This window comes from Chiloscyllium punctatum, chromosome 24, assembly GCF_047496795.1.
Source record: "Chiloscyllium punctatum isolate Juve2018m chromosome 24, sChiPun1.3, whole genome shotgun sequence".
Lineage (NCBI taxonomy): Eukaryota > Metazoa > Chordata > Chondrichthyes > Orectolobiformes > Hemiscylliidae > Chiloscyllium > Chiloscyllium punctatum.
The window spans coordinates 75780223-76068580 of record NC_092762.1 but is presented as its reverse complement, the minus strand read 5'-3'; the positions used below and the strand labels follow the sequence as shown (position 1 = coordinate 76068580).

The window sequence follows — 288358 nt, the reverse complement described above, 5'->3', positions numbered from 1 at the left end:
ATATCTTTCTCCTCTCACCCTAAACCTATGCCCTCTAGTTCTGGACTCCACGACCCCAGCTATTTTATCAAATGCCTTTTGGATTACATCAACTACATAGGTGGTGGTTTAACCTAAGGGTCACCATGCCTCAGATGAGGAGAGAATGTGAATCTTTCATAATAGCCTCAGCCAGTGTAGGAATTGAACCCACACTGTTGGCACTACTCTACATCACAAATCAGATGTCCAACCAATTGAGCTTACTAGTATCCATATACATTATATGTTTGTCCAAAACAAAATAGTGTAAAGGTTTGTGTATAAGCTCACCAAAGACAGACCAGTCTCCTTAACTTCAGAATAAAGGAAACTTTGACAAGATTAGCAGTTCTATGTACAAATGCCTAGTAATTAAAGAAAGCCAGTATAGATTTTTAAGGACAGATCATGTTTAATTAATTTGCTGGAGTTTTTTGATAAGGTAATGTGGTTGATGTAGTCAATAAGGCATTAGACAAAATTCTACACATAAGCTTGTGAGCAAAGTATTGGCGTAAAAGAGACAGGAACAATATAGATATGGAATCAGCTGACCAACAGGAAACATGAGTAGTGGTTTCATAGAACAATACAGCATAGGAATAGGCCCTTTGGCCCACAATGTTATGCCGAACAACATTGGTTAATAGATGATTTTCAGACAGGAGGAAGTTTGTAGTAAAGCTCCACAGGGAACTTCATGCATTTCTTGATGTATATTACTGACATCATCATCATCGGCAGTCCCTCGCAGATGAGGATGGCTCTCTTCCACTTTCGGGGTGAGACTGTGGGTGGCTGTACAGACTGCAGGCTCTGTTACACTTGGTGCAGATGGTGATCACGAGAAGGGGAGGATAGGGCATTGGTATAGCAGCGTGGTCTTTTTGCTGGATCTTTGCTTTTAAATTTAGATCTTTATCCTACAAACAGGATGGTCTTCACCTTGGGGGAGAGATTTGCTAACGCTCTTCAGGGAGATTTAAACTAATGCAGCCGGGGGATGGGAACCAGAAATGTAGTTCCAGTGTACAGGAGGTTGAGGGTAGTGAGGTCAGGGATAGGTTTACAAGGTCACAAGAGGGCACCGGCAATCAGGATGTTGGTTTAAAATGTGTGTACTTCAATGCCAGGAGCATCTGGAATAAGGTGGGTGAACTTGCAACATGGGTTGGTACCTGAGATTGTGGCCATTTCAGAGACATGGCTAGAGGAGGGACAGGATTGGTTGTTGCAGATTCTGGGATTTAGATGTTTCAGTAAGAACAGAGAAGATGGTAAAAGAGGGGGAGGTGTGGCATTGTTAAACAAGCGTAGTATTACAGCAGCTGAGATAATGCTTGAGGACTCATCCACTGAGGTAGTTTGGGCTGAGGTTAGAAACAGGTAAGGAGAGGTTACCTTGTTGGGAGTTTTCTATAGGTCTCCAAATTGTCCCAGGGATGCCGAGGAAAGGATAGCAAAAATGATTCTCAACTTTGTTGTTAAGGGTAGTTGTTATGGGGGACTTTAACTTCCCCAATATTGACTGGAATACTATAGTTCAAGAAGTTCAGATAGGTCAGTTTTTATTCAATGTGTCCAGGAGGGTTTTCTGACACAGTATGTAGACAGGCCAACAAGAGGAGATGCCAAATTGGATTTGATACTAGGGAATAAACCCGGCCAGGTGTTGTTGGAGGTAAGTGAGCACTTTGGCGATAGTGACAATAATTTGGTTATGTTTACGATAGCAATGCGCAGGGATAGGTATATACCACAGGGAAAGAAGCATAACTGGGGAAAAGGCAATTGAGATGCAATTAGGCAAGATTTAGGATGCATAAAATGCGGAAGGAAACTGCGGGGAATGAACACTCTTGAAATTTGGAGCTTATTCAAGAAACAGCTACTGCGGGTCCTTGATAAGTAAATGTCTATCAGGCAGGGAGGTAGTTGTTGAGAGAGGGAGCCAAGCTGTTGTTAAGAGGAAGAGGAAGGTTCACTTAGGCGGCTTGAGAGTTATATGTTGGCCAGAAAAGATCTAAAGAGAGGGCTAAGAAGAGCCAGGAGGGAACATGAGAAGTTGTCAATGGATAGGATCAAGGAAAACCCTAAGGCCTTTTATAGGTATATCAGGAATAAAAGAATGACGAAAGTAAGATTAGGGCCAATCAAAAATAGTAATGGAAAGTTGTGTGTGGAATCTGAGGACATTTGGGAAGTGCTTAATGAATACTTTTCACTAGTATTCACATTGGAAAAGGGTACTGTTAGTGAGAACACGGAGATACACGCAACAAGATTAGATGGGATTGAGGTTGACAAAGAGGAGGTTTAGGCAACTTTGGAAGATCTGAAAATAGATAAGACCCTGGTGCTGGATGGGATTTATCCTCTGATTCTCTGAGAAGCCGGGGAGGAGATTGCAGAGCCTTTAGCTTTGACCTTTATGTCATCATTGTCGACAGGAGTAGTGCCAGAAGACTGGACAATAGCACATGTTGTTCCCTTGTTTAAGAAGGGGAGTGGAGACAACCCTGGCAATTAGGCCAGTGAGCCTTACTTCGGTGTGGGTAAGGTGTTAGAAAAAGTTATAAGAGGTAGGATTTATAATGATCTGGAAAGGAATAATTTGATTAGGGATAGTCAATGCAGTTTTGTGAAGGGTAGGTCATGCCTCACTAACTTTACTGAGTTTTTTGAGAAGGTGACAAGACAGGTGAATGAAGGTAAGGCAGTTAATATAGTGTATTTGAACTTCAGGAAGGTGTTTGATAAGGTTCCACACAGTAGGCTATTCCTGAAGAAGGGCTGATGCCCGAAACGTCGATTCTCCTGTTCCTGGGATGCTGCCTGACCTGCTGTGCTTTTCCAGCAACACATTTTCAGCTATTGCAAAAATAAGGACTTTTGGGATTGAAGGTGATTTAGCGGTTTGGACCTGAAATTGGCTAGCTGAAAGAAGACAGAGGGTGGTGGTTGATGGAAAATGTTCATACTGGAGCTCAGTTACCAGTGGTGTGCCGCAAGGATCTGTTTTATGGCCACTGCTGTTTGTCATTTTTATAAATGATCTAGAGGTGGGAGTAGAATGATTGCTTAGTAAATTTGCAGATGACACTAAGGTAGGCAGAGTTGTGGGTACTACTGAAGGATGTTGCAGGTTATAGAGGGGCATAGATAAGATGCAAAGCTGGGCTGAGAAGTGGCAAATGGAGTTTAATGCAGAAATGTGTGAGGTAGTTCACTTCTGAAGAAGTAACAGGAATGCAGAGTACTGGGGCTAATGCTAAAGTTTTTGGCAGTGTAGCTGAACAGAGAGTTCTCGGTGTCCAGGTGCATAAATCCCTGAAGGTTGCCACCCAGGTTGATAAGGTGATGTGTTGGTGTTTATTGGTAGGGGGATCGAATTTTGGAGCCATGAGGTCATGCTTCAGCTGTATAAGACACTGGTAAGGCCGCACTTGGAGTATTGCATGCAGTTCTGGTCACCACGTTCTAGGAAGGATGTGGAAGCTTTGGTAAGGGTTCAGAAGAGATTAACTAGGATGTTGCCTGGTATGGAGGGAAGGTCTTACAAGGAAAGGCTAAGGGAACTGAGGCTGTTTTCATTGGAGAGAAGGAGGTTGAGAGGTGACTTAATTGAGACGTATAAGATAATCAGGGGGTTAGATAGGGTGGGCAGGGAGAGGCTTTTCTTGGGATGGTGAAGGCTAACACGAGGGGACATAGCTTTAAATTGAGGGGTGATAGATTTAGGACAGATATCAGAGGTAGTTTCTTTACTCAGAGAGTAGTAGAGGTGTGGAATGGCCTGCTTGCAACAGTAGTAGACTCACCGACATTAAGGGCATTTAAATGGGCATTGGACATACATATGGATAATAATGGAACGGTGTAGGTTAGATGGGCATCGGATTAATTTCATAGGTCAGCACAACATCGAGGGCCAACAGGCCTGTACTGTGCTGGAACGTTCTATGTTCTATGTCACATGTATCAAGTACAGAAGTACAGAAGTACAGTGAAAAGTGTATAATGTCACCACACATGGCAGCATATGAGGTACCAAGGTACAAAAACGTTTAGGTGCAAAGTAGTAAGAGAAACAAGAGTTAAAAGGTACAGCATTACTCCACGAAATAAGAAGAGAAATAAAGAAGTAAGGTAATAGTTAACATTTAAGTCTTTTGGAGTTAAAACCAGGAAAATAAAATAACGAGTTAAAAATTCAACAGTCTTCGATGAGTCCTCTGCTTAGCTCACCCTCTGGGAGACCTCAGCTCTATGTTTTTGACATGTCTACCGCTGCCTCTCCGATTTCTGCCAAAGCCTTGGGAACAGGCCAGGTCAAGATCCACTTGCACGGCGAGCAGGGAAACTGCCACAAGCCACCAAGAGTCCTGCTGACATACTGCCGAGAGACCAGGCTGAGAGCCGGAGAGAGAGAGACCAGGCTGAGAGTCACCAAGAAACCAGGCTGGGAGCCGGAAAGAGACCAGGCTGGGAGCCACCGAGAGACCAGGCTGGGAGCCGGAGAGAGACCAGGCTGAGAGCTGCCGAGAGACCAGGCTGGGAGCTGCTGACAGACCAGGCTGAGAGCCGGAGAGAGACCAGGCTGAGAGCCGGAGAGAGACCAGGCTGAGAGCCGGAGAGAGACCAGGCTGAGGGCCGCCGAGAGACCAGGCTGAGGGCCGCCGAGAGACCAGGCTGGGAGCCAGTGGGAGACCAGGCTGGGAGCCGGAGAGAGATAGACCAGGCTGGGAGCTGGAGAGAGAGAGACCAGGCTGAGGGCCGCCGAGAGACCAGGCTGAGAGCCGGAGAGAGAGACCAGGCTGGGAGCCAGAGAGAGACCAGAATGGGAGCCAGTGAGAGACCAGGCTGGGAGCCGGAGAGAGACCAGACTGAGAGCAGCAGACAGAGACCAGGCTGGGAGCTGCCAAGAGACCACACTGGGAGCCGCCGAGAGACCAACTTGGGAGCCAGAGAGAGATCAGGCCGGGAGCCAGAGGAAGACCAGGCTGGGAGCCGGAGAGAGAGAGATCAGGTTGGGAGCCAAAGAGAGACCAGGCTGGGAGCCAAAGAGAGACCAGGCTGAGAGCCGGAGAGAGACCAGGCTGGGAGCCGGAGAGAGAGAGAGACCAGGCTGGGAGCCGGAGGGAGACCAGGCTTGGAGCCAGAGAGAGACAGACCAGGCTGGGAGCCGGAGAAAGAGAGATACCAGGCTGAGGGCCGGAGAGAGACCAGGCTGAGGGCCGGAGAGAGACCAGACTGGGAGCCAGAGAGAGAGGGACCAGGCTGAGAGCCAGAGAGAGACCAGGCTGAGGGCTGCCGAGAGACCAGGCTGGGAGCTGCTGACAGACCAGGCTGGGAGCCAGTGAGAGACCAGGCTGGGAGCCGCCAAGAGACCAGGCTGGGAGCCGCCAAGAGACCAGGCTGGGAGCTGGAGAGAGGCCGAGCTGGGAACCGGAGAGAGAGAGAGAGAGAGAGACCAGGCTGGGAGCCTGGGAGAGATCATGCTTAGAGCCAGAGAGAGAGAGAGAGAGAGACCAGGCTGAGGGTCAGAGAGAGACCAGGCTGGGAGCCGCTGGGAGAGCAGGCTGAGGGTCGGAGAGAGACCAGGCTGGGAGCTGGAGAGAGGCTGTGCTGGGAGCCAGAGACAGAGAGAGAGACCAGGCTGGGAGCCAGGGAGAGGTCATGCTGGGAGCCGGAGAGAGAGAGACCAGGCTGAGTGCCGGAGAGAGACCAGGCTGGGAGCCGGAGAGAGACCAGGCTGGGAGCCGGAGAGAGACTAGGCTGGGAGCCACCAGGAGACCAGGCTGGGAGCCGGAGAGAGACCAGGTTGGGATCCAGAGAGAGATCAGGCTGGGAGCCGGAGAGAGAGAGAGACCAGGCTGGGAGCCAGAGAGAGATCAGGCTGGGAGCCGGAGAGAGACCAAGCTGAGAGCCGGAGAGAAACCAGACTGGTTGCTGGAGAGAGACCAGACTGGGAGCCACCACAAGCCCCTGAGAAACCAAATGGGGACCTGCCACAAGCTGCTGCTGCTTTTGTTTGGTTTCCATATTTTCCTGATGGCACGTTTCAAAGTGCTTGATGCCTTCCCGATGCTCCTCTTCCATTTTGGATGGTCTTGAGTCAGTGATTCTCAGGTGTCAGTGGAAATGCTGCTCTTTGCCAGTGAGGCCTTGAGGGTATCCCTGAAGCACTTCCTCTGTCTACCTGGGGCCTGCCTACCATTTCAAAGCTGGGAGTAGAGCTGGCATAGCCCTGGGTGCACAGTTTTCAGGTTTGTTGATGACATTATATTTGAAGACTTTGCGAACTGTGAGAAGGATCGTGTAGAACTTCAGCAGGCCAACTGATGGAATTTACAGAGAGCTGACAGATCAAGTTCCATGCAGGGGATTGTGAAGCTATTTTACTTTGGTAGAAAGAACATGGAGAGACAATTTAAAACAAAAAAAAACTTCGAATAATTCTAAAGGGACCAAAGAATCAGGTGGCAGGACAGGTTGAGAAAATGCTTAATAAAGCATACAATGTCCTAATAACAGTGTGAATAATAATGATACTCATGAGGTCATTACCAGATCTGAATTTATTTTCCTGATTGTCAGGTCATGTAGTCCTTTGTGGTCTGTAGGGAATTTATTATTGTGCTGTCTATATTCTTGTGTTTTCCACAAGAGGTCTGAGCCCCTATCACCCACGGATAACAAGGATCTGGGTGTAGTTTGCTCGCTGAGTTGCAAGGTTTGTTTTCAGACATTTTGTTACCATACTAGGTAACATCATCAGTGAGCCTCCAGATGAAGCACTGGTTGCATGACCCACTTTCTATTTATGTGCTTAGGGTTCCTTGGGTTGGCTATGTCATTTCCTGTGGTGACATAATTTCCTGTGGTGACATCATTTCTGGTTCCTTTTCTCAGGGGGCGGTAAATGGGATCCAAGTCAATGTATTTGTTGATAGGGTTCCAGTTGGAATGCTATGCTTCTAGGAATAATCCAGAGGCTCACTAATGATGTTATTTAATATGGTGATGAAACATCAGAAAATGAACCTTCCAGCTCAGTGAGCAAACCTACATCCAGAACCTCAATCTGAGCTACAAATCTTCTCAAACCTCACTAATAACAAGGATCTGACGTATCTTTGATATTCTGCCTTGAGGTTAGTCCCTTATTTTCCCATACTGCCTCAGCAGGACCTTTTTCCTAGATCTACCCATATCATTGGTGCTGATGTGCGTTATGATCACTGGATCTTCCCTTTCCCATGGCAAGTTCTGACCACTCCCAACATGACCACTAACAAAATCAGAAAATACTGCCCTAAAGTGTGTGACTGCCTCCTGGATTAAAGTAGCCAAATAATGTCCTCTCCCTGGTGTGCCATAATGTCTACTGTTCAGTCTCGAGCTCAGTAGCTCTGAGCCAAAGTTTGTATAGCTATAAGCATTTCCTGTCGATATGTTTGTACAGGATCACACTGGTATGCAGAAGATCCCACATTCAGCAAGCAGAGCACCCAGTGCCTGTCCTGCTGCCTCTAATATGTCTTAATTAATTACTAATTGCTAATTAACTAACTGATAATTAATACAGCCTACACCTCCTAGACTGTTTCAGCACTGCTCCAAAAATTGATATTTTCCTGCATCCCCATTAAATAGAACCTGATCTGCTTTAGTTCCATCACATGCTATTCTTTCTTGACATCTCTATGAGTGCAATACAGTGATACCACAGGGGAAAAGCTAAGCATGCTCCTGAATGACCTGACTGAGGGGGGAGAGGTCAGAAAATGTTCCAGTGGAGTCTGACACTTTTGAGAACCAACAGAAGCAAGTGCAGGTCCTTGTGAAGATAAATCAAAGCAATTGGGGGCAAAAAAGTGATTCTCGTTTGCATAAATCAGCATTTAAACTTTCCAGGCTGCAAGCTCAGAAACTCCTCACTTCCAGTATTTGATCCTGGCAGTGGCTAACCTCCAGTCTAACTTACCCCGAATGTGTTAATAACACATGGGACTGAGGCCCTGGGAGATTGTGCAAAGGGCAGATAGTGCAAAGAATCACAAAAGTGTAAAGGAACTCAAGGGAAGCTGTTATATCGTTATAGACCTTATTTATAGACCTTATTATTTGTTAAGAGTTAGGAACTAATTATTATGTGTATATTTGTCCAAGGTGCCATTCTCACTGCTGCACAACAGTCATCTTCGAGCAGCACTGTATCAGTCTGCGAAATAGTTGCAAAGTAAGTTCTGACATTTTGTGTTTAAGATTGAGTGATTATTTTGAACTTACAGGAATCTCAGATAAAGCAGGAAGCTTTTTCATGATGTACAATGGTTGGAAGTAGCCACCACCAATATTTTTAGCTCAGAGAATTTCCATTTTCACTTATATTCTAATGTGCTGAGCACAGTGAGGGGGAAAAAGACTTCTTACTTAAGATGAGTAAAGATCATTCATCATCTTTTAACCTAATTGTGCTACACTTCACATTTCGATAGGGCAGCAAGAACATCAAATGGAACATGCCAAGGTGAAGGTGAGACATTGAGCGAGTGCACAAATCTCCAACCAGGCCATATCACCCACCTTCCCCCCATAGGCACACGGATTGATGCACTGGGCTTATCAGTCTGTTTTTTGTAGCATAGATTCCAGCCCACACATGTACGTACTGTTAAAACAATTACATGACATCACAATATATATAGGATTTGGGATGTCATGTTGTGGCCATACAGGACACTGGTGAGGCCACTTTTGCCATCAGTTCTAGTCCCACTGCTCTAGGAAATATGTCGTTAAACTTGAAAGGATTCAGAAAAGATTTACAAGGATATTGCCAGAGTTGGAGGATTTGAGCTGTAGGAGAGGCTGAGTAGGCTGGGGCTATTTTCTCTGGAGCATCGGAGGCTGAGGGATGACCTTACAGAGGTTTATATAATCATGAGGGACGTGGATAGGGTAAGTAGACAAGGTCTTTTCCCCAGGGTAGGGAAGTCCAAAACTAGAGGGCATAGATTAAAAGTGAGAAGGGAAAGATATAAAAGGGACATGAGGGGCAACTTTTTCACACAGAGGGTTGCGTATGTATGGAATGAGCTGCCAGAGGTAGTGGTGGAGGCTGGTACAATGACAATATTTAAAAGGCATCTGGATGAATACTTTAATATGAAGGGTTTACAACGATATGGGCCAAATGCTGGCAAATTGGACTTGATTAATTTAAAATATCCGGTCAGCTTGGTCAAGTTGGAGAAAAAGGTCTGTTTCCATGCTGTAGAACCCAAGTTGATAGGGTTGTTAAGAAGGCATATGCTGTATTGGCTTTCATAAGCAGGGGGATTGAGTTTAAAAGCCGTGAGGTTATGCTGCAGCTCTATAAAGCCCTGGTTAGACCACACTTGTATATTGTGTTCAGTTCTGGTCATGTCATCATAGGAAGAATGTGGAAGCTTTAGAGAGGATGCTGAGGAGATTTACCAGAATGTTGGACTGGAGGGCATGTCTTATGAAAAAAGGTTGAGGGGGCTAGGGCTTTTCGCATTGGAGTGAAGAAGGACGAAAGTTGACTTGATAGAGGTGTACAAGATGATGAGAGTGTAGGTAAAGTGGATAGCCAGAGACTTTTTCCCAGGGTGGTAATAGCTATCACGAGGGAATATAATTTTAAGGTGATTGGAGGAAGGTTTAGGGGAGATGTCAGAGGTAGAGTGGTGGGTGCGTGGATTGCACTGCCAGCAGTGGTAGTAGAGTCAGGTACATTAGGGACATTTAAGCAACTTTTGGATAGGCACATGGATGATAGTAAAATTAAGGGTATGTAGGTTAGTTTGATCTTAGAGTAGGATAAAAGGTTGGCACAACATTGAGGGCCAAAGGGCCTCTACTGTGCCGTACTGTTCTGTGTTCTATGACACTATGACTCTATGTGATGTCCCAATATAAAAATACCTGCCTCACTTTCAGTCACTTGCTCTGTGTACTGGAGTCAGCATAGTGAGTCAACTATGTGTAAGTAATATACAACAATATCAGAAAGCACAGAACCCAGGCTACATAGAAGGCTGTGATAAACTGGCCTTGTAAATTGTGTTGTAAATAAACTTGTGGTTTTTTTACACATCAATCCATACAAAATTTATGATATTTAATCCAGTTCTTATTGAGCCAGATATTTTGAAGTTTATTTACAAAACTATTTGCAAGACTAGTTTATCACAGCCTTACACACATAGCCTGGGTTCAGATATTGCTGGATATTACAGACATATAACTGACTCACTGTGTTGACTCCATTACACAGAATGAGTGATTGAAAGTGAAACAGGTATCTTTATACTGGAACATCATGTACAATCATTCTGAACTCATCAAACCAGAGTGGAAGAAAATTCTCCTCATTTCCAAGGGACTGCCTCAGAAGAAGAAGAAAAGAAATGAGAAACAGTGTTTTTTTTTCAGTGAATCATAGGTCAGCTCCATACTAATGCACAGAGTAACAATGTCGAAATGAAATTGTCCATTGTATATTGAAAGACCTTTCCAGTCAATAAAACTGAGATATTTTTTAAGCATGCGTTTATAAAAGTTGTTATGCAAAAAAATGATAAGTAAAACTATGAAGAATTATAGACTAACAAATGACAACTGAAAGAATTGCAGATGCTGTAAATCAGTTAAAAAAAAAACAGAAATTGCTGGAAAAGCTCAACAGATCTGGTAGCAGCTGTGGAGAGAAATTAGAGTTAACGTTTCACGTCGAGTGACCCTTTCTCAGAACTGAGGAAGAATTATAGACTGTTCCTTACACATTCCTAATTTTAGTTGCTTCACAATTGTCATAACGTCTTCAGTTACTTAGACCATAAAATGTTGGAATTTCCTTCCTAAACCTCTCTCTCCCTCTCTCTTTCTCTCCTTCCACTTCCTCCTCTATTTAGACATTCCTTAAAACCAACCTCTTTAACCACACTTTTAGTCATCTGTCCTAATATCCCATGTTCTTTGGCATCAACGTTTGTTTGATTTTGCTTCTGTGAAGAACTTAGGGGCATTTTACCTCATTGAAGTTGCTAAATAGTCCAAGTTAATATTATGTTGTTGCTGAAATTAGTTTACATGACCTTAGTCCAGAACTTTGTAGAAAGGAAATGTTCAGAACAGATAGTAGATAATCACCTTGCTAAGTTAAGAAAACTAAATTGGCATCACTTAACCAGCATTGTAAATTAATATGTTATTTGAATTCATGTGGGGATACTTCTTGAGGAGTAGAGTTGAAATGTAAAGTCAGGACAGTGTCAAGGGATTGTGCCTGGAGAGTGTCAAACCTAAATTGTGAATACATTGAGGCTAATTACAAGCCATGTCTAAACATTGATTTGAGCTATGATAGATTTTTTTATTCCAGAGTTCCCTTCATCTTTTTCTACAGTGTATACGTGTGAAAAATTTTGTTATTAATTAGGATGGGAAATAGCATGTCATTTTTCTCTGTGTGTTGCGCAGGCTACCCAATCAGTCAAAGCTCACACATATTTACAGCTCACTTATAAAGTTAACTGCACAGCAAATTGAGCTTTCACATTTTCTACACTTTGTCCTATCTGCTGATCCCATTGCCATCAAAAGGAGGAAGCACTTGACAATCACTGAATGTCTCCACTAATGTAATAATTGGATTGATAACACTAGGTCAGAGGTAATGCACTGAAACTGCAAATCGCAAGGCTTAAGAATTTTAAGAGTAGATTTACCTTGGCTACACGCCTGGAGAAAGGGAGGATAGAAACTATGGGCAGCATAGTGGATCAGTAATTAGCCATGGGAATGCAGGGTTATAGGGATGGGGTTGGGGGGATGGGTCTGGGCTGAATGGTCTTCGGAGCTTTGGTGGGCCAAATAGCCTGATTCCACAATGTAGGGATTCTATCCTACCAGAAGACCGTTCAGCCTCACAACACACTTCTGCCCATTGTTCAGAGCCAGAATTACAGTGTGGTGGACACAGTGCTCCACAGCTGTCCTGGAAGGGTGCAAACCCACACTGTGTGGGACTCCTCCCCCTGGGGAAACCCATACTGTGGGAGACTCCTTCCCCTCCCCACAGGGGAACCCACACTGTGTGGGACCCCTTCTCCTCCCTCAGGGAACATCACACTGTCAAGTCACCCCTAACCCCATGGAAACCCACACTGTGGAGTCCCCCCTCCCCCTGGGGAGGATCACACTATGTGACTGATGTTTTCTTGTAGCTCTCCAGCCTTAACATCTGTCCTGAAAAGAAGGTTATGCCCCATCCTAGCTTCTGGTTCCTCCAAGGTGCTGATGCTTCCAGACAAAACACAGACTCGTGGGCACCCATCCCGAACTACTCCATCCTCAGGATGCTGTGCGATTCTCCATCCTGCACTCTCCTCCAAGGTAGAATTTTGCTGTTAAGATGTGATGAGTGACTTAGAGTCATAGAGATGTACAGCACGGAAACAGACCCTCCATCCAAGTCGTCAATGCTGACCAGATATCCCAACCCTATCTAGTCCCACATGCCAGCACCAGGCCCATATCTCTCCAAACCCTTCCTATTCATATATCTATCCAGATGCCTTTTAAATATTGCAATTGTACCAGCCTCCACCACATCCTCTGGCAGCTCATTCCATACACGTACCACCCTCTGTGTGAAAATGTCGCCCCTTAGGTCTCTTTTATATCTTTCCCCTCTCACCCTAAACCCTCTAGTTCTGGACTCCCCCACCTTTAGTATCTTTTAAAAATAAATATGATCCATTGATGAGACTACACGGCACCAAATCATTGCTTGTGTGCCATTCAACTGACCTTTTTTTATTGTTAGTATAGTTAGAATCTTCACTTCTTATGCTTGAGCTTACAGCCTTCAAAGTTAACTGACAAGGCATTTGGAAGATTTACGTCACCGTACATACAGCACATCAACAGAAGTCTCCTCCTGCCTGATGTAACTCAACCTCATAGGTGAGAACAAAATTAATTCAGTGTGTTTTATTTGTATTCTACTTGGTCTCATTCCTGTAATCAGAACAATGTACTTTTACATAGCTCCTTTAATGCAGTGAGAATGGCACGGTGGCTCAGTGGTTAGCACTGCTACCTCACACTGCCACGGACCTTGGTTTGAGCCCAGCTTTGGGCACCCACCTGTGCGGAGTTTGTACGTTCTCCCTGTGTCTGTGTGGGTTTCTTCTGGTTGCTCTGGTTTCCTCCCACAATCCAAAGGTGAGCAGGTGATGTGGATTGGCCACACTGAATAGTGTCCAGGGATATGTAGGTTAGGTGCATCAGCCATGGGAAATGCAGGGTTACAGGGATAGGGTAGGAAGATGAGTCTGGTAAGGTAAAAACAATGACTGCAGATGCTGAAAACCAAATACTGGATTAGTGGTGCTGGAAGAGCACAGCAGTTCAGGCAGCATCCAACGAGCAGCGATCTCGCTGCTCGTTGGATGCTGCCTGAACTGCTGTGCTCTTCCAGCACCACTAATCCAGTAGGAAGATGAGTCTGACTGGGATGGTCTTCATAAAGTAGGTGTGGACTCACTGGGACTATTGTCACCATAGGGATTCAATGAGAAGTACCAGGGCACTTGTCATATTACAAGTGTAAGCTAAATTGCAAGGATAGTTTAATTTTTCACTTAGACCTGGGGCTACACAGTGGAACATCCATGGTAGTAGGGAGGGGAAACTTTGTGAAATCTGGATGATGGATTCTTGTTGTAGTTCTTAAGTGCATTTTGGCTCACAGTTCCTGATAGAACCTGCTGTGCTGGCCTCTGGTACATGAAAGCAGCAAACAATCACTGCACTTCAGTCCTCAGAGTGGCTTCATATTTTACATGATAGAATCCCTACAGTGTGGAAATAGGCCATTCAGCCCAACAAGTCTGACTCTCCAAAGAACATCCCAGTCAGACTCATCCCCCCTACTCTTTCCCTGTAACCCTCCATTTCCCAGGGCTAATTCACCTAGCCCACTGAATCAGCAAGTTTTCTGAGGGAGAACACGTGTAGGTGTGTGTTTATCTCTTGATACTGACCCACTGTCATATTTTGTGAAATATAGGTCAGAAATATAGGTTCAAGAAAACCAAAATTGTCCAAAAAGCAGACAATTCTCTTGCTGTGGGCACCACTCAACAATCGACAAAATTGATATAATTTACTCAGTCCATTTATGTGGTTTCACATCAAATAACATGTGGCTCAAGTACTGACATTTAGCAACTGTCCTGCATGTGAAAATTGATGCTTTGGCCGCCAATTGCAGTTGCATCATTTGGATCTCTTTCATCCTTGTGTCTATTCTCCATTTTTAAAATTTAAAAGTCTGTTGTCAAATTGGCATCAAGACTAAGATGAAAGATGGGCATACTTGCTTGTGGTTGGGTGTCGGGACTAGTCTTTAAAAGGTTTCGAGATCAACTGATTAAAATGGTTTTGTCCAAAATCGCTCCGACATCAGAAACTTTTGTTTTTTATGAGAGCTCAACCGTGATGAAAATGCCTGACTTAAACACAGATCTCCACACCATTCTTCAATTCATTGGGTAACAGGTGATCCAATTCCAGCAAAATCCAAAATCCAGTCTCAAGTCCTTAAAACAGCTGGATTTCGGATGAGAGACCTGTAAAACACATGATATTGTTTCATCAATCAAAGTTTGAAAAGCTGTTTTATCCCAATATGCAAACATTATACCTTTATATGACAGTCAGCTACATTATAAATTTTTGTCACTCTCATGTACTACGTTTTGCCTTATTTGAGAAGAACCTACCAACAATTGAGCCCCATTCCTCTGCAAACTGTCAAAAATGTGTTTCTATTGAATTAAACCACCAAGATGATGAATTTGCTTAATGCACTATTATTCAGGATAAAAAAAATCACTAAGTTTTGCCATTAACAGGAAAATGATTATTGTTGTAAACAAACTTACTCTTTAATAAACGGCAAACAAAAATGGGTTACTCATTATCACTGTGCAATTAAACTATATCCCTTTAAAAATACGCAAACACACATGTGCGTTCATGAATAAAACAGACAAAAACATTTTGAAACAAATTTTATGCTGTTCCTTAGCTTGTATTTTCCAGTTTATAGTCAAAAAAAGACACAGTTCTCACTATTTTAACAATAACTCACAATGTTTCATAATTGTCCCAATTGCAAGCGAAAGGAAGGGGGTACATTTACGCAACACCATTCATGACCTCAGGATGTCTCAAAGCGCTTTACAGTCAATGAAGTACATTTCACCTGCTTTCACTGGCAAAAGCAGCAGGCAGCTTGCAAACAGCAACATGATAAATAATCAGATAACTGGCATTTTTCTATTGATGAGCAGGGAATACAAGATATTGTGGAGAAGTCTCCTGTTCTTCAACTACTGCCGCCACTTATTTCATATCCATTTACAGGAAGGATGAATGTGTCAGACTCAAAACAGCCTGTCTGACAGTGCAACTCCCCCTCAGTGTGACACTGCTGTATTGGGTAGATTTTGTGCTCAACTCTCCAGAGTGGGCCTCGAACCATAGACATGAAGACAAAGTGTAACCAACTGAGCCCAGGCTCAAACTTCTAATGCCTTTCTTCAATGGAGATCCTAAACTGATCTTATTGTAGACCTAACGTTGATGGCAGAGACGCCTGTATTACAATTTTGTTTCTGGATTTCCAACAGATCTGATGAAGTAACTTGAAAATCCAAACATATTAAATTTTTGCTATAATTCAATCATTCACTTGTGTCAACATCTATTAGGAGTTTAGTGGCAATAGTTATGACATTTACTGTGAGCTCTCTATCACTAGGGCACCACAGCCAAGCAAATACCAACCCGAGTCATATCATCACATATATTGAGGTTGGGCAAGGATTCAGCTGCATTAAATAAGCTCAGAGTGAAAAAAAGATGCAAAATGTTAAAATAGGCATACACCATGTTGAAACAAAAATAACATATACTGCCAGCTCTGTCTAGCATTCAATGAAATAGCATATTGGCATACCAACTGGCAGGTATTAACATACTTTCATCTGCAATCCTCAGGGAATATCTCAACGTCCCGAACATTTCCCAAATCATATTTGACTGGATCATCCTGTTTGTTGCATTGCTATTCCACATGTAGTATTGAATGTCGTGCATAATGCTGGTTGTAATGCAACATGAAGATAATTGCAGCTACTTCACATAACTCACATAGCACTAATCAAGTTTAATAGAATAAGTCAAGTTGACTAACACACCAATTAAGGCGATTATTAGAGGCTGCATCTGACTTGAAATAAGGGAGACCATTATCATCCCAGCTTTTCAGAGTATGACCGTGAGGTGCAGATTAATACACCCCAGTATATAAACTAATGCCTGTTCACAGATATATATTTTTGCCCAAATGTGAGGCATTCAAATTCAGGGCGTGATTATCTCTCACTGCAGTACAGTAAGTGGTGTACAATGGCTAATTCAATTAACGGTTATCTTTTTTAAAATTACAGTTTGGATTTCATCATACGATACACTTGATTCAAAGAGCAATTACAACATTAACATGATTTGGTATTTCACACCATGAAAGATTTTTAATGAATTAACTGGTAGTAGGCAAGCTGCCTTTCCACATGTGGATATTAAACATCATCGACCAGAGATTACTTAACTTCAGTCTCCTGTGTTCCCTTCATTACTACAGAACCTACACTTCAAAATCTTTCCAATGACAGAAAAGCGATTTGGGATGTCTGGATGCAAATTCTTTTTTTAAATGTTAATCAATGGTTAGTTACCTATTGTGAGTGAAGAAAAAGCAGATGATATAAAAGATGTTTGATTTTGTAACACATCAAGGAAACAGACTGAATTAATTCTGTGGCATCGCCACATGGCTCTCTACATCAAAAGTAGCTAGAAATTGAATCTATTTTGAGAAATGCCTATTCCGGTTTTCTGTAAAGAAATATCAATTTATTTACCAGGAACCAAGTTTGAAGAAAATCTCTTGTATGAATACCTCTGCATTCCATGACAAATTCTTTCCTTTTCCCTCAGTGTGAGGTGTGGTATAAGATGGCTAGTATCTGAAAGGGTTAACTGACTTCACAAGATCAGTTCCACCCAACAGAATTCGAAGGCAGTTATTGCTCTAAGTTGCGAACGCAATTCTGATTCTAAGATCAATGTCGCAAACAGTAATATATTTACTTGCTCTTAAGTCCAACCTGGTAGTCCCTCATAAGATTATTAAGCATCTCAGATGTAATGCAAATAGCAATTATATACTATATAATTAATCTTTACCATTTATCAAGACTGAGCCTACCTCCTGCTAAAGACTTTCTGCGTTCTTCCCCACATGGTATCCATAGGATCATAGAATCCCTACAGTGCAGAAAGAGGCCATTTGGCCCTTAGAGTCTACACTGACCTCCAAAGAGCATCCCACCCAAACCTAGTCCATACCCTTTCACCATAACCTCATATTTACTATGGCTAATCCACCTAACCTGCACACTACAACACAATTTAGCATGGCTTGCACAACTTTGGATTGTAGGACAAAACCAGAGCACCCAGCAGAAACCTACACAGATATGGGGAGAATATGCAAGCTCCACAAAGACAGTCACCCAAGGGTGGAATCAAACCCAGGTCCCTGGCACTGTGAGGCAGCAGTACTAACTACTGAGCCACTGTGCTGAGGTTGGTACCAAGGAGAAGGATTGGTCATAGTGAATCTACCCAGATGCCTCAAATGGTTCTGGTGAACATAACCACAGCAGAAACGATGCTGACCAATGGATGGTTTCACAATGTACACTAAGATGGACACTAGAGATGAATTTTGTCTGATTTTGTTTCAGAATTGGGACTGCATAGGCAGATCCTGTCCCATCAGGGAATCCCATGGTCAGCTTCATATTGGTCATTGGGCCCCATTTCAGCAATTCAGATAAGATTGCCAATTGCCCTTTACAACAATCTCATCTTTCTCTGTAAACTAGCAGGAGAGCTGTTTTCCAATTCTCTGTGTTCTACACGGGAGCTGTTTTCCAACTCTCTGTGTGCTACAGGGGAGCTGTTTTCCAACTCTCTGTGTGCTACAGGGGAGATGTTTTGCAACTCTCTCTGTGCTACAGGGGAGATGTTTTCCAACTCTCTGTGTCTTGTACAGCCGTAACATGACCTCATAATTCCTATACTCAATATTCTGACCAATAAAGGAAAGCATACCAAACACCTTCTTCAGTATTCTATCTACCTGCGACTCTACATTCAAGGAGCTATGAACCTGCACTCCAAGGTCTCTGTTCAGCAACAGTCCCTCAGACCTGGCCATTAAGTGTATAAGTCCTGGTCTAATTTATTTTTCCAAAATGCAACACCTCACATTTATCTAAATTAAAATTCATCTGCCACTCCTCAGCCCATTGGCCCATCTGATCAAGATCCCGTTGTAATCTGAGGTAACCTTCTTCGCTGTCCACTACACCTCCAATTTTGGTGTCATCTGCAAACTTACTAACTATACCTCCTATATTCACATCCAGATCATTTATATAAATGACAAAAAGCAATAGACCAAGCACCGATCCTTGTGCCACATAACTGGTCACAGGCCTCCAGTCTGAAAAGCAACCGTCCACCACCACTCTCTATCTTCTAACTTTGAGCCAGTTGTGTATCCAAACGGCCAGTCCTCCCTATATTCCACGAGATCTAACCTTGCTAACCAGTCTCCCATGGGGAACCTTGTCGAACGCCTCACTGAGGTCCATATAAACCATGTCCACCACTCTGCCCTCATCAATCCTCTTTGTTACTTCTTCAAAAAACTCAATCAACTTTGTGAGACATTGTTTCTCACACACAAAGCCATGTTGACTATCCCTAATCAGTCCTTGCCTTTCCAAATACATGTAAATCCTATCCCTCAGGATTCCCTTCAACAACTTGCCCACCATCGACGTCAGGCTCACTGGTCTTTAATTCCCTGGCTTGTCCTTACCATCTTTCTTGAATCGTGGTACCACGTTAGCTACCTTCCAAGTCTTCCGCACCTCACTTGTGACTATTGATGATAAATATCTCAGCAAGGGGCCAGCAATCACCTCTCTAGCTTCCCACAGAGTTCTCAGGTACACCTGAACAGGTCCTGGGGATTTGTCCACCTTTATACATTTCAAGACATCCAGCACTTCCTCCTCTGTAATATGGATATTTTTCAAAATGTCACCATCTATTTCCCTACATTCTATATCTTCCATGTCATTTTCCACAGTAAATACTGATGCAAAATACTCGTTTAGTATTTCCCCCATCTCCTGTCGCTCCACACAAAGACCGCCTTGCTGATCTTTGGGGGGCCCTATTCTCTTCCTAGTTACCCTTTTGTCCTTAATGTATTTGTAAAAGCCCTTTGGTTTCTCCTTAACCCTATTTGCCGAAGTTATCTCACGTCCCCTTTTTGCCCTCCTGATTCCCCTCTTAAGTGTACTCCTACTTCCTTTATACTCTTCTAAGGATTCACTCGATCTATCCTGTCTATACCTGACACATGCTCCCTTCTTTTTCTTAACCAAACCCTCAATTTCTCTAGTCATCCAGCATGCCCTATACCTACCAGTCTTTCATTTCATCCTAACAGGAATATACTGTCTCTTGACTCTCATTATCTCATTCCTGAAGGCTTCCCATTTTCCAGTCGTCCCTTTACATGTGAACATCTGCCCCCAATCAGCTTTTGAAAGTTCTTGCCTAATACCATCAAAATTAGCCTTCCTCCAATTTAGAACTTCAACTTTTAGATCCAGTCTGTCCTTTTCCATCACTATTTTAAAACGAATAGAATTATGGTCACTGGCCCCAAAGTGCTCCCCCCACTGACACCTCAGTCACCTGCCCTGCCTTATGTTCCAAGAGTAGGTCAAGTTTTGCCCCTTCTCGAGTAGGTACATCCACATACTGAATCAGAAAATTGTCTTGTACACACTTAACAAATTCCTTTCCATCTAAACCGTTAACACTATGGCAGTCCCACTCTATCTTTGGAAAGTTAAAATCCCTTGGCAAAACCATCCTATAATTCTTACAGATAACTAAGATCTCCTTCCAAATTTGTTGCTCAATTTCTTGCTGACGATTAGGGGGTCTATAATACAATCCCAACAAGGTGATCATCCCTTTCTTATTTCTGAGTTTGATCCAAATAACTTCTCTGGATGTATTTCCGGGACTATCCTCCCTGACTACAGCTGTAACGCTATCCCCCCCACTCTTGCCTCCCTTTCTATTGTAGCATTTGTATCCTGTAACTTTAAGCTGCCAGTCCAGTCCATTCCTGAGCCACATTTCTGTAATTGCTATGATATCCCGGTCCCATGTTCCTAACCATGCCCTGAGTTCCTCTGCCTTCCCTGTTATGCTTCTTGCATTGAAATAAATGCAGTGTAATTTATCAGTCCGACCTTGTTCTCTGCTTTATCCCTGCCTACCCTGATTGTTTGACTCACTTCTTTTCTCAACTGTACCAGTCTCAGATTGACCTCCTTCCTCACTGCCTCCCTGGGTCCTAGCTCCCCAACCTTACTAGTTTAAATCCTCCCGAGCAGCTCGAGCAAATCTCCCTGCCAGTATGTTCGTCCCCTTCCAATACAGGTGCAAACCATCCTTCTTGTACTGGTCACTTATATCCTAGAAGAGATTCCAATTATCCAAAAATGCAAACCCTTCTCCCATACACCATCTCCTCAGCCACACATTCATCCTTTCTATCCTCCTTCCTACCCTCACTAGCTTGTAGCACCAGGAGTAATCCAGATATTACTACGCTTGAGGACCTCCTTTTTAAATTCCTGCCTAATTTTCTATATTCTCCCTTCAGAATCTCATCCTTTCCCCTTCCTGTGTTTGGTTCCAATGTGTACAATGACCTCCTGCTAGCCCCTCTCCCCTTTGAGAACATTCTGCACCCTCTCTGAAACATCTTTGATCCTGGCACCAGGGAGGCAAAACACCATTCTGAATTTTTGTTGCTACCTCTCTTTCCTTTCCTGGAGTTAACCCACCTATCTGACTTTTCTTCCTTCCTATAACTGCCATCCATCACACCTACTTGCTCTTGTAAATCCCTCATTGCTATGACTTCATGTGACTTTTCCCAAACAGGTTCCTCTAAGATCAGGTGTGAATTTCAGTGTTAGTTAAGTTTTCTGAGACACACTCCATGTCCAGAGATATGTGAATTCTAACAGCAAAGACAGTAACTGCGTAGACTCACTGCTGTATTAGTTTATTTTTCTCTCTCTCTCTCCTTCACTGACCATGTGCTGCCTTTGTCTGTGTTGCTCCCTTTTAAAAGTGCTGCTGTTTTAACTTTTTTCTCCAAAGTTCCAAACAATGCAGAAGAATATAAAACAGTAATTGCTACTCCTGGAATTTGAGAAAATCACCACCAACACCTAAAATACCTCAAAAACGGAGCAGCTCTTACAGCCACAAATTTTTCCTGTCCTCCATCTTGGATTACCCAGAATCCTCCCTCAAACTCCAAACCAGAAATTGTCTGGAGTTTTCTGGGTGGTACATGAGCCTTTATTGAGACCAAAACCTAGCCTATAGATGGGGCTAGGCTTCTGGTGTCAGACCAAAGGGATATTGATGCCTCATTCAGTTTACTCTCTCTTCAGCAGCAGTGATTGCTACAGGGCCATTACTGTAACCACAGGCTATCCTTAGGAGGAGCTCACCCTTTGTAATGCTGATCTGGCTAGCTGTAGCCTCGTTTTATTCTTAAGGCTGAAAGTTCTTCAGAAGACGCCTTCATCCTAAGGCAGCCTCCCCACCTCAGCCTCAGACAGTGGAGCTGCTGACATTTCAGTATGAGTCAGCTTCTGACTGACTCATCAGCATATGGAGCCACACCGCTATTCTTAATCGGATGGGGATCCCAAAGGCAACCTATTAACTGGCTGCCTTCCTTCAGATCTTGCCACCAGTCTTTGTGCAATCCTGACCTACATTTCATGCTTTACTAAGAGTCCTTACACAGCATCTTACAAAGCCTCTACCACCACCATCTACAAGGGCAAAGCCAACAGATATATAGGAGCACCATCACCTGCTGGTTCCCCTCCAAGCCACTGACTTGGAAATATATCACCATCCCTTCAGTGTTGTTGGGTCACAATCCTGGAACTGCCTCTCTCATGGCATTGTGAGCCTATCTCAACCAAATGGACAGCAATAGTTCAAGAAGGCAGCTTACCACCAAATCCTCAAGGGTGACTGGGGAGGGCAATAAATGCTGATCCAACCAGCATCAACTACGCCCCATGAATGAATGAAAGAATAAAAACATGCAATTGCAACCTGGGATTAAAACATTTGCCCAGCAAGCTGGTTTTCCCAGCAGAATGATTCATTGTGGGAATCATACAGTGGTGCTCTTCTTGTGTCACCTTGCATTAACATAATTTCTTCCAGCTGATTGTGTGATTTGTTGGTGTTACCAGATGGAGAAAATCAGCATTCACGTGTTTTGTATTTATTCTGCTGTTTGCACCAGAACAATAGGTTTACTTTGGGGTTAGTCTCAGATTGGATGCTTGAATGATTACCTCTTAAGTCAGAATATTGTGAGCTTACGTTCTCCTGTCTGAGGTTTAAGGACAGAAATGAGGCCAATATTTCTGAGAGAGAGCCTTGCTGAGAGAGGTGCCATTTTCTTTGATAGGAAGTTGACCCAGTGTGCTGTCTACTCTCTCAGCTGGATGTAAGTTGTAATTCTCAATGTCACACAGAGCCCTGGCTGACAGCAACCTGTCTAATATTTATCACTTAACCCATGTCATCCAAAGTAGCTTACCTCATTGCTCCTTGTGGCAGTTTGCTATCAACAAGTTGGAAGCCATGTTTCCGACATTACAATGCAGACCACACGTCAAAATGAAAGATTTTCACTGTGCCTCAGTACACGTGACAATAAATTTGATTCAGTTCAATCAGCTGTAAAGTGCTTTGAGATGTCCTAGTTGGTCAAAGACAGTATTTTTATCCAAGTTTTCCCTTTCTTGTTTTAATGCCTTCCTATTACAACTAGGTGCAGCATGCCATCACCTCCTTGTGAGGTAATACTTGCATTTGTCTTTAACTTGCTTCTGAAGGTCTTGACCCCAGGTCCCCATGTACCCTTGCCCTTAAACGAAACTTTTTTTTTGGATTACTGTTCCTTTTCACATATGTCCATAAACTCATGGGTTTCTTTACAAAGATGAAGAGTTATACACATTGACCTTTCCTCTGTTACCTTTGTTTTGTTGTAAGGACTGGGTAGCCCATTTATATTGCAGTAACTAAAACAGTCTATTGTGTTTCAGGTAGCACCCATAACCGGGGCTCAAAGGGTCTTGCAGCACTCTTGCTGGGATAGGGGCTGCCATGTTTGGGGTTGGGGACAGGATTACTAAGCCAGAGGCAGCACCAAGGACCATGATTGCTGTCCCTGGCATTGCTCCAGACACATATAATATTAACAATTGCAATTTCCCTTCAGATGGTATCTTAGAAATAATATAATGCAAAAAGGAGTTTCAACAGATCATAAAACCATGGGGGAAGGGTATGGCTTTGGTCAGCTCAGTTGGCGGGACTATCATTCAGAGTGATACTCCTACACCAATTGAAATGACCATGGAGGATCCTTCTTCTCAACCTCTCCCCTCACCTGAGGCATGGTGACCCTCAGGTTAAACTACCACCAGTCATCTCTCTCTAAAGAAAAAATGGTCCTATGGGGGTCTACAGTTAGAGAGTCACACAGCATGGATACAAACCCTTTGGCCCAACTAGCGATGCAGACCATAATTCCAATCTAAACTAGCCACACCTTCCTGCGCTTGGCCTATCTCTGTCCAAACCTTTTTTTATTCAAGTACTTATCCAAATGTCTTTTAAACATTGTAACTGTACTTGCATCCGCCATTTCCTCTCAACATTCATTCCACATATGAGCCACTTTCTATATATAAAAATTGCCCAATATTCCCCCTAATCTTGAAATCCCCCACCCTAGGGGAAAGGCACCTACCATTCACCTTGTCTATACCTCTCATGATTTTATAAACGTTTATAAGGTCACCCCTCAACCTCCTATGCTCCACTGAAAAATGTCCCAGCCTATCCAGCCTTTCCTTATAACACAAACACTCCATTCCCAGAAGAGATGGATGTGAAATCTCTTCTGAACCCTCTCCAACTTAATAATATCCTTCCTATAATAGGGAACCCAGAAGAATCCCCACCAATGTCCTGTAGAATCTCAATGTGGAGGTGCCGGTGTTGGACTGAGGTGGACAAAGTCAGAAGTCACATGACACTGGGTTATAATCCAACAGGTTTATTTGAAATCACAAACTTTCAGAGATGAAGCCTGCTGAAGAAGCAGTGCTCTGAAAGCTCGTGATTTCAGATAAACCTGTTGGACTATAATCTGGTGTTGTGTGACTTCTGACTGTACAACCTCAACACGACATTCGAACTCCTGTACTCAAAGATCTCCTCAAATGTAATTCCACTCTTCAAAAAAGGAAATAGGGAAATCCCCGGCAATTACAGACCAGTAAGTCTTACGTCTGTCGTCTGCAAGGTGTTGGAAAGGATTCTGAGGGATAGGATTTATGACCATCTGGAAGAGCATGGCTTGATTAAATGCAGTCAACACAGCTTTGTGAGGGGCAGGTCATGCCTCACAAACCTTATCGAGTTCTTTGAAGATGTGACTAGAAACGTTGATGAGGGTTGAGCTGTGGATGTGGTGTATATGGACTTCAGCAAGGCATTTGATAAGGTTCCCCGTGGTATGCTCATTCAGAAGGTCAGGTGGAATGGGATACAGGGAAACTTAGCCGTCTGGATACAGAATTGGCTGGCCAACAGAAGACAGCGAGTGGTAGTAGAAGGAAAATATTCTGCCTGGAAGTCTGTGGTGAGTGGTGTTCCATAGGGCTCTGTCCTTGGGCCTCTACTGTTTGTAATTTTCATTAATGACTTGGAAGAGGGGATTGAAGGATGGGTCAGCAAGTTTGCAGACGACACAAAGGTTGGACGTGACATTGACAGTATAGAGGGCTGCTGTCGGCTGCAGTGGGACATTGACAGGATGCAGAGATGGGCTGAGAGGTGGCAGATGGAATTCAACCTGGATAAATGCAAGCTGGTGCATTTTGGAAGGTCGAATTTGAAAGCTGAGTACAGGATTAAGGATAGGATTCTTGGCAGTGTGGAGGAACAGAGGGATCTTGGTGTGCAGGTACATAGATCCCTTAAAATGGCCACCCAAGTGGACAGGGTTGTTAAGAAAGCATATGGTGTTTTGGCTTTCATTAACAGGGGGATTGAGTTTAAGAGTCGTGAGATCTTGTTGCAGCTCTATAAAACTTTGGTTAGACCGCACTTGGAATACTGCGTCCAGTTCTGGTCGCCCTATTATAGATGTGGATGCTTTGGAGAGGGTTCAGAAAAGGTTTACCAGGATGCTGCCTGAACTGGAGGGCTTATCTTATGAAGAGAGGTTGACTGAACTTGGACTTTTTTCATTGGAGAAAAGGAGGAGGAGAGGGGACCTAATTGAGGTGTACAAGATAATGAGAGGCATAGATAGAGTTGATAGCCAGAGACTATTTCCCAGGGCAGGAATAATTAACACAAGGGGTCATAGTTTTAAGCTGGTTGGAGGAAAGTATAGAGGGGATGTCAGAGGCAGGTTCTTTACACAGAGAGTTGTGAGAACATGGAATGCGTTGGCAGCAGCAGTTGTGGAAGCAAGGTCATTGGGGACATTTAAGAGACTACTGGACATGCATATGGTCACAGAAATTTGAGGGTGCATACATGAGGATCAATGGTCGGCACAACATCATGGGCTGAAGGGCCTGTTCTGTGCTGTACTGTTCTATGTTCCATGTTCTATGTTCTATCTGAGCAATGAGCATGCTAAACGCCTTCTTAACCACTCTGTTTGATATGACTATGGTGATTTTACCTTTAATAGACAACTATGATTACCATATCACGTAAAGACACATCAAGATAGGGGTAAAGGGAAATTGATGTTGCACAGGATTGGTACTAACTGGTCAGTAAAAACACTCGGCAGGATTCTATCCAACCCGCACAGACACTTGCTATCTATAAATACAGCTGTTAACACAGCAAAAGAATAAGTATACTAGCAGTCAGCTGATGTTGACTTTAAGCATGTGATTTTAGTTTGGATGCTCAGATTCCACACAGCAGCTTGAGCACTGACATTTTGAAATATCACTGTAAACACTCAATCAAAATACAATTTTATGACCGCCAGCTATCTATTATCATATATGCGATACAATCCCATAGCCTACTAACAATTCACCTTTGATGCCAACTGGCTTTGTTAAGATTTTAAATGAGTTGATGAGTTTAACAGTCTGCCTGAGCTGAATCAGCTCGCTGCACCATCATTTGGTGCTGTGCAGTTTCCACCCGCCAGCATTTTCCATCTCTTTTCGTTGCAGTTCTCTTTTCATCATCCAAGGTTACAACAGAGGAGTCAACTTGGGTTTCTGAGGTTATTCTGCCCATTGTCTGTTGTCAGAGCCTCCATTGTACTGTCTGGTCTGATAGAGCAGTGGATGTGTGAAGTGAAGTGGAAGAACACATCCTCACAATACTCACACGCAGAATACTTAAATCAATTAGCAGCCTTGAACTGGTCAACCAAGTAACTAGATAAGCATTGAAACATGCTGAACTGAGATAGCCATCACATGACAGGGCTCTGTTGCACAGCTACTCAGTTTGATTTCTTAATGTATTATTGAAGAATTTTTTTTTTTTGCTAAGCTGTAGAAGTAGGTAATTTTTGAAATCGTTTCCATTGCCAAGGGGTCAGGATATCTGAAAGCTGTTGTCAGCCGCTATTTCAATTCCTTGGCTGGCCTTTGGAATAATGTAAGAAACATTGAGGAGATTAGAGAGGCCTGGCGTGCCTACTGACTGGGTTTCTGCCTGAGTAAATTGCTGCCACCTTCAATCTCATGTCAAAGACTCTCAGAGGCTTTTTTTTTCGCAATGACATGGCAACAGTCAGCTTAATCGAATGTAATCAGCCCTTGGCAAAGCTGTCAGGTACCAAACACGGTTGTGCCTCTGAAGCCGTCACACAGCCAGGGGTGGATTAATTTGATCTTTATCATGGTACTGGATGGGGAGATTTCAGTCATGAAGGTGCTGAATTGGCAAATCTGACTTCCTGATTCAATTTCTTCCTCCTTTATAGAAAGGTCCGTTTTTAAAATACTGGAGAGGGAATTAACCTGTGAACCCTCACCCACCCTGATGCGGTTGATATCCTTGCTAAGAGACAACCTCAAAATATGAATAATTATTTTGACTCTTCCCCCTCACATATTTCTGAGAAAATGTGCAAAGGATTTAGCAATGAAAATCATTATGTAAACTAGACATTGATTTTATTAAAGCATTTATTGTAGCACTTCCAATATTATATCCGTAAATACACAGACCCTTGAAATTAGACAAGTAAGTTCCAGATGAACACACATCTGGCTCTGAATTCCTTTCATTTTACAAAATACAAAATATTAAAGTTTTTTTAAAATAAATGAAGACAAGCACAACAACACAGAACAACAAAAATATTGGATACATATTTGGTTTCATAATCCTTTTTAAAAATGATTGAATTTTCAGCTGCAGCTTTTTATTTATGGAAAAAAGTACCACATATTTACTGCATGGGTAAACCAATTGAATAAAGTTTAAGTGATGGAGTCACAAGTACATTTGATGTAGGTCAAATATCACATTGAATAAAAGTCATATTCAGTATGACCCTAAAATGACTTTCTGTTTATAAAATACCTGCTTTCTCTTATAAAAAAGACATGATACATTTTGAACTGCTGCCAGTTAAATTTGTGACATTGAGGACCTACCAGAGCAAAAGATCAACTGTGACATTCTGGTGAATTGGCTACCCAGCATTTTGTGTGCGTGGGAGCACTGTTGTCCTGGCAACATAATGATGAAGTGCTGTGCATGTTGCATTGAGAAGGAACAGCTCTCAGGGACCCTTACAGCACCTGTCAAGTCATTCAACTTAGGCGTCTGGTTGCATTACTTACTCCGCATAGAATTAAAGAGCAGCCCAAAATACCATATCCCGTCCAAGTCAAAAAACCAAAAGCATCTACATTGATTCCAGTATGGCCCTGGGTTTGAGGCTAGTGGGGACTGATAAGGAAGTATTCAGCACTTAAAGTTAACACTTGCAATTTGTGAAAGCTTTAAGGAGGATGTCCTCACCTTCTCCATCCATTACTAATCATCCGATCCCTCAGAGAGAAAGAACAAGATTCTTTTTATGAACCTTTTGAGTCTCAAATCTTGCAAATGACTCCAATTAATTTTGCTTTTTTGTTTATATAATTTATAAAATTGACAACATCACAGGACAGTTCCCCAGGCAGGATCGAGTTTCCAAATGTAGAAAAACAACAGTTAGAGGCAAAAAAAATGGTGGTAAGGCAAAATTAATGCCTCTTGAATGCATATAGAATTTGAAACAAAATAAATGAATTCATGGTAGGGAGGTTAATGGATATGTCCTTGGTTGCAAGGAGATTAAAGCTGGGCACTAAATATTCAGGTGAATGTGACCTTTCAAATGTGAGGCCAGAAGGAAAGTGTCTGGGTAGCTTTGTTAGTATATGATGAAATAAATGCGATAGAAAGAAATATTGGTCAGAGTATTGAGTACAGGAGTTGAGAGGTCATGTTGCAGCTGTACAGGACATTGGTTAGGCCATTGTTGGAATATTGTTCGCAATTCTGGTCTCCTTCCTATCGGAAGGATCTTGTGAAACTTGAAAGGGTTCAGAAAAGATTTACAAGGATGTTGCCAGGGTTGGAGGATTGGAACTATAGGGAGGGGTTAAATAGGCTGGGGCTTTTTCCCCTTGAGCATTGGAGGCTGAGGGGTGACCTTATAGAGGTTTATAAAATCATGAGGGGCATGGATAGGGTAAATAGACAAGGTCTTTTCTCTGAGTTGGGGGAGTCTGGAACTAGAGGTCTAGGGTGAGAGGGGAAAGATATAAAAGAGACCTACGGGGCAACTTTTTCAAGCAGAGCGTCATGCGTGTAAGGAATGGGCTGCCTGAGGAAGTGGTGGAGGCTGGTACAATTGCAACACTTAAAAGACATCTGGATGGGTATATGAATAGGAAGGGTTTGGAGGGATATGGGCCGGGTGCTGGCAGGAGGGACTCGATTGGGTTGGGATATTTGGTCCGCATGGACGAGTTGGACAGAAGGGTCTGTTTCCGTACTGTACATCTCTATGACTCTATGTCAATGATCCTAATCATTATTAAGTGTATTTTTTTTTAAACATGACATCTGCTAATCCCATCACTTCAGTGGTTAGTGCCACCAAGTACATGGGATAGACTCTTATATGAATCTGATTAATGTGGGGTATGGCTCAAAATGTGGCAGAATCAGAGCAGCCATCTGGGAAGGCCTACTTCAACCTTGGGAGCATCCCTCTCCATCTTTTATGCTTTTGACAAGTAACATTGTGAGTTTTTCCCATGGCAACAGTGAGTGGCCAATTAAGAGAGATAATTGCTTGTTAAATGCCTTGTTAACAGCCCAATTCACCTCATTAATATTCAGTTTCTCATTTTGCACAAAGGTCAATGTTGAGAAATCTCAACATGGAAATCTGAGAGGGTCCTGGGGGTGACTCCAACTCACTACTTGCTCCAAAATATCTTCATGCTGCTAAGAACCAAACAGCATCATGAACATTGGAATCTGACACAAGCTAATGTCTCACAACTGTCAAGGTACCCCTGTGATGTAGGTGCAGGCTGCTCTGGAAGCACAGACCTTTATTACAGGATGCACTTAGAGTTGGCGGACTGTTGTACACTATCAGGCACCCAGCTCATGACTGGACCACACTGCATCACCTCACGGCTATTTTCCGCCTCTCTTGGTTGTTGCAAGTGGGTGGTGTAGCACCCACCCACATGCAATCAGCATCCATTCCTTGCTTGGCGATGCCAGTTAGTGTGGTCACATAGCCAGGCAGCTCACCTTGCTGGTCAGTAGTCCTCAGTCAAGGGAGTGTGTATCTTGCTGTATGGAGATGTGCTATGTCAATCTCACACCTATGTTGATGTGCCAAATGCACTGCAATGTGCTAAAAGCAGGCAGCCATGTGTCAAAGTCTTACTAGTGTAGTCCTCACCAAAATCCATGAGGCACCTATTGGTCAGCGGGCTCTAGCACAGCACATAGCCTTCTGTAGCAGTCCAGAGAATTGGCCATGGTCAGGCATCCATTCGAGGTGTTCTCTATCAGGGGTTCATGCCTCTGCAGTCTTGGGAATGTGTCATGGTCAGGTCTATGGCTTCATAGATGCCAGTCCAGGGGTTGGGCTGGAGTTGTAGAGTTAACACAGTTGAGGGGATGGATGGCTGTCAGCCAGGAGTCTGGGCACTTCTCACCCCGGGGCTGTCCAGGTTAGATTGCTAAAGAGGGTGGGCCATGGACATTCCATCACTTCCTTCCACAGAGATCAAGGGGAAAAAACAGGATTGGGAGGTTCAAGTGGGGAGAGTGGGGGCACTGCCTCAGGATGAAGAAGGTTTTGCAAACTTTGGAACTCTCTGTGTCAGCTGGAAGCAGGGTCATTGAATATTTTTAAGGTTGAAATCGATTAATGATAGGTAGGAGAATAAAGGATCGGTGCTGGGCCCTCTACTTCTTGTCATTTACATAAATGATTTGGATGTGAGCATAAGAGGTACAGTTAGTAAGTTTGCAGATGATACCAAAATTGGAGGTGTACTGGACAGCGAAGAGGGTTACCTCAGTTTACAACAGGATTGGGACCAGATGGGCCAATGGGCTGAGAAGTGGCAGATGGAGTTTAATTCAGATAAATGAGAGGTGCTGTATTTTGGGAAAGCAAATCTTAGCAGGACTTATATACTTAATGGTAAGGTCCTAGGGAGTGTTGCTGAACAAAGAGACCTTGGAGTGCAGGTTCATAGCTCCTTGAAAGTGGAGTCGCAGGTAGATAGGATAGGGAAGAAGGCGTTTGGTATGCTTTCCTTTATTGCTCAGAGTATTGAGTACAGGAGTTGGGAGGCCATGTTGCGGCTGTACAGGAATTTGGTTAGGCCACTGTTGGAATATTGCGTGCAATTCTGGTCTCCTTTGTATCGGAAAGACGTTGTGAAACTTGACAGGGTTCAGAAAAGATTTACAAGGATGTTGCCAGGGTTGGAGGATCTGAGCTACAGGGAGAGGCTGAACAGGATGGGGCTGTTTTCCCTGGAGCATCGGAGGCTGAGGGGTGACCTCATGGAGGTTTACAAAATTATGAGGGGGATGGATAGGATAAATGGACAAAGTCTTTTCCCTGAGGTCAGGGAGTCCAGAACTAGAGGGCATAGGTTTAGGGTGAGAGGGGAAAGATATAAAAGAGACCTAAGGGCAACTATTTCACGCAGAGGGTGGTACGTGTATGGAATGAGCTGCCAAAGGATGTGGTGGAGGCTGGTACAATTGCAACATTTAAGAGGCATTTGGATGGGTATATGAATAGGAAGGGTTTGGAGGGATATGGGCCAGGTGCTGGCAGGTGGGACTAGATTGGGTTGGGATATCTGGTCAGCATGGATGATTTGAACCGAAGGGTCTGTTTCTGTGCTGTACATCTCTATGACTCTGTGACTCTAAAAGGTTATTGGGGTTAGATGGAAAAATGGAATTTGGTACACAAATAGATCAGCCATGATCTTATTGAATGCAGCAGACTCAAATGACCAAATCATCTACTTCTGGCCTTAATTCATATGTTTGTAAAATGGACAATTTCATATTTTCCCACATGACTCCATTTGCCGGATCTTTGCCCAATGACTGTACACTTAACCTGTTTATGTCCCTTTTTGGCCTCCTTACTTCCTCTTCACAACTTGCATGCCTACCTATTTTTGTTTCATCAACAAATGTAGCAACTGTACTTTGATTACTTCATCCAATTATATAAATGTTGTGAAAAGTTGACGTCTTACCATTGATCCATGTGGCACCCCATTTATTACATATTGCCAACCAGAAAGTGACTCAGTTTTGCTTTTTTTTGCTAGTTAGCCAATCTTCTATCCAGGGTAAGATTTTACCTTTACACCATGTATTTCTATTTTCCACAATAGCATTTGATAGAATATCTTATCAAATATCTTCTGGAAATCAAAGTGTCACACATCCACTGGTTTGTCTTTATCCACAACATATGCTATTTCCCTGAAGGTCTCCGATAAATTACTTCAACATAACTTATCCCTCACTGAACCATGTTGACTCTGCCTGATTACCTTGATCGTGTTTAAGTGACATGCATAACTTCTTCATTAATGGCTTCTGACATTTTGCTATAACAGATGTTAAGCTAACTGGCCTTTAGTTTCTTGCTTTCTCTCTCCATCCTATTTGAATAAAAGAATTACATTTATATTCTTGCAATCTCATGTTACTGTCTCCAAACCTAGGGATCTCTGGGAAACTAAATGTGGCAACACACAGCCCCAGAAATCTGCTCAGTATCACTTCAATGGAGTTCAATGTAGCTAAGTGTGAAGTCATTCACTTTGGTAGGAGTAACAAGAAGATGGATTACTGGGCTAATGGTAGGCTACTTGGTAGTGTGGATGAGCAGAGGGATCGTGGTGTCCATGTACACAGATCTCTGAAAGTTGCCATCCAGGTAAATAGTGCTGTGAAGAAGGCATATGGCGTACTGGGCTTTATTGGTAGAGGAATTGAGTTCCAGAGTCCTCAGGTCATGTTGCAGTTGTATAAGACTCTGGTGCGGCCGTATCTGGAGTATTGTGTACAGCTTTGGTCGCCATACTATAGGAAGGATGTGGAAGCACTGGAACGGGTGCAGAGGAGGTTTACCAGGATGTTGCCTGGCATGGTAGGAAGATCATATGAGGAGAGGCTGAGGCACTTGGGGCTGTTCTCATTGGAGAAAAGAAGGTTTAGGGGTGATTTGATAGAGGTGTACAAGATGATTAGGGGTTTAGGTAGGGTTGACAATGAGAATCTTTTTCCGTGTATGGAGTCAGCTGTTACTAGGGGACACAGCTTTAAATTAAGGGGAGGTTGGTATAGGACAGATGTTAGGGGTAGATTCTTTACTCAGCGGGTTGTGAGTTCATGGAATGCCCTGCCAGTGGTGGACTCTCCCTCTTTATGGTCATTCAAGCGGGCATTGAATAAGCATATGGAGGTTATTGGGCTAGTGTAGGTTAGGTAGGCTTCGGTCGGCGCAACATCGAGGGCCGAAGGGCCTGTACTGCGCTGTATTGTTCTATGTTCTATGTTCCCTGGTGATTAAACTCTTTTTGAGTTCTTCCTCCCTTCCATTTCCTGACTTAGAATTATTCTGGTTTTGTGAACTTATGTCACCTCTCTTTATGATACTTATACAATTTTTTATTAACTGAGCCACCCTTTTCCTCACTTGCTAACCTTCCTGAATGTCCTGCATCCTTCAATATTCAGGTGCTAATCCATGTCATTCTGCACCCATGTCTCAGTAATGACTGACAGATCGTACTTATTCATTTCTTCTTACACTATTGGTTCATCTGTTTTGTTTTGAATGCTGGATGCATTCAGATACACAGTTTTGTCCTGGTATTATTTTGTAACTTCAAGCCTGAACTTTTAATTTACTTTTTGATTTATACTCTCTATCACTTCCTGTCACAGTTTATCATTTCCCACATTGTTTCTTACTCTCTTCCCTTCCCTCTGCTCTTTAATTTACAGCTTCAGCCGAAATTTGAGCTCTTGCCTCCCACTATTTTGTTTAAAATTCTCTTTGCCTCCTGAGTGATGGGGCTTGATGGAACAACAGCTCAGGACCAGTTCAAGTTTAAACATTACAGCCCTCACTTTCCCTGGTATTAGGCATGCGGTGTTCAAGTCAGACAACCCAGACATTTACAGGAAATCCAGATGTGACCTCTACAAGGTCATTAGAGATGCCAAAGGGGCATTCCAGACTACGTCAGAGATCCAAACTAGTCATATAACTCTTCGTACTGATGAGGCAGAAATTTTCTCATTGGCCAGCTTTCTTTGTTAGTACCTACATATGCCACGACAACCAATCATCTTCCTCTCGCTGCAACTTCCTTTCCGGCCCTGAGCAAATGTCCAGAACCCTGACTTGATCTCAACAGCTTACAATAGAAATTTGTTCATGATCGCATTTCAATCCAAACACCAGGCAGGGCAGCACAACTTTCTGGATTCTCACTTTTTTGAGACAGAGAACAGTGTCAATCCCCCTCACTATACTGTCCCCTACTGTTCCATTTCTCTTTGCTCCCCCCATTGAATGGCTTCCTGCATCACAAAGGCATGGTCAGTTAACTCATGCACCATGCAGCTCTGGATCTCATCCAAAAACACTGAAGAATCCTCAATCTGTTGGAAGGATGTGTAGGCCTTGAAGTGAGGACATAGTTATGAGGAGAGCCTTACAAATTAATTCAAATACAGATTAGGCCTGAATTCTGTAAAATTTAGAAGGTTAATGGATGACCTAATCAAAGTCATCATGATATTAAAAGGAAAAGACACAGTAGATAAAGGTAAACTGTTTCCACTGATTGGGAACTCTAGAACTATGGGGCACAGTCTAAATATTAGGACCAGAAGTTCAGGAGAGATGTTAGGAAGCACTTCTACACACAAAGGGTGGTAGAGTCTTGGAACTTTGACCAGTGGCAGTTGATATTAGGTCATTTGTTAGTTTTAAATCTGAGATTAATTAATTTTTGTTGAACAAACTTATTAAAGGATATGGATCAAAGGCAGGTATATGGAGCTAGGCCATAAATCAGCCATGATCTCACTGAATGCAGAACAGGCTTGAGGGGTTGAATGGTCTACTCCTGTTCCTATGACAATTACAAAGGTTGAGACTCCTGCACTCTGCATTCCCATACCTGCCTCATTCACACTCCTTTCCCTGACCGGTGACCCAATTAGATGACCATCGCCTAAGGGTGTGACCTCCTCCAGGTACAAAATATCCAGGTAACTTTCCCAGTCCCCAGAATCTCACAATATCTGCAGTTCACATTTTCAGTTTATAAACGCTAAGCTGAGGCTGTCCAAGTTGCAAATATTTATTACAAGCATGTTTGCTTTGCAACACACTGGAATTCAAGAGCTCAAACAATTCATAATCACAACAACCATCTGCCCTGCCATGCTGAATGTGCTTTAATTAACTACATAATTATTTTATTCAATTATTTACTTAGCATTGGAATTGACTTTAAACACTTTGTTCAAAGTCCCAGTTAGTGATTAGATAATTAACACTAGTTAATTTTTTACATTCTTCTAAATACCATAACTTTAATACTTAACATACTTCACTAGTAGTAAGAAATTTTATTTAAAAATGTAAAATTAGGTGCAGTACATTCAGTTCATAAAATCCCTACAGTGTGGAGGCAGGTCATACAGCCCATCGAATCCACACCGACCCACTGAAGACCATCCACCCAGACCCACAATCCTATCCAATCCCTGTAACCCTAATCCACCCAGTCTGCATATCCATGGACATGATGGGCAATTCAGCATGGCCAATTCACCTAACCTGCACATCTTTGAACTGTGGGAGGAAACTGGAGCACCCAGAGAAAATCCACGCCAACACAGGGAGAATGTGCAAACTCCACACAGACAGTTGCCCGAGGGTAAAATCAACCCTGGGTCCCTTGTACAGTGACAAGATTAGAGTGGTGCTGGAAAAGCACAGCAGGTCAGGTAGCAGCCGAGGAGCAGGGAAATCGAGGTTTCGGGCAAAAGCCCTTCATCAGGAATGAGGCAGGGAGCTTCCGGAGTGGAAAGATAAATGGGAGGGGAGGTCGGGCTGGGGAGAAGGTAGCTAAGAGTGCAATAGGTGGATGGAGGTGGGAATGAGGTAATAGGTTGGAGAGGAGGGTGGAGTGGATAAGTGGGAAGAAAGATTGGCAGGTAGGGCAGGTCATGAGGATGGTGCTGAGCTGGCAAGTTGGAACTGGGGTAAGGTGGGGGGAGGGGAAATGAGGAAATTGGTGAAGTCCACATTGATGCCCTGGGGTTGAAGTGTTCCGAGGCGCAAGGTGAGGCATTCTTCCCCCAGGTGTTGGGTGGTGAGGGAGCAGCGGTGAAGGAGGCCCAGGACCTGCATGTCCTCAGCAGAGTGGGAGGGGGACTTAAAATGTTGGGCCACGGGATGGTGGGGTTGATTGGTGCTGGTGTCCCGGAGATGTTCCCTAAAGCGCTCTGTAAGAAGACGTCCAGCCTCCCCAATGTAAAGGAGGCTGCATCAGGACAAATGGGTACAATAAATGACATTGGTGGGTGTGCAGGTGAAACTTTGATGGATGTGGAAGGCTCCTTTGGGGCCTTGGGTGGAGGTGAGGGAGGGAGGTGTAGGCAGGGGAAGGTGCCAGGAAGGGAGGGTGGGTTGTTGGGGGGGCGTGGACCTGACCAGGTAGTCACGGAGGAAACAGTCTTTTAGGGTGTAGGTTTGCTCGCTGAGCTGTAGGTTTGATATCCAGACGTTTCATTACCTGGCTAGGTAACATCATCAGTGGCAACCTCCAAGTGAAGCGAAGCTGTTGTCTCCTGCTTTCTATTTATATCTTTCTCCTGGATGGGGTTCCTGGGGTTTGTAGTGATGTCATTTCCTGTTCGTTTTCTGAGGGGTTGATAGATGGCATCTAGATCTATGTACTTGTTTATGGCGTTGTGGTTGGAGTGCCAGGCCTCTAGGAATTCTCTGGCATGTCTTTGCTTAGCCTGTCCCAGGATAGATGTGTTGTCCCCATTGAAATGGTAGTTTTTTTCATCCGTGTGTAGGGCTACGAGGGAGAGAGGGTCGTGTCTTTTTGTGGCTAGCTGGTGTTCATGTATCCTGGTGGCTAACTTTCTTCCTGTTTGTCCTACGTAGGGTTTGTGGCAGTCCTTGCATGGAATTTTGTAGATGACGTTGGTTTTGTCCATGGGTTGTACTGGGTCTTTTAAGTTTGTTAGTTTTTGTTTGAGAGTGTTGGTCGGTTTGTGTGCTACTAGGATTCCGAGGGGTCTTAGTAGTCTGGCTGTCATTTCTGAAAATTCTTTGATGTATAATAAGGTGGTTAGGGTTTCTGGCTGTGTTTGGTCTGCTTGTCGTGGTTTGTTCTTGTGGAATCTGCGCACTGTGTTTTTTGAGTATCCGTTCTTCTTGAATACGTCGTATAGGTGGTTCTCCTCTGTTTTCCACACTGTGCTGCAGTGTGTGTTGGCTCGTTGGAATCTATCCTGGGACAGGCTAAGCAAAGACATGCCAGAGAATTCCTAGAGGCCTGGCACTCCAACTACAACGCCATAAACAAACACATAGATCTGGATGCCATCTGTCAACCCCTCAGAAAACGAACAGGAAATGACATCACCACAAACCCCAGGAACCCCATCCAGGACAAACATATAAATAGAAAGCAGGAGACAACAGCTTCGCTTCACTTGGAGGTCGCCACTGATGATGTTACCTAGCCAGGTAATGAAACGTCTGGATATCAAACCTACAGCTCAGCGAGCAAACCTACACCCTAAACCTCAACCTGAGCTCCAAACCTTCACAAACCTTGCAAACAGTCTTTGCGGAAAGTGGATAGGAGTGGGGAGGGAAATATATCCCTGGTGGTGGGGTTCATTTGTAGGCGGCAGAAATGTCGGTGGATGATGCGGTTTATGCGGAGGTTGGTGAGGTGGAAGGTGAGGATGAGGGGGTTCTGTCCTTGTTGTGGTTGCAGGGGTGAGGTTTGAGGGTGGAGGTGCGGGACGTGGATGAAATGCATTGCAGGGTATCCTCAATCACATGGGAGGGGAAATTACGGTCTTTAAAGAAGGAGGCCATCTGGTGTGTTCTGTGGTAGAACTGTTCCTCCTGGGAGCAGATATGGTGAAGGTGAAAGAATTGGGAATATGGGATGGTACAGTGAGGCAGCATGCTAACCACTGATCCACCATGAGCCAGTAACTGTTCATTGGGGTGGTTAATTAGTTGTTAATTGTTAACTATATTTGAACAGCTACTTTATTTGAAATTCCTTAGTTTAGATAATCTGCTCTCAAGTCACATCTTGATTTTTCTTCTTTATCACATGCTCTAAATCACAGAATTGTCACAGCACAGAAGGAGGCCATCATGTTTACATCATCTTTCCAATGAACATGGTGACTAATTGCCCTCTGGCTGCCTTTTCCTGAGCCATATCGTCACACATTGTTTGTGTATTGTTGGAGATGTGAAGATGTTGCAGATCTTCCCCAATCACTTTTAAATGTCTCTTTCATGAGGTGCTTTGTGGCTCTGTCTTTGTTGGTGGTTCGCATTCTCTATTTAAACTCCTGTCTCCCAGTGAACCCTGATACTGTGCTAAAGACAGGAGGATGATCCCCTCAGTTCTAATGATAACTGCAAAAAGCACTTGGTGTTGTGGTTTGGGATATCATCTGAGCCATGAATTTATGTCACAGCCTTTAAATATCTTTATTTTGTACAAGCCATCATTTTCACAGGTGTTGGGTATGGTGAAGGACAGAGCCCTCTGGATGCTATGTGCAGCGAAAACATAAACACAGTTTGATTGCACTATGATGTTGCTAAGCGAGCAGCCATAGAAACTGTTCTCAGTATTTGACAGGCCATTGCATTATACAGTTTCTCAAAGCAAAATGTATGCCTTGACTATCAATATAGGACTCTGGATTAATGGTGCTGGAAGAGCACAGCAGTTCAGGCAGCATCCGAGGAGCAGTAAAATCGATGTTTCGGGCAAAAGCCCTTCATCAGGAATAAAGGCAGAGAGCCTGAAGGGTGGAGAGATAAGCTAGAGGAGGGTGGGGGTGGGGAGAAAGTACATAGAGTACAATAGGTGAGTGGGGGAGGCGATGAAGGTGATAGGTCAGGGGCGGGGGGGAGGGTGGAGTGGATAGGTGGAAAAGAAGATAGGCAAGTAGGACAAGTCATGGGGACACTGCTGAGCTGGAAGTTTGGAACTAGGGTGAGGTGGGGGAAGGGGAAGTGAGGAAACTGTTGAAGTCCACATTGATGCCCTGGGGTTGAAGTGTTCCGAGGCGGAAGATGAGGCTTTCTTCCTCCAGGCATCTGGTGGTGAGGGACCGGCGGTGAAGGAGGCCCAGGACCTCCATGTCCTCGGCAGAGTGGGAGGGGGAGTTGAAATGTTGGGCCACAGGGCGGTGTGTTTGATTGGTGCGGGTGTCCCGGAGATGTTCCCTAAAGCGCTCTGCTAGGAGGCGTCCAGTCTCCCCAATGTAGAGGAGACTGCATCAGGAGCAACGGATACAATAAATGATATTGGTGGATGTGCAGGTAAAACTTTGATGGATGTGGAAGGCTCCTTTAGGGCCTTGGATGGAGGTGAGGGAGGAGGTGTGGGCGCAGGTTTTGCAGTTCCTGCGGTGGCAGGGGAAGGTGCCAGGTGCCAGAACGCCCCTGGTGCTCACCTTCCACCCTACCAACCTTTGCATAAACCAAATTATCCGCCGACATTTCCGCCACCTCCAAAAAGATCCCACCACAAGTGATATATTTCCCTCCCCACCTCTTTCCACCTTCCTCAAAGACCGTTCCCTCTGTGAGTACCTGGTCAGGTCCACGCCCCCCTACAACCCACCCTCCCATCCTGTGAAGGGCTTTTGCCCGAAATGTCGATTTTACTGCTCCTCGGTTGCTGCCTCAACTGCTGTGCTCTTCCAGCACCACTAATCCAGAATCTGGTTTCCAACATCTGCAGTCATTGTTTTTACCTATCAATATAGGACACCAATATATGCTGGAAAAATTTCCGCATGTCATTGAGTTAGATGCCTTTTAAGGAATCCTAAAACACAGGTTAAACCACTTATCTCTGAAAGAAAGAGTTTCACATCTATTCAAGCAACGTCCTGAACCCCCATAACAGCCACTTCCCACAACACCCTCCCCCCCCCCATTCATCTGATAAACTGGATGGCGATGAAGAGCAGAGAAGGTGATTTTCATTTACCCATCCAATTTATTTCTGGAAGTGTCTCTGTCACTGTTTCCAAACAATTGTACTCTAGATGGCAATTATCCTCACAATGAGACATTAAACTGAAGCCCCATCTGCATGTCCTTCGGGTTCAAGTGCACTTTAAGAGTTCCATCAGACACAGGTGTCCTGCATACTCCATTAATCAGCGCCACCAAAAACAGATCAATCTCTCGTTCATTTTTTTTTCCCAAAGTTATACTTTATTCCATACATTTCTAAAAATGCATTACACAACAATTCAAAGTCAACATTACATAAGGTGCGAAACAAATCAGTTGAAGTAACACTTCACGTTCCTCATTACATTTATAATTGCAGACAATACTGTATTTACAATGTTCATTACACCAAATGTGAAACAATCAGAAAAGTATATTAATTCTCCCGCTTTGCTTCTATAATGAATGTGTGTCAAACATACAGCCTTTCACAGTGTGCAGCCTATGGGCTATGGTTGAAGGGCCTTCGACAGAGGCCATTGCGCTACTGTATCTTTGTGGCAGCTGCCCCATGCTTTAGTGCATCCCTCAGTACATAGTCCTGGAATCTTGGAATGTCTTAACGGCCTGCAGCATTCAGTCACGGAGAACTCTGCACTGGAAGATGAGCAAATTTTGGGCAGATGTTTATTTTAGTTTGTGTCCCTGGCAGCAGCCTGTAAATCATTCACCCTTATTGTTATTTGTAATCTTTAGTCGTAGTTTTTCTGTACCCTGAACAATGGGTGCTTCTTGGAGTGACATAATAGTGACTCTAAAACTAAAATAATTCTTGTACGTGGAACATTCTGAAGTCTTTTTTTCTGAAATCTGAAATGAAGGGTTTAATAATGCCAATGATTTCTCTCTTCAGTAATGTGGTTGGCTCTTAACTGCCCTCTGGGCAATTAGGGATGGGCAATAAGTGGCTTGCCACGCCCTCATCCTGTGAATGCATTTTTAAAGAAATCTCCTGCTTTTAAAATTATACTTGCTGCTGGTGTTAACCAGGAAGAAAGTACATAAATGCCTGTTACACCAAGCAATTGCTTAATATAGTTGAGATGATTTGTCCAACAGTAAATGGCCATTTTGCAATGGAAACATCTGTTTCTGTAACAATATATTTTGAAACACTTGCCAGATTTGAAAGGACATACTGTCCCAATCATTTATTATTTTTCGAGGGGGATAATGCTCGATCTTTTCCCTTTTTGTTTTCTCCTATTTCTGCTAGTGGACAAACATTGATGGAAAATGTGGTTTCCTACTTTGGTCTAATGCTTGAGTGTTTTGGCAGAAGGTGGATTTGCTTGAATTCACAGGGACCTGCTGTGGTGTCAAGTCTCCTGACGAACATTCTTTTTTCTCTTTTGCTTTCAGTGCACAGTTGTTTTCTTGTCAATGGACTGACCTTTAAGTGCCTCCCCACATGTCCTGTTATGATTTTACTCAGCTGTTGGGGGCGTCCCTCTGTCATTCGTTCCAAAGTATCTTTGCAGCTAGTGTTTTAAAGTGACAGCCAAGAGCAGGTGGGGAATGTATTCATCGTTTCATGCACCGCAAAATCCTTTCCTGCCCAGAGGGCCCCATTCCCTTGGATCTTTGATGGGGTTCAGGACTCTATGCCCTCTATACTGACCAGGCTGTCCAGCTCCCCCAAATGGCAAAAGCTGACTGCCGTCGGTAGAGTAGGTATTTGAAATTCTGTCGCCTCACTAAGAATATGGGTGCATGATCTTTGGGCTGCTCCATGGGGCAAAACAAACTAATCAAAATAAATATCTGCGATGGTGTGGACCCAATTCGGCCCACTTCCACATTGTAAAGATTCTACGATTTCCTCAAAACCTGCTGGTCTTCCAGTGAACAACAGTCAAGAAGCTTGACACTATCCAGGACATAGCAGCCCATTTGATTGGCACCACATCCACAAACATCCCACTCCCTCCACTGCTGACATTTAGTAGCAGCAGTGTGCGCTACCTAAAGATGCTCTGCAGCAATTCACCAGAGATCCTTAGTCAGCACCTTTGAAACCCAGGACCACCAAAAGGATAAAGGCAGCATGGGAGCAAGGGAATACCTCCTGCAACTTCTCCTCCAAGCCACTTGCATCCCCCAAGTTGGAAAATATATTGTCATTGCTTCATTGTCGTTGGGTCAAAATTCCCTCCTTTCAAGCATTGTGGGTCTACCTACAGCACAATGGACTGCAACAGTTCAAGAAGGCAGCTCACCACCATCTTATCAAGGGGAACTAGGAACAGGCAATAAAAGCTGGCCCACTCAGCAGTGTCCACATCTCACATGTGAAAAAAGAAACACTGAATTTGGAGCTGGGTGGAGCAACCGTACACATTTAAAGAAAGCAGACTGTCACTTTTGTGCCCTCCAAGCATTACTGGACAGACCAAGACAACTATGAACAGGATATTACATATTCTCAGTGTTCCTTCGTTACAGCAGCACCTCCAAGAGTTGTGGTTATCACTGGGACTGCATCTAGTCGACAGTGATCAAACTGGAGCCAGACTGGGAGGTATGTTGCAGGGTGCGTGGGTGGGCTGGTGGGGGAGGAAGTAGGAGATGTTTTCAGTTGGATCATGTACGTCAGCTCTGGTGAAAAGGTGGGGTCTGACTGTACAGTCTGGGAACAGGGGTGGAAGGCATAATCCAGGGGAGAGCAGAAACTTGGGGGAGGAACTCTCTTTCCTATCTTCTAAGCACACCCATCCCCAACCTCATGATTCCAATTCATCCCTCCATGATTCCATATTTCTAATCATATCCCACTCTGGTGTTAAATCTCTGGAGGCTGCTGCGATTCATTTTCTATTGTTCATTCATGGGATATGGGTGTCACTGGCTGGGCCAGCATTTATTGCCCATCCCTAGTTGCCCTTGAGAAGGTGATGGTGAGCTGCCTTCTTGAACCACTGTAGTTTGTGTGCTATTGGTAGACCCACAATAGCGTTAGGGAGGCAATTCCAGGATTTTGATCAAACCAATTTGACCAATCTTGGTTTCCTCTTTTCTATTGCATTGCAATGAAATCTGACACCCAGTATAGGTGCAGTGTCAAACTGCATCATTCAGATCCAGCTTATAATCACTGGTCCCTTAGCAACTGCTCTGTGTCACAGTGACGCTACACTGTCAGTACTTGGCATTGTGACTGCACAAACCTCAGATTGAGTCTGAGTCACAGCAGCAATTTTCCACAGTGAAGCTAGAGGCTTTTGTGGCACCGTGGTAGCACTCATAACTCTGGCCCAGGAGGGCTGGCTTCAAGTCCCACCTGCTTCAATGGTGTGTCGTTATACATCTGAACAAGTTGATTAAAAATATTTCTAAATTCGGGTCCCCCCGCGTACCCAATAAGAAGCATGCCTGAATTTCTATGCTGCTGTCTCTTAGACAATGCCATTCTTTTAACCCAACTATGGTTGATTTTCTATGTCTGAAAATCTATGTAAGATTTTCAGACTTTCTGTATTGAGGGTGCCAACTCGCTTTGAAGAACAATCTCGCAGGTATTGGATTCCCTTCAGTTTTGTACCTGAGAGAGTACACCTATTTGGGTAAACCTATCAAGTCAATGAGTATCATAACCTTTCCCAACTTGGAGAGGCGATCAAGAGTCAGCCCCGTCTCCCCTTCATCATAACCCCTAACCTAGTTGTATACACATCACCATTGATTATGGTCACTTTATAGGAGTTGGGAGTGTGAACCCAAGTTTGGCACAGTATGACTTGGAAACATTTGGCTCAATCTTCTCATTTTAGTCCCAAAATAAAAAAAATTAGCCATTTTTGGGTCAGGAACCTAACTCACTCCCTCAACTGGGAGAGGGTTGTTTGAGAGGATGGAGGTTTGATGAGGGGGTTTGGCAGAGGGGAGGCGGTTAAGATTATGGACGTTGCATCTATTTATGTCAAAGGAAGGATTTCTAGTTGAGAAGGCTGGTGTTCTGAGGCCTCACCGACATCTGGATTCTTGGGCAGTAGAAACTGCAGTGTTAGGTAGGAGACCAACCAAGGCCCTCCATGAGTATTTCACTTTTGCCTGGAATTCTCATTGCAGGATAGGAGAGGCTGTAGTGAGGTACCCCACTCAAGGATGGAAGGAAGAGGACGACCTTTACAAACAAACAAACCACAGATAGTGGAAACACAGGAAACCAACAGACAGAAGGTGTTCCCTCCAGTCTCAGGAGCACATGACAGGCAACTGGTATAAAACCTCCAGGTGCCAAGCCCCACAACGTGACCAGCCCATATTCTCCTTCCCAGCAACTGTGGCACCTTTGAACCTCCTTGTACCCTGACTTTTTACAATGTTCACTGAGTTTTTGCTCCTGCAGCACAAATTGACTCAAAATGAAAGTAATTCATTATAATTTCTCAACCTCAGAATGTCCTGAAACACTTTACAGCCAATTACTTAGTTATGAATTGTAGTCACTGTGGTAGCTTGGATAGTGCATTCATGACTGTCGTTAGAGAAATGCAAGGTGTTGTTGTTGATATTGTGCTTGTTTGGATCTATGTGTGACCTTTAGTCAGGAGTATACTGAGGATAAAGAGTCGATCCCACCAGAGTCTAACATATCTTCTCCAGCACAGAAATATCCAAGTTTTTATCTTTGTCATTGACTCAGGTGTATTCTATAGAGTCTCAGAGGTCCCATGTAAGATTGGAATCAATATTGCAGTCAATTCACATTTATCTCAAGCTGCTGACACTGACAGATATTGGCATTCTGATTTAGGGTTTATCTGCCAATGGTGAAGTAAAAAAAAAGAACTTGCATTTTTATAGCGCCTTTCATCAAGTGTTTCCTGAAAGGGTGACAGAATTAGGTGTTACAGGAGCTTTGAAAAGGCAATTCAAAACATGCTTGTAAGGGATTAACTTGCCACTCTTGTTGGTGATGACGGGAGGGGTGGCAAGTGGAGTGAGGAGTAAATAGAAAAACTCTTTAAAACAGCTGGCAGACATGCAATGGGCTGAATGATATCATTCAAAGCCATGAGGTTCTATATTTCAATTCTATGTACTCGGGCCATCCTAATGTGTTACTCAGGCAACAAAATAGTTTTGAAACATAGTCACTACTATAAAATGAAGTAATCAAGATCGGAATATTTCTCTGCAAACCTCTAGGCATTTAACATGTAAACGGAATAAACCAAACGAGAAATGAAATCATAGTACAGAAAATATTTGCCAGCCTTAAAAATCCAAGTAAAGACTGTCTTATGTTCTATAAATTCTGACATTTCATATTTTGACTTTGTAAATTTGACGAGTGTCATTCTTTTCTCATTAGTGGCTGTTACAGACTTAGAAACAAAAATGAACTCATGGAGATTTCTCCACGCACGCCTGTCAGCAGCAAATAGATGTTCACTTCTTGAACATCACTCACAGAAAATGAAGCAATTTACCTGTCAGGCTTTACTCAGGTCATGCTTCTCTCTTTCCCCACCCCCACTTTCCTTTTGCCATCACCATTACCTTGAAGTACACATCATGAAATGAAAGATCACCTCAGCAAGTTAGAATTTTACCTCCAGCCTCTGCATTTCTTTAAGCATTTTTTCCTTCCATTGGTTATTTTTGGTGTGTAATTGCCACAAATATTTTTGCAAAGCTGAGGAAATATTTCCACCAGATCTGAGGAAAGGTCACTGGACCTGAAATATTAACCCTGACTTCTCTCCACAGATGCTGCTAGATCTGCTGAGTTTTTCCAGCAACTTCTGTTTTGTTTCCACCAGTTCAAAGAACAAAGAACAAAGAAGATTTACAGCCCAGGAACAGGCCCTTCGGCCCTCCAAGTCTGAGCCGATCCAAATGTACTGTCTAAACCTGAAGGTCAATTCTTAAGCATCTGTATCCCTCTGCTCCCCACCTACTCATGCATTTGTCCAGACACATCTTAAATGAATCTACCGTGCCTGCCTCTACCACCTCTGCTGGCAACGCGTTCCAAATGCCCACCGCCTTCTGTGTGAAGTACTTACCACATGTATCCCCCTTAAACTGTCCACCTCTCAGCTTGAAAGCATGACCTCTCGTTATTGAATCCTTCACCCTGGGAAAAAGCTTGTCTCTATCCACCCTGTCTATACCCTTCATGATTTTGTAAACCTCAATCAGGTCCCCCCCTCAATCTCCTTTTTTCTAATGAAAATAAAACTAACCTACTCAACCTCTGTTCATAGCTAGCACCTTCCATACCAGGCAACATCCTCGTAAACCTTCTCTGCACCCTGTCCAAATCGTCCATTTCCTTTTGTCAATGTGGCGACTAGAACTGTACACAGTATTCTAAATGCAGCCAAACCAATGTCTTGTACAATTTTAACATGACTTGCCAGCTCTTATACTCAATACCCCGTCCAATGAAGGCAAGCATACCATATGCCTTCTTGACCACTCTACCCACCTGCGCATCAATCTTCAGGGTACAATGGACCTGCACTCCCAGATCGCTCTGCCCATCAACCTTTCCCAAGGCTCTTCCGTTCATTGTCTAGAATTAGTCTTGCCTAAATGCATCACCTCACATTTTTCTGGATTGAAAACCATCTGCCACTTTTCTGCCCAACTCTCCAGTCTAACTATATCCTCCTGTATTCTCTGACAGTCCCTTATGCTTTCTGCTACTCCACCAATTTTCGTGTCATCTGCAAACTTGCTGATCATACCAACAGTGCCCTCTTCTAGATCATTTATGTGTATTACAAACAACAGTGGTCCCAATACTGACCCCTGTGGAACACCACTGGTTGCCTTTTTCCATTTTGATAAACTCTCTTCAACTACTACTCTCTGACTGTTCCCTCCGTGACTACCTGGTCAGGTCCACACCCCCCTACGACCCACCCTCCCATTCTGGCACTTTCCCCTGCCACCGCAGGAACTGTAAAACCTGTCCCCACACCTCCTCCCTCACCTCTATCCAAGGCCCTAAAGGAGCCTTCCACATCCATCAAAGTTTCACCTGCACATCCACCAATATCATTTATTGTATCCGTTGCTCCCGATGTGGTCTCGTCTACATTGGGGAGACTGGGCGCCTCCTAGCAGAGCGCTTTAGGGAACATCTCCGAGACACCCGCACCAATCAACCAAACCGCCCCGTGGCCCAACATTTCAACTCCCCCTCCCACTCTGCCGAGGACATGGAGGTCCTGGGCCTCCTTCACTGCCGCTCCCTCACCACCAGACGCCTGGAGGAAGAACGCCTCATCTTCCGCCTCAGAACACTTCAACCCCAGGGCATCAATGTGGACTTCAACAGCTTCCTCATTTCCCCTTCCCCCACCTCATCCTAGTTTCAAACTTCCAGCTCAGTTACTGTCTCCTTGACTTGTCCGACCTGCCTATCTGCTTTTCCACCTATCCACTCCACCCTCTCTTCCTTGACCTATCACCTTCATCTCCTCCCCCATTCACCCATTGTACTCTCTGCTACTCTCTCCCCACCCCCACCCTCCTCTAGCTTATCTCTCCATGCTTCAGGCTCACTGCCTTTATTCCTGATGAAGGGCTTTTGCCCGAAACGTCGATTTCGCTGCTCGTTGGATGCTGCCTGAACTGCTGTGCTCTTCCAGCACCACTAATCCAGTACTACTCTCTGACTCCTGTTGCTTAACAAGTTCTTTATCCACCTAGCTAGAACACCCTGCACACCATTTGACTTCACTTTCTCCATTAGTCTACCATGGGGAACCTTATCAAACACCTTACTAAAGTCCATGTATATGACATCAACAGCCCTTCCTTCATCTATCAACTTGGTCACTTCCTCGAAGAACTCTATTAAGTTGGTAAGGTACGATCTCCCCCGTACAAAACCATGTTGCCTATCACTGATAAGCCCATTCTTTTCTAAATATAAATAGATCCTATTCCTCAGTACCTTCTCCAGCAACTTTCCCACCACTGACGTCAGGCTCACTGGTCTGTAGTTACCTGGAATATCCCTACTACCCTTCTTGTACAGGGGGACAACATGAGCCACCCTCCAGTCCTCCGGCACCTCACCTGTATTTCCGGATGCCATAAAGATATCTGTCAAAGCCCCAGCTATTTCCTCTCACGCCTCCCTCAGCAACCTGGGATAGATCCCATCCGGTCCTAGGGATTTGTCCACCTTAATAACCTCTAGCCTACCCAACATACCTTCCCTACTTATGTCAACGTGATCCAGACTAATCAAGCTTCTATCTCTAATCTCAATATTCATCATGTTCCTCTCCTCAGTGAACACTGATGCAAAGTAATCATTCAGAATCTCACCCATTCTCTCAGGTTCGACACACAGCCTTCCTTCATTATCCTTTAGTGGATCAATCCTTTCTCTAGTTACCCACTTGCTTCGTATATAAGAATAAAATGCTTTGGCATTCTCCTTAATTCTGCTCACTAAAGCTATTTCATGACCCCTTTTTGCCCGCTTGATTCCTCGTTTAAGACTTGTCCTACTCTTCCGATATTCTTCCAGGGCCCGTTCTGTTCTTAGCTGCCTGGACCTTATGTATGCTTCCCTTTTCCTCTTGGCTAGTCGTACAATTTCTCCTGTCATCCACAGTTCACGAATCGTGCCCTTCCTATCCTTTGTCTTCAACAGGACATGCCTATCCTGCACTATCTTTAACCTATCTTTGAAAGCCTCCCTCATCTCAAATGTGGACTTCACTTCAAATAGTTGTGTCCAATCCACATTGCTGAGCTCCTGCCTAATATTGATATAAGTGGCCTTGACCTAGTTTAGTGCTCTTCCCTTAGGACCACTCTCATCTTTATCTACGAGTATTCTAAAACTTACAGAATTGTGGTCACTGTTCTCAAAGAAATCCCCCACCGCACCACCTGTCCTGGCTCGTTCCCCAGTACCAGGTCCAATATGGCCCCTTCCCTCGTCAGACTATTGACATAATGCACTGGAAAACTCTCCTGGACTCTTCTTACAAAGTCTACCCCATCCAGACCTCTGATGCTAAGTGTATCCCAGTCAATGTTGGGAAAATTAAAATCTCCCATCACTACAACCCTATTGCCTCTACATCTTTCCATAATCTGTTTACCTATTTGGTCTTCTACCTCATGCTCACTGTTGGGAGGCCTGTAATATATCCCCAACAGTGTAACTGCACCCTTCTTATTTCTCAGCTCCACTTATAAAGCCTCACTACCCAAGCCCTCCATAGTGTGCTCCTTTAGCACAGCCGTGATATTGTCCTTGACCAGCAATGGAACTCCAACTCCCCCCCCCCCCCCCTTACTTCCCTCCCTGTCCTGTCTGAAGTGTCTATATCCTGGAACATTTAGTTGCCAATCATCATGCCCTTCCTTCAATCAAGTCTCTGTGATTGCAATAATGTCATACTCCCAGGCACCAATCCAAGCCCTAAGTTCACCTGCCTTACACACTATACTCCTTGCATCAAAGTAGATGCATTTCAGGCCACCAGTTTTTTTGCGCTCATCTGCTGTCTGCCTATTCTTCCCTTTATTAATGCTTTCTTCATAATTCTTACAGTCTCCAGTCTCCACTTTGCTGCCTACTTGTTTTCTCGTCTGGTTCCCAGCCCCCTGCTACATTAGTTTAAAACCTCCCCAACAGCAAAAACTCCCCCAAGAACATTGGTTCCAGTCTGGTTCAGACGTAGACCGTCCATTTTGTAATAGTCCCACCTTCCCCAGAACCAGTCCCAATGTCCAACAAATCTGAACCCCTCCCTCCTACACCATCTCTCAAGCCACGTGTTCATCCTGCCCATTTTTTCATTTCTATGCTGGCTTGCACGTGGCACTGGTAGTAATCCTGAGATCACTACCTTCAAGGTCCTCCTCTTTAACTTCTCTCCTCGCTCCCTGAATTCAGTTTCAGGACCTCATCTCGTCTTCTACTTATATTGTTGATGCCTATATGCACCAAGACAACTGGCTGTTCACCCACCTCTTTTAGAATGCTCTGCAACCGATTGGGGACAACCCTGACCCGAGCACCTGGGAGGCAACATACCATCCGGGAGTTCCGTTTTCAGCCACAGAACCACCCAGCTACTCCCCTCACAATAGAATCCCCAATGACTATGGCCCTATGAGTCTTTTTCCCGTCCTTCTGAGCTGCAGAGCCTGCCACGATGCCATGATCTTGGCAACTGCTGCCCTCCCCTGGTGAGCCAACTCCCCCAACAGTATCCAAAACATTATACCTGTTTTGGAGGGAGATGACCACAGGGAACACTCGCACTGCCTTCCTACTCTTCTTCTGTCTTTTAGTCACCCATTCACTGTCTCCCACAGCAATCCTAACCTGCGGTGTGACCAGTTCACTAAAAGTGCTATCCACGATCACCTCAGCATCGTGGATGCTCCGCAGTGGGCCCATCTACAGCTCCAGAGCCGTCAAACAAGAGCTGCAGCTGGACACACTTCTTGCAAGTGTAAGAGTTCTGTTCTATGTGTTGTATATTTTGCAATTCAAAGCTGAGAGCTGGTGGTGGGATTCTAACAGCTCAGAGGCTCTTTTGCAGGTTACACTTTCTCGGTATTTTCCTAATCAGCCGGTTCAGAGATGCAGTTACATTCCTCTGGAGCAGGTGGAATTTAAACTTTGGTCCTCCTGGTCCAGAAACAGGGACATTGTCACCGAGCAAGAGTCCCCAAAATTTACATTTTCTTAGTGTGCCCTCATTATTAGTGCAAGCTAAACCTGCTTCATAGATAAGTGATGGATTGTTAAATCAGGCAAATGATGGATTGAAGATATATGAGTGTCCTTAGCCTGAGTGGAAGAATTGCCGATTTATTTCAGTTTATCACACTTTTTTCCTTTAAAAATTAAAGAACTGAGCCTACAGACTGTGACTCCACTGATTAGTGTTTCTACATGCTGCTTTCTTTAAGGCCAGCTGCAAATCTTTTATCCTCTTTGCAAAATAATAAACTGTGTTGAAAGTGACCATGCTGAAGTGTATCTTTGGATTGCAAGAATGTCATTGCAATAAAGCTGACAAACAGGCGTGCTCCCTCTCCAGGCTGCAGTCCGTCGTCCCTTTAAGGGACCGGGAAGTGATTGATGGTGTGAGCATGCATGTGAATGTCACAGTGTCAAAAGCTCCATGAACAGATGTCTCAGGAAGGAACAGTCTCGACCTAATTTAAAGTGGAAACGATTTCCCGTCTGCTTTACGTGAGACTTAAGTGATTTAAAGTAAATCAAATATCTACAAGTAACTGACTGATAGATGGGAGCACAGGGCTAAACTCTGAATTTCTTGTTGTGCCAAACATAGCTGCACCCAGTTGCATTTGCATGTTATGTATCCAACAGTGATGCCATACCCGAGGGCATATAGATCAAATGATAGCATTTGGTGAAGACAGACACTCAAGGAATGTGCCAGCAACATGTTTGTGAGGCTCCCAAACATGTGGGTAAAATCAGCAGACATTAAAAAAAAGCACCATTCTGCTAACACGGGCTTACATACACTGTACTGAGTCAAAGGTTAAAATAAGGAGTACAAAGTCAAAAATCACACAACACCAGGTTCGAGACACCACTCACACCCTCCACCTCCTCCAAGACTTCCGTTTCACCAGCCCCCAACGCCTCATCTTCACCATGGATATCCAATCCCTCTACACCTCCATCCGCCATGACCAGGGCCTCCAAGCCCTCCGTTTTTTTTCCTCTCCCAATGTCCCCAACAGTACCCTTTCAGTGACACTCTCATTCGTTTGGCCGAACTGGTCCTCACCCTTAACAATTTCTCCTTCGAATCCTCCCACTTCCTCCAGACCAAAGGGGTAGCCATGGGCACACGTATGGGCCCCAGCTATGCCTGTCTCTTTGTTGGCTACGTAGAACAGTTGATCTTCCGTAATTACACCGGCACCACTCCCCACCTCTTCCTCCGCTACATTGATGACTGCATTGGCACCATCTCTTGCTCCCGTGAGGAGGTTGAGCAATTCATCAACTTCACCAACACATTCCACCCTGACCTTAAATTTACCTGGACCATCTCTGACACCTCCCTCCCCTTCCTGGACCTCTCCATCTCCATTAATGATGACCGACTTGACACTGACATTTTTTACAAACCCACCAACTCTCACAGATACCCGGATTACACCTCTTCCCACCCTACCTCTTGCAAAAATGCCATCCCGTATTCCCAATTCCTTCACCTCCACCGTATCTGCTCCCAGGAGGACCAGTTCCACCACAGAACACACCAGATGGCCTTCTTCTTTAGAGACCACAATTTCCCTTCCCACATGGTTAAAGATGCCCTCCAACACATCTCGTCCACATCCTACATCTCCGCCCTCAGACCCCACCCCTCCAACCATAGCAAGGACAGAATGCCCCTGGTGCTCACCTTCCACCCTACAAACCTTCGCAAAAACCAAATCATTCACTGACATTTCCGCCACCTCCAAAAAGACCCCACCACCAGGGATATATTTCCCTCCCCACCCCTTTCCACCTTCCGCAAAGACCATTTCCTCCGTGAGTACCTGGTCAGGTCCACGCCCCCCTACAACCCACCCTCCCATTCCTGGCACCTTCCCCTGCCACTGCAGGAACTGTAAAACCTGCACCCACACCTCCTCCCTCACCTCCATCCAAGGCCCTTAAGGAGCCTTCCACATCCATCAAAGTTTTACCTGCACATCCACTAATATCATTTATTGTATCCGTTGCTCCTGATGCAGTCTCCTCTACATTGGGGAGACTGGGCACCTCCTAGCAGAGCGCTTTAGGGAACATCTCCGGGACACCCGCACCAATCAAACACACCGCCCTGTGGCCCAACATTTCAACTCCCCCTCCCACTCTGCCGAGGACATGGAGGTCCTGGGCCTCCTTCATCGCCGGTCCCTCACCACCAGACGCCTAGAGGAGGAAAGCCTCATCTTCCGCCTCTGAACACTTCAACCCCAGGGCATCAATGTGGACTTCAACAGTTTCCTCATTTCCCCTTCCCCCACCTCACCCTAGTTCCAAACTTCCAGCTCAGCACTGTCCCCATGACTTGTCCTACCTGCCTATCTTCTTTTCCACCTATCCACTCCACCCTCCCCCCGCCCCTGACCTATCACCTTCATCCCCTCCCCCACTCACCTATTGTACTCTATGCTGCTTTCTCCCCACCCCCACCCTCCTCTATCTTATCTCTCCATGCTTCAGGCTCACTGCCTTTATTCCTGATGAAGGGCTTTTGCCCGAAACATCGATTTTACTGGTCCTCAGATGCTGCCTGAACTGCTGTGCTCCAGCACCACTAATCCAGAACCAGGTTATAGTCCAACAGGTTTAATTGGAAGCGCTAGTTTACAGTGCATTGTTCCTTCGTCAGGTAGTGGATGTACATCAGGTATTATACCCCAGTCCAACACCGGCATCTCCATATCATAAAATAAGGTGTGTAAAGTTCTAGTATCATCCTGGGTTGATTTTACTTTGATTGTCTAAAAGTACAGCCAAACTTTACTTCACATTCCTCATTAGTTTTCTCCAGGATGGTCATAAGTTCAGTGCCAGTCATTGCTGAGTTTAGAAGGCTGAGAGGGGATCTGATTGAGACGTATAAGATTATTAAAGGATTGGACACTCTGGAGGCAGGAAGCAAGTTTCCGCTGATGGGTGAGTCCCGAACCAGAGGACACAGTCTAAAAATAAGGGGTAGGCCACTTAGAACAGAGTTGAGGAGAAACTTCTTCACCCAGAGAGTGCTGGGTGTATGGAATGCTCTGCCCCAGAAGGCTGTGGAGGCCAAGTCTCTGGATACTTTCAAGAAAGAGATGGATTGTACTCTTAGAGATAGTGGAATCAAGGGTTATGGAGATAAGGCAGGAACAGGATACTGATTAAGGATGAATAGCCATGATCACAATGAATGGTGGTGCTGGCTCAAAGAGCAGAATGCCCTTCCTGAAGAAGGGCTTATGCCCGAAACGTCGATTCTCCTGTTCCTTGGATGCTGCCCGACTGCTGCGCTTTTCCAGCAACACATTTTCAGCTCTGATCTCCAGCATCTGCAGTCTTCACTTTCTCCTCAAAGGGCAGAATGGCCTACTCCTGCACCTATTGTCTATTGTCTATAACATGGTCCCAGACAGGAAATCTGAAGTGGGTTTCCCAATTGTCCTCAGCGCCCCTCTGTAGTGGGAGGGAGGATTAGCAAGGATTCCTATCCTTTCTGAAGGTTCAGTCTGCTTCTTGTTCAGTCTTCTCGAATGTCAGTTTGGGAAGGTGCCCTGACCAGCAACACCCACATCCCATGCTCAGTTTGGAAGAAAAATTCTCTTCATGACCGCCAAAGCTCGTAGGTGAATAGCAGCCACTCAGGAACAGTAAACGGTGGATACTGGTGCTCACGATAACGTGCCCTGAAACAAAGTAAATGCCTTCAGGAGGTGGCAGAAAAATAGTAAGTAGGAAAAAAAGAAACCCACCAATGATGATCAGATGGCTCAGTGAGCTCTCAGTACACAACAAAACCATGACTGGAAGGAACCTAAAAGCTCAGACATTGTTTTAATCTTCCATCGGGCGTGGGTGTTCCATTGCAGGAAAACCCTACAGTGCTATTAGAAAGGGTGTTCCAAGAGTTGGACCCAGCGACAGTGAGGGAATGGAGACACATTTCCAAGTCAGGACAATGTGGGGCTTAGAGGATAAATCGTGGTGTTTTCATACACCCACTGCCCATATCCTTCTGGGTAGACAAGCAGGAAGAACACAGCGAGCCCAGCAGCATCAGAAGGTGGAGAAATCAATGTTTCGGGTGTCAGCCAAAGTCCTGAAGAAGGGCTACACCCGAAACATTGACTTCTTCACCTCCTGATGCTGAATTGATGTTCAGCTGTTTGCACATTCTCCCTGTGTCTGTGTGGATTTCCTCTGGGTGCTCCAGTTTCCTCCCACAGTCCAAAGTTGTGCAGGTTAAGTAGTTTGGCCATGGTAAATTGCCCATAGTATCCATGGATGTGTAGGCCAGATGGATTAGCCATGGGAAGCACAGGGTCACAGAGTTAGAGCAGAGGGAGTGAGTCTCGGTGGGATGCTCTTCAGAGGGTCAGTGTGGACATGATGGGCTGAACAGCCTGCTTTCGCACTGTAGGGATTCAATGATTCTTCTATGATGATTCATTGCGTACAAGCAGACTCCAAAATGGGGCCAATTTGGCACTCGGGCTCTGCTTGTACTCTCAAAAAGGGGAGAAAAATGTGCATTCGATGACACAAAACCAACAAACAGCGACTGTTCATGTTCTTTGTGGCATTATGGTATCGGTATCTGTACATGGCGGGCAAAGGTGAGTCACACTTTACTTCCCTCAGCAAGTTCGGAAGATCCAGTAAACAACAAGTCTGAAATGATCACTCAGTTTACGTCTATGCTGTTAGTCAGGGGAGATGCTCAGTGAAACTTGCTGGAAAAGCTCAGCAGGTCTGGCAGCATCTGTGGAGAGAACTCTCGGGTCAAGTGACCCAACTCTATCGTGTGTGTGTTTGCCAGTGTGTTTGTGTACGTCAATGTATGTGCTCTGCATGTGTGTGCAGCTATGCACGTATGTGCATGTATTTGTATTTAGACATGAAAGTCTCTTCTCTTTAGTTTTTACATTTTGCTTCCTGGCCATGGAGGTGTAACAGTGGTAGCTGAGTGACAACCAGTCAGCAAAGATGTGTTGATGAAATAGCTTGAGTTTGCCTTTCAATGCAAGTGGTACTTTGTGGCTTGATGTGCAGGGCCCTCCAGCTGACGCACAAAATAGGGATAGTGGATGATTTCTGTGACAGATCTGTCATCTATCTTAATAGAATGCCATATCTGAAAAGTCTTATGCATTAGACATGAGACTGTGAGCAGAGCTGTCACTATGTTTCAGTAAAGCATAATGGTGGATGTGAGAGATTTTCATAGCCTGTCCAATCAAACTTAGCAATACACTTGTAGAATTTGTTCTTCTAAATTTGAATTATTTCAAGAGAGAATATTTTCTGCTGCAATAAGATTAGCTATGATCGTATCAAAAAGCGGACAGGCTTGAGGAGCGGACTTGCCTACTCCCGCTCTTAGTTCTTACATTCTTACAAAAACCTAAACAACTGTGGAATTTGCTACCCCAGAGTGCAGTGGTTGCTGGGACAGTGAGTAAATTTAAGGAGGAATTAGACAGATTTTTAATTGGTAATGGGTTGAAAGGATATGGGGAGAAGGCAGGAAAATGGAGGTGAGGAGCATATCAGCCATGATCGAATGGCAGTGCAGACTCGATGGGCCGAATGGTCTAATTTTGCTCCGGTGTCTTATAAATTTATGAACTTATGGATGCTGTAAATCAGAAACATTATATTCTTATGTTCTGATATGTGGGGGTGATGATGACATTAGGATGACATCAGAGTGGGAGTGAGACATGATATAGATTCTGTGGAGAAAATGGTTGAATCAATCAATTCAAAATAGGGGAAAAAGTCACTGATAGGCATGGTCTATAGGCCACCAAACAATAACGTCACAGTAGGGTGGGCAGTAGACAAAGAAATAACTGATGCATGTAAAAATGATATGGCAATTATCACATGGGATTTTAATCCACATATTGATTGGTCAAACTAAGTTGGTCTAGGCAGCTTTGAGGAGAAGTTCATTGAATGTCTCTGCGATAGTTTTCTTGAACAGAATATAGTGGACCCCACGTGGAAGCAAGTTATCCTAGATCTGGTCCTATTTAATGAGACAGGAATAATTGATGATCTCATAGTTCAGGATCCTCTTGGAAGGAGCAATCACAGAATAGTTAAATTTAAAATTCAGATGGAGGTGTGAAGGTAAAATCCAATATTGGTGTCTTATGCTTAAAGAAAGGAGACTACAATGGATTGAAGAAGGTAAACTGGGAGCAAAGACTATATGGTGGGACAATTGTGGAACAGTGGAGGACTTCCAAAGCGATTTTTCACAGGGCTCAGCAAACATATATACCTGTGATAAGGAAGGACTGTAGGAAAAGGAATAATTACCCATGGATAACTAAACAAATAAAGAAGGGTATCAAATTGAAAGCAAATGCTTACAAAGTGGCAAAGCTTAGTGGGAAACTAAGGAATTGAAAAATCTTTGAAGGTCAACAAAAAGCCAAGAAGAAAATGCTATAAAGAGAAGTAAGATGCATTATGAGAGTAAACTGGCTCGGAATTTAGAAACAGACAGCAAAAGTCTCTTTCAATTTTAGAAATGAGAGAGTGACAAAGGTAAACATTGGTCCTTTAGAGAATGAGAAGGGCGATTTAATAATGGGAAATAAGGAAATGGCCGAGGCGTTGAACCGGTTTGTTCGTGTCAATCTTCACAGTGGAAAATACAAATAACGTGCTAATAATTGATGACAAGGAGGCTAGAACAGGTAAGGGACCTACAAACGATCATTATCGCTAAAGAGGTAGTGTTGGGCAAGCTAATAGGGCCCTGATGGAAGGCATCCCAGTGTACAAAAAGAGAGGGTGGGGAAATTAGCAAATGCGCTCGTGGTAATTTACCAAAGTTTGCTGGTCTCTGGCAGATTGGAAAACAGCAAATATGACACCACTGTTTAAAACAGGAGGGAGACAAAAGGCGGGTAACTATAGGCCTGTTAGATACTGCAGTGGGGAAAATGCTTGAATCAATAATCAGGGAAGAAATAGAAAGGCATCTGGATAGAGGTTGTCCCAGAGGGCAGGCACAGCATAGGCTTTAAACAAAACAGAATTTATTTGCAGGATTACCAAATGAAATACAAACAAAAGAGAACAGAATACAGAATAAAACATCAATCTGAAAATCCTACAGACTCTCCCAACTTAATGATGCTGTTCCAAATACTTGCAACAGTCCCCAAAAACACCCCTTGGCACAAAAAGTAAAATCAAACACAGAGTCTTACACGAGAGATGTCAGAGAGAGGGAGGATCAGCATGGACCTGCTTCTTTGGGTCCAGTAGCTTCACAACTGACTGACTGCTTTCAGTGAACAGCCAGACTGCTAAAACCAAACCAAACCAAACCAGAGAAAAGCTGAGCTGGGTGAACTGGCTACTCCCCTTTCATTCTGCACGTTTTTTTTAAACTTAAAAACTTCTTCAAATAGATCAACCCCAGACCTTTCGGAACCTGTGTCTTTACAACCTCCTGAAAAAATCCAAGGACAACATAACCTTGTTAAAGGGTTAGCCCATTTCAACTGGGACTATACCATTGGAATTTAGAAGAATGGGTGGGGGGGGGGGAGATATTATCAAAACATTTAAAATTATGAAGGGAATAGATAAGATAGAAGCAGGGAGGTTGTTTCCACTGATAGATGAAACTAGAATTAGGGGGATAGCTTCAAAATTTCTAAGATCCAATAGCTTGCTGATACACACAATTGAGACATAGAGCCTCTATAGTGAGGAAAGAGACCATTTGGTCCATCAAGACTGTACCGATCCTCTGAAGAGCATCTCACCCTGACCCTACCCAATCCCCATAACGCAGCATTTACTGTAGCTAATTCACCTATCCTGTACACCCTTAGACACTATGGGGCAACTTTGCAAGACTAATATCATCTACCCTGTACATCTTTGGAATGTGGGAGGAAATAAAAGTACCTGGAGGAAACCCCTGCAGACACTGGGAGAATGTGCAAATTCCACATAGATAGAGGCTAGAATCAAACCCAGTTCCCTGGCATTGTAAGACGTCAGTGCTAACCATGAGTCACTGTGCCAGACTCTACAGAAAGAGTGGAATTTAAGCAATTAAATACTGGTGGTCAGCCAGCATCACATTAGCAAGCATCAGTGTCTTTAGAAGGAGACAGAAGCAAAGAAAAGAAAATTAAGGGAAGAAATTTTTTTTTAGATTACTTACAGTGTGGAAACAGGCCCTTCGGCCCAACAAGTCCACACCGACCTGCCGAAGCGCAACCCACCCATTCCCCCACATTTACCCCTTTACGGGCAGTTTAGCATGGCCAATTCACCTGACCTGCACATCTTTGGACTGTGGGAGGAAATCGGAGCACCCGGAGGAAACCCACGCAGACACGGGGAGAACATGCAAACTCCACACAGTCAGTCGCCTGAGTTGGGAATTGAACCCGGGTCTCTGGCGCTGTGAGGCAGCAGTGCTAACCACTGTGCCGCCACCATACCGCCCACTTAGCGGGTGGCATAGTGACTCACAGTCCAAGGGACCTGTGTTCAATTCCAACCTTGGGTGACTGACTCTGGGGAGTTTGCACATTCTCCCAGTGTCTGCATGGGTGTCCTCCCCACAATCCAAAAGACATGTAGGTTAGGTGAATTGGCCATGCTAAATTGCCCATAATGTTCAGGAATGTGTAGGTTAGGTGCATTTGTCAAGTGTAAATATAGGGTAGGGAAATGGGTCTGGGTGGGTTACTCTTTGGAGTGTTGGTGTGGACTTGTTGGGCTGAAGGGCCTGTTTCTGTTCTGTAGGGTTTCTGGGATTATCAAAAAGTATAACCAACAGAGCAGTCATCTTAAAAACCATCAAGTAAGGTTGCCAGCCATTCTGCCCGCCCTCAATCCCAACCAATAAATCTTGGGTTTTATTTCCCCATCTCCAAAAGAGTAATCTGCTCCAAAAGATAGATTTACAAACTAGGGACCGTGGGCTCTGGAGATACTGTGAGATTGCCAGGATTCTGTCTATCTCTCGTCAAATTTATTAATTTTGTTTGATTTGTGAATTTCTTGAGAGATTACTTCTGTAACTGAATTCTTCAGCGCTGACAGATTTAGGTTTGATTGATGGCTCTGCTTTCAGAGGAATCAGAACAGAAGAAAATGTCATTATTTGCATCCCCTACCCAGTAACTGCCCTCATATAACCACTAATTAAGCACAACGTGGGCACAAAGCATGGAACAGATGGAAACTGAATTGAATTTATTCCACTTAACAGAAATAATTCAAACACCAGAGAAAGTATTTTAATTCTTTTCTCCTCACTTAATGGGAACACTCCACATCAGAAAGAAATCTGTCAGGAGTAATTTTCAATATTGCAGGCGTGAGCTTAGTTCAATTTGTAGCATCCTCCCTGAGTCAGACTGCTGTCAATTCAAAGGAGTTAATGTTTCAGATCGAGAAACCCTTGCTCAGAACTCAGTTCTGATGGAGGGTCACTCGACTCGAAACGTTAACTCTCATTTCTCTCCACAGATGCTGGCAGACCTCCCAAGCTTTTCAAGCAATGTCTGTTTATGTTTCTGATTTACAGCACTGCAGTTCTTTCGGCTTTTGTTGTCAATACCAGCGACCTTCTTAAACTCACACCTCTGTGTCAGAAGGTTGTGGGTTCAGCTCTCACATGGAGAGAATTATGTTGAAATTCTATGTTTAGTACAAAGTTAAAAATCACACAACACCAGGTTATAGTCCAACAGGTTTAATTGGAAGCACACTAGCTTTCGGAGCGCCACTCCTTCATCAGGTGGTGTGTTTCCAATTAAACTTGTTGGAATATAACCTGGTGTTGTGTGACTTTTAACTTTGTACACCCCAGTCCAAATTAGAGGCATCTCTCAATTATGTTTAATACAACACTGAAGGATGTTACACTGTCCAAGATGCAATGGAATTAAACAAAGGCTGTATCTGACCTCTCAGGCAGACATATAAGATCCTGTGGCACTATATTGAAGAGTGGAGGAGTTATTCTTGGAATTTTGGCCAATTTTTATTCTTCAACCAACGACATTCAGCCAAATGCCTAATGTGGTCATTATCTAATTTCTTTTTGAAACTTTTAATACTCTTTAATACCAGCTTTGCTGAATAGTTGAACTTGGTATTTGTATATCTGGCATTAGACTCCCAAAGAAACTGCTCTGCTCAGAAGTTGGTTAGAATAGGAGGTTTCTGGGAGGTTAGCAGAAAAGCTTTAGGGATGACCACGGAACATCCTTTAATACATTAAACAGCTTTGGTGACTAATGAGAGATCTGACCAAATGAAGAAGATTCATATATATATATATATATATATATATAAAACTATTCTGCATTTCATTGCATGATTAAATCTTGCAAATTAATTCAAAATTACTTTGCATATGGTAAAAATAAATTGTGGTGACCTGCTAATTTTCCATACAGTCATTTATATTGAGAGTCTTCATCAAGCACATACATAGGTGAAGTCAAGGTTTTGGAGAGAAAATGCAAGCATTTCAACAGCTTGATGTCCTCAAATCATTTGCTGCATCTTGGAATCCATGGCAGTGGCCAAAATTTTAATGTAGACTTTAGGTCTTTAGGATATCCCAAGTTCTTTCTTTATTATTAAGATATAATAGTTTTTAGTTATTTAAGAAGCTTAGCCAGGCAGCTAATCTGCATTTCATTGCATGATTAGGTCATGCAAATTAAGTCAAAATTGCTTTGTATATGATAAAAAGAAATTGCGGTGACCTGCTTATTTTACATACAGTCTTATTACCAAATAGGCTTCCAGGTTTGCAATGCAGTCAGCAGACCAACATTGAAATGTTGCCTCTGTAATTTTCACTGCTTGAGATTGTCAGGTGTGGTATAGTAATTGAACATAGCAGGGTTTATGCATGCATTATACAATGTGGTCAATTTTTACCAAGTAGTATGTTTGTTTAATTTTAATGTAACAGCTCATGGTAGTTTAACTGGGGTCTTCCAGTCTCATGTCAGACTATTTCTAACTACCAGTACTGGATGTGGTGTGGACATCAGAAGTTATGTTAATGCCTTATTTATGTTACAGCACTATAACTGAGGAGAGCCATGAAGAATACATGGCTTTAAGTGGGACAGCATTCTTCCCCCCAGTGGCATACAGTGACCCTTGAAGTAGTAATTTTATCATCTCCACCCTTGCTGTAGTTCACCAATCTTCAAGCTGACCATCGGTGGGGGGACAAACACCATTTCTTCCTGTTTTGGCACAATGTAACTGGAACAGAGTGAAGAAGGTTGAGAGGACCAGGTCATCACAATGTGAAAGGAACAATTTTCAGGCAAATCATCGCAGATGAGGATGACTCGCTTCCACTCTGCAGGGTGAGTTCGTAGGTGGCTCTACAGTCTAATGCATCTTCTGCAGACTGTTCCACATGGGGCAGAAAGCAGAAAATCGTAAGATGAGGTAAGTGAGGCATTGGTTTGGCAGCTTTTGCTGTTTTCGCCCGGCTTTCCCTTTATGCCAAAGTGATACTTGATGTCTTCCCAGGTGCTGCTCCTCTGCTTTGGATAGTCTTGGGCCAGTCTGTAGGAATGCCTGCATTTCACCGATAAGGCCTTCAGGGTGTCTCTGAAGCACTTCCTTTGTCCTCCTGGGGCTCACCTGTTGTTTCGGAGCTGCGAGTGGAGCCCCTGCTCAGGGTGTCTGCGGTTGGTTATGCAGATATTGTGCCCAGCCCATTGCAGCTGATCAAGGATGGTCAGTGCCTCAATATTGGCCTGATTGAGGAAGCTGGTATTGCACGGTCTTTCTTTGCAGGATCTTGTGCAGGTAGCATGGACAGTAATGCTGCAGCACCTTGAGGTGTCTGCTGTAGACAGTTCAAGTCCCAGAGCCATATAGGAGAGGGGAACCACCACATCTCTGCATTCCATGAGCTTGGAGTTGGATCTGTTGTTGTTCTCGATCACCTGGTGGCACGGTGGCACAGTGGTTAGCATTGCTGCCTCACAGCGCCAGAGACCAGGGTTCAGTTCCCGCCTCAGGCGACTGACTGTGTGGAGTTTGCACGTTCTCCCTGTGTCTGCGTGGGTTTCCTCCCACAGTCCAAAGATGTGCAGGTCAGGTGAATTGGCCATGCTAAATTGCCTGTAGTGTTAGGTAAGGGGTAAATGTAGGGGTATGGGTGGGTTGCGCTTCGGCGGGTCGGTGTGGACTTGTTGGGCCGAAGGGCCTGTTTCCACATTGTAAGTAATCTAATCTAAAAGCCTTTTTCCTTAGGCACCGAGGGCTGAGCTAGCACACTTGAGGCAGTGCTGGATCTCTTGATCAATTGACAAATAACACGGAGTCAACACCATCACCCTGCCACTGTCACTGACAGCGAAAGGCATCTAGATTTATTATTCTCACTGTGGCTTCAGGCATTCCAAAGTGGGAACTTTAGATTCGATTTCCCTGTTGTTCAGATGTGCACTATCTGCCACTACCCAGCCTCAGCTCCAAGTTCAGCTGATCTGTTTGAATGTGAATCTATGGATAATTTCACATTGGCTCACTTCCCGTTTGGAAATGACTTCTGCAATCGTGCTGTAACCGCTAGAGGTTCCCGGTTTCCTACCTCTTTAATATCGCACATATGGCTGGCAAATTGAGCTTGCTAATACAAAGGCCCACTATATCAGATAATTTCAATTCACCGCTCTGTTTGTAGGGGTTTAAGAAAACAATTGCAAAGTGCACACTTGAGGAAAGTGCTGCAACCCTGCTAAAGCTTCCTATAGTCAAAAAATAAATTCACATTCTATTCATCTGCTTTCTAATTATTCGACTGCTAATTATTTCCTAATTTAGCTTCAGCAGAAGCACCGTGCTACACACACAAAAAAAAAGCTGCCTGGAGACATTTTAATGAGTAGCCTATTTACAAGCCGCACTTGAAATTTGTGTAAGGAGCATTTAGCAGCATTTGCATGCTGACTGACTGGCTGGCTTTGAATTCAGACCTCCAGCTGGGGACTTTGCAAATCACTGCTACCCCTTGTCCTTTATTAGCATATACCACCTGTGGAGCTGACAATGGTAGAAACATGCATCCCCTTTTTAATTATTAATAGCGGCCGAGCTCAGTCTGTCTTGCACAGAGCAGCTTCAGCAAACACCAGGGCTGCGGCAAAAGGCCATTGCCTGTCTACTTTCAGATGGGAGATTCTTTCTCAGATGTCACGTTGTGTAACTGATTTATTCGTTAAGGGAGTTATGTCACTTAGATTTTAATGTCTTTGTCTACAATGATACTTCCTCGAAGATAGGGGACCATGTACAGAAAGATAAATATTACACACACAGGCACAGACAGACTCACAAAGATATGTACATTATGCTTAATATATGCACACAGTTGGCATACTGATAATTGCGAATTGCATAAACCATGCAATCAAGCGCTGACACTATAATTACATCCTGATATTCCAATGCATTATTTGTCAGTAATGCTGATCAGGTTGTAGCTGATTGCGAAGCAAATGAAATTACATAAGTGTTATTATTAATATATTAAATTACTGTCGTTATAACTGTTATCTCCTGACACTTGGAAATGAGAGCTCAAATGAAGAGGACCTTGATTGTCCATGACAACGACTTCATGGCAAATGATTATGATCACTGTATGCAAATAAAGCAAAAGAGTATATCTTGGTGACTATGTGTATCATGTGTGTACGTGTGTGTTTGTGTGTGTATGTGTGTAAATCTGTGTGTAGTTGCTTGTGTGAGTGCGCGTGTATGTGTATGTGTGTATTTTGTGTGTATGTGTGTGTGTATCTGTCTGCCTGTGTATGTACACATGTGGGTATGTGTGTGTGAGAGAGAGAGAGAGAAAGCCAACAGTTACTGTCATTGGAGAACTGAATGGGTGGTAGTTGAGTCTATTTCACGATTTGCAAGACAGGTGGGTGCGCTGCCTGATTAGTCCTGTTTCAGACAGGAAATTTGAGAGCTCCATGCTCTCCCTCAATGACATTGTGGCTTTTAATGTGTCTGATCAGCTTAGCTGACCAGTTAGAGATGACCACAGTTGAATGTTTCACTTGAAGCATGAGTCCTCTCAGAGAGTTGGTTCTTCACTGGAATCTCAGCTCAGATTAGGCTTTCAAGGTTCCTGTTGTAGTGATAGTGTTGTTATAGTCTGGCGTACTGACCTCTACAATGCAGAGGCTGAGCACCACCTGCCAGGTACCACCACCTGTCTCCCCCAGACCATGACCCCACCATGTCACATCAGGTCATTGTATCAACTTCAGTCACTGATCCCATTTCATTTGGTGATCTTCCCCACGCTACTTCCAAGCTGATAGTCCCACAGCCCCGTACAACTCGCTTCTACCTCCTTCCAAAAATCCACACAACACTGCCTGGGCAGACCCATTGTTTCAGCCTGCTCCTGCCCCACAGAACTCATCTCTTCCAAACCATGATTTGATCTTTACTCCCCTAGTCGATTTCACTTCCAACTTCCACCCTGACCTCATTTTCGCCTGGTCTATTCTGTCTCCCCTCTTCCTTTCCTCGACCTCTATATTTCCATTTCTAGGGGTAGACTGGCCATTAATATCCACTATAAACCCAACGACTCCAACAGCTGCTTAGACTATACATCCTTGCACTCTGTTTCTATTCTCCCAGTTCCTCCATCTCAGTCACATATGTTCCGATGAGGCCAACTTTGATAAGGGAGCCTCCGAAATGTCCACCTTCCTCCTAAACCGAGAATTCCCAGCACTTTTGTCATCAGTGCCCTCAACTGGGTACAACCCAAGTCCTGCTTTTCCGCTCTCACCCCCTCCTGCAACAGTGATAGGGTTCCCCTGGTCCTTACCTACCATCCCACCAGCATCCACATCCAGAAGATCAGTAGCTGCCATTTTATCAATTTCCAGTGAGATACCACCACCAGACACATATTCCCCACCCCTCCCTTCTCTCCCTTCCGCAGGGACCATTCCCTCTAGGACACACTGGTCCACTATTCTTTCACTCCCAATACCAACCCCCACAGTCCCATGGCACCCTCCCCTGCAACCACCAAAGGTATAACACCTGCCCATTTACCCCCTCCCTCCTCAGTATCAAACGGCCCAAACATACCTTCCAGATGAAGCAGCACTTTACCCGCACTTCACTCAATCTGGTCCATTGCATTCACTGCTCACAATGTGGTCTCCTGTACATTGGGGGAAATGAAACGTAGACTGGGTGACCGCTTCATAGAACACCTACATTCTGTCTGCAAAAAGACCTTGAGCTTCAAGTTGCCTGCCACTTCAACACCCCACCCTGTTCCCTCGCCAGCATCTCTGTCTCAAGTTTGCTGCAGTGCTCCAGAGAAGCTCAGTGTAAGCTGGAAGAACAACACCTCATATTCCACTTGCAGATATTCCACTTGCAGACTCTGTAGCCTCCAATGCTTTGAATTGAATAATTTTAGGGCCTGACCTCTCCCATGTCCTAGCCCTAACCCCACACAGCAGGTCTTGTTATCAAATAGTCTGCCACCTCAGGAGATCTCCCACCCACAGCTTCCAACCTCATAGTCCGGGAACCCTGCACTGCCCGGTTCTACCTCCTTCCCAAGATCCACAAGCCTGACCACCCTGGCCGACCCATTGTCTCAGCATGCTCCTGCCCCACTGAACTCATCTCTACCTACCTTGACACTGTCCTATCCCCCCTAGTCCAGGAACTCCCCACATACGTTCGAGACACCACCCACGCCCTCCACCTCCTCCAAGACTTCCGTTTCCCCGGCCCCCAATGCCTTATCTTCACCATGGATATCCAATCCCTCTACACCTCCATTCGCCATGACCAGGGCCTCCAAGCCCTCCGTTTTTTCCTCTCCAGACGTCCCCAACAGTACCCTTCCACTGACACTCTCATTCGTTTGGCCGAACTGGTCCTCACCCTTAACAATTTCTCCTTTGAATCCTCCCACTTCCTCCAGACCAAAGGCGTAGCCATGGGCACACGTATGGGCCCCAGCTATGCCTGTCTCTTTGTTGGCTACGTAGAACAGTTGATCTTCCGTAATTACACCGGCACCACTCCCCACCTCTTCCTCCGCTACATTGATGACTGCATTGGCGCCACCTCGTGCTCCCGCGAGGAGGTTGAGCAATTCATCAACTTCACCAACACATTCCACCCTGACCTTAAATTTACCTGGACTATCTCTGACACCTCGCTCCCCTTCCTGGACCTCTCCATCTCCATTAGTGACGACCGACTTGACACTGACATTTTTTACAAACCCACTGACTCCCATAGCTACCTGGATTACACCTCTTCCCACCCTATCTCTTGCAAAAATGCCATCCCGTATTCCCAATTTCTCTGCCTCCGCCGTATCTGCTCCCAGGAGGACCAGTTCCACCATAGGACACACCAGATGGCCTCCTTCTTTAGAGACCGCAATTTCCCTTCCCACGTGGTTAAAGATGCCCTCCAACGCATCTCGTCCACATCCCGCACCTCCGCCCTCAGACCCCACCCCTCCAACCGTAACAAGGACAGAACGCCCCTGGTGCTCACCTTCCACCCTACAAACCTTCGCATCAACCAAATCATCCACCGACATTTCCGCCACCTCCAAAAAGACCCCACCACCAGGGATATATTTCCCTCCCCACCCCTTTCCGCCTTCCGCAAAGACCGTTCCCTCCGTGACTACCTGGTCAGGTCCACACCCCCCTACAACCCACCCTCCCATTCTGGCACTTTCCCCTGCCACTGCAGGAACTGTAAAACCTGTCCCCACACCTCCTCCCTCACCTCTATCCAAGGCCCTAAAGGAGCCTTCCACATCTATCAAAGTTTCACCTGCACATCCACCAATATCATTTATTGTATCCGTTGCTCCCGATGTGGTCTCCTCTACATTGGGGAGACTGGGCGCCTCCTAGCAGAGTGCTTTAGAGAACACCTCCGAGACACCCGCACCAATCAACCAAACCGCCCCGTGGCCCAACATTTCAACTCCCCCTCTCACTCTGCCGCGGACATGGAGGCCCTGGGCCTTCTTCACCGCTGCTCCCTCACCACCAGACGCCTGGAGGAAGAACGCCTCATCTTCCGCCTCGGAACACTTCAACCCCAGGGCATCAATGTGGACTTCAACAGCTTCCTCATTTCCCCTTCCCCCACCTCATCCTAGTTTCAAACTTCCAGCTCAGTTACTGTCTCCTTGACTTGTCCGATCTGCCTATCTTCTTTTCCACCTATCCACTCCACCCTCTCCTCCTTGACCTATCACCTTCATCTCCTCCCCCACTCACCCATTGTACTCTATGCTACTCTCTCCCCACCCCCACCCTCCTCTAGCTTATCTCTCCATGCTTCAGGCTCACTGCCTTTATTCCTGATGAAGGGCTTTTGCCCGAAACGTTGATTTCGCTGCTCGTTGGATGCTGCCTGAACTGCTGTGCTCTTCCAGCACCACTAATCCAGTATTTGGTTTTCAGCATCTGCAGTCATTGTTTTTACCTTGCCATTACACACTACCTAGTGTTAGCTGCTAACAGTCTCCATTGACAGCCATTTACCCTCCTAGCCTGATTGTTCTCCACTCCTTTATCTATCCAACTGGTCTTCTCTCTCTTTGGGCTCTATTCCCACGTATCATTTACTCCTTATCCCCTCCCCCCAACCTATCTTCTGGACGTAAACTAACATTTTCCTGGCTACCATCAGTTCTGAGGAAGGGTCACTCAGATTTTTCTTCACAAATGCTGCCAAACCTGCTAAGCTTTTCCAGCAACTTCTGTTTTTGTTTCTGACTTACAGCATCCGTAGTACTTTCAGTTTTTATTGAGGTTCCTCCAGTGACTGGATTGTGTCTGAGGGAAGGTATCTAGAGGAAGTACAATTGAAACAACACAGTGTTGCCTGGTGTAGAAAACACAGCACAGACTTACATGCCAAGTTAGCACATCAGATAACAGAGTACCAACAACAGCCCACATTTATATCGTGCCTTTAACTAATAAAATACCTCAAGGAGTATAAACTGTTCATATAAAGCCATAATAGGAGATATCACCACTGATGACTAAAAGCATAGTCAGAGGTTGGTTTTAAGCAACAGCTTACAAGCAAGCCAGGAAGAAAGTGTGAGAGGCAGAAGGGTAGAGGATGGTAATTCTAGAGTTTGAGCCTTGGCAGCAGAAAACAAGTGAAACAATTTAAGTCAACAGGACAGGGGAGGTTAGATTTATCTGGCTGAAGGGGACTATACTGACAGAGAAGAACGAGGCCATGAAGGGACTTGAAAAAGACGCCAATTTTCAAATCAAGGGTTTAGTTTAACCAGGCTCATTGTCTGTCGGCAAGCTCACAGGAATGATATGTGAATAGGAATCTTTATGAGACAGAGTCGAGAGCGTGGTGCTGGCAAAGTACAGCTGGTCAGGCAGCACCCAAGGAGCAGGAGAATTGACATTTCGGGCATAAGCCCTTCATCAGGAATTCTGGTTGATCTCCAGCATCTGAAGTCTTCACTTTCTCAGAGTTTTGGGTGACCTCAAGTTTACAGAGAGAGACTGACTGGGAGTCCACTGGAAATTCAAAACAGAGATGAGAAAACCAAGGATGAAAAGCTGTGGCACAATCAAACTTGGGCTGTGCTCCATAGGGGGAAACAGACCATCTTGGTGGTGACATGAATTTAACGTGGAGTGCTCATCCAAGAGTTAGATTTGACATGATCATCAGTCTGGAATTGCCAAGGTGCTGATGATGAGGAATTAGAGTTTGTAACAGGTACTGAAGACAATGGCTTCTCGATACTTAATGGGATTAAGCATTGATTCAGGAAATTCCAGGATGAAACTTTGTTCTGATTAGTTGAAATAATGTTATCCTACTTACATGATCAGCTCCACCAAATAACCTTCTGTATGATGAACGAGATTTAAATTCTCCAGTCGTTCCTTGTAATGAAAACATCTCGACTTTAGGCATCACACTTGTTTGCCCCTCTATTGCATCAAGCAAAGTTGGGAGAAGTGAAACCAGTGAAAGGGAAGAGAATTTTTGAATGCTGATAGGACTACAGAGCAATGCCGTAGTCTGCTGTCATCTCCTCCAAATATTACTAAAGAAAATTTTCTTGCTGCTAATTGTATACTTCTTTGCCATTTTATATTTATTCAAAAGGGGCGCCTTAGCAAGATCAGAACTTATTGTCCAGCCTGAATTGATCTTAAGACCATAAGACCATAAGACCATAAGACATAGGAGTGGAAGTAAGGCCATTCGGCCCATCGAGTCCACTCCGCCATTCAATCATGGCTGATGCGCATTTCAGCTCCACTTGCCAGCGTTCTCCCCGTAGCCCTTAATTCCTCTAGACAACAAGAACCTATCAATCTCGGCCTTGAAGACATTTAGCGTCCCGGCTTCCACTGCACTCCGTGGCAATGAATTCCACAGGCCCACCACTCTCTGGCTGAAGAAATGTCTCCGCATTTCCGTTCTGAAATGACCCCCTCTAATTCTAAGGCTGTGTCCACGGGTCCTAGTCTCCTCGCCTAACGGAAACAATTTTCTAGCATCCACCTTTTCAAAGCCATGTATTATTTTGTACGTCTCTATTAGATCTCCCCTTAATCTTCTAAACTCCAACGAATACAATCCCAGTATCCTCAGCCGTTCCTCATATGCTAGACCTGTCATTCCAGGGATCATCCGTGTGAATCTCCGCTGGACACGTTCCAGTGCCAGTATGTCCTTCCTGAGGTGTGGGGACCAAAACTGGACACAGTACTCCAAATGGGGCCTAACCAGAGCTTTATAAAGTCTTAGTAGTACATCTCTGCTTTTATATTCCAACCCTCTTGAGATAAGAGACAACATTGCATTCGCTTTCTTAATCACAGACTCAACCTGCATGTTTACCTTTAGAGAATCCTCGACTAGCACTCCCAGATCCCTTTGTGCTTTGGCTTTATTAAGTTTCTCACCATTTAGAAAGTAGTCCATTCCTATATTCTTTTTGCCAAAGTGCAAGACCTCGCACTTGCTCACGTTAAATTCCATCAGCCATTTCCTGGACCACTCTCCCAACCTGTCTAGATCCTTCTGTAGCCTCCCCACTTCCTCAGTACTACCTGCCTGTCTACCCAACTTTGTATCATCGGCAAACTTCGCTAGAATGCCCCCGGTTCCCTCATCCAAATCATTAATATATAATGCGAACAGCTGTGGCCCCAGCACCGAACCCTGCGGGACACCGCTCGTCACCGGCTGCCATTCTGAAAAAGAACCTTTTATCCCAACTCTCTGCCTTCTGTTAGATAGCCAATCCTCAATCCATCCCAGCAGCTCACCTCGAACACCATGGGCCCTCACCTTGCTCAGCAGTCTCCCGTGTGGCACCTTATCAAAGGCCTTTTGAAAGTCCAGATAGACCACATCCACTGGGTTCCCCTGGTCTAACCTACTTGTTACCTCTTCAAAAAATTCCAACAGGTTTGTCAGGCATGACCTCCCTTTACTAAATCCATGTTGACTTGTTCTAATCAGACTCTGCTCTTCCAAGAATTTAGAAACCTCATCCTTAATGATGGATACTAGAATTTTACCAACAACCGAGGTTAAGCTGATTGGCCTATAATTTTCCATCTTTTGCCTTGATCCTTTCTTGAACAAGGGGGTTACTACAGCCATCTTCCAATCGTCCGGGACCTTTCCTGACTCCAGTGACTCTTGAAAGATCTCAAACAATGCCTCTGCTATTTCCTCAGCAACCTCTCTCAGAACTCTAGGGTGTATCCCATCGGGGCCAGGAGATTTATCAATTTTAAGACTTTTTAACTTTTCTAGCACTATCTCTTTCGTAATGGCAACCATACTCAACTCAGCCCCGTGACACCCTTTAATTTTTGGGATATTACTCCTGTCTTCCACTGTGAAAACTGACGCAAAGTACTTGTTAAGTTCTCCTGCTATTTCCTTATCTCCCATCACTAGGCTCCCTGCATCAGTTTGAAGTGGCCCAATGTCTACTTTTGCCTGTCGTTTGTTTCTTATGTACTGAAAGAAACTTTTACTATTATTTCTAATATTACTGGCTAGCCTACCTTCATATTTGATCCTCTCATTTCTTATTACACTCTTTGTTATCCTCTGTTTGCTTTTGTATCCTTCCCAATCTTCTGATTTCCCACTGTTCTTAGCCACTTTATAGGATCTCTCTTTTTCTTTAATACATTTCCTGACTTCCTTTGTCAGCCAAGGTTGTCTAATCCCTCCCCGGTTAATCTTTCTTTTCTTGGGAATGAACCTCTGTACAGTGTCCTCAATTATACCTACAAACTCCTGCCATTTTTGCTCTAGTGTCTTCCCGGTTAGCCTCTGCTTCCAGTCTATTTTAGTCAGTTCCTCTCTCATGCCCTCATAATTACCTTTATTCAACTGTAACACCATTACATCAGATTTCGCCTTCTCCCTTTCAAACTCCAGACTGAACTCTACCATATTATGGTCGCTACTTCCTAAGGGTTCCCTTACTTTAAGATCTTTTATAGAGTCTGGTTCATTGCAAAGCACTAGGTCCAGAATAGCCTGCTCTCTTGTGGGCTCCATGACAAGCTGTTCCAAAAAGCCATCCTGTAAGCATTCCATGAATTCCCTTTCTTTAGATCCACTAGCAACATTATTTACCCAGTCCACCTGCATATTGAAGTCACCCATGATCAATGTAACCTTGCCTTTCTGACATGCCTTCTCTATTTCCCGGTACATGTTGCGTCCCTGGTCCTGACCACTGTTAGGAGGTCTGTACACAACTCCAATTATGGTTTTTTTGCCTTTGTGGTTCCTCAATTCCACCCACACAGACTCCACATCATCCGACGCTATGTCATTCAATACCATAGATTTAATTTTGTTCTTAACTAACAAGGCAACCCCACCCCCTCTGCCCACCTCTCTGTCTTTTCGATAAGTCGAAAAACCATGGAGGTTTAACTGCCAGTCCTGACCCCCCTGTAACCAAGTCTCTGTGATGCCTACTACATCATAATCATTCACTATTATCTGTGCCATTAATTCATCGGCTTTGTTATGAATGCTACGAGCATTCAGGTAAAGTGCCTTAATGCTAACTTCCTTATTAGAGATGTTGTAAGTCATATGTCCTAAGTTATCCTTGCTTTTTTCTGCATTCTCAGTCTGCCTCAATTTTAAATCCGCCTGGAAACATGCTATCCTGCTGCTTATCTTTCCATTTACCTCCATACTCCCTGTCACTTTCACTTTCCCTTCCCCCCAACTCAGAAGTTTAAAGTCCTACTGACCACCCTATTTATCCTCTTCGCTAGAACATTGGTACCTGATCGGTTCAGGTGGAGACCGTCCCAACGGTACAGATCCCCCCTGTTCCAAAACTGATGCCAATGCCCCATGAAGTGGAATCCCTCTTTCCCACACCAATCCCTTAGCCACGTGTTTACTTGCCTAATTTTCTTGTCCCTATGCCAATTGGCACGTGGCTCGGGCAGTAATCCGGAGATTATGACCCTTGAGGACCTGTGCTTCAATTTCCTGCCTAGTGCTTCGTAATGCCCAAACAGGTCCTCCACCCTAGTCTTGTCTCTGTTGTTGGTACCAACGTGGACCACAACAACTGGATCCTCCCCCTCCCGCTCCAATATCCTTTCAAGCCGGTCAGAGATGTCTCGCACCCTGGCACCGGGCAGGCAACACACCATGCGAGACTCCCGATCCGGCTTGCAAAGGATACTATCTGTCCCCCTAATTATAGAATCCCCTATAACCACTACCTGTCTATTAGCTCCCCCCTCTTGAATGGCCTTCTGCACCATGGTGCCTTGGTCAGTTGGCTCATCCTGTCCAGAGCCCTTTTCCTCATCCGAACAGGGAGCAAGAATCTCGTACCTGTTGGACAAGGTCAAGGGCTGAGGCTCCTCCACTCCTGAACTCTGGGTCCCCCTACCTGCCTCACTTACAGTCACACTCTTTTGTGCCTGATCACTAGCTGAGTGGGAATTAATTAATCTCCCAGGTGTGACTGCCTCCTGAAACAAAGCGTCCAGGTAACTCTCCCCCTCCCGGATATGCCGCAGTGTTTGAAGCTCAGATTCCAGATCATCAACTCTGATTTGGAGTTCTTCCAGCAACCAACACTTGCTGCAGATGTGGTCACTGCCGTTCACAATGGGATCAGCCAGCTCCCACATCATACAGCAACAGCACATCACCTGCCCAGCCATCTCTGCTTAGCTAGTTAATTACTTACTTAGTACAAGTATGAGTTAGAATACCTTCTGATACCTCTCTGCTATAGTTTTTTTTTTACCCTAAGTAAGGACTTGATGTATACACACAAAAAAAAACACGAAGTAATTTTTTAACTAGTCCCCAGTAAAGAAATAAAAAATCTTACCTTAAAAGAAAAAAAAAAGCAGTAGTTAAGCAGATTGTGTTGCACATTCCTCTTGAACTGCAGTAGTCTGAGTGTTGAAAATGGTCACATATAGCTGTTAAGTTGAGGGGTTCCAGGACTCTGACAGTGTCATAGTAAGTAACACCAGTTCATGCCCAAGTTAGAATAGTGGCTAAAGGCAATATACTGTGGATGGTGGAAATATGAAACAATAATGGCAGAATTCTGAAGAAACTCAGCAAGCAACTCAACAACATCTATGGAGAAACAAACAGGAGTTCAAGTTTTGTGCCTGGTATGGCTCTTCACATTTCTCAGGGTGTCCTTACATTGTGTCCTCAATAGGGTCAGGAAGGTTATAGAAAGTTTACATTATATTAAGGAGGCCATTTGGCCCATCTTGCCTGGCCTGGCTATCAGCAACTTTGGCTCACTTTCTGTTTCCTTATGCTGCAATATTCTTCTCTTCTGATAATTGTCTAACTCTCTTTTGAAGGCTTCTACTGAACCTGGCTCCATCACACAATCTGGGGGTATATCCCAGATTCTAACCACTTGATGCATAAAGTAACTTTCCAAATGTCACTGTTGCTTCTTTTGTCACCAATCACTTTAACTCGGTGTCCATCGATTCTCCATGTCTCTGTCAGTAGAAAGAGCTTCCCCTTACTTCATGGCTGAGCCCATTCACGATATTAAACACCAATCCTATTTGCTTTATTGATGGAAAAACAGCCCTGGTGGTGGTTGCCTCTATGTGAAAGGAAATGGGAGTTTAATGTAGGAACTTCTATGTGTTCTTACTTGTGGTAACTGTGCAATCTATGTATTCATTGAAATAACTTACACCTTCTATCCAGTCACAGAGCTATAAGGTTCAAAGATCAGAGGTCAGCAGATAAATTAGGCGGGACTTCACTGCATTGCTTAAATAACATTTAGGCGTTACTATTCCTGGAGAGTACAATTCACTGCCAGCAGCCCCAGTGTTGTACTGCAAGCTGAGTCTGACCAGGGGTCACCCACTCTGCCCTCCAGGAGTCAGTGATGTGCATGAACAATTACCAGCTTGTGCTGAGCCCTTCTCCAGGCAGACACACTATGAATGTTTTCAGCAAAGAACAGTGTGCATATTCTCCAAACACTAAAACAAAGTCCTGTTTGCAAACCTTTCAGTATGTCCAATCAATGAGATTTTAAACAGGGCTTAAGTCAGAATGATGCATTCCTTCGTCACTGTCTCAGGATATACAGTAGGCCGTTTAGGACAGAGATGAGGAAAGATGAGATTCAAAAGGATTCAAAAGGATTCACTCATAGGATAATGAACCTGTGGGATTCTCTAGCTCAGAAGGCTTAAATATATTGAAGAAGGAGAGTTATAGCTAAATCTGTATCTAAGGCATCAAAGGATATGTAGAAAAAAAGGTGAAATATGACATTAAGATAAAGGATCAGCCATGATTTTATTGAATCAGGAGGTGGGGAAGTCAATGTTTCGGTGTAAACCTTCTTCAGAGTTGCACCAAAAATATTGACTTCACCACCTCCTGATGCTGCCTGGCTTGCTGTGTTCTTCCAGCCTCCTGCTTGGCTACCTTGGATTCCAGCATCTGCTGTCTTTTTGTCTCTAAACAAACTTATTGAATAGCAGAATCGGTTCAAACGGCCAAATGGCTGACTTCTGTTCTTAGTTTCTATATTTCTATGTAAAGTCCCAGTCTCACACCACTGCACTACGCAGTCAGACCTGCTCCTACAGTCACACTTACCTATGTCTATAGGTGAGTGTATAAAGGCTTTGAGGAATCTTTTTACATGGTATAAATAGTTGAGGTATGAAGCTGAATTGAATTGTGTGCTTAATACACCAGTACCAGAAAGAAAGACTTAATTAGCTCCTTCTGTGCTGGTAGATTCCAACAGTTATTTGAAAGACAGCATCTCTTTTATGTGGATATCTGATGCAAAGAGATACTAACTGTGAGGGTTCAATTCCTGCACTGACTGAGGTTACTAGGAAGGGCTCTCCTTCATGACCTTCCCGTTGCCTGAGATGTAATGACCCTGATGTTAAACCACCAGTGCCCTCTCTCTCTCACTAATGACAAAGCAATGCTAGAATACAATTACTGAACCTTATCTTTACCTTTAACTTTAGATTGGAGAGGAGGGGTTTGACATGGGCAAAGATAAATTTATTTTGGAGTGTGTGGTATCATCTACATTTGATGTAGGAATCAAACCCAGAAAAAAAAATCATTGAGACTATTAGCTGTGGAGGAGCCAGTCCGTAAACCACTAATGTAGTGCACAGGCACATAATTAACTAAAATGACAAGTGAAATATTGTTTACCTCAGAAAGATGAGAATTCAGAAGTGAGAATATGAAGCTTCAGCTTTAAGGAGACTTGGCTAGACCCCCGTTGGATCTTTCTTGCAGAATCTTTCATCTTCCGGATCATGATGGCCTTCTATGTTTTTACGTTTCCTCTCACCAAAGCATACACAGAAGAATCTGAGAGTGTGTACTTCAAATACGATGGTAAACCAAGTTTCCATCTGCCTGTTGAGGTGGATTTTTAGAGCTCACATCTCTACCTCAACCTCCTTCAATCAAACAAGAAAATAGAATAATTATTATTCATTCCAATACTTCAGTGTCATTGGCAAAAGGCAAATTATATTGAAGCTTTTTGTCTTGCACTCATCGGGACAATGCCTTGACCAATCTGATAGAACCTGACTTATTTAAAACTTAAAATGGCACTTATCTGTTGGTCATCATTAACTGGAGAATTCTCTATGATACCAATCAGAGTCCACTTGAAAACTGGTCAGCACTTCTCTCTCATACAGTATCAAAGTCGTCTTTCTTTGCCTTTGGTACTTTTTGTGAATTGCCCTGATGATTATTAGAAGCAAAACTTTTTCTCAGCAAGACCCACGTTCTGTGCTACTAAATTACTATTTGCATCTTATTTTTATTGGTGAGATATTGCTTCCACAGATTGGCTGCTGTATTCACCTACATAACAACAACAATTGCTCTTCAGAAAGCAATCAGTCACTCAAAATGTTTTGGGAGAGGCAGTGGACAGAAGTTTTCCAGCTTAGCAGTGGGGACAAACTATTCCACCCTCTTCCGAGATTCCCTGAGTCAAGATTCAAAACAAGCAAGGAACCTCCTCAGATCTGATGGGCAAATAATTACAGAAGTTGTTCAAGTCTTTGAAACAATTAAACCAGTTTTAACCCAGGATCCTGAATTTCCTAGGCACAGAATATGTTTCTCAAACTGCTTGCACCTCACCAGGGTGCACAGATGGAAGATCTTCTTCAGTGGAACTGACAAGGTATGAAGGCTTTGATCAGTTACACTGAGGAATTCGAGCCCAGGCCAAATCAAAAGTTCCATTTCAAAGCACATCTTCTCTCACACACTACTTCAGGAGTAATTGCCAACATGCTGGAAGACACTATACCTATCTATAACGTCACTCATCTTTCTGTTGTATTTCACTGCTACCAACCTTCAGCATAACATTTGAACAGTTTACGAAATCTCCATTTTTCGCCCCTACTGAGGAACATGAACAGAAATCACATTATTAGCAACAGAACACCAGCTGTATTCTCCTCAGCTTCATGCCACTCTGAAATCAGAAGGGATGTACTACCAACTGAAAGGAGATGAAATCCCCAACTACAACAAAGAACCTGTTTGAGCATCAGTGTTTCAGGAAGCAGAGAATGTAGTGACGGGTCATGACTGACATCATTTGCCTCTCAGACCAAGATTCCTTCCCAACGGAGCAGCCAGGCATGTATTGCCAGTGGCCAACCAGGCACCTGTCACTGGAGTACTACAAGGCCTTCTTCCACCTTCTCGCCAACTTGTGTGCTCACCACTCCTTTAAAGACAGAAAGCAGAGGTTCATAAAGTGTGGGGAGGAGGGAAGAACATCATTTCTGGAGGGTTAGTATGAGGCTTGGGTATGTGTGGGCTGATGGTAAGAGTGAGTGTTTGGTGATTGGATGGGGATGTGAGGTCCCTGCAGAGAGATGAAAGAGTGATGATGCAAGCATGTGATGTACTATGATCACCAGACAGTTGCCAACTCAAAGTGTGGAGCTTGGCACCTGAATATAAGGTGGCCCTCACCTTTCCTATCCTCCTGAGGTTCTCAGTCTTCCTGGTGCAGTATATGCGGGTTAGAGGGACTGTGATGTTGCTGACATCCTCGGTCACTTCCACCCTGCTTGGATGCAGAGATGACCCACTCCCCCACATCCTTGGGAAAGCTCACACTGCCATAGGCGCTCAGCTCCTACAGTAGTGCCTCCAGGTAAGAGCGGGAGACCCAAATGAGCAACCATCCTCTTCTCTGTTTCTTTGGCTGCTATGACTCCCATAAATCCAAGTCCTGCTGAGCCCCTTTAATTAGAAATCCTTCCTTGGTTAGAATGGATACATGATCCTGACCATCCTGCCTAACTGGCAGGAGAATCTGGGTGAGGGGGTTTGAGGTGAATGAAAATCAAGTTGGTCTGCGAGCGAGTAACAACTGAGTGTGAGAAGTGATCCAAATGTTCTTCCAGCAGGGACAAACGTGAGAAGGTCCAACCAGGGTCTCCTGTAAGAGTCATGATTATTATTGCCAAACCCCCTTGTCTGAAACCCTCTATTCAGGTGTCTGCCTCATCCACAGTCCTAAGGTAGCTTCAATTGCTATCTGTAAGTTGGGGGGACATATTGAGTTGTAAATTCAAAGCAAATTAGATAAAATTGCAGGCCTGTAGGAAAGCAGAAGGGGAGTTGGACTAATTGGATAGCCCACCCAAAACATGAGCACAATTAGTCAAATGTCCACCTTCTGTAACTGTCTGATTCTGTGATTCTACATTAAATAAAATCTGTCTAATACCAAGAACTAGATAGCAAAGACAAAAACAGGCAAAGCATCATTTTTGAAAATGTCAGTTGATACATGACCACAGGATACGGGGCTCCTCTGGGAAATTAGCAGGTAAAGATGCACACCATTCTAGCTCATTATATTTGAAGTTGACTTATTCAAACTGCATAAATTTCAGTCCATGAAACTTGAAAAACATTCATCGCACCTGTCAGATGCAGTCTTATGCATCAATAATATTAAATCCTAGAGATTATTGTTTTTAAAATGTACCCATCAATGTTTTTAATGCTTTGGGGAGGGAGTACAGGGCACTGGGAGGAGTTTTGACAATAAGAGGACATAGATTTAAGATAATTGGCAACAGAACCACTGGGGAGAAAAAGATTTTTTTTAATATAGCTGTTTATGATGTAAAATGCACTGCTTGAAATGAAGGTTGAAGCGTATTCATTAATAATTTTCAAACCAGAAATAGACCTGTGCTTGATTTAGTAACTTTGTGGAGTATGGAGAAAGGGCACAGGCGCTAATTTGATAGCCCTTTCAAAGACCTAGCATGGATATGATGGGCCAAATGGGCTCCTTTGCTGTAAAACGCAATGGGTAAAATTTAATACCCTCCCCAGTGGTGAGTTTGGAGGCTGAGGGTGCATTTAATAGGGCAGAGAGCTGCCAGGTGAGGACTCTGCTGCTTTCCTGCCTCTGCTTCAATTCAGGCTATGGTGGGTATGATCAATGAACAGCCTTCCCATCATGCCACCACAAATTGAAGGCCTTAAATGGACATGGTGGTTACACAAAACCAGCAGGAAGGCAAGCACTGTCAAGATTACTTGTAGGCTCCCAGGGAGTGGATATAATTCCCATCTTGGATTTAATTGGAGTGGTACCCAGAAGTTGGCAGAGTTCCCACCATTCACCCATTCTACGAAGAAAATGTCCTCACTATCGAATCTTTGACAGGGGTGGCTATTAAATTCTGCCTTATATTACCAGTGAAAGACAAATCTCCACTTGTTAAATGTGTTGCCTTTACCCTAGTCTTCTGTTTGGTAGGTGTAACTAACACCAGATGTGTCATGCTGGAAGCTGATGAAAAATTCGCTTAAAATACTCCTGCTTTTTGAAAAAATGTCCTAATTTTCCTCCATTTCCCTTGATGCCTTGTTGAAGGAATTTTCCTATTTGTGCCAGTTGTCCCTACGCATTCATGTAAAGCTTGGCATGTGATTGAACCAAGACAAATCGCCAAGTCAAATTCTGTCCCCACCTGATGTCAACCCATGCGTAGTTCTGAGCATAGGATTCTGGGTAGCAGCCAGAAGTAGAAGTTGTTGACTAATTTTCCTCTTCTGATCCCAATGGTATTTAGGTCAATTTTGACACAAGTAGTGGCGTGTAATTCCCCCAGTGATCAAATTACTCTGTGCATACTGAGGTTCTTTCTGTTTTGCATGCTCAGCTACTCATTATATAAATTCAGTAAGTCAGTTGGGGAAACTGAGGAGGGAACTGTTGGCCCATTATGCTTCTACAGAAATGCAAAACATTAATTTGAAAGGCTCCACTCCTAACAAGGAGGCTTACTGGACAGTTAGAAAGTTTGGCACCAGCATTACTGTGAATTGCCCGAGTATCAACTGTAGATTATTCGACCCGTGGATACAATGTCAACAGATAAGATGAGATGGCCGCTGCAGCTGAACTCCACCACTGAATCTGGCAATGATCCCAGGGTCATGGACACATGGAAGTTTGGGAGAGATACTATGATATACTGCATTAAAGATTCTACAAAATGCTGATGGAACATTGCTGAATGTGTGTCTGCAGGTAAATCCAGCATTGATATGGACTAATGCTGGTACCTGGTTTACACTACTTTCTTTCACATAAGGTAGAACTGCAGTCAGTAGATACTCATGTTTGGTCCCTTTTGGCAGATTTAATACCCTAAACCTACCCTAATTTCTTATCGTTAATAACATAGTGGAGAAATTACTAACTTAAAATATTAGCAACTTTAAGTAAGTAGCTAATTGGGAATTGTGATCCATCTGTGCTCAGTGGATAATGCAGTAGATGATCTTGTAAGGATTTATTTAGGAGGCTCACAAATGATAGAACTCTCCAAACACTAACTCTTCCAACATTAAGAAAGCAGCAATATTCCACAGTGTGCTGCACACTGATCTTCCTCAACAAGATTGATAATTAAGACACTTAAATCTACAATAGTGCGTTATAACAACTCAGAAATGCATACAGAGCTCATGGGAGACCAAGTCAAGATAAGCCTCGGGCAGACATTCAAGGTTATATTGAGTTTTCAACTGTGGTTTTTTTTTTGAAGAAAAATAATCCTTTGCTCTGAGTTCTGTATTCAGATCCTACAGAATTGTCAGTACAAGGAGAGAACCAGATAGCAGCAGCTCCCTTGCTCCTGTGCATGAGATGAATACAGATGACACAAACAATTTGACTTGTCCAAACTTAACTATCCACAAAGATAAAAACTTCTCACCAACTGCCCATCACCTGATCTGACTATATCTCAAATGAATCCAATGTTTTCACTTCAGCTACCCTACCCTGAAAAACGACTCTGAGTTTCAATCAGAGCTCGAAATTGTCCTTTCTCATTTTTGGCCCATGTCCCTGTTGTACATTTATTGTACTGTTCCATATCCACAGAGCAGCTATTTAAAGGGAGAAAATATTAGTCAGCGTTCCATCTGCCCCCATTGCTATCCAATAACAGCTGATTGAAAGTACAGATATGAACCATGATTGAGAAGAACATTTTAGCAGCTCGTATTATGAACTGAATAATACTTGCATGAAGTAAAAACAGAAAATACACAATGGGATGCTGCAACATCTGAAAAAGAAAAGATAGGTTCATGATTCAGCTGAAGAGTTGTTTTTAATAACAGCACAGTATTATGGATGCTGGAGACCTGAAATAAAAGCAGAAAATGCTGGAGAAACCCGGCGCTCTGGTAATATCTGGTAATTTCTCCATTAAGTATATATTATGTTATGAACAATAAGAAATTAGGGTAGGTTTAAGGCATTAAATCTGTGAAAAGGGACCAAACTTGAGTAACTGCTGACTGCAATTTTACCTTAAGTGAAAGAAAGTAGTGTAAACCAGGTACCAGTATTAGTCCATATCAATGCTGGGTTTACCGGCAGACACACATTCAGCAATGTTCCATCAGCATTTTGTGGAATCTTTAGTGCAGTGCAGGGTAGTTCTTCTTTGGAATGAGAAGGGAGGTCAAGAACAATAAAGGTGAACAAGCCAAAACATTAAAGTGTAAATTCCATTGGAGAGAAGAGCAGAGCTTCTTCAAGGTGGGCATACCTGGTAGAGAAGTGGCAGTAAAATAAACACTCAAATGAAAACAAAATACTGCAGATGTTGGAAATCTGACAGAAAATGTGCTGAGGAAACTCAGCAAGTCTGGCAGCATCTGTGGCGAGAGAAATAGAATTAACATTGCATATGAATGATGCTTCTTTGCAAATTGTTTTTTGTCAGAAATGATTTTCAGTAAATGGCAGTGTTCCCTTTTGATCTCTCAGTGTTATCCACAGACCCAATTGGTAATTAGGTTGATCACTGTCTCTGAGGGCTCAATGTGTCTTGATCTCTAAGCCCAGTCATTTGGGAACATAAAATCTCTCCATTTTCTGTTTGATTAAGAGAGTAATTAATGACTCATCCAGAAAAAACAACTTGTATTGATATGGTGTAATATAATGTCTCAAAGCAGCCCACAGGGATGATTGAGTCACAAGTTTCAAACTTCATATTCGGGTAGATAACTAAAAAGTTGAAAGAGTGTGCAGGCTTTAAGAAGTGTCTAAGAGAGGTAGAGAAGTGGAGAGATGTTAGGACAGAACTCCAAATCTTAGTAACTGAAGGAACAGCTGTAAATGATGGGAACAAATAAATCAGGAATCCCCAACATGCCAGAATTAAAAGAGCACAGATATCTCAGAGAATAGTGGGGTTGGAGGAGATTGCAGAAGTAGGGAGGGCTGAGGTTATAAAGGGAATGGAAAACAAGAATGAGAATTTTCACATCATGACTTTGCCAACTCAAGGGCAATTCAGGTCAGCAAGCACAAGCACGGATGAGTGAACAGAACATGGTGTGAATAGAGACACAGACAGCAGAAGCTGTGATGACCCCAAGTTTGTAGAGAGGAGGATATGAGAGGCTGGCTCAGGAAATGTGCTGAAGTGGGAATAAACAGTATTAATAATGGCATTGACAAATTGTCTGAAGCTTATCTCAGGGTCAGCGTGAGGCTAATGTTAGAAGCAGCCCAGTTTCACTTCAGACAGTCACTTGCAAGCGGGATGGAGTGGGCAGCTAGGGAATGGAGTTTATATCAGGAACAGAATGCAATAGCTTTGGTCAACCCAATATTTATTTGGACGAACAACACAATTTCCTTGTCTAAGTTCATTAGTGAACCAGGTGGCGTTTGACAACAATTTGGAAGTTACATCTTTTGACCACTAGATTTACAAAATGTATATTCTCCAACAGCTCTGGTGGAATTTGAACTCTTGTGTCCAGTTATTAGCCTGCAAACAATGCAAGTGTTGCTCTAACGGCTAGGTTTATTGTGATGCTAAGTGAAAGGTAAATGTTGGCAAGGGCATCAGGGAGAACCCATCTTCTCTTCTTTGATTTAAGCCATGGGTTCTATAATATCCAACCAAGGTTTTGATTTAATGCCTGGTCAGAAAGACTTCATCATTCCTGGTCAGCACTCCACTGAACATCAGCTAGATTATTTACTGTTGTGTCTTGACTGGGACTTGAACTCACAACAGTGTCGACCTAGAGCTGCCAACCGAGCCAACTTCTGGAAATTGTTATTCCCAGTCCTCGTTCTGTGAGTAAGATAATTAATGTCACCTTGATCCTGCCCATGCAAATAATGTTTCAGAAGACAGTCACTTGATAGTAATTAGGATAAATGCAAGCTTACTCACTTTATGTAACTCTGGCACTGAGATTATTTGCAGCACCTCACATTGCTATTCAACAATGGAAGTGAACTCAGCACAGATTGACCATGCGACATGGGATATTCAAGGTATATGTGACTTCATGAACACAGCAAAATTAGCTTAACACATACTGAGGAGTTTGGAATTATCATTTCCTACTTTTGTTGCAGCAACATTAGTTCAGCCTCTAACATTTTAAATTCTACTTGTTCTAAGAATAAAGGTAGCAGCTATTGACTGCTTAAGAACATTATCAACAATGAAAATTATCTTCAGCAATACATCAAATATTATCCATTGCCAGCTGCTGTTCATACCTTCATAAAGGAATTATTGATTTCATTCTTCACAAAAAAAAGCCTGAGACAAAATATCTTGGCTGAGATGTTCCAAGAAAAGCCTGTGATGTTTATCGGTGTGCTTGCTGGCTGTAAATTGTTAGCCAGGGAGAACAAGAAGAGCTTGCAGTAAGCAATGCAGAGAATAATGGATATAAATCAACAGAGGCACAGACTATTTGAGAGACAATTACAAGTAAAGTACCAAGGAAGCAAGAAAAATTATAAGCCAAGTGTGGAGAATTTGATAAGGGCCACTTAGATTGATAATAATATTGTTGTTTTGTTCCTTTGTTGGGGACACTCTGGTGATTACCAGGGATGTGGATCTCATTACTAGGCCTGACTTCACTTGTACCATTAATAACTACCTCAGGGCCAGTGATGACACTACGACTATATTAAGAGCACAATGGGCTCTACAATTGGCAATAATAAGCAGGAGTCGTAACAATACATATCAAGGGTATGCCTTCTCAGCTGGGACTTTGTGAATCTCAATATTTAAATTAAAAAGGCAATAAACATAGACATGAGATACAGCTTTAAAATTACTTAGGTTTATATTTATTAAGAAATGTAAACCTTGTTGTGACATTTTGATAAGAAAAAATATATACTTTTGTTATGGAAGATTAATTTCAAAGTCCTCGGGGCCAGTATATTTGTATTTTAGTTAAAGGTACATTGTCATTTCACTGTGATGCTCATTTTCCTCTCTCTTTCCTGAAGATGTTGATTCCTGTTCAAATAAAGTCTGATTACAAGAGTCAGTGATCTTTCAGCTCCAATCATCCTTTAAAGCACGAAGCTAGACAGAAAAGCCCTGTTTTAAAATTACCCTTAACTCGATGTTAATTTAATTTTGATGGTGGATACCTGGGAAATGGGAGGGGGCTACATTAAAATAAGTGCAGCAACAGGCTTACTGTATTTCCACTGACTTCTGGCTTCTTCCCAACATTTACCTGATCTTTCGAACAGCGGCATGAAAGATGTTCTAAATTTGCAAATTGTGTCCCTGTGATTTCATCGGCATCTGATGGACATTTTAATCCAGGGCCCAAGCAGGGTGGATTTTTGAGGTCCACACAGACCACAGATCCCCTGACCATGGTCAACTATAACCTGAATTCTCCCTCCAGCTTCCTCCCCATCCCATCTGTGAGCCAGGAAGTGACTCCAACCTGGAATCTGCCAACATTTGTGGAAATGAGGTCCAGCCATTAAATTCAGAAAAGTTTCAATGCCCCGCATTTATTTCAGAGTGCGCTCTCTTTCGGGCCTCACACACAAGCCTAATTGGCTTACTGATAGGAGACAGAGGGTGGTGGAAGAGGCTGTTTGTGTGACTGGAGGCCAGTGTTCAATGGTGTTCTACAAGGTCCCTTATTGTCTGTGACATATGTAAATGATTGAAACAGAGAAAGTGGGAGGATGATAAGTAAGTTTGCAGATGACACAAAGATTGACTGCTTGGTTAATAATGAGCAAAAAAGTTTTAGGTTACAGGAACAAGGGGAGGCAATCATCTCGTGGCATTATCACTGGACCTGTTAATCCAAAGAGTTGAGAGTGTGTCGCTGGAAAAGCACAGCAGGTCAGGCAGCATCCAGGGAGCAGGAAAATGGATGTTTCGGGCCTAAGCCCTTCATCAGGAATGTTAATCCAAAGACCCAGGTAATGTTCCAGGGACTTGGGTTTGAATCCCACCAAAGCAAATGGTGGAATTTGAATTCATTAAAAATCTGGAATTGATAGTATAACAATGACCACCAATCCATTGTTGATTGTCGTAAAACCCAACTAGTTCACTGATGTCCTTTAGGGAGAGAAAGTGCCATCCTTACCTGGTCTGGACTACGTCTGACTCCAGACCCACAGCAATCTGGTTGATTCTTAACTCCCCTCTGGGCAATTAGGGATGGGCAATAAATGCTGGTCAGCCAGTGATGCCCGCATCCCATGAATCTACATTTTTTAAAAAGGAAAATATAGATAGATTGATCAAATGGGCAGATTAGTATCAAATCGAATTTAACCCTGAAAACTATGAGGTGATGCACTTTGGAAGAAATAACAAGACAAAGGAGTACTCAATGAATGGAAGGACACTAGGAAGTTCAGAGGATAGAGGGACTTTGAGATAGTTGTCTATAGATCCCCAAAAGCAGTGGGATGCGGTAACAAGGCAGTTAAGAAGTGATCTAGGGAAATATCAGAGTCAAGAGTGTGGTGCTGGAAAGGCACAGCAGGTCAGGCAGCATCAGAGGTGCAGGAGAATCGACATTTCGGGCATAAGCCCTTCAACAGGAATGAGGCTGGTGAGCTGAGGGGGTGGACAGATAAATGAGAGAGGGGTGGGGCAGAGGGGAAGGTAACTGAGAAAGCGATAGGTGAATGGAGGTGGAGGTAATGGTGATAGGTCAGAGAGGAGGGTGGACCAGATAGGTGGGAAGGAAGATTGACGGGTGGGACAGGTCATGAGGGCAGTGCCAAGTTGGATGGTTGGATCTGCGATAAGGTGGGGGGAGGGGAATTGAGGAAACTGGTGAAATCCACATTGATGCTGTGTGGTTGGAGGGTCCCAAGGCAAAAGAGGTCCCACCTCCGTCCACCTATTGCACTCTCAGCCTCCTTTCTCCCAGCCCAATCCCCCCCTCCCATTTATTGTTCCATCCCCGAGGCTCACCAGCCTCATTCCTGATGAAGGGCTCATGCCCAGAATGTTGATTCTCCTGCTCCTCAGCTGATGCCTGACCTGCTGTGCTTTTCGAGCACCCCACTCTCGACTCTGATCTTCAGCATCTACAGTCTTCACTTTCTCCTACTTGCCTTTATCAGTCATGGCATAGATTTTAAGAGGAGTGAGGTTATGTTGGAGCTGTAAAGAACTTTGGTTAGGCCATAGCTGGAGTACTGTGTGTAGTTCTGGTCACTGCACTATGGAAAGGATGTGATTGCACTGGAGAGGGTGCAAAGGAAATTCACTAGGATGTTGCCTGGGATGGAGCATTTCAGCTATGAAGAGAGGCTGAATAAACTCAGGGTGTTTTCTTTAGGGCAGGCAAGGCTGAGGGGGGCCTGATTGGAGTACATGAGATTATGAGGGTATTGTCAGAGTGGATAGGAAGTAGCTATTCCCTTTAATTGAAGAGCAAATAATGAGGGAGCATAATTTTAAGGTGAAGACAGGTGGTATAGAAGGAATTTGAGGAAAACCCTGGGAATCTGGAATGCACTGCCTGGGTGAGCAGGAGAAGTGGGAAACCACACATTCTTTCAAAAAGGTACATGGGTGAGCATTTAAAAATGTCATAACAAAGACTATGGGCCAAGTGCTGGAAAGTGGGATTAGTGTCGGTAAGTGATGGGTTTCTTTTTTAGTGATGCCTGCTGGCATGATATCATTTTGTGTCTAAACAAATTACAATCATATTTCACGACAACAGTTCTTTTCATCCCTGTCGAGACAAATAACTTTTTGAAGAGAAAGGAATCCCTGCTCGTCAACAGAAAGAAAATCAGTGATAAAGCTTTCCCTTTTTTTTACAGCTTTTCTTGTAACAAGCCGACAATAATCAAAATAATTCAAACATGAACAAATATTACAAAGGTGTAAAAATCATTTTAAATGGTTGATACAAAAAGGATACAACTTGTAGCTTCACTAACGTCCTTTAGGGAGGGGAAAATGCCATCCTTACCCGGTGTGGCCTACATGTGACTCCAGACCCACAGCAGTGTGGTTGACTCCTAACTGCCCTCTGGGCCTGGCCAGTGGTGCACTCATCCCATGAATGTACATTTTTAAAAAAAGGAAGATATAGACAAATTGATCAAATGGGCAGACAGTGTCAGATTGAATTTAACCCTGAAAAGGGTGAGGTGATGCACTTTGGAAGAAGTAACAAGGCAAAGGAGGCCTCAGTGAATGAAATGACACCAGGAAGCTCAGAGGACAGAGGGACTTTGGGATGCTTGTCGCTAGATCTCTGAAAGCAGTTAGGGCACTTACGTTACTCTCCATACAAATATGACACCAGTTGTAATCTCACAATCTTGGTCTGTTGTCACAGCCATCACGGTTTGGTCTTGGGGGTTGAGGAAGTCCTGTCTGTGTCCCACCCCATCCTGCAGTAACTCCAAGTCCCTGTCCACACAGCAGAGCACTGATTTACCCCTATCTGTCATTTCCAGGGCAAATGACAATCGCCAGGAAGATGACTGCAGGCCTAACAGAATGAACTGTGCTTGTCTGAGAGCCCAATGGCATTCAAGGATGGTACTGGCATTGGGTACTGCCAGTTAATTTTCCGAAGCCCCAGTAATATTGAGTTATTCTGGGTACAGTGAGTGGCAGAATAGAGCTAGAATCAGATGGGGGAGGGAGGGGTTGCAGACAATTAATGAGGCAGGTAGCAAGAAAACCCACGAGGTGTTGCAGAGAGAAAACTGCCATGAAACTCATGAAAACTAACACTTCTCCAAAAAACGTAAGATTCAGCCCAGTTTTTCAGTCTTGCACTTTTACATAACGTTAGTGCTGAGTTGTTTTTTTTAATGAGCCTTTTTCAAATGTTATGAATAAAGTAGATTTTTTGGGCAAAATGCCATTGTACCTCCTGTCTACAATAAGATTTTTTTAAATTATCCACAATAACTGGGTGGCACAGTGGCTCAGTGGTTAGCACTGCTGCCTCATAGCATCAGGGATCTGGGTTTGACTGCATCTTCGAGTGACTGTCTGTGTGGAGTTTGCACGTTCTCCCCGTGTCTACATGGGTTTCCTCTGGATGCTCTGGTTTCCTCTTGCAGTCCAACGATGTGCAGGTTAGGTAGATTAGCCACGCAAAATTGTCCATAGTGTCCAGGAATATGTGAGCGAGATGGATTAGCCATGGGAAACGCAGGGTTAGAGGGACAGGGTGGGTCTGAGTGGAATGCTTTTTAGAGTATCAGTGTGGACTCAATGGGCTGAATGGTCTGCTTCCACACCATAGGGATTCTTTGAATTGAATCCCTGCTTGAAATAAGAAGCATATGTTGTCAATTTTATGTTTGGACTGTTATAGCAAAAGCATCTTGGATACTGGATATGGTTGAATGAAGTGGTTAGACTTCTTTTCAGATGTTCTTATTGGATAAACAGCAAAAGTGAGCACAAGATATAAATGTCCATCAATGATCCCAGCCTGTATACTTGCTGACAAGAATGGTTCCAGGCATGATAATTTTTTCTTATGAGGATAGATGCAGAGGTTTGGACTGTTCTCCCTGGAAAGAAGGCTAAGAAGAGATCTAAGAGAAGTTATCAAAATCATGAGAGGTCTTAATAAAGTAACTGGGAACAAATAGTTGCCATTCAGAAAGGAATCAAGCACGAGAGGGCACAAATTTAAAGTGATTTGCAAAAGGAGCAAATGGAAATAAACTTTTCACACAGCGAGCAGTTCAAACCTGAAAGTGTGGTGAAGGCTGGTGCAAGTGAAGCATTCACGACGATGTGGATCATTATTGAAGTAGAAATAAGGTTCAAGAGTAAGCAGAAAAGTCGGAGAGTGGCATCAAGTCACTGATGATCATTTGGAAAGCCAGCGTAGACACAATGGGCCAAAGGCCCTTCCTCTGTATCGTAGCACTTCTGTGATTTTCTCCTTCCAGCCTATTACACTGCAACCATGAAGGACAATATGGAGCAGAATGGTACTGCTTTCGAAATTGGTTTGCACCATAAAGAGTGGGCATAGGGCACACTTGATATTTGAACCTATTGACAGGAGATCTCAGATTAGTGTTTATTTTGTGGCTTATTACTTTCATTTTTGTAGCAATACCTCCTGGTGCCTTCTTGCCCTGGTGACGATGCTCAGTCTGAGCTATGGGTAAATGTTGTAACTTGTTCTTTTCCAGCTGTAATTACTGCACCATTTCAAAGGTTCCCTTGCCCACCAGGATGTTTAAGCTTTGCTCACGGAGCCTCTGCTGTTTGCCACTGTTAAAATCCAATTGGGACATCTCCTACAGATTACCATCTTGCAATGCAGATTGTATCTGCTTTGTTGTTACTAATTCTCCTTCTCCAGGGAGCTCCTAACTCTCCTGTTACAGCATGTCTCTTACCAGATCTGAAGTGCTTTTATTATTCCCAAGAGTATTCTTCCTTGCTGAGGATTGCCACAAGGATATTTTCTCTAGGGTTTTTAACACTTAAGCTCTTCCCTGTTGTTGACTGCACCATATGAGCAAACGAACACCATGCTGAGTCACAAGATGGTAAACTGCCGTTCACCATTGAAACACAATAATGTACAAGGATTAGAATAGAGTCATAGAGATGTACAGCACAGAAACAGACCCTTTGGTCCAACCCGTCCATGCTGACCAGATATCCCAACCCAATCTAGTCCCACCTGCCAGCACCTGGCTCATATCCCTCCAAACCCTTCCTATTCATATACCCATCCAGATGCCTATTAAATGTTTAATTGTACCAGCCTCCATCACTTCCTCTGGCAGCTCATTCCATACATGTACCACCCTCTGCGTGAAAAAGTTGCCCCTTAGGTCTCTTTTATATCTTTCCCCTCTCACCCTAAACCTATGCCCTCTCATTCTGGACTCCCCACCCCAGGGAAAAGACTTTGTCTATTTATCCTATTCATGCCCCTCATAATTTTGTAAATCTCTATAAGGTCACCCCTCAGTCTCTGACGGTCCAGGGAAAACAGCCCCAGCCTGTTCAGCCTCTCCCTATAACTCAAATCCTCCAACCCTGGCAACATTCTTGTAAATCTTTTCTGAACCCTTTTTAAGTTTCACAACATCTTTCCAATAGGAAGGAGAGCAGAATTGCACACAATATTCCAAAAGTGGTCTAACCAATGTCCTGTACAGCCACAACATGACCTCCCAACACCTGTACTCAATACTCTGACCAATGAAGGAAAGAATAGTTAGATGCTAAATGACTAGTGCAGACATGATGTGCCAAAGGACCTTTTTCCTGCTGTAACATCTCTTTGATTTTATGACTACCTGTTGTAAGGTCAACCAAATCAAATTTGCACTGCTTGCCACCACGCTGTGTGGCCATGACAACTGATTGTGCCATTTGACCTGCTGCTCATTTTGCAGTTTGTTGCCACTATCCTCTTTAAGCAATGGAAACACTTCCTAAGTGTTGTTTAGGTGTGGTGGAGCAAAACCACTTCCTGTTCCAACTAGGAGACCATGCCTCGTACTTAACAAGATATGGTTTATTATGTTTTAGCAACCAATTGCAGGTTACGTTGATAAAAAAGATATTGTTACAGGAGCTTTGAGGAGGATCAGCTGTTAGTAGGCCTCACTCCTTCAAGATCCTAAACTGTTCTGCTAGCAACTCAATTTGACATCACTAAAGTGAATGTTACTTACTGCACTCCTCAGTATTAACCCTTTCAGATACATTTACAACACTGAAAGAGGATAGTGGCAGTAAAATGTACAATGAGCAGCAAGTCATTTGGCACACTGAGCTCTCATGCCCACATAACATGATGGCAATGGTACAGCTTTAATTTGATTGTCCACACAACTCATGGTCATAGAATCATTAAGATATTACAGCAAAAAAAAGGCCCATTGGCCCATCGTGCCGGCATCAGTCATGAAGTATTTCGAACTGTTCTAATTTGAATTCAGTTTTTAAAAATCTGGAATTAAGAGTCTCATGATGACCATGAATCCATTGTTATTTGTTGGAAAGACCCACCTGGCTCACAAATATCCTTTAGGGAGGGGAGACTGCCATTCTTACCTCATCTGGCCTACATGTGACTCCAGACCCACAGCAGTGTGATTGACTCTTAACTGCCCGCTGAGCAATTAGGAATGAGCAATAAATGTTGGCCTGGCCAGTGATACCTACATCCCATGAAAGAACTTAGAAGAAAATCCTTGTGCGCTATGCTGCTTCAATGGTGAACAGCAGTTCTCCATCTTGAGACTCAGTGTGGTGTTTGTTCACTTGCTCATACAGTTCTGTGAGCAACAGGGAAGAGCTGAAATATTAAGAACCTTAGAGAAGAAATCCTGTGGCAATTCTCAGCAAACCAGGCGTGTAATAGTAACTGTGCTTTCCGGTGTAAATCTCATTTCATTGAATGCAGTCAGTCCGGAACAACCTAACTCAAGTCAGCCTGATCTTATAAAGGGGGCCTCAAAAAAGCAGGCGATTCCTAATTTTATAAGTAAAGGGCCTGCTATAATTTTCAGATATGGGTTTGGGGAATGGGGGGGTGGGCACTTCCTTGCCATTATAATTATTAACATCTAATTAACGCAAGAGGGTTGCCCCCCCCCCCCCCCCCCCCACCTTATTTGCCCCCATTTGACATCCGTTTTGCATCGAAAATATCTGGGCCAGCTCCAACAGGTTTCCAGGGAAATCTATCCAAACACAATTCAACACATTGTACCTGATGCAGGTGAAGCTTTAGCAGATGATTGGGCTTGAAATGGATCTGTGCAGTGTGAATGCATGGACATACTGACATGTTTGAAGTTCTTTTGTCTGCCCTTTTATCAGAGGCATTCATTTGATTATTTTAACTGGGTCAACAGCTTCACTAGAGTGCAAGACAAAGACATTTGGAGTAAACCTACATGGCCTAATTTCCAAGGCTCAGTGTGATTCAGATGAAAACATATGTGGCAAACCAAAACACTGAAGGTTTTTTGGATTTTTAAATAGGACTTGAGAGGCCGATGTTGAGCCACTAAAGAGTTAAGTACAATCTTCTCTCACTCTGGAAATAGTGTATGAGCCAGTAGCCTATTAGTGTTATACCTGGGGCTAGAATCTTAAATGCGACAAGCTAAACTGCAGTCACGTGGCATGGATTCATTTTTTTTTGTTTGCTGCAGCTCGCTATATTATTTCCTTCAGGCAACAGTAGTCAATGAGTGATGTCAGAGAGCAACAGCAGAAGAGCCTCTTTGATTTATTGAAACAGGGCTATCTCATTTTCCAGCAAGCTATTTGTCAATTTCTGAGGTTTGCTATTGAATCTGAACTGGCTATTGATTCAGATTTGATATGTGCAATATGGAATATGCAGACTTGACTTGAGGAGTGCATGGTGGGGGGAATCGTGGTTGGTTTCACATTACTGAAACTCTTTTTACAATTACACTGGTTGGCCTTTACCTAATTTCAAAAGCTAAACACCGAGCAAGATGCAAGGAAGAAAGGGCTCGAGTCAAATCTTACTCTGATATTTATTTTATTTCTGAAAAAAAATTAATTGGAACCCATAATAATTAATAGCTGATTTATAAAATACAGGAGGAAGTAAGACCAAAGATTTTGATTTGAAAAATCAAAATTTTCAATCTTATTCTCCCCACTATTATGAGCATAACAGTAAACAAATTCCTACTTGTGCTCTCTAACTATAGTTGCTACTCTTTTGAAAATAACACACACACACAAACTGAGAAAATTAGATCTGTTAATCTTTATAGCTTACACTTTAAAAATATGCCAATGTTGAATTATTTATCACAGTGACTTCATGATCTTGGCTGAACTCTTAGAGAAAGGATATTGGGGGTGGTGGAATCATGGGGCATGTGGAAACAAGGTGTGGGGCCACATAAAGGATAAATATTTCTGCACGTGTAGAAGGAAAGAATTAGAGAGTAACTTAACTTCCAATATACTTCCCATGACGAGTTTGGGAACTTTTTTTGGTTCATTTCTAAAATCAGACTTTTTTTTGTCTCCTTCTGTTTTTTGGAATCATAGACTATGAACATCTCAACAAAGAGAGAAACTATGGGCTGGATTTTCTAAGGAGTGGCAATCCCTCACAGATCACCATTCCATCACTTTTTAACCGAAGGAGCAGGGACAGGAGATTCCAATTGGGATTCCCTCAGAAAGGGGGAGCCATACTTCCATTTTTATAGTTCTCTCACGGTAAAGATCTGTCAGTTAAGGGTGGCGGTAAACCATCTACAGCCAATTGCCATATTCTTAACATTAATTGACCAGAAACACAGACAGCCACTTTGACAGCTACTACTAAACGTTAGGTAAATATGAGGTGGGGGTGCTGGGACACTGCAGTGCCAGATAGGTAGATAGTAGTGTGCCAAGTAAGGAGTGTGCCTGGTGGGATAGGGTGCCAAGTGGATAGGGGCAGGGCACTGCGTTGGTAAGATGACAGTGGGCAAGGGATAGGGTATCTAGAGCTAAGATAACAGGTGGGTACAGTGCTGGAGTGCAAGGGTGCCAGGGAAATGATGCAGTATTTAGGATAGGTCAACGTGGATAGGAGAAATTGAATGAGTGTGAAGTGGGTGTCCCAGTGAGGGTCAGGTCCAGCAACAAGATAAGAGGGGGGTAATTGGGTCTGGTGCAGAAGAAGAGATCACTGCAGATCCAGAGAGGGACAAAGGAATGCAGTGGATTTGGAGCAGGGGAAGAGGGTAGTGGGGTGAGTTGGTGGTCGGGTCTGGAGCAGGAAATCATGACAATGGGGGAGGAGAGTGTTGGGTGTGGAGGGGAGAAATGGGAGCGTCAGGTATCTGAGAGAGGTGTAGTTTGGAGTTTATGCTGTCAGTCAAATTAGATTAGTATAGATTTCCTACAGTTTGGAAACACACCCTTCAGTTCAACAAGTTCACACCAAACCTCTGAAGAGTAACCCACCCAAATTCATTTCCTTACCTTTACCCCTGACTATTGCACATAACATTATGGGCAATTTAACTTGGCCAATTCGCTTAACCTGCACATCTTTGGACTGTGGGAAGAAACCAGAGCACCTGGAGGAAACCCACGCAGATGTGGGGAGAACGTGCAAACTCCACACGGATAGTTGTCCAAGGCCGGAATCGAACCCGGGTCCCTGGTGCTGTGAGGCAGCACTGCTAACCACTGAGCCACCACGAATTATTATTCAAGAATTCAACTACATATTTATCAGTCAAACTTTTCCAGAGAAACTATTTTATCTAATGTCATCAGATCCTTCTGAACTGTCCAGTATAAATGGAGAGGATTCCTTTCAGAGGATTCCAGAGAAGGTATTTGCTCTGCAGAATCTTCAGTTTCCCAGGCAGTTCCTTCGGAGTGTGCAATGCTGTGGATTCTGAAAGGCTCCATGTGCAATTCATCGAGGATGAAATAACGACTGCCTGGCCATCAGAAAATCCAAGCCATTGGAAAAAATGGATCCCAACTTCCCTGAGGTTCCAAGGTCACTGAATCAGGTCATTTGGGACAAAGTCAGCTGAGATTGCTGTTGGACTGCTTAACACAGCTTGCTGTCAAACGCACATGAATGATAACCTTTGCTTTTATATCAAAGGGCAACCACTTGTTGACAGAAAGAAGGAGAGGCAATCGGAAGGCAAGTAAAACAGAGAAGTGAGCAAAAGAAAGTTATCTTCAGATTAATCTCCAGTTTAAAGCTTTGTTGAGATGGAAACAGAGATAGCATACCAAGTAGTTAATAATTCTCTTAATAATTAACAGTGCACACCTGAAACTGTTATCAGCAACATTAAGATAAAGTTAAATTATGCTAGGCTGTCTAAAAATTGTTGTAAATGATTGTCACAGATAATAGTGATCTTGAATTGATGACGTTGGTAATTGGAGAGTTGAAGCATGAACTTACTAACCTGAATTAAAGGGCGATTGTCATAAATTAAAGTGTGATGTGAAAACCCAGAAAAGGCTTTCCTCTTTCTTTTTCTGTGTGCATTACCTGTTTAATTGGGATTACCCACCTTCAGGGAATTGATGTGGAAATTCAGAGTAGGAGTGGGCAGCTTATTGAAATATTGTGGCCTGGGTCATGGCAAGACCAGACATGCATGTATCAGTGTTTCCCAGAAGGGAGAGTTCACTCAATAGAATCTAGGGCACTGATCTGGTTTCAACCCAGACCATCCCAGTTCCTCTTAGGTCAGATCCAGCATTCCAGCCAGCTGCAGTCAGGGATTGGAGATCCAAGTTGGGAATCTTCCCAACATATCATTGAAGTAAATTCAGAATTTTGTTGGTCCTGTGGACTGACTGAACCATTGTAGCAAAAACTCACATCCTTAGGTCAAATGCCAGCACTTTCTGCTGAGCAGGTTTAAGCTGGCCTACAGGCTTTTGGGTCATGAATCTAAACCTTATGCAGGACCCAGGAACCATTCCTGAGGCAGTTACAATGGGCCACAAATAAAAATTAACCACCACACTTTCAGACATTTCAGCTATTGTACTAGATCCTGTTGACTTAACACAGGTCAAAGGGCAGTAAATTGAACAGCAGTGTTAAGATTATAGGGTTTGAACTCATGGGATCTGTGTTTAAATAGGAGACAAAGAGCTGATTTAATCAGCTGCAGCTCCCCTACTCCAGAATGCAATTTTCCATTTTGAGACACCAGGGCCATTAGAAGATAAATCCATTAGAAATCCCTTTAGTGCCGATTCGATTTAAAAAGGGTTATGGAACACAGCAGCTGCCTAAGTTAAAAAGAGCATTCCTGCAACATGATTATTGCCTACTTGCTTGTCAATTAGATTTGTTGGATTTTAATTGGGGGCGGCACTATGGCTCAGTGGTTAGCACTGCTGCCTCACAGCACCAGAGACCCAGGTTCAATTCCTGCCTTGGGTGACTGTGTGAAGTTTGTACATTCTCACCTTGTGTGCGCGGGTTTGCTCCGGTTTCTTCCTACAGTCCAAAGATGTGCAGGTCAGGTGAATTAGCCATGCTAAATTGCCCGTAGTGTTAGGTGCATTACTCAGGGGTAAATTTAGGGTAGGGGAATGGGTCTGAGTGGGTTTCTTTTCGGAGGATCGGTGTGGACTTGTTGGCCTGAAGGGCCTGTTTCCATACTGTAGGAATAAAGGAGCATGTCAATACAGCAGAATATGATCTCCAGTCTTGAGGGTGCACTGGTAGTGTCCCTACCTCCGAGTCCTGGAATTCAAATTCCACCTGTTCCAGAGGTCAGTAATAACAAACCTGAAAATCTTCAATAAGGAAAATGTCTATGGCCGACAAATTCAATTGTGCCCCACACTCATAGGTTTAATATGGACACCTAAGAATTTAAAATGACAGCTGTACCAGAATTTCACTGCCTGCCCTGTTGATAAAAGTTACTGGAGAAGGACCTTTCATTTGTCTTTTTACATATAAATATATTTATACAGTGACTTTCACTGCCACCAGAAAGCTCAAAGTGCTTTACAGCCAATAAAATTCCTTTGAAGTTCACATCATCTGAGCACATGGCAAAACTCCCATAAACACCATGATAATGATCAGTTAATCTCTTAATGATTTTATTTGAGGGATTAATATTCGTAGGAAACTGGGCATAATTTTCCCACACTTCGAAATGGGGCCAGGGAATCTCCCCTACCCATCTGAGAGGGTATCCTAAAAGTCAGCCGCTCTGACAGGGCAGCACTCCTTCAGTACTGCTCAGGAAATGCCAGCCATTATATCCTGCTGTGGGATATAATGACCTCATGCCTGTTTATGACAACAGCTGCTAAATACATTTGTGTCTTCCCAAGTGTGCTCTGAACCAGGTGCTAAACAGCTAATGCAGTGAACCTTAAAGATTAGGTTTAAAATTCATTTATTATCCTTACCATGGAGCCAGGGAGAGCAGCAGTGCTCCTCCTAAATCCATGTTTAATTTGCAACTTGCTCCTGGACTCTGCTTGTTCCTGATTTCCAAACACTTCCTTGAAACTTAAACCAGCTTGTAAGGTGCTGATCTTTCCTCCTCCTGGAGCAGGTAAGTTATCTTAGAATCCCTACAGTATGGAAGTAGGCCATTCAGCCCAATGAGTCCAAACTGACTCTCTGAAGAGCATCCCACCCAGACCCAACCCCCCACTACCTTATCCCTGTAACCCTGCATTTACCACAGCTAAACCACATAGCCTGCATGTCCCTGGACACTATGGGGCAATTTAGCATAGCCAATTCATCAAACCTGCACATCTTTGGACTGTGGGAGAAAACACACGCAGACCTTGGGAGAATATGCAAACTCCGCACACTCAATCCCAAGGGTGGAATCAAATGCGAGTCCCTGGCATTGTGAGGCAGCAGTCCTCACCACAGAGCTGCTACACTGCCCTGCATTTATCTCTGGAGCTGTCACTGGCATTGAAACAGTCATTAAAAAATACAGATAGTGTATCACTTGTCATTGCTTTGCCGGTTCTGGCCTCAGAACCACATGCCAATGCAGGCCCAATTCTGTTCCCAAACTTATATTTTGTTTTTATTTTCCCAGTTGCCTCTTCCTCTTGCTGAAAATACTGAGGCTCACTTGTCTCAGGATTTACCAGGTCTCTGGCACCATAGCCATATGACCATTCTTCATGCTTGAGACCAAGCTGTAACTATTTGTAATGTTTTTGCACATGGAATACATCCCCAATGACCAATAGCTCAAAAGCAAAATACTACAGATGCTGGAAAGTGCTGCTTCTTAAGAAGATGGTGCTGAGCTGCCTTCTTAAATTGCAGCAGTCCATGTGCTGTATGTTGACCCACAATGCCCACAGGGAGGGAATTCCAGGATTTTGACGCAGGGGCACTGAAGGAGTGGCAATATATTTCCAAGTCAGGATTGTTAGTGGCTTGGAGGGGAATTTGCAGGTGGTGGGGTTCCCATGTATCTGATGGCCTTGTCCTTCTAGATGGAAATGATCATGGTGCTGTCTGATTTGGTGAATTTCTGCTGTGTATCTTGTAGATAGTACACACTGCTACTACTGAGTGATAGTGTGGGAGAGAGTGAATGTTTGTGGATGTGGTGCCAGTCAAGCAGGCTGCTTTGTCCTGGATGTGTCAAGCTTTTTAAGTGTTGTTGGAGCTGCACCCATCCAGGCAAGTGGGGAGTATTCCATCACACTCCTGACTTAAGGCTTGTAGCTGGTGGACAGGCTTTGGGGCATCAGGAGGTGAGTTACTCACTGCAGTATTGCTCTCCTCTGACCTGCTCCTGTACCACTTGTATTTATGTGGCGATTCCAGTTGAGTTTCTGTCAATAATAACTTCCAGGATGTTGCTCGTGAGGGATTCAGTGACAGTAACACCACTGAATATCAAGGGTGATGTTCAGATTGCCTCTTATTGGTCATTGCCTGGCATTTGTGTCCCCCGAATATTAGTTGCCACATGTCAGCCCAAGGCTGGATATTATCCAGATCTTGTTGCATTTGAACAACAACTGCTTCAGTGTCTGAGGAGTTGCAGATCATTGTGCAATCATTGGCAAACATCCCATTCTGATCTTATGATGGAGGGAAGGTCATTGATGAAGCAGCTTAAGGTTGGGCTTAGGATACCACACTGAGAAATTCCTGCAGAGAATGTTTTGGGGCTGAGATGACTGGTCTCCAACAACCATAACCATCTTCCTATGTACCAAGTATAACTCAAACCACGGAAGAGTTTGCCCCCTGATACCCATTGATTCCAGTTTTGCTAGGGATCCTTGATGCCACACTTGGTTCAATGCAGCTTTGATGTCAAGGGCTGTCACTCTCACCCCATCTCTGGAATTCAGCCCTTTTTATCCACGTTCGAATCAAGGCTATGATATGGTCCTGGCAGAAACCAACCTGGGCATCAGTGACAGGTTATTGCTGAGCAGCACACCTTCCATCATTTCATTGATGATCAAGAGCAGACTGATGGGGTGGTCATTGGCCAGGTTGGATTTGTCCTGCTTTATGTATACAGTGCATACCTGGGCAATTTTCCACATTTTGTAGCTTACTGGAACAACTTGGCTAGGAGAGTGGCAAATTCTGGAATACAAATCTTCAGTACTATTGCTGGAAGACTTTCAGGGCCTATAGCATTTGCAGTATCTAGTGTCCCTAACTATTTCTTGACATCACATGGAATGAATTGAATTGGCTGAAGACTGGAATCTGTAATGCTGGAGGAGTCCGAGATGGATCATCCACTTGGCTGGGGATTGCTGTGCGTGCTTCAGCTTTATCCTTTGCACTGATGTGTTGGGGTCTTCCATCGTCAAGGATGGGGATATTTGTGGAGACTTCTCCTCCAGTGAGTTGTTTAATTGTCCAGCACTATTCAAGACTGAATGGAACAAGACTTCAGAGCTTAAATCTGATTCGTTGGTAATGGGATCACTTAGCTCTATCACATACTGCTTATGCTGTTTGGCAGCTACAGCGGATTGACACCTCATCTTCAGGTATGCCTGGTGCTGTTCCTGGCATGCCCTCCTGCCCCCTCCATTGTACCAGAGTTGATCCCCTGGCTTGATGGTAATGCTTGAGTGGGGGATATGCCAGACCATCACATCAAACCGTGCTGGAATTGGTCTTTCTATATTTCTCTGTAGGATGTTTGTGTTACTAGTGTAGTGATTGTAATGAGGTGGACTGAATATGACTGGAAAATTAGTTCCCTGACTGAGCCAGATTAACAGCCCCAATCAGGAAGCCCTGGCTGACAGATATAAACAGGAGTGTCCAAGGTTCTGTTCACTCTAAGAGCTGAGAGAGTTATTTTAGCTGTCAAGGTCAGCATTTGTTGCCATCCCTAAATGCCCTTGTGAGGGCATTGCTATGGGTCTGGAGTAACATATCAGCAGAGGAGGTAAATATAGAGTCATAGAGATGTACAGCACAGAAACAGACCCTTTGCTCCAACTCATTAATGCTGACCAGACATCCCAACCCAATCTAGTCCCACCCGCCAGCACCCGGCCCATATCCCTCCAAACCCTTCCTATTCATGTACCTACCAGATTTAAAACAAAAACAGCAATTGCTGAAGAAAGTCAGCAGGTCTGGCAGCAATTGTACAGTTTGCTCTGCTATAATGTGCGCTTCATTAACATGAATTCACTGTAACGTGATTGATGAATTAGGGACACTATTTCTAAACCGTGAACTTGTAAAACATGGGTTAGCTGTAACGCAATTACATCACCAACTCTTTAAACACCGTCTTTAAAACACGATTTTTCTATAATGCAGGGTTGCACAAGAATACAACCATTGCATTATAGAAGAACTACCTGGAAGGAGAGTATAGTGTCCCTTCTTCAGAACTGAAAGGGAATGATATTATGTTAAAACACATTTGACGGAAGGATGAAAGGTACAGACAGCGTGGCGGACAAGTGCAAAAGATTGCTAACCGGAGTTAAATGGAGATGGAGATGTAAAATGGATGTAAGATGAGGTACGGAAGGGTGAAAATGTATCCTGTCCACTCAGACCAAAGTAAATCATATGCAAACAGGACAAGGCCACAGGGGGTGAGAATGTAAGAAAAATGGAAGCAGACATCAGGCTCTGAAGTTGTGGCATTAACTATTGAGTCCTGGAGTCTGCACTGTACCTAAACATAACCGAGATGGGGTTCCTCAAGCTTGTGTGCTACATTGGAACATTGCAGCAGGTGCAGGTCAGGAATATTAAGCAAGGTGGTTTATTGATAGCAAGTAACTGGGAGGTCAGGGTCATTCATATGGACAGAGTGGTGTGGTTCCACAAAGCACTCACCCAGTCTGCTTTTGATATTCACCAAATGGGGTGACATGGTGGCTCAGTGGTTAGCACCACTGTCTCACAGTGCCAGGGTTGCAGGTTCAATTCCACCTCAGGCAACTGTCTGTGAGGATTTTGCACAATCTCCCTGAGTCTGTGTGGGTTTCCTCTCACAGCACCAAAGATGTGCAGGTTAGGTGTATTGGTCATGCTAAATTGCTCATAGTGCCCTAGGATGTGCAGGCTAGGTGGATGAGCCAAGTGAAATGCAGGGTTATAGGGATAGAGTAGATGGGTGGATCAGTGTGCACTTCATAGATGAAATAGCCTGATTCCGCACTGCAGGGATTCAATGATATAAAGGAGGTTGCATTGTGAACAGTGAATACATTAGGCTAGATTGATGCTCATTCATCAAAAAGGTGTGTCTGAGGACAAGAAGGACAGTGAGGAATGAGGAGATGAATGGTCAAGTGCTCCAACTTCTGATATTACATGAGAAAGTGCCACAGGGAGTATGGAAGTGATTGAAAGAGTAGGCCAGGGTGTCATGGAGTGAACATTCCCTGCATGGTGCTGATAGGGAAGATGTGTTTGGTGGTGGTATCCTGCTGGTAACAGCAGAAATGGTGGAGGATGATCCTTTGAATACAGAAGCCAGTGAGGTGGAAGGTAGAGTCAGAAGGAACCCCATCATTGTTCCAGGAAGGAGGGCAAGGGGTGAGGGCAGAAGTCCAGGAAATGGGTACATCATGGCTGAGGGCTTGGCCAACCACAGTCAGAAGGCATGTACTCAGTTGAGGAAAAGGCCCTGTCATCCCGACTATTCCCTCACACCCTACTTCCTGCAAAGATTCCATTCCATTCTCACAGTTTCTCCATCTCCATCACATGTTCCAAGGACACTACTTTCCATCGCAGAACATTCAGTACTGATTAGACCTCAAACGTGAAATATTTCTCTCTCTCCACAGATGCTGCGTTTTTCCAACACTTCCTGTTTTTATTTCAGATCAATAGCATCTGCAGTTTTTTAAAAATTTCCCTTCTAGTTCTGAAGACCTGGGTCTAACATTTTTAATTCCTTCATGGGTTTTAACTCTCTAGGTCATGGAGGGATTTCCAGAATTTTTACAAGCAACAGCAAAGGAGTGGTGATACAGTTCTGAGTCAGTATGATGTGTGTAACTTGTGAAGGGATGGGGTGTGGGCAAGTGGGTGCTGTGGGAATTTGCACTTGGTCATATTCCCACGGATCTGCCCCCCCCCTTGTCCTTTTTGGTGGCAGATGTGGCAGGATTGGAAAGTGTTGTTGAAAGAGCTTTGGTGAGTTGCTGCAGTGCATCTTGTAGATAGTACACACTACTGCTACTGTCAATCAGAAGGGAGTGAACATTGTTGCTGGTGCCTACCAAGAGGCTACTTTCTTCTGGACTCAAGCTTCTTGAGTGAGGTTCAAGCTCAGGAAGGTGGAGAATAATCCATCACACTACTGACTTGTACCATGTAAATAATGGAGAGGAATTGGAGGAGAACAGACTCCTTAGCCTCTGACCAGCTTTATAATCACAGCATTTCTATGTTTCTCATCAATAGTAACCCAGAGGATTTCGATCGTGGAGTTCACATAAGTGCCAGGCAATTACCATTTCCATTAAACGTTCATCTAACCATCTTCCCTTGACATTCAATGGCATTGAATGCTATGTCAATGTTACTTGTCAGTTATCAGCCCAAACTGAATGTTGTCCAGGTCTTGCTGCCTATGGATACAAGCTGTTTCAATATCTAAGGAGTTGCGAACGGTACTGAACACTACACAATCATCAGTGAACATTCCCATTCTAACCTTATGACGGACAATCATTGGTGAATCAGCAGAAGGTGGTTGAGCCGGGGACTTTATCCTGAGGATCTCCCGCAGAGATGTCCTGAGTGGGGGATATACCTGTAAGCGGTGTGGCTGTGCATATGGGCAGGAGCTCTGAGATGCCATGCAAGGCAATCTGCTTTGGCAGGCTTATCATGGCATGACTTTGATTCTGGAAGTCACTGCTGCACACAGACCTTTAAAATTAGAGGGAACAGACCCTCTAATAGGCCTCCACAACCATTTTCCTTTGTATTAGAGATTTCTTCAATCAATGGAGAATTTTTCCTTAATTCCTATTGATTCTAGTTTGGTCTAGGCTCCTTGATGTCACATTCAGGTCAACTGCTGCTTTGACACCAAGAAAGTCACTCTCCCCTCACCTCTGGAGTTCAGCTCATTTGTCCATGTGTGGACAAAGACTGGAATGAAGTCAGGAGCTGAGTGGCCCTGATGTATCCCAAAACCAACTGTCAAAGAGCAGGCTATTATTGTGCAAGTGTCCCTTGATCAGTGGACCATTGACTCATTTCATCACTCAGCTGATGATTGAGAATGGACGGATAGGGCAGTAATTGGCCAGATTGGAACTAGAGCTGAAAATGTGTTGCTGGAAAAGCGCAGCAGGTCAGGCAGCATCCAAGGAGCAGGAGAATCGACGTTTCGGGCATGAGCCCTTCTTCAGATGCTCTGATCTTCAGCATCCACAGTCCTCACTTTTTCCTAGCAGATTGGAACTACCTTGTATTATAGGTGCAGAAGTCACTTTTAGGAAATTGTTGGGTGGATGCTAGTGTTGTAGCTGTATTGGAACAGCTTGGCTAGGGGTATGACAGATTTCGGAGCATAAGACTTCAGTGATATTGCTGCAATGTTGTCAGGGCCAATATTTTTACAATGCCTTCTGCTGTTTTGTGATACCATGTGGAGTGAATTGAATTGAGCTGAAGACTGGCATTTGAGATGCTGGGGACCAAAGGATGAGGCTGAGATAGATTATCCACTCAAAACTGTCAGCTGAAGATTGTTGTAAATACTTCAGCCTTAACTTTTACATTGATGTGCTGGGATCCCCCATCATTAAAGAGGGGAATAATTGTGAAGCTAACTCCTCCTGTTAGCTGTTTACTGTGCACCACCAGTCATTACTGGATGTGGAATGGCTGGAGAGCTTTGATCTGATCCATTGGTCATGGGATCACTGAGTTCTGTTTGTCATATGCTGATTCTGCTGTTTACCATTCAAGTGGTCCTATATTGTAGCTTTACCAGATTGACATTTCATTTTTAAGTGTGACTGGTCCAGCCTTTGGACTGCCCTCCTGTACCTTTCACTGAACTAGAGTTGATTTCCTTATTTGATGTTAATGGTAGACCGCGGGATATGACAAGCTGTGTGATTACAGATTATGGTTACATGCAATTTTGCTGCTGCTAATGATTCACAGAGCCTGATGGATGCCTAGTTTTGAGTTTTCAGATTTATTCTGTTCATGATAGTGACATATCACACAACACAATGGAGAGGATTCTTAATGTGAAGATAGGATTTTGTTTTCACAAAGACTCTGTGATATCCACTCCTACTATTACTGTGTGGCAGGTAGATCGGTGAGGATGAGGTCAAGTTTGTTTTTTCATCTTGTTGATTCCCTTGCCTGCCACACATACATCCAGCAGCAATGTCCTTTCGTATTGGACCAAGAGCTACTGAAGTACTCTTTTTGAAGGACATTGAAGTCCCCCTTGGTGCATTTCTCTTGGTGCATGTTCTAGCTGGCACTGGAGAACTGATTTATCAGCTGAGGGTGAGAGGAGAGGTGAAGTTGATGTATTTGGTAATCAGTAAGAGGTTTCTTTTCTCGTGTTTGACCTGATGCTATAAGTCTTCACGCAGTCTGGAATTAATGGATAAGTACATGAATAGGCAAGATTTGGAGGGATATGGGCCAAGGAGCAGGCAGATGGGACTAGTTTAGTTTGGAATTATGTTTGGCATGGACTGGTTAGACCGAATGATCTGTTTCCGTGCTGTAATACTCTATGACTATGACTCCATGACTGCCAGGCAATTTTCTCTCAATTGTATACCACTGGCCTGCCCCTGCTGAATCTGTCTTGCCTCAGGCACAGGACATATGCAAGGATTGTCATGGTTGTCTCTGGGACATTGCAAGATATGATTCCATGAGCATGACTCTGTTGCTTGATTACTTTGTGGAACAGCTCTCCAACTTTTGACACAAGCACCCAGCTGTTATAAAGGAGAACAATGTTGTTTCCAGTGCCGAGGTCAATGTTCGATGGATTCATACATTTCTGAGATTTCTCAGTGGACCAGTCAACAATCACCTTTAGATGGGAAACTCCCAGATTTTATTAAAAAGATTCAATTAAATCATGGGATTTGAATCCTTGTCCCCAGCCTGGGCCTCTAGATTACATTGCAGTGATATTACTACTCCACCACCAATTCCCCTGGAGCTACACTAACATTGCCTGAGATCAGTGAACTCAGCACAGATAAAAATCAAACTGGGGACCTTTTGATCCATCTGTCTCAGTGTCACAGTTCTGAAAAGGTAACAGCCATTTTATATGACCTTTCGTGTGATAGATTAACAGGAACTCAACCACCCCCAGTGCTGTTTCTCTTTAACGCTGATGTTATTGAAAGCTTTGACTCTTCCAAATCAATTTCAGCCACTGAAAATTAAAAATTCTTCCTCTGTTTGTAATGAAGTGCATTTATAGTGTGCCGCATATATCGCACTGATAATTACAGGGTATTAGTCCACATTTAAAGCAGGTATAAAGGTCATTTCAGTAACCTGAGGGAAAATATTATAGCAGTACCAGTTTAAAAAAATTGCAGTAACTATTGATTTTATTGTACCCATGGGCCTTGTTAAAGCAGAAAGTAATACTGCACTGTCAGCTTGTCTCGAAAGTGAGCAAATGAGCGTGCCGGTCTTTGTACTGTAATGAGATTTTCTGGTGGCCTATTATCCTTTAAATAAGGAATAATGGATAGGTAGGATGGAGCTACAAGACAGGATCACAATCGAGGGATTCAGGTGTTATAATAAACCATAACAGTGGAGCTCAGGCAGTTTATACCCAGTTGAGCCGAACAATTGCATTCCCTGCTTGGTTCGCTAATTTTTTTGAATCCTGTCCCTCATACAGAAGACACCACGTCATGTTGGAGTATCATCTGACTATGCAAACATTCTCCAATACCTTTCCCATAGGGGCACTCTTCACATGCCAACCTGAAAAGGAGGAGTTGGCAGATGACATCTCACCTGAGCCAAATCCATTCTGCAGCAGATTTCCACTCACGGCTGCTTGTCAGCATTGAGCGTCAGTGAATCATGATCAGTTGTCGGAATCCAGGATGATATTTTTACATCCTCTTCCAAGCCCAGGGGATCTAAGCATCATTAGTTTAATCCCCAGGAGGGAGATGTCCATGGCAAATTGTTGGATTAGAAGGACATGCGGATCGTCTGTCTCTACATAAAAAAAGGCCCATGCCTTGGTCAAACAACTCTTCCCCAATAGGTTACACTAAAGAATGATTATTCATCTCGCTGCAGTTAATGGGATCCCAGTAGAGCAGAACAGTTGCTGTGTTGGTCTGTGTAGCAACAGTTACTGCTTGTGAAAGTAATTAATTGTGAAACATTTTGATGAGGTACTGTGCAAATATAACTTTTTTTCTCTTTAACAGTTAACTCTACCAAGATTGGAGGGTGAATTTGGTTTCAGTGGTGTTATATACCAGCACATGAAGGAAACATTTTAGTATTCCTTTGTAAAATAAGTGACATTTTCAATTTTGCATAGTCTCCCAGTACTTTCTGAATTTATTTGTTGAGTAACATTTCACTGTATTTAAATATTTCTACTTTGTATGTAAAATTATGTATCATTACACATCTCACGCAGCACTGTTACTTCCATTTACATTAATTGCCAATGTTTTTTAATACAATGTTGACACAGAGGATAGGGAAAATGAGTGAAAAAGACTTGATGTAGGATAGAGAATCAAAGCAAAATACAGAATTATTTGATTTAAAAAACAGTAACACTGGAGAAACTCAGCAAGTCTGAAGAAGAGCCATATGAAACTTGAAATGGTAATTCTCTCCACAGATGCTACCAAATCTGTTGAGTTCCTCAATGCTTTCTATTGCTGTGGGATATGATATGAGAAGCAGGGTTTGAAAAGGCTGACGTTTTAGACACTGGACAAAATGAGTCAGGATGGAGGGTGGCAGTAGGGGGCAGACAGAGGTGCATAAAATTTGCTGCATCTGCAAGATGGCAACAACATGGATGCAGCCATTGTGCTGAGATAGGGGCAGAGCTGGAAATGAAGTGTTCATATTGGAGAAGTTGTGAGACAGGAAGCTCAACACAAGGTTTGAATCATGCACAGTGATGATGAATGGTGGGATTTGCCTCAGGGAGTAGCTAGATCACAGAGAAGTGAACAAAGCTTGTATCATGGACAGAAGATGACAGCTTTAGCTATAGTGAGGGGTTTAGATTAGATTACTTACAGTGTGGAAACAGGCCCTTCAGCCCATAAGGTCCACACCTACCCGCCGAAGCGTAACCCACCCAGACCCATTCTCCTGCATTTACCCCTTCACCTAACACTACGGGCAATTTAGCATGGTCAATTCACCTAACCTGCACATTTTTGGATTGTGGGAGGAAACCGGAGCACCTGGAGGAAACCCACTCAGACACGGGGAGAATGTGCAAACTCCACACAGAGAGTCGCCTGAGGCGGGAATTGAACCCGGGTCTCTGGCGCTGTGAGGCAGCAGTGCTAACCACTGTGCCACTGTGCCGCCCACCGTGCCGCGGGTTGTTTCAGACCTTCCAAATGCAGGTTTCTTGGCAAAGATTATGTCAACATGGTGGAGCACCAGGGCGGTTGGGAATGTTTGCGGAGAGGCAATGGGGAAGTTGGGGATGTTGGAGGTGTTCATGAGAGGCAGTAGGGAGGTTGGCAACGTTGGGAATGCTTACGGACAAGAGGTAGGAGTTTGGGATTGTCCATGAGAGGCAGTGGGAGGTTGGGAATATTTTTGGAGAGACAGTGGGGATGTTGGGAATGTTCATGGAGAGGTTAGGAACATTTGGGAGAGGCTGCAGGATGTTCACAGAGAGTCAGTAGGGAGGTTGGGAATGTTCTCGGAGAGATAGTGGGGAGGATGGGAATGTTCATAGAGGATAAAAGGTGGGTAAGAAAAGACTGTCTTTTTAACAGTAGGGAGAAGTTGGAATAGCATGGCATTGTCGACTGCGTCAAAGGCTGCGGAGACAATGGGGGACCGTGAGTGTCATTGCATTCCAGTCACTGAACATCAATGACAGTCACAATGTCATGACATTGGCTATTTCACTGGCTAAAACATGTAAGCAGGTAAATCTGTCTACGGACACCTGAAAGACAATGGAGTTTTAACATTCACCGAGAGCCATCTATTCCATAGGCTAGAGAACATTCAAGATACAAAGACAAAGAAATTATTAAAATGTTTCCATTGATTGAACCAAATTAGTCTGCTGTCATTGTAAAGAAATATTTTGTGTTTAAATGAAATTGGGGTAACATTGCACCGAAGTTAATTTCACAATTTGAAAAATCTACATAACCACAATATATATCTGGCTATTTCTTCCATTTGATTTTTGTGCATGTACATTGATATAGAATTCCTTTGTCTGTGTGCTCACCTCTTGCGTGGCATTTACTTAAAATTGTCACTTAACATCTAACTGACCACATGATGTGCCTGTTAACAACAATTAGATCTAATTATCTCGAAAGGACATGATTTCACCTTAGGAACAGGCTAATAAATTGCAGCTGAAATAGTTCTACGAAACCAGCTTCCAATTTACTATGAACCGTGCCACAGAAAGAAAAATACATTTTATTACAGAAAGTAATAAACATCATGCAAAGAGTTAAGACAATATTTCAGTTTGCACCTTGGTGAGGCACACAGACCACTTGAGTTTCTCTTGTGGTTTACAATGTCACAAAGAACTACTCAATTGAATTACTGCCTCATAAGTTGGAAGACATCTGATATCCGGTGTGTAACGGTCATTTCACATTACCAAATTACCATATTAAATTATCCAACATCACAGGATCCTGTTGAAATCAACTCATTGAACAATATGGAACTACACTGGGGATATCCACAAACATTGGCATTGCATAGTTGTTTACAGAAGAAGTTGAAATTCAAGTACTTATAGATATTTTTATCAATCTGTTCTGACACAAATCTGAGGACTTAAACCTTCTGACCCAAAGGTAAATGATATGATAATTCTCAAACCAGTTTCAATAAACTGAACAATGCATGCGTTGCTAACAATGGGCAGCAGCCACTCGGGTGTTTTCATATCTTCCTGGTGGTGGAAATTGAATAAAGATTTGTGCACTTTGTGTCTTTCACTGTGTCTCACACCTGCACACACACACACCATGGGTGCTGGGGAAAAAATAAGCACTATCACAGTTAGGCGGTAGTGTGGGGGTTAAAAAAAAAGAAATATAACAAAGAAAAATAAACAGGCGATTCAGACACAACATGGGTGCTGGGGAAAAAAATAAGCACTACCGCAGTTAGGCGGGAGTGTGTGGGGGTTAAAGAAAAAAAGAAAAAAAATATATAAACAGCAATGTTCAGGACACAGCTTGTCACTGCCCACTCAGGTGTTTTCCCTTTAAAAAAAAATAAACAGGCGATTCACACACACAACATGGGTGCTGGGGAAAAAATAAGCACTACCGCAGTTAGATGGTAGTGTGTGGGGGTTAAAGAAAAAAAAATTTCAAAAATAAATAAACAGGGCATTAGGTCCAGGCAGCAAGCCATGGACGGGGTCGTTAGGCCCAACTGCCTGCCCCTCTTCCGTGGAAAAGAAAAAAAAACAATGGGGAGCATGGTGGCTCACAGGTTAGCACTGCTGCCTCACAGCACCTCGGGCAACTGTGTGGAGTTTGCACATTCTCCCCGTGTCTGCGTGGGTTTCCTCCCACAGTCCAAAGATGTGCAGGTCAGGTGAATTGGCTATTCTAAATTGCCCATAGTGTTAGGTGGATTAGTCAGGGAAACGGGTCTGGGTGGATTGCTCTTCGGAGGGTCGGTGTGGACTTGTTGGGCAGAAGGGCCTGTTTCCACATTGTAGGGAATCTAATCTAGTATAACCTGATTATCAGTGAATGCATACAGCACATCTTTTCAGTGTGGGCAATAAACTATATTGATCATACAATGCATAAAAAAGCATAATCATTTTCGTTTTGCAGGGAGGAACTGACCTTTTATCTCATATACAGATTTCTTCCTTATTCTTCCAGTTTCCCTAATTGAAAAACTAGCAAATCCACTACAAACACATTTTGACTATTACTTTGTAACAAGGAAAGAACATTTGATTTTCAGTGCTTCTGCTATTTTTTCCCTGCCTCTTCAACAGCCCGAGTGTGACTGAAAATTGACCTCATGAAGAATTGAACTGTTTGCGTAGGAGTAGGAGTTGTGCCTCTGACAGCATCTTAGTTGACCCATTGACCCAGGATATTAGTCTCTCCACGACTGCAATGCTCAACTGCATCTCCTCAGAATAATAAGTGCGCACCAGTGGCCGTTCTCTGCAAATTGCTTCGGCTACAACAGTATGAAAGAAAGAATGATCTACAATTTCACAACGTCACTACTGATAAATGTCACTTCTGAAAACTGGCATCTGTGACAATGTAACACAGATACATCAGCTTGAATTATACCCTGATGTTTCTGGCGTGGGAGTTGAAACCACAACCTTCTAACTCAGAGGCTCAATAAGTCATGGCTGATACTACATCAAGAAAGTGTCCTCTGTCTGCAGGATTGCACATTTACCTACTGTCTGCCCTCTCAGGTGAACATAAAAGATCCCATGGCTCTATTAAAGATGAGCAGAAGAGCCTTTGCCAGTGTCCTGGCCAATGTTTATTTCTCAGTCAATGTTTCTGAAAAAGCTGATTTGGCCAATATCTCATTTTGAGAGCTTGCTGTGGACCATTAACAGCTATGTTTCCTGAGCTATGACAACTACTATACTTCAGTAACACCATTTAAGATGTCCTGACAAGTGCCAGCAAAGTACAAGGTTTTTTTTAATAATGGCAAATGTTACAACTGTAAAAGGTAGGCAAACAAATGACACAGATTTGTGCAAATGCTAGCCAGCACAGGTGGATTTTAAGGCACAGTTGTAAGTCTTCAGATTACTGATCTTGAGAGCAAAGAAGAAAACGTTAGGAATTACAAGGATATTATGGGACAAGTCCTATGTTCTTCATATTCCTTGTACAGCATGCTAATAAATAAATGTTTTGCTTCAACAATACAATACATCTCTTCTGAATCTAACACTTTTTTTTCCAAAAGAACCATGGTAAACAACACAATCTGTATCAACTTGTCTCATTATTAAACATTGATCGCTGACAACTTATCTACTCTGGTGTAACTGCCACATTGCATAAGAAAAATCAAACAGATTTTAAAATTTAAACACACTATAAATTATTTATCTCTAGCAATATAAGGACCAATACATCTAGTCTGCAATTACTTCAAGTGCTGCACCATACGATTTCTGTAAATCAGAAAAATGTAGTCATTTGGAATGGATAGACAGACTTACTCAGTACTTCAAAATACTTTGTTGGCACAGGGAGCAAAGGCAAAGATAATCATCAATATCAGTGGCTCCAGGGTGTAGTCAAAGGAAATAGGGACAAAGAAGATAGTGGATGAATCCATCTTTGGCTGGATTCATCCGATGACACCCAAAGTCATTCTCCACCTTCAACAGTTTGATGTTAAGAGGGTGCAACCTTACATTATGCAACAATAAAACTTACAACAGCAAAACAAAAACAAAAACAAAAAGGATCAGGCGAAGTTGAGGAAAGGTTAAAAAACAGTCAGGAAGAATAGAAACATTAACAAAATGGACAAGGCAGTTGCAAGTTGCACAAGTTAAAATGACCATGGGTGTCCCAACAGCCAAAACACTTCAGTGGTTCAAGAAAGCAGGTCACTAGTATCTTCTCCAGGGCAATGAGGTATGGGCAATAAACATTGACCCTGACAGTAATGCCCACATCACATTAAAAAACAAAAGAGTGTATAGTTGGGTATTTCGGGTAGAAACAAACAGGAGTAAGATCATACACTCAGTACAAAGAAATCAAAGGATGTACATGAACCAAAGGAACTTCTTCTGCTTCAGCGTTGGTTGTGTCAGCCGAATTAATATCTGTATCTTGCCAGCATTAGGAATTTAGGCAGCAATGTGGTAATTATCAGATCATCTGTATTTGTGATGTTGAGTGTTGGCCAGGTCTCTCGGGATTACTCTCCTTCTATTCTCCAAAATAGTGCTACAGGATCTTTTACATTCACCTGAACAGGAAGATTTAGGTTTAATGACTCATCAATAAGGCAGTACAGTATTCAGGCAGCACAGCACTCCCTCAGTACTGCACTGGAGTGTCAGCCTTGATTTTATATGCTCAAGCCTGTTGAATGGAGACATAGCAGTTTACAAGTGTACTTAAGTAATGCCTTATATAAAAAATGAAACACATTTTTAAAAATTGTAGCAGTGAGCACAAAAGCAGGAACAGGAGCAGGATTGGACCATATCATTTCTCATGTCTGTGCCATCTGTCAGTCTGATCGTGGCTGATTTTCAGGCTCAATCCCACTTTCCTGTCTGCCCCCAATATTCCTTGATTCCGTTAATATGATGAACTTGTCTGAAAGATTTGTTAGTCTACAGTTGGAATCCTGTTTATGGTAGAAAGGTGTTAAAGCAATGAAGTGTACTGTGGGGCAGGATCCCTTTTTTACAAATAGCTGACTTATGAACACACATACTTGGGACCACAATTTCATACATGGGTGTAATTTTAATGATCTGACATATGAACAATTCTTGTACTTATGAGCGGACACTTTATATTATCCTGCATTGTGTTCCGAGTTGTGTACAAATCAATATGTAAGTGAGCTCAAGAAATTTCCCAACCTGGAGTCTGCCCGTACAGACTATAGGTTCATACGAATGATGTCAGGGATGGAAAAATATAGTAATCATAAAAGCCTGATATACCAGAACTAATCCTCCTTGAGCAGTGAAGACTAAATGTGTATTTAATAGAGGATTTTCAACATTCAAAATTGTCAAAGTGAGGGAGGTGCAACCATTTCCTCCTTTTGAAGAGTGAATGGAGAAGAATTATCAATCTAAAACTGATGACGATACTGAGGAAAGATATTAGTGGGAATCTGGATTGTTGGGCATGGGGTAATTTGTTATTGGCAGCAACAGCAGCAGAAGCAATTGCATTTTTAAGGTCAAACTTGGTAACTACTGGAGCCACAAGAAGATTAATGGCTACAAGGACACAGCAGGAGATATGTATTAGTTTTGGATTGCACTGCAAAATAGTAGAATATTCCCAATGGGCTGAATGGTCTCTTTCTTCACTGCAAATGTCTAAGGTTTTGTAAATTGGATCTCAGAGCAAAATAATAGATGTTGTATGATAAGGTAAGACATGTTTAAAATGGTATTTAATCCACAAGGGATCCACAACAAGTTTATCAAAGGTCACATTCTGGCTCTCCCAATGCTGGCAACAGCTGGACATGAGCCTGGTTCAGACATCTCATTTCTTCTTATTTGCTTTAAAGATTTCTTTCTGGTCCTTTGCGTCCCATTAACAAACTCTTTGACAAACTTCACAGGGAGGCAACTGATAGGGAGTGAGTTGTTGGCGACACCCACTGCCCTCACTTTGAAAACAATGGCACCATTTGGTGGCACCACAAGACTGACATTTTATTTCAGAAGGCAATTTTCATAGCAGGCTCACATTCAGATTTGCATCCAAGGGTACTTGAAAATACAGTCCCATTTTTCCGAAGAAGCTTTTAAGTGCCACTGTACGTTTTTTACTTCCTGCTATTTGTGACTTGCTTCCAAACAGCATTGTTGGCTCTGATTCATTAGGTCAAGACTTCAGGACATAACCCAGGCAGGAACACTAGTGTAGTGCTGAGCAAGTGCTACACAACCAGAGAGTCAAGAGTGTGGTGCTGGAAAAGTACAGCAGGTCAGGCAGCAGCCAAGGAGCAGAAGAATCAACATTTTGGGCATAGGACCTTCATCAGGAATGAGGCTTGTGGGCCGACTGGGGTGCTGAGAGATAAATGGGAGGGGGGTGGGGTTGGGGGAGGTCACTCGGAAAGTGATAGGTGGGTGAAGGTGAGGCAGAAGGTGATAGGTCAGAAGGAGCAGTGATGGACTGGTCCGGAGGGTGGTGCTGAGTTGGAGGCTTAGGACTGGGATAATGTGGGAGCACGGGAAATGAGGAAGCTGTTGAAATCCATATTTATCCAGTGTGGTTGCAGGGTTCCAAGGTGGAATGTGAGGTGTTCCTCCTCCAGGTATTGCTAGTAACAGTTTGGCGGTGGAGGAGGCCCAGGACTTGCATGTCCTTGATTGAGTAGGAGGGGGAATTGCTTTGTTCAGCCACAGGGCGGAGGGGTTGGTGGATGCAGGTGTCCCAGAGATGTTCTCTGAAACAATCCGCAAGAAGTGTCCTGTCTCCATCAGAGGGACCAACTTTCAAATGAAATATTAAACTGGAGCTGGTCTGCTCGCTGAGCACAATACCAATATCATACGCCACTATTACAAAAGCATAGAATTCATTTCAATTTTCTGGTCAATATTTATTCCTCAACAAATATCACTTAAACAGAACTTAAATCATTGTTCTGAGAAAAAATTGTGACAGACAACATCATCTTTCATTGCCCCTTCCTAGTTGCCCTATGAATGTGTGGTGGACCATTTTATGAAACGACTATTGTTCACAAGGTGGAGGCTATTCCCAGTAAGCAGTAACCTGGGCAGCACCTTGACACTGACTAATTGATGATGAAGAAAATGTAATGCCCGTTGAAGTCGGGATAATGTGTGTTTTGGAAAGGAACTTGGAAGAAGTAAAGTTCCATGCACCAACTGCTTTTCTGCTTTGAAATTATCAAGACAATAGATTTGGAAAAGACCTCTGAAGAAAGCCAGATGATTAAGGTGGGGTGGTGTCATAATAGCAAATCACTGGCCTAGCAAACAAGGGACCCAGGCTAATCCGCTGGGGACATGGATTCAAACACTATGGCAGCTAGTGATGGAATTCAAATTCAATTAATTTTAAAATAAATCTTGAATTGTAATCTACTTTCAGTATTGGTGACATAAGACTTGTTCTTAAAAAAACTCATCTGGTTCACTAATGCCATTAAAAGGAAATCTGTTTAGAGGTGACTCCAGGTTGATTCTCAATTGTCTTCTTAACTGTGTGAATATGATTGAGCCAGGGACATAGTTCTTGTTTATCTTTTTCTTATTAAACTTTTAGGTTCTTTGTTAAAAGTATATGTTTAGTTAGAGACAAAAAAAACCTGCAGATGCTGGAATCCAAGGCAGACAAGCACAAAGCTGGAAGAACACAGCAAGCCAGGCAGCATCAGGAGGTGGAAAAGTCAACATTTCGGGTGTAACCCTAAAGAAGATTTACACATTGACCTCTTCACCTCCTGGTGCTGCCTAGCTTACTGTGTTCTTCCAACCTCCTGCTTGAATATGCTTAGTGACGGACCTCAAATGGAAATCAAATAGAAGGATAATATGTTTGGTCTATCAAGCTAGGCCTCATTCTGGGATCTAACTTGTCAAATACAGTACTATTCTCAGCTGGGATCACAACAAATGTAAGTTATTTATTTCTGAAGTCACTACATAAGGCCAAATGGGTCACTCCATTTAGTGGCAATAGGAATAGGCAACAAAAGCTGACCTTACCAGTGATAACCCACATCCAGTGAAAGAATAAAAATAAAAACAGAAATTGCTGGAGAAACTCAATAGGTCTGGCAGCATCTGACAGCATCTGTGGAGTAAAAGCAGAGTTAATATTTTTGTAGGCTGCTCATACAACAGATCTTAGAGCACAGGGTACTGTGATCTGATGATTTAGGAGAGTGGTGGGTACCTCATCTTCCATTGATACAGCAGATGGCTATATCATCCATACACTGTGTGAACTTAATTGAGCCCAGGACTAATTCTTGTTTTTCTTTTGAAAAATAACATTTATGTTCTTTATTAAAAGTACATTGACAGCCCCTTGAGTCTCTTGTGAATATATTCAGTGACTGACCTCCATGGGAATCAAATAGAAAAATAAGACTTTATGGTCCATCAAATCAGGTCTCATTCTGAGATCTGATTTGTCAAATATTATCATTATAATGGGACCAAGATGAGTGCAAATTATTTATTTGTATATCATTATATCTCATTGCCAGCCAGTATTGTCCTATATATAATGATTGCCGTTCAAATTCAGCTGGTCAGCCTACACTACAATAGAGATTAGGAAAGTATCACCAAGGGAAATGAACCCAGTTCCATTCTAGTGCAGAATATTCTAGAGCTGTCAATCATTGTGTCTTTTATTTCAGTTTGACCATATCGCCTGTATAATACATTGGCTCATTCTTATGAGGGTGAGCTGCATTATGAATTCGTATTTGACCACCTTTCCACTGCTGTGCTACCTGGAAACACACATTAATTTCACTTTCACAAGAAAGGGACAAATGGGAAACCAATGGAAATAGGAAATCACGTCTAACCTCAGGAATTGAGATATTCCCTTAAAGCTGTGTATGATTACATCTGATTCAAGTCAGACCAGTGTCATGGTGGAGCTCAGTATTCCCAAATTGGTGAAGGAGTGAAAATTATCCAAGGTTCCAGTTCCTCACCATTGACCAGTAACTTTTGCCAGTAGATATAAAAAGAATAAGAGAGAAAATAACAACATTTAAGGTTTCAATATCTATTTTTCATTTTTCTAAAAGCATACATGCACAATACTAAAGAAACAGGAATTAATTTCACTTTCTAGTTATTGTTAGGAAGAAACAATTACACATTCACAAATGGTGGGAGCTGAAATACCTGGCATCGAGTGTAAGGTTTTAAAAGTATGTTATTGTAGGACAGAATTAAGGCCAGTAGGAAATTATGCACCATTTCATTCCTGGAAAATAAACAATATGATGTTATTAACTTCAGAACAGCATGAAAGTGGGGAATAGGAAGGGGAGGATAAAATGACCCATTTGGAGTAGATGACAGGAGAAAGAGAGAGCCTGAAGGTTACTCATTCGACATTTATCTGGATTTTGTTTTTCTTCTTTTGAGCTGAAGAGTGCAACAAGTCGTTGATTTTTTTTCCCCTCCCTAATTAATACTGCCAGAGGGGTCTGAGAAATATCAGCTTATCTCAATGGTATTGGAAGATATCTCATGACATGAAATCATGTGGTACGGTGATATTTCAAAAGGAGTATTAACTGAATGGACACTATTAATTCTCTTTCTGACATTCAGTATTTTTTTTACTATGTACAAAACAAAACTACGTCTGTTACTGCTCTGAATGTTGCCACTTAAGAGTTGTGATGTGGGCCTTCACAAGACAGCCACATGATGCATTGTATCTAGCAGTCAATTGGCATATGGTGATACAAGACCATTGGTAATAAAATGAAAGGAAGGAATACTTGGATTTATATCATGCCTTTCATGAACTCAGGTCATCTGTAAGCCCTTTACAGCTAACTAAGTAGGGTTTTTTTTCTGAAGTGCTGTCATGAAGGGAGAGACGATGGGTGTCTGTAATTGAATCCTCATTTTGAGGTCACAAGTTCTGTTTTAGTTTTTCTACATTTCGACTCTAAATTCCTATATCTGAATTTGTAGTGGAACTAGTCCACCCAAACTTGTCACAATGTAATCACACCTTCCTGCCATTGGTCCCATTGCAAGGTTTCCACGAAAACTGGCATCACACAGTGAACCTTTGATAAATACCTTAGAAAGTTCACCTGAGTTCACTGTGTTGTCATTTCCCCTCTTTGCATTGAACTGAAATGGTGGGGAACATCCTCCTCAGATTCATCAATTTCATTTTGGGAGCTCATCTGCCTGGAAACACTTGTTCATGCATTGTTTTGTTTGAAAACCTGACAATGGCAGTGGTATCCTGGCCAATTTCCTTACTTGCACCCTCCAAGAAACCTGAGCTTTTCTGAAACTCTGCTGTTCAGATTCTAAATTGCATCTTGTTCCATTCACCCATCAAGCCTCTACTTGCTGGCCTGCATTGGCTTCCTGCCTTCCAATGCCTCAATTTTAAACTTCTCATCCTTATTTTCAAATCCTTCCATGGCCTCAGCCATCCCTGCCACTATACCATCCCACAAACAGCAAGGGCTCCTATGATCCTCTGTTTTTGGAAATGTTTCCTTTGTCCATGATTAATGACCATACCTAGAGCTTTATAAGGTAAAAACAATGACTGCAGATGGATGCTGCCTGAACTGCTGTGCTCTTCCAGCACCACTAATCCAGAATCTAGAGCTTTATAACCCCATCATTATAACACGCTTTATATAACCCCATCCACCTCTCTTTCCTCTTTCAAAACACTTCTTAAAACCTACTTCTTTGACCAAGTTTTTGGTTGTCTGTCATATCATCTTTCGTGGATCAGTGTCAATTTCTTTGATAAGACTCCTGTGAGGTAGCTGGAGGTGTTCCACCATGCTAAGGATATATAAATTACCACGGAGTGGGGAAATGATGGGAAAAAATTCTTAAGTACAGGATTAATCAACATTTTGAAAGGCAGGGATTGATCAGGGATCATTGTCATGGATTTGTTGGAGGGAGATTCTGTCTAACTAATTCAGTTGAGTTTTTCAAAAGGTGACTCAATATATTGGTGAGGGTAGTGCAGTTGATGTGCTTTGCATTAAGGCCTTTGACAAGGTCCCACATGGAAGGCTGTGTAGAAGAGCTCATGAGATCCAAGGCAATTTCGCAAACTGGATTCAAAGTTGACTTGCAAATAGGAGGCGAAGGGTGATGATTGAGAGTTGCTTTTGTGATTGGAAGTCTGTGACCACTGTCATAGGGATCAGCGCTAGGTCCCTTGCTGTTTGTTATGTACATTAACAATTTGGATGTGAATGAAGAAAGTTTAATTAGTAAGTTTGCAGTTAACATGAAAATTGGTGGTGTTTTTGATAGTGAGGAGGATGATCTCGGTCTACAGTGTGATATTGATAAGCTGGGAAATTGCATACAGCAAAGGCAGATGGAACTTAATCCTGATAAGTGTGAGGTGATGCATTTTGTAAGGTCCAATAAGGGAAGGATTTACACATTGAATGGTAGGTCTCTAGGAAGTACGGAGGAACAAAGGGACCTTGGTGTACAAACCTATCGATCCCTGAAGTTGTCAGCACATGGAGACAGTGTGGTGAAGAAGGCATATAGAATGCTTGACTTTATTAGATGGAAGAAATTGAGGACTGCAAATGCTGGAAATCAGAGTCAAAATGTGTGGCGCTGAAATAGCACAGCCAGTCAGGCAGTATCCAAGGAGCAGGAGAGTCGATATTTCAAAACGTTGACTCTCCTGCACCTCAAATACTGCCTGACTGGCTGTGCTTTTCCAGCACCACATTTTTTACTAGCTGGAGCATAGAACATAGGAGCAAGGAAGTCTTGTTACAACTTTATAAAAGATTGGATAGGCCACAGATGGAATACTGTGTGCAGATCTGATTGCCACGCTATCAGAAAGACATGGTTGCGCTGAGAGGGTGCAGAGGAATTTCACCAGAATGTTGCCGAAGGTGGAAAGACACAGTGAGACTGACTAGTCTGAGTTTGCTTTCCTTGGAGCACAGGAAACTATGGGGAGATCTGACTGAGGTATGCAAAATTAGGAAAGATATAGACAGAGCAGATTGTGAGATATTTTTCCCCATGGCAGACATGTTTAAAACCAGAGTTTTAGGTGAGGAGTATGTGATTTAGAGGGGATCTGAGGAAATATTCTTTCACTTAGATGGTGGTAGAAATATGGAACATACTGTCTGGGAGGGTGGTGGAGGCAGGAGCCCTCACATATTTAAGAGGAGGATGAGTATTTAAGATGTCAGGGCATAGAAGACAAAGTAATTATGGACCAGGTGTGGTAATGAGATTAGTGCACTTTGGTGTTTGTTTGCTTAGGGCTTCATTGATCCAAAGACTCCATGACTCTAAATGCAAGCTAGAATTCTTTTTTGAAGGAAGTCTATTTTGCTGCAAAGATCATGAGGAGAAAAAGCATTTGGACTTTGCAGAAGCGAAAAAGCACGATGGTGTCCACAGCAGAAAGAAACACAAGATTAGTTTTTGTATAGAAAAAGAGAGATTGGAGACTCTGCAATATCCTAGTTGGTTTTCCTCACATTTATAATGAGTGTTCATTTCAATATACTGTAATGAGAATGTAATGGGAAGGAAATGAATTTCAAAATACATTGATAAGTTGCACCTTAGCCTTAACTGTCATTGTCACTGCATATCAACGTGCGGGATTCTGGACAGTAATATCTTCCATGGTACCCATCCCCAACAAAACAAACACAAAAACAAATCAAAATTTGCAGTCTTTATCTTTTCTTTGTATCTATGAGTGTTCTTTCTGATTAATTTAAGTGTCTGTGCCATTTGAATCCCATTAGTTTCCAAAAGAACGTCTCCCCGATCCAATGCCATAAACATAAAGAACCGTAAGACATCAAAAAAAAACCCAGCATGTTGAATTTCTGATTCATTGATCAAGTTCCAGTAATCAAATTCAATTTCAGGATAAAAATGCAGGCATTCTGATTGCACTTTGGATCCATCTTGCCACATTGGCAATATCAGCCATAACCATTTCATGACATTGTGCCTGTTTATGCAGCAGCCCACCATACTAGCAGCAGTTGGACATAGCTACATCAATACATGAAAGGCACGAGTATAATAAAATGAGATATATTGGAATAATTACAAGGCAGTAAGCTTAGCTCAGGTTCACACTATTATAAACTCATTGAACTTTGATCTCACTAAGAAGATAAAGTCATATTTCTCATTTTGTATCGAAAGACAAGACGTATAAGGCTATCAACTTTGCGATGTCTACAAGCGCTGTACAACCAATGAAATACTTTATTGAGGGAATTGGTTTAGCTTAGTTACCTTGATTGTTGGTTGACCGAGCAGTGTGATGACAATGGTGTGAGTTCAACTCCTATCACCGGTTTGAAGTTACCACGAAGGACTCTCCTTCTCAACCTCTTCCCTTGCCCAAGATCTGCTGGCCCTTAGGTTAAATCACCACAGTCAATTCTCTCAAATGAGAGCAGCCCCTATGGTCTGGCAAGACTATGGCGACACAATGACAAAAACTTTATTGAAACGAATGTTAGAAATGCAGCATGGTGGCTCAGTGGTTAGCACTGCTGCCTCACAGTGCCAGGGACCCGGGTTTGATTCCAACCTCGGGCGACTGCATGGAGTTTGCACATCCTCCCCGTGCCTGCGTGGGTTTCCTCCGGGTGCTCCGGTTTCTTCCCAAAATCCAAAGATGTGCAGGTCAGGTGAATTGGCCATGCTAAATTGCCCATAGCGTTCAGGGATGTGTAGGTAACTGGGTGGGTTACTCTTCAGAGGGTCAGTGAGAGCTTGCTGGGCCTGTTTCCACACTGTTGGGATTCTATGAATTTGCAAACAAGAAGATCTCACAAGCAATAATGAAATTAGGACAAAAAAATCGGTTGAGTGATTAATAGGACCAACTTGACAGCTCTTCTTCGATTGGGAATTTTTACATTCATCCCAGAGAGAAAGATCGTTCAACTTCTTTTCTGAAAGACAGAAATCTAATAATGTCACACTCCCTCTACACCACATTGAAGTATCAGCCTGAATCGTTTGCGTCTTTATCCAAAGTGGTGGGACTTGGTGTGTGTGGAATACTGAGGTATTAAGAATCAACTTAAAGGACACAAAGTTTGAATTATCAAAACAAAAGCATTAAAGGCATTTTTTTGCTTGTTTTTCCTGTAACTGCATTGAAAGATGTGCAGTGAATGATAACAGTCATTAAGGATGAAGTTATGAATTGCAAAACCTTGATTTCTCTTTCAACGACTTTCACAAGTTGAAGGGTGAGCTAAATGAGGTATTTAAAACTATTAGAGATTCACTAGTAGGAGCAAATTACTGCAGATGCTGGAATCTGTACTGAGAACAAAAAATGAGTCCAGATGACTCTCGCTTGCTTTCTCTCTGTGGATGCTGCCTGACCTGCCGTGATCTCCAGCAATTTTTGTTTTCAGTTCAATATATTCACTAGAGTAGATACATTGAAAAAGGCATATAGGGACGAAATCGGGAAACAGTGAAATCTGGATTAGTGGTGCTGGAAGAGCACAACAGTTCAGGCAGCATCCAACAGCTGCCTGGATGCTGCCTGAACTGCTGTGCTCTTCCACCACTAATCCAGAATTTGGTTTCCAGCATCTGCAGTTATTGTTTTTACCTCAAACACTGAAATCTGCTGATCTCTCTCCAAAAGACTGCTGGGTGTCAATTGAAATGATCAAATTTGAGATCAAAGGATTTTTTCTAAATGAAATCAGGGATTTGGAGCCAAGATAGGTGAGTTGAGTGAATTGCATGTTGAAGCAAGCTCTCGGGTCTGGATAATCTCCTCCTGACCCCGTGCTTTGATGAGGACAAGTCTTACTTTGCACTCATTTCTGACCTATATAATTAACTCGTGCCTAATTTAATTCTGTTCGGTATTCGACGCATCTTTCAGCCTCTGTCTAAGCCACTCCCCTATCCACCCCTTCGTCTCTCTTTCTCTCTGTGCCTTCCGTGAGTGGAGCAGTCGTTTCCGCCCACGCGGGAGACAGCTCCGGGACAGTATGAGGCTAATTTGGAACCTGTTAAACAAACTGAGATATCCCTCCCCCACATTAGCATGTGTTGACACCGTCTGTCCTGACAATGTGGCGTTGGCGAAGTGAAATCTAGCAAACATAATGGGTGGGATTACCGACAGAAAATAAGCCGCCCTGATTGATGTGGTCTTAAACCTTCCACGAGGCTGCTCACTTCTCTCTCTGGGTTATCCGCTATTTTTGCATATATCCTGGCAATACTGAATGTTATATCCACGTCCCAAATCACACACAATTTGCGTGAAATATATATATATATATATATTTAAAATGTAAACACCCCCTCTACCATTTATGAAGCAAGACTGACAAAATAATGACATCTGCAAATGAATTGAGGGGGGAGAACATACATTTTTTTTCCAGGGAATGGATTAAAATGTGGAAGAATACACTGCGTTTAATGGGAGACTTTTTCAGAGGAGATGTGTTTTTTTTCTGAAAAAGAAAATGTTAGGGGTAAATGATTAAAAATGGCCCTGGGTAGCGGCTCCACTTCCGCATCACATGGCGAGTCTCTCACTCATTCCGCCCTATGGGGGCTGGCGTTCCGACGTTACATTCTCGCCTTCGGTCAATTTGTTACAGTGTCGCCCCGCTGTTGCGTTCGGCAACATTTGTATCCCAACAGAGGAGGACGGAGGCAGAGAAAACAGAAGGCAACAAAGACAGTCTCATCTCCCTCCCCCTTGAAAGAATATAAAAGTCAGGGAGAAGGAAGGAAGGAAGGAAGGAAGGTGGTGGGGAGGGGGTTAAAAAAAAACAAAGCAAGGAGGGATTAAGCAAAAAAGGATGCAGACTGAGCAATGCACCGAGATGTCTCAGCGCTAAACACAGCGACTCATATCATCGCCGTCTTTTGAAGAAAACAAACCGACGGGGTACAATGTATCGTGACTGCATTATGAAAGATACAAAATAAATCCCAGACGCAACCAAAATCCGTGCGGAAAGTGTCGGCGGAAACAGCTCATCTGGCTTTGTTTTACCCTCCGTCCGTACGCAGGATTTTTTTTTCCCCTTGTGTGTTTTGTTCTTGGAATTTCAAGGGAGGCTGTTTCATTTCAAAAGAAATTGGGGGAAAACCTACGTTTGCAAGAGAGAGAGGGGGGAGAAGAAAGGGGGCGATGTATCCGCAAGCCAGGCAGTCGGTAAGTGACTTCGTGTGTCTGGAGCGCACGTTTCAATTTCAGCGAGTTAATTTCACCCCACCCCCGTAACCGAAAATACTGAAGTGAAACTGACCCCGGCTCTGAATGCTGCCTGAGTGACCCTCGCTGCAGTTTCCCGAGCCTTTGCAAGCTGTACTTATCATTCCCTAGGTGTGTGTTTTAAATCAAACATTGGTTTCTGTTCACTTCTTTATTTCATTATTAAATTGAGGTTTAGCTGAAAACATTTCATTTTATTTCGATCCCTGACCGTTTAAAAAAATAAGTTCGATAGCATTAAGCTGCAAGCTTCCTGCTATAATTTTAAAAGGGGAATGTGCACGTACCTTGTTTTGTTTGTATAATGCCCTGGCACTAGCCTTGGCATCTTTTGTTTCTGGTTTGTCATTGCCACTACATTTTAATCTGTACGTGGGCCTTAGTAACGTTTGAATTAACTGTTTCTTTGCGCATACTGCAAAACAAAATACATCGGCTATTTGTTTGCAAATATAATGTCTCAATTTGTGGAATTAAACATGGAGGTGGGATTGTGTACACAATATGATTCTCATTTTTTTTTGATGCGCAGAAGTTTTTTTTAAGGCCACTTCGGGTTAGCCATGAGTTGCGTTACTCTTAGAAATGACCTTTAACCTATTTTTAGATCACATCCAGTTTCCATTTTGTGTTTGCAACATTTTACAGGCTTCAATTATAAATCGTCCCTCAACCGATGCTGCTCAAAATCCAGCTCACTCCCGACTGATCAGAGAGCACTGGATCAGAAAGGTTTCTTAGTGCAATCTCTATTTGGTGTTCTTGCCCGGTTCGCCTTTTCCCGGTGCCCACGAGCAGTATGAGTGACAATGAAATTGGGTGGAAGGACTATTTTTTAAAAAAATACTCTATACGCACAACACTTAATCTATCGAATTGTACTTGCTCTAATTTTCTCGCCTCACCTTTTGGAAGTGCTGACGTATGCTGGGGTATCAGTCTACACGTCTCTGCGTAATCTTTTACTCACAACTCATTCTCTCTGTGTGAGTGGAGATGTTCAATCCGGGCACTGTTGTTTTTGCTTGGGTAATTCTATAGTTGGCCAAAAACTCTCTATTTACTAGTCAGGGATATGGAATGATCTGGCAGTGGAACTTCAGTCAATAGTCCACCCCTTCTAATGGATGTTTGGTTTTGGCACCACCTTATGATGAATGAATGAGATCCACGCAGGGCAACAGATCTACTCTCTAAGTGCGAGAGAGGCGTCTGTGAGGACCAGAAGGTGGTGGTTCCCTTTTGCCATAAGCCTCTGGCATTTGCAGTTACCCATGAACTATGTGGAAGTATCTAACCTATGCTTATTATCAATGCTGTTCATGATTCAGTCACCAGGAGGTGCTATTGGCTGGGTGTGGTCCTCCTTGATTTCTACTTCCTGCCACCCTTCCAGTTTAGGAGGTGAAAAAGTACTTCTCTGTCTGTTCTGAGGATACTGCTGCATGCTGATTTGAATTTCCATGATTAGTAATGTGTACCCTGGATGAAGACTATGAATACCAGCAATCTTTGCTTACTCAGGGTTAAAGAGCTGTCTTAGTTGGATCCATCCACATCCAGTATTGACACTTCCTACCTTTTCAATAGGAGCCCTCCAGAATGGGAATATTGGCAGTGTTTAGTTCCAGCTTTGGGGATACAGATGTTTTGATTGAGCCAGATCAGAGAGCCAGCTTAGAAATGATCATTTGTAAAGCTAAATGGTACATTCAAACCAGTATGTGGCCTTCATTACTGGATGACAGAACAAGCTTCCAAACATTGTCAAACCCCTTTGCCCAAACATCTATTCACCTAAGTGGACCTGAGCTGAACATTTGACCACCTACTGGTAAATCCTGTCTGAGAAAGCAAGGTGTAGATTTTGGCAATCAAGTCTTGCCAGTTCTCCAGGGTGTTAGGTAGGGAAAGGGAAGAACATGTTTCCACTAGCCAGTGGGTTAGTTCCTTGCTGCTTTGCTATTCCATGGGTGCAAGGTTCAAGTGGGGTATTGACAGTGTGTGTCAGCAGTCTATTCACCCGTGGATGATATTGCAGTCATGATATTGATCCTAGCCTCGGCCAGTGTGACCCATGTGCAAAGGTCATTTAACTTGCAATTGAGAATGGGATCCCTGGCTAGTTCCCTCCTTCCAGGGGCACTGAGGCCAATTAGCACCCTTCTACCCATCTAGCTCGAGATCAGACAGTTCAGTTCAGACTGAGAAACCTGTAATCTTCCAGAAAAGATCTGGAAGGAGTTTACCAGGGCAATTAAAATCAGCACAAGTCTGTTGTGCAACTCCAGATAATCCAACTAGCAAGGTTTTTTGGAACCGTATTAATATCTCTTCATTCCACCCACCCCCCACACAAGACATGCACACACTTTAAATCTTCTCAGTTGTGTCATGCTATAATACAATTTACAGATGCATCACATGGAAGTGATGCTGGATTATCACTGTGTGGCAGCTTTGAACATTCCGCTGGTCGAAGTTGATTGGAAGGTTTCCATCAGACTGGTTGCTTGTTTTTTTTTTGTTTGCCTCTTTCCCACGTGAGATGGAAAATGCTGCATGTGTCAAGCTGTTAATGTAAAAATGCAATGAGCCATACTGACTGGAATATTCTCCCGATCAATAGGTATGTTTCTTGAATGGCGTTTAACTGTACTGTTCACTGCAGCATTCATTGTGAAGCAATGCACGTTCTCGAGGCAGGGTTTGTGGGTGGGAAAAGGATATTCTGGTTGCCCTTCTGGCCTAGGACACCACCTGAGAGGCTTGCTGGTAAAAGTCAAATTGTGTATCCACGAATTGTGTGAAGATTTTGTTTTGAGAATGATTTGGGAAAGAATTGTTTTGACTTTGCCAAAACAGGTGCTTTTTACACACTGCAAGCAGAGGTCATTGGCTTTGAGGCAAATACATAAATAATGAGTTGAATTTATCAGTGACTGGAGTGTCTTTCATCTCAGTTAAGGCAGTTGTTGAAGAGTTGGAATCTTTCAGTGATTGGGGCTCCAGGTTTTGGGAGAGGAAAGGAAAAATGACCAGGTGATTGTGGATCTTTACCCAGTAAGGAATATAAACTAGGTGAGAACACAAGATTTGAATGTGCTTTGTTTGAGCAGCTTGTCAATATTTAGTGCTTATGCTCTCCTGAACGTTTAAGGGCTTTTGCCTGAAACGTTGATTTTCCTGCTCCTCAGATGATGCCTGACCGGCTGTGCTTTTCCAGCACCACTCTAATCTAGACTCTGATCTGCAGTCCTCACTTTTGCCTCACCTGAAAGTTGTGTCTTGGTGGTAGTGCTAGTATTTGAGCCATTGCTGTCAGAAGAATATTCTTGGGTTTCAAGGCGCAATATTGAAATATCAGCTTTGTTTTGTGCATAAAGGAGTGCAATTTTTCCTGAAATTTTCACCTTTGCTCATGTTGAAGACCAATTAATGCTTGTATTCTACAAAACTAGGTAGGTGTTTTTCCCCTATGGCTGTCTGATATCATCCTGTGACCATTCAGCTTTCAAAGCACCCCCTGGTCGGTTTGTGGCGTAAGCAATCATTTAGTTGTTCACCTGTCTGTTACTTCAGGGCCTAAATTGTAGCCTTTGTATGTGAATTTGCAAGTGGAGCTGTTGTATCCAGTTTTATGTGGAGTGGACTGGGGGATCTCAGCTGCCTATTGACATGTTGCAGAGAGGCTGGTGTGACAACCTGGCTGCTCATTGTCACACCCGATCATGAGTAGCACGAATACTGTAGGGATTGGTAACATTTCATAGTACTGTGTCCTGAAACATCTTGCATTTTATGTTGCAGCTCCCATTCTACAATAGACACTTAACACCATAACTCCTCCCACCTCATTGACTCTGTTTTATAATCTCACTGCTGTACCTCAAATATTTCATCTAGATATGTGTGGGCAGAAGGTTTTATGCAATTGTGCAGAATTCAATGCTGACGAACAGGAAACTTCATCTTTTTGAGTATGCAGAATCGGTGGCAATCAGTTCTGGAATGAATGTAGTGCAATTCTATAGTGTGAAGCTTTAGATTAACAACAGCTTCTGTTTTGAGAGAGTGCATGTAAGACTCTGGGTTTGAGTTTAATTTTTTAGTGTCAAACTATGAAATATCACTTTTGACATTAAAAACTATACTTTAAGATCAGTCTTTGAATTGGTTTGATCTTCCCTCTATGCTCTTTGAAATGAACTGGCAGCACACATGGAACGCAAATTGGACCGAGTGGTTATTGGCACTGATCAAATGCCAATAAAATGAAAGGTTTAAATCTCTAGCTGGGCTTTGCATTCCAGAGTGGTTCTAATGCAGCAGCTTCAGCCGAGGTGCAGGTCTCCTGTCACCCCACATGTGCAAAGTTGGACTTGGTCCCAGCCAGTTCAGTGCTGTGAAAGCCAACAACAACTCATTCCCAGTCGACACAGCACATCACAGGCTTGCATCCAACCGACTTCCATTATGTGCCAGCACAGAAACAAGGAAATGTTGCAGATTTTGTTCATTGATCAGTGCAATACCATATTGACCAAGATAGTTCCAGGTGCAGTTTCCAGTGTACCTATCTCCTCTGTGGCTGTGACAGGAGTGTTACACTTGGCTGTCTATGGCCCTTGGAGGGAGAGGCTGAAATGCCTGGGATGGTCCTTATTTTTGATCGCTATCTGCTGACCTTCTGGAAAGCAACTAGGTTTGGTTTAGCTGCGACAACATCCATCATCAGTGAAGACCTTTTATTTTGGATAAGACACAAATGGTAAACTGATACTTGTAAACCAGCATAGCCTCGTGTCACAATTTGAGCTAATCAAACATGGCAGGGGCTATGGACCAGAGAAGCAATAACATCCAAACAAAATACTTTTGATGGAAATGTGAAACACAACCAGGAAGTGCTGGTGAACTTCAGCATCTGTGGAGAAAGAGAGTTAACATTTCCAGTCCAATGTGACTTCACGAAGAGTCAGACTGGACTTGATGTTGGTTCTGTTTCTATCTCAAACCACTTTTCAGTAGTTTGTTTGTAATAGCACAGAAGCATATTGTTTCCAATATATGCCTTTGTTTAGTCTGTGTGAAGCTCACTAGATCCGAACAACACTATTGTTCAATTGTTGGACATTCTCCATCAATCCAGAAGTGGAAAGAGCAAATCAGTTGATGGATCTCTCGATAGTTGCTCATGATGCCGCCATGATTATTAGTAAATCTGTTGTTCTTCTTACCTGAATACTGGTGAGGTGAAGGTGCAGACTTCTTGAAGGCAGGTTAGCTTTGGGCTGAGATTTAAAGTGGCCATGAGCATCATGACTCTTTTCTGTTAAACCTATTGAGCCATGGTGATTCCTTGTGAAGTACTGAGGTATTGTTTTCCAACTGCAGTTCAAGCATCGAGAAGATGCTTTAATGCTGTTTGATAAATGTCAAACCATGTTCTGTAGATTCGATTTGTGCTATTGATGCAGCTACTTTCTGTGGCATAAATGAGATGGTGACTTTGAAACTTACTTTTTGGAAGTTGTTCAAAATTTTCATAGTTAAAAATCACAGTACACCAGACTGACCAGTTGGTTGTGGAACAGGACCAGAAGAGACAGCATTTATGGCAAAAGGGTTACAGTGTCATGTAGTTATAATATATTAAACAAAGATACATCCTAAAAGTTGCATTTTTTTTTTAGGATGTACAACTACCTGACAAAAAGGCAGTGCCTCAAAAGCTAGTGCTTCCAAATCAATCTGTTGGGCTATAACTTGGTGTTGTGTGATTTTTAACGTTGTACACCCCGGTCCAACACCGGCATCTCCAAATCAAAACTTTTCATGATTGCATTCAAAAGTTGATATTTTGATGCATTATTCACCAGTTTGATAAGTCCTGGTAATCATTTTGTTTTGACAGTACTGAAGGGTCAGATCAATACAGGATAATATTATGCGAGAGGCCTTATTGTAGCTCCCACTTCAATTTACTGAGTGCATCAAAAGCTACATGCAAGGGGTTAGACCGAAGTGTGTTTGCATGGTAGTTATGTTGGAAAACTTTTACAATGTCAGTGTTCCTTTTTTTCCCTACAGCAGCATAAGGAGTGTGAACAGCAGTAGTCCATTCAGCCCTTTAAGCTTGCGATATTTTTCAGTAGGATCATGGATGTTTTCAACATTTTCCTCTCATCCACATTCCTGCCCTTTCCTCATATATTTCTTGATTTCCCCTATTGTTTAAAAATCTATCCATCTCACCTTTTAAATACGATTTGGAGATGCTGGTGTTGGACTAGGGTGTACAAAGTTAAAAATCACACACCAGGTTATAGTCCAACAGGTTTAATTTGAAGCACTAGCTTTCGGAGCGCTGCTCAAACCACCTGATGAAGGAGCGATGCTCCGAAAGCTAGTGCTTCCAATTAAACCTGTTTGACTATAACCTGGTGTTGTGAGATTCTTAACCTTTCAATACTGTATATATAACTGTCCCTTTCTGTTCGTCATTTGTTTACTGCTGTTCATTTCCCTGTGTGAAAGGCCTGTTGCAATACTGAATTTGGATTATCAAGTTTTGTTGTTTTCACATGCAATGCCACAAATGCATCAGGCTATTTTAGAGTGCAAAGTTGAGATGAATATCAGATGCACGTGGGTAGTATGGTTTGTATCAAACACTGACCTCTTCTCATCCATGACCAGACCTGTGGTTAACATCACGCTTGAATAGGTAGCAATTGAGGGTAGAAACTCTTGTTTCTTTTTCTTCCTCTTCGTGCAGAGGCACAGGCTGTTTGTTTGTTGCATCCTTATTGTGCTCCTACTTTCATCTTGCCTAAAATCTGCTAATTTACCAAAGATTGGAAATCAAATTGGTAACCTGCATTAACTATGTTTTCCACCAGAGTCACAACTAAAAGCTCTTTTGTTTGCTGTTGTACTGTTTTGTCTTAAAATATCCAATGATTTTGTATTGGAGGAATTAGTGACTGTTAATTTCAGCAACAGTGGTATGGATGACCAAGATGCTCAAAATGAAAGGTTCTGAAGTATTTGATTGGTTAAATTGGTCAATAGCTGTGCTGGAGTTTAATCTCTTCTCTATGCTCTGGATTTAAATCCAGATCTCTGAGCAACTCCAGTCTCTATGCTATGATGACTATCCTAAATGAAAGAAGTTGAATAATGTTTTTAGTTCCGAGTCCAGAGGATTGCCTTGAGCGTCTCCTGGAATATTGCTTTTTAGACAGTCATTATTGATTCCATCTAAAGTCCATGTTATTTAAGGCTTTGGTGGAGGTGGGGGGGAAGAGAGTGGAGAAAGTACCATATTAGATACACTTATTCATGTTGACCAGTTCCTTGTCTGCACAGCATTGTGAGGTGATTCATGTGATGAAATATTAAGGTCATGTTGGCAAATATGACAGCCTTATTGCACATAAAAATTTACAGTTAGAAGTATTTTGGGGAAACATTAGTGCTTCTGAAATTCACCTGGATGTGATTTGATGCTTCATCATGGGCTGATGCTCAAGTTGTCCTTGCTGTTTCCACGAAGTGCCAAATTACTTTGGATGCTGTGGACATGTCTGGCCAACAGAGAGAGATTTTTGAATCAAAGTCAGCAGTGCAAGAATACTCAACAATGGTCCTGGTACCCTTTTTAACATCTACATTAGGAAGATATCCATTGCAATGACAGCAGTTTACTTACACTGGCAATATCCCCTTATGGCATGATCAAAATCTTTCAAGAATGTGCAAACCACATGAAACTGACAGAAGCTGAATATTTCAATAATTGGAGACTGGAGCACAGCCCAGCTAAGTCTGTCACCTCTGCATTCCAACTTGGAAATTGCAAGGAACAATACCCAAAGTACCTTCTGTAGGCAGTGGATGTGATCCTGACTCCCACCTGTCTTGGAATGATCCTTGGCCATATTGCAAGCAACCATCACTGCTTCTAAAAGGTTACTGAAAAGACTAAGATGGGACTGAGCAATCTGTGTGATGAAACCAAAGTTCTTCTTTACTTCTGCCTTAGATCCGATGGTCTTAAAAATTGATTGCATCCATGTGGCCCTCTAGTGATGTCATACCAAACCCATTGATATACATTTTCACATTATTAGTTTCAAAGTGTATTCTCATTCCTGTGTGGTCAACCCCAATTCAGTGATGACTGACTGATTACCAGTCCTTGTGAATGTAACCCTATCCTCCACTAGACCAGGTGCAGTAACAGAGAGAAATATCTCCTATCAGGAGGAACTTGGACTTTCCCACCCACCAGTGGGTGAAGAGGATTTTAGGTGCAATGAGCACCAGAGGATGATTATAATCACACAGACTTGGCACTAATAAGTTTGAGCAGGCTGATTTTGAAATGCAACTGTAATTGTCAGTCCTGGATTGTGAATCATTGTGCACTTCAGTGTTACCTTTTACCCCATCCTGAAACCACCCACCTCCTAGAATGGAAAGATGAGCTTCACTGCAGGCAGATTGTAGATTTCACACCAAACCAGGTATTGAATAATCTGCATGCGCAGAGTTTCATATTCGCTGACTTTTGATAAGAAGTGTGCTGCTACTGTCTTCAGGGAACACCCTAACAGTTTAAATCTGAAGAGCTCATTGTTGAGGCTTACTAATTAATGCTATGTGGGGTGCCTACCCCTAGGCATACTCTAATGAAGAGTAAATCCCTTTGTGGAGCAAGAGCAGGCAAAACTAAGAAGGAAATGGCACACATGGAACTTGCTGTTGCATGAAAGGGTTTGAGGTTTCCATCTGAAAACATTCAAGCAAAAGGAGAGTAGAAAATATGCTGTAAGATTGAGTCTGACATCTACAAACTAGCACAGACCAGTTTGGTTGAAGAGCCTATGTCCTCTCTCTGCAGTGTTACAGATTCCTCCTCGTTTCCCACTGGGTAGCATTTAAATATGTCTGCCTTACTCCAAAGAGTTAATATTTTGTTAAATGTAAAACGATTTGTTTTAAAAGGCTGCTCACTTAATACTGGGCTCTTGTGTCTGGAGCCTGACATTTAATGTTTCCAATCTGCAGAGTTCCTTGCCAAACAAGTTAAGCTCTGATTAACCCAAGGCTATGTTCCCTTCCCATTGACTGACTGGATCTTGAGATACAACAAGGTTACCACTTTTAGTAGCAGAATCCAATGTGACTTTTATGGCAAAACACTCCTATTCTTGTAAACTAATGCGTGACTTCTTGTGGAAGCAACACCTGAAGAAATAGTCTAATTTAAAAATGAGTTTTTGAATGAATTAACCCTAGACTAAAATAAATCTGGGCAGCTGAATGAATTGTAAACTCATTTTGAGTGAATGTATATATGGGCAATAAATCCCTAGAAACTTCAATTGCTTGTTTATATTTTGACCTATCGGTGAATAAAATTAATGTAATATCGAGAGAACAACGGCCTACTTATGAATGTTACTGACCAACTGATACTTCATTTAACTATTATTTACATTTATTCTTGGCTTCTGAATGCATGACCAAAAATAAAATCAATTTCACCTTTGGAAATAGCAATTTCTTTCATTTTTTTTTAAAAAACCAAATTGGATTGTGAACTAGGAACAGCTGGAATTTTTCATTTCGTCTGAGAAGAATGTTTTACACGAGATGCTAAAACACTTATAGAAACAAGGAAATTCAAAATGTGAACCACTCTCTCCTAAAGGCTAAAGATGAGTGTTTAGTGTAACGGTTAGCCCCTGTGATGCTGCATTCGAATAGACTTGATTGCTTTCATTTTGTCCTTCTGAGCTCTGTAGCCCCTCTGTTAAAATGTGGAGTTGTGGCACTATCACCTGATGAAGGAGCGTAGCTCCGAAAGCTAGTGTGCTTTCAATTAAACAAGTTGGACTATAACCTAGTGTTGTGATTTTTAACTTCGTACACCCCAGTCCAACACCGGCATCTCCAAATGATGATAATACAGCTGGTGTTCCTTTCCTTGGGGCAAAATAAGCGGCAAATTTGTATTGGGGCGAGGTTGGAAATGACACATTTAAATATTTTTATTTCCCGAGAATTCTCAAAAATCAGCATGTTGTGTCGCTATTGTGATTGGGGTCAAATTGAACTTTCCTCACTGTACATTAGTACTATAAACCATATCTACTCAAAGCTACTCAGTTGCATTAAAGTTTACTTCGATATGGCATATATCTAAATCAGTAGATTAAATGAAACAATCAGCAAAAATTGCCTCCAATGTTATAGTCTAAAAGAGATGGATAGAATACTTTACGGCATGGGAATAATAACTGTGAGGAAACTGTTGTGCTTTTAGTAAATCTCTTGGCAATTGAAGAGTGTATTATCACTCCAGGCAGTCTGCGCCCTTTGTTTCTATTCTGTGCAAATTCAAAACCCAGTTGAATTGAAAGATTGCATTGTGGGGTTGTTTGTCTTGTTACTTAATTGTGTGGTCAAAGAACAAGCACAATACAACTTTACAGCTCCCTAACCAGTGGTGCAATGGGCTAGCACCTGATTTATCTCTGCAGGTTGAACTACGACTTGAGACAGAAGTCTCTTGTTTGAAATGGGTTTGAGGTATTGAAATGTAATTTCTAATGGACGTGAATTTACATCCCAATGGAATCTAGTGGACAAGCTCACTCCGAATGGAAGACTTGCAATTATTGAATGCCTGTTGTGTCTTCACGAAACAGTGCAGTGCACTTGTTAGTTTAAATGCCTTGACTGTTGTGGTTTATACCTGGGGATGTGGGGCAAGACAGGAGGAAAATCCCAAGTGTGCTGTAATGTTTGTTATCATCTTTTGAGGTCATAACCTTTTGTGAAGCGGATTCTGCTGTGGCAAATCCACTACTGATTTATTCTTTTCCCCTCTCATTATTTTGGAAAATAGCCTTAGGTCGGAACACCGTGTTGGTCACACTGCTCATGAGAAGGAATCACTCAGTCACAAAACTGAAATCTTTCTTCATGAACCTAAGAGTACATGATGTACTGTTGATGTTGAATCTGATGTCTAATCTATAGTGTACATGTTGTTTTCCATTACTCTGCTGGCAAATACAATGCTCCACTACTGTGTCTGCATATGGTGCAGTTAGTCTCTAGGTCTAATGTCAGCACCCGGTGTTCTATCTGTGTTCTATCCAGATAGCCTTCTCAGGGCTATAAGCAAATTACCTCTGGATCTTGAAGTTTAATGTTCAGAAGAGCCATGGGACCGGCTTGGTTTCATGATATAAAATGAGAGCCACGAGAGGCTTTTTGGATTTGAAAGGAGGTAGCTGATTTGGAGCAATTACAGCAGGTGAAATAGTAGATGAATTTTATAAAGGAAAATCCTGTTCTCAAACAGCTGAACTGATGACAGACAAATATCAGATTCCTGAACAACTTCATGCAAAGGGTCAACTAGTAGTGAAATGCATTCTTGGAACATTTAGAAGCTTATAAAATAATGAGGAGAGGTATAAATAGAATTAATGGTAGTTGCCTTTGCTGTAGGGTGGGGGCCACATTAAGGTGAGAGAGAGATTTTTTAAAAAAAGATAGAGGGGTGAATTTTTTTAATGAGCTTCCTGAGGAAGTGATGGATGTGGGTACAATTACAATGCTTAGAATACTTTTTTTGGATAAGTACATGAATAGGAAAGGTTTGGAGGAATATGGGCCAGGAGTAGGCAAGTGAGGCTGGTTTCATTTGAGACTATGGTTAGCATAAACGAGTTTGACCAATGGTTCTGTTTCCGTGCAGTGTGACTGTGACTCTGTGTAAGTAGGGCAGTGAAGGCATTGACTAAGAGCATCATTTGAGCTGTTTGTTTATATTTGACTTCAGCATTGTGTCTAGTGGAGGTATTTTTTAGTTGACATGCTCCCTCAATGACCTCATGAATGGTGGAATTTCCTGCAGCTCAGTATTCAACTCAAAGACACTCAATTATCGATGCAGAAAGAACCATTTGAAAGTTGTTTCCTAGGTTTGGAAAAAGAAGCAGATGATGGCATCTTAACTAGCCTCCATGATTTCCAGATTCTAAGAAATGGTGCAAAGGAGGATAGCTGACCATTTAAATCTGACTACGTGCTTTCACAGTTGTTTTACTGACCTTGTTAAGTCAGCTCAGAGGTCACCATTTTGATTGCAGTTTGTACAGTTGCTGAGGTAATTCTGATAGCAGATGTTTACAAATTATTCTTTCACAATATAAAAAGAGGGTTGTAAGCTATTCATATGCTAGCAATCAAAAGAAAACTTTTGTCCAAACAAAATCATGCTGTATGCCTTTCCATCGCTGCACTGAGATAAATCATGGGACTTGTGGTTACATTAATTTTCGCTCACTTTCTAAAGACTGTGAATGCCTTTTTGAAACTTGCTCTCCTCCCACCCTGGGCCCCCACTATCCCTCAAATGAGAGGACATCTCGTTTTTTTTCATACCATCTGGTGATGGGAAGTCGGGCAATACATTTGGTGTTGAGTGGTGAAGAGACCAGATTAAAGGGTAAGCAGGAAATAGTGTTCACTTCCACATCAGCACAAACTAAGTGTGATTTTCAAGAACAGTAAATTGAAAATTAAATCTGAGATGAGACAGGAGTGAATTTCTAGACAAAATTGACCCGATACATTAAATAGAATCATGACTGATTGCTCCTATTTCCACTGGGATGAGGCATTCAAGCTGTGACCTAGGACGTGATTACAGTTGAAAATGTTTGGAATACCAATTCAATGGAAAGGCTTAATGTATTGGGCGCATCCTCATGCTGAACTGTTTAGACTTGGCTATTTGTCAATGGGATTTCAGTCCAGTACAGTGCTGGATGTTTTGTTGTTTGTCCGTTTGAACCAGAAACCTACAAAGCTGTACAACTGTATTGTTAAAACTTGCAAATATGCATGGTATTTGGAAAGGTTTAATGTTGTACATTGGTTATAGCTCTGTCACTGATAGTGGGCTAACCTGGGATGATGAATGTAAATTGTACATGTAATGTATTGGGTTTCAGTGTGAGCAGTCCCTCTGCCCCAGCATAGCATATCGCACAAATTTGTGAAATAGGCCTGATGGCATTTTGACACAGGCCAGGCACGTGTGTTATGTTTCCAAAGAAAGAACAATTAGAAGTACTTTGCACTGGTTTGAATGTGTAATTAGTGAATCAGGTTTGCACCGTTATGGTCAAATTGGGGTGGGTTCACTGTCGTACATAGTGGCCTGAGTAAGAGTTCAGGCTGCACAATCCAGTGTAACGTTAACTGACTTTATCAACCTTTATGATCAAAGTTTCATGGCAGGAACCTTGTGGATATGCATTTTAATTCCAAATTGCTGTACTTAAACCAGCCCAAATGTGGTCATTTTTATGCAGGTATAAGATTGAGAGAATTATTTGCAGAGGGGAGGTTTCGTACTGGATCTGACTCCGACATATTAATATTGTTTCTCTTTCTCTCTCTCTCTTGGTTTTAACCCCAAACCTCCCTCATTTTTCCTTTTTTTGATGCTTTTGATTCTGTTAGTAGACCATTCATCTATGGGCATTATCACAGGTGAGGCTGATTTTTCTTTCTCCCTCTTTTTTTTTGTTTATTTCCCCCCACCTCCCCTTTTTAAAACACTTTGAAGAAGGGCTGTTGTGGTGCGGTGGTCGTATCTCTACCTTTTTTTGAATCAGAAGAGCCCAGGTTCAAGTCCTACCTGTTCCAAAGGAGTGTAATAACATTGAGCAGGTTGATTAGAAAATAGGGTCGTTATTTCTTGCAGAGAGCGAGCTTGTGAGATGCTGTGGTGGGGACCTACCTCTGATCCTGCTACCAGCAACAGCGACCTGTCATCATGTTTCTGAATCGGCTGTTCAGTAAATATTTTGAGTTGAGCTCCAAATCTTGTGGTTAGTGTTTTTTTTTTAAAAACAGGGGTTTTAAAAAGTCACTGACTTTGGGAGAAATTTGTTTGGCTGTGCCTGATAACACTTCTGAGCATAAAAAGGAAAAGTTTTTTTTTGCAGTAGGCTATCTTATAGTAGTAGTGTCCCCACCTCTGGACCAGGATGCCTTGGTTCAAGTCCTATCTGCTTGAAGGGTGTATCATAACACCACTGAACAGGTTAATGAGAAATATTTAAAGCATGCTGCAGCTGCATAGGGATCACTAGCCAAGTCCTTGGCTAGAAATGTGTTGAGGTCAGGAGCAATATATCAGTGATGTTATGCCTCCTGATGGACTTGCAAAATGTAACCTTCACAATTGTACCTCTTAATTGACCAAATAACACTTTGGATTTTAACACTTGTGTCTTGTGTCTGCTAGAACAGCAGCCATTTATTTTCAAAGGAACCAAGCCCTCCATTAAAAGGGGACTGTTGCTTGTCCAATGCTGAAATACTGCATGTGCAGTACTGGACGCCTTCTGTCCCTGCATCTCCAGTTGTCGGGGTTTTCTCTCTTAACATGCAGCATTAAACATATCTCGATGAATATTTTAAAAGCAAATTCTGTCTGTCAGCTGTCGACTGTAATGAGGTAGTTGCAGGCTGAGGCTAACAAGTCCCACTTTTAAGTGAGTCTCTGAAGTATACCCCATTTCATCCACGTCTTGTATTTTTTTAAGAATCCTCTATTTGTCAACTAACTCTGAGCCTTGCAAGAATTGACTAATATGCATTGGCGAGAAAGTGAGGACTGCAGATGCTGGAGAACAGAGCTGAAAATGTGTTACTGGAAAAGCGCAGCAGGTCAGACAGCATCCAAGGAACAGGAGAATCAAAGTTTCGGGCATAAGCCCTTCTTCAGGAATGAGGAAAGTGTGTCCAGCAAGCTAAGATAAAAGGTAGGGAGGAGGGACTTGGGGGAGGGGCTTTGGAAATGCGATTAGGTGGAAGGAGGTCAAGGTGAGGGTGATAGGCCGGAGTGGGGTGGGGGCAGAGAGGTCAGGAAGAAGATTGCAGGTTAGGAAGGCGGTGCTGAGTTCGAGGGATTTGACTGAGACAAGGTGGGGGAAGGGGAAATGAGGAAACTGGAGAAATCTGAGTTCATCCCTTGTGGTTGGAGGATTCCTAGGCGGAAGATGAGGCGCTCAAGGGATGAACTCAGATTTCTCCAGTTTCCTCATTTCCCCTCTTTCCTTCCCTCCCCCCAACCTTGTCTCAGTCAAATCCCTCGAACTCTGCACCGTCTTCCTGACCTCTCCACCCCCACCCACTCCGGCCTATCATCCTCACCTTGACCTCCTTCCACCTATCGCATTTCCAATGCCCCTCCCCCAAGTCCCTCCTCCCTACCTTTAATCTTAGCTTGCTGGACACACTTTCCTCATTCCTGAAGAAGGGCTCATGCCCGAAACGTCGATTCTCCTGTTCCTTGGATGCTGCCTGACCTGCGCTTTTCCAGCAACACATTTTCAGCTCTAATATGCATTGACAAAAGGATGGGTGCTCAAAGGCCTGTTGGAATTGCTTCTCATGAGATAGCAGTTGGAGGGTGATGTCTTGATCATTACATTGAGTTTATGATTGCAGCAGCTCTAGAGTTAAATCAATATATTATTTGCACTGGGAATGAAGTGATGTCAATGTAACCTGTTGACATTGCCTGTTTTAAATCCATCTGCAAATTGATGACCGCAATCAATGCTTTGTGTCCTTTGAAAATGGAAATGATGTGAATAAAATTACTGGAAAAATTAAAATGGGGATCGATGCAAAGCTGTAACAAGTGGCACTTTGGATTCTTTGAGTCATGTGTTGAAATTTGAGAGTCTACTGACCTCAGTTTGCTTTGCTTCAATTGTTGACTGTCACTAGGTGAAGCCATTTGATATGTTACTCCAGGGCCGGGGAAGGGAGGAGTGATTGCCGAAGTGGGCATTTTGAGCTCTGGGTGAGTGAGTTCCTGACATGACGATCAGCTGTGCCCTGCAGGAGTATGTTGAGAGTAACCGTGACTGTGTATAAGCGTGTGGTTGAGGCAGTCCCATCATTTCCTTGCTGACTGCAGAAGCATGAAGGTTACTAACAGCCTTGGGCCGGATCAGGCGCATGGGGAGCCATAACAATTTGAGGAGGGAAGCTGATCGAACAGATCGAGCGATGAGATTCACATCTGAAATGGAAGGTCAGCATTGAACGTGAACGTGAGTCGACTGAAATACGTTTTGAAGATTCTTGTTGAAATAATAGCTGGTGAAATGGGAAAGTGTAAAGCTCAGCCCTGATGAAGGGTTTTTGCCCAAAATGTCGATTTTCCTGCTCCTCTGATGTTTTTCCAGCACCACTCTAATCTAGACTCTGATTTCCAGCATCTGCAGTCCTCACTTTTGCCGGGAAGTGTAAATTTAGTTTAAATGCTCAGGTTTTAGTAGACTTGTACACTCTGAACAATTTTTAAAAAATTAAAAGCCCTAAATGTTATGTTTCTTTTTTAAAGAAAACATTTGAAAGCAATCCATATGGGAAGGAGTTGCTAATTTTATTTTTGTGTGCAATAATGGCCCTTTCATAGTCGGGGACCATCATTTCCTGGAAGTATACTCTCACTTCAGAGGTGTCCTTACTATTTAACAAACTGATGTCCATGTGTTGAATTAGACATAAAAAGACTCTGATATTCACGAGTGCTCATTATAAATTTTAACTTATCACAAATGCCACTTTTCACCATCCGTCCCCTTCTGGAAGCCAAGCTCCATTGGCAAAGAACCCACTTTTTTTTCTTTGAAAGACTAATAACATGGGAGAGGGGTAGGAAAAAGAGTCCAAGTGATCAGTCCAGTCAGATTACCAGTATGCCACCACCTCCCTGCCCCCCCCCCCCCAATTATTTTAATTGGTGTATTTGTGCGCAATGGCACATGTCCAGTAAAGGTGGGTCTTGAATCTTGGCCTCTTGGTTCAGAGGTATGGGCATTGCCATAGTGCCACAAGCACCCTCCGAAGCCTCGGGTGTAAGCCCACTACCAATTGACTAATTAAACCAAGCAACAGATTTAAAGCCTTGCCTCTCAGGGGCAATGCAATGATAACAAAAGTGAAGAAAAAGTGTAGAAACAAAGGATGGAACTAAATCAAAATAATGTCAGAAGGGAACGTGTACCCCGGCCACTACAGTGAAGAAATTCAGGTCTCTCTTTCTCTCTCTGCACGATCCAAAAACCCAGGTCTTGATATTTAGTTATCAACTTGTTCAGAGACGTCAGTACACACCTATGGAGCAGAAGGATCCTGAGTCTTAAAAGTGCCATATTCATCGTAATTCATTGCTTGGTCACCACTGCTACTACCACTTGTCAATCTGCAAGCTTAGTTTATTCAAAAGCTCATTGATCTTGTTCTTTAGACCCACACATTACAACTAGTATGTGCTCGATGTTTTTCACAGATCAGTTGGATTACATCCTATGATGATTTCTCTGTGCTGGTAGCATCTTATGGAAATCTACAAGTAACTATCTTGCAAATTGAACTTGTAGTTGGTCCAAGCCTAGCCTTCAATCATTTTGTCAACCACAAGGGTGTACCATTGAAGGCCAGTAAAGAGAGCAGTAACCTTGCCTGCTTGTTTGCTCTTGTAGATGGATTTTGTGTAATGAATAGAGCATGACGTTACCTCACTGGCAGCATCTGCTTAGGCAGGCACTGATTTGTAATCATAATGTCTATATTCCTAACCTGAGGCAAGTTAGGAGAATCATAGTACAGAAGCAGGCTGTTTGGTCCATTGAGTCCACACTGATGCCCTGAAGAGCACCCACCCTGACCCAGACCCAGACCCACCACCCTACCCTATAAACCCTCTGTTTCCCATGACTAATCCACCTGACCTGCACGTCTTTGGACTAGGGTTGGAACTGGAACACTTGGAGAAAGCCCAGGCAGACGCTGGGAAAATGTGCAGACTCCACACATTCACCCGAGGGTGGAATTGAACTTGGTCCCTGGGGCAGTGAAGCAGCAGTGCCTCTGAGCCACCATGCCTCCTTTAGACTTGAAAGGTTACTTTAAAATCACTGCTTTTTTTTTGTTTTATTCATTGTTTCAATTCTTATAAAGTTCAGGAGGGTGCGCACTAAAGATGAGTAAGACAGGCTTGAAGATTCTTCAGTCCAGCTGAACTTAACCCTCCTGCTTTCTCCCATTCTGTGGCTCCCCTCTTTGTCCCACATCTGTCTCCTGACTATCCTGCTACAAATAACTGTAGTAATGTAGCCCCCGTCACCAAGTCTCAACATTTCATTATAAATTTTCCATACTGATTTTAATAAAACATTTAGGTCAATAATAATCATGCCTTTTTGTGTAAACGTGATCGGTTTAATGGTTACTTGGAGAGGCAAAAGTGAGGACTGCATGAAGGGCTCCTGCCCGAAATGTCGATTTTCCTGCTGCTTGGATGCTGCCTGATCTCTGCATTTCCACCCCACTAATCTTGACTCTCCTGGTTACTTGGACCTGTCTTCTCTGGTTGCTTCACAGAGGTGTTTGGTTTTTGCTGTTTAATGTTCTTTGCTGTTCATTTGGACATCTTAAGAATCAAAAAAATCACTCCTTGATAGTTTTGCCCATGCTGTTTTCCCCTCTGCCCCCACCCCTCCCTGATTTGAATTGAGCTCTCCAATACTGCAAGCATTGTCAGCTCATGGGGGTTGATATGCCAGATTTATTTTGCTTCCCCTTGTGGTGCAATCCTGGGTTCCTACACAAAGTGTACTTTGGCACGTGGACTTTTAACTAGGCTCAGGATAACATTGCTTTGTGCTGAGGTAATTTTGGAGGAATGCTTTGCCTACTCTCATGGGAGACTGTGTGCACTTATGTGACAGCTTGGTTCTGGTCAGCAGGAACCTTCAGTCTGAGTGGGTCTTTTTCTCTGAGCTTTTCTCTGGCTTGAATTAATAGTGCACATAGCCTATTGCTCAACCACTGGCTGCTGTTTAGCTTGATCAGTGTGCAAGATTGCTTTCTTTTACAGACTACATATGCTTAATAGATCAGCACGAGTGTTGGTTAAATGGGATTCAAAATCAATAGTTATAATAGGAGCCAGATTTGATCTCTGACCAACAATAGGTCTGACAGAAGATGGGAAGGAGAACGATCCAAAACGTTAAAGCTCACGCAGGGAAGCTACATTTTGGAATCAGGATAGGAAAGATATTATTAAATTGGAAAGGGTGCAGAAAAGATCTACAAGGATGTTACTGGGACTGGAGGGCTTGAATTGGAAGGAGAGGCTGGATAGGCTGGGACTTTACTCCACTGGAACATAGGGAATTGAGAAATGGCTTCATACAAGTTCATAAATTAATGAGGGGCATAGATAAGCTGAATAGCAAAGGTCTTCTTCCCCAGGCAGGGAAGTTCAAAACTAAAGGGCGTAATTTTAAGCTGAGAGGAGGAAAAAGATCTAAAAGGGACCTGAGGGGCAACTTTTTCACTCAAGGTGGTACGTGTATGGAATGAATTGCCGGAAAAAGTGGCAGATGCAGGTACAAAAACGACATTGAAAAGGTGTTTGGACAGGTTCATGATTTAGAGGGTTATGGACCAAATGCAGGCAAATGGGATTGCTTTAGTTTGGGAAACATGATCCGTATGGATGAATAGGACCAAACAGCCTGTTTCTGTGCTGTATGAGTCTTGGGCTCAGTTGGCAGCCTCAAAAAAAACCTACTAAGTGTTCCATTATCCTGAAGCATTCCATAGTACTGGCCTGATGGTAAAGGTTTACAGAGTTTAGGTGATGTTGTGTTTTGGACCCTCTGTCCTGCACCACAGCTCCCTCCTCCAATGTGACTAAGGGTCTCTGCATGTGGCTAAGCCCTTCAACTCTGGAAAGGGGGGGTCTGTTAACCTGGATCCTGTAACTTGTTTCAGAGGAGCACTTGAGCCTTAAAAGGTAACATCTGATAACTGTTGGTTTAGTAAATGGCATGTAAAAGCGTAAATTCTAGAGCATTCCTTTTAACCACAACTACAAGATGGGGCAAAAGGTGATAGTTTCAAATCCTTTAAGTGCAAGCTGGCTAATGTTGGGACTTTTTTTTTCATCAAACGATTGACTCTTTATGGATTCTAGGGGCAAATAAGGAGGTAAATAAACATTGGAGTGGATGAAGAACAATTAAATGCCACAATGGTGAGAATTTGGATCCAGCTTGAATGGGACGAAGATGAGCCAAATGACCGCTTCCATGTAACTCTTGGGGCATTGTGAGCAATCTCCATATCATCTGGCCCGGAATGCGGAATGCGTGAACGTGGGGAAGATTGGGACTTAGTTTGTTGCGGAGCAGCACATTCGGATGATGGATTAAAACGTTCCGAGGACACAGCTCCCTGATTTATCAGGGGTCAGTGGAGGTTAGGTGCCAAGGGCAAACATATTTCCTGTATGTTGGATCCCTCTTCACGTTCCTGTCTGTTCATTTAGCTACCCAACCCTAGAATTAAATATCGCATAAGGAAACACTTTGGCTCATCGTGTTTATCACAACTTTGGTTCTCCTTGGAAAAATCTTACAATTTGTGTTTACAATAGCTCTCAGAAGTCACATGACCACCCTTGTGGTTTTCATGTGATATTGAGACTAAACTGTACTTTAGTCAGGAAGAGACCACAAGAGGCGTTGAAATTAATTGGACATTACCAGGGTCAGACAGAAGCTCTTGGACAATGGTTCCCCTGAGTTGTGAATGGCTCTTCCTGCCTTGTTGCTGCCTGACGATGGAAGTCATTTGTTATTGTTGCTGAGGTAATTTAAAAGTGAATTTTCTGGATTTGAAGGTTATGGATTGGATCTGTGCCCTGGGCACAGGCAACTGTATGTCTAATATGGAAATGAGCTTCATTAGTTTTGGCTTAGTGGCCATTTTTGAGTTTTGATTTTTATGAAACAGGCCATGAATAATCATTTTGGAATGTCCCTCTTCCACCCAGACAAGTGGAAGAATGGTTATTCTGAACTAGGCTACTGAGGATCCCAGTGCCATGGAAATCAAGCAAAGGAGCTTATACTGTGTCACAAAAACTGATTCTGCTCCCTGCGGGGAAAACCTCCAACTATTCAATTACAGAGGCCATTACAGCTGAATTCTTTATTTCAAGTTTTCATCCACTTTTCCCAAAGAGGATCTTTGAGAAGTGATAATCTTGGAGAATTCTGCTGAAGAGTCTTATTGAACTCCAAACATTAACTCTGTTTCTGTCTCCACAGATGCTGCCAGATCTGCCAAAATTCTGTTTATTTCAGATTTCCAGCATCCGCCTTTAATCTTAGGCAATGAAATTGCTTTTATTTGTATAAGAATCTTTCGTCCTTGCCAGCTTTTAATCATGTCTTTTTAGCTGATAATCTTATCACATTTATAGTTGATTAACTACAGTAGTTCTGCAATAAGCTGACCTTTATCTCTTAAGCTTCACTGGTTATTTTTGAATTGAAAGAACCAAATTACAAGGTGACTATAAATAAATGATCTATACAAATTTGTAGTTAGTAGACCATTGCTATTACTTCCTGTGCCTGTTCTGAGCATTGCAACTAGTTCCATTTAACTGCTTGTTTTTCTTTAAACTTTGTCAAAGCCATTTCTGATTTTGAGCACCTCCTAACAAATCTCTTCAGCTTGGTTTCTCCAGTCTCTCCACAGAGCTTTTCCGTTGACCTTGCAGATACTAGACCTGTAGGTCTGAATTATTACAGACACCAATATGTTCATGATTCATTCTCGTAAGAGCCGTGCAGCACAGAAACATACCCTTCAGTCCAACCAGTCCACACCAACCATAATCCCAAACTGAACTAGTCCCACCTGTCTGTACTTGCTCCTTATCCCTACAAACATTTCTTATTTATGTACTTATCCAAACACTTTTTAAACGTTGTAACTGCTGCATCCACCACTTCCTGTGGTCGTTTATTCCACGTACAAGCCACACTGTGTAAAAAAAAAAAATTGTCCCTTGTGTGTGTGTCCTTTCAATCTTTATCCTGTCACCTTAAAAATATGCTCCCAGTCTCGAAAACCGCCACCCTAGGGAAAAGACACCTGCCATTTACCTTTATCTAGTACCGCCCTGGTTTTATACAAGGTCATCCCTCAACTTCCTATGCCTCATGTGAAAAAAGTCCCAGTCTCTCCTTGATAATTCCATACCCGGCAGCATCCTGGTAAATCTTCTCTGAACCCTGGCTGACACTGCATTTATTGCCCTCACTGGTGGGGGTGAGCTGAATTTTGCAGTTCTGTGTTTTAGGTGCTGTGTGTAATAGTTTGATATAATGCTATGGCATGTTTACAGTTTCAGGGAGGACTGTTAAGAGTCAGCCTGACTATTGTGCGATTTGGCATCACATGTAGGCCAAACTAGGGGAGGGATGGCATGTTTCCTCCCCTGAAGAACTCGAGTGAGCCAGGCAGGGTTTTCAAACTCTCTCTGATCGTGATTGTTATTAATGTGGCAAGTATCTTATTCAAGACTTATTACCAGATTGAATTTAAATTCCCCTAGCTGACGTGGGATTTGAACTTGGCTCTGGAGCATTACATGGAAACACTGCATTAATTTTGTAGCATTCCCACCATGCTACCTTTCTTTTCCCCACTTGCACCTTCAGAATGTGTTTTTTTTTTTGCAAACAAAACCTTGCAACTTTGATTGTTCTTCCATCAACCAGTATACTTTACTCTGTTTCCTCTTTGTTTGAGTCTCTCCAGTAAAACTCTGAAATGTCTTCCTCGATGTAAATATAAAATGAAGCTGGAATGTGGTGCCGTGTTTTTCTCAAGCTGCTTGCAACAATATTGCACATAGACCTGAAAGAAACATAAAAGGCTTTGCCGTGTCTGCAATCTGTCACACAAATATAGACTTGCAAAAGGCGATCAACTCTTAATTGCCAATTGAATCTTGCCCTAAGTAGCTACGTTGAGCTCCTGTGATTTATAACACGCACTTGTGGTTTGGTAACCATGGCAATGTCCCCCATAGTCTAGCAGCCATTCTTTCTCCCACCAGCTGATCAGTACAGCAACTGATTTCTCTGTTTATATTCAGGCCCTTCGTGACAAGCGATACTGCCAGAGTCAGCTTGTCATTGGCAGCTGAATTAAGAATTCCTCTTTTCCAAGAGTGGAGATATTTGTCTTTTTAGCAAGAAATTGTGCATTTAATTGTTTGAGCTCCAAGTTCCGAGTCGCTGTGAATAGAATAATGAGATATCACAGGTTCCAACTTCAGAGTAATATTCAGACACACACACTCATTTTTGGGGTAAGTCACAGGTTTTCAGCATGTCACTGTGATATTTTGCATTTTTTTAAAGGATAAGCAGTGAGATCTAGCAACATTGGATAGAAGGAATTCAATATGTAAGGAATTAAAGATCCACGTGCAGCCTTGCATCACAATTGGTGCATGTGCACCATTGAAATGACTTGATAATTGAAACACTCTGACTCTCCCTTCTCAAACTAATCTGATACTTTCGCATTGTCTTGTTAATTGACTCCACCCAAACATTCGTCCCATTGATGTTTTCTGTCACTGCATCAAAACAAATTTGTTCAAGCTTATTCTAAACAGGGGAGGTATGGAGTGGGTCAGGTTGTCCTGAAACCTCCTGGAATTAAAGGTTAATTTGTTGAACACTTACACTGGAGACATTAGTACAGCATTTTAAAAAGTGATTACGGGTTGTCCATTTCAGACTTGGATGAGGAAGCCCTTCTGTTTAGAGGGTCGTGAATCTTTGGAATTCTCAATTTCACAGAGCAATGAAGGTTCAGTTGAATGTGTCTATTTTTCAATCACTGGGGAGCTAAGGATTACAGGGGGCTGTCAGAAGGGTGAGGTTGAGAGCAAGTGAAGATTAGTGACGACCTTGTTCGTTGGCCGAAATAAGCTTCTCAGATAGACTCTTCCTATTTCCGAATTGCTTGAATTCTTCCTTGGGTTGTGTGTATTGCGAGCAAGCATAGCACTTATTGCCCATCTCGATGCTCTTAAGGTTTTCCTGGGTAGGCCATTTCAGAGGATAGTGGAGAGCCAATAACAATGCTGTGGATTTGGAATCACGCGTACATCAGACTAGGTAAGGACGGCAGATTTCCTTTCTTAAAGGATATGAGTGAACTTGATGTGTTCTTTTTTAACAAAAACTGACAGTGGTTACTTGGTCACCATATGGTTAGCTTTTATTTCCAAATTTTGAATTCAGATTTCACCATCTGTGATGGATTTGCATGTGTACCCAGGACACTAGTTTGGGTCTCTAGAATTATTTATCCGGTGACTTTGCCATTGCTTCTGCAATTCAGTTCCTTTTTTTTTTGCCTTGAATGCATTTTTTTATTTTTCACAAGTAAGATACAGGAAAAAGGCTGTTGAATGGGTGGTTGGAAGGGGATGTTTAAATAATTTGATCTCTAAGGATATGTCCAAGAGTTGGAAACGATGAGCGAAAGGTGTAGTAATGTTTTAGGGGAACAGGTAAACATGAAATAATATTTCTCCTCTTATGTCAGCATGTACGTAATCATGGCTGTATACTGATCTTCAAAGTGATCTGTATCTTTTATTGAACGGACGCAGGAGTGCATTCGTAGGGGACCTTGGAATCTTACAGCTGAGATAGAATGGCCATGCCTGTTGCAAAATGTATTGGTCTCATTTCAAACCTGGTTGCATTAAATTGGGCTCTTTAAAGCAGTGATTGTAATTTTTATCAGCAATTGCCTGCAGAAAAGTTTTGCATTGGCTCAAGCCCCTGGGAGGATCTCTGTTTGAATGACTTGACTGCGAAGATGAGTTAACTCTTTGGTTTACTGCCTGTGGTGAATGCAACCCACGTTCTGACTGTTTGTTTACAGAAACACGGATGTTGTCTTGGGGCGGGGAGGGGGGATGTCGGGAGAACAAGGAAAAGAGCCAAAAAAATTGTTTTGCCAAACAAATTTCAACTCCAGAAAGCGCTCTTTTTGTTTCGTAGGAGAGAAATGTTTCCCTAATTTGTAATCTTTCTGTTTTGAAAACAGGTTTTCTTATTGCAATAAATTACAATTGTCCTGGATGTTGCTTTGAGGGAAGAAAAAGATGATGGACTTGAGAGCACAGCTCTTTTCTTCTTGGCTCATAAGTGTGAGACCTTGCAGGTTGTGGTGAAACATTATCTATCTTTCTGAAGCAGCTAGAGGCCATAATTTCAATGCTGGAATAAATATTTTCCCATTAATATGTAGCTTGAACAGAGGGAATTTTTTTAATAATGTAACAGTCATGGATATTTAAATTGTGTTCAGGCATGTGGACAACTAAGGATTTGTTGGCAGACTGGCTTTTTATAAGCTACGTTCTTTCCCCTAGCTGTACCAACTTAGTTAAAAATTGCTGACTGCAGTATTGCTGGACACCAGCTTGAATGTAGGCAATCCTGGGTTTTTGCAGAGTTTTTTGCCGTCAGGAACTGCTTGGCTTATTTCAACACCATTGGCTGCTTTCCAGTATGCACAGTGCCATATCAGAGTGGTGATTTTCTTCTTCTCTAACTGCCAGTGCATGTTCCTATATTGACGCTTTACAGAATGTCTCACCTTCCCAGACTCTGGTTGTGAAAGCTAGCTGACCTGTGGCAAGACTATTTTAAACTCACCAAATACCGAATGTGATACTTGATCAAGTTCCCTGAGCTATACACTTTAAACGTGTGTGTTGGAGTTTGCATATTTTAATTCTACACTTGAACAACCTATAATTTGCTGTCCATTCCAATTGCCAATGGCAAATATAATACGTTGTCTTGGACTGATTTATTCGGATAGATATCACTTCTTTATAAGTCCACTGACAATTGTGGACTGAGTAAAGATATAGCAGTCACAAGAGGAAGTGTTGGCCTAGTGGTATCATCACTAGACCATTAATTCAGAGACATGGATAATATTCTGGAGACCTGGTTTGGAATCTGAAATGGACTTTGAATTCAATTAAAACAACTGTGGAATCAATATCTGTAGATGACCATGGAACTGTGGTGTCAATTGCTGGGAGAAAAACCCCACCTGGTTCAGTAATCTCCCTCTTGGGGAGGAAATTGCTGTCCTCACCTGGTCTGGCCTACATGTGACTCCAGGTCCTTATCAATATAGTTGACTCTTAACTGCCAGCCAGCAACACACACATTTAAAAACAAAACACTGAATACTGGAGAAACTCAGGTAGCATCTGTGGAGAGAGAGAAACAGAGTTAATGTTTTGGGTCTGGTGTGACCTTCAGAAATTTGTTTTTATTCAAGGATATAACAGTCTCCTTTCTCCTGTCATTTTGAGGTGGCAATCTGGGAAAACAGTGGGCACTTTAGGGAACTGCATCAGCGTTTTTGTATTTTTGTACGCTGAGTGAAGGGAACTAGAGGGAGAATGTTCTGTTTCTTTTAGTGTCTGCTCCAGGTTATTATCAAACAAGACCGAGCCCCACACTGTTTACTTTCTCTGTCACAGCTGTGAGCTGTGGGGGTCAGATGGATTGAGCAAACCTGAAAAGGTTGCAGTTCTGATCTAAGCATGGACTTCGAATTTGGCATTGGTGATTTTCAGTGAAGTAGTTAATCAGTCCGGTGCGCACTCGCTCCTCTTCTCTGTAACTTTATTGACTTGTGCTATCCCACTTAGGAGGCAGTTGACACTCACAATGACTTTCCTTAAGACCATGAGAAACTTTATAAAAAGTATTTATTCTTCAATATGGAAACCATTTGAGCCTAAATGAATCATCGACCCAAGATGCTGATGTTTCCTTGTTATACATTTTTGTGTGTTAGGAAGTTATCTACTTCTGATTGCTATTGAATTAACCATCTTTTTGCAGGAAGATATGTGTTAGTTGTTCAATGATTGATTGAAAGAGTTTTCCTGGTGCAATCCAACAGTTGAATAATCTGCCATCTCATTACTGTGTATGCTCATGTAAAGGGTAGATGCATGTGGAGAATCACTAGCTCATGTGCCTCCAAATATAGCAAGATCTCACTACCTTTAGGTTAACAGAGGGAGGGATGAGAGAGGATTGGTGGGTAGAATGAGGGTGTGCTCGATACCTTCACAAAATTGCATTAACCTTTTATGGTGGTCCAGTAATCACTAAGTGTAGGTTCTCAGAGTTGTACATGGTCTGAACTTATAAATGGTAAGGATCAGAGAGACTCAATACACATCAAAGGAATGCACAAATTTAGTATGCAGGTACAGCAAGCACTTAAGCAATTGGTGTGGCATGGTGGGTCAGTGATTAACACTGTTGCCCCTTAGCACCAGGGACCTGGGTTTGATTCCAGCCTCTATGTGGAGTTTGCAGATTCTCCCTATGTAAGCTTGAGTTTGCTCTGGTTTCCTCCCACAGTCCAAAGATGTACTGGTTTCATGGGTTGGCCATGCTACATTTCCCATAGTGTCCAGGGATGCGTAGAGCAGGTGGAAATACAAGGTTACATGGGGTAGGGTAGGGGATGGAATGCTGTTCAGAGTCAGCGTGGGCTGAATGGCCTGCTTCCACACTGGAGGGATTCTATGAACATTACATGTTGGCCTTCAATATTGGAAGGAGAAAGTGAGGACTGCAGATGCTGAAGATCAGAGCTGAAAATGTGTTGCTGGAAAAGCGCAGCAGGTCGCGCAGCAGGTCAGGCAGCATCCAAGGAGCAGGAGAATTGACGTTTCGCGAATTTGAGGAATCCTGAAGAAGGGGTCATGCCCGAAATGTCGATTCTCCTGCTCCTTGGATGCTGCCTGACCTGCTGCACTTTTCCAGCAACACATTTTCAGCTTCAATATTGGAATCCAATCACCTTGCACTAAAAGTGGCTTGCAGCAATTGGACTACAGTGAGACCAGCACCTGAACTATTGTGTAATTTTGATCTCTATGCAAGGAAGGATATATTTCCACTCAACACTGTACAGTGAAGGTTCATGCGATTGGTGGGTTAATTGCCCTGTGATGGGCTAAGTAAATTGGGCTCTATATTCTCTGGAGTTAAGAAGAATAATAGGTGAGCTCATTAAAACATCGAAGATTAATTAAGGGGCTTGCCTGGGCCGGGTAGATACTGAGGAAATATTTCCCCTTGGCTGGGGAATCAACAAGCAGCCACTGTTTTCAGGATAATGGAGTGTTCATTTAGGACTGCGATGATAAATTTTTCAGTCAAAGCATTATGAATCTTTTGAATTATCTGCCCCAGAGGATTGTGGATGCTTCGTTGTTGAATATATTTAAAGCTGAGATGGACAGATGTTTGGCCCCCTGGGAAGTGAGTGGGAAAGTCAAGTGCAAGCCACAAGATCAGCTATGATCAGATTGAACCGTGGAGTAGGTTCAAGAGATCATGTAGCGTACTCCTCCACATTTCTTAGCTCTAATGTACATTGAGAAAAGCCAGACACATTTGACAAGCACATTAATGTGTCCCATCACAAAACCATCCCCTCAAAGGTAGAAAATCAAGCAGACAGCATGAACAAGCCTTAAAACTGTGATCTGTCCTCCATCATCTGTTTTTGTTTCACGTTTCCTACTCCTAAAGAAATTATCGTAACAGCCACATATCAGTCTTTTCTGCTTGTAGGTTAAAATGACTAATTATATATCGTAAGTTGTTTTATCTCGTAATTAACTTTTTTTCCTTTTTTTTTAAAGGCTCCATCACAGTCAGCACAACAGTTGAAGTTTACTACCTCGGACTCGTGTGATCGAATCAAAGATGAGTTTCAGTTTCTGCAAGCACAGTATCACAGGTAATGAGATTTTTCTTTCATATACTGGAAACCATTTCACTTTAGGATAATAAACGACAGTACTGAAAGGTGAAAGTTACAATTCATTCTGGCTAAGCTCTAGTGCACATTAAGATGCCAATAACTTTATATTGATGCTTGAAACCAAATGGCAGCCTTTGAATCATTACTTTGCGATAGACAGCTGCATTCAACCTGTGCGCACCAATCACATCAAATCAAAGGAAGCAAGAAAGTGCTTTCTTTTTTTAAAGAAAAAGTACAGAGTAAATGTAGTTCATTCAGTCCCTCAAGCCTGCCCACCATTCTAATCTACTATCTGAATTCCACACCTTGATACGCAAAATTGATGTGAAGCATTATTTTGTAATTGTGGCCACCTTTAGGATAACGTTCTGTTCTTAAACTTTATCATGCATTCTGGTAATGAGATGCTTCATGGCTGAGAAGGGTCTCTTGGTTAACCATTTTCTGGATATCTGATGTCCATGGGGTTGTGAAAAAATTCTTGGGATGACTCTAAGCCATACAGTGGGCTTTTAAATTAAAAATTCAAATTTCTTTTCACAATTGAAAGAAAAGCTGTTTCTTAGCTGTTTAGGATGCCCAAGCAAAAATGTGGCCAAATTCTAAAAATAGCAATTCAGCTGGCTTACTTCTCTCCAAGCAGGAGGTTCCCTTTTGACTATCCACTCAAATGTAGTTAGGTGTTTAGACAGAGGCCTGTCTGGTTTAGTAGCTGCCCTCAGCAAAGTAGACTGTATTCTGTGTCTTAGCTTCTCACAACAAACTGAAATTTAACTCTTGTTACAAAGACATTTTGTGGTTTATATTTCTTGGAGGACTTGAGCTAGTTCTGTGGAGGAAACAAATTTAATTCAACACCTTTTTTGAAAATAACAGGAATAGTTTCTTTAATAGAGGTCACTTAGTGAACTTTTAAAATAGAAATTCCAGTTTTTTTTTAAAGAGGGTTTCTTATAAATTACGTAACTGGTACCAATTATTTGCTTTACTACCAATCCTGTTTGGAGCTGTTTTTATTGTTGTTCAATAATGACTAGCTTGGAGAGGCTCTTAATTTATTAGGTATTGACCTGGAAGGAAGTCTGTGAAGAGCATACTGACAATGGAGGAAAGCTTGCTCAGAACAAGCTGTCCAGTGATCTCTCCTATTTCTGAAAAGTAAACCGCTTTTTGGGGGAAAAAAATTAAGAAAATCTAGATGTTGTTTTTCTTGAACAAGCAGAGTCTCCAAGACTTCAGAGAAGTTTGTAATTTGTGACTTGGCCACATCTGGAATATGCTCTGTTTTAGCCGAACAACCCATTGACGAAAGTGTTTTTTTTTTTAAAGCCCTTTTTGCAGAGAAATCTTTTATTTTTCTCAAAGTATGTACACGTTTTGGAAATATTTTGAGAGAAAGCCTTCTATATTATTGATAACATAAGTTGTTGCACTTTCATTGAATACATTATGTTCAGATAATTAAGACATCTCCTTCAATAGATCAGTTTGTTGAAAATCTAATTTAGATGAGATATTGAATAGGTTGTCTCGGCAACTGGGAAAATTATATTTAGTTTTGCTGTGGTCCATGGAATAATGAGACAAGTGGGACACTGTACACCTCAATCCCCAGGAGCACCACTACTTAATCTCTAAGCTGTGTTCTTCAGTGCAGGATAATACTTTACTTTACATCCTGGATATGGTTGGAATAGGCTAGGGGCTAAATACAGTGTGTTAGGTTGGCTGTAAATTGGCGAGTTGTTAAAATGGGAGCTAACTGGGTAGAACATTGGAGTCGAGAGTGTGGTGCTGGAAAGGCACAGCCAGTCAGTCAGCATCTGAGAAGCAGGAGAATAGATGTTTCGAGCATAAGCTCCTCATCATGAATGAGGCTTGTGGGCCAAGGGGGTAGAGAGATAAATGGGAGGGGGATTGGGCCCGTGCAAGGTAGCTGAGAAAATGGTCTGTATTTCCATTTATTCAACAAAAGGGTTTTTTTTCCATGTTACTCTTCAGCAAAATGATAGCCAATTGTCTCTCTTTTCTTTCAAAAAACTGTACAGTGTGATTTCATTAGCAGGCATGGGAACAAAAGGCCAATCACCATGTAACTGTAATCATCTCTCTTAACACTTTTCTCAAACAGCGAGTGAAGCACTTAACTGATTTCAGATCCGGGAAAAAGTTCAGTGATGCAGCTGTGCAGTGCACACAATTTGTCTCGAAGAGAATGAAAATTGGGACAAAACTGACAGCCCATATAAATGGAAATACTTGACTATTAAAATACAGTTCTTTCCTTTCGGGATGTCAAGCTGTTTCTCCATTTCAACCTGTTTGACTGGTCAAATGTAGGACTCTTGAGTTGTGGACTTCCGATAAAATTATTCGGGCAAATTATTGGGAGGACATTTTCTGGCTGTACAGGACATTGGTGAGGCTGTTAATGGAATACTGCATGCAATTCTGGTCTCTCTCCTATATGTAGGATGTTATGAAACTTGAAAGGATTTACAAGGATGTTGCCAGGATTTGGAAGGTTTGAACTATGGGGAGAGGCTGAATAGACTGGGGCTAATTTCCCTGTAGCTGAGGCTGAGAATCATTGAGTCAGATGTACAGCATGGCAGCAGACCCTTCAGTCCAACCAGATATCCCATGCCGACCAGATATCCCAACCCAATCTAGTCCCACTTACCAGCACCCGGCCCATATCCCTCTAAACCCTTCCTATTCATATACCTATCCAAATGCCTTTTCAATGTTCCATACACGTACCACCCTCTGTGTGAAAAGGTTGCTTCTTAGGTCTCTTTTTTTATATCTTTCCCCTCTCACCCTAAACCTCCAGGGAAAAGACTTTGTCTATTTATTCTATCCATGCCCCTCATAATTTTGTAAACCGCTATAAGGTCATCCCTCCGCCTTCGACACTCCAGAGAGAATAGCCCCAGCCTGTTCAGCCTCTCCTGTAGCTCAGATCCTCCAACCCTGGCAACATCTTTGTAAATCTTTTCTGAACCCTTTCAAGTTTCACAACATCTTTCCAATAGGAAGGAGACCACAATTGCATTCAATATTCCAACAGTGGCCTAACTAATGTCCTGTACAGCCACAATATGCCTTCCCAACTCCTGTACTCCAAATTCTGACCAAGAAAGGAAAGCATATCAAACGCCTTCTTCACTATCCTATCTACCTGCGACTCCACTTTCAAGGAGCTATGAACCCGCATTCCAAGGTCTCTTTGTTCAGCAACCCTCCCTAGGACCTTGCCATTAAGTGAATAATTCCTGCTAAGATTTGCTTTCCCAAAATGCAGCACGTCACATTTATCTAAATTAAACTCCGTCTGCTTCTTCTCAGCCCATTGGCCCATCTGGTCCAGATCCTGTTGTAATCTGAGGTAACCTTTTTTCGCTGTCCACTGCACCTCCAATTTTGATGTCATATGCAAACTTACTGACTGTACCTCTTATGCTCACATCCAAATCACTTATGTAACTGACAAAAAGTAGTGAACCCAGCACCGATCCTTGTGGCACTCCACTGGTTACAGGCCTCCAGTCTGAAAAAACAACCCTCCACCACCATCCTCTGTCTTCTACATTTGAGTCAGTTCTGTATCCAAATATTCTCCCTTTATTCCATGAGATCTAACCTTGCTAACCAGTCTCCCATGGGGAACCTTGTCAATAGCCTTACTGAAGTCCATATAGATCATATCTACTGCTCTGCCCTCATTAATCCTCTTTGTTACTTCCTCAAAAAACTCAATCAAGTTTGAGAGACATGATTTCCCACACACAAAGCCATTTTGACTATTCTTATTCAGTCCTTGCCTTTCCAAATACATATACACCCTGTCCCTCAGGATTCCCTCCAACATGCCCACCACCGAGGTCAGGCTCACCAGTCTATAGTTCCCTGGCTTGTCTTTACCACCCCTCTTAAACAGTGGCACAATGTTAGCCAACCTCCAGTCTTCCGGCACCTCACCTGTGACTGTCGATGATTCAAATATTCAGCAAGAGAAGTGACCTTAGAGGTTTATTAAATTAGGAGAGGCATGGAAAGGATAAGTAGACAAGGTCTTTTCCCTGAGGTTTGGGAGTCCAAAACTAAAAGGCGTGGGTTTAGGTGAGGGGAAAGATTTAAAAGGGACCTGAGGGGCATCTTTTTCAAGCAGCAGATGGTGCATATATGGAATGAGCTGCCAGAGAAAGTGGTGGAGGCTGGTGCAATTACAACATTTTAAAAGGCATGTGGATGGGTGCATGAATGGGAAGGGTTGAGAGGGATATAGGCCAAGTTCTGGCAAATGGGACTAGATTTATGTAAGATATGTAGTCGGCATGGACGAGTTGGATTCAAGGGTCTGTTTCTGGGCTGTACAACTCTGTGACCCTAAGAAAGGGAAAGATTATGCTTCAGTCAATTAAACTTTTTATTTAAAGCCAGGTCCATGTTTTATTGAGCCAAGTCTAGTCCCTTTTATACCAGCATGGATTTGCTGGGGAGACTGGTTTTGTACTGTGTAATGACGAAACGCAATTTTAAAAAATGAGGTCTTAACCCCTTCACCATCTCTCCCCCCCCCCCCCCCACCCCCCTCCAGCCTCCAGCCCCAATACTTTTGTGTAATTTTGACACTTGACAAAAAGTGTGAAATTGTGGTTTAAACCATCTATAACAAATGAAGGTCTCGTGCAGCGCTCGGATCATTCAAATTCAACAGGCTCCCAGGTCATCCAAATAATAACACATCATTTTTTGTGCAATCCTCAGATCATAATGGAGGGCTTAGTTTGCAAGTTGCATGAAACTAGCCGATCAAATCACTGAAAGACCCACCGAACTGGATTGTTACATGAGGTTACTGGATAACCGTGTGAAATGATTAGAAATGTGGTCATCACTTCAGCTATACGTTGAATAGATTTTTGTAAACCAGAGTTTGGTCTTGGACACTTCATATCTACTCAATTTAGCTTCTGTGTGAGAAAGAAAAAACTTGCATTTATAAAATGCCTTGCATAACCTCAGTCTATCTTGGAGCACTGGTACCACAAATAAAGTTTTTTTTTAAAAAGTGTGCCACGATTTTAATGCTAATGGCTGCACAGTAAGACCCCATAGATGGCAAAAAACTGAGGGCCAGGTTTAATGTTTATTGAGAAACAAATGTGAGCTCAGACACCAAGAAATTCCATTCTCTTCCAAATAGCACCAGAGTCTGTTTTGCAATCATCTGAGAGTGTAACCAGGTCTTGGTTAAATGTCATGTCTGAGAGATGGCACTTCTGATAGCAGAATGGGAATGATGCACTTAGGTTGGATTGTCAATATCGTTTTAGTGCTCAGTTCTAAAAGTAGGTATTCTCATGTCATTTTACCAGGAGCATGTTAAAATTCAAGAACTGATTCTGCATTCCTGGGAGGTAACAGGTCATGTGGGCTCACATTTAAGGAGTATCAGCTCTCCACATCACACTTCTAATTGCCAGCAATGTTCAGAGCGCCTAAACTGAGAATACCCCTTGTGTTCCTTTTTATTGTTTCATCTCAATGTGCATTACATGGTCTCTCGGAACTAGTAATTGAAAGTCCAAGTACAGAACATGGTTCAGTGATTTGTGTTCAGATTTGTGAATATGAGTAAAATTGGATTCTGAAGCTCTGTATAGTTGTCATATAAAACTCCACTTGTTTTCTGTCTTGTTCCAAACTTCATTAACCCATCACGCTTCTGCTTGCCAACCTTCTGGTGCTTGGTTGAGAGGATCTTGATTTTTAAAATTCTCAATTATTACTTCCAAATTTGTTCCTCAACTGTGCATTATCTCTGGGATCACCTACACCTCTTCCAGATTCGCGCTCTCGCTGTCCTCCCCCCACCCCAATTTTGGCCTCTTAGCTACTGCCACCTTCCATCACTTCAGTGGCAGTCACTGTCTCAGCTGTTCAGATGCTAGGCTCTGGAATTCCTTCCTAAACTCCCCTGTCTCTCCTGTGCTCTGCGTTGCTCTCCTCCGCATCCCTCTCCTTTCAGAAGCTGCTTTTAAAACCCACCTCTTTGATCAAGCATTTGGCCTTTAGCTGTAATATTTCCCTGTTTGGCCCAGTGTCAAAATTTGGTTGAAAGTGCACTTTAAAAGGGCCTCGGGATGTTTCTGTATGTTCAAGGCTCTAGTTAAACATACAAATGTTTTTAAACAAAGCAAGCTGGTGCAGAGATGATTATTACGGCAGTGACATGTTACTGTGCATTTAATAAACCAAACGCCACCATCTTGAGCATCAGTTTGACAGATGCCTCCACTGCAACATAATTACAGTTGCAATCGACTGCAAGAAGTTGCCTGAACTGGAAGCAAACAGAATATATCCACTTTTAGCCTCTGATTATCTACCCCCCCCCATGACAGGTTCAACTACCCTGCAGTGTAGTAAGCAGGTCTGCATTTCCTCAGATTTAATACCCAAAGGGAAATAGGGTCCGATAAGGTCATCGGAAGTGCTGATACAATCCATTTGCTAAAGTATTTGATGAAAATCGATGCTCCTGCTTTCGGCATTTTAATTTTGAACTTGTCGGGTTGGGAATTTGTTAGAAACTTGATTCTCAGAGGTGCCTGAGTGTCAGTGAATTATTGTGGACAGCGTGCATATGACGGAGTATAGACACTGCCTCTTAATGGCAAATATAACAATCATTGAAATACTCCACTCCTGCAGTCGTTAACTGTGCACAGTTGGTAACCTATTACACATGGCTGTTTCAAGGTCAAGACTAATGCACTGGTTGGCTAGCGTCTCACTTCAATTGTAATGTTGCAGGACTTAATATCAATGAGGTGAAGTTGATGGTTTAATTGGAAGTATATGTGCATTTGTGTGTGCAAGTTGGTGATCATATGCCCCCCTTTTTAAATGGTAACCATTTTCCACCCAAAATCAGGATACAGGACAAGGGACTAAAGAGAACAGTAGTAGTGTGTATGTCCTTCAAATGACATGCCAAGTTAAAATACCCTCAATCAAAGAAATATATTGTGAACGCTCAACTAATTCCTTTGCGTACTGCGCTGTATCTATGCTGAGCAAAGTCATTGCATCAATTTGCTTGGTTTAACAATGGCATCAGACCATTTTTATTTAATAGCACCATGGGGATGTATCGGCTCGGCAGTTCTCTGACAGATTGTTCTGGTATGTGCCTGTCTGGGAAGTGGAGCTACTTGAGCACCAGAATATCCCCTTAAAAACAAGAGTCAGCCAAGCTAGGAGAAATTGATTGTGGTTTGGATTTGAGTCCTGATTGACTGTAGCATTGTGTAATCTATCTTGGGGAGGATTACTGTGTTCAGCTGGTGGGAGGCTAGAGCCTGAAATCGCAGTAGATCTAACCTGGCATTTAGACAATGGCATCGCTTTGCTCTTTAGTTCTGCAGTGAAGATGTGGCCCTTGTTTTTGCAGGCATTCTGAATGCAGAGCTTATAATGTTAACAATATCTCCCATGCTGAGTTATCTGTATGTATGAGCATTCTGCGGAGATTATCTGGAATCTGTCATTACTGCTGGCCTGTTTGTATACCTGTCAGGAAGATCATTGCTGCTTCTGACCTCTGCAAGAATTTATTAACGCAAGGGCTGTAGTCAAACATTTCTGCGTGTGTGTTTTAATAATTAGGTTTTAAAAATGAATTGTGTCACATGGGAATTTGTATGCTGATTGCTGACTAGCCTTTTCCCATCAGTTTGCTCCACTTCTTTGTTTTCATTTGGTGACTAGTGTGTGTTATATAGTTCCACAGATGTTTCCAGCACACACAAACCATTCAGCCCAGCTAACCCACGATGTCTGTCTTGCTCTCTCGCTCGCTCTCTTAGTCTGATTCCATATTATTTCAACAAATAGTTACAATCTCTCAGTCATGAACAAGAGATGGCCCACCTCTGACCCTTTAGGCACAAGTGGCACAAGTGGTGGGCGGCACGGTGGCACAGTGGTTAGCACTGCTGCCTCACAGCGCCGGAGACCAGGGTTCAATTCCCGCCTCAGGCGACTGACTGTGTGGAGTTTGCACGTTCTCCCTGTGCCTGCGTGGGTTTCCTCCGGCTGCTCCGGTTTCCTCCCACAGTCCAAAGATGTGCCAGCCAGGTGAATTGGCCATGCTAAATTGCCCGTAGTGTTAGGTAAGGGGTAGATGTAGATGTAGGGGTATGGGTGGGTTACGCTTCGGTGGGGCGGTGTGGACTTGTTGGGCCGAAGGGCCTGTTTCCACACTGTAAGTAATCTAATCTAATCTAAAGTCCTAAATGGCAAAAGATCTAAGATTGTGTTAGAGAGCCAAAAAAAAGCCCTGTTGCTCAAAGTGATGAGAATATTTCTTTCTAATAACATTTTTTAAAACTTTTCCAAACTGTCTTTGCTTTATAAATCCTGATTTCCTGGAGGGAGCTAGAAGTGTTCAAGCTGTCAGTTCCATCGTGCCTCATCTCCAAGGGATTGGCTATGAATGAAAGACATGCTGTCACTAATTGAGACATCATGTTTGGCACATGAGGTGTGTCCGTTTTTGTGTTCCAGGGAATAACTTCTGTTGATCAATCTCCTTTGCTGTTCTGGTTTAAGAACTCTCGCATCTGGATCAGCAGGTTGGAGGCTGTTGCAATTGAATGAAGTCTGGGTAAGACTCTGTGCACAGTTTTGGTCTCCTGATTAAAAGATGCATTTTCGAGGTGTGGAGGTTTGAACACCCAATATGAAGCTGGCTATAATACAGAGGAGCTGGTGGGGATGCAGGGGTCTCTCTCTCTTCTCTTCCGCCCCCCCCCCCCCCCTCTCCCTCTCTCTCTCTCTCTCTCTTTCTGGCTGTTACCTAACCTGTTGAGTATTCACAACATTTTCTCTTTGCCAAATTTTGTTTTGGTATCACAAAGTCCACTCTCTACTTGAAATGAATGAGCGATAGTGCTGATTCAATTCTGCAGAAGCTTTAAAAATGTGTAGTGTTTGCAATTTGAATGCTGCATATTAGTGTAGGGTACGTTTAAAGCCTTGTGGCTGGTGTGCCCTGGGAAAAAAATCTGATTTTGGTCATCTGTGTTTTGTATGAAGCTCTAGCAAATACTGTTGACTGGAGTGAGAATCCTTTTGGCTTGTTTCGTGGAAAATAATTAAATGTTGTACGTCTCTGTGGTTTACTCAATAACTACCTGTGTGTTGGAAATGTTGAGTTTCAGTTTGACTCCTGTAGTTAACCTCTGAGTCAGTTGCTTTGAGCTCCACTCCAGGATTTTAAACACATTATTTAGGTTAACACTTCTCCCAGTTCTGCCGTGCCAGTCAGTGGTGCTATCTTTGACAGGAAGTCCAAGCAGATCTGGAAAGTCCCACAAGATTTTTTTTTGAACTGGAGTAATCTGGCTACTTATTTCAAAAGTAATGGCGTGCTGCTCAGTTTGGGATGCTTTGAGGATAAGATGCTCCACAAATTGAAGGTTCCTGCTCTTCAGTTTCTAGGTTCTCTCGCTTCATCAAGGTGTTGCTTGAACAGTAACACAGCCTTGCATTATGCTAAGTCAGAGGTTGTGCTGTTTGACTGAGTATGTCAATAGCCTTTGTTAGTGGCAATGACCTGGAGTTGGAAATCCAGACAATCCTAGGGCTGCTTTCCTTCCACCAGAGGGACAAGAAAATTTCCAGGTTTTTTTTCCCCTTTTCCCTATCACATTTTTTTCCTGTCCCAGTACTTACCATGAACAGTCTGACTCCAAGTTTGGGGAGAATGATGAACATTAAACTAAAGCAGTGTTTTTGCTGTGTGCAGTCCTGGAGTGGTGTCACTGGGTGTAAACGTGAAGTAAGTGGCTGAGGCCTGTAGCTGGGGGAGTAAACAGTCACTCCCAGATTCCTGGCTTCAGGAGGCTGTGGGGGCTTCGAGAACAAGTCAAGGTCAGTACCCAACAGCAAGATATTGAGTTAACAGATGTGACCTTTTGGTGAAAGGGTATAGACTGTTAACTAGCCTTGCTGGCAGCAGTCTACTTGCACACATTATCACATTGATCCACTTGGAGGCTGGTAACTGTTATCATTTAAAGAAAAACACCTTACACTTAATAGCTGAAAAAAATGATACATCAAGATTACACTTTTTAAAATATTCATTGTAACAAATTACTAAAAACAGTATTAACTGAACAGTATCTTTTTTTGTGACTTGTTCCAAATGTTGTATAACAGATGACTCCCTAAATCTTGGACCAACCAAAATAAACAGACAATATCCTTTAGGTATTCAATTTCTGTAAAATTCCTGCAGTGTGGAAACAGGTCCTTCGGCCCAACAAATCCATACAAACCCTCCGACGAGTAACCCACCCAGACCCATTCCCCTACCCTCCTATATTTATCCCTGACTAATGCACCTAACCTACACATTCCTGCACATTATGGGCAATTTAGCATGGCCAATTCACCTAACCTGCACATCTTTGGATTGTGGGAGGAAACCAGAGCGCCCGAAACCCACGCAGACATGGGGAGAATGTGCGAACTCCACACAAGTGACCGCCCGAGGCTGGAATCGAACCTGGGCCCGTGACGCTGAGAGGCAGAAATGCTAAACACTGTGCCGCTCCACAAGTTACTCAATCAATCCCAAAATTGGAAATAGTGAGACGTTGCAGCGCTCTGAAATGCAGAAGAATCTGGCTGTCCCATTACATGAATTGCAAAAGGTTAACACCTAGCACAGGAAGTAACTAGGAAAGGTGACAGCATATTCACACTTAGTGAGAAAGGAATTGAATGTAAATATATGGTAGTTATGCTTCAGTAATGTTTCTTCAGGGTACTGGTATGACCACCGCTGGCACAGTGAGCAATACTGGTCTCCTTATTGAAGAAAGAGCGCAAATGCCTTGGAAGTAATTCAATGGTGATTTACTAGACTAATAGATGAAGTGGGCAAGTTGTCTAATGAGATGAAGTTAGACAGGTTCAGTTTGTATCTACTGGAGTTCAGAGGAGTTGGGTGTGACCTAGAATCCCTACAATGTGGAAGCAAGCCGTTTGGCCCATGGAGTCCCCACTGATCCTCAGAAGAGCATTCCACCCACAAACCAATACCACCATGCACCCCCCCTCCCCCCACAAGATCCCTGGAACCCACAAATTCTGTGGCTAATGCTTCCAGCCTGCACATCCTTCGACTGTATAGACAACTTTGCATGGCCAGTGAACCTAACCTGCACATCTTTGGATTGTGGAAGGAACCCAGAGCACCCAAAAGAAATTTGTGCAGACACTGGGAGTTTGTGCAAACTCCACTCAGTTGCCTGAGGCTGGAATTGAACCAGAGTCCCTGGCGCTGAGAGGCAGCCGTGCTACACACTGCAGCCCTGTAGGTTTGATTGAAACCTATAAGAACCTGTGACATCTTGACGGTCTACATGAGGCAAAGATTTTCCTGTTGTGGGAGAATCGAGAACTGAGGTCCTTTTTTTTTTCAAAAACCAAAGGTTTTCGATTAAAGACACCAGATGGGGTAAAATTTATTTTGACTGAAGATCATGAGTTTTGGACTGCGCTGTTTCAAACTCTGTGGAAGCCAAGTGTTTGAACATTTTTAATACGGGTAAAAACAATGACTGCAGATGCTGGAAACCAGACTCTGGATTAGTGCTGCTGGAAAAGCACAGCAGTTCAGGCAGCATCCAAGGAGCAATAAAATCGCAGTTTCGGGCAAAAGCCCTTCATCAGGAATACAGGCAGAGAGCCTGAAGGGTGGAGAGATAAATGAGAGGAGGGTGGGGGAGAAAGTAGCATAGAGTACAATAGGGGAGTGGGGGTGGGGATGAAGGTGATAGGTCAGAGAGGAGGGTGGGGGAAGGTAGCAAAGAGTACATTGGGGGAATGGAGGTGGGATGAAGGTGATAGTGACGTCGAACACTTGTTCCTCCGCCTCCGAGCTTACTTTCACAAATGGACTCCCACCCATCTTCCGAGGACCCCTTCGCCCACGTCCAACACACTGCCTCCACCTGGACACCCCGGCCTGGCCTATTACGCCCTCGACCTCCTTGTTTCCAACTGCCACCGGGACATTAACTGCCTCAACCTGTCTACCTCCCTCCCCCACTCCAACCTCTCACCCTCACAACGCGCAGCCCTCCACTCCTGCTCCAGTCCCGACCTCACCATCAAGCCAGCAGATAAAGGGGACGTAGTGGTAGTCTGGCACACTGACCTCTACACTACTGAAGCCAGATGCCAACTTGAGGACACCACTTCCTACCGCCCCCTCGACCATGACCCCAACCCCCCATCTCCCAGACCATACAGAACCTCATCACCTCGGGAGATCTCCCACCCACAGCTTCCAACCTCATAATCCGGGAACCCCACACTGCCCAGTTCTACCTCCTTCCCAAGATCCACAAGCCTGACCACCATGGCCGACCCATTGTCTCAGCATGCTCCTGCCCCACTGAACTCCTTTCTACCTACCTTGACAGTGTCCTATCCTCGCTAGTCCAGGAACTTCCCACATATGTTCGAGACACCACCCATGCCCTCCTCCTCCTCCAAGACTTCCGTTTCCCCAGCCCCCAATGCCTCATCTTCACCATGGATATCCAATCCCTCTACGCCTCCATCCGCCATGACCAGGGCATCCAAGTCCTTGGTTTCTTCCTCTCCCCACATCCCCAACAGTACCCTTCCACCGACACTCACTCGTTTGGCCGAATTGGTCCTCACCCTTAACAATTTATCCTTTGAATCCTCCCACTTCTTCCAGACCAAAGGGGTAGCCATGGGCACCTGTATGGGCCCCAGCTATGCCTGTCTCTTTGTTGGCTACATAGAACAGTTGATCTTCCATAATTACACCGGCACCACTCCCCACCTCTTCCTCCGCTACATTGATGACTGCATTGGCACCACATTGTGCTCCCGTGAGGAGGTTGAGCAATTCATCAACTTCACCAACACATTCCACCCTGACCTTTTAAATTTACCTGGACCATCTCTGACACCTCCCTCCCCTTCATGGACCCCTCCATCTCCATTATTGACGACTGACTTGACACCAACATTTTTGACAAACCCACTGACTCTCACAGCTACCTGGATTACACCTCTTCCCACCCTACCTCCTGCAAAAATGCCATCCCGTATTCCTAATTCCTCCGTCTCCGCCGTATCTGCTTCCAGGAGGACCAGTTCCACCACAGAACGCATCAGATGGCCTCCTTCTTTAGAGACCGCAATTTCCCTTCCCATGTGGTTAAAGATGCTCTCCGATGCATCTCGTCCACATCCTGCTCCTCCGCCCTCAGACCCCACCCCTCCAACCATAACAAGGTCAGAACCACCACACCCCCCCCCCACCACCACAGTGCTCACCTTCCACAACCAAACCGTCCGACGACATTTCTGCCAACTCCAAACGGACCCCACTACCAGGGATATATTTCCCTCCCCACCTCTTTTCCGCCTTCCGCAAACACCGTTCCCTCTGTGACTACCTGGTCAGGTCCAATCACCCCCTACAACCCACCCACCCATCCTGGCACATTCCCCTGCCACCGCAGGAACTGTAAAACCTGCGCCCACACCACCACCTCCTGCTCCCAAGGCCCTAAAGGACCCTTCTACATCCATCAGTTTTACCTGCACATCCACCAATATCATTTATTGTATCCGTTGCATCCGATGCAGTCTCCTCCACATTGGGGAGACTGGACGCCTCCTCGCAGAGCGCTTTAGGGGACATCTCTGGGACACCCGCACCAATCAACCAAACCGCCCCGTGGCCCAACATTTCAACTCCCCCTCCCACTCTGCCAAGGACATGGAGGTCCTGGGCCTCCTTCACCGTCGCTCCCTCACCACCAGACACTTGGAGGAAGAACGCCTCATCTTCCGCCTCGGAACACTTCAACCCCAGGGCATCAATGTGGATTTCACCAGTTTCCTAATTTCCCCTTTCCCCTCCCCCCCCAGCTCAGCACTGTCCCCATGACTTGTCCTACCAGCCTATCTTCTTTTCCACCTATCCCCTCTACCCTCCTCCCTGACCTATCACCTTCATCCCACCCCATCAACCCATTGTACTCTTTGCTACTTTCTCCCCACCCCCACCCTCCTCTCATTTATCTCTCCACCCTTCAGGCACTCTGCCTTTATTCCTGATGAAGGGCTTTTGCCCAAAATGTCGATTTTACATTTTTAATACAGCCTCAGAAGTACATCTCTGCTTTTATATTCAATTGCTCTCAAAATAAATGCCATCATTACATTTGCCTTCCTAACTATTGACTCAACCTGCAAGTTCATCTTGAGAGAATTCTGGTCTAGAACACCCAGACTTCTGAATTTTCTGTCCATTTAGGAAATAGTTCAGGTCTCTATTCTTCTTACCAAAGTACATTACCTCACACTTTCTCACATTGTACTCCATCTGCCACTATTTTGCCCACTTTCCTAACCCGTCCAAATCCTTCTGCACTCCCCACCTCAATGCTACCTGTCCCTCCGCCTATCTTGGAATCATCTGCAAACTTCGCCAGAATGCCCTCCGTTCCTTCATTTGGGTCATTAATGTAGAGAGCATGAGAGCAGTGGATTTTTATTGTCTTCAATGGATGTATTGGGTAGTCATACAAAGAAAATGCAACTGAGTATAATGTTTTCACTTCATTTCCACAAGTGTAAAGAACAGAGCTTGAATTTGGAATGAAACCAGAATGAAAACCATGTTTTCTTCGAATTTGTTATTTAAAAATTACTTTTTGTATTTTTAACAACAGCCTCAAGTTGGAATGTGACAAACTGGCCAGTGAAAAGACAGAAATGCAGCGCCATTATGTCATGGTAAGGATCTTTCTTTGATTACACCTTTACAAAGGGGTTGTCGTCCACCCACATTGTATTCTGCATTGTGCCAATGTTCAGATGCACATATCCTGCAGGGGTGGGGGGGGGGGTCTCACTAATCGTAAAGGAACTATAAATCTTTCTCCACCATGTCATATGTACAGTGTTGCCACCTCTAACTTATAAATGGTGATGTAATGTTAGTGTGTTATGCATTCTTTTTGAACTGACAGGCTAGGAACATTTGAGCTCCCTATCCATTTTAGCCACACATGGGGTTTCTGGGCAATGCTCATGAGCAGTTTCTGAAAAATTCTGTAAATGCTGGAGATCCGAATTTGATTTTTTTTTACAAAGCTAGAGAAACTCAACAGGTCAGGCAGCATCTAATGAAGTTAGCATTTCAAGTTCAGTGTGAATCATCATCAGAACTGGAAGAGTTTGGAAAATGGTGGGTTTTATACCAGTTGATAAAGTGCAGGGGGGGGAGGAGTTGGAAAAGTTGGAAAAGTCAAGGGAGTGCTAATGGTGGTAAAGTAGAGATCATTAGGTGTGAAAACTTTTAAGATTCATTAGCACTCCCTTTCTTTTATCCTGAGTACCTGTCAATCTGTTTCACTCACGTTCACTCCTCCCCCTCTGTCAACATTATAAAAACCCACCATTCCAAGGACCTCCAGTTCTGGGGAAGAGTCTGATCAGACTAACTCACTCCCACTTTCCACGGATATTGCCAGAGCTGTTGAGTTTCTCCCAGCTCAGTTTTAATTCCAACAGTTGCAATGTTACCCAAATCATTACTGAAACTTCCCTGTTTAACTTGAAATAATTGTGCCTGATCTTATTAACACCAAAGGTGGACCTGCCCTCCCCACCTCTTATTTTTCAGTTGGAAGACTGGGCATGAGACCTTTTTTTTTGTTTGTGCACTAAGCAGTGGGATTTCCTTACCAACATGGAATGCAACTCTTGGATTAAATATTGAATGAGGAATGTTTGATACCCTATTCTGTTTTTACATTGCACTTGATGTGAAAAGTGTAGTTGACTGTGTGTTCCCCTCTATGCTTCATTTTTCACTCCTCCCTAATCTTATCTCCCCTCTCTTTGCAACTTCTCTTGAGTATGGAGGCACATGGGACACCAAACACTTGATTGTTTTATGTACTTAATCCTTGATTTTTCTGCTGATATTTCTAATCAAGAACATAAACCTGTTTCAGTCCCTAGCCTAAATTACATTTGCTGATCTCTGCCTTGGTTTATTGACCCAGGCTCAAAGGGGGATTTGACTAAGGTTTCTATGCCTGATGCCACCTTTTTTAGATGTTGTGTGTATACGTATGGTGGTGGAAAGCAGATTTGAAATCTGAACCAAATGAGGCAGGCCACTGGCGAAATGTGAAGTCATTGGGCGAGTTACCCAGAGACCTAGGCTATTGTGCTGGAGACGGGGGTTCAAGTACCAACATGGCAGCTGTTGGAATTGAATTTAAATTCCTAAATCTGGAATGTAATATTATTTTCAGTTACGATGAGTATGGCAACTATCATTGAATGTTGTAAAAGCCCATCTAATTTACTAATATCTTTCTAAAGAAGAAAATCTGTTATTTCCCACCACTTCCCCCCCCCCCCCCAAAAATAAACTGGCCGCCTTGTGACTACAGACCCACCACAAATTGGTTGACTCACTGATGTTTGAAAAAACCTCGCAAGCCACTCAGCATTTAGGAGTAGGCACAAAATGCTGGCTTTGTCAGGAGCACCACCTCCCATGAAAGAATACAGAAGCGTGAATGTCCATATAGCCTAGGAACTGTGAGCAGTATCCTAGATAATGTTGTTGGGAGACCTGGTGAAGCCATCTCTGTCTAGGGGAAAAAGAGGCATTGAGCTCACATTAGGCAGTGTGCTTTATGGCAGTCTCCAAGGACAGGAATTTGGCTTTAAAGGGTTGACATATCTTGTGTATTTATCTGATGCGTTACATTTGATGCACAAACCAGTTCCACTAGAGATCAGAAATGGATATCTTGGTGATCATAACATGGTTGTATGAGTAATAACCTCACCAGAGGGTCATTCAAAAGAGTGCAAGATGTTAACATTTTGGTTTGATTTTCTTTCCCCCCCAGTATTATGAAATGTCTTATGGTTTGAACATCGAAATGCATAAACAGGTACGTAGATTTCTTGGTCTTTTCCTGAGAAACTCTTCATTGCTTGTCATTGAGCCGTTTACAGAGGCTATGTATTCTCCCTGAAATTAGTCCTTACCATAAATGTGACAAATTTCATGATTGAGCCTGGTTGTAAATAGAACTTTTCTCTTTGTAATTTCCAATTATTCACCAATGAATAATTAAATGTTCTTTTTAATTGGAACTGCTGACAGATTAATTTGAATGATAAATTAATAATGGGCACTGTCTCATTTATTATTACGTTTTATAAAGTGCTTCAGAGCTTTCAACCTTTATTAAATATTTAAAAAGTAAATGTCGTTGACTTCAGTTGTGCGCCTATTGTTTGATGATTTACTCTCTCCTTCCACTCATGTTCCAGGAAATCAAATGTGACATTATATTATGAAATGTTAACATCTTTTGGGGGGCTCATTTCCTGCTGAGTAGCATCTAGAAATGGAATGGTAAAGATCCTCTGGTTCCTGGTAGAACTTGTTGACTCCTTGCAAGTTCCTATTTTTTGTGGTATGAAAATCCATTGTAATGGGTGAGAAGTTCAAGCAACACTTGTGTTATGATTAATTAACTGCTTTCTCATGATGGTGTGTAGTTGCTGCATGGATATCGATTAAAAGTTTTTTTTGTAACATGTCCGCTTGAGCTCTGCAGTAGCCTCGACATAGTGCATCTTGCCTGCAGATTGAAGTTTTTGATCTATGTACGTTGGGCTGCAGTATTGTCACTTACAGATTCCCTTCCCTGAAGGACGGATCAGGTTTTTTTAAACAACAATTGATCATGGCCACATGGTTGTTTAGTAAATTTCAGATTTTTATTGACTATAAAATGCTTCATTTGCCATGACTGGATTCAAACCAATGTCCCCAGAACGGTAACCTGGGGTTCTGAATTAATAGTTCAATGACATTACTACTCCCACCACCTCCCCTCCACAGATGATGCCTGACCTTCTGAGTTCTAACCATACTCGATTGTTTTAATTTCAGATGTGAGTATCTGCAGAATTTTACTAGAATGATATCAGCAATGTTAAAAATCACTCAACACCAGGTTGCAGTCCAACAGGTTTATTCAGAAGCAGCAGCTTTCTGAGCGCTGCTTCTTTATCAAGTAGCTGTGCAGCAGGATCATGACACATAGAATTTATAACAAAAGATTAATGTGTCATGCAACTGAAATGCTCAATGTATCATTTCAGTTGCATGACTCTAATCTTTTGCTTTAAGTTCTGTGTTTTATCTTGTTCCAACACTACCTGATTAAAGGAGCAGCGCTCTGAAAGCTAGTACTTCCAAATAAGCCTGCTGGACTGTAACCTTGTGTTGTGTGATTTTTAACTTTGTCCACCCACATAGATGTCAGCAATACCAAACTTAACTCTGGAGTCGAGGAGAGGCAAGGGTTCAGAGGAGAAGACCTTTTGGTCCACCTAGTCTATGCCAAACATTCTCCCAAACTAAGCTAGTCCCACTTACCTGCTCCAGGCCGATATCCCTCCAAACCTCTCCTCCTCTACTTATCGAAGTGGCGTAAAGTTGAGCAAACTGGCAAAAGAACTGGAGATGACCTGAGGAAAGAAAAATTTTGCCAATTTGTTCTCCAGCATGCCTGGACTGGAAACAGTTTCAATAATTCTTCTAAAAGGGAAATTTGCAAAGCTCAAAGTGCCAGTACATTCACAATGGGTAGAATGGTCACCACCTATGCTGTATTATTCTACAAATTATGTATTTCTTTGCTTCTGCTCCCCTACACCAGCACCTTGTTCTCTCCAGTTTGACCAAAAGTCTTTCACACTTTTTCTGGTCTTGGGGAAAACTTCATTCCAATTCAAAATGTGACTCTGCACTTTCCAAGGATATTGGCTGATTCCAGGATTTTCTGTTTGCTGTTGTAAATTTTCAACGCTTGCTGTTCTTCTGTTGAAATTTTAATGTGAAGTTGCTAAGGAATGAGGTATGATGGGTATGAGTGCTGTACCATAGCCAGATTGATGTGGTATTGACACTAAAAATGGCAATTGACGACATCGCGAACAGTTTACTCTCAAACTTTCAACTATGCAATGGTTCATCACTTTGAATAGTCAGTATATAAGACTTTTGTGCCTGTTTGAGTGTGTTCTCTCTTTAATAGAGCGAGAGGGTATTCTTAGTGGGTAGCACAGATACTATTTAGAATGGAATTGAAAGGAGGCAGGGTGTATAATTTGTCCACTGTTTATCAAACAGGACTAATTTCTGCTCCTAAATTCTCAGTGTGCTGTTGACCATGTGCACCGCATCACAAAAATAGTGATAAAATGTAACAGCACTGCAACAGCCCACCCCACGAGTAGGTGGTTATCTGGTCCCTTTGATAACTGAGCCAGACCACGATGCTCTCTGAAGGGCTTATGCCCGAAATGTCGATTCTCCTGCTCTCCAGATGCTGCTTGACCTGCTGTACTTTTCCAATGGCACATGTTTCAACTCTGACTCTCCAGCAGCTACAGTCCTCACTTTGTCCATGATGCTCTCTACCAACTCATTCCCTGGTGTGATCTATTAGCGAGACTAGACTTCTAGACGAGGAGTACTTGGCACCTGCACTGGATAACAACAGCAAATTTTGAGTCATCATAGTGTCATAGAGATGTACAACACGGAATCAGACCCTTCGGTCCAACCTGTCCATGCCGACCAGATATCCCAACCCAATCTAGTCCCACCTGCCAGCACCCGGCCCATATCCCTCCAAACCCTTCCTACTCATATACCCATCCAAATGCCTCCTTAAATGTTGCAATTGTACCAGCCTCCACCACTTCCTCTGGCAACTCATTCCATGCACGTACCACCTTCTGTGTGAAAAAGTTGCCCCTTAGGTCTCTTTTATATCTTTCTCCTCCCAACCTAAACCTATGCCCTCTAGTTCTGGACTCCCCCATCCCAGGGAAAAGACTTTTGTCTATTTATCCTATCCATATCCCTCATGATTTTATAAACCTCTAAGGTCATCCCTCAGCCTCCGACGCTCCAGGGAAAACAGCCCCAACCTAGTCACTCTCTCCCTATAGCTCAAATCCTCCAACCCTGGCAACATCCTTGTAAATCTTTTCTTAACCCTTTCAAGTTTCACAAGATCCTTCTGATAGGAAGGAGACCAGAGTTGCACGTAATATTCCAACAGTGGCCTAACCAATGTCCTGTACAGCCACAACATGACCTCCCAACTCCTGTACTCAATACTCTGACCAATACTCTGAAAGCATACCAAACGCCGCCTTCCCTATTCTATCCACCTGCGACTCCACTTTCAAGGAGCTATGAACCTGCACTCCAAGGTTTCTTTGTTCAGCAACACTCCCTAGGAGCTGACCATTAAGTGTATAAGTCCTGCTAAGATTTGCTTTCCCAAAATGCAGCACCTCGCATTTATCTGAATTAAACTCCATCTGCCACTTCTCAGCCCATTTGGTCAAGATACCTCATAATCTGAGGTACCCTTCTTCGCTGTCCACTACACCTCCAATTTTGGTGTCATCAGCCAACTCACTAACTATACCTCTTATGCTCATATCCAAATCATTTTTATAAATAACAAAAAGGAGTGGACCCACCACTGATCCTTGTGGCACTCCAATATGTTGATCAATTTTAATATTGGTTAATCACTGCTGAGAGATGTGTGTTGATGACTGTGGCTCTGTTAGTATCCCTCTTTGCCATTCTGAACACAGGTTCAATTTCCATTCCAGAGCTTGATCACCTAAAAAAAATCAAAGCTGACGCTCTAAAACAGGACTGGAGCACTGCACTGCTGTTGGTATCATCTTCAGATGAGACATTAGCCTCTTTGAATGAATGTCACCTCAAAGTAGAGCAGAGGAGTTATCCCATGGTGTCTTAGTCAATATTTATCCTTCAATCAGCACAAAAACAGATTAGCTTTTTGTCAGTGGAATTTGGGTGTTTGCAATATTAACATAACCTAACCTAACCTAAGCAAAAGTAGGGAAAAAGTCTTCCTGGATTGTGTCTCAGCGAGGCAGCAGATGAATTCACTGTACAACTCTAGGAGAATCTAAACTTGTTCTAGACTCAAATTGTATAGTGAGGATAGATCACAGAAGTTTTTGGCTGATTGAAAAAGGAGTCTTTGGAATGACGTTTGGGTATTTGGTTACTGGTTAGCACCAGCTTGATGTTGGGACTGAATGTTGCATGTTGATAAAACTCCTCATTTGAAATCTCTTGTAGTGTGATGAGATTGAATTGCATTTTACTCTGCAGGGTTTTTAAGAAAACAAATTAATGAGGTTGTAATTTCGGAAACCAGCTGGCATGATGAGCATCAAACCTGACATCTGACAGGATGAATTTCAGGAGGTTAATTGAAGTGAGCCAAATCTTCAGTTTTAATTCAGCTGTTTCGAAATGAACTCGCTGTGCAGGCAGGAAGGGCAAGCTTGGCAGTCGGAAATATTACTGCGGTTTAACATTTTGACTGAAGTACCATTTCTGTGCATGCTCTTTTTCTAGTCTTATTTCCAGCTCTCCCTGATAGTCGGTGCTTACAACACTTTTCCAAGTTACCAGTTGCAGCTCCCCACCTGTGTGGTGTTTCTGATGAGGCGGTGCAGTGATGTGGATTGATTCTGGTTTTCTGTGTTTGTTGTAGGATGGGGAGGGGGGCTCTGATGCTGTGAATGAATGTATGTGAGAATTATGAAGCCTAATATTCCCAAGTCTTGATGTTATAATGTCACACTCTCTCTGTATGTCAGTATATTTGTTTTAGTGACATGGGGGTCCATTAGCTCAGTTGACAAGCCAGTTTGTGATGCAGAGTGGTGTCAACACTAGGGTTCAGATCCCTCACCAGCTGATGCTACCATGAAGGACTTTCCTTCTCAACCTCTCTCCTCGCGTGAAGTCTACTGCCCCTCCAGTTAAACCACCACCTGTCTTCTCTAATAAGAGAGCAGCCCTTGGACCATCCAAGACAATGATATGACCAAAGGATGTGATGGCCTCCTGAACTGTCTTGACATACTACTGGAAGCATGTTTCTCTCTTGGTAATCTTTTAAATGTTTGGACTAACATTAAACTATGTGTCTGTGAATGCAAATCATGTACATAATAGCTAGCTGTAATAAATGTCTGTTAGATTCTTCTAATACCATGATATCTACATCTAGTTTCTTTTACAAAGATAGCATAAGCATTCTTGCAACCGTTGAAATAACCTGCATGAGGGAAGAACCGCATTGTTAGGCTATGTTATGGAATTATTTAATTTAGGGTACATTTGAGAAGTGAAGGGGTCACGTGACTTGTTCTGAATTCTGCCCAGCACCAAGATTGGCTGGCTTTATTGTTAAAGGGGAGCCAAGGTTGCTTTATTGGGAAGCAGATAAAAGATATTCATACCTGTAGGCAATAGGTATACTGGTAATGGTGAGATCACTTAAAGCGTGGTCTGGCAGGCATCAGTGCACACTTTGCAACTTTAAACTGTCAATTTGATTATGATATTAAGTGGAATTGGTTGTCCAGATAATAAGCAACTAATTAACCTATCTGCCTGGATACAAGGCCCATGAGATTCCCACTGCCAGGAAGATGAACTCCGGAATGGGTATTGTCATAGTACACCATTGTAGAATCGGGTTGCAGTTTTTTACTGAAGAAATCCCTGAACCTTGTACAGTATATAGGTAACTCTGCGTGAATCTTTGAGCAGAGATTGACATTACCAGTCTTGTTCACCATGTGGAAAAAGTATGGGAGTTCAAGCTCTGATCAAAAAGACCAAGTTAGAATCAATGAATCCCTACAGTGTGGAAATAGGCCATTCAACCAACAAATCCACGCTGTCCCTCTAAAGTGTAACCCACCCAGACCCATTTCTCTGACCCTTTATTTACCCCTGACCAAAGCACCTCACCTACACATCCCTGAACACTATGGGCAATTTAACATGGCCAATTCACCTAACGTGCACATCTTTGGACTGTGGGAGGAAGCCACAGTGCTCAGAGGAAACCCACACAGACACTGGGAGAATGTGCAAACTCCACACAGACAATCGTCCAAGGCTGGAATTGAACCTGCCTCCCTGGCGCTGAGATGCAGCAGTGCTAGCCACTGTGCCACCCAGTTTTTGAGGATTTGAATAAGGCTGGAAAGTGCACCTAACCTTGTCTGGGAGAAGTAATCTGCAGAAAAACCCAAATCATGAAAGATTGTTTGGCAATTAAAAGTTGCTCAACTAATGAAGGGAAAATAGAGGAGCACTCTAGACCTGTGAATTACTAAGGACTGGTTCCTGGAGGGGAGGAGCTGGTCCACTTGAGCAAGTGTAAAGCCTAACTATAACACTTTTAAAAAAAAAATTGTTCTCTGGTCACTTTTAAACTATTTGCCTACAAAAGTAGTGCTTAGGTACTGTTGCTTTTAATTTGTTTATTTCAGTAAAAGTTTTAAGTCTTAATCCTGGTATATGATCCTTCTTGATTAGTCATCAAAAATTCAAATTTCTTTTCTCATTAAAACCTTTCCAAGTTTATGGGGATTGAAACAACGTATTAATAAATGGTTTATAATACTTTGGCCTCCATCACCTATTGAGATGAGCAAATGCAGAGAGCTGATCCTGACACAATATTTCTTGTTGACGAAAGGAAGGTAACACTGAGTAAGGACCAGGTATAGAAAATATTGTATGATTAAGATGGTCACGATTGTTCTGTCAAAGCAAATGCTTTCTGTCACTCATTGATTGTGCTGTTTTGTACTCTCAGACCTGAATGATTTCTAAGACGTGGATAGAAAGTTGAAGGTAGTGCAGTTAGTCATTTGTCCCTCTTGCCCTTCAAAGCTGGGAGCTTAAGCAGTTTTACATTCCTTTTGACCGAGCATTTTATAGAGCTGTAATGTGACTGTACATTATGGCACTGATTTATTATTTCTGAAATTTATTTTCAAACCCATTGGTGTGAAGATTGCATTCGTTCTCCAGAGAAGGCTTAATAAAGCTATAAATCAATGTTGTTACAATTGCTGGTATGCTACACAATAGATTGGGCCCCGATTACACTTCGGCAAAGTCAACTTGATGCTGTTTGGGGTGAGTAATGGCATTTAATGATCGGATGCGCTGCCGGAGTGGAGGAGTTATAAAATAATGTTAACCAACTAGGGTAGTTGCCTTTGAAATCCCAACTGGATCATTTGAAGTGAAGAGGAAAAGGGTTAGTTCAAGTTCCGTTCTTTATTGGAATCATAACAGGATGGAGGAGCAGACAGCAGAGACTGTGTGCTGTAATTGTAAGTACTGGGTCAGTGCTTGTACAGTTTCATCTGTGTCAAAGATCTGGTTAACATAAGTGAGCAGTTAACATATAACAACATGTTTTACTTGGAAGAACATGTTATGAAATAGAAACAGTCCATCATGGTTGCATCAACTTTGCTGCACATGTGCTTCCTCTTGTCTTACCTAACATTATCAACGTATCCTTTGACTTCTTTTCACCTTCAGTACTTCACTAGCGTTCCCTTAAATGCATTACCCAGTACATTACTGGCTCTCTTAATGTCATTCGGCTAATAGTTTGAGTAAATGGGCAAAACCTTGTCAGATGTGGGATATTGAGAGAAAATGTGAGGTTATGCACTTGGCCAGAAAGAATAGAGGAGCTGAATATTGTTTAAATGGAGACAGACTGCAGAAATCTGCAGTACAAAAGGACTTGGATGTCCTTGTGCATAAATCATAATCTGCTGAACTTGGGGTGATAGACGTTTTATGGAGAAGGCAAATAGAATATTAGCCTTTTGTTTAAAAGGGAATAGAGTACAAAAATGGAGAGCTCTTATTAAAACTATACAAGACTTCATTCGACCTCAGCTAGAATATTGAACAGTTTTGATCCCCTTCAAAAGTAATCTATGCTGGCATTGGGGGCAGTTTACAGAAGGTTCTCTAAGTTGGCCCTGGGTCTGAAAGGAATATCATATGTGAGGAGGCTGAATAGGTTGGTTTACGCTGCATGGAAGTCCTGAAAATAAGGTCTCCTCTCATTTGAGTTTTCTTAGGGGGCTTGACAGGATAGATGCTGAGAAGTCGTTTCCTTTTGGAGGAGAGTCTAGGACCAGATGTAATAATCTGTGTAAGGGAGTCACTTATTTCAGACACATGAGGAATTTACCCTGAGGGTAACGAATCTATGGATTCACTAAAAGAGCTATAGAGGCTGCATTAAGAATATTCAACACTCGATCTGATTTTTAATTGATAAGTAACTAGAGGGTTGTGAGGAAAGGGCACAGGAGTGGGGTTGAGGATTAATGGATTAGTCATGATCTCATTGAGTGGTAGAGAAGACTCGATGGGCTAAATGGCTTACTTTCAACTCTTGTGTCTTATGGGCTTACAGTGCACTCAGACGTCAAGGCTACTGATTTGGATTGAAATCCCACCACAGATTTAAATTCCATTCATAAATCAGTAATGATGACTGTGCCCGTGATCATCAGTTGCCACCCCAAAGATTGTAGTGGTTCAAGAAGCTCACCCCCACCTTCTCCAGTACAATTGGAGTTGGGCAATAAATAATGGCCTAGCAATCAGCGTCTACTATCCCATGAATGCATTTTATAAATAGCAAAGCAACTTGGTTTACGAAATATCCCTTTTTAGGAAAGGAAATCTGTCTGAAATTAGTTGGTCTGGCCTGCATAGGACCCCAGACCTCTGGTAGGGTGGTGACTCTGAAATGGCTAAGTAAGGCATTTTAATCTAGGGCAATTAGGGATAGGCAACAAATGCTAGTCTTGCCAGTGGTGCTGAAATTCCAAGGAATGATAATAAAGGTTCAGTTTGATCATCTATTCCCATATATTAGCAAGCTGCACATCCTAACCACACTCTGGCTGTAGATGTTTCTCCTGACTTCATTATTGAATTTATTAGTGACATGTCTTGTATATCTGAGCCTTAATTTTTTTTTTAGATTTGGTTCTACAGATGGAAGCATTTTCCCGTTTGTCTATTCCATTAAACTGCTTGGTCATTTTAAAAGCGTGCATTAGAGCACTCTTCTATCATCTTTGTTCTCCCATTCCCACAGATACTTCAACCAGCTGTAGGGCTGCACAGACTGTCTTATAACAACTGTGTGGTCCAGGAGTGGAAAGCTAGGAAAAATTTTAGTAATGAATAAAAATGGAGGCACAAGATATCTCCAAATTTGCTGCATGCTTATTCATTTGAGACAATTGAGTTTGAATGCATCGTTGTTAGTTGACCCCTAAATATTTCACCATTAGAATTGGACTGATTGCAGAAGACAAACAGTCAGTCAGCTTGGTTGACTGGACACCTGGTTTCCAATGCTAACAGAAGAAGTTCTATAAGATCGTAAGAGTTTGAAGTAGGATTAGGTCATTTGAGACTGGTTCGCCATTCTATCGTGTCTGATATGTTTCTCAATTGTGTTCTCCTGCTTTCTCCCCCTTAACCCTCAATCCCCTTATTAATCAGACGCCTGCCTATCTCTGTCTTAGATGATCGCTCCATGCCTTGGTCTCCATAGCCTTCTGTGGCAAGGAATTCCATAGATTAACCATGTGCTGGCTGAAGAAATTCCTCCTCATTTCTATTCTAAAGGGCCTTACCTCCTCCTTTTGAGGCCGTGCCCTTCGGTCCAGGTCTCTCTTACTAGTGGAAACATCATCTCTCCGTTCGCTCTAACCGTGTCCCTCCATACTCTTTAAGCTTCGATGAAATCTCTCCTTCATCCTTAAACTCGTGAATACAGACCCAGAGTCCTCAACTGCTCCTCTTATGATTAGCACTTCATCCCAAGGCTCATTCTTGTAAACCTTCACTGGAAGAAAGTGAGGACTGCAGATGCTGGAGGTCAGAGTCGAAGATAGCAATGCTGGAAAAACCCAGCCGATCAGGCAGCGTCCTAGGAGCAGGAAAGTTGACGTTTTGAGCCTAAGTTCATTCCTGATGAAGGCCCGAAACATAGTGTCTCCTGCTCCTCAGATGCTGCCTGATTGTCTGTGCTTTTCCAGCACTGCACTCTTCGACTCAAACCTCCATTGGACCCAAAGCTGGTGCATCCTTCCTTAGATATGGAACCCAAAACTGCTCTCAAGTATTCCAAAGGTGGTTTGACCAGAGCCTTATACAACCTCAGCAGTTCACCTCTGCTCTTACATTATAGCCCTCTTGAAATGAATGCCAACATTGCATTTGCCTCCCTGACTGCCAACTAACCTGCATAGTAACCGTGAAACGGTCCTGAGCTAGGACTCCTAAGTCCCTTTGCTTCAGTTTTCCCCTTTTTAGAAAATAACCCTCTTGAAATTCCTGCATCGATTGATATTACAGTGAAGGTCTTTCCTTCTCAACCTGTCCCCTTGCCTGAGGCCTGGTCACCATCAGTTTTGCCACCACCAATCATCTTTGTAATGAGAAAGCAGCCCGATGGTCTAGTTAGACTATAGCAGCTTTACTGTACCTTCTAATTGCATGCCTTGCATTTGTTTTTTTAAATTCAGTCATGAGGCAAAGGTATCATAACATTACAGACCATCCCTGATTGCTCAGAGGACAGTTGAGAGCCAGTCATTTTGTGGGTCTAGAGGAGAATTTCCCTTAATTTTTGTTCTGGCTCCAGAGGCCTCTGAGGTCCTTGCACGACAGTGACGTCTGGAAGCGGACATCTATGCCACGATCGGCATTTTGACACTGATTACCATGTATGGAACCTTGGAGTCATGCAGCTTTAGAAGAAATGTTGGTCTGGAATTGAGTGGAGGCAAGGTAAGACTAATTCCTTTGCTGAAAGACATTAGTGAACTAGATGGGATAGGGATATGGTATTATGTTGTACTTTCCTGTCAGATGAAGAGTTCAGGAGGCAAAAAGAGAAACATTTATCCTGCAATGTTGCGTTCTCCCACCACCCCCCACCCTCACCCCCGTTCTTTCCAAGCCCTCAGTTTTGTCTTTTGAGACTCTCCTATGAGAGAAAACAGCCTCTCAGTATGTGCCCTGTCAAGCCCCCTCAGAATCCCGAATGTTATATTCTGGTTGACTGTGTCTTCACTCCTATTCTTCCATCTCCCCACCTTCATTTCCATTAACCTTAGATTTTCTTCTGGTTGACAAATGTGCATCAATTATACTTCAAAGTCCATTTTTTTCCCCTCTGTCATTTATTTTGAAATCAGTGATTATAATTTTTGGTGTGGGAGGGAAAGTGCTCTGGGTGCTGAGGTACAATTGTTGGTGGTTATGTTTAGAAAATCTCTGCAACTGAGAGATTCCTTCCGGAGGTGCGTGTTCTGCTTTGTAAAACGATGTATCCTTTGTTGAACCTCATTTACTTTCACCACGGGGAGCTGCAACCCTTTCAAGTTGAAGAATCACTACCTCTGGGTGAATTCTAGGAAGAAGGTTAGTTGATTTTAAGAAGCTTGTGATTTTAACACCACTTAAGATTTTATATTCAAATGATTAGGCTATTTCTCCAGGGTGTTACATATTAATAAATAAGTCCACTTGCTTAAAGAAACAGCAACGTCCTGAATTTATACAGTGTTTAACATTGAAAAATCAAGATATTTCATTGTTCAGTAAGCTTTGCCAGATTAGAACATCTGACCTAAGCGTAAGTCAGATGTTTTAAGGGATGACATCAGGTAGAGAGAGATTTAAGGTAGATGTTCGGCTAGAAGGTGAAATAATGGAAATTGGGCACCCACAAGAGGCCCGAAATCTGTTTGGCCATATTTTAAGTAGTATTTCCAGAGCTTTAAAATAAAAAGTTCAACATTTGCCGCATCTGGAGACCTGATGGCAAACATACAAGACTGTGGTTGGTTGTTCATGTCTCTGGGGCCTCTGATAACCAGTCGTATTTGTATTTGAAGGCAGGAGTACTGTCTGTAGTTGACTTTCCAGTCGTGCATAGCCATCTTCACTTTCGAGAGCAGCATGGTAAATGTGTCATAAATCAACTTGCACATAGCCAGCTGAGTTGGAGCTAATGGCCAAACATGCTCATAAAACTGTAGAGTTTTTTTTTAAAACCTCTGGATTTGATCAAAGAGTCTGGTGTAAAATGATAACCTTCCTTCAAGATGCTTTTACAATTTTTTTTGTAACCGGACTTGGAACTGTGCATTTACAATTGTTGACCTCTATTTGCTGCTGCGGAGGTCCTGCCATGTTGAATCAGAAAATGCTTCAAAATATGACTGGGAAATAGGTGTGATACTAATGTTGCACATGCTGAGGTTGTGTCTGTGTTTTGTGATTGCCGTTCTGTTGCTGTGCATGGTGTAACTAGAATGTGTGCACACCATTAACCTTTTGTAAGTGAGCACCTTCCTTAGGTGTGGGGGGAGGAGCAGAAATCCTGGCAATGTGAGAATGACCCTTTTGCCCTAAAATCAAAGTGAACGTTTTAACATGTGTTTTTCTTTTGAATTGGGCATAAGCATAGTTTTCAAGCACCCTTCATGTTTCCGATTAGCTGATGTGGCCATTTGTTTTTGATAGTGTTTAGATTTTTTTAGATTAGATTACCTACAGTGTGGAAACCGGCCCTTTGGCCCAGCAAGTCCACATCAATCCCCCAAAAGCGCAACCCACCCCTTCACCTAACACCACGGGCAATTTAGCATGGCCAATTCGCCTAACCCTGCACATTTTTGGACTGTGGGAGGAAACCGGAGCACCCGAAGGAAACCCATGCAGATACTGGGAGAATGTGCAAACTCCACACAGAGTCGCCCGAGATGGGAATTGAACCCGGGTCTCTGGCGCTGTGAGGCAACAGTGTTAACCACTGTGCCTTCAGTATTCCCTTTTTTGTAAAAGATTGAATATTGTGGAAGGTGGAGGAAGGGGGTGCAGGAAGAGAGGGAAATCTGAAATCAGTGCACACAACACTGACCACGCCTAGCAGGTCAGGTAGCTTCTGAGGAGAAGAGAGGGTGAACATTTCTGGCTGATGGCTTTTAACAGAACTGGAACCCATTAGAGATCACGTGTGGTGAGTCTTAAGTGAGTAGGCAAGGCAAGCTGAGTCAGGTGGTAGACGGAGTTGAGAATGAAAGGGGTATACAATAATGAATGTTTTGATAGTGCAAGATCAAATGAGGTGGTCGTGGGATTAGTTTGATTTTTAAAGTAAGAAAATAGGTCTTGAGGAGGTGTAAGTGGCAACAACAGAACCTTAGTCATCCGATTGCCGTCCATAAAAAACAAATAGACAGTTAACTGTGAACTGGCATTCTGTGTTCTGGAGAAGCTCATACTCTGTTTGTATTATACTACTCCCTCTGATGAAAACATACTCCGTTTGTGTCCTCACTTTGACTGGGAGCAGACCTGGCGAAAAGTGTTTCTCTTCTCATTGGCTGAATTGCAGCAACATGGTTTGTTTTGGTCTGTTGGGAATAATAGATTTCATTTGGAAAGCGCCTTTGTCCTCCCCAAGGAGCTTCACAGCAATAACGTCAAACATAAAGTGAATATTTGTCTCTTTTATTCATGGGATGTGGACATGCTGATAAGGCAAGCATTTCGAGTCCTACAGCATGAAAACAGACCCTTCAGCCCAACTTGTCCAGGTATCCTAAAGTGAACTAGTCCCACCTGACCCACATCCCTCCAAACCTTTCCTATTCATATCTCCATCCAGATGCCTTGTAAATGTTGTAATTGTACCAGCCTCCACCACTTCCTCTGGCAGTTCATTCCATACGTACACCACCCTCTGTGTGGAAAGCATTGCCCCTTAGGTCTCTTTATCAATCTTGCCCCTCTCACCTTCAAATTATGTCCTCTAGTTTTGGACTTCCCTCACCCTGGGAAAAAGACCTTGGCTATTCACCGTTCCTGTGCCCCTCAATTTTATAAACTTCTTTAAACCCATCACTCTCCAACATTACAAGGGGAAGAAGTCCCAGCTTCTCCTTAAACTCAAACTGTCCAGTCCTGGCAATATCCTTGTAAAATGTTTCTGTACCCAACCCTCTTCTAGCTTAACAATATCCTTCCTATAGCAGGGCGGCCAGAGTTGTATGCTGTATTCAAAAGGTAGCCTCACCAATGTATTGTACAGCCTCAACGTGACCTCCCAGCTCCTATACAGGGTGACCCCTGTATCTGCAGAATAGTTTTCTGCGGTTTCAGGTAGCCGTGGTTAACTGGCCCAAACGTATAGGGAACCTTCTAGAACCAGGGACAATTGCCGGGAAGATAAATTTCTAATTTAAATGAATGGCTGCGCTCCAATCCGCGGTTTCCATTTTCCGTGAAAGGTCGTCGAGCGTATCTCCTGCAGGTGCGGAGGGAGCTACTGTACCCAATGCACTGACCACTGAAACCAAGTGTGCCAAATGCTGTCTTCTCCACCCTGTCTATCTGATGCCACTTTCAAGGAACTATATACCTGCACCCCAGATCTGTCTGTTTAACAACAGTCCCCAAGCCCCTACCATTTAATTGTGTAAATCCTGCCCAGCCTTGTCTTACCGAAATGCAGCACATCCCATTTACCCAGGTTAAACTCCATCTGCCACTTCTTGGTCCATTGGTCCAACTGATCAAGACCTTGTAATCTTAGATAATCTTTTTCACAGTCCACTATACCACAAATTTTAGTGTCATCTGCAATCTTGCTCATCATGCCTGTCCCTAATTAGCCTTCAACTGATTGACTTATTAGGGTCATTTCAGAGCGCAAGTAGGGGTTGACTGTGTTGCTGAGAGTCTGGAGTCACATGTAGACCAGACCAGTTAAGATCTGCTAGATTAGCCTTCCTAAAGGGATTTTATGACCATTGCTAATTGTTCATAGTAATCTTTACTGAGACTTGTCTTTCAGTTGCTGATTTTATTAATCAAACTCAAATTCTGTTCCTGCCATGGTGAAATTTGAATCCTAAACTTGAGCAGCTGGATTACAGTTTCAAGGACATTACCATTTTGCTACCATTTTCCTTGCTGGGAGATAGGTAGCCAAAAGTAGGACCAAACTGGGAAATTTTAAGGTGCATTTTATTCGAGAAGAAAATGGTAGAGAGTCTTAAGTTGGGAACTGTAGAGTCTAGGCAGTTAGAAATGTCCAACAAAGGTTACAATGGATGAAAATATCGGCTGTACAAAACTCCAGAATAGGTCATAGAGAGAGATTGTGGTGTATGATACTAGAGATTAGAAATGGGGTTTGAGGGTGGGATGATGCTGCATCTTTAACAAAGTTATTTTGTCGGTGGGATTTTTAAAGAGAGGTTGTAAAAGCAGAAATACCAAAATGTTTGGGAAAGAGCCTAGTTCAACAATAGCGGGGGAGTAGCCACTTCTCCCAGTTCAGTTTTTCTTTGTTTCTTTTAGTTGTGACAGTGAGAAGCTGCTTCAGTGAAAAACATTCCATGCTTCAGCAGATGATCCCTGGTTGACTTCTCTCTGAAATCCCTCTTGCTTATAAGAACCTGTGTTTGAATTTACCTTTTTTGCCAAGGGATGCATTTCTGGGATATTACGTTGAATTGGAACAACTCCTTAGTTGGTGTCAAGTTGGTTGAGTTTTCAAATGAAGTTATTCTAAGTTCTGTTTTATTTTGTTTGTGTTTCAATTGTAGTGTTTAAATAAATTCTGTTTTCCATAAAGGTGAGTGGTTTGACCAGCTGCATCACTCCTGGAATAGCTACTTCACATCTACCTTTAAAATAAGAAAAAGTTAGGGACTCGGCTACGTTGAAATATTTTGAGGGGGTCTGGCCTGGCCAATAACAAGGGGGCCATCTCGTTAATGGGTGGTTGTGGATGAAACCGGTTGGAATTTGAAAACCAGTATGAGTACGTTAAATTTGAGACAGTGTTGCAGCCCACTTTTCTTGGATCCTCCAAGATCTCTGTGGATGGATTTGCCGCATCGCTGGCTAGAAGATGTTACTATCTATGTCCAGCATTGCCTATGGACCGTCCTCGAAGCAGTTCCTGTAAAAGCACAAGGAGCTGCATGCTACCAAGCTCCTGAATATATTACCCATCATCTCAGACACCCCAAAGATAAATATTTGAACAGGAAGCTTTGAAATGGAAAGTTGCATGCATGTTAAAAGTTGTAAATCTGGGTCAAAACTTAATTTGTTAGTACAGACTTTAAATGAGGAATCATTTTGAAAACATAAGCTCGTGGCATTTTATTGAGCAGGAACAAAATGCTTTTGAGAAACTGATGGATAGGGTATTAATAAACTTTTGTTTCATTCAGATTCAAAGCATCAATTGCTTGTAGATCTTGAGAGAGAGTGGAAGGTAAATTCCAAAAGCCTCAAAGAAAACCCTACACAACCTAGCATTCCATGTTACTGGAATTGAATATTATGTGCTTGGTTACCGCTAAACCCTGGTATTTAATTTCTTCTATAGAGTATTGTTGTATACCCGCATTTGTTTCTTAAAGGTATTCATGTGGCAGTTCCGTGTTTGAGGTGTGAGAGAATCTGGACTGGTGTCTTGAGGTGAATGAGAAACAGCTTGGGGTATTGCTGTTTGGATTTTGCCATCTGTATGGCAATGTAAAATCAATGATGAGAATTGTTATTGCACACTGGCCTCGAACTAGTGCACTACCATTACACCAGAAGGGAGTCTCTGGTGTAGAACAGAACAGGGACCAAGTAGATTCATCAGCTTGTGAGAAATGAAGGAATCCGAGTCTGGCTTAAAAATTGATCAGTTGGGATGTTTGTTTTTCCAAAAAGCAGAAGTCAAGTGCAAAGCATGTCATCCCCCAGGGATGGGAACTGATGCCCATTCTGCTCAGATATTTGCCTCACTGCTAAGTTTGTAGGGCCCATTACTTTGGTCATCCTCGGTGACCACCTAAAGCAAGCATCAAGTTCCTAATTCACTATGGGCGCCAGGTGTAACAACCTGTTCATGGATTCCTCTGTGAAGCAAGTTAGCAATGAGAGAAGATTTACCAGGGTGTTGCTGGGAATGGAGAGTTTGAGATGTAAAAATAGACTGGTGAGATTGGGACCTCTTTTTCACTGAAGTGTTGGAGAGTGACCCTAGTTTAAAGAAGGTTTGTAAAATCGAGGGCATAGAGAAGGTGAATGACCAGGGCCTTTCTCAAGGGAGATGGAATTCAAAACTGGGGAGCATAATTTTAAGGTGGAAAGAGATTTAAAAAGGACATGAGGGATAACTTTTATTTTTACAGTGCTTTGTATGTGGAATAAACTTCCAAAGAAAGTGGTGGGTGCACATCCAGTTAATGTTTAAAGGAATGTGGATAATTTCATGAACAGGTAACCTTTAAAGGCAATAGGGGTCAAGTGCAGGCAGGTGGGACTAGTTTAGTTTGGGAACATGGTCGGCATAGGTTTGTTAGATCACAGGGTCTATTTTCCATGCTGTAAGATTCTGAGACACCGTGTGGCTCACCCTGCTCTACATAGCAACAGAGTGTAGCCTTTCTTGAGCCAGATGGAGTAGGAGAGAGCCTTCTAATTCACAGCCTGGAAAATGTGGTTCCCCTCATCAGGTGAACTGTTTGAGGTCAACACTTCACCCCTGATTATGGGGATCAGAACGGAAGGTCATTTGGGCTTCTGTGATAGTATGCTACCAAAACATTGTCCACCATGGACCCAAAAATAAACTATCTTTTTAACTTAATTTAAACAAGACAAAATACTAAGACCTTTTTTTTCAAAAAAGAAAACCCTCATCAAATGTGGTGTAATTCTAAACATTGCCTTCCCAGTGACTACACTAGCAGAAACCTTGAGGAGATCAACTCTGATCACAACATGAAGGGCTCCCTCGATGGCTTACCGATTTAGCGTCCTTCAAGTTTTGAGTTGCTAAATATTCTTGCAGCTTTGTAACAGTACTTTAAATCTTTCTGATTCCATTAATAGCCTAGATCAATATCCAATCATTGGTTCTTCGGGTCTACATGTTGCGGTACCGAAGCGTGTAACCTAGCTGAGTGCTGTTCTCCAGGGAGTCTGTAATTCATTGGCACCAATGTCACTGTGATGGGTTGATCTGTCAATACAGATCAATCTGGTTCTGCACAGGCAGAAACCAGAATTAGCAAGTTACCAGAGTATAGAAGCTTCTACCTGTGACAGAAATCTTGGATTTCTTTTTAAAAGGGCATTTAACTTGGTGCAAAACTAGAGCCAGGATATGCTTAATTCAACTCCGAAGTAGACCAGGTATTTGGGAAATCCAAAATACCCAGTGCCCTGATAATGGTTCTAAAACACCATGCCCTTCACCCATTAGAATCTGAATACACAGAAGGGATCCATCTGCATTTGGCTTACTGCACAAATCTAATTCAACTCTTGCACTTGGCAAGCATGACAAGTGCTAACATACATACTTATAAAATCTTTGCTTCAGGGATACTCTGAATTTGGCAGAAATGATTGCTGTTGTACCTTGACTGTAAGAAAATTTACCTTTTAAGGTCTCCATGTACTGTAAGTGGTTATATTATGTACATAAAGTTGAGACTCTGCCTAACCATCTGCTGCGCAAACTGCACAGATAGGAATATCTGGCTTGCTGTAATGTCTGCTTCATCATTTTTATTATGTGTTTTTCAAATAAATCAACCTATGGCATTAATCAATCCCTAACAAGTGACTGACTATTAGATCATTATCATTGACCTAACAGGCTGACTCTCAAAAGCAGTCCAAGAAGTCGTCTGGTTTTTGGTAGGTATATTTAGGATTAGAATGGTAGGATTTGTTTTGGGGGCACTTTAATTAACTGTAATTGAAAATTCAGTTTTGGTGCCATTTCAATTCTATTTTTGTCTATTGAATGTATAAAAGGGCTTGTTTGAAATGAGCACGATCCTTGACACCAATAATTGAATAAATTCTGAGCATTGCAATATGAGAGGGGGTGCAGAAGAAATTCACCAGGGTGTTGGCTGGGCTGGAGCAGCTCAGCTATGAAGACAGTCTTGACAAGGTGGGTTGCTCAGAAGGCTGAGGGGATCTGCTGGAGTTGTAAAAGGCTTTGATGGAATAGAAAGGGGATTTGGAGTGAAACCTTTCCCTTTTAGTCAGGCGGTCAATGACCGGGTGGATATAAGGTAAGGAGCAGGTAGGTTTGCGTGAATTTGAGGTAGAAAGGTTGCACTCACAGATGGGCATCTTTCAATAAATGTAAGAATTGTTTAGATGTACCTTTTGTAATACTGCATTACAGGTGGTTACAGGCCATATTCTGATAAATGCAATTAGTATAGATGGCTGGCATGGACACAATTGGTTCAAGGACCTCTTTCGATGTTTTTTTAAAAACTGACTCTGACTCTATGAATGAATGCTTTTGTCCATTGAGGAGCATTAGACTTTAAATTCATTTAAGCATTTGAACAGTGGCCAACAGGAAATGATTCTCTGCACCACTTAGGCTATCTCACAGAATAGAGAGGCCTCCTTTTAGTGCATGTATTGTGAAACATTGTTCATTTGGTTTTGTGTAGGGTTATTTAAGGTAATTGTTTAAAGTGAACTATGACAATGAATGTTATACTTGCAGATTCTAGTTTTGTCAGGTTCTGCCTGTTTTGCCCCAAATAATAATGCTGGAGGCCTGGTGATTTTCTGCAAAAGCACTCCATTTACAACTTGATCAAAGTTGTATTCTTAAATAGATTCCAGAAAAGCAGCATAATTTTAAGACAATGTAAGAGCAAATTACTACTGATGGTGGAATCTGGTCTGTAAGCAAGAAATGTTAGAAATCGCAGTGGGTCAGGCAGTATCAATGGAGAGAGGGCAAAGTAACATTTAGAGTCTAGCTGACTCTTCATCAGAGCTCTTTAAGACAGTTAGTTGGATATGCAGTATGACATTCCAGTGTGAAGTTTCTTGCCTGTCCTTCATTCTTAATGTAATGGAGTCAATGCGATATTTAATCATTGCAGTCGGCAGACTATAATGTTCGTCATGTTGTAGGTGTAGAACCCAGATTATTTGTAAATCTGACAGTTTCTAACATTGTAGAGTGTTAATAAATTTTAAGACACCTATCTCAACAAGAGCTCCATATTCATAATACACATTTAATGTGGAATATGATAGAGGTCACGTCATATATAAGGCTGTGGTGCTTGATCCAAAAAGCTGCAGCAATGCATTCTTCCTCTTTGCGTTTGGTTAGAGCTCCTGTTCCCTTTTACTTTTCTCTGCTTTAATGGTGTCTCTCTGATATCATCCCTACGTTATTCATTATGTAAGTAACTGAAGTTTTAACCTTATGCTCTATACTGGTTTGGGCAGCTCTTCAAGACTGTGGGCACTGATCTTTTGGGTGCAAGTTCACAGCTCCTTGAAGGTGGAGTCACGGGTAGACTGCATAGTGAAGAAGGCATTTGGCAAGCTTACCTTTTTATTAGTCACTGCGTTCGGTATAGAAATTAGAATGTTGTGTTCCAGATATACAGGACATTGATTAGGCCGCTTTTCGAATACTGCACCCAATTCTGGTCTTCCTGCTACAGGAAGAATGTTGTGAAACTTGAAAGGGTGCAGAAAATATTTAAAAGGATGTTGTTGGAGTTGGAGGGTTTGAGCAATAGGGAAAGGCTGAATAGACTGAATACTTTTTCTGGAGCATTGGAGGCTGACCTTGTACAGGTTAATAAAGTAATGGGGGGAATGGATAGGATAAATAGTTAAGTCTCTTTCCTCGGGTGAGGGAGTCCAAAACTAGAAGGCGTAGGTTTAAGGTGAGGGGAAAGGTTTTGAAAGGGGCCTTGGGCAACTTTTTCACGCAGAGGGTGGTGCATGTATGGAATGAGCTGCCAGAGGATGTGGTGGAGACTGGTACAACTGCATCATTTTAAAAGGCATCTAGATAGGTACATGAATAGGAAGGGTTTAGAGGGATATGAGCCAAATGCTGACTAATGGGGCTAGATTTATTAAGGCTACCTGGTTGGCATGGACGAGTTGGACCGAAGGGTATATTTCTGTGCTGTTTAACTCTGATTCTGTGCCTGTCTGAAGAGGACCAGTGTTCTTACAGTGTGCCAGGTAATATTGCAAATGACTCGTGTATCCTATGAGTAACGCAGTGATCCTGCTGTGTGAAAAATGGCTATTGCTTTCCTATATAAACCACTGCACTTCCAAATCCTTTGCTGTATTTGAAGTACGTTGAACCACTGCAGTGTGGTGATGTGCTACATAAATACATGACTGAAATATTATTCTGGTAATGTTTTATTCATAAATGTGCTGCCTTGATGACATGAAGAATTGAGAGAACAGCATGACTGGTAAAAGCTCAAGCTTCTGGAGATCAGTTGTATCAGAATTTACCTGCTGAACATTTTACTTACATTGTATTTGGCTGTACTGGGGAGCAGGAGGTACCTGGACATCTGACTGTGCCTCCATTTTTAACCCCAAATGTTCCATAGTCAAATTCAATTATGGGGTCCAAAATAAAGCTTTCTCGTTCAGTTGACCCTGTTTCCCTTCTGTTCCTTGTCCCTTTATCCTGTACTGTGCAAAAGCCACGTTTTTAACCTTGTCTGCACTGGCATAACACACCTCTCTAGTGGTGACCCATTTCAGAAATTGATTCCAAAACAGTCACCACAAGTCAACAATTGACCACGAGGTACAAGTCACGATAATTCAATATGTTAAGCAAACTTTGTAAAGTGACTATTCCAGCTCTGTTCAGTTGTTATTGCTGGAAGCATAGGTTTCATATTGAAGTACAATTCCATGTCTGAGACCACTCTCTCCAGTACCACGTCCAGCTGCTTCCTTTCCCCACCCCCCCCACCCCATGATCCTGGGTAGTTATTGCCCAAAGGCTGTTTGATCCTGCAGATGGGTGTTTAGAATCCAGTCACATCTTGCTTTTTGTCTGTGTCTGAGGGAGCGCCTTATTCTGTCAGAATTGCTGGATTGAGAGTTTTCATTTCACCTAGTTTCTGATTGCTAAGACTGATTTGTCGAGTAACTATGGCATTGGCCAGTAATTAGACTCTTATCCTTGGCATTACTGTTGAGTGTGACTTCTTGATATAAGAAATGAATGCTGAGCTTTAAATTTTTCTGCTGTGTAGTGGTAGAGTTTCCTAGATCATACGCCACTGACCTGAGTGCAGCCCCTTTTTGTTCACTCACATCCCAACTATACAACAGTACTATACAGAACTATACAGTTCTTGTTGAGCCCAACGTCTTGAAGTTTAATAACAGCATTAGCTGTTTACACTGTTCTCAGTTTTGCACATGGACTAGGTCTGTGCTTAGTGATAAAGTATTCTGAAAGCACTATCTGATTTCATCAAACAAAGTGACTGAAGGAGAATCAGGCACCTTTTTTTTATATTGAAATGTCACGCCCTATAAATGTCATGCAACTGGCTGAAAGATATGCCGTCTGTCTGGCCTGGAATCTATGCAATAAAACAAAATACAGTACAGTTGGTTCCTAGGTTAAATTGCTGAACAGAAAATGTCAATATGCTTAATTCCTTTCTTCCTCACTCTCCCTTGTCTGATCTGGATGGTTCTAAAATGTGTATTTATAAAATGATGCCTAGTGGCTGATCAGCTCATGGTTTTATTTGTCTCCTCAACAACTGACAATGAAAGCACCTGCTTTCATTTAGATTCACGTCAGAATTCTTGTGTAATTCACTGCGGAGGTCTCAAAGAATGGGTTGATGTAGTGATACCATAAACTGCTCGGTTCCTGTGCTTTGTGTGGAACTCAAACCCAGTCCGTAGAGAACCAGTTGTGGAGCTTCTCTGCATTTGCTTTTCCTGCTGGTTTACTCAGCTGCTGCGATGTTGGGGGAGGGTGGAATGATTTGAATGGGTTGCCTTTGAAAGCATGATGGAATACACCCCGTGTGACAAAAGTCAAGTGATGTGGTCCATTTGAACACAGTAAATTGATTTTTGACAGAACATTTATTTCACAAACTCTCTCAAGCAGAGACTGTTGCTTTCGGAGGCTGCAGAGGTCAGTTAGGTAAAAATAGTTTTTGTGCTGAAGAGGATTTGAAATGGGTCTGGAGTGAGGAAAGAGGAGTTGACCCAGGGTTGCAAACTCATGCTTACAGTTTAATGAATGAAGTTTGTTTCCATACTGCACTGTGTTGATTATTAAGATCAATATTAATTTACTCCTTGCAGTTGCCAGTTAATCAGCACATTTCTAGCTGGTGTGCAAATTGATGGTTTCCCCCCATTGTTCTGACTTTTTCTTTATGCTTGCAGTAGGTCCCCAACTGCATAGTAGTGTTCGTGCTACTGTCCAGTCTTGTATTTTAAGGTTAGCTACTATTGCTGTTGGATTTCATAACTTGACTTTTTTTTTTTGCTTGACCCATGTATTCCTAACCACCCCCACACCCCAGCCACTTCCTCTTGCTCCCTCCCCATTTCCCCTGTAATAAGTCTGACCTCAAAACCCTATTTCATACTAAACTGAATCCTATGGATGTAGAATTTCTCTACAGTTGATTTCTTCCTTTTTTAAACTTGCATGTTATCATGTGAATTGTTTTTAATATCCTCTGTGCACATTTGACTGTAATACTCACTGAACTGGCGTTCGATCGAGACGAGAAAAAACGCTCAATACCTCCTAATTTTTAGAAGGGGGGGGGTGTGTGTTCATTCACAGTCTGAGTTGTTGGCGAATCCAATATTTACTGTTCATCCCTAGTTGCCCTTGAAAATGGTGATATAGTCTCCTCTGTGCTGCTGTCCACGTGCTGAAGTGATTCTCACATGTTACCAAGTAGAGACGTTGGAGAGTTTGGGCCAGTAAGGTGGTAGTAATCAGGAGTGTAATCTGGATAATCGTGTAGTTGTGTCTACTTAATGACTATTATTCTTCCAATGGATGCAAAGGCATAGTTAGCAATGGTCATACTCTCATTCCGAGTCTGCAGTTGAGAGCTCAAGTCCCACTCTAGGGCATTAGCACAACAAACTACCAGAAATGACCATTGGTTGTTTAACCTGAGTGTTACCAGTGAATGGTAAGACCTTTTAGAACTGAGATGAGGAGAAATCCCTCTAACCAAAGGGTAGTGAATCTGTGGAATTTATTGTCAGAGGGCTCTTGAGGCCACATCATTAAGTATATCTAAGGCAGATTCTTGATTTAATAAGGAGATAAAGGGTCACTGAGAGAAGGCAGGACAATGAGATTGAGAAACCGATCAGCCATGATCAGATGGAGTGGATTTGATGAGCTGAATAGCCTAATTCAGCTCCTATATCTATGGTCTTTTTAGAGTCAGTCATATAACACAGAAACAGACCCTTCGGTCCAAGCATTATGCCGAACATAATCTCAAACTAAACTAGTTCCACCTGCCACCTCCAGGTTGATAATCCCCCATACCGTTGCTACTCGTGTACTTATCTATGTGCCATTTTAAACTATGCCCGTATCCACCACTTCCTCAGCAAGTTCAGTCCACTGCAAAATACCCTGAGTTTTAAAAGAATTTGCCCCTCATGTTTGTTTTTAATCTTTCTCCTGACCTTTAAAAATGTGCTCCTTATGATTGAAATCCCCCATCATAAGAAAAAGACACCTATCTATAGCCCTCATGATTTTATAAACCTCTATAAGGTCACCTCTCTCAACCTCCTATGCTCCAGTGAAAAACATCCCAGCCTTTATAGCCTGCCTTATAACTCAAATCTTCCATACCCAGCAACATCCTGGTAAATCTCTTCTGAAACCTCTCTAGCTTAATAATGTCCTTCTGATAACAGGGCAACCAGAACTGGACGCAATACACCAGAAGAGGCCTCACCCAGGTCCTGTACAATCTGAACATGACTTCCCAACTCAAAGGACTGAGTAATAAAGGCAATCATGCTAAATTCTTTTTTAATCGCTCTGTGACACACACTTCAAAGAATTATGTACCTAAACTCCTAGGTCCCTTGATACTATAACACTACCCAAGGCCTTTACTTTTAATTGTTTAGTTCCTGCCCCATTGTATATTCTCATCCAAATCATAACTTTTTCTCCTTCATCTTATCCTGCACCCTTTTAATCTTGCAGGGTGTTCTTGGATGATTGGGGAAATGATCAGTTTGGTCAAAAAAGAGGAAGCATAGTCTGGACAACTAAAAGTAGAGTCCTTGAAGAATATAGAGAAAGTAGGAAGCAGCTCAAACAGGGAGTTAGGAGGGCTAAAAGGGGCTATGAAATATCCTTGGCTGGCAAGGCTAAGGGCAATCCCAAGGGAAGAGTGTAGCTAAGGGAAGAATTGGCCCACTCGAGTAAAGGAGGGAAGTTACATGTGGAGCCAAAGGAAATGGATGAGATGCTTAATGAGTACATTACATTGGTAAACACTAAGGGTGGTGTGTATGTGTAGGGGGGAGGCTATTGATGCAGTGCTAAGGTGGGGCTCCATCAGCCCTTTCAGGTGGACATCAGACATCCCACGGGACTCTTCTGTGAAATGATCAATATTTATCCTCAGTCCATCATCACAAAAGTTATCTGGTTATCATTGCACTACTTTGTGAGGTCTTTCTGTTTGCAAATTAGTTGCCATACTTTACAAAAGTGACTGCCCTACAAAAGTGATTACCCTTCAAAAGTACTTCATTTGATAAAATGCTTTGCAACGTCCAATGGTTGTGAAAGGCACTATCTAAAAGCAACTCTTTATTTACAGTTGTGAGTACAACACCATCTAACTTGGATGTTTGCATCAAACTTGATCACGTTTTCCTTTGTTAACCAAGGTAGAAACTGCAACTATCCAGTATAGGTTAAAAACATTTTATGATCACTTTCTTATGGGTTTCTATCCAAATCTGAGAGAGTTTGGAAGCTTTCATAAACTGCGTAATTTTGGAAGTTATAATTTCATCTAGCACCCTTATGTAGGTATTTTCAGTCATCCCTGATGTTGTCTCAGTATGCAGACTCCCTTTTGCATTCATTTTGCCGCATCTGCTGCAGTGTCTCTCAACAGTAATCACTTGGCACTCCCATATTCTATTCTCATTCTCTAATGTTTATAGTCATCTGTGATGGGGTCACATTTACAGACATTTATGCAACTTCCCATGGCACTTTGGTCATGGTGTTTCTTAAACTTATGATTGTTTTGCCTAGGTATGTGCTGTTGACATAAAATCAACTTTTTTTAAATTGGGGCAGTACAGTGACTCAGTGGTTAACAATGCTGCCAGGGACCCGGGTTCGATTCCAGCCTTGAGCGACTGTCTGAGTTTGTACATTGTGTCTATGTGTCTGTGTGACGTGGGGGGAGGTGGTTTCCTCAGGGTGCTCTGGTTTCCTTCCACAATCCAAAGGTGTGCAGGTTAGGTGGATTGGCCATGCTAAATTTCCCGTAATATGCAGGGATTTATAGGTTAGGTGCATTAGTCAATGGTAATGTGGAATAATAGGGGAATGGATCTGGGTGTGTCCCTCTTCAGAGGGTCAGTGCAGACTTGTTGGGCCGAAGGATCTGTTTCCACACTGTAGGGATTAAATTCTATTCTATTCTAACTCCTGATTACATGTGCCTGCTTTGACCCTTTAGCCAATCATTATTCTATTAATAACTATCTGAAAAATTAAATGTTGGAGTAATAAGAATCCTTTGTGACTAAGTCAGCACTGTGCAAACATTCCAACCTGGTTCCTGCTCTTTTGGACACTATTATTGTAACCACAGGCACAAAATTAGATAGTTTAAAAAATCAATTCATGTCCTGACTTAAGATCCCTACAAAATAAGGGCACAGCAAATCCTTATTGATCGACTTTGTGCTAGAAATATTAAGACTTTGAAGTTGTTTCCTTGTTTTGTTAAATTACTGTGGTGCTTTCTTGTCCTGTCGTAATCATGGCAAATTATAAGACTACACACAAAAGCTTTTGCGAATGAGGAATGTTGGCAAAACTTGAAATGTGATCTGCCCAGAGGGGAGGATGAGGCTACAGCATCATAAGTCTGGCATGTATCCCAAGAATGTCCACAATGAGCACTGTGGAAATCCAGGTGTGCCACCTCAGAACCATATTAAAGTTTCAGATTTAAATTTACAATGACATTTAAGAGTTTGAGCTGCACACGTATAAATTGGGTCCTGTGGCACAGTAGGAAGATCCCGAACTCTGGACCAGAAGAGTGGTTCAAGTCCCACATGCCCCTGAAAACATGTTCTGTAATCATAGCTCAACAAAGTGACTGGTGTAAGAAGAGTGTATTGGGTGACGGGTTACAAGTGGTAGAATCTCTAATGGACAGTAGTCCATTCAGAGAAGATCATAGAGTGGGAAGCAGCACAAAAGGTTGAAACAAAAGACAGAAAATGGGAATTTTAAGAGGTCAGGCAATACGGAGCCTACATAGGTCAGCAGAGACACAGGTGAAGGGTAGGCAGGATTTAGTGCTTGACTGGATATGCAAAGCAAGGATCTCAATGAGCTTGTGGGAATGAAGGATGAGCTGCTGAACTGAGTTAGAAGGAATAGCTGAATTCCTTCAGTCTTTGACCATCAATAATTCTGGTGATCCAGTATTTCCAGGAGGTGCCATGTTTGAAAGGAATGCCAGTCAGAGGCTGCAGCATTAAAACTTTGATCAATTTATCCTCTGTCTCCCTTCCCATTCCCCTTCCTGCTTTCCGCCCTATCTCTCTCACTCTGCCACTCCTCTCGCTCTCTTGCGCGCTCTCTCACCCCTTCGTGCTTCCTTTGCTGGGTGCTGGTGAGTATCTGCCACCTCTGAGCAGTATTTATACAGCATCTTATTATTCTGTCAAAACATCTCAAACTACGTCACATAATGAATTACTCTAAGGAGTGCAGTAATTGTTGCACAAGTGTCTCAGCCATTCTATAGTAACAGCAAGACGCAAAATGAATCTCAATAGTTGGTTTCTTTGGATCAGTCTGGCTAAGGATAGAATGTTGTTCAGGGCTGTGAATAATAATTGACAGGGCGCTCTTTAGATACATCATATTGGAAAAAGTGGGGCCTCCTTCTGTGGAGGCTGGAATCGCACTGTTCTTGGTTTTGGTTTGAATGTGTGTAACCTTCTGACCCAGAAATGGACAAGTCATCAACTGAGCTGGCCTAATAGAAATAACACTACTACGTGAAAAGACAGAGCCTTGCATTGATATTGCACCTTTCATGACACTGCACGGGCTAACATTTTAGATTAGATTATATTAGAGTGTGGAAACAGGCCCTTTGGCCCAACAAGTCCACACCGACCCGCCGAAGCGCAACCCACCCATACATTTACCCCTTACCTAACACTACGGGCAATTTTACATGGCCAATTCACCTGACCCGCACATCTTTGGATGGTGGGAGGAAACCGGAGCACCCGGAGGAAACCCACACAGACACTGGGAGAACGTGCAAACTCCACACAGTCAGTCGCCTGAGGCAGGAATTGAATCCGGGTCTCAGACGCTGTGAGGCAGCAGTGCTAACCACTGTGCCACTGTGCCGCTAGTCGTTGAGCAGGTGACAGTGAGCTGCCTTCTTGAACACTTACAATCCAGTTGTAAGTGGATCCACAAACCATTCAGGAGGGAATTCCAGGACTCAGCGGTTAGCACTGACACTGATTAGCCTCACAGTGCCAGGGACCCAGGATCGATTTCAGCCCTGGGTGACTGTTCATGTGGAGTTAGCACATTCTCCCTGTGTCTGTGTGGGTTTCCTCTGGGTGCGGGTTAGATGAATTGGCCATGCTAAATTGCCCATAGTGTTCAGGGCTGTGTAGGCTAGGTATATTAGTCAGGGGAAATGTAGAGTAATAGGATAGGGGAATGAGTCTGGGTGGGATAGTCTTCAGAGGGTGTGTGGACTTGGGCCAAATGGCCTGTTTCCACACTGCAGGGGTTCTATGTACAGATTCTATGAAAGCAAAGTGCTGCAAGTCACTCAGTACTGGAAAGAGTTGAAATGTTTGAGATGGAACCCGGAGTTCTTCAGAAGTTTACAAGTGTTGCATGCAGAGATGAGAACAGGTGGACACACCCTCCAACTTTGTACAAGCGGTGGTAATGTTTGTTCTGGAGGGGGAAAACTAGAGTAAATAAAAACAAAGTGCTGGAGAAACTCAGCAGGTCTAACAAATTCTGTGGAGCGAAAACCGGTTACGTTTAGCATCTGATGTGACTAGTCCTTAAAAAGACCGAGCCTGTGCTCTAAATACCAATTGTATACACTACCCAATTCTCCCCTTCAGAGTCACTCCAGATTACATTGGGTTTTTGATGCTCTCTAGGGAGATGTTCTTCCTGAAGTCAGTCCTGTGCTTTCCTTTTACCATCCTATTTCTTGCCTTAAAAATGGTGGAGTCCTTCTCTTTAGTAAATCGTACAAGATCTTTAAGCACCAGACTCAGGCAGCAAATTAGTTTGATCTTTAGCTGCTGCTAAGGAGAGTTTGGAGATTCCTTTCAGCAGCAGGCTTAATTGAAAATGTGATTAAGGATAAGACATAATCTGCGTTTTTTAAAAAAAATGTACCCCTCCACCATCAAAAAATCACCAGATTTAAGTTTTTACTAATGCGCGGTGCTGTAACTGGTGTGCGAAATATTAACCTTCAAGAAGGCTTTACCTTCAAGAACTGACAGCACATAGTTAGCATTTTCTGTCTTAAGGATTTCACCCATTGAAGTAATTTTTAAAAAGAAATACCTTGCCCTCACTTCTATAGCATGGAAAGCGTGGCCATTAGTTTGAAAGTTGCAAATAGAATCAAATAGTGAATGATTTAATTGCAGTCTGGATCCATGCAGTAAATGCAGCACAGCAGGCAATCCTGGACAGCCGCAGGATGGGTTTGACAGATCACTGATCCTATCTTTCTTCATGAGCGTTGAATCAGACACCAGTTTTCAAAAAGAATAAGACTGCTGTCAATTCCCGATGAGTGATCTAGCCCAGCCTGCTGGTCTGTCTGTGAAGTCTCCAAGCCGATTAGGTGCTGCAGCGTACATAATGAGTGGTAAATTGGGTTCACTCAGCTGACAGGTCAGCTCTATTCAGTGTGAAGTTACGGATGCAGCAATTGCTGAGACTCTGATTATACACGGGGTGACTTGATTGGAAGAGGCCCACCCAAAGAAGGGAAGCAAATGCAGAGAAGCTTTAGCCCTTTAGCTCGTGGGAGCATCTTTCTGGGTGGCATATTGCTTTTTCCCTTCGCTGTGTATTTTAAATGTATAGCTTTTCCAGATGCACAAGGAAACCACAGCACCAACACCTCTCACTATGGAGTGGGCAATGCCACCTGATATTAGCAGAACAGTTTCAGCAACAAAATCTCAAAATTGTTGCAGCATAGAAGAAGGCTGTTCAGCCCATCATGTCTACAGCAGCTCCCTGAATAAATCATTGTGTTGGTTGTTCTGCAGCTTTCTTGTTGCCACCCTGAAAATTGTCCCTCTTCACGGAGCATTGTGACATATATCTTTTTGAATGCTTCAGTTAAATGTGTCTCCACCTTCCCCACACCCCCCACCCCCCCCACCCCCGCACGCGCGCACGTGCACGCCCGCGCACACACACACACATATATATGCACCTAGCAACGCTCCCTTCCCCACTTCACCCCCAACCTCCCTACTTCCTCCCTTCCCTTTTCCCCCCCCCAACCTCCTCTCCTCCCCCTTCTCCTGCACTTCCTCTCCTCTTCCCCCACCCCAACTGTCCTCACTTCCTCACACCCCCCCACTCTCCTTCCCCATTTCTTCCCTCCCCACCCCGACTCCTTCACTTCCCTATCCCCCTCCTCCCTCCATTCTTCTTCCCAACCCCCTCCCCCACTCTTTCCCTGGCAGTGCATTCCAGATCTTTATCATTCTCTGTGTGTGAGGGGGTGGTGGGGCTTTTTCCCCATAACACTTTTTTTGCTTCTCTTTTTATGCAAATTAATCCTAAATATTCTGTCCTTTCACAAGTGGGATGTTTCCTCCCCGGGGATGAGTATTTGTTACACTGGCCTGTCACGACAGCTTTGCTTTGTGCCCTCAGTTGCACGTGTGTTGCCCTCAGTTGCACGTGTGTTAATGGGGATGGGGGCAGAATCCCCTGCTGGGTTACACCATCCGCATCCAGCACTGCTACATGCTGCATTCCTTCAGTATAACATTCTTGCAGATCTATTCATGCATCTGCTTAGCTTATGTTTTCAAAACACTTCCTACTTGAACTACTGCCCAGCACGTTTAGTATTTTCGTAAAGTACTTTTTTAATGTTGTTTTAAATTCCACCCATGTCCAATGAATTGCCTGGCATGAGTTGTTTCCTGCTGCAACATGACTGCCAGTCAGTTGGAGAAATCGAAGTCTCTGGTGTAGTTTACCCCCAGGCAGCCCGAAGGCTGAATTGACCCTCTTCCCAGGGTGCTTTGTTTCTGAAGCAAAGTAGTGTTGCCCAATCTCCAAGAAGTAAATATTTTAACCTCTTGGATACTAGGTAACTCAAAACAGAAATATCAAGTGTTTTAAAGGGATGTGTATTTCAATACAATTCTTTTCCTATTTATATGTCAAAATTAATTGAAGATGAGGGTATACAGGCTGTTTGCTAGGGAGGGTGGTTGAAGGTGGAGATTATAAAACGGTTACAAACAGAAGTCTTAAGACACCAGATTTGGTGACTCAATACTGTAGAAATTGTAACCTTGCATATTCCATGCATCCAAACCTAGTTTTGATCCTTTTTGGGGGTGACATTAATACTGAATTTTGTGTTCTTTCTGGGAATGTCTGATACTATACACTGTGGAGTGTGAGGCTTGTGCTTTCCAATGAGAAGCATGGTATATTGTGAAAATTCTTCAACATATGTATTAATGCCATTCTAGAGGATTTAATTGGCAATTATAATGCTTGTCATTGTAAAAAGAGCATGTCACTATAATCCCAGAGAGACAACTGGTGGTGGTTTAACCTGAGGGGTCAACATCCCCCAGACGAGAAGAGAGGTTGAGAAGTAGGGACCTTCATAGTGACTTTAGCCAGTACAGGAATTGAACCCAGGAGGTTGGCATCGCTGTGCTTCGCAAACCAGCTATCCAACCAACTGAGCTAACAGACCTCAAATGTCTTGGCTGTCATTGGCTGCCATGATAGTGTTTTGAGCATTCCTAGCAGCCAGGATTGATGGTTTTGAACTACCTGTTATTACATTTTAGTGATTTTGTTTTAAAGTGCTACATTGTCCATTGCAACCTTCCTTGGGCATTTTGAAATAGAGTATGCTGGTCAGCCCTCCTTTTCAGTTGTTCACAAGCTCCCAATCTACCATACCTCATGGTGTTCCATCTTCTCCAACCCTTAAGATATTGAACTGACAATGGTAGCACAAATCAATCTTTTTTCTAACAACCTCAACTGTTGAGCTTCTTTCTCCCCCTCTATGCCTCCCTGTTTTTGCTGTTCTATGGTCTTTAGGCTTTCTGAGCCGGGCGTGTTCTGGCTTCTCCTATTCCACGTTCAGCAGCCAGATTCTCCTGGCAAGGAGTAAATACTCAGAGGGAGCAATAGTGGAGAATTGCCCAATTTTTAATTCTTAAAATTTGGGGAGAAAAGGAGTAGTTTGCTGCTTTCTTGCTGGGAGCATCTGATTATCATTAGGGCGTTCTTTGTCAACCTCTGTCTGTTCAGCTTTGATCTTGAGCATAGGCCCTTCCCTATGATTTGTTTGATTTTCAAATAAGGGGAGGGTGAATGGACCTTCAACTTTGAAGACCCAATGAAATGGGAAATGATAAAACCTCCAGGTATTGTGATGTTTAGGAACTAAGTTGGAGTGGGGGAAGATTCAATAATCTGAGAACATTGCTGAGTATGTTCATTCGTGGTTTACTAAGTGCTATTTGAGGTCACTGGGTTCAAGCCCTATTCCAGGGTTCGAGCCCACTAATGGAGCTGACTCTTCAGCGCAATACTGGGTGGAGAGTTGGAATCATAGATTCCCTGCAGTGTAGGAACAGGCTGTTCAGCCCATCAAGTCCACACTGACCTGAAGAGCATCCTACCCAGACTGAGCCCACTACCCTATCCCCATTACCCCACATTTCCTGTGGTCAATTTACCTAATGTGCACATCTTTGGATTGTGGGAGGAAACCCACACAGACACAGGGAGAATGTGCAAACTTCACACACAGTCTCCTGTGGCTGGGCTCGCTCCTAGGTCCGTGGTACTGTGAGGCAACAATGCTAACCACTGACCCACTGTGCTGTGATAGTTGTCTATTGGTTATATGCTATCTTTTGGATGAGATACTCTGCTGAGTCTGGTTGTTCAATTGGATGAGAGAGATTCATGGAATTGTACTGTACAAAGACCAGGCAGCTATCCCCAGTGTCCTAGCCAATCACTCCCAACACGCATGTAAAGTACTAATAATGCTGGAAATCTGAAGCAAATGCAAAAAAATGCTGGAGAAACTCAGCAGATCTCTTAGAAATAATTTAGATTAGATTAGATTCCCTACAGTGTGGAAATGGGCCCTTTAGTCCAACAAATCCACACCGACCCTCCGAAGAGTAACCCACCCAGACCCATTTCCCTCTGACTAATGCACCTAACCTGTGGGCAATTTAGCATGGTCAATTCACCTGACCTGCACATCTTCGGACTGTGGGAAGAAACCGGAACACCCGGAGGAAGCCCGCTCAGACACGGGGACAACGTGCAAACTCCACACAGACAGTTGCCTGAGGCTGGAATCGAACTGGGACCCTAGTGCTGTGAGGCAGCAGTGCTAATCACTGAGCCACCATGCCTGGAGAGAGAAAAATAGAGTTAACACTGTTTCAAGTCTGTTATGACCCTTTGAAATGGACACATCCTGAACTTGATTTTATGTTGACCCTGTTCCCCTCTCCACTGATACTGACACATCCACTGAGTTTCCCCTCCATCAAAATCTGGCTATTGTCACATTGCTGTTTGTGGGAGCTTGCTGTGTACAAATTGGCTGCCACGTTTTCCATGCGAAAAGAAAAGTACTTCAAAGGAAGCCGCAAAGTGTTGCGCATTCAAACAGAAATAAAACCTTGTAGTTTTCTGGTTTTGGAAATATTTCCAAGGGGTCTGTGTGGTACATTTTAACATGTGGGCCTTTGTACAGAAAAGCTCGGGCTCTTGCTGCTTATGTTAAAGAAGCGTCTGTTTCATTATCGTAAACACGAGCCATTTTTTAATTGGAGAAAACACTGATCTGGATTTTTTTTTAATACAAGGAAACCAGCTAGAGCCGGTCTGTTTTAATCTGTGCAAATCCCCTCTCCTCTGGATGAAGACCACCCGACCAACGTTGTGCAGCTAAAAGGAGAGCTTCTGCCTCGCTTACAATCAACAATGAAATCCCGAGCCACTGACCCTTTAATTGCAGAGAGGATTGCTCAGTGTTTAATTATGGCTGTTGTGCCCAGGGATTGTGGTTAGTCTATTGATTGATGGGTGCATTCTTTAATCTGTCTGCTCACTTCCCATTCCCTGGTACAGTTCAGTCACACATTATATTTTTTCCCTTCTATTTGTTCAGGCTGCTATTTTTGTTATTGCTGTTATTTTCAGAAATTGGTGCCTGGACATATGCACGTACTCTTTCCTCTGCCTCCTGCTAACTGTCTGGTTTGTTGTCCTCCTCATCCATGCTCTTGTGACCTTGACTATTCCACCAAACCCCTGGCTGATCTCTCTCTCTCAACTTGGAGGCTATCGAAAACTGTGCTGTGATGATTTTAGCTTAGAGTAAATCCCTCTTCCCTATCACAGCAGTTGCTGGCAAGCAAGGTCTTGATTTTAAAAACATTCACTGCTTTCAAATCTCTGTGACTTTGCCCCCTCCCTATAAGTTCCTCCAAGCCCTGCACTCCTCCCATTTTAGGCCATTGCACCATCGCTCAACCAGTGGTGTCTGTGCCTTCAGTTATTGGGCCCCAAGTTCTGGACGACTTCCCTACATCGCCAGCAAGGCAAGACCCAAAGTCATGTACAAACAACTCAGTGGTTAGCACTGCTACCTCACAACACCAGGGTCCCAGATTCGATTCCAGCCTCGGGCGACTGTTTGTGTGGAGTTTGCACATTCTCCCCGTGTCTGCGTGGGTTTCCTCCGGGCGCTCTGGTTTCCTCCCACAGTCCAAAGATATGCAGGTCGGGTGAATTGGGCATACTAAATTGCCTGTAGTGTTAGGTGCATTAGTCAGAGGGAAATGGGTCTGTGTGGGTTACTCTTCGGAGTAAAACTACAAATAGTATTTGATTCCATGACCATCTTTCCTCCCAAGGACCGTATTCCATAATAGAATGAGCTGCCAAAGGAAGTAGTCACTGCCACATCACTGGAAATCGTCATCATCAGGATTGTCATTTTCAGCAGGCCATGCCTGTTGTGGCTAGCTCTACCCACCTAAATGTTGGCAGAATATGGTTATCAGATTGCTGGCGCAACTAAAGCAGAATCTCCTTATGTTGCTTTCCTCCTTTTTATGACACTTCTTTAAAACCTACATATTTGACCCAACACTTGGCCATCTGACCTAATGCCTGCTGAATCCCAGAGTTATGTTTTTCTGTTTTTTTTTAATGGTTCTGTGAAGCACCATGATGTTTCTTTACATTGAAGTTGCTATCGAAACAGAAATGGTAGTGCTGGCCCTCCTGTGTTAACAGCATCCTGTGCTGGGACTTGGCTTGCACAGTCAATCGGATTTGGTTTCAGCTGAAACACTTGGAGCAAGTGTAGCACAACCGATGGACTTGAAGCAATTTTCAAACACGTGCCACTAAGCAACTCGGAGCTTATCGTAAGCTAAGTGGTGAAGTTGGCTGATTGCACATACTGCCTTTTAAATCCTCCCTGTTTCATCGGGGTTTCGTACACACTGTCTTGCCTCTTGTGGCATTATACACATTTGCTAGGGATTGTAGCCCATTGTGTTATTTATTTGTTGGCTTGACCCTATTTCTTAAATGTCACTTGGAAGTTCGACTGTCAATCTGTAGTGAAGTTGCAATGGGTTTCCTGGGTTGGGATGGGAGCCAATGAGCTACTGTCTAACTGTTATGTAGAAAAACTGATAGAGCTGGGTGTCAGTGGATTTTAGTGGTGAATAAATCTTAGTGGAATCAGTGCAAACATGACCAGCTGATTAAAATAGGGGCAACTATCTCAACAGAGACAGCAGCCAGGTTTCCCTTACCTACCCCCCATTTACTTTCCTCCTCTTGAAAGAGTTGATTCACATTGGATACCATCTAACTAAGTGAGCATTCCCACTGAAACAGCCTTCACATAGTGCTGACTGCTTTAATAAATGTCGGGCCCTGTAGCTGAATCTGAGCACCTCCCCCTAGGACATGTGTACTTGCACTTGAAAATGTGGATTGCTGAGTGGGATCTGTTACCAGTATTTACCAAACCTTCCTAACGCCCCTGCACCCACACCCCAATTCCCCAAACTAAACCCTACAGGTGGCAGGGAATTAAAGCAGGGATTATGTTTGTGACTCAGTAATGACTGGGCCATTAAGAGACTTGAAAGAAAAGTTAGTAACTTTCTGGAGCTCAGGAACCTAGCAGAGCTTGGAGAAGACAAGCTAATGGAAGTGGGGAATTTGACCCAAGGTGCTGATTTGTCTGCTGACCTGTACCAATCATGAAGTGTGTCCAACTTGTCACCCCATACCTCTCCTTTACACTCTCCACTTTTCTGTCACCAGGTCAATCTTCTCCCCTGTCTCTGCACCTATCACTCCATTCTCCCATGGGTGTTTAAACCAATCGTCCAAACTTCCTCCATCTTGATGCTCAATTGCTTTCTTTGACCGCCTCAATTTTCAAAAACACGGTGGGGGGGAACCCAATAGTGATCATGCCCTGTGCAAACTTCCTGCCGCACAAATCCATGTAAATGGTCACTATGTTGGGGAGCTCCGGAAGCTGCAATGAGATATTGTGTAACTCTGAGTCTCTCCATCTTAAATGCATACACCAAAGAGAGTAGCAGCTTGGAGCACTGCCAAACTGACCTAATTCTGACCCTTCTTTGATTGTTGCTTTTTTTTTAAAGCGCGCTATTGTTGGAGTTGTGCTTAAACATGAGGCCTGGCAGGAACTGAAGAAAACAGCCTGTGGCCTTTGTTAGTATTAAGGACAGAATTCTGATCTTGAGGCCATACAGTGAAGTGGACAAAGTCACCATGCAGCATCCCTGATTGAAGGGCTTATGGCCAAAACGTCGATGCTGCCTGACCTGCTTTTCCAACACCACACGCTCGATTCCTGTTTCTCCAATGTAGCAATGGTCTCGAGTGAACTGCTCGCAGCGTGGTCAAGCTAGTCAGGGTACATGTACATGGACCCCTATATGAAGGAATATTTCATGGGTTTGTTTTTCCCTCTTTTATCACTAATATAGACCGGCTGTTAGAACTGGATTAATAGCTTTGAACCTTATGTATTTATTGGATCTGTTACTGCCAAGCAAGATCAGTACACACACTTTAATAGTGTTTGCTTAATGATCAGATAAACCAAATGTTTTGCTCACCACGTGGATTTTTCATTAACAGGTTTCCACTGCACTGGGACCAGAATCTTTCCAAATGATGTACAAAGTCTAATTCCTTTTGAAAATGTGAAACATAACGTGCAATTAACCCTTCACCTGCTGAAATCCGTTTCTTTTGTCCGAATTATGTCTGGTCAACCAGTTGCATACAAAACTCTCCTGATGCATTTTGTTAATAGGATTGGGTAAATCTGTTTATCTGCAAAATGTGCTGTCAAAGCAGGACAGGCAGAAATACTTCTAAATGCCTGTGCTAATGGGGTTCAATAAATTTAAAATCGCAGGAGACTTGGGTGGACCATAATGGCTTAATAAAGTCTTCATGAGTTTGAACTCTTTCTTTTTTTTGGAAAATATTCTCCTCCCAAAATGTTTTCAGAACTAACCACAAAAATAACCCTTTCTTGCTTTTGCTTCTGATCCATTGGAAATCCAATATTTTGATTTTGAAGCCATATCAGCTGCTTCACCAGGAGAATGTAAAGATAGACTGGAGACTGAACACATGGGGACATTTCAATAGCAACTTGAGTCTAGTTTGGTGTGTAATTTATCCTTTTATCGGAAGCTCTGCATGTTTCAGGGAGTCAGGTGGGTAATAAAAATCTCATTATCGCAACAGAGAGGTCCAGTATCCTTCAATTATCAACCATTACTTAACTACCCTCAAAAATATATTATTCAATCATTCATCATATCTTAAGTTGTGCTGTGTGCTGTTTCGATCCCACATCCCTCACAAATCAGCCTTGTATTTGCCAGCCTACAGTAGCTTCCTCTATGCTTGTATTTTAAAATTTTTCATCCTTGTTTCAAATTCTTTTCAGGCCTGCACTCCTCCGTCCCTCGCTGTACCTCCACTTCTCACTAACTTCCTTCAGATCCACAGTGCTCTGAGAATTCTTAAACTCCACAATTGGTGCTTTCAATTATTCAGATGCTAAGCTTGAAGAATCCACCCCTAAACCTCTCTGCCAACTTGGTTAAAAGTTGCTCCTTTTAAATCAACCCTTTTGTCCACCTGTCTTAAAGTCTTGTGTGGCTCATGTAGCGTCAAGTGCTCCTCCTGTTTTAAGTGTAGCTACTGAGCATGTGCAAAAGGCATTGGATGTCAGTTTATATGTGGACAAGTGTGAGGTGATGCACTTTGGATGGAGTAATCTGAATGCAAAGAACTGGGCTAATGGTAAGATTCTTGGGAGTGCAGATGAGCAGAGAGATCTCTGTGTCCACGTACATAGATCCCTGAAAGTTGCCACACAGATTGACAGGGTTGTTAAGAAGGCATGAGTGTGTTTTGGCCTTTATTGATAGAGGGATTGAGTTCCAGAACCAGGAGGTTATGCTGCAGCTGTACAAAGCTCTGGTACGGCCACACTTGGAGTATTGTGTACAGTTCTGGTCACCACATTATAAGAAGGATGTGGAAGCTTTGGAAAGGGTGCAGAGGAGATTTACTGGGATATTGCCTGGTATGGAAGGAATGTCTTACGAGGAAAGGCTGAGGGCCTTGAGGCTGCTCTTGTTAGAGAGAATGAGGTTGAGAGGTGACTTGATAGAGACATACAAGATAATCAGAAGGTTAGATAGGGTGGACAGGGAGAGCCTTTTTCTAAGTATGGGAATGGCAAATACGAGGGGACACAACTTTAAAGTGAGGGGAGATAGATAGAAAACAGGTGTCAGAGATAGTTTCATTACTCAGAGAGTAGTAAGGGTATGGAATGCTTTGCCTGCAACAGTAGTAGATTCGCCAAGTTTAAGTGCGTTTAAGTCGTCATTGAGCAGGCATATGGACGTACATGGAATAGTGTAGGTGGGATGGGCTTCAGATTAGTATGACAGGGCGGCGCAACATCGAGGGCCGAAGGGCCTGTACTGCGCTGTAATGTTCTAAGTTCATATGGAACTGGAAGCGGAGTCCTCTCTTGGCACACCTTATACAGTTATGTTTAATGAAGCTCTGGGACAGTTCCGTCCCCTCACTGCTGTCTCATACTAAGACAGCTTGGTATCATGTTTTATCTTATTATTGCTCCTGTGGGAGTGTCTGGTGATTGAATATTGAAGATGCTATCTAAATGCAATTTGTTGGTCCTGACTGGGATCTTGTCCTATGCAATGTCCAGCCTTATGTGTCCATATAATGGTCACTGCACTTGGGGTGCTTCTGAAGCACTTGGAGCTGCAATGAGGTACTGTGTAACTCTGAGTCTCTCCATCTTAAAATATATGCACCCCAAAGAAAGTAACAGTTCAATGCACTGCACAATTAATCTCATTCTGGCTCTCTCCATGCATTGATACAGTTTTTCTTTTAATTGGGCTGATTACTGATGTGCAGCATCCACCATGGTAATGTTTCACAATGCTGTTGTAACTACCTGGATAAGTGGAGCGAATCTCTGGATTAATCTGCCCTGTGAAATGGATCTCCAGCAGTGAACAAAGAAAAATCAAAATTAGAATTTTGATCCACAAGGCAAGAGATTTTTCTTAAGGGGTAAAAATCAACAAGAGCTCTTCAATAGATAGCAGTGTTTAGGACGTTCCAAAGCTTTTCCAGTCAGAGTTGCATTTGAAATGCAGGTGCTGTTGTGTTGCAGGAAAGTCTCTTTGGATATAACAAGATCACACCAGTAGCAGGAAATGATGGGTGAGCAATTAACATGCTCTTGCTTGACAAACACTTTCTGGGCCACTGAGAGGACTCCTGCTTTTCTCCAAGTTGTGTTTTGTATCTTTCGTGGTCCTCTGTATAGTATTCTATAAGTGAACTCCTAATCCCTCCATTCCCTCCTTGGAATATCACTCTGGGTTATTTGTTGAAATACCTACAGCAGAGCTTGTTTTGAGTGGCTGAGTTATAAATGTCAGCCAACGTGGTATGGAGTGGCTGTCCAGTGAGGAGAGGTCGAACACGTTGGATCTGTACTTGGTGGAATGTGGGGAAAGTGATAGGTGGCCTTATTGAAACATGCAGAATTCTTGGAGGACTTGACAGGGTAGATGCAGAGAGGTTGTTTTCCCCTTGTGGGAAAGTGTAGGACCAAAGGGGATAATCTCAGAATAAGGGATCGCACATTTAAGGCAGACATAGAAATTTCTTCAGAGCTGAGAATCTGTGGAATTGTTTATCTGAGTACTGTTGAGGCTGGATCATTAAGTATATTTAAGAAACAAAATAGGGTGGAAAAAATTGGAGTAATTCAAGGCTGAGGTAGATACTTTTAAGGGAATCGTAGGTAATGGGGTAAGGGCAGGAGAATGGATTTAGGATTATTGGGAGAATGGTATGGAATGGTAGAGCAAACTTGATGGATTGAATGATCTGTTTCTCCTACATCTTAGGGAAGCTGGCAACATCCCATGCTCATCTTTGAATAGTCCTGTAAGGGATTTCTCTCCACTTGGTTGGTTTAGTGTTCTTTCTTCAAATCCAGTGCTCACTTCACCAACTCTGGTGGTGGAGAGTGGGTGCATGATATTGAAAGGAGACCCAGGGCTTGAAAAAACACTTACCAGCCCTTACAACTTTCTGAAAGGTTTTTATATTGCTTGTATGTTTTGTATTTCACTATATTAGCACAACATAGTTACTTTACACAGAGGGTGGTAGGTGCCTGGAACGTGTTGCCAGCAGAAGTAGTATAGGCAGGCCCAGCAGATTCATTTAAGATGCATCTGGACGGATGCATGAGTAGGTGGGGAGCAGAGGGATGCGGATGCTTAGGAATTGACCGACAGGTTTAGACAGTAGATTTGGATTGGCTCAGGCTTGGTGGGGGAGGGCCGAAGGGCCTGTTCCTGGGCTGTAAAGTTTCTTTGTTCTTTAATATCAGATGTCTGGCCTGCTAGAAATGGGAGATTTGTTTCTTTGTGTGGTTTTATTCAGCTTAGTTGACAATCAGAGGCAAGGAAACAAGGTCAGACTCCTGAGGGGTTGAGATTCAACTTCAGCTGAAGAACCGCTTTCGCTGATTTTCTTGTGATTATTGTTGATTCTTTGGGAGTGTTATAAAGCATCTATTGTGCATTTCTTTTGGGTGAAAAAAGCTGACATCATTGGTTTCTGGATAATTGTGACAGATACTTGGGAATGAATGGAAAGGGAAGGACAGTTTTTGTAGTCAATAATTTGGAAGGCAAAAAATTCTCAACATAAGCTCCCTGTGAGTGGCGGTGCCAGGCTGCTTAAGGTTAGCATGACACATTCTTTGATGTTGAGCTCAACTGTTTCATTCATACTCCTGAGTCTGGCTGTGACCATCATCAATTGCATGTTGCCTTGGAGGAGTCAAATCTTCAACTCTTTCACACAGAGAGACTGCTCCAAGCACACTCCCTTGAAATACTAAGCAGTTAGATGCTAAATTTACTCAGGCATTTGTCCAGGAGTGCCACCATTATAGCAATCTGTCTATGATGAGCTAATACAAGGGGAATGTTCAACTAAATCTGGGTTAGTGCTAATGTTTGTATCAGAGGCGCTAGCACACTGTGTATGTGTGTGAGAACAGTTGGCATTGGGTGGCAGTAATCGCTCACTAACTAGTATGGTGTGCCACCTGCCACTGGCCATCGGCCCTCTGTGGCCTAGGAACCTGATCCTAAAGCCACGTCTCCAACCACACATTTGGAAGGTATTTCTATGACGTGGAATTGGACCCTGGCCTTGAGATCACTAGCATTGCTTTCTCCAATTCCTTTTCCATACCTCATCTTCCCGACGCGCATTCGCACAGAGTTGTGTCACTTCATACAGGAGGCTCCTCGAAGCAGACTTCCTCTAAACAAAGGTCTCCCATGCATTAACACTTATGCCACATTTCTTGAGAAATGCAATAGTTGGTATATGGAGTTATTGTTGCAGATCAGCCATGATCTCTGTGAAGAGTGAAATAAGCTTGATGGATAAATGACTTGTCTCTGAACTGGTGGTGAGCTGAAACAGTCTTTGAGATACTAGAACATTTTAAATATGTGACTACAGTCAGCCTTTCCTTCCTTCCTGTAAATGTTTCTAATTGTTTGAAATTCCATTGTGCTTGAGCAGTATAATGTACAAAGTCCAAAACTCTATTTATTGTCACCACTGAATGTTACCAGTTAATTCATTATTTTTGTGTGTGCAATGCTCAGCAACTAAATCTGCTGTCTCATTAAACAGCACACTCCTTTTATGCTAAACCATTTATTAAACATTAATTATATCTCAGCTGAAATATTGCGTCCAGTTCAGGGCACCATTTCTTTAGAGAGAGAATGTTGAAGTCCTAAAGACTGCAGAGGAGAAAGGCAAAAATAGTAGCAACGATGAGGGAGTCACATTACATTACGTGACTGAAGCTAGAATTGCTTAACTTGAAGGGAAAGTTCAATGAAGATTTAATAGGTCTTGCCAAGTCACATTGGCTTTTATAGGATAGATGGGGTGAAGCTGTTTTAAACTAGCAGAAGAGTTAATAGCTGGAGGATGAAGATTTTAAGGTCTTTGGCAAAAGAGCTGTTGTAATTTGGTTTAAACTGCCTAAAGGGGTGACCAAAGAAGACTCAATGATGACTTTCACGAGCAGCAGATATATGGGAGAACCTGCCTTTTGCCAAGCTACTCAACATTGAGAACTGGAAGTTTGTTGCCACTCCTTCATTGTCACTGATTACTGTGTCCATCCCCATCCCTTACTCTCCAAGTTCTGCAACAGTGCAAGAAGGCAGCTTGTCGTCATTTTCCCCAAGGACAGTTAGGGATGGACAATACATGCTGGCCTCTTCATTGATGCCACATTCTATGAACAAATCAGGGAAAACTGAATGAGGCACAGATTTAAAAAGGAAGATAGCTGCAAGGTCAACAGAGATAAAGTAGGGCTTTGGGATTAATTAATTTGTTCATTTAGATAACTGATTTGAACACCGTAGGCCACATGACTGTTTCTTCTTAAGATCTTCTGATTTTATATCATCTCCTGAACTTGAGTTTTAACTTGAACTAGATGATGTTACAGAGTCAGATGATTGTGGACCTGAACCCACAGTCCAGACTTGAGGCCGGTGCTGCATTGCTGAAAGGTCTGAGGGCCATGACCTTCAGATGAGATGTTTTTGAGAGTTTTCTCTTTTTAATAGTATGATCTCTTCCAGCAAATGACAGACCTGTGAGAAATTATGCAAAGTGTGGATGGGTGGGAGAGAGCTGTTCGGCCGTAAAGTCCCCATTATGATGGCTGGTTCGTGCTTGTAGCACCAGCTGGTTTTCTGTCTTCTGTCTATTTTGGGTTTTATCCCAAGATCCTGACTATTTGCTCTGTGCCAAAAGATGCCAACCAATGTAAGGGCAAACAGAAAAACCATGATCCAACACAAATTAACTGGTCGTTTATTTTATTGTTGTTTATGAATCCCCCACTATCAATATCCGAGGGGTTAACTGAACTGAACAGCCAAATAAATAAACAAAAGCAGGTCAGAGGCTAGGAATACTGCAACTATGAATCCCAGCTCCCACCCCCAAACTCCCCAAAGCCTACAAGGCACAAGTCAGGAGTGTGCTGGAATACTCCCCACCTGTCTGAATGAGTGCAGTCCCAACAGCACACTGTAGAAGCGCAACACCATGTGAAACAAAGCAGCCTGCTTAATTGACACTGTATCCACAAACATTTGCTCCTTCCACCACCATCAGTCGCAGCAGCTAGCGACAAGATGCAGAAATTCACCAAAAATCCTTAGTGCCTTCCAAACTCATGACCACTTCCATCTAAAAGGCAGTAAATACATGGGGGGACCTACTGCCAACTATTGCTCTCTAAGCCACTAAACCATTCTGACGTGGAAATAGATTGCTGTTCCCTTGGTAGTGCTGGGCCAGAATTCTGGAATTGCCTCCTTAATGACTTTGTGGACAAAACTACAACATGTGGTCTGGCACAGAAGGTAGCTCATCATCTCCTCAAGGGCAATAAGTGATGACCCAACAGTGACGACCACATTCTATAAGTGAATATTTTTAAAATGCTATGAAACTATAAAACAAATGGACTTTGTACTTGTTGATCTTAATGGTTTTGATTTAAATATGCTTGCATGAATATTGTCTTTCATGGTCACTGGGCATCTCAAAAATACAAAGGGAAGTGTGATAATGACCTGGTAATCTAGTTTTGTAATGTTGATTGAAGGATAAATATTAGCCAGGACATTATGGACAACTCTCCTGCTTCTGTCTGAAATAGGGCCATGGTATCTTTTACATGCTGTCCAAGCAGCAGAGGGAGTTGGGGGTGGGTACTTTGGTTTAGTGTTTCATTGAAATGTGCTTCCAGGTGAGTTTGCCTTTCAGTGCTTCAAACATCCAGGAAAAGTCAACCACATGGGTGACCAAATGGCAGGTGGGGAGTGAGAATGTAGCCCCTGTACGTGGAATTGACAGGACTGGTGTGAATCTGTCTGCCATCAACAGCACCTCCAGAAACCACTTGCGATTGGAGGTGCAGTCATGGAACTAAATTACAGCATCTTGGGACTCACTGGGGAAGCTAAAGCTGCCTTTTGTCAGGGCTATAGATTGGGGACTTTTGCATTTTTACCAGGGAGTGGAGGGAGATGGAGACTGAAAAATCAGGGACTAGGGAGCAAGGCTGCAAGGGAGGAGAAGAATGCTCCAAAGCAGTGGGGACCATTTTAAAACTGTCAACAAAGAAATATCCAATAAACGGGGAGCCAGGACAATTTGGAATAGCAAGCTAACGAATTCACAATTACATGTGGAATCTCTAGTTTAAGGTTCTTGAATTTGGAGCTCTGAGATTAGTAAAGAATGCCATGGGTGCAAATATACTGAATGCTGTCAGTTGTTAAATTTAAATCTGAGAAAGTGTTGTAACTGTCAGGCTCCAATGTTGTATTGTTATAATTGTAATGGAAATGCATTAGTTGTGATCTTACCACTCTGCATTTGGTGTGGTTAAGGGGTGGATTTTTGTGTGTAAAATTCAGTTATTTTGAAAATGCTTTATTGTTTCTAACTTACACGTGATGTCTTGTGCCAGTTCAATGGTGTCTAGGAAATGAATGGTTTTGTTGTTTGTTGCATTGGAGAGTTAATGATTTGTTGAGGATATTGATGAATTCTTCTCAACTTGTTTCTGAGTGTCTAAATGTCCCATGTGTCAATATAAGGACAGGAGTTGTTACTAATTGACTGCATTACCTAATGAAAGAATTAGTGAAAATCAAAAAGTCGCCCCCAAGCTTGCAAATGTGGAAAAAGAATTATTATTTTGGGCCCTGACCTCGGACAATGCAATCCTCCCTTAAAATTGTATTGGAGTGTCAGCCTTGGTTTTTATATTGAAGTCCAGAGTTGGGACTTGAACCCAGAACCTTGTGGTTCCGTCGTAAGGACCACAGTTTTCATATTGAATTTCAAGTCTGTCTTTTTCCACTTGCCCTGTTCCCTCAACAATACTCCAATTGCATGCAGCAGAAATCTGCCAAGGAACAATGAAATGGCTGGGTGACGTACGTATGCTCTGAAGTGCTGTTCAAAGAAGAAATCTGTCTTGAGAGATTAGAACAAATGAGCTGAGCTCAGTACAGCCAGCTACTTCCACGAAGCCTTGTTATCCAGCTTCAGCTTCTTGTCTGATTAAGGCTGTGAACAGACCAAGTTAAAAGAGCAATTCTCAGCCTAGGCTATAGGTTATCCAAATCTACAGTAGTGAACTTTTAACTGGCCTTGAGCGGTATTGATGTAAAGGGAAGCTGGATAGGTACATGAAAGTGCAAGTAATATAAGGATTCTATTAGTAAATAGTGGAGACTGGTTATCCAAGTAACTGTTTGGTGTGGAGGAAGGTCCCATGTTGACCAACTTTAACAGTGGTGATCAGTGTTGGTGTTAGCTATTGTGTAATTGCCTTGCATGTAAAGGATGGCTATTTGGGCAAGGACTAGAACCCAAGGAGCTAGACCCCAGCAAGAAACCTAAATGCCTCCACAAAGACTGGGACAAAATGGAGAGGGGAAGCAGGAAATGGCCTTGGGAATTTCTACTTTGCAAATTAAGCAATTGTCGAATGCCTGTGTGACAGTTGCTAGGCAGTTTTATTCTGGTCCCAGATGATGGTTTAAGGCCAGTTTGTTGTCAGGGGCTTCACAATGAATGGTAAGTGCACTCCAGGGATTCAGGGCAGTGTTGACCTTCATATTGAAGTGCAGTGCTCAAAGCCTCCTTTGATAGTTGTCTGTGGTGTTGTCACTGAGTAGCCTTGTCATCTACTGTAGGTGTGTTTGTGTGTTTTATGTACAATTGTATCTGTCATGGGGGGGTAAGCAAAAAAAACACCCAGTGCTGGAAATGGCCACATTGTGCTAATGCTTGATCTTGTTTCTTGAAATGGAATTAACAGCCACAAACTCAGAAATAAAATGAGCTGCACTTTTTCAATGTGAGGTGAGGATGGGTTTGCCAAGAAGAGAAATAAAACGTACACATTTATTAGAAGTGGAAGGCTCCAGTGAATGTTCATGCTAGTCTATCACTGCTCGGTGATTAATCGTTTACAAGAAGGCTGTAATCATTACATCCTTACTGCCTACCTTGGAAGATCAATGAGATTTAGTAAAGCATATTATCACTGAGGGAACTGCTAATTCAATCAGGCCCTGATGTCCTGGCTACAGCAGCAGTTCAGTGCCTGTCTGGAAAATAAGTGGTGCGATTAGCAAAGCAATTTGCGGTCTCTGCTCCCATTGTCATAGCAACAGTGGTCAGATCGGTCCAGTTTCCAAGTATCTAAATAAAATTAAGACGCTTCAGCAAATAACTGTCTTCAGGCCATTATTCAGATCTCTCAATCTGCCTGTAATCTCTGCTCTTTGTTCTTCTCCTGGTATGAGCTGACAGCTCAGTGGAAAAAGATTAACTCTTGGTGTGCTGCAGCCTTGCTTCATGACTGATCTCTCATTCCAAATACAGTATTGTGTGCTCATGAAAGTGCAAATGAATTGGTGCTGCTGCTGCCAGATGGGATGTTCAGGAGAATGTTGCTGTGCTAAGGTTTAGCATTTGGAAAGAGTTGGAACTTTGGAAATCACTGTTTCTGGTGCTCCAGCCACTGGAGGCACAAGTTTCTGTCTGCATGATTCATTTCAATGAAGCTTCATACTTCGGCTGTCATGAAGCGGATGGATAAACCGGTTTAGCCGCATGCTTCTTGCGTCTCAAAGGTATTATCTCAGAGGGGTTGACTGAAGAGGAGAGATTTGTGGCTACTGCAGTCATTGGTTGAACTATCTTGCCTTCCCAATTCAGACACCATTCATCCCATCTCTTACCTGTCCTCAGCCATTTACTATTTCTAGGGGTGTTTGCTTCCCCTACTGTAACAGGAAGGCCATTTCAAATGCTTCACTCTGTGACCAGCTTTAGTCCATGGAAGTGTAGAAACGGGGCAGCAATTCAGACCCTCAAGCTATTCTGTCATAGAATCCCTAAAGTGTGGAAGCAGGTCATTTGGCCCATCAAGTCTACACCGACCCTCCGAGAAGCATCCACCCAGACCCACTCCCCTACTCTGTAACCCTGCATTTCCCATGGCTAATCCACCTAGCCTACACTTCTCTGGATACTGAACAATTTTTATTATGGCCAATCCACCAAGCCTACACGTCATTGGTAGGAAACAGGAGCACCCAGAGGAAACCCACGCAATCATGAGGGGAATGTGCAAACTCTACACAGACAGTTACCAGAGGATGGAGTCGAACCCAGGTCCCTGTCGCTGTGAGGCAGCGGTGCTAACCACTGAGCCACCGTGCTGTCCTGTCATTCACTTAGATCACAATCGACTTGTATCTTGTCGTCTTCTACCTGTTTTTTGGGTTTTATAACCTTTAGTACCCTTGCCTGATAATCTAGTGATCTCAATTAATTTCTAATAACCCTGCCTCAACAGCTCTTTAGGATAGTTAGCTTGAAACTTTTACTGTCCTTGTGCGTGAAAAGTGCTTTTGACTTTACTCTGAAATGAGCTAGTGCTAATTTGTCATGACCCCTTGTTCTGGAAGGAGCTTATCTCCCTCTTGTTCTGTCCCATCAGCTTCAGCCTCATTAGTACAAGCTCCCCTCATTTGACACACAGCCCCAGCATCATTTTGGAGAACCTACAATTACTGCATCCAGTAATCCTAAACAAATCTTTAATAAATTTAAGCCCCCATATTTTACTATCATGCAATTTAAACCCAATAATTAACGCTTTCCCTTCATCCAAGTTAAATTCTAAGATTAAAATGTTGGGAAGTTGGGCTTCCAAACATTTATCCTACAAAGTGCATATCATCTTATAACATGAGTCCATCAAGGGTATGGGGACAGAATGGTTAATTGAGACTGGGGCATGTGTGAGGATAGGCACTGATATGGACTATCTGAAGCAAATGGAAGACTCTGTTATCTTTAGTTCTAGTGGTAAATGCAACCACTTCAGTAGAGTTCCTAAGGGATCATCCAAAGATGATGATTATCCACTCAAATCGTCTCTTTCTTCTAAAGCCCCACAGTTTGGCAGTATAAAATCCCTAGAATCATAGAATCCCTACATTTCGGAAACAGGCCCTTTGGCCCAAGTCCACACCGACCCTCAGTATTCCACCCAAATCCAATCCCCTACCCTATTACTCTACATTAACCCCTGACTAATGCAGCATCCTAAACACTCTGGGCAATTTAGTGTGGCTAATCTACCAAACCTGCACATCTTTTTGGATTGTGGGAGGAAACCGGAGCACCTGGAGGAAATCCATGCAGACTCTGAGAATGTGCAAATTCGACATAGACAGTTGCCCAAGGCTGGAATTGAACCTGGATACCTGGTGCTGTGAGGCAGCAGTGCTAACCACTAAGGCATCGTCCTGCCCCTAAATCATGACTACACACCTGGTCAGTATGGGGATTTAACCCATAACTTTGGTATTATTAGCACCACACTCTAACCATCAGAACTAACTGACCATAGGCCACTTAGCCCATCGTGTTGATGCTGGCTCCTTTGTAAGAGCTAGTGTCACTTCCTGATGTACCTTATGGCCCTGCAAACCTTTCCCCTTCAAGCATTTATCCAATCACCTTGTAGAAGTTGAGATTAAATCTGCCTTCTCCATCCTTTTGAGCAGTACATTTCCAATCATTATAACTCATTGTGGTCTTCTGTATTTTGTGTTCCTCTGAAGTACCTTAGGATTTTTAATCTTTCTGTCAAAAGTGCTATATAAATGCAAATCGGCGTAACATTGAATATAATTCTCTTCATCCTATCTCTTTTGTGCATTTGTATAATTCTATTCCGCTTAACTTAGTTGTTGCTTAACTTGAACCTGGCAATCTACATATTTGGTTTCAGCTGATTTCACCCATTTCTATTTTTTAAAATTTAAAGCTTGTAGAAAGGAAGCAATCAGTTCTGTTCTTTTTAAGTTTGATAAATAGGAAAAGGACAGGGGCGGTAGGAACTGTGATAATTTAACAAGTATGCAATCCATTTTGTCTTTAGTATCTTATAGTTGATCTTGTATTCTAAAAATGGGAGTGGGGTGAAAGGTTTTAAGCCTAAATTAGTAATGACTTCCAAAAAAATCTATAAAAAGGAGAGGGAAGAAAAGGGTCACCTTTTATAAATGAGAGAGGGAGCTAAAAGTCAGAGCTTCAAGTGCAATTTGAATGGAGCAAATTAACTCTGTCCTTTGAGACACAATATGCTATTTTATGGTAGAGGAAAGAAATTGTCAATTTTGTTAAACTCTCCTCAGGAGTGGCTGCAGACCACCCAAACTCTCATCATTTGGCATCTTTAACACTTAACTCCCGCTGATGGATTTGAAGTCAAACCCCAGAGGTAATAGGCAATGTTCTCATAGCAGTGCCACTCCTCCCCTGATAGCACAACAATCACATTAAATGCTCATTTCCATTTAAAATCATTTTGCCTTTTCTCTGCTGTAATGTATTGCAGCTTTTAATTTGTATTGTGAGGAATGTTCTGTGGTTCATAGGTAGTGGGTGGAAATGAATGTCGATAGAGAATGAACTCTTACAGCAGTTGATATTGAATACGCTGGGATACAAGTGACCTTAATGTGAGCTTTTTCATATAGTAATTTGCAGTGCGGAGACTTTTTTTAATGGGGTCGCTCAAAAATAAATTAGCTTAAGGAATATGAAATCCATCTTGAAATAAAATTAAACTTTTAAATGTGCATTTTCTTCAAATGTTGGGAATAAAAAACAGCGATGGTGAAATGCTCTCAGTCCAGTATCTTCGAGCACTTTATGAATCAAGTGTTTTTGAATGCTGCAATAAAATTCAAACTGCAGCAGCCAATTTATGCACAGTAAGGTCTCACCAATAACAGAGACTGACAAGTTTCAGTTTTATTTTGTTGCTTAAGAGCTAATTGGCTAAGATCATGGAGGCTTCTCCTTTTCATGTTTGGAATGGAGCTTGGGATCTCTTATGCCCACCTGAATGCGTACAGGGCTCTGGTTTAACTACTTAGTTAAAAAAACGTGTTGTTGCACAGGATTGTCAGACTGAATTTGTGTTCTTGACAGTTCAATGGTCTTGAACCCAAAACTTTCTGATCTCAAGTTGTTAAAGTTACACCCCATCTGCTCATTAAGTAAAGGATGAAAGATCCAATAGAGTCTTTTCAGGAAGAGTAAATTGTCTCCCATTGCCCTGGTCAGTGTTTCTCTCTTGATCAACATCACAGGAAAATAAATTAGCTGATAGCTCTTTGATTGTGACCTTACTTTGTATGATTAGTTACTGTACTTGTCACCTAACAGTTCGTAAACTACACATAATTAAACAATTAATTATGAATTGCTTTGAGGCATTGAGGCTGCATTACTTGTCAATTTGTTTGTAAAGTTGAACAAGATGTTGTTCTGGCAGCTGTTAGTAAGGCTAAGACTTCAGATTCCCATCGTGCACAAAATGGCAAACAAATAACAAAAGGTTAAGCACACACAGCTTGTGTTGTACTGCAGAAACCTTGGACCGGGTGTGCAATGCATCCTATCACGGCCAGTCTTAGATTTGGAAGATGTTGCAATGGCTTTTGCTTTTCTCCTAAGTGGCACAATTTTTATTGAAAAGGGCTTTTGACAGCAAACCTAGAAGAAGGAGTGGTACCATAGAGAAGTGTTTTTACCAGGAACCTTTACTAACCCTACAATCTTTTCTCCCTGACAGCTCTGAACTGAGGGAGTGAAATGATTTGTCACTTTATGGGCTGATTTACTTTTGCTGACAGTTGTAATTGGGGTTAGTTTAAGCTGTGTGGAAAGAATGTTGGCTGGGACCAGTCCTACCAGTTTTGTTGCTGAGCAGTTTCTAATTATCTGTTTAGTTGTTGGTGGTTTGAGCTCCAGTTGACATGGTTCCAGCTGATGGTAATAATTAGACAAGTCCGATTCCTGAGTGAAACCTTGCTTTAGAGATCATTGTCACTGAGTCCTTGGGTCATACGGTATGGAAAAGGACCCTTCAGTCCAACTCGTCGGTGCCAATCATTAATCCAGTCCTGTTTGTCAGCCATGGGCCCCTATCCTTCTAAAGCCTTTCTGTTCGTCCACCCATCCGGATGCCTTTTAAATGTTGTAATTGTACCTTCCTCTGGCAGCTCATTCTATGCCCACACCACCAACTTCTGTATGAAAAAGTTGCTCCTTAGGTCCCTTTTGAATCTTTCCCCTCTCCCCTTTTAAACCTATGTCCTTTAGTTTTGGATTCCCTTACCCTGGGAAATGACCTTGTCTATTCACCACATTCATACCCCTCGTGATTTTATAAACCTCAGCCTCTGAGGCTCCAGCGAAAATAGCCCCAGCCCATTCAGACTCTGCCACAGCTCAACCCCTCCAACCCTGGCAACATTCTTGTAAATCTTTTCCGAACCCTTTCAAGTTTCACAACATCTTTCCTGTAGCAGGGAGACCAGAATTGAATGCAATATTCCAATAGTGGCCCAACCAATGTCATGTATAGCCACAACATAACATCCCAACTCCTATACTCAATGCACTGACCAATAAAGGCAAGTGTACCAAACATTCCCTTTACTATCCTGTCTACCTGCGATAGGTTTGCTTACCATAGTGGTCAGCAACTGAACATGCTCTCACAAAGCTGTTAATATACTTTTAACAAAAGAGCATATGTTTATAATATGAAAGGTGGGGAAGGAAGCTGCAATAAATGACTCCTTTGAAATGTTTCACACGGTAAAAATAATTCGGCCGTTTTCCACAGTAATATCCTTTACGGACACTCAATCCCAATGAAGCATCACTCCTATTTTTCTCTTCAACATTTATAACTCAACTGCTGAAGTTGAACATGTTTCCTTTTGGTCAACCTTCTATGTATTCACTAGATATGATTCACTGCATCTGTTTTTAAAAAATAACTTTCCCTCACTGAATGCTGAGGACGGTTTAAGAATTATTTCCAGGCCTGTTGGACTGGGCTGTTAAATCAGTTCAAGACTTCTTTCCAATTATGATGATCTGAAGATTTGCGCAAACCTAATCTGTTTTTAATAAAATATACCGGTGAAATTTATATTCATCCCCAACATCCCCCACCCCACCCTCAAACTTTATATGCTTGTCGCCATTGGCCATTTGTCTCTGTAGAGCTTAGTTGCTACAATATTTAACTTTTATCACACCAGTTAGCTTGATCATTTAGCTTAAGTTTGGAATGACTATTTGAACTTCTGATTGGGGTAAAAGGTTTTCCGAATCCTTCTTTTAAAGAAAAGAAGCAAATCAGACCTTCGCAAAACTGAAAACCAAACATTTATTTAACTATATTTTAAAATCCAAGTTCCTCAGAAATAATATAAATTCTTATCTCACCATTGGTAGAAATAATAAAGGTGATGATGGTTATGGAGTCTCCATGTTCTACATAACTCATGATAAGCTCCTATTGGGCTATCTTTCTAGTGAGAAAGTGTGGTGCTAGAAAAGTATGGCAGGTCAGACAGCATCCAAGGAGTGAGAGGATCAACATTTCTGGCATAAGACTTTCATCAGGAATGTATCAACACCTTTTCTCCCCCAGCACTCCAGCCATTCCAGATGAAGGGCTAATGCCCGAAACGTCGATTCTCCTGCTCCTCGGAAGCTGCCTGATCGGCTGTGCTTTTCTAGCATCATGCTTTTTGACTCTGAATCTCCAGCATCTGAAATCCTCCCCTTTCTCGTGGTATAATGGTTGTCCACAAGCGTCTTCTCCGACCCCTGGTGATATCAATTCATTGCCAGAATTTCAACAAAGGCGCTCTCAGTTTGTCCACCAGTTTCAATCTCTCAGCATTCAGCATGAAAATATGGAAGATGGTTTGAGACTGGGCTGAAAACAGCAAATACTGGATGTCACAGCAAGTCAGGCAGCATCCATGGAGAGAGAACGAACTAATGTTTCAAGTCTAAATGACTCTTCACCAGAGCTGACGTGTGGAAGGGACAGCATTTAAGCAATTGTTGGGGCTGGAGAGCTGGGGGAGAAAGGGTGTTGATAGTACAGATTAAGTGGAGCCTTGTGTCGATTTTCATGATCTAGTGGAGACTCGCCGTATCGCAATTTTTGTACTTTGCAGTGGCAAAGAAAGCCTTTTTTTTTGTTATTAATGTGAGCTTCCAGACAGCAGCTCCATTAATAATTTGGAGGCATCAATTAGCCCACGTTTTATTGCATACTGGTTTGTTTCCATGCTGATTAAAGCACAATCCTGAAGCGGACTGACTTTAATAAACTACACCTAGCTCCCCAAAGACTAGGAGCTCAGCATTTGTGTGTGTCAGGTTATGTTCTGCACCAGCTGTGCCTGAAGCCACACTTGCATGTTGATGTATTATGCAATTGATCAACTACATCAGCAGTCTCATTAAAATGAATCTGTCCACCTTTCTGTTTAGTAGGTGGAAGAAACAAATCCCGAATTATTTTGAATTTGCCAGAAGGCCATATCCTCACAGTAAAAGATATGAAAGTTTCAGCATCAGAAGCACTTTCTGCCTCTGTTGTTAGTATCATCCTCCGACTGACCATAGTCACTACTGTTTATAGATCTAGTCTCGATATAGTGCTTAATATAAATTGCAGTGAGCTGCCTTTTCCTCAATTTCTCATTCCTATAGCAGCTTCAGTCTTGACTACTGTTGAAATAACGTGTGTAAGTAATGACATAGAGTGCAGTAGACTTGGGTAGAAGAGGTGATCATCTTCTGGAACTAAGGCTCCTGAGCAGCCTACCAATTGTGTTTTCATACGACTGCTCTGTTGTTTATACCAGACTTTGAAGCTGCTTTTGAGCAATGCTTATGAATATTTATCTCATCGCACCTTCCATGGAATGAGAGCATCACCAGCTGGGCCAGCACTTATTGTCCATCCCAAATTGCCCCAAGGGCAGTTATGAGTCAACCACATTGCTGTGGGTCTGTAGACCAGACTAGGTAAGGATGGCAGTTTCCTTCCTAAAGGACATTAGCGAAATCTGTGGGTTTTATGAATGATGTTAGTGCAGCTCAGAGCATGCGGCTCTGTTGCCTTATCTCGTGGCTATGGATGTTGTAGCTACAGTACATTGTGCTTGGAGTCATAGAGTCACGCAGCATGGAAACAGACCCTTTGGTCCAACTCTTTCATGCTGTCCAGGTTTCCCAAACTAAACTAGTGCCGTTTTGCCTGCATTTGGCCTATATCCCTCTAAACCTTTTCTCTTCCAGGACCTGTCTAAATGTCTTTTAAATGTTAAAACTATACCTGCATCTATCAGCGCATTCCATACATGCATCACTCTCTGTGAAAAGGTCACCCCTCAGGTCCCTTTTAAATCTTCCTCCACTCACCTTAAAGCTGTACCCTCTAGTTTTGAACTCCCACCCCCTCTTTCTCCTCTTTTCCCCCCCCCCCCCCCCCCCACCCTCACCGGGGAAAAGACCTTTGCTTATCTATGCCCCTCATGAAGTTATTAACCTCTGTAAGGTCACCCCTCAACCCTCCCGTGCTGCAGGGAAAAATAGTCCCACCCTATCCAAACTCCTTATGACTCAAACCCTTCACTCCCAGTAACATCCTTGCAAATCTTTTCTGCATCCTTTGAAGTTTAATAACCTCCTTCCTATAGCAAGGCGATCAGAATTGAGCACAGTATTCCAAATGCGGCATCACTAGTGTCCTTTACATCTGCATGGTGGCTTCATGGTTAGCACTGCTGCCTCACAGCTCCAGTGACCTACATTAAATTCCAGCCTTGGGTGACTGTCCATGTGGAATTTGAAAATTCTGCCTGTGTCTGTGCTGATTTTCTCCAGGTACTCCAGTTTCCTCCCTCAGTCCAAAGATGGGCAGGTTAGATGGATTGACCATGGGAAATGCAGGGTTACAGAGATTTGGTAAGATGTTCTTTGGCAAGTCGGCGTGGACTTGTTGGGCTGAATGGTCTGTTTTCACACTGGGGGTTGTATGAATTAAAAAGTTGCAATATGACATTCCAACTCCTGTACTCTGTTCTGACCAATGGAGGCAGCTGTGCACAATGCCACCTTCACCACCCTTTCTACATGTGACTCCACTATCAAGGAGCTATGTACCTGAACCCCTAGGTCTCATCTATGTATTGATGAAATTCTATCTCTCCCTTTGGCGTTTGCCTTGCCTCATATCTGGATCAATTATTGACTAACCAATAAAGACAACTGCATCTGAATTTTTAAAAAAAACTTTACTATAATTAGGCTTGAACTCCATTATCGGAGCATTTAATATTCAATGGCTAAAATTCTACCTGTTCAGTTTTTAAGATGCTCCTTTAAAATCTACCTGTTTGATCAAGATTGTGGTCAGTGATCTTGATGTCACCTGAATATGATTGGGTGTCAATCGTTAGGGACATGGGAGCAGGAGTAGCCCATTAAGCCTGCTATGCCATTCAATATGATCATGGATGATCATCCACTTCTAGGACTTTTTTTTGTCCCCCTGCACAATCCCATAGCTCTTTAGTTATTAGTATTTAGAAATCAGTGCTTTAAATATATTCAAAGACTGAGCTTCCACAACCCTTGAAGGCAGAGAATTCCAAAGATTCTCAGCCTTCCGAGTTTAAAGAGAAAAAAATTCTCTTCATCCTCGTCCTAAATAGAATCCCTCTTTTATTTTGAACTTGTTCGCTGGTGGAAGTATACCCAATTAAGAGAGCGACCTCCCCGAATATTCCTTTTAAGTACTTTGTAGGTTTTATTGATATCAATCTTAGTCTTTGAAATTCAATAGAATGCAAGCTCTGTCTCCCTGATCTCTTTGCCATCCTGGGAACAATGTGCTTAAATTCCTGTGGCAACAATATCTTTCTCCAAGTAAGGGGACTAAAACAGTGCTCCAAGTGTAGAGTAACCGTGGTTCTACACAATGGATGCAAGACCTTGCTACTCCTTTTTGCATTTCCCTTCCTAATTGTTTGCTGTAACTGACTGTGAGCCCTCAGTGATGCTTTGCAATGACACCCGGTTCTTCTTGTGCATTTTTATTTTCTAATCTCTCGCCATTTTAAGAAATACTTGCCTGTCTGCTCTTTCTGCCAAAGTGGATACCCTCACATTTTTGTTAGTATTCTTCTGAAGCCCGTTGGGACATGGTAAGTATGTTAAAGGCGTTGGACAAGTTATTGTGATGTGGAAGGATGTTGTGAAACTTGAAATGGTTCAGAAAAGATTTAGAACGTAAGAACTAGGAGCAGGAGTAGCCATCTGGCCCTTTGAGCCTGCTCCACCATTCAATAAGATCGTGGCTGATCTATCTTGTGGCCTCTGCTCCACGCTCTCACCATAACCCTTAATTCCTTTATTGTTCAAAAAATTATCTATCTTCGCTTTAAAGACATTTATTGAGGAAGCCTCACCTACTTCACTGGGCAGGGAATGCCATAATCCTCTGGGTGAAGAAGTTCCTTCTCAATTCAGTCCGAAATCTGCTCCCCTTAGTTTTGAGGCTTATGCCCTCTTGTCCTAGTTTCCCACCAGTAGAAACATCCTCTCTACTTCTATCTTATTGATTCCCAACATAATTTTATGCTTCTATAGATCTCTTTTTTTTTTCCCCACCCCCTTCTAAATTTCAATGAATATAATCCCAGTCTACTCAGTTTCTCCTCATATGCCGACCCCATAATTCCAAAGTCAACCTAATGAACCTCCTGTGCACCCCCTCTAGTGCTGGTCCATCCTTCCTCAGGTAAGGAGACCAAAACTGCATGCAGTACTCCAAGTGTGGCCTCACTAGCACCCTGTACAGATGCAACATAACCTCCCTGCTTTTAAACTCAATCCCTGTAGCAGTGAAGGACAAAGTTCCATTTGCCTTAATTACCTGTTGTACCTGCAGACCAACCTTCTGTGATTCAGACACAAGGACACCCAGGTCCCTCTGCACAGCAGCATGCTGCAATTATTTTTACCATTCAAGTAATAGTCCTGTTTACTAGTCTTTTCAAGGATTGGAGGGTTTGAGCTATAGGGTGAGGCTGGATAGACTGGAACTATTTTCCCTGGAGCATCAGAGGCTAAGGGATGACCTTACAGAAGCTTATAAAATCATGAGGGGCATGGATAGTGTAAATAGGCAAGATCTTTTCCTGGAGTCGGGGAGCCCAAAGCTAGAGGACATAGGCTTAAGGTGGGAGGGGAAAAATGTAAAAGGGATCTGAGGGGCAACTTTTTTCATGCAAAGGATAGTGCATGTTATGGAATGAGCTGCCAGAGGAAGTGGTAGAGGCTGATGCAATTACAACATTTTAAAAGGCATCTGGTTGTGTGTACAAATAGGAGGAAGTGTTTAGAGGGATATGGGCCAAATGCTGTCAAATGAGGCTAGATTAATTTAGGATATCTGGTCAGCATGGACGAGTTGGACCAAAGGGTCTGTTTCGGTGCTGTACATCTCCATGAGTCTGTGTGACTACAATTGTGGTAAAAGGCAAGCTCAGTGGATTGTGGATTGTAATTGTCCTCAGTTCTTGAATTCAAGAATAGCTTTGGCAGTAGGATTTCAGTGAAGTGTCTATCCAGGTGTAATTTTTGTGCAATATCAATTTAAACTATGAAAAGCACCCTGCAGTATGTGTATCTGTATAGACTTTGTCCTTTGCAAGTTGGAGTGTCTCTGGAGAGAGCTTTTTGAAACATAAGTGAGGTGAAGTACTGGTGTTATATAGGTCTGTTATAGTGTAGTCACACTGGGACACATCTGTGATGTATTTAGAACAACACATAAGGAGCATATTGCTATTGCGTTCTTCGCTTGGGTTAACTCTTTCTTCCACATTCTGGTTGTATTATTGCACTAAATCTCAGAACACACAATTAGGAGTCTGTTACTCGGCAGCTACATCTTGAGAGACCAAAATTGCTGGGAGAACTGTTCAGAACAAGAAAGGTCCCTGGACCTGAAACGTTAACTCTGCTTTCTCTCTGCTGATGCTGCCAGTCCTGCTGAGTTGTCCCAGCAATTTTTGTTTGTTTTTTCTGATTTCCACAATCCGCAGTCCTTGTGCCCTTTTTGCATCCTGAGAGATTCCAATATGTCACAAGTCTATTGTGTTTCATTATAGTCTGTTTTATTCCTTCAACCAACAGAGCTGTGTTTTTTAATCTGTCCTGAGAGATTTAAGAATCTGGTTGTCTTGGCAGGGTGGGTTTAATCAACTAACCCTACTTTCTGGTGGCCGTATTGTCTTCCTTGTTGATGTGATAGGTAGGGGCTTGCAGAAATGCCCCCCTCTATGCAGAAGAGCACCCATGTTTTTTTCCCTCTCCCTCTCCCTCTCCCTCTCCCTCTCCCTCTCCCTCTCCCTCTCCCTCTCCCTCTCCCTCTCCCTCTCCCTCTCTCTCTCTCTCTCTCTCTCTCTCTCTCTCTCTCTCTCTCTCTCTCCCTCCCTCTCTCTCCCTCTCCCTCTCTCTCTCTCTCTCTCTCTCTCTCTTCTCCCCCCCGCGCCCCCCCCCATATCCTCTCCCATACCTTGCGATCCCTTCCCTTCCCCTCAAGAGGTTCAGGTAGCTGGAATCTCTTCCAGGCATTCCCAAACCCAACATAAAAGCAGAAAATGTTAAATACACTTGTCAGCTTTGCAACATCTAATGCTGCAGGTCTGTGACCTTTTTCATCAGAACTGAAGCATTACTTCTGTTTCTTCCTCCACAGCAGCATCCAATGTTCAGATTTATCTCTCGTTTCCGGCATCTGCAATGTTTTTATTTTGGTAACGGGTGTAATATAACAACAGGTAGTCTGGACCCATCTACAGTGGACAAATGTTGGGAGTAAGATTTGTCACAAACTAATGTAAGAGCCTGAACACATTTGACCCTAAAAGAAGTCCCCTTAATTAGTTTTAACGAATGCATTTATGCATCTGGAAGAAATCCCCCTCTTCTGTATTGTTTGAGTTTGTTAATTGAAACTTAGCTGGAAAAAGTTGTGTGGGACAGTGGCAATTTGTTTCTAAGGGGTGGGATATATCAGGACACAGTCATAACAACACTGAAGCAGGTCATTTGGTCCAATGTCTCCATGCTGGCTCTAGAAAATGGAATCTGTCCCATACCCTACTACATCCCTGTAGCTGTGCGTATTTATTTTTTAAGTGTCCGTCCAATTTTCTTTTGCAACAAGACTTTTCTGAAACGAGTTCAAGGTCCGTTGGTGTTTGCAGCATACAAATGTTCTTCCTTGCTCCCATCAACCCACATCTTTTGTTCAAAGTCTCAAATCTGTGTCCCCTACTCCCTGTACAATCAACTAATGGGAACAGCTTCTCTTTGTTTAACTTAGGTGATCCTGTCATAATCATGCACACCTCTATTTTTAAACTAAAATGACTTGAGATTCGACAGTTCAGGGCATATCGATTTCTTAATGCTTTGCAGTTGTGCCAGTACAATACACTCTGCAGTGCTGAGTTTTAATCAACCACGTGTAGGTTATAAGGTCATCTCACTCCTGGAGTAATGTCCTGCTTGCTCTCTTGCGTGCTCTCACACTCGCGCGCACTCTCTCTTTTCCCCATACTGCCACCACACACCCCCCTCCCCCCTTTTCTCCAGCCCCTTTTTTTCTGTGTTACTTTCATTATGAAATGTCATTTCAACTTATAACTTCATGTTTTAATGGAAGCTTCTTTCTGTTAAAGTTGTCACTGGATTTGCTGCAGTGCAGTCTCTCATCTTGGCCTTGAGTGGGCATTTTATTTGGTTATGCAAAGCCTGTTGAGATTTGCAACGCACTACAACAATAACAACTGGTACGCAGTTGCGAATGTGTTTGAAATGAACTAAGTATTTCCTTTTCTTCCACGTAGGCTGAAATTGTCAAACGATTGAATGGAATTTGTGCTCAAGTCATCCCCTTCTTATCTCAGGAGGTAACTGCATTTTAGTTTAGTTTGACTGACTGTTAAAACTGTCGTGCCAATGCAAGAGGCATTCGGTGATGGTATAGCTCAACTTCTGATTTGAGTTGTAAATGATTCTTCGTGCTCACCAGCTCTCCATTTGAAAGGCCGTGGTTTAACTATATTTGTGTCTCTTGTCTTTATTTCAGCATCAGCAACAGGTGGTGCAGGCCATAGAACGTGCAAAGCAGGTGACTGCCCCGGAGCTTAATACTGTCATCAGGGTATGTCAACTTTATTCATTCGTGCACATGTGCACACTGTCACTAAGCCCAGCAATAAGGCTTGTACCAGAGTGCTGGCTAACTTTGATTTATACTTCAAAGGCTGTTTGATGCCAAACAGTGGTTTGAGAAGTAGTGCCATAAAGATATGAGGGGCTCATACAGTTAACTGTATTTATGCAAACCAGCAATAAATTCACATAATATTCCCTATCCCTTTTCTGAAGGAACCAATCCATGATAGAGCAGGTAAGTATTCCAATGTGTCAGTACTGCAGTCTGTTCTGATATAACATGATAGTTCTGTTCCCATGCGATCCTGCGTTATAAGAAAATTGTGTCATAGCAGCACCATTTAAACCGATGGGACTGGAGTAGTGTTATAGCCAATACAGGTAAGGATAGTTTGCATTATACAAATAATGGTCCAAGTTCTTCAATCGCAATATAGCCAATTCACCTTGAAGAAACTCTCATTATAGCAGAATTAACTGTATCTGCCTCTAGTGTCTAGCCCAAGTGATATTGCTCAAATATTCAACCATATATAGCAACACAACTAAGTCTCAGCTGGCTGCTAGATCTCACTTATTATTCCATTAGGAGCTAAGCTTGATAACCAGGTGAGAGAGCACTGGCTATTTCTCTTCCTGCTCTCCTTTATTCCCATCCAGAGAGAGATTTTTAATCCATATTGGAATCAAGGTTATGGGACTAAGGCAGGAAATTGAAGTTGAGGATGTCTGATCTGTCACAATCTCATTGAATGGTGGAGCATACTCGCTGGGCAGAATAGTCCACTTCTGCTCCTATGGCTTATGTTGTAACCATTTGGAACTTTTCAATGAGGTAAACTAACACAGTCCAGACAGGGGGATTGTACTTGGGGCCTTCAGAGAATGTGTGTTAGTCGTGCAGCTTTTAAATGCTTTACACCTTTAAAATGTCTCCCTAATACTCTTAAGATAATCTGACTTTGTCAAGTGATTGATGAAAAGTGAAGGCAGCCTGTATCTCTGGGAAAATTACTGTAAAATGTCTCTTAACACTTACTGGCAGAGCAAGATACCTTGTTTATGACCTTGCCTCGTTACTTCAATCTCCTTACTTGAAGTCCTCCAAAAATAGCACCGCAGAGTAAGTCTCCTTATGATAAATCAGCTGTCTGTTACCAGACTGCCCTACAATAAACAGTCCTTTGAAACACAAGGTATGGTCACTCTAAGGGAATAGCTTCTAAGTTGGCACTTAGCTGTGGCTGGACCATCTTTCCTTCAGCCATCACCCTCCATGAAGCTGTTGCTCATGTACCTGAGGCTCAGTTCACAGGCTGCTTGACCATGAGATATTACCCATGGGATAAACCTTCCCCTGCCACCGCAGGAATTGCAAAACCTGTGCCCACACCACCTCCCTCACCTCCATCCAAGACCCTAAAGGAGCCTTCCACATCCATCAAAGTTTTACCTGCACATCCACCAATATCATTTATTATATCCGTTGCTCCCGATGCGGTCTCCTCTACATTGCTTGGAGGCGTCCAGTCTCCCCAGAACGCTTTAGGGAACATCTCCGGGACACCCGCACCAAACAACCACACTGCCCTGTGGCCCAACATTTCAACTCCCCCTCCCACTCAGCCGAGGACATGCAGGTCCTGGGCCTCCTTCACCGCCACTCCCTCACCACCCGACGCCTGGAGGAAGACCGCCTCATCTTTCGCCTCTGAACACTTCAACCCCAGGGCATCAATGTGGACTTCACCAGTTTCCTAATTTTCCCCTTCCTCCACCTCACCCCAGTTCCAAACTTCCAGCTCAGCACTGTCCCCATGACTTGTCCTACCTGCCTATCTTCTTTTCCGCCTATCCACTCCACCCTATCTCTCCCCCATGCCCCCCCCGACCTATCACCTTCATCCCCACCCCCACTCCCCTATTGTACTCTATGCTACATTCCCCCCACCCCCACCCTCCTCTCATTTATCTCTCCACCCTTCAGGCTCTCTGCCTTTATTCCTGACGAAGGGCTTTAGCCCGAAACGTCGATTTAACTCTTCAGATGCTGCCCGAACTGCTGTGCTCTCTTCCAGCACCACTAATCCAGAATGTGGTTTCCAGCATCTGCAGTCATTGTTTTTACCATGGGATATTACTAGTCTGTTCCCTTCTCTTGCAAGGGAGAGCAAAGATATATTGGGAGGAGACTTGTCCACTATTTCCAAATTCAGTGTAAATTGACTACTTTCACTTTTAAGACCTGTGTATTTTACAACATTTAATGGAACTATAATTTTACACTTCCATATTGCTGTGGGAAATCTCTTTGCTTGGTTGGAGTGGGTCATCTTGGCATTGTAATAGTGCAGTAGGAGGCCATTTGGTCCACTTTGTATGTGCTGACTTTGTGAATGAGGGATTTACTTAGTTCCATTTTCCCCGAAGTCTTGCCCATTGAAAAGGGAACAAAGAAGTTTAATTCCTTTTGGAAACTTGCCTCCTCCACATTGTCAAGCAGACCTTCTTCAGTGTGAAGAACATTTTGCTTCGATTGCTTTTGTTGCTTTTACTAATTACTTCAAAAAGGTATGTGCTTATTCTCAATTCTTTCACTAATGGAACAGTTCTGTTTAATCTGCTCAGACTCCCCATGCTTTTGAATACCAGCATTTAAAGCTCCTCTCGGCTGACTTTTCTCCAAGGAAGCCAGTCCCAATTTCTTTAATCTAACTTCATCCTTGTTCCTGGAACTGCTCTTGTTAATCCCTTCTATACTCACTCTAATGCCTTCACATCCTTCCTAAAGTGTGGTTCCTTGAACTCAATGCAATTGCAGTCGCATGCGCTGCCACTGTGGTGTACCTCACATTTGAGTTCTTTTTTTAACTCATTCTGTTCAGGACCTGAAGGACAACTTTTTATCACAGAAGGTGGTGCGTGTCAGAATGTGCTGTCAGAGGAGATGGTGGAGGCTGGTACAAATACAACATTTAGAAGGCATCTGGATGGGTGTATGATTCAGAACGGTTTAGAGGGATATGGACCCAATGCTGGTAAATAGGACTAGATTAATTTGGGATATCTGGTTAGCGTGGGCGAGTTGGACCAAAGGGTTTGTGGTTTCTGGACTGCACAGCTGACTCTGTTATGACACACCTCTGGAACAGGTGAGACTTTAACGCAGGCATTCTAGGCCAGAGATAGGGGCACTACCACTGCACCACAGGATCTCTTTATTATATTCCAACTCTCAGTACATTTCAAAGGTATTTAAAGGGCTGTAAATTGCAGGCAGGTGAATCAGACTTGGGACTGGACAGCCTCAATTAATTCTCGCATTGATTGAATCAAACAGTACAGAAGAGACCCTTGAGCCAATTGAGTCTGCACCAATGAAGCGATATTCACTTTCTAACACTCGCCCATTACCTCAAGTATTCTGATACTTTGTGTTCATCCACGTACTGTTTAATGGTTGAAGTTTTCCACCTCAACTACTCTCCCAGGCAGTACATTCCACACTCCCACCACCCTCTGGGTGAAAAACATTTTCTTCAAAACCCCTCTGAACTTCCTGCCTTTCACTTTTTAAAATGTGTGCCCTTGTTATTGATAACAGCTGCTTTCTTTCAACCCATCCATGCTCCTTACTATCTCACTATCACCTGTACCTCCTGAGGTCCTCCCTCAGCCTTATCTGCTGTCAAGAAAACAACCTGAACTTGTCCAGCTTCTCTCCATAGCTAGGGTGCTGCACCCCCTCTAGTGCAAACATATCCTTCCTATGGTGTGGTGACCAGAAATGTACAGAATACTCTAGCTGGGGCCTAACCAAAGTTCTACACAGCTCTAACATAACCTCCCTGTGCTTTTAGTCTGTACCACATTTGGGAAAGGCAAGTACCACGTCTCCTTCCAACTAGCCTGATCTTTCACCTTCAAGTACGCCAAGATCCCCCTGTTTCTCTGAGCTTGCTAGTGTCCTACTGTTCACTGAGTACTCCTATCTTGTTAATTCTTCCAAAGCACATCTCCTCTCTCTTTTCAGGGTAACTTCCATCTGCTCATTCTATCTACATCCTCCTGTAACTTTAGACAACCTTCCTCACTGTCAACCACCTGGCCAATCTTTGCGGATGACACAAACTCAGTTATCATTGCTCCCACTTTCTCATCTATGTTGCTTTTATTACAAACATTAAGGGACTCTGTGGTATACCACTGGACTTCAATCTCCAAGCACACAAACAGCCTTTTACCACCACCCTCTGTCTCCAACCTCTAAGCCAAGTTTGGATCCAAATTAAGTTACCCTGGACCATGTGTGCTTTTACCTTCTTTATCAGTCTCCTGTATGGGACCTTGTTAAAGGCTAAACTGAAATAGATTAGATTAGATTAGATTCTCTATCGTATGGAAACAGTCCCTTTGGCCCAACAAGTCCACACCACCCCTCCAAAGAGAAATCCACCCAAACCCATTCCCCTACCTATATTTACCCCTGACTAACACACCTAACACTGTGGGCAATTTAGTATGACCAATTCACCTGACCTGCACATCTTTGGACTGTGGGAAGAAACCAGAGTACGTGGAGGAAACCCACAATGACACAGAGAGAATGTGCAAACTCCATACAGACAGGTGGGAATCGAACCCAGGACCCGGTGCTGTAAGGCAGCAGTGCTAGCCACTGTGCCGTCCGTATATACTTCGAATGACAACAGTTGCATTACCTCATCTCTGCACTTGGTCACCATCTTGAAAAATTCAAATTTGCTAGGCATATCCTTCCCTCTGACAAAGCCACACTGACTACCATAATTCTCCAAATGGAGATTAATTCTCTCTCTTTCAGAATTTTTCCAATCGTGTTCCTACCACCAATGTGAAACTCATGAATCCATCGTCAATTGTCAGGAAAACCCACTTGGTTCACTAACTTCCTTTTAGGGAAGAAAACTGCCAAACTCACATTGGTTTATCTCTGCCACCCTACTTGAAAATGGAACCACATCAGCTGTCCTGACCGTCCTTTGCCTTGGTTTCTTATCTATGATATGCTGTGTCACTATCAAACTGATGAACAGTGTCACCTGGCTCTGTCGAATTAGTTTAAACTCATCTCGACAATGTTGTCAAACCCACCTGCAATGAGATTGGTGCTATTTCCAGTTCAGGTACAGACCATTCCACTTGTATAGGTCCCACCTTCTCCCAGGAATTCCTCCTCCCACGCCAACTCCTGTGCCTTGCATTCAGTTGCCCCAATCTCCTATTTCTCCTCTTGTGTGAAGTATTTTGGGGCATGCTGAAGTACTACGTATGGAAATAAACGCACAGTGCAGGAGAAACATGGTAAGTCTGGCAGTACCAATGGAGAGAAAACATTAACAAGCCCAATGATTCTTCATCAGATATCACACACTCACTTGCTTTCCCATCCATATGGGGACAACTTTGTTTGGAATCATTTATCTGGCTGAGAATAATTCTGGTCAAACAGATGAAGTTAAGGCCATAATATGCTGGGTGACTAGCAGAGGAAAATAATTTTCATGTTCAACTGTTATTCAAATTAATCAGTGTTCCTACAGAATATTGACACTCCATAGATGCAGCCCGATCCATGGAATTTCTCCAGCATCATTTGGGTTTGTTTCAGCATCTGCAATTTTTGATTTTATTTTCTATCTACAATGTACTGCAAGTGAAACAAGCCGCAGCTATTAAGTGGTGCTGTCTTTCGCTCTGGGTGATGTCAGACTCTAGCTCAATCTACTAACTTACTTTCTTCTATGTGTGAGCCAAGTCCTGCGTGTTCTTTAAATGAAGCAATAGGAGAAGATATTCGGTCTCACACTTTTAGTTTATTTTAGCAGTAATTGGATAAAGCATACAGAGCTCTGGGTCTAGACCTTTCTGTCCCTGACAAACTATACAGTCTGTCAGTTCAGAAAAATACCACTCCCTTCTGTCCCTGACCCAGTCTTTTATATAATAAAAAATGACATGCAATCACTGAGGTGGAATCACCTTCTGATTGGCTCTTGATCTGACTCCATTCTCCGCCTCCTTGCATTCACGGATGTCCAACCCCATGTGACCTTGTTTTGACCGCGAAACAGAGTACCACGTGACCCCTGCACGCCTCCGGCACGTGAAACAGAGCATCACATGACCTTGCTTCGCAACGGAGCGGAGCACCACGTGACCTCCTTCTGCGCACGCGCACATAACGGAGCATCCCCAAAGGCTTCCGAGTATATTTATACTCGCAGCCAGCCATATATTTATAAGTAAGGCATATATTTACAGTGAGAATAAAGATTGCCCTGTTAATTTCAGATTTTTTTTTAGATTAGATGCATAGTATAACTTACGAATGAGAAGTTTATAATGGGGAGGCAATGACCTAGTGGTATTATCAATGGATTGTTAATCCAGAGACCAGGTAATGTTCTGTGGAACTGGGTTTGAATCCTGCCACAGCATATTGTGGTATTTGATTTTAATATATTTTTTTTAAAATCTGGATCACGAATCCATGGACAATTGTTGGAAAATACCCACCTGGTTCACTAACGTCCTTTTAGGGAAGGAAACTGCCATCCTTACCTGGTCAGACTACATGTGACTCCAGACCCACAACAGTCTGGTTGGCTCTTAACTGCTCTCTGAGCAATTAGGGATGGGCAATAAATGTTGCCTAGCCAGTGATGTCCACATCCCATGAATGATTAAATAAAAATTCTTTCTCAACAAAGGCCTCAAGGTATCGGGGAGGAGATGAGTTTAGGCTATTGTGACAGGATCATCAAAATGTTCATGAATGGTGGAGTTAGCTCAGTGGGCTGAAAGCCCTATTCTTGCCTCTGTTTTCTACGCTGTGTTGGTTTGTAGGACTGCAGCAGGTAAGTTTGTGTACACTTGAGCAGGGCTAGTTGAGTGGATTTTGTACAGAGAGAGGTCCTTGGCAGAGCACTGTTCTTCAGTTTACATTTTTTTTTAAAAAAAATGAAATGACCCACCTGGGGAGAAAGTGGCCTACAATATACACTGAGATGATTAATGCCAGTTTAATATTCTCCTGTGGGCAACACTGATGTTGGATTTCAATTTAACTCTCAAATCCAGAACAGGTTTCTTTTAAAATGGTACTCGGCCATAAAGTAAGCATTTTAAAAGGAACACCAAATATAAATTGTGCAATGTGTGTATGCCTTTCTGTAATGGCATGCAATGAATTGCCAAGCTTTTAATCAAATCTCATTGTTCGGGCATTTCATAAAAAGCTCAAAGCTTTGCACTATGTAATGTGACATTCTCTGAACCCCTCATAATAGATTGGAGTTTTATGATTCACTCTCTGCTATCTAATATTCTATATGTTTTCAACCAGTGGGATTTAGTGCTTGATCTGCTATTGTGCCTGGTAAAGCTCAGCACAATAATCAATCAACTGCTCATCTTGCTTATGGAAGGAGAGAGCTGTTCCTTCCTGAATGAGTGTAATATTGCATTAAAATGAAACAGCCGTTGCTCTCCTTTCCAAATAACAAGTCTGTTTGTTTTCATTTCTCACCACCCTCTTTCCCACCCCCCATCCAAAACGCTTGGTTTAGCTTCTGACCATCTTTTTCTTTGTGTTCCTGCAGCAGCAGCTTCAAGCGCAACAGCTGTCTCACCTCCATGGTCTCACGGTGCCACTCACCCCGTTGCCAGCTGGCCTGCAGCCTCCTGTCATCCCTTCAGTCAGTGCCAGTGCTGGACTACTGGCATTATCCAGCGCTTTGGGCTCACAGATCCACCTCCCCTCAAAAGATGACAAGAACCACCATGATGGTGACCACCAGAGAGATGAGGGGGTACAGAAACCCGATTAGGAACTTTTGAGGATTGCGCAACACAAAATCCTTAAACATGATCTTTGGTGTTTGTTTTAATGCCTGTATATATCTCGGAGGTGGCAATTTTGTGCTGTGTATGTTATTATTTAGGAGAACAAAGCCTATTTTAAAGCTGCAGTATATTAAAAGCAACTTTGTTTTGGCATGAACAAAGCAGGGGGACACTAAGTATGAATTTGCTTCAGACGAGGGCATAACATATTGGCTTGTCCACCTGATGGACATTTTAGTGTTCAGCATCTTCAAGATAAAAGCTTCTGATTCAGCCTGTCCATTGAAACTGCGCTGGGCAGGAATTGCCTTTCCGACTAATTGCCCACATAATTGGGCTGTTGAGTGATTTTGTTTCAAGTCAAATGACCTGTAACGTGCAGATCAGTACATTGTCAGAAACCAAAGCAAATTTGCCAAATTGATGGTAAGATCGCTGATTTTCTGTGCTCTTGAAATTGCCATATTGTTGACCTTCTTTAAATGGTTGGCCTATTAACACACTCTAAATCAGTTACATGGGAACAAATCTTTAATAGGAGAAAAATATAAATGTATAATAGTCATCTTAAACTCTTTACTTTCATCTGAATGTTTGTGTATTGATCTACAAAAGTTTGAGAACACTTTTTCTTTTTGCTATCTAATCCTTGTTGGGGATTTGATCTGCAGTTTCAAATTTCTGTCACCATTTTAAAGTTTGTTGAGTAAAAGATCTACTGAGCAAGATAGAGATAATCATTAAAATTGTTATTGTCGGCTTGTTTCTGGATGGGGCGAGAGGAATGCAATGAGAGTTGACTTTAGAATCTGATGGGAGAGCTTGGCAGAAGATTTTTCTGTTGGATTGTGTAAAGCCTTCAGAACAGGGGCATTCATCACCAACTTGCAGCTCAACTCAAAGCAAAATAGTGTTTCTGTATTGTGCAGTATTTTCTCAAGAAAGCTCAGATCTTTGAAAAAATATCAGGGAGTGAATTCTGAACACATGGCTGTACAATTGGATGTTTCATTTGCTGCATTGACAATAGGAAAGGTGCAACCAACTTTGTGTCGATGGCTTTAACTTGAACCTTTATAGGGTTCAACACTGGTCTTGTGCACCTGAAATGTGCTTGTATTTGGTATCTCCTTCATCCCGGTGATTTGTACATTGTAGTTTTCAGTGATGGCTGAATCATTTTCATTTTCTTTGGTGACCATATGAGAAGAATCATGAAGGGGATCCATCAAGGCAAATGGGAGAGGTTGGAGCTGCAATTGTGTTCCTGTTGGTTATGGTTGGTGAAGGATATGTGTATGCCATGCTTGAAGTTCATATTTTCCGATCCCCACCTCCACCATTCCACTCCCCCACCCCAAAAAAGGAGAAAATATTAAACCCAGACTTCTCTCTGAATGACTTGGTCACACAATTAACATCCATGAAAGAACAACCATGCCAAATTTGGTTCTAGTTTCATGAAGCCCTTTGCAAAAACAAAAGGAATGTAACTCAGCCTGTGGGACAGACTAATGCCACTCCCTGTGGATTTGAAATTATATGCCAGTTTTAGCCCTGACTCTGTAATACACAGAGCTTTCAAACCCTCCAATATTAGGCACTTCACATCCAAGTTTTATGACTTAGAAGGTGGAAAGTAAGGTTAGGGAAAAATTGTTGACAGTGTACAGCCTAACTCTTGGATCGGTTGATTGTTGAAGCTATTTTTGATTGAGGGTGTTTAAAGTATATCTTCAGGATTATTTGCCATTAAGAATCTAATTTTCAGAAATCCTTATCTCTAGTGGGACCAAATTCTTCTCGTGCATTTCAGTACATGAATTTGGGCATTCTTAGTGGGGCGAGGGTACTTTCTACAAATAAATGAGCAGAATTCCCATAGACATGCCACATTCTGGTCTTGTTGAAGAGCAAAACTGAAATTGTAACTGTTTCACTCACTGATGTTGTCTATCCTGTTCAGTATTTGCAGCATTTTCTGTTTTTATTCTTGATTTCCTACATCTCTTGTACTTTGTTTCTGATTCAGTATGATAACGTTGGGCTGGTTTAGACGCTGAGTGTGGACTCTTAGCACTTCAGTGTAAATGTCAAGGTGGGTCCATTTCCCCTTAACTGGCTCACCCCTGCTTTAATGTTTTGAGTGATAGCCTTTTAATTATTAAGACGCAATTCCAGGTGGACGTTTCACACTGTAGAGTTGCTGGCCAATTGGATGCTGGTAGCTGTGCACACTGGCACTACCAGGGAGTGGTGGTCACTGTAGATGGTCCAAGGAGTGGCAGTCAGCAAAGGACCCAACCACTCGGGTATGGCTAGGATCTTGCCTCAGTCAGGTTATCCATCTCTGGCAGTGGCAGAGTCAATGTTGGACAAGGTGTGGGTTTGGATTGGAGTAGGGAGGGTTCATTTTGAGTATCTGCCTTCTATCATCTGTGGTGGTGAGTTGAAGCCCAAATTTAGGCACTATTTGACCTACCTGACGGCTTCCATTCTGTCACAGGACCACAAACAAGCATGTGATCAGTAAACTTTAGACCACATGTCTCCAATATTGCAGTAAAGCATATTTATTTAACATCCAGCACCTTCCTGAATAAGGTTCTTTAATCTCAGTAGTAGCATAGACGTCGCACTGATCGCAACCAACCACCATTAACTAAAATCTCCTCCTGTGTGTCATTTGGGAATGCATCTGGAGTTTGGACAATTTGATTTTGTTCCATTTTGGGTCAGACCGAGGCTGCTCTCGTTGAGGTTGGGTTGGAGGTGGTGAAAAAAGTTGCTGGTGGTGGGGTGAAGGAACCTTTTTGAGTCAATTGATTTTGTGTGTGTTAAGTGTGGCCTATATTAGAGTAAATATGGTATATTTTTGTTCCTTTGTGTATATATTCTGGTTCCTGAGAGCATTTCATTATTCAGGTCAAACTCTTTTCAGTGGATTATCTGGGCCTCACTTGTGTCGGAAGCAGTGAACAGGACTACAGTGCTATTTTGCTTGTATAACATTAGGATTTCATGTGCTGTTGATAGATTTCCAAATGAGGGCTTCATTGAAATCCATGTTGAACTACAGTCTATATACTACAGCTTTAAACATTGGACCACTGCAAGTAGCTTCAGTTTGTTTATTTGCTTATGATTTAATACCAGTTTTCTTGCCACTGCTTGTGACTGGCTGTGTGCCACCTCTGACGTGCCAGATACAATTACTCAGTTACAACTGGCCCATATCCCTCATCTAGCAACTGAATTACAGACTTGGCAGACAAAGGTCCAAAGATGATAACTTTCTCCAGAGCATATGTTCAGTCATAAAATGACTGTTTTCAGGAGTAAACTTCAAAGTGAAGCTAACCTCTAATGGGGGAGCGAATGTTTTTTGTGGCATTATTTGTTTATTTGTAACAGATTTAAATCATGTAAAGCAGTTTCTGACAGTAGGATTGACAGAATGCAAATTCAAGATCTGACCCTAGAGTGCATCAAAGAAAAGTCAAAGGCCCCTCCAGTTTGAGATGGAGGTGGGGGTTGAACCTGAGTCATGTCATGTTTTAGTGCGCGCACAAGTATTGTTTCAGAGTGACGGAGAGACCACTTACACAGTGGGAGGAATGTGGTTCCCTGCCACCCAGCCCCAATCCCAAAGCCAGTTGCTTTGCTTGGAGACCGACAGAATTCACTCTTCGCCCTGCTAACTTTAAATACTGGCTTACTTTGCATGTTGTTTGCATGTGCACATGAGCAGTGTGTTTTGCCGATACAACAGCCGTAATCGGCACCTGACCAGCTTTCATTTACTTCATTTGAAGGGGGCAGTGGCTGGAGCAAGTTTGAACAGTTGGGTGCCACTGCATCAATTGCTTTATTCAATTGCCCAACAGTAAAACATGCATTGTCTTCAGAACAGCACTTGCCACATAAAGGGAGCTCTTCATTACTGTGAACCTTCCTCTCAAATTCCTAAACTGCTTAAGATACTTATTTGGGCTGCTGTTGTGTTTTTTGCACCTGCTAAAACTGGAGGCAAGTGATGTGGCTGAGGCTTTATAGTTAGCGATATGTCTCCCGTTCCCAGTTTATTTTTTAGTTGGGCACAGCTTTTCACTTTGGAAAAGCTCCACCTTAAATTGGTGTGGTGCTTGAAGCAACAGGATTGTTTTCTGTACTTTTGAGGGACCTGGTAATAGGACCTTAATGGATCACTGTCCACATACAGGTCCACAGTGGCACTATCTTCCCTGACCTCTTAACTGGAGAAGGGACTTGGTTAGTTGGCCTAAACACACAACAGCATAAAGACACTGGCTGCTGGAGTAACATTAGCAGATGCACTCATGGAATTTGAATAGAGAAGGAGAATTTCTTTTGCCATTTGGGGCTTTCTTCTGCTTTTTAGAAGTAGTTTGAGCAATAGTTCGCTAAAAGGCTCCTGTTTTCTCTTTGCTGTTTCAACTAAATATGAATCTTTAATAACTTTCTTGTGTAAAACTAAAACTTAAAAAAAAAACCTTGTAGCTTTTGGCCAAGCACAACCTATCTCACATTTGATATATTTTTTTAGAAAAGTGAAAGAATGCATTCTGTACAGCTGAAGTAACACACAGTCATGGTGATATACAGCAGGCTACCCAGTAGCTGAAGGAAGAATAAACATTGCCCCTCCCCGCCCCCCCCTCCTAACCCCACCACCAATCTTTGACCATATTCATTTCCACCCCCCCACCCCCACCAATCTTTGACCATAATCATTTTGTTGCAGTGTCTTGACCCTGAGAATATAACGTTGCCCCTCTTCTCTGATCCCGGTAGAAGCCAGCTCCAAATTGCCAAATTGTTCTCACCACAACTTATACAGAGAGGTTCTGTAACCGTCCAGTACCTTACAGATTACGTCTGGTTCCATTGAATTAATCTTGAGTGGAATGCAACACTTACCAACCTGGCCCTAGCAACGACAGTGAGAGATTAAAACCTTTTTTCTTTGAAAAATTGCACTTGAACTAAACAGTCACTCATTGAATACAGTGGTAGTCATGAGCAAACTTGTCATTACAACTATGTTTGAAAGTGAAACATGAATAAGTAGTCTCCACGGTCACTTTGTTAATTTAATTTTTATTATTTAATGAAATGAATTGTTACATGCAGCATGCACTAGGGTGCCTCGCCTCCTCTAATTTGAGCATGATGTATAATTGTCAAATCTTGCAGTTTGTATAAATACAAAAAAAAAGCTGTGCACTTGTACAGATTGCTGCATCTCATCATCCCAGTGGCCTCTGTGGAAACTGTGCAATATCAGCATTGCATATCCAGATTAGAGTGGCCATAAAAGAAAATGGTTATATCATACGTTGCATTAATGTATTGAAGTGTATCGCAAGTTATAATGGGAATAATGTTTTATTTTAAAAATGCATTGTCGAAGTAAAATGTCCTTGAATACAAATAATGCTTTCTCACTCTTGTATAGTTTATATATACCAGTTTTCAGATCCTGAATGCCATCAAGTACAATTGTATCATTCTACAAAATTCTTCTGTTCTTTGAATCAACTGCATACAAGTTTGAGGTACAGTGGACCGTATTAAAGATAGACTCTGATAAAATCTCTTTAAAGAGTACTTTTATAAAAGGAAAAGAAACGCCCAAACAAAGATTATTTTGCATCCCAAAACACATTCAATGTTCCTATTTTTGGTCGTCCTGTAATGGACTTTATTGAATAGATACTTTTTAATTTTCAATATATTTATTTTCCCGCCGTCGCAGTCCTCAAAAGGTTAATAAGGCTCCAGAGATAAACGATGCTTTAGAGACCTCCCTGTGAATGTCATTGCATAATGCATAATCTCTCGTATGACAGAATTAGAAAATTATAATTATTGAATTAATCCATCTGATGCTGTGACTTCAGAGCTTTGAATCACTTAAAAATAATAAAACACTTTGCTTTTTCAAAGTCTATTTGTTTCGACTGGTGCTGCAAAGGCTATATACTGCACTTGCACCAGTATCAGTTTGTATGAATATGTATGCAAATTGTGTTGAAGATTAATGTGGCGGTGTTTAAAAAAAACATTATGTCTTAAATAAAACAAAAGTGTATTAAATTAGTTCGCTAGTGCTGTAAGGAAATATCTATGGTGCCTTACAAATAAAAGCAAATGTGATTAAATTATAATGTGGATGTCGTTCTGCTTTTATTTTGCTTCCTCTGCAAATCTGATAATTTTGTAAGTGTGGCCTGTTATCTGGGTTGCTCCTCTGGAGTATTTGTGTGCATTTGATGGTGCCGGCACTGTAGCAGAGATACAATAAAACTCATCAGAAATAAAAGCCAAAGAAATCAATGTGAGGCATTCTAATATGAGGAGAGGCATGTTTGATTTAAATTAAGCTGATATTAACAATAGCTGCTCAACACAAAGCTACCTCCCTCCATGAAGGAAAAAAGTTTTGCAATTTGTGCATAACCTCTTTTTTTTTTCCTAAATCCAGGTCATCCAAACACCTTCCAACCAATGGAGTATATTTTGAAGCAGGAAATGCAACAGTCACAATTGGTGCACAGTAAACTTGCAAAAACAGAAATGTGAGAATGATCAGATAATTGGTTTTAATGGATCTAATTGGGCATGAAGTATTGGCTGGGACACCATCCTTGCTTCTCTCCGACAAGCACATTGAGATTTTCTACATCTGTCAGACAGGCTGGACAATAATGTCTCATCCAATTGTGCTGCATTCTCGTGCATGGGTGTGTCCGCCTTGATTTCTGTGTTCTTGATCTTCCACTCTTTGAACGGCTATTGAAGTGCAATCCTATTTATGCCAGCTGGTTCAAGAATAGGAGGCCTATGTAACCTGCAACAAGATAAAACAATTGGCTCACTGATTTGGAAGTGTAGATGGACAAATACATGCACAACACTGGCAGCATTCTCATTCTTTCTGCTTGCTCGAGTACTTCTGCAGCATAATCAACCACCGGCTTACAAAACCAAATCAGAAGTCTCACTACACCAGGTTATAGTCCAAAGGTTTATTTGGAAGCACTGCTCCGAAAACTTGTTATTTCAAATAAACCTGTCGGACTATGACCTCATGTCAGGTGACTTCTGATTTTTGTCCACCCCAGTCCAACACCGGCACCGGCACCTCCACCTCATTCCCAGTCCAGACAAGGGAATTTGGAGGGAATGGTATTCTGGAAGGAAAGGATCAAATGGCTTTTAATGGCTTTCTTTACCTGTTTGACCTTGATAATTTTGCACCCTCTCTTTGATCAAAAAGGCAAGGAAAGCCATTTGATCCTTCCCTTCCAGAATACTGTTCCCTCCAAATTCCCTTGTCTGGATTGGGAATGATGTAGCAGTTCTTCCAACACAGCCCAGCTGGTACTTTATTGATGAGCGAATTGCTGAAGCAGAGAGATCGTCATCTCTTTTAGCCCTCCCTTTTCTGAAAACCAGGCTTTTTTATTTAAAATCCCTGTCCAGAGTGCAGCCCTATCAGAAGGGTCTTCGTCTGTTTCGACCTTGTAGGACAAGAGCAGTAATTAATCATCCAGTATCTCAAGGTGCACATGGTACCGTTTAACTTGCACATAGTAAAGATCTTCATGTCAATCAACCTCCACACTTCACTAACATTTCCAAAAGAATAAGATTCAATTTAGATTGAATATTTTGCATGCATAAAATATTCAGACCAACATTGACTATTGGGAGTACCAGGCGTGTGATGCTAATTCTTACCTGCTAAACTCTGAATATAAATGTGCCTGTATTAAACATAGGGTTTAATATCACATTAACATACTACCAGCAGGTAATTTACAGAGGAAAATCTGACGTGATTAAAAGAATGATAGGTGACCACACAGAACATAACCTAGTTGATCGTTTTTTTTTGGTGCAATGTTAAATTATTCTATTTGGAGTCTTGTACAGACCATTAATCATTTAGTGGCAGAGTCATGACATTGTTTCAGTTGTTTAAACTGAGCACTTGCAATGCTTGTGGGGGATTGGCCCCTCTGTTTATGCCAGGGCCTCTGCTATTTTAATCATGATTGCTTTTCTGTACCTGTAAGCTAATAAAATTAATGGCCGCTAGTCTGTCTCATATAGGGGTTTCACAGACCAGGGCTTGACGTCCTGGAATGTTTGCCAGAAGATCTTTGCAAAGTTATGAATGATGTTTTAGACCGAAATGCTCATGAACTTCGCAAATTTAAGTATAGGTTCATTGTGATTGGATATGTTCATAGTTTGTGTCCAATTTTAACAGTGCTGCCACAGTTACTTTTATGGTTCTGACAAAAGTTTACACAGTCCATTTATTCTCATGGGAACAGAACCACAAGTTCTTTTAGAGGGTGGTTTTGACATTTATTAAGGTACTTTAACTGCAAATGAATGTGCACCAGTCATTTTTGATTGAAGTTGTACATTCCCATGGAGAAACACAATCATGAAGTTCAAGTAAAATGATTTGTTTCCTAAAAGAACAGTTCTTTTGTATACGAGTATCTTGAACATTGGAATGACTATTTTTAATTAGTCAAATCACTCCAAAAGCCTTGTTCAACAATTTATTTCTCTACAGTGTTCTTCAACAGTGTTCTAAGGAGGTGTTTGGTATGCTTTCCTTTATTGGTCAGAGTATTGAGTACAGAAGTTGGAAGGTCATGTTGCGGCTGTACAGGACATTAGTTAGGCCACTGTTGGAATATCACGTGCAATTCTGGTCGTCTTCCTATTGGAAAGATGTTGTGAAACTTGGAAGAGTTCAGAGAAGATGCACAAGGATGTTGCCAGGGTTGGAGGATTTGAGCGATAGGGAGAGGCTGAACAGGCTGGGGCTGTTTTGCCTGGAGCGTCGGAGGCTGAGGAGTGACCTTATGGAGGTTTACAAAATTGTGAGGGGCATGGATAGGGTCTTTTCCCTGGGGTCGGGGAGTCCAGAACTAGAGGGCATAAGCTTCGGGTGAGAGGGGAAAGATGTAAAAGAGACCTAAGGGGCAACTTTTTCACACAGAGTGATACGGGTATGGAATGAGCTGCCAGATGATGTGGTGGAGGCTGGTACAATTGCAACATTTAAAAGGCATTTGGATGGATATATGAATAGGAAGGGTTTGGAGGGTTATGGGCCGGGTGCTAGCATGTGGGACTAGATTGGGTTGGGAGATCTGGCTGGCATGGACGGGTTGCACCGAAGGTTCTGTTTCCATGCTGTACATCTCTATGACTCTGTTCCTCCAAATTGGGTATCCCAACAACCCTTTCACTCCTCCACTGATAATCATGTCTTCAGCTATCTGAACCCTGTACTCAGGAATCCCCTCCCTAAACTTTAATGCCTCTCCTCACTCATTAAAAACCTTTATGACCAAGCTTTTGGTCACCAGTCCCAATGTCTCCTTTTATGGTTTGGTCGTAATTATTCTTTGGTCTATGAAAGCTCCTTGGAAGCACTTTGGAGCATTATACAATAATTTGCACCAACTCCTATTACCCAATCAACTAGTCATACATAAGCCATAATGATGAGAATGATGGATCATGTGCTTGTAGAAGAAAATCATTAATCTGGTTACATTCCAGATGCACTTTCCAACATGGATCAGGATGGGAATCCTAGTATGTGTCTTCAGTGAACTAGGGCGTGATATGTAGGACAATGTCTGGTGTTGTAAATGAATAAGGTCAAATGAGAAAGAACTGTCAAGAAACAGTTCTTTGAGTTTATGCTTCAGGTATCATCCAGACTAATACTAAACCCTGCAAAGTTGGAGATCATTGCATTTGATCTCTGGCCATGCTTCGTTAACTTAGTCAAATCAGTGATCGAAGGATACAATTAGAACTCAGCACTTCTGAGAAAACTTACCTATGCTGTCACTCCACACCACAAAGAGCCATTGCTGGAAACATGCTTGAATGTGCAGCACCTAAAACAAACCAGCCAACCCAAACTGGTTCATGCCAATAGTCAATGTCCAACTTCTGCTTCTCATTGTCTAACACTACCAGCAAAATCTTCTGTTAATTTAAGGTGAGGGGCAAAAGTTCAAATGAGATGAGGGGCAGGTTTTGTTTACACAGAGTGGTAGGAATCTGGGACCTACTGCCAGGGTAGTGGTGGAGGTAGGTATGTTAGGGGGATTTCAGGGACTTTTAAGCACAAGAATATGTAAGGAATGGAGGGATATAGAACATAGGCAGGCAGAAGGGATTGGTTTAATTTGGTGTCATGTTCCGAAGGGTCAGTTCCCATGCTGTACTGTTCTATGTTCTATTTCTCTTATATACATCTAAGCTGCCCTTAAAATGAATCTAGACTGACAGCAAGATCAGGCTCAGCTGTGATTTTTTTTTATATGTTCACACTCCCCATTTACTCTCTGACCTGAGCTGTCAAACATAGAAAATAGGAGCAAGAGAAGCCCATTTAACCCTTGACCTGTGCAGCCATTCATCCAACTCAGTAACCTGCCCCTGCTTTCTCTCCATTCCCTTTGATCCTTTAACTGTAAAGACTATAACTCTTTCTTGAAAACATTCAGTATTTTGACCTGATGGTTTTTGTGGCAGAGAATTCCACAAGCTCACTAATCTCTGGCTGAAGACTTTTCATTTCAATCAGAAATGGCTTACCATTAGGGCTATCCTTGGACTATATTTATCCTATCTAGTCCTGTTAGAATTTTATATGTTTCTGTGGGATTCACCTTGGTTCTTCTAAGCTCTAGTCAATGTAATACGAACTGATCCAATCGCTCTTCAAATGTCAGTCCTGTGATCCCAGGGATCAGTCTAGTAAACCTTCATTTCACTCCCTTCAAAGCCAGAACATCCTTCCTTCATCTTGCCTCTGTATCTCTCTTCTCTTTGCCACCTCCCACCCCTTGCCCCCACCAAATTCACCTCTGAGGGATTGTGGGGTTGGGGTGGTGGTTGGGGAAGGTGAGTGATGAGTTTCCATCTTTCACAATGATGCTTGACTAATTCCACCTGGAGTGTTAACTTGCGTTAAGTTGGCAAATCGGTCAGCACACACTCTCCTCATGGCAGCTCAGCCCCAAGATTGTTAAACAAAGCACAGGAAGACACCAGCTTTCTAATTCCGTAAGCCTCCTTGAGATCTGTGGGAATATCAGCTTGTTGGGGGTCTGCAAACCCAAGATCCTATTTGCTAGATTCTCTGATGTAATACAGGAATGCCGGGTTATTGAAGGTCAGACAGAGCCCAATCTAGCCAAAGGTAACACCTTCAAGACAGAAAGAACAAAAGGCAAGTGATAAAAATAAATAAGTAATGAAGTAAATGTGAGAGAGACTCCTCAAACAGTTAAATATATAACTTGCCACCACCCTCAATCTGACTTCTTATCCCTGGCTAAATGAAATCAATTTCAAAAAGTTACATATTTGGTCTTCACGTTTCAAAGGTCCCTTTTATCCCCAATAGTATTGAAACTTAGCCAATATGTAGGAATTACAGCTCCAGGAACTTTCACACACTGGAGAGAAAGATGGTATTCAGCGTCCAAAACAAAGGGGTCATTCAGTGCGGTTTCTCTCAGCAGATAGGAATACTGGTGTGTTTTGATTTTGTCGACGTTTTCCTGATTATTTTTGCTGGAAACAATTCTCTTTCAGTTCAATTACCTTCAGTTCGGTCGGTCTGGCCTCAGACCCATGAGCTGTCTCATGCCTGCCCTTCAACGTTTTCCAAATAATGTGCAGCTTAACAATTATGAGAAATTACATTTGTTAACCTGTCGCCAAATGCAAGGCAGAAGTTGATGTGTATGAAACTGGGAATGTATCAAGGTCAGGTCTAAGTGGGCTACATTGAAAATAGCTTTTCTCTTTAATGGTGTGCAGTACAAAGTGCTGTTACAAAAATCAGCAGGATCAGGATACTTATTCCAGGTCTGAATGGTGAATTATTATTTTCAGACAACTCAGTGGGGGATGCAAGATTGTTTCTTTGTGACAATCATTTTCTAACCTGTAACCTTCAACCCTACTACTGGACTTCATATGCAAAGATAAATTAAATGATTTTAGATCATAAACTCTGCCTTCATTTTGTTTCTGTTTCTTTTTTCCTAGTTCAATTTTTCTCAATGTGTTAATTTCTCCACTTACCAACTATTAATGCCTTATCTGGACCCCTTTTTTTTTTGCTTCTTTATCCCAATCATTACTATAAAATCTTTAAAAACCAAAAGAACTGTGGATGCTGTAAATTAGAAACAAAAACAGACATTGCTGGAAAAGCTGAGCAGGTCTGATAGCATCTGTGGAGAGAAATCAGAGTTAACGTTTCAGGTCCAGTGACCCTTTCTCAGAAACTCAGTTCTGAAGAAAAGTCACTGAACCCAAAATGTTAACTTTGATTTCTCTCCACAGATGCTGGCAGACCTGCTGAGCTTTTCCAACAATTACCATTCTTGTCATTGTTGATCATAAAACCTTTGTTATTTAATCTCTCCTGGTCAGCACCCTATCACATGCTTCTCTTTTCTTTTCCACCCCCTCCCTCCCCCCACCCCCCCCCCCACCCCACCCCACCCCCCCACCACATAATTTCACTCACTCCAAACTGATTAACTTACTGCCTTTCCTCAGTCATAATAAAGAGACATTGACCTGAACCATTTACAAACTTCCTTACTTCAAACACTTCCTGACCTGTTGAGTATTACCAGCAGTTTGAGTTTTTTATTTCAGGTTTTTGACATCTGCATTATTTTGTCTCAATCTAAGACAATCTTTGATGTCCCTAGCTCATTAACATTGTTAAAAGTCACACAACACCAGGTTGTAGACCAACAGGTTTATTTGGAAGTACTAGTTTTCTGAATGCTGCTCCTTCATCAGGTAGATAGTGGGTACATATGCACACACTCATGCAGACCCTCTCATAGGAGAAAGTGAGGACTGCAGATCAGAGCTGAAAATGTGTTGCTGGAAAAGCACAGCAGGTCAGGCAGCATCCAAGGAGCAGGAGAATCAACGTTTCGGGCATAAGCCTGAAGAAGGGCTCATGCCCGAAACGTCAATTCTCCTGCTCCTTGGATGCGGCGTGACCTGCTGCGCTTTTTCGACCCTGTCTCATACACATGATCTCTCAGACAAAACACATAACACCCCCCATACTTTCACCCACGCGCACACCCTTTCATAGGCTTATACTCTGTCACACTCACAGTCACACTCTACCAAGCACACGTACATACATGCACACACACACTTGTACTCACACCGACACACACGTATGTCTATAGGGTAAATTTGCATTTGCAGAATTGTATTTGTAGATACATTCTGTTTTGCTCAAAATGCACACAATCTGCAGGCAGTCATAGTCATGGGGATGTACAGCATGGAAACAGACCCTTCAGTCCAACTCGTCTTTGGCGACCAAATATCCTAAATTAATCTAGTCCCATTTGTCAGCACTCGGTCCAAATCTGTCTAAATCCTTCCTATTCATATACCTATCCAGATGTCTTTTAAATGATGTAATTGTACTAGCCTCCACCACTTCCTCTGGCAGGTCGTTCCATACACGCACCACCATCTGTGTCCCTTTTAAATCATTTCCCTCTCACCCTAAACTTATGCCCACTAGTTCTGGACTCCCCCAAACCAGGGAAACGATCTTCTCTATTTACCCTATCCATTCCCCTCATGATTCTATAAATCTCAGCCATCAATGCTTCAGGGAAATTATGTTTCTATAAGATCCCCCTCATTCTTCTACTTTCCATTGAGTGTAGTCCCAGTCTACTCAACCTCTTCCTCATAAGCCGACCCTCATTCCGGAATCAACCTAGTGAACCTCCTCTGCACCCCCTTTAGTGCCAGCACATCCTTTCTCAAGAAAGGAGATCAAAACTATACACAGTACTTGAGGTGTGGTCTCACCAGCAACCTATGCAGCTGCAGCATAACCTCCTGGTTTTTAAACTCCATCCCTCTATTACCTGCTGCACTTGCAAACCAACATTTTGTGATTCATGCACAAGGGCACCCAGGTCCCTCTGCACAGCAGCATGCTACAGTGATTCACCATTTAAATAATAATCCATTTTGCTGTTATTCTTACCAAAGTGGATGACCCCACATTTACCAACATTGTACTCCATCTGCCAGATCCTTGCCCACTCACTTAATCTATATCCTCCTGCGGACTTTGTGTCCTCTGCACACTTTGCTCAACTTGCTTTGCTGTCATCTGAGAACTTTGATACATTACACTTGGTCCCCAACTCGAAATCATCAATGTAAATTTTAAACCATTACGCCATTTTATAAATTTCTACTTTGGAAATAGAACCAGTCTGACTCAAGGTTGGAATACATACAGACTTTAACCTCACAACTTTTATGCATTGTCTGAGCTGAGATGTCACCTTTTTCTATAAAAGGTTACGTTATCTCGGGAATGTGACTTGAGAGAAGTTGTGGGATTTACATATTTAGAATGGTTGCAGGTTTTGATTCATTAATGATGAAAGACTTAACAGCAATCTAGGATTGTTTAATACATCGTACTAGTTGCATGACACTTTAATCTTGTGCGATAAATTCTGTGTCTTATGATCCTGGCCCACTAGCTACTTGATGATGGAGCACCACTCTGAAAGCCAGTACTGTACTTCCAAATAAACCTGTTGGACTATAACCTGGTGTTGTGTGATTTTTTAACTTTGTCCACCCTAGTCCAGCACAGCACCTCCATATCATTAATATTAGGTGAGTTTGTATCCAATAAGACCTAATTCAGCCAAGTTTGTGTTATCTCCCAGAACTAAGTGTGGATATTGTGCATTGAGAAATCCAACAGACATCTTTTACAGCTAACTGTTAAGTACAAATATTACAATCTTCAAGCATATTAGTATCTGGGCTAATTGTAAGCTATTAGTTTATAATAGAGGAGCATGTTTCCAGTAGAATGACATGCTTCAACAATAGAAGGTATGAAGATGTACAAGAACTTTCTAGCCTCAGGTCACATGCTAGAATACAACAATGACATGCAAGTGTCCCTCAAAAACAAACCAAGCATGTCACAACACAACAGATATGACAATGATTCAGTAAGCTTTCTCCTCTTTGTAAACTACACATGCATAATTCCTCCTCCCATGTCATGTTAAATGAAAGAAGCATCACTATATTTACTAATCATACTCGTTTTATCCTAACACCTCAAAGCTGAAATTCCTTACCACCTTCAGCCTGGCTTGACTCTCACAACTCATTCCTGATGGAGGGCTTTTGCCAGAAACATCAATTCTCCTGTTCCTCGGATGCTGCCTGACCAGCTGTGCTTTTTCCAGCACCACACTCTCAATTCTGATCTCCAGCAACTGCAGTCCTCAGTTTCTCCCACAACTCAAAGGCATTTTAAACTCAAATGAGAGGTCAAATTGGAGGACAGTCTCCTTCAAGCTAGGTTGGGAAAGGGAAATAAGAAGTCACAGAGATTGCTAAACGCTTATTCGTGTTTACTTCAAGGTTCGATATTGTACTTTGCCGCTGTGAAATCCATGCCTTTACAACTTTTAACAAATTTTAGAACAACTAGTGAGCTCTGACTGAGTCAAAATATATTTATAATATAATATAGTTATGATATAACATGAGACCATGATTATTTATTGCCTGGAGTCTGGAGCACACTTGATGTTTAATTCCTAACTGAAGGTCAATGTTTAAAATTGCCATGTCCAGATAACTGAAAAGGTGATACTGAGGAAATCTCATTGACCTGAAATTATAGCTTTCTCTTCTCAGATGCTGTCTGACCAGCTGTGTATTTGTGCAATTTCTGTTCTTATTCTAAGTTCAAACACTGTCATTTACAGTGCAATCATAAACTGTGCCAGATTGTCTCCTCTACTAAAGGTTGTTTTGCGGGTACTGTACACTGTAAAGGAGTGTGACACCTAGTGTGAACATATATGTCCTAGGTACAGTATGTGTAAGTGGGTGCGTGGGTATTTGTACTAACTTTAAATGTCTTGCATGGATACAACAAAATGATATGATATTCACGTTGCTTCATTGAACAATGATGGACGGTCCATTGAATGTGTATGAAAACACGCACACACCATAAGGCTGTCAATTCACAGAAGTTGTAACAAACATAATTAAACCTATTTGCATTTAAATGTGTAAGTAGACATACAAGTAAAAATGAAATTAAAACTGTGGACAATGCACACAATTATACACATGTGGGTGCATGTAGTGCTTTGTAATTATCCATAATTAATATGCAACTGTCTAAACCTACAATGAAAATATTACATAAATTTTAATAATGTTTCTGAATTATAATTATATGTAGAAACACAGAAAATTTATGGCACACAAGGAGATCATTTTGGCCTAATAAGGGTTTTCTTCTTCTTTGTATAGATTATATATTACATAACTAGACTTATAATTAATCATATTATAGATATGTATCCTTTATTCTTTGATGTCCTTTTTGTTGAGTGTGTGAATATGAAATATTTTGAACTGGATGTGGCAACAAGATTATAAATTGGAATGGATGGTGAGAAAGTGATGGGTGATAAAATGTTCAGAAGAAAGTAGAATGGTGGTAGACAGTGTCTATGCTGAATGTCTATACATGTTATAAGTATATGTATATATTATTAGAAATACATTTTACTTATACATTGAATGTGGGATGGAGCTGGAGTAAGACAAATAGATATAAAACAAAATACTTTGGATTCTGGAAATCTGAAACAAAAACAGAAATCGCTAGAGAAACTCAGCAGATCTGGCAGCAACTGTGGAGAGAAAAGAGAGTTAACATTTGGAGTCCAGTAACCTGTTCTGAGGAAGGTCACTGTTTCAAAGCTTCAACTCTGTTTTCTCTCCACAGATATTGCCAGACCTGCTGAGTGTTTGAAATAAATATACATAAGGTATATTTTATATTTATTAATGTAGCAGTTCTTAGGAGAGGCACTTATTTCGGTTCAGGTGAGAAAGCTCCAGCAGAATTAACGACGTAAGATAAAGTCATTGGCTGAGGCATCCATTGTTTTGACTAAAGGTGTTCTTTCAGCTAGGAACACAGGAATCAGTAACAGTAAGATTTTGATCCTGTTCTTTTGAGTAATTGCACTTGAGAGATAAGTGGGTATGTTTCAAAGGAATGCATTGAAGGAACAAACATACATTGGGAATATTGAAAGATCAAGTTTATAAAATGGAAGGAGGTCGGCAAAGGAATAAAGGAATGAATTAATAAACTGGAGAAGGTACAATGAATGATTCAGATAAATTTCATTGTGTTAATGAGACATATCTAATTTTAGCATTCCTATTATGTTGAGTTTATTTTTAGCATTCAAATAATTCTTACTGGAAATATTAAAATATCTGAGTAAAGAATTTGTTATGGAGATGTGTTATCTGTGATATTAATCTAAAACCTCATTGATTGGACATATATCCCTTTCTTGGACTTTTTGGAAAGGACACCTTGCAAAGAAATAGAGATGGTTACTGTAGTGGAAAATAGTGGTACAGTAGGGACATCTTCTCAACCAACAACCACTAATTCTATAACACTTTCAGTCAAAGAGGTCACGTGACTCAGTTTGTAGGTGTGATAAAGTTATTGGATATGAGCAAAGAGAGTCTAAAGAAACTTGCAAATGTGAATAACTGCTTTTGCCGACTATCTTTTTCTAAACCCCTCTTATCAAAAGTTTGGCATTGGAAGATATCATTATCGTCAGGTGGGGTTCCAAAAGGAAAATTGAAACAATCACCACTATCACCATGGAAGTAAATTCAGCCAGCTATCACTGATCAGGGAAGACATCCCAGTACAAACAGTTTTGTGGAAGGTAGTTATGACAACAGACCAGTATCTGGACAAACCTTAAATAATTCTTCTTGCCTAACTGGCCAAAATACCTTTAAACAACAGAAAAAAATCAAAATAACAGACATTTAAAAGGCATCTGTATGGGTATATGAATAGGAAGTGTTTAAAGGGATGGGGCCACGTGTTGGCAAATGGGACTAGATTAGGTTGGGATATCTGGTCGGCATGGACAAGTTGGACCGAAGGGTCTGTTTCTCTGCTGTACATTTCTATGACTCTATGTGTGTGCATGTGTAAATTCAAATTTTCAAACTCAAATCAATGGAGGAGTCAGACAAGGAAAAGAATTGTGTCACCCAACCTTATCAGTTTTATCAATTGTAAAGAGTCGGTTTGAGGGAATAGATTGGCTTGTTTAGTAAGCTTATTTAATAACTTTATGTAATGCGTCATTAAAGTCTATAAATTTATGTGATAACTCATTCTTTCTTCAGTTGGAATGAAAACTTGCAATTGATTACCTGAAAGAATTATGCCAGTATTAGTTACTCAAAATTCTTCTTTTGTGTTAACTTTTTTATTTTCAGTCACCACTCCCTCTAGCATCTTGGCTGGCACCAGTGAACTTCCATCTCAGGAGAAGGGGAAACTCCAGGTATAAACGCTAGAAGTGGCTATAATTCACACCTAAATGTGTTAATGGACCCACTAAGGGTTCCAAAATTTCATACCTCTTTGGATTTCCCTTGTAGAGTTTATTTTCCTGCACATAGCCATATTGTGGCATGCATCTTCCAGTGATAGACTGAGCAAATGCCTGTATTTAGTCAACTAATGAAACAGTTTTACTGCTAATTATTTAACTGGTACAATTAGCAGTGAATTAGCATTGAAGTTGCAAGAGAATTGGACTGATGTGTGTCAAAGCAATGTGCAAGCTTCCCATTCTAAGATTCAATTAAAAGCAGGTGTGACTGACAAGTGAGTTATTATATTCAAAACATACTGTGCTCCATTGGCACCTCAATGTTTAAATGCCAGTCAATAAGTGACTATTATTTCTTCACAACTGGATAAGAGCCAGTCAAAACCAATCTGACAGCCAACAGAAATACTTTCTGGGAACAGAATATGTCAAGGTACAGATCAGACCACAAAATAAATAGTGTCCCTAAGCTGTTAATCGGTTGTGAGCAAGCATCCGGTTGTTAAAATATTTGAGGTCACAGAATTCTACTACACAAATATTTAATGCAATTCAAAACAAATTACATTTTTCTTCTTAGTATAAGCCCCCATCTCTTTAGGAGGAACCTGAATAATATAAGCTTTCAGAATTCTGAACTGTGTTTTGCATATTCATTCCCAATTACTTGGACCTTGCAGAGAAACTGAGAAAACATCCATTGTACAGATTAGAACCAACGAATCTTTAGAAAATGAATATATTTATTTTTGTAATTATTTTTCTTCCTATGCTGAGATTACCCTTTGCCATGGAGAATAGAGGACTTTGGCTATGAATGGATGAGGTGTTCAATTTCCTTACTCATTATCCTTAGTTGGCCTTTCCCCTTAGTTCTGTGCATTCTTCGTGTGGAAGAATTAATCCTGAATACCTTGTCCCTTTGATTGCTTTCCTCTAACTGGGAACCTAGGACATCATTTGGCTTGACTTCTGTACAGTGACCACAAGTGATTGATGGAGAAGACATGCTCAGGCTGCACAGTACAGTTTTTCACCTTTCTTGAAATGAGATACTCTGCCTTTCTCGAAGTGTTTGTTGGCTGGTCAACTATAAATGTAGCTCTTTGAGGATTGATAAGTTCAAAAGGAAAATTGGATTTGCATTTGTCTGTTTGGAAGTGTTGTAATGATATATATGAAGTTGCTTTTGCTTTCCTTTATGGATTTACAGCAGGATTAAGTAAAGTATTTTCAAGATTAAAATATTTCCATATTAATTTAAAGGAGCAATTCTTTGCAAGGCAAAAATTGGAATGTCAAGTACTACTGTTTCCCTAATTAGGGAATGTTGTTGAAAGAAAGTATTAGATATTTCTTGGATTAATCAAGAGAATTGTGACTGTGTTCTATTTTGCTTTGTACAGCATTTTAATAATAGGTACAAATACCTCCCGCTCATGCAACATCCTTTTGCTTTTCTTAGGAACTCAGCACCACCTTCCTAACCTGCAATCTTCTTCCTGACCGCTCCGCCCCCACCCCACTCTGGCCTATCACCCTCACCTTAACCTCCCTCCACCTATCGCATTCCCAACGCCCCTCCCCCAAGTCCCTCCTCCCTACCTTTTATCTTAGCCTGCTGGACACACTTTCCTCATTCCTGAAGAAGGGCTGATGCCCGAAACGTCAATTCTCCTGTTCCTTGGATGCTGCCTGACCTGCTGTGCTTTTCCAGCAACACATTTTCAGCTCTGATCTCCAGCATCTGCAGTCCTCACTTTCTCCTCTCCATGATGTACCAAATATTAATTTCATAAAACAATGCTAGTTGACTTACAATGGGATAGCTATTTGAATTTCCTTCATGCCCATTACGGCACATATACGAAGGGCAATCTCTTGGCTCTCCTGGTGGCTGTGTAAGTGAGCAGTAGAGAAACTCAGACAGGCAAGGTCACAGATTCAGCTGCGAACTCTCTGCTGAATCTGACTGATTTTAGCTGGAGCATGAATAGATTCCATGCAACAAAACAGTGAAAAAGGCCATTCACTCTTTTGTTTCTGTACTGATTCTTTATCAAAGCTATTCAATTACACCCATTCCCTCATTTCTTCTTGATAACATTCTGTTTTTAAGTACAGTATTTACACATTTCCTTTTGAAGATGGTTCAGGTACTGCATTCCAGATAATGGTAACTGGACTCATCTTCCCTGGGGCTGTTTGTCATTTATCTCAAATATGAGCTTCCCTTGTTACCAAACCTTCTGCTAGTGAACAGAGTTATCTGCCTAACTGCTTTAGCTTAGCCCCTCACATCTAGTACATCAAGTTGTACAGTAATCAGTTTCTGTACCTGAGAAGGAGAGTTGTTTTTATTCTCTTGTTGGACATGGGCAATGCTGACTGGGCCAACATTTGTTTCCTGTCTCTTGTCACTATTGAGAAGGTGGTGGTGAGCTGCAGTTCCTGTTCTGTAGGTAGACCCACAACTCAATCAGGGAGGGAGTTGCAGGATTTTGACCCAGTGAGACTAAAGAAACAGTGATATATTTTCAATTCAGTGGCTCAGAGGGCTGCTTGCAGATGGTGGTATTCCCATGAATCTGCTGCCCTTGTCCTTCTAGATGGAAATAGTTGTGGGTTTGGAAGGTATTGTCTAAGGACCTTGTATGAAGTGCAGCTTGTAGATCGTACACAGTGCTGCTATTCAGCATCAGTGGCGGAGGGAATGGGTGTTTGTGGTTGTGGTGACAATCAAGTATGGCTTCAAATTTCTTGAGTGTTGTTGGAGTTGCACCCATCTAGGTAAGTATTCCATTGCATTCCTGATTGGTGTCTTGTAGATGATGGATAGGCCTTGGGAAGCCAGAATGTCAGTTATTTGCTGCAATATTCGTAGCCGCTGACCTGCTCTTGTAACATGGTACTATGGTATTTCTATGGTAAGTTCAGTGAGTTCCTGTTCAAGGGTAATCCAGGATGTTGATAGTGATAAAACATGGCATTGTTGGAAGTGCAGGTACAGATCTGAAAATGTATTTGAGACCAGTTCTGATGTTCAGAAGTGAAGTAGCCCATCAACACTCACCATCAACACATGCGTATGATTAATGGATACTTGGGTATGATACCAGATGTCATCTGATGCGAGAAATAGAACCAGTGAGCAGTCAAACCTCTCAATGAGGTGGCACTGAAGGACCTGGTGAAAGTATTTGAAGAAAAATCAATATTCTTTGAGGAAGGGTCACTTGACCTAAAATGTTAACTCTGATTTCTCTCCACAGATGCTGCCCGGCATACTGAGCTTTTCCAGTAATTTCTATTTTTGTTTCTGATTTATAGCATTGGCAGTTTTTTCTGGTTTTTATGAAAAAATTAACCTTTTCCCCCATTTGTATATTGGACAGCTTAATGAGAGAAGTGTAAAGTGCATGATCAATGTCAATTTGGCTAGTAAGCATGGATAATAAATTTCATAAAGCAGAGTTATTATTTCACAAGAGGAAATAAAAATGAAAGGTTCTTTATTTGTGATGTGATTCGACAGAATAGCATATCACACATATTGGAAATGAGCAATGATGCCCAAGGCCTTCAGTTTTCGCAATAAAGGCATTCCAGAGCTGCGTCTATTTTGAGTTTCAGATTTCCATAAACTCCAGTAGACATGTTCAATTGTGATAGGTGAATGAAAAGGGGTACACAGGAGCTAGAGCTTTTCCAAGGCAGTGGGTTCATGTGTGTATATTTTATATATATATATATATATATATAAAAGCATTATCTTAACCTCCACAACCACCTGGTGAAGGAACGGTTGCTCCGTAAGCTAATGCTTCCAAATGAACCTGTTGGACTATAATATGGAGATGTGTGATTTTTAACTATATCCATACATGTATATATAAAATAAAGGATTAGCTAGAGTCATAGTTATTACAGCATGGAAAAACGTCCTTTAGCCCATTGCATCTATGCCAATCATCAAGAAGCTTGCTATTCTAGTCTCATTTTCTAGCACTTGGCCCATAGCCTTCTATGCTATGGTGTTTCAAGCTTCATCTGAAAACTTCTTCAACATCCTGAGTGTTCCTGCTTTTACTAGAGCTCCAGACTTTTTTCCCACAAATTACAGCTCTGGGAGCATTTATGGGAAGAGAAGCAGTGTTAACATTTGAAGTCCAATAGTCTCTCATTCAGGACTGAAGGGGATGGAAAATGACTGCTTTTTCATGTTGACAAAGGGGGAGGAGGAACAAGTGAGCTGAAGTGGGAGATGCAGAAAGTAAAGGGCATACTAATGTTAAAAATGACACAATCTTCCAATCTTTCGCCAATACACCATCTTGCTCGAATATTTCCATCCCAAGCCTACTGTAGCATTCCAGTGAAGGCCAACGCAAACTGAAGGCATAGCACCTCATTTCCACTTAATACCCCACAACCATCAGGACTCAATATTGAGTCCAACAGCTTCTGACCATGAACACAGTCTTTAATTTTGATTACACTCCACCCCTTCTGTGTTTAGTTTGCATGGGTTTGCTGTCACCAGAGTGGCTTCTTTAATGCTATTAATACCTATGCTAACACCACTAACTCCTATTAGTACTGCCTTTGCCTTTTGCTTTGGACGCCCTCAGCATCCATTCCACTTTCTCCACCTCCCCGTCTCCAACAGCATAAAAACATCTTTTTATAGCCCTTTTCACTTCCATTGAAGAGTTTACTGGATTTGAAACATCAACTCTATTTCTCTCTCCACAGATGCTCTCAGACCTGCTAAGTTTCTGTAGCACTTTGTTTTTATTTCAAATGGGCCAGCATAGTCTTACTGGGCTGAATAACCTCCACCAGTGCTATATTATTGTATAATTCTTTGAACTCGCGTGGTAAGAGAGACACGTACTGCATAAACACCAGTGTACTTTAACTATGCCTTTGTAAGATTTATGCAATTTGTTCTCCATTCCAGTCAGTAACAGAATGGGTTGTAGGAAACAGGTCTCTAATATTTTAAAAAAACTGTTTTTGCCTTTCATCCTTGTCAAAACACAATAATGGAAACTTAAAAAGTTCTACCTTTGGTGCTCTCTGTTCAATAATTCCTGTTCCCCAGTGCTAGTTCTATTGTGGACAGAAGTGCTATTTCAAAGTGTCATTTCAGATGATTGCCTTAAGACTTTGAATGCTACTCACTAGTTGAGGGTATAGTTTTTCAGAGGCTGTTATGTCTTCTGCAAAAGAGATACTAGGTTCCCTTTCAGTCTCTTTTCAGTGATACTGTTATTTTCAAAATATACTGCTGTTGCAGGCAACCATGTCATAGGGAGAAGGAGGGTCATCAGATCAGTGTGTTTTATTACTGGAGTGTGAACCAGCACATTAGTTTGAAAGTGTACTTCTCCCTAGTTGCACTCTAAGTGCTGGAAATAACTTTTATGCCATTGTTTTTATCAGGCATCAGGAAGAGACGTTTGTGGCAGCTTACATAATATCTAATTGCATTCAAGAGCTTTCAAGACTGAGATCAATACATTTTTGTTGACTAGGGTTAGCAAGAAATACAGTGCTACTGCTTGGAAAGGGAGTTGACGTCCAGATCAGCAATGATCCTTCTGTTTCTTTGTCTTATCCAGAAAGCCTTTTATGGGATTAAAGATTCCTGCATGTTGTTGGAGAATTGGCTAACACTGGTTCAAATAAGGTGGCCTGTATTAACTACAAAAGTTTCAAGGACAAACTTTAAACACTTCAGGTCCACACTGGGTTAATTTTGATCAGCAGGTTACTGCTTCAAATTAAAAGCAAGTTCCTCGAGTGAAGCTGGTGGCATCTTCTTCCAACACTTATTGAGAAGGATATTTTAGATGGTAGAGACTTGGTCATTAGAATCACTGAATCCCCAAGATGTGGAAGAGGCCATTCAGCCCATCGAGTCTGCACCACCCCTCCTCACCCAGACCCGTAACCCCACATTTCCCATGGTTAATCCACTTAGCCTGCACATCTCTGAACCAAATGTGCGATTCAGCATGGCCAATTCACCTAACATGCACAACTTTGGACAGTGGGAGAAAACCAGAGTAGCCAAAGGAAACCCACACAGACACTGGTAGAATGTGCAAACTCCACACACATAATCACCTAAGGCTGGAATCGAACCTGGGTTCCTAGCACTATGAGGCAGCAGTGCTGACCACTGATTAGCCAAAGGGCTTCTTCTTTACTGTATGGTTTACTGTACTTGGATTCCAGCATCTGCAGATTTTTCTTGTCTCTATGATTCTAAGAGCACAGCTATACTGTAGCAATCTGTTAAGAAAAGACACCATCATACACATTGTGTAAAAGAAGGATCTACATCACAGTCCTGTGCAGCTTTATCATTTGGCCACTTAGTTTGACAAATCAGAGCAATGGAAGAGATCAATGTCTTGTGGGAAAATGGGATGTTAGCAAAGAAGAAATGCAGGCAACTTCCTGGCAATAGCAGTAAAGATCCAAGGCAGTCCGATCCAGGGAACAATGCTGATTAAAAATCAAGCAGGGATTTTGCAGACAAGTCAGGAGATCAACTATCTGGTTAGCGGTAGTGTAGATGGCAACACGAATTTATGCTCAAGCCTCACCCATTTTTGACTGCAAACTACCTTTCACCTGAATTAGTTGACACAAATGCCTGAATTTAATCTGTACCCCATATCAGCTAATTTGCTGGTATGGACTTTTTCCTCTCATCTCCAACCTGTTCCTGGCCCCTTTCTGTAGGTTATAAATGCTCATTATCTCACGAGACAGTTGTTCAGTCACTTAGCTAAGTCATGTAATTTCTTGGAAAGTCTGCCTTTATTCACTGTTCCAAATGATATTCTGACCCTTTCTTCAATAAAATCAGATCAGACCTTCACAGCACTGAAAACCAAAAACCCATTTGTCTCTACTTTAGAATCCAAGTTCTCAAGCAATAATAAAAATAATAAACCTTCATCACAAGTCACCCCACTCTTCTTTTTAAAAAGCTGTCATTTGGCATCTGATCAGAAAGACAGTGCCTCTGGCAATGTTGCATCCCCCCAGTCCTGTGCTAGATTCTTAGCTCAGATTTTAGTGCTGAACTCTCTGCACTGGCATTAGAGTCCAGAACCATCTGGTTCAGAAGTGAGAGTGTTCCCCACTGAACCACTGATGAGTCAACCTTACACCAGCCATTTCCAGTTTATTTGGAAATCAAATAGAACAACTTAAAAAATATTGCAGCATGCGCTGACATTTAAGTGTTGTAGTTCATCATTCCTTCATCTGACAAGCAGAAATCCAAGGCAACAGGAAAATCATTCAAGGGTGTGAAACTCTTACAAACCTGTCAATACCACCATTCAGACATATCTTCCAGTTGGAAGATCATCATTGCACCAATGTGGACAGGAAACATGTGGCTGGGCCACACAAAAGTCCCAGTGCAGCTGACTACTCAGAAATTGTCCAGGAATTTTAAACTTTTGAGCAATTAGTCTATGTCTGGGCACCGTCAAAAAATTAAACTTTGAGTTAGAGTCCAAAACTTCAGAGGGTTCCAACTGATGTAGCTGAATAGTTAGCCAGGAAAGATTGTGGGTATTAAAACCACCTCCACATCATTGAAAACTATAAAACTGACCCCTTCGCTGATGTCCTCAAACAGGTCCCAGCCCAACTTTCCCTATTGGTACTACTTCCAACTGCTGGACCTACCTCAATTCCCCAACTTGTCCCCTCCAACCCAATTCCGTGATCCATTTACCCCTCACTACCAGCAACCTGACCTGCCTTGACTTCATCATTTGACTCTAACCCCCATACCCCCCAACTCTCAACCAGGCCCCTGACTTTCCCCAACCTAGCTCTCCTATAACCCCAATATCCCCTCATAACCCCTCCAACACACACCAATAATTGAACCCTCAGCTTCTTCCTTGCAACCCAATCCAGCCTACTCCTTCTTCCAACTGCCACCCTACCTTTGGCAGCACTTAGTAACCTGCCCACTTGCCTACCTGCCACTCTTCCTACGAACCAGGTTTGGAGGGTTTGAGCTATAGGGAGAGGCTGAAGAAGCTTGGGGCTAATTTCCCTGGAGCATCAGAGACTGAGCAGTGACCTTAAAGAAGATTATAAATCATGAAAGACATGGATAGGGTGAATAGTCAAGATCTTTTCCTCAAGGTAGGGGAGTACAAAACTAGAGAGTATACGTTTAAGGTGAGAGAGGAAAATTTTCAAAGGGACCTGAGGGGCAATGTTTTCATGCAGATAGTGGTGCGAGTATAGAATGAGTTGCCAGAAGAAGTGGTGGAGGCTGGTGCAGTTACAACCTTTAAAAGGCATTTGGATGGATATATGGAATAGGAAGGGTTTGGAGGGTTATGGGCCAAATTAGTTTAGGAAATCTGGATGGCATGGATGATTGGGACTGAAGGGTCTGTTTCTTGCTGTACACCTCTACATCTCTATCACCACATACCTGTTGTATCACTGCCTTAACAGCTGACTGTGCTTATTAGCCAAGGTTGGATGACACCATATGTGGAGCGTGCTGAATTAGGGATGTGGACAGAAGTTGCTCTGTAACTGCAAGGTATCAGTATGCCTGTTCTGTAAACTTGCTTGAGATTTTCTAAGTTGAACCTATACTACTTAGCAATCTAGTAGAAGTGATAATTCTGTGACAAGGAACACAATGCAAGAAAATGCCACCCTATTTACCAAATATTACAAGGTATTGCGAGTAGTCAACTGGGAGAATACCACCTTAAACAGATAACACCCTACATCCTTTCCCATTGTCTCCAACTTCACCCACTCACCCACTGATCTCACTCATCCAACACTTACATGAAGAAGGCCTATTCAATAGTTGCCAGAATCACAGAAACGTTATGACACAGAAGGCAGCCATTTAGCCCATCGTGCCTAGACTGACTCACTATGAGGATCATTATCAAGTGCCAATCTCCTGCTTTATCCCTACACATTATTTTTATCCAAATAATCATCCAATACCCTCTTGAATACTTCAACTGAAACGTCTCCACCACCTTTCCAGATGCTGTTTTCCATACAATAACTGAGAAAAAAGTTTTTCCTCAATTTATCCTTGTTTGTTCACCTTTGCTTGCTTAATCTATACCTTTTTGTTCCTGTTCCTTTTACATATGGGAACAATTTTGCCTGTGTATTCTATTGAGGCTATTTATGATTTTGAAAATCTTTATCAGATTTCAAGTTAGCTGTCTTCTTTCTTACAAGAACAGAGCCAACTTCTCCAGTCTATCCTTATAGCTGAAGTTTCTCATCCCTGAAGTCATTCCTGCGAATTGTTTCTGCGCTCCCTCCAATGTGTTCTCATCCTTCCCACAATGCATTGCTCAGAATTGTACACAAGACTCCAGCTGAGGTCTAACAAGTGTCTTAAGCCGCGTTGAAAGGCTGGTGTAAAAGCACAGACTGTTCCGTGAGTTGTCTTTCTTCCATCTGGCATTGGTTAAAACTATTTTAATACCTATTATAGATTCTATGCTTCGGTGCAAGTGTTGTTCCACCAATTTCTACTGCACTGAAGGGATATCTTTTATGCTAATGTATTTCATGGAAATGGGGTTAATTTAACAGAAGATTGAGTTAAGCAAAGTTGGGTGAGAAATGGTTCTGGCCTGGAGCAGTTGGTCTGAATGACATGTTTCTTGTCACATTGATACAGCCATGTACTTCAAGGATTGATGAACTCTGTGGGCTAGTCATTTAAGTAAGTAAAACACGTTGTAAGTTATAAAACCAACATTATAGTGCACCAACTGATTTCTGTGCTCACAGCTTGCAAACTCCCAGCATGCAGATGCACAACATGGTATACATGCAACATGCAGACCCCTTAAAGGTGAACCATCTTAAAGGTAAGGTACACCTTCAGCATGGTACACCATGTAATAATACAAGGGAGTTTTGGCAGGGAGCAAAACAGATAGAAGAATCTGATGAGGAATGGTTAAATTTTCTTTTCCTGCTTTTATCCCCATAATGAAGTCAAGTACACACCCAACAACGACCTCCCCAACTCCACCCCACAACTGCAAACTAATGGAGTCTGAGAACTAAAGTCGGTAGAGTAGTGGATAGTTTGGACGAATGTTACAGGTTGCAGGGGGACTTGGATAAATTGCAGAATTGGGCTGAGAAGTGGCAAATAGAGTTCAATGCAGCTAAATGTGAGGTGATGCACTTTGGGAAGAATAACAGGAAGGCAGAGTACTGGGTCAATGGAAAGATTCTTGATAGTGTGGATGTACAGAGGGATCTTGGAGTCCATGTACATAGATCACTGAAAGTTGCCACCCAGGTGGATAGTGCTGTTATGAAGGCATACGGTGTGTTAGGTTTCATTCGTAGAGGGATTGAATTCCGGAGCCGCAATATCATGCTGCAACAATACAAAATGCTGGTGCGGCCACACTTGGAATATTGTGTACAGTTCTGGTTCCCCATATTTTGGGAAGGATGTGAAAGCATTGGAAAAGGTGCAGAGGAGATTTACCAGGATGTTGCCTGGTCTGGAGGGAAGGTCTTATGAGGAAAGGCTGAGAGACTTGAACCTGTTCTCATTGGCAAGACGAAGGCTAAGAGGGGATTTGATAGAGACATACAAGATGATCAGTGGATTAGATAGGGTAGACAGTGAAAGTCTTTTTCCTAGGATGATTACATCAGCATGTACGAGGGAGCATGACTACGAATTGCAGGGTGATAGATTTAAGACAGATGTCAGAGGCAGGTTCTTTACGCAGAGAGTGGTAAGGGCATGGAATGCCCTACCTGTTAACGTAGTCAACTCAGCCACTTTAGGGAGATTTAAACAATCCTTAGATAAGCACATGGATTATGATGGGATAGTGTAGGGGGACGAGCTGAGAATAGTTCACAGGTCGGCACAACATCGAGGGCCGAAGGGCCTGTTCTGCGCTGTATTGTTCTATGTTCTATGTTCTATGTTCTATGTTCTAACTCTAAAACGGTCGGATGGAAAATTGTATGTTAAATTGAATGACACGTGTTGCACAAATAAGTCAAGTGTTGCAAAAACCAAATTCACTGAAACAGGGGGTCTATCTTCCAAGGATGATCTCATTGCATCTGTTCTTCTCGGCTGATAAAACCCACGGCTTTCCACAAAAGTCAAGAATCCTCCTCCGTGGCAGCCCTGAATGTTTACTACAGCATTGCTGCTATCATTCCAAATCACACAGCTGCCGACCTTCAATTTAGACGATGCCTCAAGTATATCTAATCTGTAGTAAAAATGCTAACTTTGTGGAAAAAAAGTAAATGTTCAAGGAAACTGTACACTTAACTGATAGGGTGTCATCTTTTCCCATAAAACAAACCAACAAAAATGTGCACAGAAGGCTTCACTGAAGGTGACACCAGATGGATCTCATTCTGAGAGTGAATGAATGAGAATTATAACCTGAAAAGCAACAATCAGTTTGGTCGTACGGAATTGAATGCTTCTAAAAAGAAAGACATGTTGCCAAAACTTTTCATTTTGCATCCTACAAGAGAAATGTAAGCATGTAAAATTTCATGTCAACGAATTCGCCAAGTTTTACCAATAGAGATCTATCTGTAGGTTTTTTTGTAAGAATCCCTTCAGTGTGGAAACAGGCCCTTCAGCCCAACAAGTCCACACCGACCCTCTGAAGAGTATCCCTTCCCCCTACATTTACCCCTGACTAACCTACACATCCTGCATACTATGGGCAATTTTACCATGGCCAATCCACATGATCTGCACATCTTTGGACTGTAGGAGGAAACTGGAACACAGATGGAGGGAGAATGTGCAAACTCCACACAGACAGTCGCCCTAGGCTGGAATCGAACCCAGGTCCCTGGCATTGTGAGGCAACAGAGCTAGCCACTGAGCCACCATGCCATCCCCTTGGTTGTCCAAGCTCCCGGCTAATTCATAGAAATGGAGAAAATAGGAGAAGGAGCAGACCATTCAGCTCTTTGTCCCTGCTATGCCTTTCAATATGTTCATGGCTGATCATCCACTTTAATAATCTGTTCCTGTTTTTTCTTCATATGCTTTAACTTTTACTTATCCACTTGTGCATTACAAGCTAACCAACATTTATTGCTTATTCCTAGTTGCCTCTGAGAAGGTGGTGGTGAGCTGCCTTCTTGAAACTGCTGCAGTCCATGTGCTGTAGGTACACCTACAAAGTCCTTATTTTGACTCGGTGACAGTGAAGGAGCAGTGATATATTTTCAAAAGTGGGGAGTATTCCATCACACTCCTGACTCGTGCCTTACAGGTGGTGGACAGGCTTTGGAGAATCAGGTAATGAGTTACTCACCACAGTATTCCTAGTTTCTGACCTTTCTTGTGGCCAATATTATTATATAATGAGTCCAGTTGAGTTTCTGGTCAATGATACCCTCAGAATGTTAATAATGGGGAGTTCATTGATGGTTACACCACTGAATATCTAGGGACGGTGGTTATATTGTCTCTCATTGGTCATGGACATAGCCTGGCATTTGATGGTCATAGCCTGGTGCGATGTTACTTGCCACTTGTCAGCCCAAGCCTGGCTATTGTCCAGATCTTGTTGCATTTGAACATGGACTGCTTCAGTATCTAAGGAGTCACAAATGGTGCTGAAGATTGAGCAATCATCAGCAAACAACTTGACTTCTGTCCTTATGATACAGCAAAGGCCATTGATGATGCAACTGAAGATAGTTGGGCCTAGTACACTATCCTGACGAACTGCCACAGAGATCTACTAGAGCTGAGATAATTGACTTCTAACAATCACAACCATCTTCCAATGTGTCAGGTATGTCTCCACAGAGGAGTGTCTACCACTGATTCTCCTTGAGCCTAAGAGCTATTCCGAAAAAGGTCAAATCTTAAGCATGTTACCTTTGTTTGTGCAGGATGGGTCTGTGTATATGAGTGCATGTTACCTTTAGCTAGTGTAAGTGGTTTACCTTGAACTGGTTAGTGCCATAGCTATTAGCGCTCACCATAAGTAGTCACAATGTCAAAATTACATTGGTCGTCAACAGAGGACAGTAGTCCCCCCGTACCTGCAAGGGATACGTTTAGGAACAGAAGCCTGAGACCATGGGTAGGAGTGAACCAATTCATTTCAACGGGAACTTTATCTTCCCGACAGCCTGCTGGTCTCTGGTTCCAGTAGGTTCCCTATAATATGTTCAGGCCGCAGTAAACCATGGGTAACTGAAACTGCGGAAAGCGATTCTGCAGATACAGGGGTCGCCTTGTACTGTTTCCCTTCATTCATCCCTGAAGATTGGGAAGGTTTCCAACTTGTTGCCCAAGATAAAACTGCCACAGTAGATGAAGAAACCAAACATTTTTACACTGGATTTCAATGAAAATTAAAACTAGGCTGTTTCTATAATGGATGGCTGCGCTGTATTGAAATTTTACACCTGAGCAGCAAGTCCAATGTCCACCCCAAAGTGCCTGAACTGCTATCTTGAAGACGACATTTTTTTTGCATCCACATGTACATATCACACCAGCTGTTACACCAGTCGTCTGTCAATTTACTGCTACTTCAGCTTGAATTTTTTTAGAATATTCATTTTCATGTGGATGTCATTTGCTGGGCCATCATTTATTGCCCTGAGAAAGTAGCGGCGAGCTGTTTCTTAAAACGCTGCAAGCCCTTGTAGTGTAAGGACACCCAGAGTGTTGTTAGGAAGGAGTTTCTGGGATTTGACCCTGCAACATTGAGGGAACAATGAGTTCCAAGTCAGGATGGTGAGTGAGTTGGAAGGGAAATTGCAGGTGGTGGTGCTACCATGTTGGGGCTTCCAGCTGGTAAAGTTTGAGGGTTTGGTGATTTCTATTCCTGCCCTGGAGGTAGTGCAGCACAACGCAAACTGAAGGGTCTGAAGTTTGATTCCTGAGTTCGCTGATTGTAGCTAGGGTGGCAGCAGGAGAAGAGAAAGGCTATCAATCTTCGTTCTGACAGGGCCTCCCTTTGCACCGAGGGCAAGGGCAAGATTGGCTTGTTTGTGCAGTCCTATGGCTGGATAGGTTTTTCATACACACTGTGGTGACACATGAAGAATGATTATTCAGCAGGAGAACAGCAGAGAAACAAAAAAAAAGTTTCATCCCCCAAGCCTTAAAGGTGGGAAATAAATGCAAGGATAATTTTTCACTTCCAGGCCCTGATGAGTTGGAGCGTGAAATTGGAAAATTACTCCAGTTACCAATCTACCCCATCACCTGCTCACTTACACCACCAAGAAGTGATTGTAATAGTTTGTGACTATTGCATTTTTAATGGGGAAACTGTGCAGTTCTGTTTTTCTATAACAGCAGGTAGTAGTTAAAGTGATATCTGTCCAGATGGCGGGATTGCAATAAGTTTTATTGGGACTGGGAAACCAAAGGTTTAACAGCCAAGGCCCGAGTGGGAGAGGCACCTGGACCACCCATGTCCATCGCACGTCTCTGACAGCTGTGTACCTGAAAACACACACTTTGGCAAATAACCCTAAGTGTACGACCCTCCCTTTTCTGCAATATCTATCGCCAAGCCTTCCTCGTGCAATCCGATAGGGAACATTTCTGCAAAGAGACAATCGTTTTGAGGTTTGAGCTTCTCTGTCGATTAAGAGGCAAGATTTGCCAGGACCGCAGGAAAAGATTATTATTAAAGGGGTAGGTAGGAATGGCAGAGTTTGTTATAATATAGCACTGGCTCTATTTTTTTAAAACAGCCCAACATAGCAAGTCTTTCTCCTTTTTTAATATTTGCAGAACTGACGAGGGCAGAGTCAGAGAGCTGAAGGCCAAATAAAACAAAATGCCTTCACATATTTTAAATGTTTTTTGCTCCACTCTGAGTCGATGTAGCAGGCACATTTTTTTTAATATATTAAATCTGTCATTAGCAATAAATCATGTTTTTACAGCGAACTCCCTCAGAATGAGACCTGCATCCCCATCGTTTTATTGGCCACCTGGGTGCTCTCTGGTACATTTCTCTTGCTTGATTTATCGTTGAGCGTAAGGAATTTGTTATTATCTTGCTCAGTTTGTTCAATAATCTGCAGCAAACAGCACAAGGTTTCTCGTCAGTGCCACATATAAATGCATAAAGGCCTCATTCACTGAGATGTGTTTTTGCAGGTCCTGCAGGTAGCCTCGTCTAGCATGCACTGAATATGACTGAATCCAATCTCAATAAAGAAAGATGTCAAAATGATGTCTCTTTCTAAACACAGGGGACAAGAAGCAGTCAAAAACAAGATAAAGATCGTTTTTAAAAAACCCTTTGTGATAGGTTTAGTCAGTATGGGTTTCATCATTTTAAATTGAAGCTACAGTAGCGTGTGGTCCAATTCTTCCAGTCATAGCCTCTTAGAGGAGAGCATCTGTATAATAATGCTCATTATTCAAGACCTTATGAACATGCACATAAAATTATCCATCTATATCAATCACTCAAATTAACCTAGTAGATTTATCTTTATTTAAATGACATCTAGGACTTATGGTGGAATCCAATATTGTTAGATTAGATTCCCTACAGTATGGAAACAGGCCCTTTGGCTCAACCAGACCACACCGACCCTCTGAAGAGTAACCCACCCAGACCCATTTCCCTCTGAATGATGCACCTATCACTCTGGGCAGTTTAGTATGGCCAATTCACCTAACCTGCACACCTTTGGATTGTGGGAGGAAACCCACACAGATACAGGGAGAATGTGCAAACTTCACACTTTTCCTCCTCACTTTTCCACTCCACATTCTTGTTCCACAGATTACAATGCGTGGGGTTTTATTCTTGCCTCCTCTGAAGGCTTTTGAGCTTTCATAAGATCTAGGAGCAGGAGTATGCTATCTGGCCCCTCGAGCCTGCTCCGCCTCTCAATAAGATTATGGCTGATCTTTTTGTGGACTCAGCTCCACTTACCCATGCTCTCACTGTATCCCTTAATTCCTCCACAACCACCTGATGAAGGAGCGATGCTCCAAAAGCTAGTGCTTCCAATTAAACCTGTTGGACTATAACCTGGTGTTGTGTGATTTTTAACTTTGTACACCCCAGTCCAACACTGGCATCTCCAAACCATCCCTTAATCCCTTTATTGTTCAAAAAATATCTATCTTAGCTTTAAAAATGTTTAATGAATTAGCGTCAACTACTTCACTGGGCAAGGAATTGCATTGATAATTTCATGTGATACAGTTAAACCAATGCCAATGGCTTTTTGGCACCACGCCAAGTCTTCTATCCTTATCCAAGAACTTTAGTCATTGCTCTCAGCAGCCTGTTCCATTACAGGGGCCCTCACAACTAAGTCTGTCATGTCTGCAGTTGTTAACTTTTGCAGCCAGTTTTGCTAGATAGCAGTCACAACACTAGGATTCTCCACCTTTGACCAAAGCCGATCTCCTCTGCTCACTCTCTACTCTCACCTAAGACCAACTACAGCTGCCCAATTTTGTCACTATGGTTATAGTAAAGTTGGTTAGCTTGGATTATTATCAAATTTCGGGGCTTTCTCTTTACACCAAGTGGCATTTCCCTTCTAAAACCATTGCAGGAACTGACAAGGAACAGAAGATGCTGAATGACAAACTTGAGTGTGTATTTTACTATTGTTACAATGACAGAAACAAGAATAAGCAATGTTATTTTTGTGGGCTTTGCCAATTATATGATACGGTAGACAAGCAGGAGGCTGGAAGAGCACAGCAAGCCAGGCAGCATCAGGAGGTGGGGAAGTCAACGTTTTGGGTGTAAACCTTCTTTAGGTAAACCTGAAGAAAGGGTTACACCTGAAATGTCGACTTCTCCACCTCCTGATGCTGCCTGGGTTGCTGTGCTCTTCCAGCCTCCTGCCTGTCTACTTTGGATTCTAGCACCTGCAGTTTCTTTGTCTCTAACCAATGATATGACAAAGGCAGGTTACACAAACTTAGTATTCCTTTCAATCTAAAAGATTTAATGGAGACCTGATTGAGGTGTTGGATATGTTTAATGATTTCAAGTGGATCGATAAACTATTTAATCTGGTCAGGAGACTCAAACATGAAGGGACTTACCACACAGGATCAAAAAGCATAGGAGAAATATGGAATTCTCTGTTCCAAAAGGATATGGATGATGGGACAATTAGAAACATCAAAACTGACATTAATAGACTTCTGATGATGTGGTGTGATGTCTTCAAAGATTTTAGGGTCCACTGCTCTATGCTAGAGGTCTTAGTGCTTTTAAAATTTTATTTATATTAAACTAACTCCATAGATTTGAATTAAGCATGAAGTTTAAGTTGTTGCTTCAGGGTCTCTCCATTGTATGATCATGAGATAGCTTCCTATGAACATGTTCAAGAGTCAACCCTTTTCTGCACAAATGTCAACAATATGGAGCCAAGACTGAGAAATAGAGTTAAGATGTGGATAATCTAATTGAATGAAGGATCGAGGTTGCGAAGCTAAATGGCTTCCTTCTGTACCTAATGGTCCTTGGCTCCTTTCATTCATCTCGTGAATGTTTGGAAACCAAAGTTTTACATTGGGTACTTGTTTCTGGTCCATTCCAGCCATGTTGCCCATTGTGAACTGGAGCTACATTATGACATACCTTTTCCTGCAATCTCACATTATGTGTAACCACACTCACTGTAGGCCCAGTTCACATTGTGCAAAGGGTACTCATACTCCTTTAACCATAGCAATACATGGCAGTACAGTTCCCAAGAAGATGGATTGACTGCTGAGCATAATGTTGGAGTCTGTAGTGGGCCAACCAAAGACACAGTTGAGGAGTAGGTTCTTCAGGAGCAATTTGAAGGTGGAAAAAACAAGGTAACAAGTGGATTGCTAGAGTGCAAGGCTATAATGGCTAAAGGTTTTGTGACTGATAATAAAATAAAGGGAATGGGAAGCTGTGCAATTGAATATACACAGAAGTTGTAAGCTGGGCCATTGGAGGCTGTAAAGGTAGGATCGGACCCAGTGAGGGATAGCTGAATGAAAATAGTCATTTCAAAAACAATCAATTGGTTTTGCAGTGACTGCACCTTACACTGAGATGGTATTCAGGATGTGTCCTCTCTTATGATACGTTGGGAGCAAATTTCCTCAATTTTCACTTTATCCCACATCATTTGAACACTGTTAGGGATGGCCTTTCAGGGGAAAGCAAGAGCAATAGCCAGATCAGTGGTACCACAATTGACTCTGTTGTAGAGGCGAGAGCATCAAAGTGTAGGTGTGCAGTAATGATATAATCAGGTGCACAGATAGACATTTCTGTGTCTGTGAGTAAGATTGCAGGATGGTGTGTTGCCTCCCTGGTACCAGGATCAAGGATGTCTCCGAGTGGGTACAGATATTCCAATAGGGGAGCCTGAGCAGCCGGAGGTCATGGTCCCTACTGGTACTAATATCATAGACTGAAAGAGGGATGAGTCCCGAAAAGGGAATTTAGGGAGTTAGGTGGAAAATTGAAAAGCAGGACCTGAAAAGTAGGCTTAGCATGTGGAGTGCTTGAAGAGAAGAGAAGAGCTAAATCAGGTAAGTCCAGTAGGAAGAACAGGCAGGACTAGCAGCCTGAAGTGTATCTACTTTAATGCAAGGAGTATGAGTTTGTAAGTTGGATATAAAATTGGCTTGGTCAATGAAGACAGAAGGTAGTTGTGGAGGGGTGCTTTTCTGACTGAAGGTCTGTGACAAGTGGTCCTGAAGAAGGGCTCATGCCCGAAACGTCGATTCTCCTGCTCCTTGGATACTGCCTGACCTGCTGGGCATTTCCAGCAACACATTTTCAGCTCTAATCTCCAGCATCTGCAGTCCTCACTTTCTCCGACAAGTGGTGTTTCACAAGGATCAGTGCTGGCACCTCTGTTGATTGTAATATATAAATGATTTGGAAGAGCACACAGATTGTCTGATTAGTGAGTTTACAGGCTGCATGAAAATTGGTGGAGTTATGGACAGTGAGGAAGGTTATCAAAGGATACAGCAGGGTATAGATCAGTTCGAAAGTTGAGCAGAGAAATGACAGATGAAGTTTCATCTGGACAAGTATGAGGTGATTCGTTTTGGGAGGTCAAAAGCAAGAGGAAAGTATACAGTAAATGACAGGACCCAAAGGAGCATTGATATACAAAGGAATTTTGGGGTGCATGTCCATAGCTCCATGAAAGGAGCAACACAAGTGGATCAGTGGTAAAGAAAGCATGTGGTATGTGTACCTTCATCGATTCAAGCATTGAGTATAAAAGTTGGCAAATCCTATTGCAGCTGTATAAAACTTTACTTTGTCCACACTTGGAGTTCTGGTCACCAAACTATTGGAAGGTTGTGGAGGCTGTGCAGAGGTTGCAAGAGAGGTTTACCAGAATGTTGCATGGATTGGAGTGTATTCGCTCTAAGAAGAGTTTAGATAAACTTGGATTGTTTTCACTAGAGTGTTGAAGGCTGAAGGGTGACCTGATAGAAGTATATCAAATTATAGGTGGCATGGATAGGGCGGATAATTGGAGTCTTATTTCCCAGGTTGGAAATGTCAAATATCAGAGGTCATAGGTTTAAGGTGAGAGGTGGAAAGTTTAAAGAAGGTGTAGGAGATAAGTTTTTTACCCAGAGGACGATAGGTGCCTAATGCGCTGCCAAGAAAGGTAGTCGAAGCAGACACAATACCAACATTTAATCCACATTTAGACAGACACATGAACAGACAGAGAATACAGGGATAAGGGCCATGTGCAGGCAGATGGGATGAGCTTAGAAAGGCATTGTGGTCAGCATAGACATAATGGGCTGAAAGGTCCATTCTTGAGTGTACTGTTCTATGTCCTTATAACTTCAATTAAAGATGAGCGAAAATCCTAAAGAACACAGTGAGAAGAATTCAAGTAGTTCATACAGCTTTTCTAATGATTTTATGGTGGGAGACCAGGAGAACCAGAACTGTCCTTTCCTGAAGAAAAGAGATGAGATTTTGCAAGGCGGTGGCATAACCGATATATTATAAAAATGAGCAATAAGTATAATGTATAGTGTGCATTCATTATTGTCTATATGCATGATGTATGAGCAGGTTCTAAATAGAATGTATAAAATTTGACAATGAAGGAAAGAGCACTGCTATGTACCTAATAAATGTGAATTAATTTAAGCTAAATGAATAAAACCGATCTGCAAGAGTACATAATGTGATTTATTCTTCTTATGTAAACAATATTTAAATATTGTTCGTCAAGCGTAGAATGTAAAAACAGAAAGGTTAGCCAGGTAATCTATCTCCCATTCCACATCACAGAACCATGCGGGTCATTGTTATCACCCACTTACCTTTGGATTACCATCATGCCCATCTATTTATTAAGTTTTCCATTTCTTTGTGTCATTCAATAGAGTGCAAGTTATTCTATAAGATAATGCTTCTGAATGGGTTAATGTGTGAGCTGTACTCACACGTGGTGGTGAATCAGTTGCGTTATGGCAAAAACCCCCGATGGTGATTCACAGACTGTCCTCTTTGCTAATAATAATGAAAATGTATAAGAGCTGATATCGCCAGTGTATAATTATTGTAAGCTAATACACTACAGCTTTTTATTTAACATGCTTCTTACGCCGAGACTTGCATCTAATCCATCCTCCACCAATGACTACTGAATAGCCCTTTAGCCCTTTAGACCGGCATAGGAAGGAGAACTGGGCTCTTGTGATATGGTGGTAGTATCCCTTGCTCTGAACTAAGATGCCCCGGTTCAAGTCCCATCTGCTTCAGTGATGTGTAATAACATCATTGAAAAGGTTGATTAGAAAATATATGAAAAGGAGAATTGGTGGCGGCACTCTACCCAACCACAGTCCACCAGTCATTGATAACAGGGCAACACATCAAAATATAAGAGATGTCATCTTAAAGTAAGAAGGGGCAGAGAAATGGATAATAAAGTGGAGACAATTAACACAAAGGATATTTTTCATTGAGTGAAGAGAGGCAATAAGGAATGAGTTAATTAGTAAACATTGGAGAAAAACTTCATATGGAAGTTTTATTCATTCATGAGATGTGGGCATTGCTGCTAGGCTTTTGATTGTCCATCTCCAATTAGTAGTTAAGGTCCACAACATTGCTGTAGATCAGCAGTTACATTGTATGTCAGATCAGGTAGTGATGACAGATTTTATTTCCTAAAGGACACCAGTGTACCAGACTGTTTTTACAACTATCAGCAGTAGTAACACAGTCACTATTAGTCCAGATTTGTTTTTCACAATCAGTCATGGGGAGATCAAACCCACATCCCTACGGTATTAACCTGGCAATCTGCGTTATTATTCCAGAGACATTGCCACTATACCACCAGTTTCCTCTTAAGTGGGAATCTGGAACTCACTGTTTGTAAGGATGGTTGCGGCAGAAACCCTTAACTGTTAGGCAGTACTTAGATCTGCACTTGTGGAAAATGGAATGAAGAATATCCAGGTGGTTGCTTTTGGTTGGCACAGACTAGATATGTCAAAGGGCCATTTTTGTGCTGGAGATGTCTCTGACTCTTTGGAAGAGCTAATGTTGGATATAATGGCTGCAGGTCATATGGACCTACCTGTTAGTTGGACTACAATGGGCTTTTCCAGTTGTGAGCTGTCATAATCTCTTTTATGGGCAAAAGTGAGGACTGCAGATGCTGGAAACCAGAGTTTAGATCAGAGTGGTGCTGGAAAAACACAGCAGGTCAGGCAGCATCTGTGGAGCAGGAAAATTGACATTTCAGGCGAAAGCTGTTCCTGATGAAGGGCTTTTGCCCAAAATGTCGATTTTCCTGCTCCTCGGATGCTCCCTGACCTGCTGAGCTTTTCCAGCACCACTCTGATCTAACCATAATCTCTTTTATACCTTCCTTGTTGTCTATTCACTGTGCCAGGTTATCAACCTATTTTATACATCCATAGCTCCAAGGATGAAGTAGTTAATCCTATTTGTACCTGAATTTGCTTTATCTTTTCCTCAGTTGTTATGACCTGACGTGTGTTCACCAAAGTCTCCCCACTGCTTGGTGAACGGATTTAATCAACATGCAATAGATCAGCCACAACCTAATCAATTTACCTATTTAAATCAGCACTCCTTGAAGCACACCAGCAGTGCTGGCTCAATTTAAATCAACCACAGAAAAGGAATATATTGAGTGATGCACTTTAGCTGCCAGACTGTTAATGGCAGGATCCCGGAATCTGTGATTCTCCTGCCAACAGTCTCAGTCAAGGCATACCACTCCTGCAATTGGGTGCCTTCCACAACTAATTGAACACAAAATGAAAGATCCTGCTTCTATTGTAAACTTGCAAGGTCATATCTTAAAATTATGTTTGCATTGTTACAATATTTACAGGCAGAAATGGAAATTTAAATGAACTGCATAATGGTTAGTTAGCAAAAATATTCTTTCAGAACTGCAAAGATTGTGTTCATGCATAGCTTTTCTTAATGAATAGTTATGTGTTCTTATATCATACATGTTTGTGCATATATGTGTGTTTTTGAGTGTAGGTGTGTTTCTATGCAAATATGAATTGTATATTTAGCTGTATATGTGTCCGTATTTTTGTGCTGTGTGTGTATCTGTGTGTGTGTATATCTGTCTGTGTGTGTGCCTGTCTGTCCGTGCATGTTTCTTGTGTATAACCAACAGGCAATCCCAAAAATGTATTTGGCTGTGATGAATAAACAATCTACTTAAGTTCAGTAGTTTTACATGTAAGGATTGGGCTATTGGGCAAGAAACCAAAGGGCAATGGGTTCCCTTTAGTGGCACACTTGCTTTTTGAATCAAGGGCTTCCCAACCTGAGTGAGAAAAGGAAGATAAAAATTTAAAACGTCCTTCAGCGTCTGTTGCTGAATGAGCTAGGCGAATGCAGGCTGTGGGATAACAAAAATGTGACTGTTACTTTGTGCAGTCATGCTTGTGGTATATACTTACTGCCATATCTTTATTTTTGCAGATGGGTGACTGCATTATCTGAGATCAAAGCATCACATGCACTCTCAGTTTAGGCAGCTTTTATGCAGCAATGCATTTTCACAGACTGGATGTGTCAGCCTAAACTGGGTAATCCACCTTGATGTGTAGTAATGGGCCAGACTAAAATGTTGAAGTAAATGGTTTACATGGACCTCTGTCGCAATAAAGATACATCAACATGAGTGATGTATCTGCATATCCTGTGCATGTAAATGGAGAAAATCTTTAATTTAAATCACGTCTGATGGAATAACTGGCTCCTGTTGCCATGTCTGATGAATATTCAAACAGGATGAATGAAACCAACACTTCATCCTCAAGCACTGATGATTCTATTTGTTTAAGATCTGATTTCTCTTACATGTATTAGCAAGTTTGGGTATTTCTTTTGTTGATTCATTATGGGATGTGGGTGTTGCTGGCTGGGCCAACATTTTTTGCCCTCCCTAACTGCTCTTAAGAAGGCGGTAGCTATAACATGTTAAGGTACCAAACATTGGAGGCTTCAGGTTAGGGAAGAGTGGGCTACCAAACTTTGAAATGCTTTAAAAAATGAACAAATTAAAGAAAATTCGGACAGGTAATGGACACTGTAACAAAAGTCAAAAATCCAGTGGAAAGTTGCAAATAATATTCTGTGGGGGGGTTGATGCACCCCAGCGCCTGCAGTGATCACAGAAGGCCTGAAACATACTGGCAGATACAGAGTGCTCACTCTTCAAGCATACCCGGGGATCCAGCTTTCCGAGTACAGCCAGTTCTGCTATAACAAATGTCTCTTCAAAACGAATTGGCTTTAACATGATTGAAGAACTTAGAACATTATTTATACAAAGCAAACTTTTCTTACCTGTAATGGCTATATTGCTATTCCAGCCCCATGAGTTTAACTGGTGTGGCTATTGCGCGATATTCTTATAATGCAAGATTGCACGAGAATGGGATTATTATATTATATCAGAACTGACTGTATTTTATACCCAACTGTTCAGAGATATTATTATATATCTGAGCAAAGACAAATTGAAGGCAGAGCTCCTGTCACAAAAGCCATAATCCACCTGCACTGAGTCGAAGGGATATCCAATTAACAGTGCTAGGAAAATAACTATTGAGTTTTAACGAAGAGAGCTGAAAATGTGTTGCTGGAAAAGTGCAGCAGGTCAGGCAGCATCCAGGGAACAGGAGAATCGACGTTTCAGGCATGAGCCCTTCTTCAGGAATGAGGAAAGTGTGTCCAGCAGGTTAAGATAAAAGGTAGGGAGGAGGGACTTGGGGGAGGGGCGTTGGAAATGCGATAGGTGGAAGGAGGTCAAGGTGAGGGTGATAGGCCGGAGTGGGAGTGGGGGCGGAGAGGTCAGGAAGAAGATTGCAGGTTAGGAAGGCAGTGCTGAGTTCGAGGGATTTGACTGAGACAAGGTGGTGGGAGGGGAAATGAGGAAACCGGAGAAATCTGAGTTCATCCCTTCTGGTTGGAGGGTTCCTAGGGGGAAGATGAGGCACTCTTCCTCCAACTGTCGTGTTGCTATGGTTTGGCGATGGAGGAGTCCAAGGACCTGCATGTCCTTGGTGGAGTGGGAGGGGGAGTTGAAGTGTTGAGCCACGGGGTGGTTGGGTTGGTTGGTCCGGGTGCCCCAGAGGTGTTCTCTGAAACGTTCCACAAGTAGGCGGCCTGTCTCCCCAATATAGAGGAGGCCACATCGGGTGCAGCGGATGCAGTAAATGATGTGTGTGGAGGTGCAGGTGAATTTGTGGCGGATATGGAAGGATCTCTTGGGGCCTTGGAGGGAAGTAAGGGGGGAGGTGCCTCGTCAGGTTCACACCCCCCACCAACCCAACCTCCACTCCTGGCACCTTCCCCTGCAACCGCAAGAAATGCAAAACTTGCGCCCACACCTCCCCCCTTACTTCCCTGAATGTTTCAGAGAACACCTCTGGGACACTCGGATCGACCAACCAACCCAACCATCCCGTGGCTCAACACTTCAACTCCCCCTCCCACTCCACCAAGGACATGCAGGTCCTTGGACTCCTCCATCACCAGACCATAGCAACACGACGGTTGGAGGAAGAGCGCCTCATCTTCCGCCTAGGAACCCTCCAACCACAAGGGATGAACTCTGATTTCTCTGGTTTCCTCATTTCCCCTCCCACCACCTTGTCTCAGTCAAATCCCTCGAACTCAGCACTGCCTTCCTAACCTGCAATCTTCTTCCTGACCTCTCCGCCCCCACCCCCACTCTGGCCTATCACCCTCACCTTGACCTCCTTCCACCTATCGCATTTCCAACGCCCCTCCCCCAAGTCCCTCCTCCCTACCTTTTATCTTAACCTGCTGGACACACTTTCCTCATTCCTGAAGAAGGGCTCATGCCCGAAACGTCGATTCTCCTGCTCCCTGGATGCTGCCTGACCTGCTGCACTTTTCCAGCAACACATTTTCAGCTCTGATCGCCAGCATCTGCAGTCCTCACTTTCTCCTCGAAGATTTTAACGAAGAAAGGCATCTTTCTTACATAACAAGATGTAATTTATTACATGATAGCTATTGATGCAAATTACATTGGGCTAGCGAGACATAATGACAATCACGAGCCAGCGATGACTCTGTCCATTGGGACCTCAGGTTAGTCTGCTCAATACTCCATACACAACAATGTCAGATTGGATGGAGCTCAATGCTACTTCAACACTAACTCTTTCAGAAGCATTACATCGTACAACAGTAATGAACTGCTTCATCTGCTGCAGTCCTTGGGATGTAGGTATACTGTTGTTAGGAAGGCAAGTCCAGGATTCAGCCCCACTGACAGTGAAAAAACATAGATACAGTTCCAAGTGTAACTTGGTGTGTAACTTGGAGTGGAACTTGCAGATGGTGGTGTTCCCTTGTGTCCTCTGTCCTTGATGTTCCATGTAGTGGATGTGATGAGTTTGGAACATGCTGTTGAAGAAATCTTGTTGAATTATTACTACAGTGCATCTTGTAGATGTACACTCTATTGCTACTCTCCGTCAGTAGTGGAGAGAGTGAATGTGTTGAAAGTGATGGATGGATTGCCAATCAAGCAGGCTGCTTTGTCTTGGAAGATGTGGAGCTACTTGAGTGTGTTTAGAGCTGCCCTCATCCAGGCAAGTGGGGAGTAATCCATCATACTCCTGACATGCACATTGTAGATGTTGGATGGTCTTTGGGTAGTCAGGAGGTGCATCACAGAAATCTCAGCATCTGATTTGTTTTTGAAGCCACAATGTGCAGGTATGCCTGTGGATGTATTGGGTTATTAGTGTATGTGTATACTGTATATAGGCATGTGAGCTTGTAGTGTATGTGTATACTGTATATAGGCATGTGAGCTTGTAGTGTATGTGTATACTGTATATAGGCATGTGAGCTTGAAAATGTTGCACATTATTTGAAATGAGTTACTGTTAAATTCAGTGATTGACAACACTCCGACTCTGAAGAAGGGCTTCAGATTCTCCTGTTCCTTGGATGCTGCCTGACCTGCTACGCTTTTCCAGCAACACATTTTCAGCTCTGATCTCCAGCATCTGCAGTCCTCATTTTCTCCTTGAACACTCCGACTCTCCCTATTCTAAATGTAAAGTACAAGGTGAAAATGGGAATGTGGGTTTGCGCTCTCATCAGACTTGTATCTTGTTTCGGTTGTACAGTTCTGTGATTTTGGATTGAAGGATTGTAAGCAATTTTCTAAAAGGAGTGAATGGAATGCCAGCATTATATGTGTGTTCATCTTTTTTTCCTGACAAAGTGTCCATTCTTTATGTTAAGGGTTACCCAGGCTGCCTGTCTTAGACAGCAATGATAGGGTTGGGGGAACGGATCCTGTTATAGAAGCAGTGAAAAACAAATCCTTCTTCTTACTTCCCACTCAATCTTCACAAAACCAAATCCCATGCAAACAAAATGTAAACTGATTGCTAACCAGCTGTTGTAATCCAGTCGAGAGTGTGGTGATGGAAAAGCACAGCAGGTCAGGCAGCATCCGAGGAGCAGGAGAATTTACATTTCAGGCATAAACCCTTCATTACTCCTGATGAAAGGCCAGCACCCCACTCTCGACTCTGATCTCCAACATCTGCAGTCCTCACTTTCTCCCTATTGTAATCCAGACTCAACATGTTACCAATATCACTATATGTAATTACACAACAGAAGGCTGTGGTAGTGTCCCTATTTCTGAGCCAAGAGGCCTGATTTCAAGTTCTCCATGCTCCATAAATGTATCAGACTATCTCTGAACAGGGTGAAAACAATGACTGCGGACGCTGGAAAACAGATTCTGGATTAGTGGTGCTGGAAGAGCACAGCAGTTCAGGCAGCATCCAAGGAAGCTGCCTGAACTGCTGTGTTCTTCCAGCACCACTAATCCAGAATCCACTATCTCTGAACAGGTTCAATAGAAAATACCTATATTGCCTTTCATGTAACAAAATGTCACACAGAGCTTCAAGGGGATGTTATCCGACAAACCTTAAAACTGAGCCACATGATGAGATGTCAGCTAAAGTTTTTTATTGTGTGAGATAGATCTTAAGGAGAGTCTCAAAGCTGGAGAGAGAGAAAGGTTGTAGGGAGGAAATTTTTTAAAAGATTCGTTCACAGGTTTTGGACATAGCTGGCTAGCCAGCATTGGTTGCCCGTCCCTAATAGCTCAGTGGGTATTTAAGAGTCCACCATGTTGTTGGAGCTCTGCAGTCACATATAAGTCAGACCAGGTAAGGATGGTAGATTTCCTTCCCTAAAAGACATCAGTGAACCAAATACCAAATTAGTTATTACAACAATCTACAGAAGATGACTTAGTAATCGTTAGCTAGCTTCTCATTCCAGATTTTAACTTACCACCCAGGCATAGGCAAAGGTGGGGTAATTTAAGGAAAGCAGCATTGTGCGAGAAATCAGAATTGTAAAAATAAAAGATCATTTAGATATTGTAACACTTCATTGTAATATTAAGAAGCTGTAACTTACTATAAAAAAATTGACCTACTCGATACAATGTGCCGAGGGAAAATGGGGAGATCCTCTGTTTATAGCCCAGCTTGTGCCTCTGCCTTTGTAACTCAAAATCCCTCTCTGGCCACTCACCCAATCTGGCTGCTATTCTGATCCCTTTAGTTCCATGAGTTTCTTTCTCTTTTGCCTTCTCTCAGGCCTTTTCCTCCCAATTTCTTCCTGCCACCTGTTGCCCAGTAATACACACTTTTCGTTTCTCTCCACATAGGTGTAACGTTCTGCCACACCTTCTCTCCCACTCTCTAATGTTACTCCCAGCCCAAACCCTTACCCAACACAAAACTAATCCTGAGACCAAACTTCTAGCTACCTTCCCAATATTTCCTTCTTTGGTTCCATGTCCATTTCTTTCCCTTGTGCCTCTGGGAAATGCCTTGGGATTCAGTTTGAATGTAAGTTGTTGTTGCTATTCCCATGATAGCACCGTAGACCCAGCCAATGTGTCACAGAGCTGTCGAGGAAAAGGACAGTTTGGGTTTGTTTATTGGTCCAATCTTTTTCTTTTGATTGCAATGTGCTCCTGTGGTCCCAATGCATCAACTGACGGTACTCTTGATTTTGATTTACTTTGATTTATTATTGTCATGTGTGCCTAGGTACAGTGAAAAGTCTTGTTTTGCATCAGTAAGGGAGATCATACTATGCAAAGTATATAGGGATAGTAGAACAGAGCAGGGAATACAATGTTAAGGCTGCAGAAAGAGCAAGATCAACATTAAATTTGAAATTTGTAAGGTTCATTTAGAAGTCTAATAACAGCAGGGAAGAATCTGTCCTTGGATCTGCTGGTCCATGTTTTTAAGCTTTTGAATCATCTGC

The 288358-nt window shown here is 42.6% G+C and overlaps 1 protein-coding gene across 2 annotated transcripts; it reads left to right on the top strand.

Annotated features, from left to right (window-relative positions):
- The first annotated feature begins 124888 nt into the window (after window positions 1–124888).
- On the top strand, window positions 124889–246995 carry LOC140494707 (TLE family member 5-like). Of its 2 annotated transcripts, none has more exons than XM_072594219.1 (7): window positions 124889–125473; window positions 154263–154360; window positions 169201–169264; window positions 171406–171450; window positions 232587–232649; window positions 232829–232903; window positions 240564–246995. In XM_072594219.1, the coding sequence occupies exons 1-7, from the start codon at window positions 125450–125452 to the stop codon at window positions 240786–240788; spliced, it is 594 nt and encodes a 197-aa protein (XP_072450320.1). In that variant the 5' UTR covers window positions 124889–125449; the 3' UTR covers window positions 240789–246995. The 2 variants fall into 2 exon arrangements, with proteins under 2 accessions (XP_072450320.1, XP_072450318.1); XM_072594217.1 differs by having other exon boundaries at window positions 124891–125473; window positions 240561–246995.
- The last annotated feature ends 41363 nt before the right edge of the window (window positions 246996–288358 follow it).

Bases quoted from the DNA above. Each gene is read 5' to 3' on its own strand.
- LOC140494707 (XM_072594217.1), top strand. From the start codon at position 125,450: ATGTATCCGCAAGCCAGGCAGTCG. The intron at 169,265-171,405 runs GTAAGGATCTTT...TTTCCCCCCCAG, and splicing joins TGCAGCGCCATTATGTCATG to TATTATGAAATGTCTTATGG. The intron at 171,451-232,586 runs GTACGTAGATTT...TCTTCCACGTAG, and splicing joins ACATCGAAATGCATAAACAG to GCTGAAATTGTCAAACGATT.